Genomic DNA, 276,295 nt, shown 5'->3' on the forward strand with positions numbered 1-276,295 from the left:
TAGCTCTTAACAACAGTTTCAGGTTACCTAATGTAGAACTCCATTCTCTAGAACTATTAAATGAAGACAGCAGTACATAACATCTACAGCCAAAAACAACAATGACAATACATAAAATAGCAATATACCTTGGTTTTTCGCTCCTCCCCTCTAAAAAGTAGCCGTGCAAATGGATTTGTGTGGTGCTTTCCTTCCACATCTGAAGCTTCTTGGACAAGAATTACAAGCAAACCGCCACCAGAAGGCGTTCCTTCGGGAGCCTTTTGTACCTCGTTTGGATCTTCAATATGATGAGGTACTTCGTCATCCTTAAAAGGTTTGTACAGCAATTCCACAACAAGCTGCCCACGTAGCTTTTCATTTTGAACATCATTTGGGTCCATGTTTTTTAGTAGATCAAGAGTCCTCGTATTAGGCTCATCAGGTGTGAGCTCTTTCAATGGAATAACATTCATACCCATCTTGTCGTGCTTGCCAACCTAAGGAAAGGAAACAGCTTAACAAAGAAGTATGGAAAAATGAAAGGAAATACAACTTAAAGTCATGAGTAGGGTAATATGGAGAACTGTAGAGGTCAATCAAGGGCTGGTTTTAAACTAGATAGAGGCTCTGAAATTTCCTCCATATATTCAACTGACGGTGGAAAGTAAAATCCAAAAGGTGTACTAAAACAATGAAGGGGTTAGAGGGTAATGAGTACACAGTTTGTGACATGTCTGAGCAGATAGTTTCAAAATGTAAGGGTGACCTCAAACTCAAGAATTTAACCAAACAAAAACAAACCTTAAGAAACACACCTGTTCCCAATCATAAACAATTAGCTCTAGGGCTTGAGATTCTGGGTCCTTAACAACCATATGAAATTCCTCATTCCATTCAGGGTTCAAGTTACTGTGTCTGACTTTTGTTTTCTTCGAAGGAAGCTTGTCTTCAGTGAGCTTTAGTTTCACATAAGGGTCTGATCCCCCCAGTAGATCTTTCTTTTTAAGCTTCATTGCCTTCAAAACCTTCACAGTGAGAATCCCAACAGGTTTTTTCATGGCTCTGCCAAAAATTAAGTAATGTTAGTACACCTTAACAAAAGGCTTGCCATTATAACTTATAGGTAGAACGACCGACTTACTTTTGTGGATCCATTATTTGTACTTCTAGAGATTTGGGCCATAGATACATATTTGCAACTTGATCTTTAATAAGCTCCTGGGGAAAAGGGAATATTCGGGAACAAAATGGGATTTACCAAATACAACTTAGTGGAGCAAATAAAATGTCCAGGCCAATGAAATCACAACTTAACCCACGAGAAGAGGGGAAGGGAATGAAAACTAGAACTGTTACCTGGACAAACCTATAAAGGCCAGGAATGGACATAGCATCTGCTCCGAGCAGTTTCAGTCCAAAGTCAACATGTGGCTGCAAAAATCAGAATAAAATCACTAAAAGGGGAAAGGGAAAAGGGCCAGCCCTCCGGGATATGGAGCAATGAAAAGATAATTTTCTGCAAAACTATCATTAAGAAATTAATCATTTGAGAATTTAATCATTATCACAAACCTTCTCCATAAGAGACACACATATTTTTGCAAAACAAGGAAAGGTTGGAACCAAAGGCTTTAGGGTGATACGTGGAGAAGCAAACACTTGCAGATCAACAACCTGAAACATTCTCGTGAAATCTCAACTCTTTTAGGAAACTTGAAGCCAGCAATAATTCTATCTTCCTTATTACATGTGTGTGTGTGTGGAGAGAGAGAGAGAGAGAGAGAGAGGAAGTGTCTACACACCACGTGTGACCTTTTAATCAAGAAGCCAACTTTTAAAAATAATAGTTTCTTTCTCTTCACCAACAGTTGTTCAAGAAAATACCTGAACTGTGGCTCTCAACCCAAATGCCTTAACTGCAATAGTGATGTTAGGATTTCCTGCCCACTTCACTGACGGTTCCATTATCAACTCCTTCTCATCAGTGGCATAAACTTTCATTCCTGGCATAGAACAAGACCAAGAATGAGTATTCTAACTGCAAGCACCATAACATGGGAAACAAAGATAAACATGTGCACATAGGGTAGGGCAGACACAAGATGAATGAAATTAGTGTAGTCATTGTTGACACTCCATATATGAATCGAGACAAGTCTTGCAACTCTCCTAAGGACAAGAAGGGCGATAAAAAGCCATATTGTAATAGTACCATATATGGTACAGCCCAAACATATACCACTTTTAAGTATCAGATCTATAGAAACAAAAATGGTGGTAAGGCAAGGAAAAGACGTAGTTCTGATGATTTAGAGTTCTTAGTTCCTTCGACTATATAGATCTTAGCGATAGAATAATTAAGTCATAGTTTCTTGGTTTATCGCATCATTAACTATTTGCTTATTTTGGTGTAAGGAACTTTTCATGAAGCCACTAGTTTATGCCGCTTCCGTTATTGCTATTGAGTTGGCCGTCAGTCTTGCTATTGGACCTGGGGTTGGTCAAGGTAGTGCTGCGGGCCAAGATGTAGAAGGGATTGCAAGACAGCCTGAGGTGGAGGAAAAATACGATGTACTTTATGTTTAGCCTGGCTTTTATGGAAGCTTTAACAATTTATGGACTATTTGTAGCCTTAGCGCTTTTATTTGCGAATCCCTTTGTGTAATCCTATAACAATACATATTTTTTCTTAGTTTATTTCTATAGACTTATTTACAAAATACCGTCTCAATTCATCCTATTTCATCTAATCCGAGATGTGATATGGTTCCGAATGATGAACTAGATATGGATAGTTCCAATAAGATTTCATTCTTGAACAAAAATCCATTTTTTGATTTGTTTCATCTATTTTGTGACCGAAACATGGGGGATACACGTTAAACCACAATTTTGAATTCGAAGAGAGATTTCAAGAAATAATGGATATTCACTCTATTAATAACCAAGCCGGATCTGGCATATCATAAGGGGTTTACCTTTTCTATTGATTCTTGCAAATTGGATCAAAAACATTTCTTGAATGAGGTCCTCCACCTGTGCAAATACATGGAACTGTATAGTTTATAGGAGAACCTATTATACGATAGTCTAATACTTTCAACCTTAATTAACCATACTCTCCATGTAGTGCCTCCATCACTCTCCATAGTGCCTTCCCAACCCTCCTCTAATGAGCCCTCCGGTTCCTTTCCTCCTCCATATTAGCTCTATCCAACACCTTTCCCTTTTTCCCTTTTGCCCCTCTCACACTATCCAATACCTCCATGCCTATTGCACCTGTCCCTCTTTCCCATCCACCGTATCCAGCCCTTGCTCTATCCTCCCCTACTACTTGTATTTTGGGTAGGTATAGTCTTGACTCTCGAAGGCTTGTAAAGTCCTTTTACCTCTATTTTTCTACTGCCTTCCTTTTGTATGTGCCCCCTTTTTGTCTCCAAAGGCTCTCTTTGCCTGTGTCCCCCTCATACTTGTCATCAGGAACCTCTCTTTTGGGGCTTCACTATGGATACCTCCTCACGTGACCTAAGTCCAGCTAGCTTTACAGCGGCTTGCTCCAATGTGGAGCCCAAGTCTACCTTGCTCACTCCTGTATGGGCAGCATTCTAGTCGAGTTTCCCTTCTGAGTGCCCCAACAAGCTACTGCTTTGAACAGTCAGTTTTAGTTGCAACCTTGCTTGATCCCATATGGGACTTTTCTTATTCAAGCATTCTAGCTGAGGTTCCCTTCCGAGCACTCCAACAAGCTACTGCTTTCAACTGTCGGTTTTAGTCACAACCTTATGTCTTCATCTTTGGGTCAAGATTGTCATTGGACCAAGTCTTTGACCTATTTCCAAATGTATTGTTTCAGCTGAGATTTGTGCTATTGTTGGGGTTTTCCTATCTTTTATTTTGTGTTTTTCTCTCGTTTTTCTTGTTCTTCTGTTGTTTTAGGGTGCGTTTGAGATTGCGATTTCGTAAACAATAAGTGCGATTTTAAACCAAATTGCAAAACATGAATCGTTTGGAAACTGCGTTTTTAAAAATTGCGATTTGAAATTGCAGAAAATCTGCTTTTTCAAATCGCAGGTAAGATGATGCTTTTTTGAAAACGCAGATTTTTAAAGGCTAATTTACGATTTTAAAGGCTAAACTGTGATTTTGCCAAATGCTTAACTGTGTTTTTAAAAATCATTTTTTTTCAAATCGTACATTTTAAAATCGTTATTTTAAATTGCACTTTTTAAAATCGCAAAGCTAGACGAGCTCTTAGTTATTGAAATCTTATCTTACGAAAAAAAAAAATGGAAGAAGAAGAAGAAGAAGAAGAAAAAAACAAAGCCTCAGTACAAACTAAAGAACTCCTCAGTACAAATTACATATGCTGTTCTTCATCAGGTGCATCTGTGTATGTGTGTGTGTGTGTGTGAGAGAGAGAGAGAGAGAGAGAGATCAATTCAACCTGGAAAAGTTGGTGGAAGGGAGCCCAAGCTCAGTACTTCAAATTCAACAGAATCAATTTTGTATTTTGGAATTTGCTCAGCAATAATAGGCTTTGCTATAGTTCTTACAGTCTTGCAAATTGCCTAGAAATTTTGAACCACAAATACTCAATACAAAAATCATGCAAAAGAGTATTCTCCACTAGAAAAGAAAAAAACATTATCAGAGGATGCATACCTTGTCCAGATAGGGCCACATATTTTCAATAAATTTGTTAAGCCAGTCAACCTACACACAAACAAAAGTAAAAGAAGCTAGTTATTAAAGCTGCACATTGCACTTTGGCAACCAAAATACACAACTGGATGGAAAAAAGAGTTCTAAAGAATAACATACACGATCATAATCTGGATTTTTAACCCATTGGGGTATCTCCGGAAGCAAACGTTGTAAAGTTTTTGAATCTTGCTCAACCAAAGGACGAATCACAGGATCCTGGACATGTACAGACACATGAAAAATGCAATCTACTTACAAGTAGGTTTTAAATGCTAAAAATATAACATTCCTTTTGCTTTCTTTCTCTCGTGCGCTTAGTGAGAAACATTAACAGTGTATGAATAGGAGAGCATACAATTCTTTTTACTAAGGCAAGGTCCTAACTAAGATCAGCTGAATTTGGTGCATTAGATATTGTGGGAGAATCTAAAGGATCTTTAATTTTAACATATACAATGCACCCCAAACTATAAAAGGATACAACACGTTGAAATATAATATTAATTTGCATACACTGCACATTCTATCCAGCCAAATTAAGATCATAATACAAAGTACTTCAATTCCTGAATAGAGACCATACATGCCAATATGTAATGCAAGCACAGCAGTACCTCAGAAATAGCCACGGCATATTCTTGTTGTTTATGACTTATTTAATCTCATTTCAGATGACACTATCATGAACCAAAAATGTCTAACTTTTCTTTTTCAACAAATTAAGAAAACATTCTTGTAGTACAAGCATGACAATTTATACATAGAAGACAATTTATACCAAACAGAACCAAGAGTAACCTATGAAAAGCCAAAATTGAACTCAAAATCAAATTACAATGTAAAATCAAGAGAAAGAAAGCGAGAGAAACACTGACCTGGACATCAGTTGGCTGGAAGTAGATGAACATGTAGTATCCAATCACTAGCCCAATTGAAATTCCCACTCCAAAACCCCAAAGACCCAGTATAGCACTCACAAACCCCATCTCCAGTCCACTCTCACACCACCCCAAATCACCTCTGTCCCCAAAAACAGAACAACCAACAAGAACGAAGCAAAAGACCCTCCTCTGTTCACTTGCTATGCACTACAAACGAAACCCAGAAGGAAAAGAAATACAGAATAACCAAAAGACCCTCCTCTATCATATACCCTTTATTGAGAATTTGTTAAACCACATTGTGTTGGGGGTGAAAAAAAAAATGGAAAGAAAAGTACCCAGTTTTGGTTGCCAGACAAGATATGTATCTAATTCTTATCAGCAAGTGCAATAAAGGGGCATTTATTCTTGTGGACAATTTTTAACGTTCAACGACCTTTGGATCCACGCAACGGCTTGAAAAGGAAATCTTCGGGAACGTGATAGTTGGCGATGTCGGCAACGTTTCAAGTGGCTGGCCTCTGACTCGTCATCGAAGTGTATGAAATATTCATTTTTTCGTTTTTAACAGTGGGAGAGGGACCGGTTACTGTTGCCACTGCGGCTCGAGCGCTAAATAATTCAAGAAAACGATCATGTAAGAAATACATATTGAGAAAGATAAAGGTGTTGTTTTCTTTTTAATTTCTCAGTCATGATGATATAAGGAAAACGAAAAGAATAATTGTTGATTACAATAATATATTTAAAAGATATTAAAGGATCATATTAGTTTATCAATTGAAAATTAATCAAATATTAAATTATTTAAAAATGAAGGTAAAAATCGCATATTTTAAAATTGGGTAAAGAGCTGTAAAAGGGCATTATAGAGCTCTATGCCCTATAAGAGGCTCTTTATCCCGGTAGAGGGAACAACTTATTCGTCCGAGCAAGTTTGTTTGGACAAGATTTTATTATTTTTCATTTTCAAGATTTAAAGTTGGTAGATTTAACAGTACGTATGAAGTCAATGTCGTAACTTCTTTTTAAAATTTAAATGATGTGATATCATGTATACCGTTAAATGTATCAATTTTAAATTCTGATCATAAAATAAATAATATACATTTTATTTGAAATGAAGAGAATTCTATTGCTTTGTTTTTTAGCAAGCTAAATGCATTTATTGTTTTCTATTTTTTTTTTTTAAAAAAAAAGTTTTCAAATAGTTGCTTGGCTTTATGTGACTTTTGGCTTTACAGCCTTTTGATTAGTTTTTGAAGGTTTTTGCTATGATTGTGCCTTCTAATGGGCTCCTTGCCTCTCTCTCTTGCTGTCCTGCTTTTTGTCTTTTTACTAGCATTCGGATAAGATTACAAGAAGTGCCCCTGCACCGAGTCTACCGACGCATTGATTGCACTGTATAATTTCCCCGCTGGTAGCGTAGACGGATAATTGGATAAAACAAAAAGGTTGTTCATTGTAACGGTTGTATCATCCCTGTTGGATGACACATTGACACCCTGTCCGGGTTTCCTTCCTTTTAATTACACGTGTTAATATCTAACGGATGTTATAAATTTTAATTTTATCGCTTTTATAAGTTAAATTAGTTACATATTTCATGAATGCCGTTAGGGTATTAAATTTTTGTTACAAATTAGGTTGTCACAGTTATCAAACAATTAAATTAGATTTTTTTTTATTAACGTGGCAATATCATATTATCAAGTTAATTTGTAAAAAAAATTAAAAATAAAAATTGTAATATTGTAACCATTTTCCATATTTAATCATTGGGATCACGAAGCTGGGTTGGAGAGGGGAGAGCCAAAATTAGAAATTAATTAATTAATTAATTGTCTCTTTCAAATTTTTTTTTTCCTTAAATTTTGGCTCAACTTGCAAAAGTGTCCAAATGGCAATGAAGATTCATTAATTAGATAGCAACTCAAACGTTACTCGATCTTTTCATCGTGTAATAATTTATTTCCTTTCCGTTTTTGTAGGATCATCCCATCTCTTTGGAGAAACCGTTGCATTGAAAAGAAGACAAGCTTTAGAAGATTGTAGCATCTAAACGAATACGATGATCCCAAGAATTTAAAAGTACGAGAAAAGAAACCTTATTTTACCCTTTTTCATAAAAAAAAAAAACATAAATGGATTATTTTTCCCTTTAGTATGCTTCTAGCCTTGACTAAATATTTGTGTCTTAGTTAAGAGAGGAATTGGGATCTCCTATCGGACGGACAATTGCAAAAAGGCTTTAGCGGGTATCATATTCCTATCAACAATTAGCTGGACAGTGAGTAAAGTTAACTGAAGTGTAAATTTTTGTTCTCATGAGACATTCCCATTCTTCCATGTTCTTTAGCTTTGTTTTTTCCTTCTTTTCTTTTTATTGTACCTTAAAAAAAAAAAAAAAAAAAAAAAATTGGTTGTCTAAATACTTATTTGAGTAAATGAACAGTACCATATGAAGAGTCCCTTCGTGCATAAGTCGGACAAGCTACAATTCAGGCTAACAATTACAATTAATCATTATCGGTTGAGTGAGATCTTAATACTCAAGTTTGTACTTTGTGATTGGATCAAGAAATTTCTTTTAAAGTCTTAGAAACACAGCAGCTTTGATATTTTAGTGATATTTCCTCTCTTTCTCAGAGGTGGAAACATCAAGTCGGCATGAATGGTTAATGATATCATGGGGCCGAAGATTCTGTTGTTATACGGAGAAAAAAAAAAAAAAAAATCATGAGCACATGAATAATGACTCAAGAAAAAAACACTTGAATATGACATATCCTTAACTTTCAATCTACACTACCTTTCTTTTCTTTTCCTTCTTGGATGTTTCTACACAATTCGAACCAGTGGTCACGATTATAGTGCATATCTCTAAGTCTCACTATTCATTTCAAATATCTAGAGATTACTTTCATTTTGTGGTCTCAATTGTTGCAAAAGTGGCCCATCTTCCACCCTAGAGCTACAATTGGGGATTTTCGGACACCCAATTGCGAAAGGTTCTTGATAATTAAGCTTACCCGAATAAAAGGTTCACCTTGATAATTCTGTCACTCCTTGAAGGCAACCCCTTTGCCATGATGCTTAAACAAAGAGATCAGCTACCAATATGGAGACATGGCTGCGGAATAGACGCGGCACTGGGACACGGGAAAAACACCGAAATTATGTGTCTGGGCCCTATCTTGGACCACCCATCAATTTCTATTGAAGCCCACCATGAATGATGAATTGCCCAATTTGCCCTTACCACTTTCCCCAATATATAATTCCTATAGATTTTGGAATCTTGTGTTTATTTGGTTCTCTCACATGAAATAATAATATGGGCTTTCTCTTCCTGGTGGTGATATTAGCACGACTGAAGGGATAGGAATCTTGTGGTGAAGGGTTTTTATTTTTTTAAGTGGAAGTTGGATTACTAGTAGATTTGGGAGCATTTTGATAGACAAAAGGGGTCCCCTCCATTGATGGAAACAAAAGCTAATAAAAAGTTAAGTTTACAATTTAAATACTATCCCCCCTCTAATAATAGAAGGGAGATGACAACAAAATTTGAGACTAGAATATGGTCTACAATTGTGTATCCTTTGAATTGCTGATATGACCAATCATTGTGCGCAATTTCACCATACTCTAAAGCCTCAACTATTAACGGGGGAAATTTATACTTACTCTTTTTAATTTGCTACTCAATTTCCAACGGAATGATTCTATTTATAGATTCATGTTAAACTGTCACATAACTGAATAATAGAAGGGAGATGACAACAAAATTTGAGACTAGAATATTGTCTACAATTGCGTTTCCTTTGAATTGCTGGTATCACCAATCATGTGCGCAATTTCACAATACTCCAAAGCCTCTACTATTAATAAGGAAAATTTATACTTACTCTTTTCCATTTGCTAATCAATTTCCAATGGAATAATTTTATTTATAGATTCATGTTAAACTGCCACACAACTGAATAATGTGGTAATACAAATCAACTTTTGGATCATAATTTTTTTTTTCAAGTCTTGGTCTAAGAGTTATTTTTACTATCACATCATTCAATTATATGGCAATTGTACATAAGCAATGACAGAGAGAGGGGGGGGGGGGGCCCCACCCCCCCCAACTTTTAAGAAAAAAAAAAAATTAAGGTAAAAAAAAAAAAAAAAAAAAAAAAATTAAGGTTTTTTGCTTATTGGCCCTAGCAAAGAGAAATGATACTGGTACACAATGTTTACAACAATGTTACAACAGTCCTACGTGGAAAGTGGGTTTAAACGTTTTTTTTCATTTTTTTCATTTTTTCGTCAAAACCGGTTGGAGGGGAAATGAAATTTCATTTCCCCCCAACGCACCCGCCCTCTCTCTCTCTGAATTCTCTCCGTACAGTCCCCGTCCTAAATCCGGCGTCCGGCGTCCCTCTCCGGTCCTTTACCGGAGTTATCCTCCTCCGTCCGTCGGAGACCGCCGCCCGCAGCCCCTCTCTCTCTCTCTGGCCGGATCTGCCTCCTACGCACCTCTCTCTCTCTCTCTCTCTGGCCGGATCTGCCTGCTCCGTCCGTCGGAAACCGCCGCCCGCAGCCCTCTGTCTCTCCCGCTCGCTCCGGTGCCGGTCGTCCCTGTCCCTCCGGTAACTCTCTTTCTCTCTCTGAAATTATTGTTTGATGTTAGTTTTTGTGTGGTTTGCAATTATGTCTTTCTGATCTTTCAGTATCTAACTTGACCAGAATGGATAGACAGCGCCGTGAAGAAGAGCAAAAGAACAGTTCTTCCAAGAAGGCACCTGAGGCAGAGCAGTCCATTTTGATTAGGGTGTGGACTTATGACTTTCTGTACAATAAATTGAAGGCTCAAAGTTATGATATTTCAGATAAATAAGTGCTTTGATGTCTTCATATCCCTCAAATGCATGATGGAATTTCCTTTTAATTTGGATTTACAGCTGTATTCTTGGTTCCACTTTGTAGGCCACCAGTCCTCAAACAGGTGAACAAGCTCGAGGAAGCTTAAAATTAATGAAAGACAAATCATAGAATTGTACATAGAATCATAGAATTGGAGTTGGCTATTTTTTGTGAAGCATCACCTGAATTTTCTAAAATACTTTCAAGAAGTGGATGGTTTAAATTATTTAAAGTTTCTCTATTTGATTCAAGATTGGTTTGGGCTCCTGATATGGTCATGCATCAGTTTATAAAACTCTAAACTGAAAAAAGTATCTTTGGGATTTAAAAAAAATGATATTTGCATATTTGAGTTTCTTCATGGCTTGTCTCTTTTAGTAACTGAATTGCGCTAGTGAAAAAAAATGGTTTTTGAAGCAGATGTTGGTGAACAGTGATGGTAGAACTATGGAGATGGAATAAATGTTTTACACGATATAGGAGCAACTAGATGATCATTTACTCTTTAGGAGCATTCTTTTCCTCAATTTACTCTTGAAGTTGTTCAATCTATGTTCATTGTGATTGACTTGAATTTGGATTGCAGAAAGTGAGGATGGGAGAGTAGTTAGGGAGTTTGCAGTATTGCTGGATGCTTGTGAAGCTCATCTCGACAAGGTGAGATCCCCATACTTTTAGCATCATATGATGAAGTGTAATAAAAAAAAAATGATGTCTTGGTTTTTCAGAGTGGCAATACAGCTTGGGATGTAGATGAACACCATCAGGATGAAATTGAACTAGACAACTTCATTGAAGATCAAAAGAACATCGACATTTGCTCATGAAGAAGATGAACCAAAGCAAAAATTTAATCGAAGATCAAGGCAACGTTGCAATGTATTTTGTTGTGTTTTGACACTTTTGTGCTGCTTTTTTTTCTTTTTTCTGTTTTGTTCTGTAATGTTTTACCTCCTTGCAAAGGCAACATTGAGCCCAAAATTATCAAAGTCTGGTTTTAGAACCACAAGTAGACATGTGAATATGTTCAAGATGAAATCACGTTCACTTTGTCATTGTTCATTTATTTCTCTTTGTCTTGGATTTTCCTTTGAACCTCAAACTCCATTTTTTGTGGAAGACCATATGGACAACCCCAAGATATACACATGTTTTAGGCTTTATTGACCTGATTACCTGAGATTGGATATGCAAGAATGAGGTGCTTTGTAAATCTTCATTCTTCTTTGCTTAAGGTTTGAGTTTTATACAATTATGCCTTGGGCTATTGCAAAACAAATTTTACAATATGTTTATTTAAATTTCAAGCCTGTTTCTTCTTTTTAGTCTACTATATTATTCTTAATGGAATTGGACTCACTTCATGAGCAAAAATACATGTAAGAGTCTCAATAGAATTAGAGGTCCACCATTATTACATTCCTCAATTTCTTCCTAGCACTGACATTAACATCAGCCTACCAATTTAGCATGACAATGGATGGTTTCGCCACCAGCGCCATGTCATTGGAGGGTACCTAATTAAAAAATTTCAATCCATCAAATTCATAGTTAACATAAAATTGGTAGAATTATGAATTGCTATTTCTCATTAATCCAAGTAGACAATATATGTACACAAATATTTACAGAGCATCGAAACAACGTCGCTGAAGTAAGTCGACATGTCAGAAAGTCTACCAACTACATATTGCTGGACTACATTCACACCAAAATCTTCCTACAGAATCCTTTTTTTCTCCCCCTTTTCTTCAGATACGATTTGAGCTGCGAAAACCAGGGCCTTGTTCGAGTGGGTTGCATCCAAACAAGCCTTGAGTTGTCCCACCATGCTCCATCAATTTTCCTTTGTACAACTCTTGGCTGCTACTTGTTCCAAGATGAGGACTCTCGTCTAAATGCTGCCACATAGTAGTATTCCATGCATCCTGTGGAGAAAATTAACCAGAGGTAAAAAGACAATTAATTACAATTTAAGACGGATTACAATCAAAGCTTGAAGAAATGGACTCCCAATTCAAAGTCTTACCCATTCAATCGAAAGCGACAATATCAAACTCAAGAAAAAGTGCAAAACCCAAACAGCACTACAAAAACTTTAACAAACAACAAATCAAAGTGAATTCAGCTGCAAACCATATACTCCCAAGTCCCAATCAAAGTCTCAGCTCTGCTCTCAATCATCCATAGATTGCAGTGAATAGAGAAATAATGGGGGGGTGAAAAGTCATAGAAATACACACAAACACACAAACAAACCAGCACTAGAATAACCGTAAAATGATAAATGAGACATCACTAAAAGGGTCATTCGTCAAATTTACAAAATAATGCATCATGAAGACCATTATTCTGATTCAATAAATGTTAACTAACACATACTACTAATTACTAAAATGTGACAAAGCTATTGCAACCAATAAAAAAAATAATATATGAGATAACCAAGTATCAACTATGAAAGAGACACAAAAAAACCAGCTCTTTATACAAGATCAAAGGAAAACTTGGACATTAAAAATGAAAAACTGAACACTCTTCAGTAAGGACTAGTTCGAAAAATAGGCTTCAGCTATGTGATAATGAAAAAAACCGAAGACAGATGAGATGGGGCTGATTTCCAGGACACTTACTACTAAGCAATGACAAAGAGAAACAAGGAAATCTTGGTCCAGTGACTCCACTTTAGCACACTCCAATTTCAAATGCAAGGACACTTACTATGGAGGGCCAAGACATACAAATTGAACAAATTCGATTAAATACCAAAGTGGCAACGCCCGTGGTCAACGAAAAAAAATTGTCTTGCTTCCAAACTCGGCCTTGTACATATCTGACCTTTGGCTTGGGTTGTATTTTCTAACTCTACCTTTCATGGCTTGGAAAGTCTCACCCCAAAAAGAATGAAACAAACACAGACGAAAAAAAAAAAAAAAAAAAAACCCCAATCTGCAACACTTATACTTCGTTTTCTTTAACAACAACAAGCATTTCGGAAGCAGAATATGCAACAAATTTCAGATTTGTACAGTGGGAAGAGATGCAGATAGGGATGGATGAAGCAACTCAAAAAAGCCAAAAACAACTCAAAAAACCAAATCTGTATGAAGAAGAGAAAATCCAAAGGAAAATCGAAACAAAACAAAGAAGATCTTACGGTGGATGGGTCGTCGGAGTCGTCTGCGGTGGTGGTGGTGGTGATTCGGCTTGGCTTGTCACCGGCAGTGGTGGCCTGGCTGGGATCGTCGTGGCGGAACGGTCGATGGGTCGTTGGAGTCGTCAGAGTTGAACGGGGGATGGAGGCCGGAGATGGGATAAATAGTGATCCGGCGGGAGAGAGAGCGGGGCTGGGGGCGGCAGATCCGGCGGGAGAGAGAGCGGGGCTGGGGGCGGCAGATCCGGCGGGAGAGAGAGCGGGGCTGGGGGCGGCAGATCCGGCGGGAGAGAGAGCGGGGCTGGGGGCGGCAGATCCGGTGGGAAAGAGAGCGGGGCTGGGGGCGGCAGATCCGGCGGGAGAGGTGCTGGGGGCGGCAGATCCGGCGGGAGAGAGAGCGGGGCTGGGCGCGGCAGATCCGGCGGGAGAGAGAGCGAGCGGCGCTGGGGGCGGCAGATCAGGCGGGAGAGAGAGCGGGGCTGGGGGCGGAACTTCGGTGAAGGACCGGGGACGGACGCCGGAGGCCGATTTGGGGACTGTACGGACAGACTTCAGAGAGAGAGAGAGGGGGTGCGTTCGTTCAGCTTTGGGGGGAAATGGAATTTTTCATTTCCCCCCAACCGGTTTTGACGAAGGCTGTGTGATATTAAAAAAATGAGAAAAAAGGTTTAAACAGTCTTTCCACGTAGGACTGTTGTAACATTGTTGTAAACATTGTGTACCAGTATCATTTCTCCCTAGCAAAAAAAAAAAAAATTGGTCCCTTGATCCCTTCCCTTTTATTATTTCTTCATCTGGTTTTATCTCATTTGGAACGATAGCTTTATTGTCAAAACTTTTTCTTTTAATATTTCACGGGTAGCAACGGACATGTTTGAGAATGTAATAATGGAAGGAATTTTACAAAGTTGTAGATGCTTTGTTTAAAGTAAATGAAAAGGGTTTAGTAAAGTAATGCATTGGAAGAAGACATGTGTGGATTTGAGGAGTCGCACGCCTTACAAAACTCGATTTCCTAAGAATGTGTGACAAATATAACGTAAAATGAGCAAAAATAGCTAGATGGCATTAGAAAAGTAAAAAAGATATACGTTTCATTTGTTTTGTGTTGCGTTTAACAGAATTTGTATTGTGTAGAATATAATGTGTTTTATATAACAGTTAGTGGGCTATTGTGTTAGTCAGAGTGGGTTGTTATAACAAAAGGAGTAAGAGAATGTTTGCTTTAAGAGCCATATTATTCAGGACTTCAGGTAAAGCCTTGCAAGAAGGCCGAGAAGCACACAATTCATCCAATTGAAATTGAGACATTTTTATTTTTATTTTTTATTTTCTGAATATTTGGACAACGGTTTTCTATTACTTTTTTTTTCTTCCAAAAACTCATTTTACTTTTGCTTATTGATTTTTAATTTGAAGGGAATAGTAAAAATATCAAAACTTGGTTATGTTTAATTTATTTAAAATTTGCCTTTATACTTTAACCTCTACTTAAGAAAAAAATTTATTTGGCCCCCTTCCATTAAAATGTCTGGCTCTGTCCCTGTACATAAGTCTATTAAATAGTATTACTATTCACAATGTTCCTCCCAATATTTTAATTTGGTTAATGTATTTTACTGATCTGCCAAAAGAGTTGCAATGTCCTCCTTTTCTCCGCCCAAAAAAAAAAAAAAAAAAAAAATCCCTAACAAATTATTTAAAAGACAAAAATACCCTTGAAAATCCTAAAATAAAGGCAATTTGTATAAAAATAAAATAAAATAAAATAACCCACAGCGTGTACATGGGTCTTGGTTTTTTTTTTTTTTTTTTTAAAAAAAAATAATTAGGGAGATTTTTGTCTTTTTTAAAAGACCAAATGGGGATATCGTAATTCCAATGTAGATCACTAGGGTATATTAAACCATTAATGAAGGTAAAAATTTCCTTAAATGGTAATGAACTATGACAATTTGGACCACAATAGACCTCCCCAGTCTCCACACGTGAACGTATTATCAAAAGCAAGTTACCGGGAGTGGGGGGCATTCACAAGATTTGTCGCCCGCAGATGCACCACAGGCCTAGAAATCAATCTGAACCTTCCAACTGATTCATCAGGCCTGTCAAATCTCGCATGGAGTACACGATTTTGTGCTTCTCAGGAAAAGCTGTAGGCCCAAACAGTCTGGGCCATGTTAAGCCCTAGCTTCTGGTTTCAAACTTTCAAGCGACCAATATGAAACCAAGGATATTTTGTTTGCCTTTTATTCTTTTAACATGACAGACAGCAGTGGCGGAGGCAAGAATTGATCTTTGAAGAGGCTGATTATTAATTAATTATTATTTTTTTTCTCTATATATTATGTTTCCATTATATATAAAAATACGATAAATTGGAAATAGTAAAGAACCATTTTGTAACACAAGATCATGATGTGTGTAAAAAAAAGTACATAAATATATATTAAGATTGATATATTAATAAGATAATATGTAGGTGAATACTAGTACAAAAAGAAACAAGAAAGTAAAAACAAATTTTTAAAATTGGAGCTTACGCTCTTAGAGAACTAAAATCAGCAAGTGTACGTTGAATCCAACTAAAAAGTAAAAAATCGATAAGAGTATGTCTTCTTAAATTATCTTTTACCCTTTCACCATAGTATATTGCTCCATTTCTCACTAGCATTAAAAGTTACCCGATTCTCAACTAAATGCATTACACTGTATCCTATGGCTCGTAATTAGTTCAGAGGCGTCTTGTCTGACTAAAGAGTCCAAAAAGATAAGATTAAAGAGACACATTTCTTTTCATCCAATATAACGAGCCAATTGTCCTCTTAAAACTCCTTCACCTCAACCCTACCATATATATATATATATATATATATATATATCCCCATTCTCATTTGTCTTCCATCGATCCTGAGAAAATTGTGAAGCAAGGTCCCTTTCTTTCTCTCCTTACCCATATCAAAAGGATAAAAAGGAAAAAAATTATGAAACTATAAACTGAAATTGTTAATTGTTTCACTTTCAACATCATATCATTATCAGCGGTTTTCAAATCCACCATACTCTAGGAATTTCCAAAGTTAGATTTTCTTTTGACGGACTAGTCATTCAGCAAGAGAGAGAGAGCAAAGATCACAGTTAAAGAGAAATAACTTGTACACAACCAAAGGCTGAATATTGTTAAGGCTACTAAATATTTTTGGTGTGGCCATTAGCCAAGCACGTCAAAGACATTTTTTTTGACAAGCTTCAGTGGGCCCTACTGATCTTCTTGTGGCTCTGCCATTGCATGATCGTTTACGTTGACATAACGGTCTATATTGTATTTGTCAAGTCAGTCACTATAATAGTCCACATAATACTTACTATGCTTATAAATTTACATTATAATTCATATAACACTTATCATGTTAGTCACTAAAATGTAAACCGTTACTTGATACTCATTTTTATAAAATATGAATTTCCATGTGAATTTGTAAAAAATTGTAATAAAAGTTGTAGTATCTCTAAACATTTTGAAAAAGAAAAGAAGAGAATAATAAAGTGTCAACCCATCATGTTGTTTGTGAATGTGCTTGTGTTCATCTTCCTCTAGACAAGCTCATGCCTCTCTCTTTCTTTTCCTTTTTTTTTTTTTTTTTTTTTTGGATGAATTAAAACTTTCATTAACCAAACTCAACTGTAGCAACTCTCCATTTAAAAATGTAACCCATTTCCTAATTAGGGACAAACCCCCCAAAAAAGCTATATACAAATAGCAAACACAATCAAACAACTAGAAAGCAAATTACAAATTCCACATTTTAGCTGGACTAGTATTAAGAGAGGACTGTTTGAACTTCCCCTTGAACACCATCCGAGTCCTAACTTCCCATTTAATATGAGTAACTATGGCCTCTTCTGTTCTAGAAAGATTCCCATGACACAATGCATTTTGTTGACTCCAGCAGAGATGATAGACAGCAGCAGCAAGCTAGGCATAGCTTACAAAGGATAGACTGCATTCTTGACCCCTCAGCTTACTAATACTCCAATTTGTAACATCATCCCAATCTATACAAGGATCTGGAACCAGACATGAAGACATAAGCTGATACCAAATCCTCCTACTGACGCTGCAGCGAAAGAACAGGTGATCAATACTCTCCTGACATGCATAACAAAAGCTACACAACGAGTTCCCTACATAACCCCACCCACACAATCTTTCCTTAATACTCAGGGCATTTCTGAACATTAACCACAAAACAAACGCATGCTGAGGGATTGCCAAGGAAAACCAGATCACCTTTTGCTCCAAGGAACAACTGGCAATTTAGTTCTAAGACAATCCCAAGTTTCTAAGCATGTATAAACACCACTTATGGATTTCCATATCGGCACATCAGCCCCTCCAAAAGGAATATCTAAAAGTTTGCTCTGTATATCGACCAGATTATCTGATCTAGCTTTAGGCCAAAACCAATCACCATTTCGAATAATAGATGAGATTTTTGCTTCAAGACAACTCCCTGAGTCATAAAGCTCGTGCCTTTGTGCTTCTTTGTCATTCTCCTTTTCTCTTCTTAAACATTCCTGTGTCAAGAGAAAGTTAAATATTCACAATACGTGGTTTATTTTTAATTGAAAATGAATAAATTGTAGAGTACGTTGAGACTTCGACTTTAATCCTATATTAAATTAACAGTTATTTGAAATCATATTATTCTCGGAGGCCGTCGTTAAAGAACGAACGAAAAAATAAAAATAAAAACTAGAAAAATAGCATACATGCACGTAATTCTATATAGCAAATTCGAAGTAATTGCCATTGTTGGATCTGATCTGAAAAGGAGTTGAAAATGCGCACACACCTTTTTCATCATTTGACCACTCTGTCAAGACACCGACCTTTCCTTTCTTTATCAATTAACGACCCTTTATCTCATGCATCAGCAACAAATATTTTACGTTTTTTTTTTTTTTTTTTTTTTTTTTTACTTCAATGATGATATCCAACGAAAATCAAGAAATTAAGACATGTGATGTGACCATGCTGGTAGTAATGTGAGCCGACGACGTGGATACCATAACCTAAAGAGACCCCAATATAAAAGGCCGCCTACACATATAAAAAAAGTAACTACAAAAACATTTTTAGATTATAAAAATACAATACTATTATATATATATATACACACACACCCATTGGTTTCTATTACTTATTTACTTAATGCGTGATCATAACAAGTCGAATTACAATATACTAAGAATGAGAGCTTTTATTAAATGGTCGGTAATTTTTTTTTTATCAATGTAAGATTTTTTTAGATAAATAATAATTTAATATGATATTAAAACATAAATTTTAAATTCAAACTTTAAATTTCACGTTAACAACGTATAACGTGTATCGACATTGCCATTAGGATTGTGATGCTATCTTTCTTTTCCAAAAGCTATCAATGCCTTTTCCCAAAAGCTATCAATGCCTTTGGTTAGGGAAGGTTGCAAAAGATGCTTTATAAAATAAGACTTTGATGCGGGAGATACCTATGTATAACTTTTCTTACTATGTGCGGTATTGTAACAATTCACTTTCAAGGACACAATATTGTCCGTTTTTTACTTTTCCAAGTCATACTTTTCAAGAGGTCACTTATCCCGGTACTATTATCGTAGAAGAACGCTTAACTGCAAAATTTTGATAAATTCATGATCATCACGGCTTTAAAACTCGTTGTGTCAAGAAGTGTGCGAATATATATATCAAGAAGTGTCAAGAAGTGTGCGAATATACATATAAGCACATACATATTTCCATACTCCGGCGATATGGGACGTCATAGGAATAAACTATTTTCTTATCAATTGCTTTCCTCGAAAGTATTTTTGTTCATGTTATGTAATGATATAAGAATTCAATTAGTAACTAAGTAACGTGAGATTTAACATTTTTAATTATCTTTTTATAAATCAACGACTTTATGTGTGCCACTCATTTTTTCAATATGGGACCTGAGTACAATTACATGATAAGTACCGTACGTTAAAACAACTTATTCCAAAGGCTTAAGCTAATAGGAAGAAGTAAATTTAATTATTTAATTAATATTTTAAGACTAAAAGCTTTTCATTACCTTGGCATAGTGCTAATGACCTAACTATTAGTCTAAAGCTTTTATGATTGTTAGATATTGAATTGGTTAAACCTTTAACATTTAAGATTGCAATATTCCATCACGCTTTCGAACTCGACGTTCACGGCAACCAACTCTATCGGCATTAACCTAATAGTAACTATTTTTCTTTTGTCAGCTCTACCTATTTATCAGTATTCAATGACTTAATACTATACCCACATTTTTATCTAACATATATGTTTTCTCTTCGCTTGACGTGGTGCTTGCTCTAATATCAATTATTAAAAGTCTAACCATTGATTAAAAAAAAACCTAAGACTATTGGATACTAATTTAATTAATTAAACCTTTAACACCTGGAATGATGAAGGTAATTATAAGGTCCATGACTTTAAGCACGGCAGTTATGGACTTGAAGTTGAAGCAAACCACAAGCTTTCGGTGGTTAAGACCTCGCTGTCTCCGAGCAAAAATAAGATCCCCCAGTCGTCATCAATTTCTTGCAACAAACCAAACATGGATTAGACTCAACAAACCAACCAAACATGCATTAATTATCCGTCACCTTAGTATTTAAGTGCGAATTAATCAACAGGGGGCCCAAGAAGTGACAATGTCTTCAATTTTGTCATGAATGGTCCGTGTCATGTTCCTTGTGGCCGGAGATCAATACGTTATATTTATACCAAAATATTAGCTTAAAATTCAAATTCCACCACAAATAATGTTGATTTTCTTCCTTCGACCCACCAAAGCCAACGAGCTCCACAAATAAGATTGTCTCAGATTGTCTCAGATTTGACATACTTTCGTGTTGATATTTAAGAGTTAAGATTCGTTGATGAATTTATTAAAAAATTAAAAAAGATTCGTTGGTAGTGTCAAGTTATCAACTATTGAATATAGAATAGTATTATAAATTAATGATATTTATTAAATCATCACTATTTCGAAAATTTAAGCATTTAATAATTTCATCAATATTTTCACAATATTCCTTAATAAGGGAAGTTAATTACCGGACAAGGTTAAAACTTGAAATTTCTACTTTTTTTTTAAATTTTTTTTTTTTTTTATTGGAATTGAGCCCATTTTATAAATAAAACCAATTACGTACAACACTCAACAGAAATAATATCTGAAATATATGTCAGGTTTCCTCAAGAAAACACTGCTCCTCATTTAGGTATAATACTTCCTTAATTAGCCAGCTGGTGAGCCACATCATTTAAATTACGACTAACTGACGTGATTAATTTGCCACATTTGTAGACTATTCAATATCCCTCGAGTGTTCTCAATGAGATGTTCATATGTACTTAAATTTCACTCATTCTTTTAAAGTGTCTAGACTATTTGGAGAGCATCATCTTTTAAAACCACCTTATAGAAACTCAATTCACTGCTTAATTTGGTTGCTCTGGGCCGCCATGACTTCTACAACACCAAGTGCAATTATCTAATCTTTTGGTTATAATAACATAACAATCACCGATTATTTTAAACATGACGAATTTAATAGATTAATATAAGGCCATATGAAAATAAAATACAAGCACAAGTGCGGTGCAGATGTACAGATGCATCCATGCCATGCTAACAAAATCCATAAAATAATTAAATGTATACCACTTGAATCGTGGCACAAGTGGGGCCACCAATGATTCATTATAAAATCTAATCATCCTACGTGGTAAATGGCTAAAACTTCGCCACGTGCACGGACACAATTCGATCTCCCACAAAGATCTTATTTTATTGTGTTGCCCTCCCTCGTTCCTTGCACGTGAGGTCACAGTGGACCAAAAACAAAATGCATGAAAGCGCTGTGGCCCACATGCAGAAAACGTGAATGGCTAGGATTTCTCGCGTGTCTCTATCTGAGTGACCAGACCTACTTTCGAGGAACCCGAGGAGAAGATCGACGGTCACAATACCCTCAACGGCTAATTTCCTAGAACACGATCCGACGGTCGAAATCGCATCGGCGGTTGCCGCCCTACAGTATCCCAGGTCTTGGACTTAAGGGGGTAGCCGACCGCAACGGTTGTCGGTAAACTATGAGGAACAGTGACATTTAAATTATTTAAATCCATAAAAATCTAATACCAAAATGAAATAAAGAAAAAGTCGTAATGATAGTAAATTAAGTAGCCGTTGGAGCATTGTTTCTATAAAAAGGGCGTCTGTGTGACACGAAGATCCATGAAACTAGCGTGTAGAAAGCAAAATCTAAACCCTCTCTCATTTCCATTTCTGGGTTAAATAGTCTAACTTATACCTAACTTTATATTTTAGTTTGATTTTCATTTTGGTTTTTCTTTCTGTTTCTTATATGAAAGATCTGCTTTCTTCAATCAAAGCGATACGGTTTACATCTGTTTAAGTTTCTTGTTTTTTGTCTGTAATTGTATGAGATCTCTCTAACTTCTTAATGGATCTTTGTTTGAACTTTCTCAAGTAAATCTGGTATATACAGCTTTTATTTTATTGTTAATTTGTTCTTACAAGTTTCAGGCTATTGATCGTGTTATTATAAGATCATCGCCGCTGTTTTCTTGTTGAAGATTTGAACTCTGTGATCAATCTGACTATGGAGGCAGTTCTGGTACCATATTCATCAGTAGACCAATCAGTCTCTCCCTACAAGAAAATCAAAAGCCCAAGGAAAGGCGCTCGCGCTTTCATTTCTAAGCCCTCCGAAAATCTCTCCCCCACAAACATCCTCCGTGGCGGTCTCTTGCTACACCGCCACCCACCTCCTCCGCTTTCATCTTCCTATCCCCCCTCAGCCTTCAGCCACCCATTTCAACAACATCAGCAACAACCGCCTCTTCTTCCTCTACCAACCACCATAACCCACCAGTACTCTCTTCCTTCTCGAACCCGAAAGCCGAACAACAAACGCAGAGACCAGTCCCTGACGCCAAAGAAATCAAAGCCCACAAAGAGAGAGGATCCGAATAAGCAAGATTCGGCATCGACAAGGCGAGCAGTTTCCGAGTGTTTGATCGTGGCTTCGACTAAGCCGTTGGGGCCTGACCCGAGTGATCTACCCAAGGATGTTTCTCGGGTATTCTCATCAACGGCGGCGGGGGTTAAGAGTTTTGGAAAGGTCACTATAGAAGAGTTGGAGATGTTTTCGGGTACAGTGTTTAGTCTGGCTCCGCCACCGAGTAGCTTGCCGCTGCCCAAGTTTTCTCTGAGGCCAAAGCTTTGTTGCAACGCTGAGGCTGCCGGAATCGATGCCGGAGCCACTGATAATCTCCGGCGCATGCTACGTCTCCTGTGAAGTTATTGTTGTCATTTTGGTTTGTCGTTTGGTCTTCTGTGTAAATAAAAGCATCAGCCTGGGTAGCTTTTGCTGATTGTGCTGTAATCTTTTTTCTTTTTCTTTTTCTGTTTTTTGATGAATTTGTGATCACCACCTGTGTTTTTGAATTGGGGTGCACAAAGATACGACGAAGATCGGGTCCTTGAAGTTGGGACTAGGAGATTAATCACCTAAGGAATAAGGATGGTCTATTTTGTTTTTTCAGTTGAATGTATTATTATGTATTTTTCCTTTTTGCATGAAATAAAGTAAGTATTTTCTGATCATAGTGGTTTGTTGTAATTCTAGAGTTTTCCGCCGGGCCTAACAGGAAAAACATATACGAAAGAAAGGTTATACCTAGAGATCTGGGGACTGGGATCTCATTCAACGTCAATATGACCTAATATTTTAGCTTTTAATTGAGATCTGGTGGTTCTTTCCTCAATGCCCTTCATCTCCAAAACCATAGCCAAATCCCTCTTGGTACCATCAAATTAATTTTGCTGCTGCCACAAAAGAGATTCCTTCTCTGCAGTGGCTGCTACTGGGCAGGGATGGCTCAATTAAAATGAAGGCCTAATGAAAGAATATGAAGTTAAAATGGGGGGGCAGGCCTAAGGGAAAAAGTTAAAATGGAGCCTCTTTTAATGTAAAATCATTCTTCTAGGTTGTTGAGATGTAAAATTACTAATCAAACTTTTAAGATCAAGTTTTGTTAATATATTATTCTCATGAATACGATTGTAAGTAGGATTTATTTGTTAGTGTAAAAAATCAATGACATGCGATCGAAACTCGTAAGGGATTGGCTAAAATCAATCAGATAGTAAGCATAAAATATAAAATATGAAAGAAATAAAGAATGATAAAACTAAGAAGCAAAATATTAGAAGTAATAATAATAAAAAATTAAATAAAAAAAAAAAAAAAAAAAAAAAAAAAACATCTTTTCTAGACCCTTCTAGCTTTGACAAATGACCTCCCTCATTTTACTTGAGGCATTTTATTTTATTTTGACAAATTTAATATAAAAGGCGTTTTCTGGGCCCTTTTATAAATTAGGTGGTAAGGCTTTTGCAGCCCACCTAACCGTCAAGCTAGCCATGGAACACAACTGCCATAGGCCCATAACAATACATTATTGGCCACTAACACCAAAACTTCTGGACAGCACGTTTTCCCTTCTAGATTGGCAGTGGAAAAGTTGGTGACTACTTGACTTCTATTTTGTTCTGGTCTCTGTTGCATTTTCATTCCCTGTATTGTCTTTTTATGTTGTTTCCCTGTTTTGCAATCGTTTTTCCCTTGTATTGGTTTGCTTCTATTCTCTTGTTGTGCTTGTACTATCTCCGCTGTTTTTAAAAAAGTTTATATCTTGTCCACAATGTACTATTGATCGCTAAAGCCTCACCTCCCCACCTTTTTCCCCTCAGAATATTATCACCTTTTTAATTGTGAAACCCCTCTACACCGAAACTAGTTCAATTCCAGCTAATGAAACAGAATTGAACTTTGTGTGGGCTAGCTCAAGGTACTGTCTGACTATAGGTGAATTAGAATACCTTGATTAAAAAAAATGAAACGGAATTGAAAGAACCATCCACAAACTAATCAAACAGAATAGGAAGAACCATGACCAAATAACATATTTTCATATACAGCAACGTTTAACAGATCATAGAGTAATCAGGGAGAGAAAGGGCAGGCCACAACAGGTGAACTGTGCCACTTCAATGAAGGGCATTTCTCATTGATGCCCGAGGAGAGGTTAACCACATTCATGCATGTCCTGAAATCTCATATTTGGTACAAGCTCAATTCTCTGAATACTTATGGCCGCATTTGGTGCAACGATAAAATGTAGTCTGCCCTTCATCCGCTGATCTCATCTATAGCAACAAAAAAGATAAGAAAAGGTGCAAGTTCTTAAGATCAAGGCGTCTTGCATTGAGTGCTCAGAGAAAGGAAAAAAAAAAAAAAAAGGCATCTAACATTGAATGGTAGAATACCTGCATAGTCCAATACTCAGCCTCATCATTATAGCATTTTTCACATTTCTTTTGCACCTGTCAAGACAAAATTACTATTGGATCAGATTCCTGGGGAAACACCATGGCTTTAAATCAAAACTATAATCCAGTTACCTTTGATAATTGTACTTCCTGGTCACGTATCAGCGAGATACCCAGCTCCATTCTAATATCCTGCAACACAACAAGGATACACAGGTAAATAAACTTGGTGCATGACAGCTTAATTGAACAAAGATAAGATCAAAACTTCGGTGTATCAAGCAACTCATTCCATTGCAGAAGCTGCAACAAGGTCCTGAATTCCAACTCAACATTTTGATATCTACGATATATTATTTATTTTTTGAAATATTGCTTTAATCTAAAAGAAGATAAACTAATATTTCCTACAAGTACATGTAAAGTGTAAACATGAAAAATGTGAATAGCATAGAAACTTAATGTTTCAGAAGCCAACAACAAGGTGACTTGACAGGGACTGAACATCCTCATGCATCATCTATGTAATTCCGCATATAACAATGCTTCATTTTACTCAGTAATACAATTGGCAACAACCATACGCTGACGCTCTCCCCTCCCCCCCCCCCATCTCCCCCTCTCCCTCCCTTTTTCTCCAAACAAATACACATACAAAAGTGCAAAATCCAGTAAAAACCGTATCTTCAACATCAGTAACAAAGGCACAATATTTTTTTTTGATGAATTACAAAGGCAAAATATATGTTGGGTACATGTAGCATTATCAAATAATTACTAGTTCCTAGTTCCTACCACATAATCAGGCTCAGCCATTATGAAAGACATAATAACTTAACAAAACAAATGTAACAGGAGATCAGTTTAAGGCATACCTCAGCTGTGATTACATAAGATATTTCTCTGTCACAAATCTCTGAAGACAATAGAAACTAATCAGGAATGCACATAAATTTAAGAAATAGTTTCTGGGCCTATGGTATTGTAAAAGCCCTTCAAGCAGGAGAGACACTAACATGTGTCTCCTGCTGTGATTGCAAAGCCACTAGATCACATAGAACGACACCAAAATGGGGACATGAATCCCACAATGGAAATACAGAGAGAAGTTCCCATATAATTTTTTAGATATTATGTAGTCTAATATGAAATTTTGAGTAAAACGTGCAACAATCCAAATAAGCACACAAGTTAATGTAACAGTTATACCTTTCATACTACGCTCAAACTTGCACAGAGGACATTTAGCATACTTCGTTGATTTCATAGATAGCATTGTTCCGCAGAGGTCGCAGAACAAGAAATCAGGTTCATGAGAATACGCCATAACTTCAATGAGCTGTGTATTGAGGGAGTTCTATACAGATAATACGAGAAAATGCGATGATTTAATTTGTATTGACAATGAGAGAATTTCAAACACATTTTCAATTAGACATGATGCAACTCCAAAGATGGTCAAACATGAAAAGTTTTTTCTTCCATATATCTGAAACTAAATGACCACAAACAAACATAATTTACTGGCCACCCAGAAAACAGGTAAAATATAGACAACGTTGATTTCCAGTATTAGTTAAGCAAATCATAAGAGATTAACTCAGTTTAAGTGGCTAGATAAACATATCATAACTTGCCTAATTTTCCAGTCGTATCAAGAGAAGATTAATACTCTTGGAGTTCTCTTTTAGTGTGCATTGACGATTAATCCTATTTGGTTAAAGAGAATCTTCCATTTGTTAGCAATCCATCTCACACACAAAGATATATATCATGTCACATTTGTTGGGCAAATAACACTTGGACTATGTAATGTTTCTTAAGAATTGATACGGGCTATGACAATGGCAAAAATACTGCTGTGCAACGAATCAACAGGGGAATTTGGCAGCCCATTTAGGCTTAAAAAAAGGGTTATTGCTGAACTTCTTTTTTAGTTAAATAAAAAGGTGATCCTTCATCATTGTTTTACAAGACCCAAACTTCCATATGATTAGCCCATGTATTCCCTTCTTTTGGGTCCATGTTTCCCATTCATCTCATAATTTGTTATTTACAAGAATATTTTCCTCTATGCAATTTTAAATCTTTGAAGATGTTAACTTACGATCATTATGGAGATATACATCTACTCAAATGAATTTTATTCTGCAGTAAAAACTCTTTCATGCATTTTATCAAAAACTTCATGTGACACTTTACTCCTCGTTTTACTCTTATGAGAATCAAAGTAACTGAACCCCATATACCAAAAATAATATAAAAATATACTTTAAAAAGACCCAAACATGAATACAAAACAGAGGAAAATATCATATCTCCAACTGTGCTAGTCAAACAGGAAGAGAAGAAAATTTCATTTACAGATGATTTTCATTCGGGTCCACCCATTTACAGATCCGAATCAACAACGAAAAATCGAATGAGACTAGGAGAAAAAAAGGAAAAGTTCATGGAAACTTACTGAAAGTAGAAGACGCGGAGGTCCAACCCGACGGAGACAGAGACGAATTCCTGGATCGGGTGAACGGCGATAAGGGCCGGCGCTACCTCGATATCTTTGTTAGTCTCTCCGGAGTGTCCTCCATTCCTGCCAGGGTTTTGTGTTTAGCGCTTCGCCTCTTTTTTTCGAGCTTTCAGGGTTTTATGGTTCGGACTTATTCTTAAAGAAAACAAAACGTAAAACCGGTTTTGGACGTTTGGGCTTTTAGAAGCCCATCTAATTATGATAGTGGGTTGTGGGCTACGATTATTGTTGGATCGGAGCTTTGTCGTGACACTATATATTTCGTTAAATATAATTAAATTATGACTATAAAATGGCTTTTCTTTATTTCACTTCAAATTAAGAGGCACTTTTGTCGCTTAAGCATGAGAGAAAATTTCTTTTGACTTTCTTAATACTCTTAAAAGATTATGTATTTCTTACGCATTAAAAGACAGTAAAATTATTATGGAATTAATTGTAAATTCATAACCCAATTTAAAAAGAAAACTATGTCCTTGTTATTAGTTTTTATTGAAATTTGAGAACTCCATGTTTTGATGGAATCAGAATTCTCTCAAATTCGAATTTTCTCAAATTATTTGTTCGAATTTAAGAGAATTTTGATAAATGATTGTGAAATACCAGTTATAAGATTCACCTGATCGAATAAGTAGATGTGCAACCCGATTTTTATTTGATCAGGTAAATCTCATAAGTAGTTTATCACAATCATATGCTCGAACTCTCTTAAATTTAAAAAAATAATTTGATAAAATATTAGTGCATAAATGTGACCGTCAATTATATATCAAATCAAATAATCACACGGTGTGGCGGTTCTCAAATAGAGAGAATCCTCTTCATTTCAAATGGAGAGAATTCTCTAAAAAATATGAAAAGACAACTACACATTTACTTTTACATTAAATGGAGAGATACAAATTCAAGCGCCACGAGGAAAAAATTGGCCAAGTAATAAATGATTACCAATTATTGAGGTAGTAGTTTTGGAAGGAAGGAAGACCCCGGCGGCTTAACTGGTAACGACTAACGAGGATCCTAGGAATAACAAAGCATAACTACAAATGCGGCATTTAAGGCCTTAATTGCCGTGCTATCATACTGGCGTGTGCAAAGGAGTACTGGTGCTAATCTCGTACCATAATATAACTTTTATTATATGATTTTTATAAATTTATGTAATATTTATTATGCCATTAACTAAAAATGTAGAGAAGAACAAAAAAAATTACTTTTTTGGGGGATAAAAATTTATTTTTTAAGGGTCTATAAAGATAATTTTTGAAAAAAAATGGGAGAAAAACGCTAAAATTTGGGCTATTCTTAAAAGTAGTTTTTGCCCCTAACCATATAACATTTGTCATGTTTATAAATTCATATTGAGACAAGAGTTATAATAACTCAAGAGACAATATCAAAAGAGTTACGAGCACTCAAAAGACAAGAGTTACAAGTTGATAAATTAGATTTATTATTGTTAATATAAAAGTAGAAGATTATTTCTCTATAAATAAAGTCTAATATACAATCAAATTTATATAAAAAAAAAAGATATAGCTAAGAAAAGGCTTTGACGTGTGGACGTAGACCATAGGGCGAACCATCTTAATTCTCTTTGTTTTTCTTTCTTATTTTCAACTATTCCCTAAGTATTAACGGTATTATAACTTTTAGTACAAAATAATTTAGCAGTGAATAATTCTTTTATTTATGAACTGAAGTTATAATAAGCCAAGCATTTTTCCCGCGTTACATTTTTCACGTCGCTAAAATATAAGAATTATAATAAAGGGTCGTTAGCTTATAGGCTTATAGCTAGTATCCAATTAACGATTTTGAGAATGAAAGACAGAGAGTTAAGGAGCCGAGTAGTTTGTTGGTTGGCCAACTAGATTGACCTTCAACATTTATTGGCGCGAATGGACTGCCACGAGCTCTCCATGAAAAAGGAAAGAGTTCTTTCATGCTCTATTTCCACTTTTTTGTCTTCCTCTCTGTCGACCCTGCAACTTTTGGTCTACATTTTGCCATGGAAGAAGTGGAACTTACCGACTCCAATAGGCCTTGGGACCAAAACCCAGCTCCTGAAATGGAAGAGCCATCCAAATCAAACACAAAGAAGAGCGTTTCGTTCCTTGGCCTCTTTGCTGCCGCTGATAGAATTGACTATGTGTTGATGTTTTTTGGAAGTGTTGGGGCGTGCATCCACGGAGCTGCACTTCCTCTCTTCTTTATTTTGTTCGGTCGCATGATTGATTCTTTGGGACATCTATCCAAGGATCCTCACAAATTGTCTTCGCGGGTTTCCGAGGTACAATGCAACTTTGGATCCTCATTTTGAACCTTTTTGGTATTCCTTTCTAATTCTTTTGTGAATTTCCTAGGCTCTAATGGTTAAGTGTATATGTATAATGTTAGAATATCAGTTAAAGCCAAAATACGTGAGTTTGAATCTTGCTTCTATCATTCATTTCTCCTTTAAATTAAATATTCTACGTTTGGGGTCTTATTAATTAAGGAAGAGTTTTAACTTATTAAGAAAGAGTTTTAAGATATTTATTAAATGATTAAATCACTAATTTCTTAAGTTTTTAGGATAAGTGGTTATTTAATGTATAATACTGTTGGCTAGAAGAATTCTCATCTTGCTCTGTTTGGCTATTGACAAGCATTTCTGCTAAGTTGAAAATTGTGTCTTTTTGCAGTATTCTCTGTACTTAATTTATCTTGGGCTCATTGTTTTGGCATCAGCGTGGATAGGTATGTTTGATGATTTTAAGCCTAATCTGGCTGGCATTGTTTTTACTTTCCTGTCAATTGCTTAGGTTTCTTCATCCTTGTTTACATGATGTTTTCAGGAGTGGCACTATGGATGCAAACTGGAGAGAGGCAGACTGCTCGTTTGAGGCTGAAGTATCTTCAGTCAGTTTTAAAGAAGGATATCAATTTTTTTGACATTGAAGCCAGAGATACAAATATTATTTACCACATTTCCAGTGATGCTATACTAGTGCAAGATGCAATAGGTGACAAGGTAGATATATCAGCAAACAAATGGTGCTTGATGTTATATATATATTTTGAAAAGTATTTCACTAGGGGTCCTAAAATGAATACTATTATCTTGTGTCTTCTTGCAGACAGGCCATGTTTTGCGTTACCTTTCTCAGTTCATTGTTGGATTTGCCATTGGATTTACATCGGTATGGCAGCTTTCACTTCTCACCTTGGCTGTTGTTCCATTGATAGCTTTCGCAGGGGGAGCTTATACTACTATCATGTCTACCTTATCAGAAAAAGGTGAGGCTGCTTATGCTAAAGCTGGAAAGGTTGCAGAAGAGGTAAAAACTTGCCTAGAAACATCCGATGCATTTCTTCCCCCGCTACTCTACAAATTTGTTGCAAATACTAATGAGAAACTTGAGAGTTGGTTCTTCTGTGCTGAACTCGGATTTTATGTGACATGCAACATCCCTTGAGTATGGGAATGAGGATGTTCTTATATGTATATTCGCACAATTTTTGACACAACGCATTTTAAAGTCGTGATGGCCATAAACCTATAAGAACTCCGCAATTAAGCATGCTTATGTGAGAGTAGTACCATGATAGATGATTTCTGGAAAGTCTGGTTCGAAAGAGTCAAAAGCAGATAATATTGTATCGTTGGGTGTGGGTCGTTACATTTTAAACATAGTACATACCTATCTTCAAACATCATGCCTGAAGGTATATCCACATAGTCCATAGGCTTGAATGTTTAGCTCCTTACAACTTAAGCTGAGATTATTGTAAACACTTTGAGCTGACTCTCTTGTATTCTGGCTTTAACATACCGCACTCTTTTCCTCTCCCCTTTTGCTTGAATCAGGTTATTTCGCAGGTTCGGACTGTGTACTCGTTTGTAGGAGAGGACAAAGCAGTTGAAGCATACTCTACCTCACTTAATAAAGCCCTTCAACTGGGGAAGAAGAGCGGATTCGCAAAAGGAGTTGGTGTAGGCTTCACATATGGACTTTTATTTTGTGCGTGGGCATTGCTTCTTTGGTATGCCTGCATACTTGTCAGGCATCGGGACACCAATGGAGGGAAGGCTTTCACAACAATTATCAATGTCATCTTCAGTGGATTGTAAGTCCACTTCGAAAAATGTTTGGGGGCCTCATAAATATTTGCCCTGATTAAAAACAGACTTCTTTTCTTTGTAGTGCTCTAGGGCAAGCTGCTCCAAACCTAGCTGCCATTGCCAAAGGCCGCGCTGCTGCTGCCAATATCATAAGCATGATTGAAACAGATTCCAAATCTTCTGAAACATCGGATGCTGGACTAGTGTTGCCAGAAATAGCTGGTCGAATTGACTTTTGTGAGGTCTGTTTCGCTTATCCTTCACGACCCAATTTGGTTTTCAATGAGTTGAGCTTTTCGATTAGCGCCGGGAAGACCTTTGCAGTAGTTGGTCCAAGTGGCTCAGGAAAGAGCACTATAATTTCCATGGTTCAACGTTTCTATGAACCCACTTCAGGTTTGTAATAACACCCTAGCAGAGACTATTTCTTTTTAGTGTCCAAATTATGATTTGAGGCACATCAATTAGCTGAATTTTGAATGAAAATTATTCTACTTTAAAAGCTCATGTGGCTTATGCCTGAAAATTTACTAGGTAAAATACTGTTGGATGGACATGAACTTAAGAGTCTCGAGTTAAAATGGTTGAGGGGACAGATGGGATTGGTTAGCCAAGAACCAGCATTATTCGGCACAACCATAGCTAGCAATATTCTGTTTGGTAAACATCAGGCAGACATGGATCAGGTCATACAAGCTGCCGAAGCTGCAAATGCACATTCTTTCATTCAAGAATTACCCGATGGTTATAATACTCACGTATGTACTATTGACAACCCTTGTTAAGCGAATTGCCTATTGTCCATTGTTCATATATATTGTGGAGCTAAATATGTTAAAACAAATCCTATAGTGCACAAACATGATATGTCAATTTAATTTAGGTTGGAGAGGGTGGAACTCATCTTTCAGGAGGGCAAAAACAGAGAATTGCTATTGCAAGAGCAGTACTGAGAAACCCAAAGATATTACTTCTAGATGAGGCCACCAGTGCTCTTGATGCAAAATCAGAACTCATAGTTCAGCAGGCACTGGATAAAATAAAATCCAATCGGACTACAATCATCGTTGCGCATCGGCTATCCACTATACGAGATGTTGATACGATCGTAATGTTGAAGAATGGTCAGGTTGTTGAAAGTGGGACGCACTTGGAATTGATATCCAAGAATGGTGAGTATGCGAATCTGGTGAGCTTGCAGGTATCAGAACACGTAAAAGATTCTAGCACAATATCTCCCTCTGGAAGTCCAAGGAATTCCAGCCTTCGAGAACTCCTCCATAGTCAGAACAACATGCTTCAGCAGGAATTGCAGCCAAGTCATGATCAAAACTTGTCCCCTACAAAAGTACCCAGCACTCCATCGATTCGGGAACTAATAAAACTGAATGCGCCTGAGTGGCCCTATGCCGTACTTGGCTCAGTGGGTGCCGTTCTGGCTGGCATGGAAGCTCCTCTGTTTGCCTTTGGAATCACTCATATCTTGACTGCATTTTATTCTCCTGATGCTTCTCAAATGGAACATGAAGTTCAACGAGTAGCTCTTTTTTTTGTTGGAGCAGGAGTTGTTACAATTCCTATATATCTGTTGCAACACTACTTCTATACATTGATGGGAGAGCGTCTCACCACTCGTGTTCGCTTATTAATGTTCTCAGGTTTTAGTCTATTCCAGACAACTACAATAATCACTACAAACATGTTAAACACACACACACACACACACACACACACACACACATATATATATATATATATAATCATTCATTCTATGAACTCTACGACTTGCTTTAACTGCAGCTATTCTTTCCAACGAAGTTAGCTGGTTTGATCTGGACGAGAATAATACGGGCAGACTCACGTCAATTTTAGCAGCAGATGCAACTTTGGTAAGAAGTTCGCTTGCTGACCGTCTATCAACAATCGTGCAGAACGTAGCGCTCACTGTGACTGCATTCGTAATTGCCTTCATGTTAAGCTGGCGCATAGCTTCTGTTGTCGTTGCCTCCTTCCCCCTACTTATTGGAGCTTCTATTACTGAGGTAAGTTTTGGAAACCATATGTACTTCTTGTCGTTGCCATATGGTGCTCTAGATAATCTCATGATATCTAGTAGGTAGCATTAGAATACTAATTAAATTATGAGAAAACTTCGCTTATCACCACCGATCTTTCATTACTTTTGCAATCATATCCTTAAACTTTAAAAAGTGTCAATTTAGTTCATCCATCTTTCAATTTCACCACTCTGTTAAGATTTCTGTTAAATCCCTCAAAATTTTCAAAATACCCGTTTTTTTAAAAAAAATATATACATATATATATTTTCAAAGATTCAGGCACGGATATTTTTCAAATTCCGTTAAATTCATATCAATGCCTAAATCCTTGCAATTTTTTCTTTTCTTTTTTTCTGACAATAAAAAATATGGGTATTTTAGAAATTTTGACACCACTCCATTAGGATTTAATAGAAACTTTGAACAGATGTGTGAAATTGAAAAAAATTGAAAGATAGATATTGAAATTGAAAAAAAAAAAATTAAGGGCAGTAGGTGAAGTTTTTCCTCAAATTATTAAATTCAAAATTTCATATCAATTGAAGTTTCTTAGATAAGTAGTGATTAAAGATCTTAAGTTCAAACTTGACTCCAAAATTTACTTCAATTTCTGATAAATAATTAAATTCACAATTTTCTATTTACTTAAGTTTATGATATAAGTGGTTTTATTTTCTTGTCCTTTTCTACTGGTGTGAGCATAATCTCAATAACTCAATTCGTTTATATATGTTATTAAATCCCATGTACATTTGCTTTTCTGTGTCTACAGCAACTATTCCTCAAGGGATTGGGAGGAGACTACAGTCGTGCCTACTCTAGAGCAACTGCCGTGGCCCGGGAAGCGATTGCCAATATACGTACTGTTGCTGCATTTGGTGCTGAAGACAGGATCTCAATGCAGTTTGCTTCTGAACTAAACCAACCAAAGAAGCAAGCATTTGTACGAGGCCATATATCGGGTTTTGGCTATGCTATTTCGCAGTTCTTTGCATACTGTTCTTATGCACTTGGCCTTTGGTATGCATCAATTCTAATAAAGCATAAAGATTCAAATTTCGGAGACATCATGAAGTCTTTCATGGTTCTGATAATCACTGCGTTGGCAATAGCAGAAACACTTGCTCTTGCACCTGACATTGTGAAAGGGTCCCAGGCACTTGGATCGGTTTTCAGTATTCTACAAAGGAAAACAGCTATGGTCCCCGATGATCCCACCTCAAAGACTGTAACTCATGTCAAAGGGAATATAGAATTCAGCAACGTGTGCTTTAAGTACCCAGCAAGGCCTGATATCACCATTTTTGAGGATTTGAACTTGAAAGTCTCGTCAGGAAAGAGTCTTGCTGTAGTTGGCCCAAGTGGGTCAGGGAAGAGTACTGTGATTGCGCTAGTAATGAGATTTTACGACCCCACTTTTGGGGCAGTTTTAATTGATGGGTATGATATCAAACGGTTGAACTTGAGATCATTAAGGCTAAAAATAGGTTTGGTTCAGCAAGAGCCAGCATTGTTTTCTACGACAATCTATGACAACATCAAGTATGGGAGAGAGGAGGCATCAGAAATTGAGGTAATGAAGGCAGCAAAAGCAGCAAGGGCCCATGAATTCATTAGTAGAATGCCCGAAGGTTACAGAACTCAAGTTGGTGAGAAAGGAGTGCAGTTATCAGGTGGCCAAAAACAGAGGGTGGCAATTGCTAGGGCAATGTTGAAAGATCCGTCCATTCTTCTTTTGGATGAAGCAACAAGTGCATTGGACACAATATCTGAGAAGCTGGTTCAAGAGGCTCTTAACAAGCTCATGGAAGGGCGAACAACAATCCTGGTAGCACACAGGTTGTCAACTATCCGTGATGCAGACAGTATTGCTGTGCTGCAAAATGGGAGGGTAATTGAGATCGGCAGCCATGAGCAACTCAGTAGTAAACCAGGTAGTGTCTATAGACAACTAGTCAGCCTACAACAGGAAAACAATGTACAAGTGCTTGATTGATTCATCTCCCAGATCACAAACTTGTGCATAACCTTAAAGCATGAAGCATATAAATGAATATGCTGTTTTTTCAGGGATTTTCTGAGAAACAGTTGATGATGCAATTATGATATGCTTTGGGGAGCTATGGGAATGGGGGATGCTATAGTTTTTGCAGTTCCTTTAGAAGATAAGATGCACAAAACTTTGGACAAATACGTTTGTAAGGTTCTTATATGATTTTGGTTCTCATTAAAGCACCTGGCGCCTGCCAAGCATAAACTATTTTTATACTAGAGATTTACTTCATCAACAATTTTTTAGGTGATTTAACATTATATTAAAGTTTAAAAACATAAGAAAAAGTATGCGCAATCTTAACATGGACAGAGTATGCCCATTCAAACTTAACAGGCTAGGCGAGCCCATGAACGACTATACCGCCTAAAAGTAGATAGAAAAGAACAGTATCCGATCCTCACAACTCCTTAATGAAATATGTATCATGTCTCACCGCTCACATTGGTGGGAACAATGTTGTGCGAAGTTCATTTTTCTATCCTACCATATGTCTAACAAAAACATTTAATTTTACTCATTTTATATAGTTATAAATTATAGATATGTGATGGACTCAATCATTGATCTACCAACCCATTGTGCATGGAGAGGATCGGGATTTACAATGGGGTGGGCAACCCCCTGTCCATGGGCTACACTGCTACAGCCACCCCAATTGTAAGGGAACTTAATTATGTGGAGAACCCCCATTTTTTTTTTCTTTTTTTCTTGTGTTTTTTAAAGGAATATTACTATAATAAATTACCATATAAAACCACCGGTGACAGTAATGGCCAAAATATAAACAAGAAAGAGCAATGTTATATACCACACTTTTATTCTACTTCATTAATATGACAGTTAATTAGCCTTTAATATATTTTTTTTTTTCAACAATGACTGATTCAAATATTTTCACAAATAAACTACCCAAGGCTCATTATTGTAGATGCTTCTTCACAATAATTATGATGGAGAAAAATAAAATGTCAATTCAAATTAAATGGATTCAAAACGGTATTACTGCATGGATCTAGATTATAAATTCTACCATCTTCGTCCATTAAATAATAATTAAGTACTTGAAAAGTCTGTTTTAAATTGTCAAGTCGTATATATTTAGTTACCTAGATTTGATTATAAATTAATACTAATCGACAATATCACACCAATAAAATAAAATAGAAATATAATTTTTAACATTTATCGAACAAGAATGATGTCAATTAAACAATATATCTTTCTTTATCTCTCTTTTTCATCCTCCTTGCAGTTCTCTCCCTCTCTATTTTTGTTTTCATCATTTATTTAGGACTGACCCTCATGAAAAATGAATGCGTAGAAAAAAGAAAAGAAAAAGACGCTCATGAAAGTTTTTGTGAAAGAATAAAAAATAAACAGAGGAACAGATCGAACGCGGTCCCTGACCGGCCTGATTAAAGTTTGATGATGAAATCGGAATAGGAAAGGTCCAGACGTCCAGTGGTGGTCCATTGACTCCCGTTATAGTCCATCCATGCCAGTTGTTTGTAAGAACGTGTTCCGTGCCCCCGCGGAATTCTGGAATCTTCATCAAAAATAGATAAACAATTAAGTTGGAAGAGCGTACTTCTTGCGTTGGAGGTTTGGTGAGGGAGATGACGGGCCAGAGCACGTGGAACTACTAAATTAACCTCTTCCCATGTGCTTCCTCTATTTCTGCCTTTTCTGGGCTGTGCATAATTCCGTAATTCCCGGAATTTAATTACAAAAATAAAAAATCTAGAAATATTTAAACAGATATTAAGTACGTACGGTAGTACAATGAAAGCTAGTTTTTTTTTTTTTTTTTTTAAAAAAAAAAAAAAAAATTATTACATTTTATTTTTGAAAAATGTTTGATTACTTCAACTTTTATTATAACTCATTTACAAATTCTTGTATATTATTCCCGATTATAACTTTTACTTTTGTATATTATTCCCAATTATTGCAGAAAAATGAAAATAATTATGAGGTACAGGTTAAAGGGTCTATTCCGTTTAATTAAATAAGCCAAATTAAAATATTTTTTTATCTCGACACCACTCATAATCAACTAGCGAACACAAATTATACCCTCTGTTCACAAATTAGGTTGCCTGTCTTCTTTCTAAGTTTGTTTGCAGGCGCTATTGTTATTTGCATGGGGAGGGCAAAATGTGTATTAAGGAAACATACAAATTGGCACGTCTATTTTGATTCCATAGATTTAGACAATAGAATAAAGAATAATAAAACAATGATGCTGGCCACGTTGGTCGGAGTCGCAACAAATGTTCCTCTCTCTCCTTCTTTATTCTAAAGTAATATTTCTTAGTATTTTTTTCCCTTATCTTCTTGGGTAAAGAATAAGAACAATTTATTTTAAACCATCGTGAATGTCTTCCCAAAAATCTAAAAACTACGTTTTTATTTTATAATGTCTTACAATGTTAAGGTGTTAATTCCGCCCGACCCTTAAATTAATAATTGTTTAAAAGAAACAATAAGAAATTAGTTAAAACTGACACATGACATTGTGAATGAATTATGAGATTAATATATATATATATATTAGCATTACTCAAATGAAAATGTATACGGGAGCTTAAATGTCCTAGCCCCACATCTTTTAACACATCATAGTAATATTAAAAACTTAATTATATTTTTATCTTACAATTATTTGAATTTTTTTAAAAATAAAAAATAAAAACCGATTCAAAAGTTAATTAAAACAGACAAGTCACATTGTGAAATAATTATGTGATAAAATATAGTTTATAACATTAACCAACACATAAACCTAAACTTAAAAAGATAATTTTATTCATTTTATAACTATCAAACAGTTGAATAGAATGTAACATCGCATGCAGCGCACCTTGCAGGGCAGCGTATTGTTGGAGCCGCGGTTTCGTGTGTGTCAGGGTGTGATTCATAAATTAAAGGATAGATAATCTGACTGTGACGCCTGCAGGCTTTCACTGTTAAATTTAAAAACTAATAACAAACTTTTCATTGCACCCACGTTTGTCGAAAGCAACTGCCTAATGATCCCGTGAAGACTGAAGAGTAGAGTAAAATTAATTAATTATGCCATAAGCCTACAAAGCCTAAGTTAAAGGTCCTAATATTACGATTTAAATTAAGCAGCTGCCTAATTGGATCCCTGCCGCTTGTCGACAGATGGCCTCTTCTCCATGTGATGCACTTATTATGTGAATGGATGAATACAAAATACAGGAATGGATAGATTTACTGTTTCGAGTGAGTCAGAAATTCTAAAAAAACACAGTGAAATTGTATTTTACTTAATAAAATTCAACATAACATATATTTCATAATCTTTCATTTAAATACACAATAAAACTAGCAAATTCCCTATAAGAATGTAACTCTGTTATAGATAGAATTATCCTATACATTCAGCTAAATAATCTATTGCTATTCAAATAGAACTTTAAATGAAAACAACTACTATGACTCTCACTATAAGAGATAAGACTCTTATTCAAACTACTATTTCTATTTAGACTAGACAAGCTATTTAGATAAAGATGTAATTCTTACATATTAGGATTACAACATTCCCTCCCACTAACCTTTCCCTTGTCCTCAAGGGAAAAACAAGGAAATTGTGTCCATATTTTGTTTTTGTTTTTTTTTTTTCCCTTTTTTTCTAAGCCACACAAAAGCTAAACCCAGGGACTGAATAGTGCAAATCTTCATTTGAGGGTGATGTTGGTAGTACGGGCTGAAGAGATGGCGACATGGGCTTATGGCGCTGCTTTCTGATCCGTTGGCTGCATGGCCTAAGGAGATTGTTGCAATGCGGACCCCTACAGTGTTGTTGGCTTTGTTGGCTCCAGTGACATTTGGATCTACAACTAGGGTGGGTGGATTTGCGGTGGGTCGACAATGGTTTGGTTGAACGTCAACTTGGATGGATCTTTGTTGCGTCAACAACTCTTTTCTTCCTCTTTTTTGTAATGGTGGCAGCCAGTGGGGTAGGCGTTATGGGCAATTATTAGCTTGCTGAAGTGAGGCATGGTAGATAAAAACTTTCAATTTTTCTCATATGCTCATTTATCTTTTTGTTGGTTTTTTCATTCCATATTATAAATTCTTATCACATATTTTATATCTTTGCTCGGTCCTCTTCATTCTAGAAAAATTGGGAAAGACATAGTGATGGTGTGGATCAGAGAACTCTTGTTCTTTGATTTTCTTATGTTGTCTAATACTTGGTTTCTTTTGAGGGCAACCGGTCCTTTTGGGTAAACACTTATTGCTATTCAAGAGAAAAAAAACGTGGCTATGATATCAATTGATGTGAACCAATTAATACAAAACACAGGTTAACTGTTTCGAATGAGCCAGAAACTCCAAAAAAACACAGTGAGACTGTATTTTACTTAACAAAATTCAATATATTTTATAATCCTTCATTTAAATACACAATAAAGCTAGCAAACTCCTTATAGGACATTCAACTAGATAACCTATTGTTATTCAAATAGAATTTTAAATAAAAACAACTACTATAACTCGTTTTCTCTCGCTAAAAGAGATAAAACTCTTATTCAAACTACTATTTTTATTTATACTAGATAAGCTATTTAGATAAAAATGTAATCCTTACATATTAGGATTATATCAACCTAGTGTTGTTAGGAGTATAATAGCTTTTGCTTCATTTAATTTATTGACAAATTAACGTGACCGATCGCATAATATTCATTTCAAATCTCACTTCATGTCAATCTTCAGCCCCATCACCTAAAATGAATCATTGAGAAACTCATGACATGGCTATTAGTGTCTGTCCGAGCTATATGCGGGAAAAGGAGAAAGAAATGGGGGGTTGTTAGACTAGTCGTCGGCACGGGTGCGGGGAGGGACGTTGTTGCTGATGATTGAAAAATGTGGGGCAGACATGATAAATTTAAGTTTTTTAGGGGGTAAGGTGTAGTAAAATATGTAATACTCTAAGCATTTTTCCTTATTTAGATAATGGGAGCCGGAGTTTTCTAAAATTTTCTTCAGCTTCATGGCGCGCGCAGTGCAGTGAAACATACCGGTGCACAGGTCCATTGATGGCAGAGCCTGCATAATTTGCTCTAGCAATAGCCAATAGGAATCCTCGTGGGCAGAATGTAATTAAATTGGGTTGACGTTAAATCAACCCATTGGAGGGATCACTCCATTGTAGCCACCCATGATGGTACATTTTCTTTTCCCTTCTTCGTTACGAAAGCTCCAACTTTATAAGGAGAAAAAGCAAAAGACTAGTCTTTTAAGCCCACTTAATTAATAATTATGTTTGTTAATATATTTTTTTTTTCAATATAATGACTTTGGATGCATCTCATACTACTTTTCTTTTTTAGATCATATAATTTCTTCTTGCTGATAAATTTTGCATAAATATATTACCATGTAAAGAAAAGGAAATAATATGCATGAAAGGTTAATATGGTAAGGAGAGTAGAAAATAATTAAGCTTGAAAATGCTCTATTTTTTTTAAAAAGTTCTTTATTAAATATAAATTTTTTATTTTTAACACAATTTCAAACATGTTATAAGTGACCTTTCAAATATATATTAACAAAAATCATCATAAAATTCTTATAATTTAAATAGAATAATGTTATATACCATTCTATTATCCTTTATATCCAAAGATTACGCAGATTAGAAGAAATTTGCCTAATTTAGTATATTAAATTGATATTGTGATGCTCGTGGACATTATATACTCAATTAATCTTATTGAAAAAAAATGGAATTGAAGGAATTTTTTTTTTTTATAATTTAGTTTGGAAGAAAATTTCTTTTATATTATAAAGTTTTTTTAAAATTTTAAATATAAAAGGAGGGAAGGAAAGAAAAAAGTGGTTTTTAATTTGGAATAGGCCGTGATAAGTAAAGAAAGAGATGGATAAGCTGGCAAAAGGTTGGCTAGGTCAGCGAGCGCTTCAAACCGCAATTTGTTTCCCTTCTCCCAAAGGTCAGGTCCCACTCTCGTCCTCTCTCTATCAAATCGTTTTTCCCATTCTCTCTCTCTGTCTCTCGCTCGCTCTGACAGCAATTAGGGTTAAAAATACGAACTGAATTTCAATTCCTAGCGAATCTTCTAGGTTTTGTTTTTGCTTCTCGAGAGATGGAGTTTTCTTGGTGATCTCTCAGACTAAGACTCGAGGAGGGACGGCAAGGCATTGTTAGAAGGTAGGGGTGTGGAGATCCGGTGTTTCGTGGGTGGAAATGAGCGCGTCCAGGTTCATCAAGTGCGTCACCGTCGGTGACGGGGCTGTCGGCAAAACCTGCATGCTGATATCCTACACCAGCAATACCTTCCCTACGGTGAGTCTCCGTTTCGTAATTTACGCTTTCATTTTGGTAATTTTCGTTTCGATTTCAGGGAAATACGGCTTTTCTTTTTGTGTGCTCAAGTTCTGTGGTGGATCTTTCTCGAAGAATTAGCTCCCTTTCGAACGCTTCATTTCGATTTCTTTGGAAAAGGAAAGGAAAAGTGTTTTCTTTGAAATCGAGACATTTTTGTCTCTGTTTTTTTTTTTTTTTTTTTTTAACTCTTTCGGCAAATGTGAAAATGCTTAACAATATTGTGTTCTTGGCTTTGGAATGTTACAAGAATAAGGGGTTTTCAGCTCATCGTGTTTGGATCAGCGCGATCCTTATATATTAATTACGACCTACTAATTTTTCTTACCTAAATCTTGATTTCAGGAATTCATAATTAAATGCGTGGAGGTAACAATAATTAATCAATTTCTAAAACTCATGAGCAACATAGAAACATGTTGATATATCCGTTACGTCTATATGATGATATATCTGTCCTTGATTCTTCAGGACACTCTAGGCTGAGTTGTTGATTAGATTTCTTGGTTTTGTGTGGTAGGGAATATTTGTTACCTAACTCCCTTTTTTTCCTATGAGATTATTTATTTTCAAATTTATTGCTAATTATCTGCTTTCTGTTAATGTACTTCGAATTAGAAGTTATTTATTGTTTGACTATCTTGTTTGTTCATATGTCATCAATTATAGGATTATGTGCCTACGGTTTTCGACAATTTCAGTGCTAACGTGGTTGTGGATGGAAGCACTGTCAACCTAGGGTTATGGGATACTGCTGGTAATTATTATATAACCATGCTTTTCAGATTTCATGGATTTGCTCTTCGGTTTTTTTTTTCCTGCCTCTTTTAGAGGTTTTGATTAGTGATCGCTTGGACAGGTCAGGAGGATTACAATAGATTAAGACCCTTGAGCTATCGAGGTGCAGATGTCTTTATACTCGCTTTCTCTCTCATAAGCAAGGCCAGCTATGAAAATGTTGCAAAAAAGGTTTAAATTCTGGAATAAACTTCTTCCATTTCCCCTCCCCCCTCATTTTCTTTAGGAAATGTGTTCTTGTCTATCTAAGATGTCTGCATTTGTGTGAGCTGATAAATTGTTTGCTGTTTTACTTTCCGTTTCAGTGGATTCCTGAATTGAGGCACTATGCACCTGGTGTTCCAATTATTCTTGTTGGAACAAAGCTCGGTAGGATTTATTCTCTTCCCTTCCCTTCTTGTTACTTGCATTGGTGTGTTCTTCTTGATTTATATATGCTTGTAATCAGCTTTGTGTTTGTGGAATGTGGATGGTAACTTGGTTGGGTAGTCAAGGACCAGTTGCATTTTAAGAGTGGCAATGGGTATTAAACGTCCAGTTTTCAATATTCCAATCCTAGATTTATTGGGTTTTCGCATGAGGTCAAAGCCCTGATCAGATAATAAGGTAGTTTCTTGCCTAGGTGTTAGACTTGGCTAGATTGGAATCTGTGCTGCTTCTTTTTTCTGTTGCTTTCCATAAATAATTGTGGCTTCTTGTATCAAAGCTTTAGTTTAGCTGTCGTCTTTGTTACTGGGGTGCTTTGCTTTTCTTTTAAATTTTCCCCAGCTAGTTCTATTGCATGGTTATTCTCTGCTGCTGGTAATAGAGGTTTTTTTTTCTTAGTGTTTGTTACCCTTAATGTTTTTCTTGTTAACTAGGTTTATCTAGTATGATTCTCTACAGCATGGATTGACTTTTGTGGTCACTGAGTCGTGTCAAGAAATAATTCTTTGCTCAGATGAGTCATCTGTTGAACATCACAAACCTCAATCTGTTATCAAATTGAAGATCCTTTTGACTGTAAGGAACTTTTAGCGGTAGCAAATACCTGGGTCCTCTGGATGAACCAGAAATAAAGGGGAACTACATTCATATGGTTATGGGCCTTCAGTGACAAAGACTGCCCCCATATTAGGGAATAGGTATGGATGCTGGTGGAGGAAAAGGAAAGGGGCCTAGGGATATTAGAGTTGGGGTGCAGGAGGGCTAAAAAAGTGAGGAATTGGGAAAACCATTGACATAGGTGAGAGGTTATTTCTGCTGAGGAGATAAGAGTACAGAAGAAATGGAGCACCAGCTTCCAGCTAATGAGGTTGTGGCACTCAAATGCTACCTTGTTTAATTTTCTTCTGAAATAATTTACTCCTTGATACTTTACGCTGTGTATTCTTGATCCTTGCAAATGACTCCAACTTTTGCACTCGGGAGTTATGTTTAACTAGCCTTGACGGCTGTAATGATGCTAAGTAGCTTGCATGGTTACGCATTTTTGTTTGGATATTTATTTCCTGTTCCATGTTCTTGTTATTTGGTGATGACGTTTCTTCTGGGGAAGACATCTTTTTTGTGTGTATTTACTTGAATTTGAATACTCTGGTTATTGAAATTATGTTCCAGAACTCTCTGATTTAAGCTTCTTTGTCAACTCATAATCTGGAGTTTGTCTTGATGTTGCTATTCAAGTTTTGTTCACGTTATTCATAAAAGATAGACTTGTTTTATAATTAGTTCCATTTATCTGCAGATCTTCGGGATGATAAGCAGTTCTTTATAGACCATCCCGGTGCAGTGCCCATTACTACTGCTCAGGTAAAGTTGATTGCACCCTGTGTATTTCTATTTTGTTACCCTAGGCCTCTGTTTTAGCTCAATGTGTGGTTTGACTTTTGGTTTTCGCTGAAGGGAGAAGAACTTAGGAAACTGATTGGAGCTCCTGCCTATATTGAGTGTAGTTCAAAAACACAGCAGGTATGTATTCTCTGTTCATTTCATGCTTATTTGTGGAATCATATTTATGCCCATCTTATTGATTGGTCTCATGTTATCTTTTAATTGCAGAATGTTAAGGCAGTTTTTGATGCAGCCATTAAGGTGGTGCTCCAGCCACCAAAGCAAAAGAAGAAGAAGAGGAAGGCACAAAAGGGCTGTTCCATATTGTGATCTAGGAGATTCTATTTGACATAGGAGACAATGACCCACCAGCCTCTCTCACTTATTTCTGCCAGTCTGTCTGTCTGTGTCATTTCCTATTCCATGTCCTCTGTAAGGAAGCAGTAAGCTGTGGTGTATAGTCTTGACTGACATGCTAGGGATCTTTTTGAAAAGCATGAGATTATTTATTAGTTTCTGCCGTTACCTGTTTTCATGATCTGTAACTGATTGCTAGGATTCTTGTTGACCCATGTACACGTGTCTGTTTAAAACCTGTCTCCTGCATTAACGCGAGGAAGATCCCTAATATGAAAGAACTGTTTCGTGGATGAACTTTGATATATCATCATCATGTGTTCCTAATCTTTACTGTGTGGTACTGCAAAGTTTGGACGCTTTATACTGTTTTTTTTATTGGTTTTATAAAGTTCAGATAATGAAAATGCGATTTTTTAAAACCCAGCCAAGAATTTGATAAAATTTGTATTTTGAAAAAATTACCTTTAAAATATCATCTTGCAAATTTTTTCATCTCAAACTGCTAGTTTTTATTCAAATATGTTTTCAAATATTTTATCATTTTAATTTAAAATATTAATAAATTTGTAAGGAACTAATTTGATTTCGAGGTTTGTACTTTATATTATCTCATATATTTATTATTCATAATACTTGTAATATTATTCTATGAGATTGATTGTTAGATTGAAGTAAATGTTAATTGGGATAATTGTACCGTTGGTCCCTGTGGTATGCCATAATTATTTTTCACTCCCTATGGTTTAAAAAGTGCATGGGAGGTCCTTGTGGTATACAATAATTACAAATCGATCCCTGACGTCAAATTTTGTTAAAATTTTTAATAGATTCTGTCAAATACCATGTCAGCGCCGGTCATGGAATAATGACGCGACCTCAGCTTGTGACAGTCGGACCGAGGGACGACGGCGAAAGCGGCTACGGAGCACGTGACAGGATATCTCCGGTGAAAACGCATAAATCTGACTCTCAAAATAAGACTATAAACATACTGCCAGAGAGACGAAAACCATCGAGGACTCAAGGAAAACAACTGGATCCAAGCGAACAATACACTGGAAGTTTCCTGTCGGAAAACAAAAAAAAAAAAACCAAAGAAAACACAATAAAACTTCACAACCCCGAAGAGTTGGAAGACCAAAACACCACTGAAAACTGGTTCGGGGGAACTTAACACCCTACCCTAATGGTAGGAAGAAAAACCAACTTCCACTGATAAAGCTAGGGAGGGACAAAAACTCCAAAGCTTGAGAAGCTTGGAGGACAAAAGGCCGGGAGGAGGGAGGCTCCCCCAACAAATAAATCTCTGAAAGCAATCTCTCTCTCTCTCTCTAGAAAGTTGAGAGCTTCTCTCTCTAACTTATACACCACGTACATACGTGTGTGTCTATAATACTGTAGTTAAAAAATGGACCAGAAGCAAAAATAGGAAACAAAGTGCAGGTAGGCCAGGCCCTATTCTGACATGGTCAAATTCTATCATCTCGTTGCCTTTTATTATTATTTTATCCTCATCTTTGGTTTTTGTGGCATCGCCTATTAAATTATCAGTTTGGACAAAAAATTAAGTATTATTAAGTGTATAATATGATTAAGTATGTCACATTAGATTCAAAGGCATTGACGGTAAGATTCTAGTCATATATAAGGCATAAAACTCAAATTTGAATATATATGAGTTTCAAGGGGATGATGATGCATGTTGTTGAGCTGTTTGAATTTTTTGTTGTAGAGTTCATTTGTTCTGGATAGCTTAAAATGACACTTACGTTTCTGAAAATAGATAGACCCCACAAGTTTATATTTAAATTTTTATAAAATTTAGACGGCCTAACTAGAGAAAATTCAATCCGTTTCACAACTATACCTCACCGTCCTCACATTTAGGGTCTCTTTTCAAGGTGCTTTTTTATTTTTTGCTTTTTAACCAAAAACACAATTATTAACAAACTATTTTAAACATAAAATACTGCGCAAAACACTCAAAACTATTTTTATCCTATAACATTTTTTACAAAAAAATAAATAATAAAATACATCCTCTACAAAGTTTTATTGAAAATTATGTTTGCATTAGGAAAAGTTTTATTGAAAATTATGTTTGCAGCTTTCCATATATGCGAGCCAATGAAACAAATTAGCCATAATCCTCCCCCCATCCTTCATTCCCAATTGTTAGCAATCCCCATTGTTAGCGGAAGGATCTTCTCCTTTCTGTTTTAACTAGTATCTACCATCTTGTAATTTTATTTTAATACTTTTAGCTTTAGCTTTGCTTTGGCTTTAGTTTGTTGTTTCTTTTCAAGTATCTTTTAAAAAATAAATAAATAAAAGAAGAAAAAAAAAGCCATAATCGCAGCTATATCACTTTGGCCGGGACACTAAAAAGCTTTATAGTAAAGATATACATACGGATGATGTAGTTATTTACGATATCTATAAGATGTGTATATTTGTTGGTACAGTTTCCGGTACGGTGACGTGTCGCCTTGTGATTTGTTGCCTTCCTCGATGTTCGTTCTCCTCGTAATCTACAAAATAACAAACGGCTCGTCGGGGGTGCCGACCGGACCCCCACTCCGATGCCTAAGTCAGTTCAAACTTATTTTCTGGAAAATATCAGTAATCTCAAGAGTTCAGAGAATCTGCCTTTTAATACCTGGCGTAGTAGTCTTATTTATAGGCTCACAGTTATAAAACTGCTAAAATACTTGGAGCATAATCTGATTAGGAGTATGAGTCCTAGATCACATAGTCTTTAATCCTATCTTCATAGAATTCAAATTGGGTAGTAGAGTCCAAACTGGATATGACACTCTCTTTAGCTAATGTCATTCTATTAGGTACCTTATCCCATATTGGATGGGATAGAAGTCTATCTTGATATACTCGAGATATACGTCTTTTTGGAGATAACGAATGGTCTTCTAAATTGGGTCTAATCTTGCTGGGCCGACCTGATGGGCTCGGCCCCCGATACTACCTTAGGCCCACATGTCTTTGGTGTTAATTTTATCCCCAACAGTTACCCCCCTAATTCTCTTATTTGAATTTAGAATATAAGAGAATTAAATACCTCAATTTCTGAATCTGGATCTTCCATAATCTGTATCTGACAATTGCCGCCTCTTTCAAAGTAATTATGACAAATAATGCGTCGAATCTCTGGAAGGATTAGAATTCCTGCTCCTTGTCGATCTAGAATTGCTGTCAGAGTTCTAATCGAGCTCTAGAATTGATGTCAGAGTTCTAATTGGACTCTGATCCTTTATTAGACTTCTAATCTGATATCTTCTTAGACTTCTGATCTGATCCTTCTTCTTATCTGATTGGACCATAAGTCCTATCCTGATTCTACCAGGAATAACTAATACCTGATTTCCCTAAAGTAGTTGCTAAATGTTTATCTCCTCCTTGGATCGGGTTGAGTGGATCCAACTTGTAATCTGTCATAGTACTAATAGCAACTTCTCATAGATATCTTCTTCATAAATGCCTCCACATAATATTGTCGGTCAGGCCAAAGTTGTGAAGATGATCTTCTACTCTCGGTAGGAGATGGGTCGGACTAATGTAGTTGATTTCACCAAGATTGTGGTGAAATGCCACTCTGAGATAACACTTTGCGTACGACTTTCCTGAGATCAAGGTTCTGTCTGACAAAAATGGTAAACCGTTGAAGAAAAGGCTTAACATACCCGAAGCTTCTTCATTGGTAGCGCTTCGTAGACCGCTTCCACAAAAATCTCTCTTGGGGGCTTCGGAGGCCCAGACTAGCACTGAGGCTTTGGTTGTCCGAGACTTATAACGACTAGGGGCTTCTGGTGGCCCGAGGTTTTGTGCTTGGCGTACTGAATCTTCTAATCTGAATACCATCTAGCTTGGTCTCACCTGTGAATATCTTTATTTTCGAACTTTGTAATGTTTGAATTCTTTGTTATGAAAAAACTTTCCATGACAAATCAATTCTCACTTATCCTCTAATAACTTGAACAAACAATCGGTTTGCGTAAGTTAACTCCGAGGAGGATATGAAAAAATCTTTTAGAAGCGATGAACTTACTTGGTTATTTTTTGTAGAGGTGATATCCCCGTATGGTTTGTTATAGGGGTTGTCTCCCCGTATCTTTGTTCGAGTTGCTCCTGAGAGATCTTAATTTGAGAGTTTGGTGTAGCTTCGGTGATTTTGCCTTTGTAGAAGCTTTAACTTTGTTGAGCTACCCCCCATAACTTTAGTCCGCGACCGCGGGCTAAGTCGTTCGAGGCGGATAGTCAAGTCCTCTTAGTATCCTGGACGATGGTGTAAAAGAGATCTCGGAGTTCGGAGTGAGTCTCAGGGCTTCAACCTGTAAATACTTGAATTGATGATTTTTTAAAGAGGTTTTATCCTCATACCTTCCTGAAGCTTTTCATTCCTGAAACTCTGTCTTTCTAAACCTTTACCTTCATGTTTGTCTTAATGAGCTACCCCCCATAACTTTAGTCTGCGACAGCAGGTTAAGTCGTTCGAGGTGGGTAGTCAGGTCGCTGAACTTTACCTTTCTTTTCGGAAATCTTTGTACCCTTTTAATTTCTTTATCTCCGAACGCTCCAATCTTTTAACGTCTGGAGACCTCCAACCGAGAGGTTTTCTTGTCTTGGTGTCCTTTCCATAACCATTTCGGGTTGTTCGAGGAAAGGACTCGGGCCAATTCTATCTTGGATGTTCTTGTCCTTCCGAAAACCTGCAATCCTGCCGTTGTATCCTTTGTTGGACTAACCGTTAGGTTTTTCTTGCTCTCGGTGTTGGACTAACCGAGAGGCTTTTTCTTTTTCTGCTCTCGGTGTTGACAAACCGAGAGACTTTTCCTGCTCTCGGTGTTGAATGACCGAGAGACTTTTCCTGCTCTCGGTGTTGACAAACCGAGAGACTTTTCCTGCTCTCGGTGTTGAATGACCGAGAGACTTTTCCTGCTCTCGGTGTTGACTGACCGAGAGACTTTTCCTGCTCTCGGTGTTAACAAACCGAGAGACTTTTCCTGCTCTCGGTGTTGAGTGACCGAGAGACTTTTCCTGCTCTCGATGTTGACTGACCGAGAGACTTTTCCTGCTCTCGGTGTTAACAAACCGAGAGACTTTTCCTGCTCTCGGTGTTGAGTGACCGAGAGACTTTTCCTGCTCTCGATGTTGACTGACCGAGAGACTTTTCCTGCTCTCGGTGTTGAATGACCGAGAGACTTTTCCTGCTCTCGGTGTTGACTGACCGAGAGACTTTTCCTGCTCTCGGTGTTGACTGACCGAGAGACTTTTCCTGCTCTCGGTGTTGACAAACCAAGAGACTTTTCCTGCTCTCGGTGTTGACTGACCGAGAGACTTTTCCTGCTCTCGGTGTTGACTGACCGAGAGACTTTCTTTGTTTAATTTGTTGTAGGGGTTGTCTCCCCGTATCTTTTCTGCAAAAAGGGTTAACGAAGCACTGCATATACTAAAACAAAATAGCAGAATGCACAGTAGTACCATATATTCTTTTCATCCGTCGGGATGATTTTGTGATCCTTTCACTCACGACAGGAGTGAAGCCTCAACATATGAGTCTATTTTATCAAAATATATATACATTTCGGCACAGTGTACAAGTGCATGCATATATATATTTTTTCCTGGTTGGTAAAAACCAACATTTATCCATAAATCATAGTTGTAAAAGAAGAGTATGAACTTATCTGGTGAATTCAATGAAGATGAACCGTCTTACTTGGAGTTCCTTATCTTGCACGCCACTCGATATGGGGCTTTTTGGGAGAGTTCCTCAAGCTGGACCTCCGGTTCGGATCGGTCCCTCGGCATGTGACTGTGCACTTCAGAGGATGGCAAATTTGGAGGGGTCCTCAAAGTGTACTATTTGGAACTAGGAGCTCGGGCATAGTCTCCTCGGGATAGTACCCTCGGAATAATACTCTCGGTATGTGTTATCTCGGTACATACTTTTCGCCTCGGTAGAATACCCTCGGATCAAACTTCTCGGATTATACTTTCTTCTCGGTATATAACCTCGGATCTAACTTTTCGCCTCGGTAGAGTACCCTCGGATCAAACTTCTCGGATTATACTTTCTTCTCGGTATATCACCTCGGATCTAACTTTTCGCCTCGGTAAAACGCCTCGAATCTAACTTTCAGCCTCAATAAATCACCTCGGATTTAACTTTCAGCCTCAATAAATCACCTCGGATTTAACTTTCAGCCTCAATAAAACACCTCGGATTTAACTTTCAGCCTCAATAAATCACCTCGGATTTAACTTTCAGCCTCAATAAAACACCTCGGATCTAACTTTCAGCCTCAATAAATCACCTCGGATCTAACTTTCAGCCTCAATAAAACACCTCGGATCTAACTTTCAGCCTCAATAAATCACCTCGGATTTAACTTTCAGCCTCAATAAAAACACCTCGGATTTAACTTTCAGCCTCAATAAATCACCTCGGATTTAACTTTCAGCCTCAATAAAACACCTCGGATCTAACTTTCAGCCTCAATAAATCACCTCGGATTTAACTTTCAGCCTCAATAAAACACCTCGGATCTAACTTTCAGCCTCAATAAATCACCTCGGATTTAACTTTCAGCCTCAATAAAACACCTCGGATCTAACTTTCAGCCTCAATAAATCACCTCGGATTTAACTTTCAGCCTCAATAAAACACCTCGGATCTAACTTTCCTCATATTCCTCTCTTTTTTTCTTTTTTCTTTTTTCTTTTTTGACATTTCTAGAATTCAGATATTGAACACAGAGAACATCATAAATAGGATTGGATTAACCGGCTTTTGAATAAGAGAATGACCGAACTAGCAAATCTCGCCTCAAACAACCAGATCGGTACTAAGAGTCTTGCTTGCAGTCTTAGTAAATCCATATTTGGCATACAGGTTTTCAGGCTCGGTGGTCAAATAGATCATACCCACTGCTGAGGCCGTGCCAACTATATTGTTGACATAGCCTACACCTAAAAAATTGGGCTTCAAACCCATCACGAGAATCTGTCTGGAAATCCCAAGGGCTTCCTTCATTAATTAAGCCCTTTTGAAGAATAATCCGTAAGCAATATATTTCAATAAAACCATGTCTGGTTGGGGAATCTCGTTAAGTAGCTTATGTGAGGTCCACAGACAACTGAACTTCGCTTTGAAATTAGCCAAAATCTCTCTTCTTTCTTCTGACCGAGTCAAGGCCGAACCGCTCGGATCCTTCATCACCAGCAACGTCGTCCTTGACTGAAAATCTCTAGATCGTTTGGGGCTCCAACGTCTCAGTGGGTGAAACCCGAAGTATCGTGGATTTGCACTGAACGGATCCAATGACTGTGGCTACAACAGTGTTTTCAACTTTTCTGGCACCTCTTTCAAAAGCTTGACGTCACCCTAATTCTGTTCCACATCCTTTTCAATTCCCTTTGGTACCGAAGAACCTTTTAAAAACATCTGGAACAACACTAAACAGAGGAACCCAGCCACAGTACCGATCATTGGGCGTGATCCAGTTTTTTGAAAAGCAAAAACTTTAAGAACCTGTAATGGGCCTCGGTGTCCACATCTCCTTCCATTCTTTTCATCCTCGAGATCGAACCTAGGACTTTGGAAAATTTTGGTGATGGGCGACCCAAAGATCATCCGAGGAAGCAAAACACGTACCAGTGTGTCTCGGTGAACCTGCAGGTATTTCTAGCAAAGCAATCCTCAACCCACTTCATGTACTCATCACCTGTTCATGGGCTCTATATGCAATCGGTAGTGGGTCTGCATCTTTTAGTGAGGATCAAACTGCCCAATGCGCACTGTGAAGACCTCTACAAAGCCCTCTTATCTGCAGTGCATCACGTTGAATCCAGATCGGGTAGCACTTCTGGAGCCGACCAGCCGAGGGTTCTTCCATACGTTCTTCGGGGAAGAAATCAGAACCGGAATGGGTTGGACATACCTGTCGATTTGTTTTTCTTGTTTACAGATTCTCGGTAGGTTCTGGGTGGAATGGAGTTTCGGTGGCGCCTCGGTGGTCCAATTCTTGAAATAGACAGCCTCTCCGCTTGGGGCTCCGACGTCTCACTAGGCAAAACCCGAAGCGTCCTCTTCCCTGTGTGCTTGTTCAACAGCCACAGTAGATGATTGTACTGCCGAGCTCCGAAAATCTAATTGAAACTGACAGAGAGGGAACCATATCTAACGATGTCCCTCCATCACAGAGACTCGAATTTCTTCTTCCCCGTCGCCTCGGAACTCTGGGAGCCTCGAAAGTTCACGGTATCTAAGCTACGAAAAACAGAGCCCCGGGATTTCTGTTTTGATGTCCTATGGATCGCATCGTTGCGGCTCTCGATATCACCTGTTCGGGGAGATCCGATGTGCAGTCTACCCGCAACAAATCTGGTGGTCACGGCGCTGGTCGATGGTCTCGAAGTCAGAGGGGAGGATCCCGAGCTGGACCTTCTCGGTTGTGGGTCCTTCGTCACCTGACTCGGCGTCACCTGTGTGGATCTTGTTTGAACCGAGGTGACTCGGTTTGGATCTTCCTGTCGCCGCTGCCTCGGAGGTTCAAAGGTGGAGTCGCTCTTTCACCATTGTCTCGGGTGTCTGGGTCACTGAGGTGGTCTCGGGTTCGGATCAAACTTTGTCTATGGTGCCCGGTTCCAGATCTGGTTCAGGCTTCGGCGGGTCACAGCTAGAGCTTGGTTCCAGATCTGGTTCAGGCTTCGGCGGGTCACAGCTAGAGCTCGGTTCCAAAATGCTGTCAGGTTGCTGGTCCATTTGAGTTGGGTCTGGACTTTACAGTCCAGAAAGAAGGGGCCCGAATATCTTCTTGTTGATGTAGCCACTTTTTCTAACCTTGTTTTTCTGAAACAAATCAAACCCATCATGAAGCAAGTCATACGAATTTACAACTGTACACCTGTGTAATTCGTTATGTCTGTGCGTAGATCTAGTATATTCTCAACACCGATTTGGTGTGATTTAAATTCCGATTTATCATCACAATAATCTTTTTCTTCTTTTATAAACCCAATTATCTGTCTTGTAGTGCCAATAAAAAATATCAAAAATCAACAAGTATTAGAAGAGAAGCACCATTCCAACCAAAACTCATAGTATAGTTGAAAGGCTTCATTTTTTTTTTTTTTACGAAGCGCTTGTAAACGGACAAGAGCACAATAATTATTGATCTTTGCCTCTTGTTGAAGAGAGTTTCAGATCTAACACTCCAAAATTTCTCATCATTGGATTTCATCATAGCACATATAGTTATCCACACAATGAATTTCTTTCCACAATTTAACAAATCATAATGAAAAGAAAGGTATGGACTTATCTTGCGCATCCGCAGTGAAGAGTTTTGATTTTGTGTCGGTGGACGCAGATTGGGGGTCTTCATGAAGGAAACCATTGGCCGGTTTCAGCCATGAATTGTCGTGAAGTCATCATTGTGAATTTTGTACTTTTTTGTTGTTTCAAAAATAAGCTGAATCCATCATCACCGAGCAATTAGGTTCCGATCCGTGATTTCAAACTTGACTTGATCGCGCAGTCACCGTTGCGGATTTATTTTTTCGTAAGAACGATTCATCGTTCCCACAGACGGCGCCAAACTGTTGGTACAGTTTCCGGTACGGTGACGTGTCGCCTTGTGATTTGTTGCCTTCCTCGATGTTCGTTCTCCTCGTAATCTGCAAAATAACAAACGGCTCGTCGGGGGTGCCGACCGGACCCCCACTCCGATGCCTAAGTCAGTTCAAACTTATTTTCTGGAAAATATCAGTAATCTCAAGAGTTCAGAGAATCTGCCTTTTAATACCTGGCGTAGTAGTCTTATTTATAGGCTCACAGTTATAAAACTGCTAAAATACTTGGAGCATAATCTGATTAGGAGTATGAGTCCTAGATCACATAGTCTTTAATCCTATCTTCATAGAATTCAAATTGGGTAGTAGAGTCCAAACTGGATATGACACTCTCTTTAGCTAATGTCATTCTATTAGGTACCTTATCCCATATTGGATGGGATAGAAGTCTATCTTGATATACTCGAGATATACGTCTTTTTGGAGATAACGAATGGTCTTCTAAATTGGGTCTAATCTTGCTGGGCCGACCTGATGGGCTCGGCCCCCGATACTACCTTAGGCCCACATGTCTTTGGTGTTAATTTTATCCCCAACAATATTATTTTTAAATATTTGTATTTGCATTATATTTTTATTATTTGCATCCGTACGGTTAGTACAATTATTATCTGCTATCTGCATATTAGGTAATAGACATATTTTAGTCGTCTTTGTTAGGACTTATTGTAAACGATTTTGAAAATAATTTGAGCCGATTTTTAATGTTTTAGGCTTGTTTAATTTTTTTTAAAACCTTAATATTTTGAAAATATATTAATTTTACAGTATTTTTACCTTTTTGCCTAAGTATTATACCAAAAAACAACACAATCAACTAAATCAATATAAACATAATTTTAAACGACGTCATTTTGGTGAATTTATTAAATATAATATATAAAATACATAACATATGTGAATAATAATTTTTGTTAACTATATCCACATGTACGTATAGTAAATAATTGCGATTAACAAATATATGCGGCTAATATCCGACCTCATGTGATTGCGGAGAACATGTGATCCGTCGGATGTACACCCGTTACTACTTTTCAGAGTACTGACTGCTCTACCTAACGTTCAACTCTCGACGTTCTTCTAGCTTCGTTGGCTTAACTCGATTGTCCAACGCAGTTAGAGAAGATTCAGAAGAACAGAGCGAAGGCGATGATGTCGGACGGCATCGAGGATGAAGAGAAATGGCTCGCCGAAGGGATCGCCGGCATTCAACACAACGCCTTTTACATGCACCGCGCTCTGGTACACCTCAAATTCTCCATTCAAATCCTAATCTTTCCTAGAAATCCCTATCGTATCCTAACCTTCGCAAAATTTCTACCATCTCAGGACGCGAACAATCTCCGAGAAGCCCTCAAGTACTCGGCTCAGATGCTGTCGGAGCTCCGAACCTCGAAGCTTTCGCCTCACAAATACTACGAACTCTGTAATTGCTCTTTTTCGTTTTCTATCGATTCACCAATCAATTTATTTGCGCTGCTCAATTATTCGAAATAATTGCAATTTGGATTTGGTTTTGTGAGATATGCGAGCGTTCGATGAACTGAGGAAGCTGGAGATGTTCTTCAAAGACGAAAGCAGGCACGGGGTTTCGATCGTTGATCTTTATGAACTTGTTCAGCATGCTGGCAACATTCTGCCTAGACTGTAAGATTCTCAGTTGATTAAAGAAAGCAATTTTTTAGTTGTCAAATTTATATATTTTTGCATAGGCTACAAACGATCTCTCTAATATGCAAGTTCTTGATAATCTGACATTCATAAATCTTTTAGTGATAGAGTGTGAAGAATCCCTGAACATATTAGGTGGCAGCGACTTAATAAACTAGAACTAAAGCTTGAATCGGAAATAGTAGTTCTCATTTTTTTTATCAATATCAAATTTCTTTCCCATAACCTTTTGATGATTTAGCTTATGCCTGCCTTAGATAGTTTTTCCCCCCCGTTCCCTTTATCTTTACACACACGCGCGCGCGCGCGCACACACATTTATTTATGCATGATTGTGTAATGACTTAAATTTATAGTGATGGCAACATGGGTAAGCTCTAATGTCAGATAATTTGTGATTATGCGTATATTCTGGAGCTTAAAGTTGATGTTAGTAAAAGGGAGTTGGAGGTGACATTGTTCACTTTAGGTTGAAAGGATCTCTACTTCTTCGTGAGGAGGGAAAAGAACTGGACTAAGGAATTTATTGTTTAGAAAAGATAACTTCAATCTAGGGACAACTTTACCATTGTAAACCTAGGATGAAAGGTTAACAAAAATATTAGAATCAGTATTATAGACTAAAATCAGAAATTATTATGGTTTGTTGGAAGCAGAACGAGGGTTTAACAGTTCCTATAAGACAGTTTTTATCTAATTTTTTAATTACTTTTAGTTCTTTCATTCTTTACACTGTGTATATAGCTAGTTTAAAACACTCTATGTTTCGCTGTAATTGTACAAATGAGTCATGCATGTTAACCTTTTGGCCATGCAATAAAGATCCGTTCTATTTTGTGCAGTTGTCCTCCTTTGCTTGAGCATATAAACTTTGTGTGCCTTTCCGAATATATATATATATATATATATATATATATATATATATATATATATATATATATATATATATAATTCAAGCTCTTTCAGACGAGCTTATCCATATTTGATTATTTTCAGATATCAAATTATTTTATCAGTGCATGTGACGTACCTTTTGTTGATTTACCAGGTATCTCCTATGTACGGTAGGATCTGTGTACATTAAATCTAAGGAGGCTCCTGCTAAGGATGTCCTTAAAGATCTTGTGGAAATGTGTCTTGGTGTTCAACATCCAATACGTGGGCTGTTTTTAAGAAGTTATCTTGCTCAAGTCAGTAGAGATAAGTTACCTGATATTGGTTCAGAATATGAGGGGTAAGTTGGTTGTGTGATTAGGTGTTACTCGTTTCAGGAGTTCATTTCTTAGTTGTATGTTTTTGTTGCTCAGTGTTTTAATATGTTCAGTATTCATGGGATTACACATATGACTCCCCTTCATTATGGCATAAGTTGGTCTCCAATTTTACTATGTCTATATGTTCAATTTTTATAACGCGTATGATGCTTGCAAGCCATATGGGACCACTTTAAATGTGCTAAAGTAATCCAATATTTATGCTGTAATGTCATGCTCTTATGTTATCTTCGGAGATGAGAAGTGTCTTATGAACACCAACTTACTTATACCTTAATTGAAGATTCAACTGTGCCACTATCTTTCTGCAGTGATGCTGACACTGTCATGGATGCTGTAGAATTTGTGCTTCAGAATTTCACTGAGATGAATAAACTTTGGGTACGACTGCAACTTCAGGTTCGTTGGACATCTATGAACTCTTTTCTGCTTCCTGCTTGGGCATGCATGGCACCAAAGTGCTTGCTTGCCATAGAGTTAAAAATGAGTCATGAGTGCATGATTTTTGGCCATGCAGATGTTATGGTGCTTGTGAATCATTCATACTCTTTGGCGATCCTGAGTTGAGGCCTTCAATTGGGCTTTCTCGTCTGCAGGGACCTGGTCGGTTAAGAGAGAAGCTGGAAAAGGAAAGGAGTGAGCTCCGTGATCTGGTAATATAAGAAACTGCCACCAGTAGAAATATTGTGTTACAGATTGTGATAAGAGTAACAGTCCTATGTTTCTCATTTTTCTTGATAGGTGGGGAAAAACCTCCACGTTCTCAGTCAGATAGAGGGTGTGGACCTTGAAATGTACAAAGATACTGTTCTTCCCAGAGTCTTAGAGCAGGTCTATTAGTCTAGTTCTCTTCTCAAGAATTTCTTTTGAAATTTATTATTCTAATTTTCAAATTTCCACCTCAGAATCCCTCTCTGATCAATTTTCGAAATTGCATTGAAATTGACTTGTGCAGATTGTCAACTGCAAAGATGAGCTTGGTCAATATTATCTGATGGATTGCATAATTCAGGTTTTTCCTGATGAGTACCACTTGCAGACCCTTGAGACATTATTGAGTGCATGCCCCCAGCTTCAGGTGGGTGACATGACCTCTTGGATATTATTTTCGGTTTCAGGTTTGCATAGAGAAAACAATTCAATAATTCCAAACAGGACACATCCTACGCCCCATGGGCTGTCTAGTTGCCATGCTGCCCATGTGATAAATGCCCTTGGGACTAGGAGGAGTATTCAGGGCCAGTTAGCCGCCTAAAATGCCCAAGCTGAATCACCCTGGGTTACCAAATATCCTGCAAGTAACTTCAACTTATTAAAAGCTCAAACACCCTTGGAATAGCGCCATCAAACTGGGCCTTAACTGAAAAGTAGTCTATAATTGCATTCTGTCACTATCCAGTGACTTTGGAACATGAAATGTATATAGGAATTAATCATGATCCAAGGTTTTTTTAAAGACCTATGAACTTTTAAGATTTTTCTCCTTATAGGATGGGCATTCATGCTAGATGCAAAAAGCATGTGCATGCCTACATGTTTGCAGAATACATAGGGTGGGATATTTGGATCTTGATTATCGAACTTTTTCGTGTCTTACTTTTCTTTTTGTATCTAATTAAAGCAATAATATCACTTACCAAAATAAAATAAAGGGATAATTGCACTGTTGGTCCCTGTGGTATGCCATAATTATTTTTCATTCCCTATGGTTTAAAAAGTTCATGGGAGGTCCCTGTGCTATGCAATAATTACAAATCGATCCATATTCCATAGCGTCAAATTCTGTTAAATTTTTTAACAGATTCCGTCAAATGCCACGTCAGCGCCACTTATGGCGACACGTGTCCATCTTAGTAAAAAATATAAATTTATTAAAAAATAAATAAATATACTTATTTTTTTAAAAAAAATTAAAATTCAAAAACAAAAAAAAAAAAAAGCAGCAAGGGGTGGCCTAGCCGCCGGAGGTGGCGCACAGCCACCCCCAGTTGCATGGGGGTGGCCCGAACAGCGTGCAGCCACCCCTTGCTGCTTTTTTTTTTTTTTTTTTTTTTTTTTTTTTAATTTTAATTTTTTTTTTTAAAAAAATAAGTTTATTTATTTATTTTTTAATAAATTTATATTTTTTATTAAGATGGACACGTGTCGCCATCTTATTGGCGACACGTGGCGCTGAAGTGGCATTTGACGGAATCTGTTAAAAAATTTAACAGAATTTGACGCTAGGGATCGATTTGTAATTATTGCATAGTATAGGGACCTCCCATGTATTTTTTAAACCATAGGGAATGAAAAATAATTATGGCATATCATAGGGACCAACGGTGCAATTATCCATAAAATAAAATTAAGCAATAATCTCAATAGAGGTAGCTAGCCTACTTCCTTTTTTTTTTTCTTTTTTTCCCCTTAACCACTGTCTTACAATGTTTTTAATTCACAGCCATCAGTTGACATCAAGACAGTGTTATCTCAATTAATGGACAGATTATCAAATTATGCTGCTTCAAGTACAGATGTGAGTCATCTATATGCTGTCTTTGTGATTCATGCTTTTCCATTTTCTTGATCAAGGTTTTCTTCTGTCAGGTATTACCCGAATTTCTCCAAGTGGAAGCTTTTGGAAAATTGAGCAGTGCTATCGGGAGGGTAAGCTGTCTATTGCCCTAAGATTGTAAATTTACTTTGACTGTTATACATAGTTGGAAGATTTCTACAAGCTCAACCATTCTGTTGAAGAAGTTGAGTTCCAAAAGATTAAACAGTAGACCTGTAGGTACTGCTTTCTTAAAGTTTTGATACAAATTTAATAATAGTGTAGCGAGATGGAATCCCATGAAGTGACTATTTCGTGAAAGACTAAAAGAATCTATTTTAAATGATCATACATTATTTATGACCTTCGTTCGGAAGGTCAACTGAAGGGTGCGGGTAACACAGCACAGGGCAAAACTCAATTAGATGTAAGTTGTACTGCCCTCAGATTTCATGTTCAGTGCACTGTTTCTTCAATGTACATGGAAGATGTGATTCATGCAGAGAAAGGTATCATTTTGTTCAAAACCAGAAAGGAATGATCTCAAACAATTTAACAAGGATATCATCTAATCCCAAATTGTCAAGTATATGCCTTAGACTTCCAATTGGAGCATGTGCTCCATTTGATATATTAGCAATGGAGACACAGAAGTCAGCTCTGCAAATGACAAGAAGGAGAACATGGATGATGAAATCTGATAAGAGGCTTTGGCCTTTTTGGTAAAATCCCAGCCGGAGTATTCAAATTTGAAGGGAAAAAGAGAGCCTTATTTTATACTCAACTGATTTCACATGTTAGGCATGCAGATGCATTGATTATACCCTTTTTTAATAGCAGCATTTTCCTTCATTTATTTCCATGCTTTCCATGTTTTTCTCTACTATTAATATGTTTAATTAAATGTGGAATTCCGCTCTATTTATGTTGTTCAACTACAATGCAATGGCAGGTGATAGAAGCACAGGTTGACATGCCTATTGTTGGAGCCATAAGTTTATATGTCTCTCTTCTTACATTTACTCTCCGTGTTCATCCTGATCGGCTTGACTATGTGGATCAAGTACTGGTATGTTTCCTCTCAGAACTCCTTTATAACACTCACTTGACACCTATAAGTTTCACCTAACTATGACATGGGCGGTAAATTCTTTGAGCTTCCATATCAATTGGATTTTTATTTTATTTTATTTTTTTCCCCAGGGAGCATGTGTTAAGAAGCTTTCTGGAAAACCAAAGCTCGAAGACAATAGAGCAAAAAAACAAGTTGTCGCGCTACTGAGCGCTCCATTGGAGAAATACAATGATATTGTCATGGCCCTGATGCTTTCTAACTATCCCCGTGTGATGGAGCACCTTGATAATGAAACAAATAAAGTCATGGCCATTGTTATTATTCAAAGCATCATGAAAAATAACACCTGCATCTCTAATGCTGATCAGGTAGGTGTGTTCTTTGTTTGTGTTACAATCTCGAATTTTCTTTTTGGAGAGTGTGGTTAATATGCTCTTTGTAGGTTGAGGTGTTGTTCGAATTAATTAAAGGGCTCATGAAAGACTTGGATGGAACTGCTGTGGATGAGGTGCATATAACTATTTTTTGGGTCAGCATTTTCATGTAAAAGATAAATATTTGAGTGTTTAGAATTTTCCTTCCTTTTTTTTTCGCCTATTGAATCTTTAACGTTCTAGTTATGAACATGTACGACTTCTCTTGTTGCATGTATCTCTCCTGGTTTATTCCTGGCATATTAACAATAGCTTGATGAGGAGGATTTTAAGGAAGAACAAAACTCGGTTGCTCGTCTCCTTCACATGCTTTATAATGATGACCCAGAGGAAATGTTAAAGGTAAGTCATTGATGTCTTGAAAGTTTTCTGCATCATCACTGTTTCTTTTGATGCTAATGTTACTTGAATCTTCTTAAATCAATAAAATCTTGTAAAATACCTATCCTGCTCATTTCAAGTTATACTCTTCTTGCTCATTGAATTGATACAAAATTGTAGGATTTTGACTGTCAATCAATGTTTACGCAGTCCTTGTAAAATGTAAATAGAAAGATTTCCGCAACAAATTAATATTTTTTAATATATTTTAGAGCCTTAAGAATCAGAACCTTCAAGGCTTCAAGTGATTTTTGGCCCCCCTTTAATGTATAATGCTAATGTGAGCATTTATCTTCTCTTGGAGACTTTGTATTCATCCAGTAATAGTGCCATGGTCCAACTTTTTCTTAGGTTTAGTTGTGGTCTATGATTCAAGGACACTTTTTTAAATTTTGGGGTGTTCAACTCTTTTGATGGTAGGACTATAGTGTAAACCTGTATCAGACATTTCTGTGTTAAAATGCAATGCTTGTCTCCATTTCCACGAGTCTTAGGTTCCGGTTAGTTAATTTTTTTTCTCTCATATTTACGACTTACAGAATCATCTTCTGATATTGTTGGTTACTGACCTTCAGATCATAGGTATCATGAAGAAGAATATAATGGATGGAGGATCAAAACGCCTGCCTTTTACTGTTCCTCCTCTTATAATTTCTGCACTCAGGGTATGCTTCCTACTGATTGTAGCAGACAATTGTTTCACTTTATACGTATGTACAGATTCCTATATGAGATACACATGAGTGAAGAATCACATGTTTGTGGTTTGCAGTTGATTAGGCGATTGCAAGGTCAGGATGGGGATGTAGCTGGAGAAGAAGTGCCTGCAACGCCAAAAAGGATTTTTCAGATCTTAAATCAGGTTACTTTTCTGAGATTTAATAGAACTTCTGTGGAAGACATTGTCAATTATTACATGTTGATTCTTAGATTGGTATAGAGAGATCATAGCAGACAAATTTTCTCTGCTATGTGCTTTCTTGACAGGGTCTCATATGTTGATAGTTCTGTTGGATGGTTCAAATTTATAACCAAAACTTTGTTTAAAACTTCCTTTCCAGTTTCCTATGTGTTCTTTCACTACATTTTACTTAGTGTTGTCTGTTCTCTCTCTCTCTTCCCCCCCCCCCCCACCCCCGGCGCGCTTGTGCCTCTTCCCTTCCTCCTTAAAAAAGAGAAATGCTAGACTTCCAAAAATTTTCCTCTAAAATTTGGTTCCCAAATGATGTGTTACAATCTCATGAGATGGTGACACATTTCCCAAAATAATAGATTACATGGGATTGTGACACATCATTTGAGATGTCTAGCATTTCTCCCTTAAAAATGCTTTTCTATGTTGGATGCTTGTACTCTTACCTGCGATATGACAATAATGATTACTTTGTTTCAGACTATTGAAGCTCTTTCAACTGTTCCAACTCCTGAACTGGCATTAAGGTTATACCTGCAATGTGCTGAGGTATGTAATGACTGTGTGATAGTGCAGATAAAAGGATCAGAAAATGATTTTGGTTTTCTTTCCCTTAATATTTGTAGGAAGACTTATCAAAAAAAAATATATATATTTGTAGGAAAGCATTTTCTGCTTTCAAGCTTTTAGCTGTAAAGGCATATCATGGATCCCATTATTATGCAAGAAATGTTACAATGGCATTCTGCCATTACCATACTAGTTAGTTACACTTCGTTAAACAGAGATACTATGCATTATCTCGTGATCATATTTTCCTTTGATAAAGAAAGACTTACATGTCATGTTGAATAACTGTAGCAGGGGACTAAATGTACGTTTCTGAACTCTTTGTTTTTGTTCCTTGACAATCAGGCTGCTAATGACTGTGATCTTGAGCCTGTTGCTTATGAATTTTTCACTCAGGCATTTGTCTTATATGAAGAAGAAATTACGGTAATTGTCCATGAATTAATTGTTTTTTTTTTTTTTTGATGAATATGAATTAGTTTCTTGTGATTGAGTTTCATTGTAGATTACTGACAAGAAGTGGCCTTTAAGTCTTCAAATGTTGAATGAAGAAACTTCCAGTGTCTCACATTTAGCCTTTCCTTATTTGTTCTATTCACACAAATATGTACCTTGCTTTTAGGACTCCAAGGCTCAGGTGACTGCAATACATCTAATAATTGGGACTCTTCAGAGAATGAATGTATTTGGTGTTGAAAATAGAGATACTTTAACCCACAAGGCCACGGGGGTAATGATTGCGTGCATTTGTATCTGATTATTGTGCTCTTGCAACCCCTTCCTGCCAAAACTCATAATAATGTTTTTCTTTCGTACAGTATTCAGCAAAGCTTCTAAAGAAACCTGATCAGTGCAGAGCAGTTTATGCATGTTCACATCTTTTTTGGGTTGATGATCAGGATGGCATTAAGGACGGAGAAAGGTACACTTCAGTCAATATGTTAAATCAAACTAGTTGCCCGGTTGGCTGGTTTCATTCGTCTTCATGCGTCTATTTGTCTGCAATTTTTTTTTTGTATGAATTTCTCTGCTTGCTAGGTATTCTCTGCTTGGTGTGGTAATCTTGACTTTACCTAAATTACCAGAAATTCTGGAAGGCGGCATAACTACAAGTGCTATTTCTATTAACAGGGTCCTGCTTTGCTTAAAGCGTGCCTTGAGGATTGCAAGTGCTGCCCAACAGATGGCCAATGTTACACGGGGTAGCAGCGGGCCAGTTACACTCTTTGTTGAAATACTGAACAAGTCAGTAGTTTGGAGCTCGTACCAAATTTGAACTTTTTTATACACGCATAGTAAATAGCTTTTTATATGTGTGGTATGATTACTTTTATGGATCATGGGTGAATTTGCATCAGGTACCTCTATTTTTTTGAGAAGGGAAACCCCCAAATCACAAGCGCCGCAATCCAAGGTCTGATAGAATTAATCACAAGCGAGATGCAAAGCGACTCCGGAGCCCCGAATACTGTTCCGGATGCTTTCTTTGCGAGCACACTGCGGTACATTCAGTTCCAGAAACAGAAAGGTGGTATAATGAGTGAAAAATATGATTCTGTCAAGGTTTGAGTTGCTTGTATGTGTTTAAGTTATGCTACTGAAATGTCTGGGCAAGCAGCTAGTTGTGTGAAAAGTGATGGGGTTTAGAGGAAGGAGATGATGGGGAGCGGTGAGCAGTAAAGAACAATTGGGTGAAAAATTCTTCGCACCCTTGACGGGGAACGAACTCATTTATAGGTTTATTTTTATTTTTTTTGACCATTCGCTTGTTATTTTTTTTGTCAAATATTATTATTTTTTTTTTTGTCAAATATTAATTTCAACCCATTGGCTGCTATTGAAATATAAAAATTATCTTAAAGCTTCTTGTGATAAGTATTTTGTATCAAATTGATTATTTCGCCCAATTGTGTCTTTTTATTTGATGGAGCTCTTGTAAAATTATAAATTTACCTTCTAGATTAAAAAAAAAAAATTAAAAAAACGACCGCCCCTCACAGATGGTTCATGGAGGCTGCTTTTTTTTTTTTTTTAATTAAAAAATATTTGACGGTAGAATTATAATTTTACAAAGGCATATAAGCTCATTTCAAAAAAAATAATTTTACAAAGGCTGTGTCAGAATAATGGACAAAATGTGTATGAAATTATATGGAAGATCAATTTGCTACAAAGAGCTTACCACAAGCAGCGATTAAGATAATTTTTATATCCCATGGATCGGTTTGGTACGTGCCCATAGGCCATAGATCAATTATTCGGCATTGGAACGTCAAGGCATCAACTAATCTCTTCATGTTTAGGTCCCTGATGACGACCAAACCCAAATGAATAAACCTGAGTTCATTTATTTGTTTATTTTACGAAAAATGTTAAGACTTCCTACTCTTTTATAACTTATTGACGGAAGGGTGTTAATTGTCTTTTTATAGTGGTTGATGTGTCTCCAATTACATGTTAACACATGTGAATAAATTGTAAAAGAATTTTACTCTTATTTTATTGCGCATGATGAAAAGTTAATCATAACATGACACGTCTTGAGATTCACCTATTAAAATTAAGTTTGAGCCCATATGTGAGGAGAGTATTAAAGTCTTTTTCTTATCAGCTTAAACTTTTAGATTAAGTGGTAATTTAATATGATATCAAAATTAATGTCCTAAATTTAAACTCGGACTCTATCAATTAATTTTCATTTTATTTTAATTAAATAATTTAAGTGTCTACTGAAATAAAGTTTAAGCCCCCGCACACACGCGAGGAGCAGTGATATAATATAAAACTGTAACTTAACGTATTCCCTCGCCCACGTCATATTCTTTCGCGTTTGTTGGCTGCTCCATTCTATAATCTATTGGCCCTGGTCAAAATGGACGAACGTTGAATTCACAAGATTTGTGGGAGCCATTACACGTAATCTAAACGATTGTTTGGTGGGTTAGATAGGATTTCTCGGTCAAAGTTTCAAACTAAGGAATTAACTTTATCAAAGTTGGAAAACACTAATGAAAGGACGTACAGAAAACTTTTACTAATAAATTTCTTGCAAATAGACAGACGTGTAAGGAAATTGTAGTCTAAACAGTTTCCTTATTGGAACTCAGAAAGATCCCTGGCGTCTGTCTTTCTTTCTAACATATGTTTCTCATTGGGCTTGTTTTGCTAGGGAAATTGTAGTCCTAAATTTCCTCTTCTCCTCTTCACTTATCCTAAATTGTAGTCCTAAATTTTCCCTTCTCCTCTTCACTTTTCTATACAAATTCTTTTTATTTTATATCACTTCTAACTTCCACTACCAATTCTTCTTCCCTTACCAAACAAGGCCATTAATTAAACTCAATTGGGCAAACGATTGTCTGCCTCTTACTAATATTTAAATTGCCTGTCGTAGTCTCAGCATGTTTATCTCCACATCAACTTTCTTTGTTTTCTTCTCCTTGTAAATGGATTAATGAAGTGGCCGAGAATCTTCCTGGGATTTGTTTAAACTGAAAATTTTCTGCCGGGTACTTTTTTTTTTCTAAGGGAAGTCAATGAACAGCAATGGCAGGCGCTAAGGGTTGATTCATCCATTAGAAGATTGTTTTGGAAGTCAGCACGTTTTTAGGAGGCGTCAAAGCAAAAATGATGATTAAGAAGGAAAAAAAGGAGCAAAGAAATGGGACTCCAGAAAGAAGCAGAACATCCTCTGCTTTGACTTCATTTATGTGAGAAACTCTCTGAATTACGGCTAACATTCTGCTCGCTAGATCAAAAGTTGAGCTCGAAACTCGCAACCATGGAAGTATATGATCATCAATACCAGGAGGAAGCCCCTTTGCGATCAATTTCTCTCCTCCCAAGAGAGCTACCAGAAATATCAACACTCGGTTGGCCACTTTTAAGGAAAACTTCACCTGCGAGTCAAGAAGCTTTGAGAAGAATATCTGAAGCTAGGAATATGTCTGTGGTTCAATGGGTGATGAGCCTGCCTAGTCGATCCACGGTACAAATTTTGCAGCACCAGAAAACTGACATGTCTTTCAATAGAAAGGCTGTCAACTCCTCCTTTGAAGATGAAACAGTTGGAGGTAGCAGTAAAAAAGCTGAAGATGAGAACTTTGGCCTTGTCTGTCAATACAAAGTGGAAGTTTCCTCGAGTTCAGCTTCTTTCCATATAAAAGAGTCTCCACGATCAAGGCCTGGTTGGCCTCTTCTTCGGGTTGCAGCTTCTGCAAGTGTAGATTCTTCAATATATTCTGAAGCTAAAAATTTGTCTGCTGTTCAATTGGTCATGAGCCTGCCTAATCGATCAGATTCAGTAACTCCACAGACCCAAACTGGTTTAGTTTCGAATAAGATAGAAATTCATATTGAAAGACAGATAAGTTATTCTGGGGTTTTAAAGAATTATCCGAAAGCATCAGGAAGACTACTCAGGGATTTGAAGCGTCTCATTTCTCCTTGTAGGTGGTTCAGCTACAAGGAGCTCAATAGTGCAACTTCCCATTTCTCCTCAGGTTAACTCTTTTTTCCGCTTGAATTCTTGCACCAGCAAAATGATTTTGATCCCTTCGGCATATTAATTTCACTATCTAAATATTTTGTTTCCCGACAGAAAATCTTATTGGAGAGGGAGGCTGTAGCAATGTGTACAAAGGGCGTCTTCCTTGTGGCAGATCAGTGGCAGTAAAAATATTAAAATCGTATAAGGAAGCTTGGATTGACTTCTTCTCAGAAATGAATATCATCTCTACATTGAAGCACAAGCAAATTACACCTCTCATTGGTGTATGTGTGGAAGAGAACTTTCTTATCTCTGTGTATGACTTCTTTCCCAAGGGTAGTTTAGAGGAAAAATTACATGGTAATCTTCAATGACTTGCAAATTAATTAATATTCTTCCCTTCAGAAGTTCCAGTGAAGTCATTTATGTGACTGATTATCTGTAAAGCAGGTCATGATAACAGAGATGCGTTGCCATGGGAAGTGAGGTTTAAAGTGGCTGTTGCAGTTGCTGAGGCTCTAAATTACCTGCACAATGAATGTTCTCCTCCAGTTATTCACAGAGATGTAAAATCTTCAAACATTCTTCTCTCCAATGAGTTTCAGCCACAGGTACTACTTCCACTGCATTGTTCCTTCCTTTTCTTTATGGAAACAGCTTCTGTAAAAATTGTTTTTATAGGCCGCAAGAATGCTATGGATCAACTTGAAACAAAGAGCTATTAGAATTATTTAAGGGATAAGCGGTGATTTAACAATGAATCAAGGCAAAGGTCTTGAATTCGATCGTGACTCTTTAGTTTATCTTCTATTTTAGTTAAATATTTCACGTGGAGAATGTTAGAATATTAATTAGATGATCAAATTTACCATTTTCTATAAACTCAAACTTTTAGAATAAGTAGTGATTTAACATTAAAATACTTAAATCCAACTAAGTTCTAGGACTCATTTCTCTTAGTTGCTTTGAGATGTATCTATAAGTTTGATATTCTTGCTGATGCAGTTTTCTTTCTCAATGGCAGTTATCTGATTTCGGGCTTGCTATATGGGGACCAACAGATTCAACTCATGTGATTCATGGTGATGTGGTAGGGACTTTTGGATACATTGCTCCAGAATATTTCATGCGAGGAAGGGTCAGTGACAAAATTGATGTATACTCCTTCGGTGTGGTTCTTCTCGAGCTGCTATCAGGGAGGAAGCCAATTGGTTCTGAGACCCCCAAAGGACAAAGAAGTCTGGTTAAGTGGGTAAGAACTTATTTTTTTCACGTACTTGCCTATTGCTGGTAGTTCTTCATCTATATATACTTCTTCAGTTTATTTTCATGCTTTTATTTTTCTCTTCCAAAAACTTTACTTTTCAGAAGCTTCTAACCTGCATAATCAAATTGTATCCATCCAGGCGAAACCATTTTTAGAGAGCGGGGATCTTAAAGCATTGTTGGATCCAAAATTAGATGGGAATTTCGATTTTGATCAAACGCATAGAATGCTCTTGGCAGCAAGTCTCTGCATTAGCCAGTCATCTCAACTTCGTCCAAAAGTGAGACAGGTAGACACTGTTAAAATATTTATTAAATGATTAAATCAATCATTTTTTATCGGTTTAAACTTTTGAGATAAGTGAATAGCGGATATAAAAAGTTCTGTGATGGCTGGTCCAGGTACTAAAGATATTAACAGGGGAGAAGGATGTCGGTGAGTGTGTCAATTCCCATGTCATTGATTTGAAAGAGCTGGGAAATCAAGATGATGACGACCTTTTTCTTGAATTTGGTTACAAGCAACCCATGGGCTCTGAATTGCTTCAGACAGAAATTGACACCAGCTCACTAAGTAGTAGTGAGACATCTCTATGTAATGCAGAAAAACCCCGACACTTCATATTGAAGGATTACTTCAAACAACGGCAAGACTGATCATCGTCATCAATGAAGCCAAAGGAACTTGAAGCTCCTACACATTTTTTTTTAGTCCTCTGTGACAAGGGAATCCACCTTGTTTGGAAGCCAATTTGTTTTTGTTTTTGTTTTTATTTTTGTTTTTGTTTTTGTTTTCGGTATATATTCACATGTCAGATTCTGTTATGTAAACAAATTCAAAATTTTACATTATTTTTTCTCATAAAATTCATATTGGGTACAAAATACAAACGCCCAAAACATTTATAACTGCATGGGTTTTTAAAATTTAGGGTTCAGATTTGAGTTGAGTCCGCATCCTGCAATAATTCATGCATATTGTAGTTTATTTGAAAGAGTGAGGTTTGTTTATGATATTATATGTATTTCACCAAATTTTGATTTTGCACAGAAAATTCTATAATCACCTGCTCTCCCTTTCTTTATTGGCAAGCCTCAACTAAGAGCTACCCAAATTTCACCCATGGCACCAGCTTTCGACTGGTTGGTTAAAATATAAAGTCAATGTTCTCTTCTCTCTCTTTTTATAAAAATAAAATAAAGTACATTTACCACCCAGTTTATAATTTTTTCCAATCTTTCAATTTGGTTATTGATTAACATTGTAATGTCCCTTCCCCGATCTAAAATAACAAAAATCTCTACATATTTTTTTAAGAAGAAATCACTTTGGCCTATTTTGAATTTTTTTTGTGCTTTTTTATTATTATTTTTTTCTAAATTGTCTTTTCCTCTTCTTTTTTTTTTTTTTTAACATGGTATTTTTGTCATTTTGGAGGCTAAAGGAAAAGAAAACTTGGCAACCCCAATAATATATTTGTAAGGAAAAGATTTGAGAACATTGCAATAAAAATGGTAGATTGAAGGCATAACTTCAACTTCTCTTTATTTTTTCTATTTTTTATTTTTTTTAAGGTAAGATAATATTACATTAAAACATTGAATCAGTGCTCCCTTAATTATCCATTCTATATGAAGATATAGATGGAGATCAGCAACAGTTTTCGATGCTCTTTGCAAAAAGTCGAGCACCATAGAATATTATCAAAACCTCATCTCAAGTGCTCAATACAACTTTACTGTACATGCCGCTGGAGTGCTGGAAAAAAAAAAAAAAAAAAAAAATCAAAATAGAACCGTATAGGGCAATGCATATATGTCAGCCTCGGGCAAGTAATGGGCATGTGGCCACAACGTGGGACTTTCACCGCAAGAAACATTATTGCCAGCTTTAAATCTTTTAGACCCATGTCTGTCTTCCTGCTTCGGCCTAAAGAGCCATTCTTCATCATCAAAGTCGTTTCCTTCGCACTGAAGTGAAGGTGGAACCCAGTTCTTAATTAAGGCTTCATATGGTGATTCTGTCCTCTGAATCTCATTTTTATATGAGTTCATTTCAATCCTCCCTGGCACTGGACAGGACAACTCCTCAGCAAAGAGATTTTCCTCTGCATTAGTAGAGGCTGTAGACCAGCACTGTTCTTGATTGGGTACTTTGACATTTGCATTCTTCTGTGGAGCAAGAAAATCTTCCCTTCCAGAAGTAGAGCACAACTGTTCAGATACTTTATGCTTTTTCATAGGCAGCCGAATCCTAATAATGGTTCCTGTTTGATGATAAAAGAAATGAAAATTAAACGTCTGCAAAACAATCTTTTAGAAGTTGAAGACAAAACCCAAACTCACCATGAACGCGGATGCTACCAGTGGGGGAGGAATCCCTTTTCCTCTTGTTGCCTGTCCAAGTGCTTTCAGAACTAACATTTGGAGAACGGATCGGCTGCTCATGTTCTTCAGTAAGACCACTGTATTCCAACGGTTCAGCCTCATCTTCAATACTCTTTTGAAAATACCCACCTGCTCTACTTTGCTCTGGTAGGTCATACTTATCATAATTAAGCTTTATTATTTTGCCATCACCAGTATCAGTGGGTTTCTCCTTTCCTTTCTGTGCTCTCCTTTTCTCCTTCTTTTCTCTCTTCTTCTCCTTCTTTTCTCTCTTCTTCTCCTCCTTAATTTCTGTTTTGACATTCTCCCTTTCTCTTTGGAGCTATAAATAGCACCAGAACAACAATTGTAAAACAGTGTGCTAGGAATGCCTACAGAAACAAACACGGCCAGACAAACAAAATACTTGAAAAGCTTTTACTACCCTAGAACCATTCTTCAAAGCCATAAAACATGAGAACACACTAATTTTGTGTTAGTTTGTAATACTTCAAAGCCTTAGAGTTGTCCAAAATATAGAATTTCATATATACACTACAAGATACCTCCAAAACCAACAAGAAAATCCATGTCACTTTAACATTTTTCATTGTGTCGCTTGTCCATTCATAATAAAAGACCAAAATGCAATAAATAATTTTCTTTTTTTACAAGTAAAATTAATTCAAGAAAAAATACAATAAATAATTTGATGTTTTTAGAATGATCATCATAATCATCTGGTAATGAATCATACGTGGATAACTCATCAACCATATGGGATTTGAATTAACTAGCTATTTTAGAGTAAATATTGAACTTCTTCCAACCAAATCTCCAAATACTAAGTTATGAACAACCACTTGGTCCACTTCCACTCAAAGTATCAATCAACCAGCATTCCCGACACAAATCTAGCCTGAGAAGAAGGACAATCTCCAAGCAAACACGATTTCCAATCAGAACATAAAATAATAATTAGCCTGAGAAGAGAAAAGTCCATGCTATCCATTACATAACAGTTTACATCCTACACAAACCCATTTTACAATTAGTCATCTAACTATGGAATTTGAAGGACCACTCAAACCACTTTTCCCTTGTATCCACTTTTTCTTGACCCAATCGCACCAAATTTCATCTAATTCAACATCCAAAATCGATCCAATTTTATCCAATCACCCCCCACCGCACAGATCGAAAAGTTTCAATCCTTTCCCCGAGAAAACATTAGTTTTTTTTCCCTATACTTAAAACCCAGATCAAGATAAGCACATTTACCCCCAAGATTGGTACGATGGGTCGCAAATCACTACCCCTAGGTCCCCAACCAATCATAAATATGTAAGTAACTGTTAGTCTCCAAGAATCTTGATCCAAAAATATCCAATCAATCAAATTTCACAAGAATTCCCAATTCTTGAAGCCCAGTTCTCATCGTTCATTCACATACACAAAATATTTACAAGAAACACCGATTTTTTAATACAAGAACAGGCTTTTGAGGCACAATACAAAACACAGAGGCCGTGCGCAAATCAACTATTTATAGTCTCTGAACTCAAAAACCAGATCGCTCAACAAACCTTAATCGAATCGATCAACAACCCCGTTCTCCTCACAAGCCCTGGAGGCGGGTATGCGTAGCAAGGAGACATCCTCAGTTGCCTAAAAACACCTCGGTTACTCTTCGTAGAAGGCGAAGAGTTGAGGCCAAAATAGTCAACTTTTTACAGAAGAACGTTGATCTGAGAGATCCTAGGGTTAGGCGTTTCTCCTAGGCGGCCGGGTAGAGCTTGTATAATGGCTCATTTAGATGGTGAGGAGGTGTATATATAGGGCTAGGGCAAGAGACGACTTCTAAGTCGGTTCCTTATTCCGATACTGCCCTTGAGGTTAATTTATTTGTTCTTCTGTGCATGCGGCTTTTCCCTAGGTTTTCTTAGTTTGTTCTGACCCTTTTTGGGAACTCTGACTCACTCCTAAACTTTATAGGAATAACGTAACGTAGTAGGAATAGGATAACCGCGTTACGACGTGGACGCGTTTCCTCACCGTCCAATGGGAATAGAGAACTACGCAGCAGTCCAGAACGAGGATTTGGGGAGTATATTGGGGTGGAATAATGCTATAAGCAAAATAGAGTCATCTCATAAATTTTATTTGTTAAAATTATTATTTTTCGGTCTTTTATACTTTTATCTAAAAATATATATATATTAACAAACAACTAAAATACAAAAAACTCATAAAAAATACAATAATAATTTTTACATTTATGTCACATTAAAATATATTTTTAAATTAAAAAAAAAACCTCAAAACACATTAATAAATAAAACCAAAAATATATTTTGTCCATCAATGTTTATCATTTCTGTTAACCAATGATGGAGAGGGGGGGGGGGGGGGGGGGGTGGGGGCCATGGCCCCCCCTCAACTCTTAAGAAAAAAAAATAAAAATTTAAAGATAAACAAAAAAAAATTAAATTAAGGTATTTTATTTTTAGATGAATCAAATTAAGGGTGTTTTTTGCTTATTGCCCCTAGCAAGATTTTTTTTTTTTTTAATTTTTTTTTCCTCCTTTCCTTTTATCATCTTTTCAACTATTGTCAAAACTTTTTCCTTTAATAGTTCACAGGTAGCAATGTACATGCCTGAGAAGGTAATGATGGAATGATCTTTACAAAGTTGTAGAGGCTTTGTTCAAAGTAAACGAAAAGGGTTTAGTAAAGTAGTGCATTGGAAGAAGACATGTGTGGATTTGAGGAGTCACAAGCTTGACCAAGCTCAATTTCTTAAAAATGTGTAGAAAAAAAACTGAGACTTTTTTATTTTTTTTCTAAAAACTCTTTTTACTTTTGCTTATTGTTTTTTAATTTGAATGGAATAATAAAAATATCAAAATTGGGTTATGTTTAATTTACTTAAGAAAAAAAATTATTTGGTCCCCTCCTATTAAAATGTCTGGCTCCGTCCCTGCCGTTAACTATACACTTATCATCTAATGTTTATCATGATTTTTTATATATATTTTAAAATAAATAAATATTAATTATATAAAGTTTTGATTCTTTAATTTAAAAATAAAAATTAAGCTGATATTTAGAGAAATAAAATATAATAGAATATCTTCTATAAATTAATTAATTTTGGAGGACATTGATCCACGAGGGAGTGGGTGCGTCCCATTAATTTTAACACGTGTCTCTCATGCTTCGATTCTACCTGCCCGACCTCCGTGGTCCATTTTCCAAACGGAAATAGCAGAAGAATCGTGTATTGAATTTCAAAAAAATAAAAATAAAAATTTCAGCCAAAACCCTAAACCCTCGTCAAGCGTGACCCCGAACCGTAACCAAACGGAAACAACCCCCTCCCACGATGATAAGAAGGGTTAACGTTAACGGCAACGGAGTTACCGTCCTCAGCCGAGCCATCGGAATAGGCGGCGGCGCCACCTCAGCCACTAACCAGCGGCTCCTTCAAGCGGGGCTCTACGGCACCACGGCGCACTCAAACGCCAAGTCCAACCCACATTGGCTCTCGTCGAGAGTACTCGCCGATCGCTTTGGCCCGTTCGCTCCGTCGTCAGTCCCAAAAGGCGTCGTCGGGACCAGGTTCATCCATTCTCTGGCCGAGGAGCCACCACGTGCGGATAAATTCTCCCCCAAAGACGTGGTTCTTTTCCAGTACGAAGCTTGCCCTTTCTGCAACAAAGTCAAAGGTAGTAGATTAAATTAAATTAAATTACGATAAGTTTTTATTTCACTGGTTTGATTTCACTTCTGTAATTTTGTATCGATTTCCGCGGATGTGTGATTTCTTGATATTTTTCCCCACTTTGTTTTTAATTATTATTTTGTTGTTCTTTCAGCGTTCTTGGATTATTACAAAATTCCGTACGAAGTAGTAGAGGTTAATCCCATCAGCAAAAAGGAGATCAAATGGTCTGATTACAAGAAGGTGCCCATACTGAAGGTTGACGGTGAAGAGATGGTCGATTCTTCAGGTTTTTCTTGTTTGTAACTTGATAGTTTGTTGACTTAAATCAGTTGATTTGTTACATTTTGTGGTCGTTTTTGTTAATTAACTTGTTTTTCTTATGCAGACATAATTGATAAGTTGTTCCAAAGGATTCATCCAGATAACCCTGCCGTGGATGGTGAGGAGGAAAAGGAGTGGCGTGGGTATGGTGGTTCTATAGATTGAAAGACTTGCTCATTGAATTCTTGTATGAATAGCCAACTGCTGTTATTCTAAGTGTTGTTGTTTTGTTAAAGTCGAGTTGCTGGTCCATTTGCATTTCATCCATCATCCCATTAGATTGAGCTTAAATGTTTCTGCTAAAATAGGATGAATTGATGATGCTGTTATTCATAATGTAGGTGGGTGGATAATCACTTGGTGCATGTTTTATCTCCAAACATATATCGAACTGCTTCCGAAGCTCTCGAGTCATTCGACTATATCACTACACATGGTATGATTTCAGATTAATCTCACAAGTTACATTAATTCACTTTATCGGTTTTCTCCTCCTCTTAATATATATATATATATATATATATATATATATATATATATAGTATGAAAACAGAAGACATGGCTGCTTGAAGTCCATCATACATGTTTTTTTTCTAACACTTAAATTACATAGAGCTTTTGTTGAATTTGTTCTAAGAGTTGTTCATTGCTTTTGATACAGAAAGAAAACATCAACTGTGAATTATATGTTTCTTGTCCTTTTTTTTTTTTCATCATGAAAGTTATTATTTTTATATTTCCAGTGCTTAAATAATTTTATGCAATGAAGTAACACGCAACTTCACCAATTACTTGTATGAGCTTTGGCCAACACAATTATGCCAGAGTGAGCCATAGCTTCTACCCAATTCAATATTCAGCGAAGGTTTGTCTACTACTGACCCCGTACACTTAGTTCAGGACTTTATTCACACTATCATACATGATCTTTGGGTGAGGGTCTTAGACAAAACCAATCATGGATTTATCTTGACCTTCGCCTCAAACTTCATTGGAGGTTGGTTTTCCTAATGACCTTGTTTATTTGATTCTGTTTTTTGTCGTCTTCAGTAAAGTGAAGTTACATGGTCTTTGAAGGCTCAAAGACAGGGGAGATCATTTCTCTCCATTAGACTAGAGCATCAACAACTGTGATCCATGAAATTTCTGTAGAGGCTTGAAGTTTAGAAGAGAGACCCTCGTTTTAGTCATCTGACTAGTTGCTGCTTTTTGCATGATATGACTTTCAGTTTGCATTCGTTGATTGTCTCAATACAGTTTCCTTTAGGATGTCTCTAGGGATATTAAAAAAAAAAAAAAAAAGGTCCCTTAGCTGTGTAAACCTAAAACGGATGGTGGGCTTGATTTAAAACTCTATTGGCTTTATATGATTTGTTAATCCTAGAGCATTCACAATTTTGGAGCCTACATCAAGTTGACTGTTGTTGCAGCGTGTTAAATCTTTTCGAGAATTTGTTGTGGTTTAACATATCATCTTGCTTTGAAGTCTTCAATTGATCAAGTTGGTGTTAAACTGAAATTTAGCATAAAAAACTGAAATTCCGGTTTGCTATGTCTTCTTGCTTTAATCCTGTGACTTGTTTAAGTTGATGTGAGACTCAAATTTAGCTAATGACTATTCTTATGATGTTCTCTTATATGCAGGCAATTTCAGTTTCACTGAGAGGATAATAGCTAAGTATACTGGAGCTGCAGCTATGTATTTTGTGTCAAAGAAATTAAAGAAAAGACACAATATCACAGATGAACGTGCAGCCCTGTATGAAGCTGCAAAAACATGGGTGGACGCGCTGAAGGGCCGGCAATTTCTTGGTCTGTTTAACTGATATCATGATGCAGCTAAATTAACTGACTTTGGTAAAGCTATTTCTTAGAAATATTATTAACTTTTTTGAGATTTCTTATCTTAAACAGGTGGGTTGAATCCTAATTTGGCTGATCTTGCTGTCTTTGGCGTCCTGAGGCCCATCCGACACCTCAAGTCTGGCAGAGATATGATAGAGCATACATGCATTGGTGACTGGTATACTCGAATGGAAAGCGCAGTAGGAGAATCTTCTAGAATCAAGGCAGAAAAGTAGAAAAGATTTGTTAGTTGGTTTGGACTTTGCTATGGAATCTTCTAGAAGCAAGGCAATTTCTGCTTCGGCTAATGGGGTCGTTGATTCTTAACTCTCAGCTTGATATGCGAACTAATAAATTAGTATTACAGGAAATACTGAATCAAAATGAAAAAACTCCTCTTTTTTTTTTTTTTTTAAAGACAGGAGAATATCTGGTGGGTGTTGTCTAATAAGTAAATCGCTATGAGGATACTTGTTATTGCTGAACAGTGTCCTGGGAGCTGGGGGTTAATATATCTTGCGTTTACCTAATTAAGAACAAGAGGAATGCTATATACGTACCAAACCAATATCTTGCTACTATCGCATTATGCAGATGTGGGTAGATTAGCATTGTCACATCAGTATAGTGAGATTCTTGTGAGATATTGGTGTGGTATTTAGCATTACTCTAAGAACAATTCTTGTTTTTTTTTAGTTTGTCCACAGTTGGTGTCTCGCAATCATACTATTCGTTCTTTCTTTTTTAATCTATAGTTGGTGTCTCGCAATCATACTATGATATACTATGATAATATGGTTGTTTGAATTTTAGTTAATTTGGGCAACAATGAGAGAAGGCGAGTTCACTTGCTTGAGCAGGTAAGCTTTGCATCTCGAGTTGTTCAGACACTTGTTTGGTGCGCTCTGCACCTCGAGCTGTTCGGACACTTGTTTGGTGCTTGAACAAGTGGTTTTCACCTCTCATTGGGGCCTCCTCTCTTAGTATGGGGCTTGAGCAGGCTGCAATTTGTGTGTTTGAGGTAGTATTATGGAGGTCATAAACATAAAATTAAAATAAATGAAAGTTTTTTGTTTTTATTACTATTTCTTTATTTCTTTTCAAACCGACAGGGTAAATAATTTGGTGAAATAATAAAGAGAAACAAATTAGTTATTAATTAAAAAAAAATTTACAATTTTTTTTTATTTATTCATTTCATCATTTATAGGTGAACACATCAATTCTTAAAATAAACCTGTAGTAGGATCGTAGAAAAAAAAGAGCATGCCAATAATGACCGACCTAGAGGTGGCTCCCTCTAACTCGGCAGCTCCCTTTAAAAAAAAAAAAAAAATGTTAAACAACAAGATTTGAAAGGAGGTCATGTAACTTTCTGAAGCTTTTTGTATGAAAAAATAAAATAAAATTCTCACCGCTCGAACTTTAATTTGAGCTGTTTATTTGAAAGAGCAAAAGGATCAAATCCTTTTTACAGCCTGTTGCTTTTTGAGACAAACTTTGAGATACTCCTACTTTTTTTTACCGCCCCCTTTATCGAAAGTTTCCAGGTGTAATCAACTTTGCATGTAGTCGTTGTGTTGGCAAAGCCATCGCCCCACCTGCCCTGCCCACAACCTCCTTCCGAAGTTCCATTACAAGGTTACGTACTTATCCCCCCGCACTTATGATTAAAGGCCTCATCATTAAAGCCTATGATGATACCATCTAAAACTCTATCGGCCTTTTTCTGTAGAGAAATTCTTTTCATTAAATAGACTCTAAAAACTTGATCAATAAATTACTTGATATCCGGATCATCTAAAGTGCTGAATAAAGCCAGAATCCACGTTTATGGGCTCCCTCCTTTGTCCGGTCCTGGGGCTCTTAATGACATGGAGATTCTGGTTAACTCTGATTTGGTTCAATGTTTGAACAGTTAATGACGGACCTCGGCCAATCCACGTGGCACCAAACAGCAGTTTACGTGGAACTTTTGTCGTTTCCAAACGGACACAACAAATATATATATATATATATATATATATATATATATATGTTATTTATGAGTTACATAGAATTCAAACTTTTCTAAAAAATAGGAAAATCTTCAGCCTTTCCCAATGACTAAACTGACAATTTCTCCAATCTCTGAATCCCTCCATAACGTCTGACCCTTTCACGTCTGAATTGAGTGAATTTCTCTTTCACCAACACATCTCTCGCTCTCTCTCTCTCTCTCTCTTTCTCTGATGAAGATCTCTGACCCGAGAGTTCTGTGACTCCCTGTCACACAATCTGCATGTGTACGTCGTCGTTTGCGCGCCACCCTTCTATCTCTCTCTCATAAATGCAACTTATTGGTTGTGAAGCCTTTTGGGATTTCACAACAGAAGAGTGACTACCTCTCTTTCTCTCTCTCTATTCTAATTTTCTGTTTCCGTTTTTTAGTTCCTTAATTACGTTGATGAAATCAAATTATATCGATAAAAACCTCCACTAATTGATTATAATTACATGTCATTTATATATTTGTCGGTTTTCCCACTATATATATAAACCACCCATGCACGGATTTCTTTCATAATGGTTTCCCTTTCAGTTAAACCAGCAACAAAGATGGCAAAGGTTATGCCAAATAAAGAGAAAGAGTTTAGAGGGAGAGAGAAAAGGTCATGCTTCTTTTCTGATATAACAAGAACATGATTATGAACCCTCTTCCTTTAAACCTACCCCATTTCGTTTCACTTCTCCTCTCTCATTAATGTATTGCCCATGTAATATGTGAAGGGAAAAGCGTACGTTTTAATTTGTTTGTCTATGTTCTTGATTTCTGGCAATGGTTAAGATGGCTGTTCAGGCACAGTTTTACCCAGAAAATATGGATTTTCCCTTGTGTGGCCTACAGGATCCTGCTTTTGGGTTTGTTGATGATCTTCGGTTTAGCCTTCAATATCCCCAACAAACTCACTTTCATCTTCAGCGGAGCGCTCAAAAGTTTGGCGTTGATTGCAACGAAGGGGTTTCATCCTCTTCGAGTTGCAATAGCTTCCCTCCAATGGCCTTTTTTCAATCTTTGGATGCTCAGTTTGAATTGCAGAGCCAGGAGATAGACCGCATTCTTCAAATACAGGTAATAATCTATCATAATCTCATATGGGTTTTATTCAAATCAATGTTATAGAGCTTATGAATCTGTCTTCTGGTTCGAAATGGTTTATTTATTGTTTTTCTTCGTCTATTAAACTTTTTGTTTAGTCTAAACCTATCCAAAAACCCAAGAACTTTGTCGGTGTTAACATATTAATAAAATTCATCCCTTTCTTTTCTTTGTCAACAGAATGAAAGGTTGAGACTAGTTTTGCAAGAGCAGAGGAAGCAAGACCTTGCAGTCCTCTTGAGTAATGTTGAATCGAAAACGACGAGTTTAATTAGGCGAAAAGAAGAAGACCTGGCACAAGCAACAATGAGAACAATGGAGCTCCAAGAATGCTTGAAGAAAGCAGAGATGGAAAGCGAAACATGGCAAAGAATAGCCAGAGCAAATGAAGCGATGGTAACAGATCTAAATAACACGCTTGAACAGGTGAGAGAGAGACTGGTTTTGGTCAGCAATACAGCCGAAGATGCGGCATCGTTTTGTGGCTCATGTGATCAGCAAGAAGCGGTGAAAAGAAGTAGCAGAAAGATTACTTGTAAAAGGTGTTACTCTCGGAGCTCGTGTGTTCTTTTTCTACCCTGTAGACACCTCTGTTCGTGCAAGAATTGTGAAGCTTTTCTCGGTTCTTGTCCTGTATGTAACGCTGTAAAGGAAGGTAGCATAGAGGTTTTCTTGGTCTAACGAGGAAGGAAAAGCAAAGAAGGTGAAGGAAAAGTTTTTGAGAAGTACACACCTGTACTGTCATTATGGTGTGTTTTTTTGTTTTCTTTTGCTTTTTCTGGGGTCGGTGGAATTGGGATTTTTTTTTTTTTTTTTTTTTTTTTTTTCCTTCTTGCAAGTGCAACGGTCGTGAAAATGATGATGATGGTGGTGGTATAGTAAAGAATCTTTTTTATCCTTTTTCCTCTTCTGGGTTTATTTATTTTTTCCTGATTTAGATTAATTTCTCTGAGTCTGAGAGATTGATGGGTTGTTTTTGTTTCGCAATTAGTGTCAGCTCTCTGTTTCTCTCTCTACCTAGAGGGAACAGTATACCATTTTAACTGACAGAAAAAAGATTTGGAGGCAAAGTTTGACATCTTCCAAGACTGCCTGTGTCACCGCCACTTTGGGTCTTAATTACTGCTCCCTACAAGCCATAAAATATGAGCAGACTGTGTGAAAAGAGAGGAGGCAGAAGCAAAAGCTGGCAGTTGGGCTACCCTACAAAATGCTGACACAACCAAGGACATCTCCATACACAAATTACACTAACCTTCTCATGCCTTCAATCTTGATGGGGACTTACAAAAAAAAAAAAAAAAAACTTACAAAAAAATCTTGATGGGAAAAAAAAGAAAAAAAAAAAGTAAAAAATTCAGACCAGCAAAAAGAAAGGCTTTTTTACTCATGTTCCCTAAAATGAAAAAACATGTTTGAGACCCTTTTGCATGCCTGAATTAACTGCATTTTTTTTAAAAAAAAAAAAAGTACAAAACCAAACTACAAAGGAGGGGTGTATCTTCATCACTACATAGGAAGAAAATAGAGAAGGGGAAAAATAAGTGAGAATGCAGCCTAATAAGCCATATGTAGCACTTCTGTAAACTGGAAAGGAAAGCAGAGGCTTTTGAAGCAGATACATGTTCCCAGCGCAATTTTTTATGGAATTGGCCAGTGTTAAAATATTTGGTATGACCCATCATGATCATGAGCTGCTTTGTTCTTGAAAAAACCAAAGAAGATCACAAAAAACGGCTGCAAAAACCTGGAAAAGATGAGAATCGTTACAAGGAGGGATGCCAAAAGAGATGGAAGCATCCATCCCGAGAATAGACCAAGCAATAGAGTCTAAAGGCAGAAGGATTCCTTCTAGGCTATTCTAGCAAAAATACAGTTAAAGAACAAATGAGATGAAAGAGTCGATTTCAGAACTGCAAAGGGGACAAACTAACTCAGCAGAGGGAATATGTTGAATGGAGTTCAATCTAGACTTAGTAGGAATCAAGTCCCAAGCAATTTTCAATAAAAACAATCTCAGCCCATCACAAAGATTTAACTTCCACAAAAGCTTCCAGGAAGCCCCGGAAGGGGAAGAAAAAAAATCAGAATTCTCTGCAATTTTATTAAAATTTTAGATTATCAAATTATTTGGAATTAAAGTCGATCATTTTATGCATCAAACAGCATAAAAAATACAACATATTAAAAATATGACATGTTAACAATAAGAATTAAATATATTTTTATCATATTTTTACATTTTATATCGTATAAAAGAGCGTATTTTCAAAAGTAAAGAAAAGTCTTTTGAAATATATATTTTTTTTTATTACCTTAATAACATGTCATATATTTATTATGTAACATTTTTTACGCCCTTTGATGTAAAAATCCTAAAAATCCCTCATTTCTCTACTCTATTTCTCTATTTCTAACATTTTATTTATATATATACACTAGACATGTTATACATTTTTTTGCTATACATTTTTTTTCAACTTTCTCCTATTATATTCTATTTAGATACACATGGCCCTACAAAATTAGTGAATTTATATATATACACGAGACATGTTATACATTTTTTTTCAACTTTCTCCTATTATATTCTATTTAGATACACATGGCCCTACAAAATTAGTGGTAATTTTTAAAAGTAAAAGGAAGATTGGAAGAGTTTGCTTAGTAAGGAATAGAAAATTCACTTTTTCTTTATTTTTTTTTTAAAAATAATCAATTTTAAAACATTATAACTTTATATCACATCAATAATTTTTTATTATTATTTAAATAAAAAAAATTTATTACAATACGATTTTTATTTTTATTATATAATTTTTTTCCTTTTATATCACATCTATCTATCGCTTCTTATTACTCAAATTATTAATTTCTCTTCTTTTTATACGTATATTCGGTAGTGAACTGTTTTTCTATATTTTGGCCGGTTGGGTCGGTCCTTGCCACGAAACACGTGGGCCCCCTAGGACCCCTACTTAGAGTTTGGTACTTTATAGTATGGATCCAACAAATATTAATGGTTGTTTTGTCGAGATCTGTTGCCCCAAAAAGTGGTGTTTATGGGTTAAAGTTAGGACCCGGTCCAACTAAAGTGGTGTCCCTTCTCTCCCTCCCCGTCCAAGGCCAGTGTTGTAAGCGTGGGCCTTATACGTGGACGGACCAGATGCTGTGCACACGTAGTCCAATGATCTTCTTTCCCTGCGACATGTGGATCCCACTTCACTTTGACGAGATCAGAGCTGTTCCTTGGGAATCAAGCCATCAACAAGTGTGTGAAACCGATCAGAGATTTCTGCATTTTGGCAGTTGGCACCGTCCGGCCAGTTGAAAGAATCGAAAAACTTTCGACTCTTTAAGGTCATTTTCGTCCCGTTCCCACCTTCCAAATGTCAGATTACACAGCAGCGTCGGAGATCTCGTACCTTCGCCTTCGCCTCAGATGAAAATGGGAGAAGGTTTTCAGCGAGCGATTTGAACAGCATCCATGAGAGAATTTACATCGGACCTCTATGCTCAAGTAGTTGGCTGAGCAATCAAAATTTTCTGAGGATGAGCGAGTTTCATATAAATTTTTATTTGCGCAAAATAAAATTTACTTTATTTTAAATATTATTTTGATAACCGAACTTAGAGTTTAGGCAAAATTACTAATTTATTTACCCCTTTTAAGAGTGCAACTAACGTGACCTTTTATTTTGGGAAAAATTATATTTTAACTTTTTAAATTATTATTCGTTTTGTAATTAGCTTCACTAATTGTCAACACTCTGACTCCGGCCTTCCAAACTATCAAAACCTTTAAAAAAAAGTTTCATTTGACGAAATATTTTCATATTACCTTTGTCACGTGTCATTTTTTAATTAAAAAAAATAAAATAATAAAAAAACTAAAAAGGAGACAGGCAACCACATCCTTGGGGACGACAAGAATCCTCTCCAAAATGGAGAGGATCCAAATGCCCTTGGCGAGCCACCCCAGAGGTGGCTTTGGGGTGGCAAGCACGCCACCCCATTTTCCTTAGTTTTTTAAAAATAAATAAATAAATAAAATTTAAGTTTTTTTTAGTTTAAATATTATTTTTTAATTGAAAAATGACACATGGCATGGGTTATATGGGAATATTTCACCAAATGAGACATTTTTCAAAGATTTTGGTAGTTTGGGGGGGCCAAAGTTAAAGTGTTGGTAGTTTGTAGGGCTAATTACAAAACAAGTGGTAATTTAGAAAGCTAAAATATAATTTTTCCTTTCATTTTTTTCTTCTCTTTATAAAGTATCAATATTTTGAGATTCGGTCCTTTTTAATTAATTTTTTTTATCATAATTAAATCGTTAATTAGAGAGCATCGAATATAAAAGCACTCCCAATGGATTATCTATTTGCAACTTTAAGTTAGAATAAATAACAAAAGTGCTAAAAAGAGACTCCATCAGCTTATGTATTCCAACTCGATAATAGATCTTTCTTAATTCAATAAATAGTGTAACTCTCCAAGTAGAGTTATACTATTCAGTTATCTATTTTTTTTTATTGTTTATCTCCACATTTTGAGCTTTGTTTTTTTTTTTTTTCCTTTTTCCCTCCACCACTCCACGTTCTTTCTTTTTTTTTCTTCATTTACGGTGGAGATATAAGGGAAAGTGTGTAAAGTAATGGAGTTATCAAGCGGAACCCACGTGGAAAAAAAAAATACTATAATGAAAAAAATTGATAAAAAAAATAAAATAAAATAATATATAGTTAATAATAAACAATCGGATGTATAGTGCATTTTAAAACTCATTAGCTAAACTAAATAAAATAGATTTTAATTAGCTATTCTAGATTGAAAAATACATAAGTCATTGGGAGTGCTCTAACCTCGTTACCATAATTGAATCCTTAAAAGGTTTATATGTATATGTTCAAGGTGCGAACAGTGAAGAGAGACATTATATAATAGTTTAAAAGGATATTGACACAATTGTAATTTGAAAAAATATTGATAATAGAATGGTAGTTTAAAAAGGATATACGTACTTTTTTATATATAATTTAAAAGAGAAAATATACGCTTACAACTTCTGTACAATTCCAATAACTATTTTTTCAAATTAACTATTTGATCTGTTTTGGTTAAATTTGGATCTACATATCTAATAGTTTGATTTTTTTTAAAAAAAAACCAAACAATGGTGTATAGTGTCAACAGTGAATAGGTGAAGAACATATTTATCATTCTACAATTTAAAATTACAATTTGAATATTCTCTCTCGAAAAAAAAAAAAAAAAAAGAGAAAGAAAGAAAGAAATAAGAGGTTGATAATAGTCAAAGTTGAATGTTACAGAGAATTTGCGTAATCTGTTCGAAATGCTCCCGATTAAAGGAAGTTTTCAAATCTTGACAATTACCGAAAAAATGAACTAAAGTTAAAAATATTTGCTTTTAAAAAATTTAAAATTACTGATTGTAGAGTTGTGGTTGGATTAATTTATAAATCACTTCATGTCGTATTAAAATGAATTCAGAATCTTTGGGATATGCCAAAAAAATAATCTAGTCATTAGAGTCAAATTCCGTTAAAACATTTGACGAATTCTGTTAAGTGTCACGTTAGCGCCAATAATATGACGATATGTGTTATTCATAATTTAAAAAAATATAAATTTATAAAACTAAAACAAACTTTAAAAAATATTTTAAACAAAAAAATGAAAAAGAAAAAAATAATAGGTGGCTGTCGGGGTGTTAGGGGTGATTCAGCCACCATAAAAGGGTTTTTTCTTTTTCTTTTTTGTTTCTATTATTTTTAAATATACAAATATTTAAGTAAATTTAATTTCCAAACTTAGGGTATTTTTGTTATTTTACAATTTTTTTTAACGATTTTGACTAATGGTGAAACTTTTACAAGAAAATGGTAGTTTAAGGACAAAGTAATTTTGATAATAAAGGGAAAGTTAGAAGAAAAATTATTAAAAATAAATAAATTTATGCTTTCACATATTATTTTAAATGCAAGTACATTTAATAAGATGTATATCCTTACGATCAAAAAATTCAAAAAAAAAATAAAATGCAAGTACATTTGAAAGAAGTTTTTTCAAACCAGTCAAAAAAAAAATCACTTGGGATTCATGCATTGATGCATAGGAAAAAGCCATACAAACATACTGCCCTTCTTTTTTGGGAATACAAAAGTTCAACTTACGTTACTTTATGGGAACTTCATTGACATGATTGACAGAAAAAAATTAAAATTATATATATATATAAAGGGAGCATAACAAGTAAGGACGTAAAGGAGCTAAACTATTCGAAATCGACTTGAGTAAACTCGATTCGTGTTCGAATCAATTATTAAATGAGCTATTCGTGAACACGAAATCAAATTCGACTATTAAACAATGCAAACTCGTATAAACTTGACTCAACTCAATTAAAATTTGTAAACTTGCTCGTATAAGGATATACTCGTTTATTAAGACTAAACTCACACACACACACATATATATATTATAAAAATAAGTTATATATTAACAAATTAATATATAACTTATTTTTATAATATAGTATATTAATAAACAATATACTATATGTAAGCAGGAATTAAATCACAAATAAAAATGGTCAATAAATATTAATTAGTTATACTTGTTTGGTTATATAAACATGCATATAAAATAATAAAAGTGAATAATATCAATACTTAATTGTTAATCACTTAATCATATGATATAATGACAATTCAGATACATAATCTCATGATTCATATTATATTATCCATGTAATATAATATGACTATATGATCATATAATAATATAATATTGTGGCATATGACATGTAATCACTGATCCACTATATCTAATGTTATAACTTATAAGTATTATCATTCGATACTTATGAATCATTACATCACCGTCATCACGTGATCTAAGATTTAAAATCATATGAATTGTTAGATTGTATTAATCATATGATCATACATTTATACGATAATACTTATATCATATGATCATAAATGTAATTTAATTAATTTTTATTGCTAAAATAAATAATTTGAATTGTATGATACGGGCCGAGCTCGAGCTCGGGATTGACCAAAATGACCAAGGTCGAGCTTGAACTCGGTTAGTAAATTTTCCTAAACGAGCCGATCTCGCACACAAATTTTAAGCTCGTGTCGAGCTCGAGCTTCACTGTTACATAAATGAGTTGAGCCCGAACAGCCAATACCCGTATAAGATCGGCTCGTTTACACCCCTAATGGCAAGACATTCTGAGGTGTGTCAAGAAAACATGCAGCTAATGGTACACAAATTCCGTTAAGAGTATGTAATCTTGTAATATATAAAATTAGACACTAAATGATGTACCTCTAGTTTGGTTAAGATTGTGAAAAGTGGCATTTTAGGGTGATTGAGATTATACAGAAAGCCCAAATCCAATGCCCCACAAAATTTGAACGCCAAGAAGTGCCGAAGGGCAAGGAGAGTCAAATGTCACCCAATGTCAGTTCTTCCTCGTCATTACTGACATTAAACTCTCCAACTCCTGGACATCCGCAAGTTCGATGAAGCTTAAACACAATGTAAATTCTTCCCTCCCACAACTGTAAGAACATCCATCGACTCCTCCGCATGTTTGATGTAGCTTCAACACAATTTCTTTGGTATCCATGGCGTCTCCTTCCATCGTTAATATTGGCTTTCCGTCCTTCATCTCGATGAAAAAGGTGTCAATTCCTGCGAATAAAATTGGTTTTTTCACTTACTAAAAAAACAAATAAAATTGCAATAATAAAGGTATCATGTTAAAATCCCCCCTCCAAGGCCACAATTCACTAGTTAAATTCCACGCCTCACTTTGGTTCCTCATAATTGGGTTTTTTTTTTTTTTTTTAAAGTAATTATTCTTCATTGGTTAATAGCTGGACACGTACACATACAACACTAACTAACCCTTAATGGAGTTTCTGGTCATTGTTCTTTTTCACGTAAAATAAACGAGTTTATTTTTCGCACATCATCTCACATTAGTATTTAAAAAATGTCAAGTCAATCAATATAAAAATAAAATAAATGTGATAAATGATTGTGAATAGTAATATTACTCTGTTTAAATTATCCTTAAACCCCGAATACCAAAAATGTAATTAATCCTAATGATAATTTAATTAGAATATATTAATTACCTTTTATTAATTATCAGCCCTCCAAGAAAAAAATCCTAACTCTGCCAATGTCAGTAACTCATATGAAATTTCATATACTAGAGGAAAAAAAGGGCTACCTACAATGACTCAAAAGTGGCTATTTATAATATCCTAAGATCCTAGCCCTTCATCTTTCATAGAACAAATAAATCTTAGGAAAAAGGCTCCTACGTGTAACTGTTGTGCAGGAGCCTAAAGACATGGAGTGGATTTCAGGTGGAACTCGTGTGCATGTCTCTAGAAAAGTGCATAGCAGTTGCACCGATCACTCCTCTAAATCTTAATCATCCAACTTCATTAAAAGTCACATGCTAGTCACTTGACTTCTGTGCGTACTAAATACACAAAACTGGTCGTGAGATAGCTACCTAGCACTAATTAAAATAAAACAACAAATAAAAAAAGAAAACTAGTAATAAGTGACAAAATTAATTAAATGAAATAATTATTTGGTACCTCGTCCAAGAGAGCAAACAATACCGGCCAGCCACTTGACTTCGAGACCCTTCTGACGCAACCTCACTACAAGCTTCTGCAAGAATAAATCAATATACACCAAACGATCCAGTTTAGACCCGGCCGAACTTATTACTAAAGAATCAAACATAACTAATATTCATAAACCAATACAAAGTTTTCTAAAAAATTAACTTTAAACCCTAAAGAGAGGAAAGAGGAAAACAGCAAAATCTAACCCTTCCCTGAAAGTAATCGCGACCCATCTCAAAATTTGTATGAAGTGAATTAAAACAAAACTCATCACAAAACACGTTTTTAAAAAACTAACCTAAGCATCAAACAAACCAACACAACGGAGATCTTTTATCATAGCACAAAAACGAAATAACTAAAATAATTACCAAGACTACGGATGCACTAATATAAATTTTCAGGCCACAGACCAGAAGCTTGTGTTCCTTAAAGCATAAGAAAATGAACCCTCTCTTAAACCTCAACCCATTTACAATTCTTACACAAAATGAATGAAATATCAAACATCTGTATGTATTCAAAGGATACCAAACACTCCATTCCCTCCCTTTATTTTCATTTTCCTTAGAAGCAATCAACTTCAAAGCATTTTAATTTTAATTTATTACTTTTTATATCACATCAATAAATTTTAATTACTATTCAAATATAAAAAATCGTTACATTACAATTTACTTTTTTTACTTCTATTCATACAAATTCTTTATACTTTATATCACATCGATCACTTTGTACTACTATTCAAAAACATAATTCAACTCAACATTTTTTACCGAACATCCCAAAGTATTCGTTTTCAGCTCAGTGAATTGATTTTCAAGGTAGGTTACACGTGTGGAAAATGATATTCATCCTCTTTTTTAATTAATGGGGAATTATCCACGGATTTTTCCGCTCCATGATATACTTCTTATGTGCAAAAGTAAGAATAACAATATATTACGAGTTTAGACAGTCTAAATCGAGCTTTCCTCTGAAGTTTAAACAGTGCATTAGGTTCTCATGCCATAACAATCGGCACTAAAATGTCCATATATTCTTTCCCCACGATTTACCATATCAAGATCTTATTAGATCTGACGCATTCATTATTCGGTCTTGCATTGTTTGACAGTAAATCAAAACATTACAACGATACCTAAAACACGCCTGTATCTTTGACACTATGAACTACTCAAATTCCCAACTCCTAACAATAGTTAATTGATAACCTGTCTCGGTTGAACGCCCCGGTTCAAAGTGGCGGAGGCGTTGTCGTTCAACTTTGTGGCGCCGGGTTCGTCTTTGGGATTGAGAATGGTAGAGTTCGAATTTGGCTTCATGTCGATGGGGTTCGGATTCATCGTATACAAGTTGGGGTATGAAGAAGAAAAATCGAGACAAAAAGAAAGCACTGAACGGCGGATTAGGGTTTATTTTTGCTTCTCAGAGCGAAAAAGAGAAGAAAAAAGTCGAGAATGAATGTTTGGACAACATTAAAAAAACAGGTGTTTTAATGTTGTCCAGACATTCATTCTTATAGATAGCAATTAACCATACTATCCTCGAAAGAGGATCGGGGTAATTACAGTTAATGTTCCCCCTAAACTATCAATTGTGTCAATGTTTCTCCATAAACTACAAAAAAATGTCAGTCCCCCTAATGACAAAAATACCCTTCATAAAATTATTAAAATAAAAATTGAAAAAATATAAAATAACAAAAATTTATACAAAAAAATAATAATAATAATAATTAAAAACTGGTTTTTTTTAATTCAGTTATTTTTCGTTTTTTTTTATTTATTAAAATTTATTAAAAAACTGCTTTTTCTTTTTTCTTTTTTTTTTTTAAAAAAAAAAAAAATTGTTTTTATAATTTTCTGTTGTTTTTAATTATTTTTTCCTTTTTTATTTAATTTGTTTTTTAAAAATAATTTTTTTAGTTTTTTTATTTGTTTTTTAGTTTTATTTTTATTTTTTCAAATTTATAAAGACATTTTTGTCTTATTGAAAAAAATTTAGGGTCATTTTTATCTTTTTGTTGGTCTTATGGGGGACATTGATTTTTTTGGTAGTTTGAGGGGAGATATTGACAATTAGTAGTTTGGGGGATACATTGACAATTGAGTAGTAATTTGAGGGGATGTAAGTATTTTTTAAATTGTATTATTTTATCAGCGGTTGACACGTGGCAAACCGTTAATATTTGAACAAAAAATGTAATATAGTTATTAAACGGGTTTTTACCCCTAACTCAGGCATCACCTATGAAACAAATGAAAACTCAGGTACTAATAGGGTATTTAACCCTAAAATTTATTCTAACTTTGTTCTTGTAATTAGAAAAAGTATACGCTTCTCACATAAAAAAATGAAACATCATATTTATATAGATAGGGTTGAACAATGTTCCTCCAGACTAATTTGTAAGAAATTTTTGTCATAAATTGCCTCCTATATTGAATAAAAGAAAAAAGGAAAACTGCAAAATTAATTCATATAGTTGGCCTAATTTACAAATCACTCTCATGTGGTAAGCAAAAATGAAAATTTACTCCATAAAGTAAATTTATGGAGTAAATTTCCGTTTACAACAATAGGGTATTTAACCCTAAAATTTATTATAACTTTGTTCTTGCAATTAGAAAAAGTATATGCTTCTCACATAAAAAATGACACATCATATTTATATAGATAGGGTTGAACAATGTTCCTCCAAACTAATTTGTAATAAATCTTTGTCCTAATTTGCCTCCTAAATTGAATAATAATATAAAAAAGAAAAATTAATTCATGTAGTTGGCATAATTTACAAATCACTTTCATGTGGTAAGCAAAAAAGACAATTTATTCCCTAAAGTAAATTTAGAGAGTAAATTTTTGTTTACAACTTAACAGAATATACATATATATTTTTTTGTTGGGAAGAACATAATCAGTTTGGTTATCACGTTAGAACCAATAAAAGTGCCACACACGTCACCCATTAATAAAATATATATATATTAAAAATATAAATATATAAAACTTAAAATACAATTTAAAAAAGAAAAAAAGACATTCACCCCTCATTGGATGCCCAACCCTAAGATGGCCGGAGGTGGCTTGCGACCATCCGTAAATCAGGCTAGCGCAAGGCACCCTCAGCCCATGGGGTAGCCCCGAGCCTCGACCACCTCTAGGTGGGCCACCCCCACGAGGTGGGGGTGGTTGACCAACTCCTTTCTTCTTCTTTTTTTTTTGTGTTTTTTTTTTTAAAAAAATAATAATTTTGTTAATTTAATATTTATATTATTATTATTATTTAAGAGTGACCCGTGTCATATTTTTACTTAGCTTGATACGACAATCAAACAGATTTTAGTAAATTATCATTTTCACCTGGCATATAAATTTCTGAATTATTTTTTATTTTTTAATATAACATTGAGCTAAATTAGTCAAGCCCGGACTACTTTTACCTAAAAAAAAAAAAAACTGTGGAATCAGCTCGGCAGCGTATCTTTTTGCCACGTGGTCCACTGAAACAATCTTAAGCACCGAAACTTCCGTGCTCGTGTATTGAAATTTACACACAAGACTACCCAGGAAAAAAAAAATTATTCCTCCACAATTAACCGATTCTCGCTGTTCCATCTTTCTGGTCTCTCTGCGTCCCAAAAGAACACGAGCAAACAAGAAAACCTGCCCTGTTCTTCTCTGGATCTAACAGAGAAAACCACACCTCCAATCAGCGATGCAACAAGGAGATTACAGCTCCGCTCCATACTATCAATACCCACACTTCCAAAACCAAAACCCAAACCCTAACCCTAGCCCTAGCCCCTCTGATCCTTTACCGAACCCTTACGCCTCCGCGCCACCCTTCACCTCCGGCTATTCTCCCTCCGATTACTCCGTTTATCCCTCCACGTACCCTCCGTTTTCTCAAAATCCCGATCCTGTTCCTGCCCCTGCTCCTCCCCCTCCCCCTCCAACTGCTCCTTCGTACACCCCAACCACAAACCCCAATCTGCCCTCTTCGTTCCCTCCTTTCGAGTCCCACGTGCCCTACCAACCGCCCAATCAGCAGCAGCCCTATTATCCACCGTACGATCAGCATCAGACTGCTCCGAATTATGCCCCTCCTTCAACCTCGATCCTCCCGAACCCTTCCCCAATTCCGAATCCCTACTCGGCTCCGTACAGCCACGCCAACGCGTCGACCCCTCCAGTATACGATAACCCCTACGAGAGTTCTGTGAAATTCGATTCCACCGGTGCGTATTTCGACGAGTACGGAGGATTCGGTAGGAGCCGGTCCGATTTGGGGCCTGATCCGTACAGGAAGCGATCGGAGAGCGTGTCGCGGTATGACAGCGACGGTGTGTATGCGTACGAGGGGCCGAAGGCGGAGCCGTATGGGGCTCGTGGCACAGCACCGAAGTCGTCGACATGGGCGGCGTTCGATGACTATGGGAGGTCGATCAGCTTTGGTTCTGGGAAGGATTCCCCTGTGAATTCGAGCAAGATCGTGAGGGCGGTGCCTAAAGCTGAGACTCAGCAAGACGTGAAGAGCGGGGTCCAGAAGTTTCGGGTCAAGTTGTTGGCCGAAAGTCTTGGTCAGAGTACCATGGATGTGCTCTGCCAGGTATGAGTTTCAATATGGTTCGGTTTTGTTTAAAGCATCCGTTGTTTTATAAGTCTTCGAAATATAGGTATACAAGACCAAATTGATTTTTTGATTGGTAACTTCTATGTATCATCCCAATATCAATCAGGTCCTAGGATTGAATTGTTTTGAATTTTAGTCTATCAAGTGTTTGAGATATGATAAATTCCTAGCATTTATTTCTGTTCATCGGTCGGTGTCTTCAATTTTGGTGAGATGAAAATTATTATCAAAATGCATAATATTAGCTTTTTTACTTGCAACTTGCAAGTCTTCAACAGATTGTTTGTCCCTGGATCGAAGTTGAACTTCTGGACATTTTAGTTTTTCTGATTCAGTGGTGTCACTGAACCTTTATGGGGGTTTAGACTCATCTTGGATAACTAAGGTTTTTCCAGAGCTACTGAGAATTTATGACCAATCACAATACGTTTCCGTGCTTTTTACATTTTTTGTGTGTTGGATGGCTATGTTGAGCTCATAATTGGATCACACCTTTCTCTTTCAGATTGGTTTGGATGGAATTCGCATGCTTGATCCTGGTACCAGTAGGACATTGAGAATATATCCCCTCGAGACCATTACAAGATGTGAAGTGAGTTGGTTGATTTCAGCTGAATTTCTTTCTATGTCCAATCGTTGGGTTATGATTAAGATATATGTTATTGTTTCATTTAGGTTACCGATTCATCTACGCTTGCATTTTGGTCCAAGAGCTCGGTGGACATTGAGCCCAGACGTATCAGATTGCAATCAAATAGCTACACTACCAATACCCTTCTGGACACGGTGACTGCTGCCACTGTACAGGTAGGGAGTCCTACCAGTAGTATGTCCTGTTTTACAATAATAGTGATATTGGCTTGTCATTTGTGCGGCTCAATATAACAAACAAAAACCAAGGCAACACACATTAATCTCGCTGAGGTTTTAGTTCTTTTGTGTTTGCCTTCTGAAAGTCAGAAAGCATATGAAACACATGATTTCTCTCTCTTTTTAAATCTTAGCTTAGCATTTTTTTATTGATAAATTACACGTGTATTGATGGATCTTGAAGTGATGACCTCGCCATCCAGTCTATCCTTGGTTTTGCGTTTTTCGTCAACCATCAAGTGTACTTGCGTTTTTGTTTTTCTACTCTGTAATGTTGGCTGCGGTTTCCACGTTTTATGACGTGCAAGTGCTTTTTATTATGTGCTTTCTGCTTTTTTTTATGTTCCAGTTTCCCATATCAATGACTGAATAATTGTGGTCCTCTGAGTTTGAGCTGGCTAGTTTATGGAGATTGGGCCATGTGTCTGAGTTTGCAAAGCTGGGCAATGTACTTCTTGAATGAAGATTTGAATTATCATATATCTCTCTATTTGAACAGAAAGAGGTGAAGAAATTACAATTTAGGTACTTAGTAAATACTGTTGGGGAGTGAAAAGGTCAGTTTTAGTAATTGCAATGAATAAGGCTTGTCTTACTTCATTGCACCCCCAGGGGGCTGCGGTGTGTGCTTTTATTACCATGATAATGATCTTGGTATTCATGTACTTCCACATAAACTATGTTTTCATGGTGACTAGTACCAGTTCATTTGCAGTAGTCAGATACGCTCCTTTCCTTCAATTATAACTGCATAGAAGTGGTTAATAACAGTGTTCATTTTTTCTCATGTGCACACTTGCATGTGTAAATATGCATGTTTATGATGTGGTATAATAAAAAAAGCCCTGCATGTGGTCCATGTGGATACCTCTATTTGTTGTTTTTGTTCCCAACTTTCAATTTTCAAGGATAGTTCTTTCAAGACTGGATGTGTGTTGGTGATGCATGATTTCCCTCTTATTCGTTGTTATGCAGATAAAGGAGATGGGTGGAAGTAGCAGGCCTTCTGATTCTTTAAAGACAAATGAACAGCCTGCAGAAAAGAAGAAAGGTCTTGGCGATTGGATGAACTTGATGAAGCCTGTCAATGAGGAGAAAGAGCATTGGGTAAAATTAGTACCTAGAAATATTTTCTGCAGGCTTTGGTAGTTTTTGGAAATGCTTTTGACTATTGCATATGAAAATTTTTTCCATGTAAAGATGTTTTGTTTAAGCCATCAGTTTTGTCGGTTGGCAATTAATCATTGATTTTTGAAAATAATAATGTCCATTCAGTTAGCTCAACTAATAAATATGATTTGCGCCTTCTTGCCTATTATGGTGTCTTTGGAGGGAAATACAGTGATAGAAGTTTCGAGGACTGAGGGAGGATGTTGGCAGAACTGTCTTTATTTTTCAATACTCTATATTTGGACATGCGTTTTTATCTCCTTTGGTGCTTAGCTTTCACAATTTTTTTTTTCTTCTTATTTTAGCTAGGTGTTTCTCTTGTATACTTCTTGTGCACCTGGGTTGCGATTTTTGCTATTAATGATATTTTGATTACTTATGAAAATAAATATGATTTGCAAACCTAACTATATGTATTTCTTTTTTCTAATCTGACAAGTTCTCCCATGGAAATTCTGTCAGAATTTATAGGGCTTAATAGAGTTTCCATAATTGTTTTAATATTTTTTTTTCTTGCGCATACCCATTCACCACTGTATATCTATTTATATTGAAATCAGTTTATATAGTATTATTTACTTTTTGGCTTGTAAATCCATTGAGTTCTTGGTCTTTATTATTTTTTTTATTTTTTCCATTAGGTACCTGATGAAGCAGTTTCAAAGTGTACTGGGTGTGGGACAGATTTTGGAGCTTTTGTGCGTAAGGTAACTTTTCATGTTTTTAAAAATGAATTATCTTGTTGTGCATTCTTGGTGACCTTATGGTTTTCCTCCTTATTTTCAGCATCACTGCAGGAACTGCGGAGATATTTTCTGTGACAAGTGCACCCATGGTAGGATTGCTTTAACTGCTGAGGAGAATGCTCAGCCTGTTAGAGTTTGTGACCGATGCATGGTATGTGCTTTTCACTTGTATGTAGCAAAAGGAAAGTACTTAACTGTTTAGTACTTATTAATTCTTTGTTCATTTTCTTTCATCCACTTTATATCTAACAGAGACTTGTTTGGTGGATTCTCCTGCGTGCCTTGTCAATTTTGTAGTTATAAAGCCTTCCTAGCATAGTAGTATGGCTTACTAATGTATTCAAAGTGAATGTATCTGTCACTTTCATGGACGAAATATTTGTAATAGTACAAAATGATATAGTTATTGTTTGCAAGTCTTCTTTATGTTTTGGGACATAATATTTTGCTAAGCTTCCTATGCAGCTGTTGGAAAAGGATGTTAGAGGATGTACATTTTATTGTTAGGAGAAAAAATAATTTTTTTGGGGTGGTAGTGGGGGACCGGGGGGAGATGATGGGAAAGTTAATGATTGGGTTAATGCAATAGATTCTTATCAGGAAAATGCTTTCTTACACTTAAAAAATAAGATGATGTGGAGGCTTTATTGTCAATAAGAATGTTACAGACAGCCTCATTCTTCCATAGTGAAGGTACTTTTTGTATAAGTTGTTGGTATGTATAGCATTGCTCTATCCATTATATTCTGTTCTGGATTAAGATAAAGGGAGTTTATACTTTTGAGGTACTCTTAGCTGATACAAATCAACCCAAATAAGTTTGCTCGTTGGGAGTACCTTCGTTGACGAACATAGCTTTTGGGATTAAAGCACAATGTTATGAAGATAAATTTTTCATTAAACACCTCGACCAAAAGAGAGAGGGAGGGAGGGAGGGAGGGAATTTTATGTATGGTTTGAGGTTTTTGTGGATATCAATTAAGGACGCTTTCTTGATAATAGTATCTTTAAATTCTTTTTGTCTGGTAAAAGAAATTGCGCATGAAATATCTCTACATTGCAGGATCATGACTTAATTGTTGCTTTAAGGCAATGCTGATTTGATTTAGATGTTTGATTGAATTTGTTATGTTTTGTGTGCAAGGATAGGGGTAGCAATCTCTCTCTCTCTCTCCGCGCTAAATTTTATCAATAGAAAGCCATTTTATTATGCATTTGTGGTGTGCACACGTGTACTAGTTATGCAAATGACAGTGGTTTATTGTACATTAGTAAGATTGGCTGTTAACTTCTTATAGTGTCATTATCCTTTATAGGCTGAAGTGACCCAGAGGCTGAGTAATGCTAAGGAAGTGGCTAGTAAACCTGCAGCACTGCATAGTCACGAGGATCTTGCCAAGAAGCTTCAGGTAAATCATACTTTTGCTATTTTAGCCTTTGGTGTTATGTGCCACACCCCCCCCCCAACCTCCCCCCCCCCAACCTCCCCCACCACCACCACTAGTCTACTAGTCAAGGAGATGCAGCGTTTGGATTTTACTTGTAAGTTATGTGGGTGTGTGCATGCATCTTATTGTGCCCATTTGATGGTAATTGTTTGTAACAGGAGGAGATGGAAAAGAATCGAAGGGCATCATCAGGTAGTCTTCTTTTATGATAAGTTTGTTATTATAATTTATATTGTTAGGTTTATGCTTCCAACTTGATTGATGTTAGCTTGGGCTGGCTGCCCTTGGGAGTAAAGGTTTGGGTTTTTGTCTTGATGTGGACAATCTGGCGTGGGATTTAATTAATGAGTCAAGTGAAACTCTAAAGGAGGAGTGTTTATCAGGTGCTCATTTGAATGGTTTGTTTTCAATAGGCTCCAGGTCCGATGGATCCGGGAGGCGGATGAAGGAAGTTGCCTGTCCTATCTGCACTGTCCATTTGCAGGTCAGAATTCAACTAAATTTCGGGAAACCCCCTCCCCTCTTTTTTTGTCTCTCTTCCATTGTTTATTTATTTGATTCATAATATCATCAAGTCCTATGTGATTGTTACAGGTCCAAGTTCCCAGCTCGGGTTCTGAGACCATTGAGTGCGGGGTTTGCCAGCATCCATTCCTTGTGAGTGCCCATTGATTTTACGTACATTCTATGAGACGAGAGCCTAAATTTCTGGATATATGTGATGTCGAGTTGAGTTTATTTTACTGGTTGGAATATTGTTGATTAGTGATTTGGATTAGCATTTATGTATTGTTTTATCCTTTATTTGGTTTTATACACTTTATTGGTCTGATGTAAGCTGTTTTCACCGCTAATAGTGTATGTGCAGTTCTTTTCTTGTAAGCTACATCAAAGCCGGTCATGATTTTATGTATGAACGCAACAGTTAAATCTTCTTATGAATACATGTATATCATATTACGTGCTCAGTGCTCTATTCACTGGCGATTTCCTTTACATATTCGAGTTGATACTATAGCAGGCATGTGAAAAGTACTAACGGAACCCTTGATAAACCATGCCATTAAATTTTATGGCACCCCAAAAAAAAAATAAGAAACACATCAAGAACTAAATGGGCACGAAAATTACCCTCTTGTTGGATGTTGGGGGCCTAATTTGCTCACAGAAATGGCCAAAACTGGCCTACCTAATGCCAAATAAATGTTATGTGTGTCCATCCCAAGGAGCCAGTCCGTTTAGGCTAGGTGTGGAATGAGAACTTTTACTGGACGTGTTGATTGCCGTTTCATGGAACAAGAGCGTATGGAATTATGGATGCTTCAAAATTCACAATTCACATCTGAGTTTGTCCTCTCTCTATTTTAGTTTCACAAGACAAAAAAAAAAAATCAATTTATTCTGTGTTCCCGGTTTACGGAGACTATTTTCTGAACAGATTTCCTTCAAACCCTGGCTATAAAAATGTCTAAGTGTTCATTTGCATGGGAGCAAAGAAGCATTTGGTTTTTTTTTAATTGCAAGGCAAAGACCACTGCATCACTGGGGGTCGTGTCTTTGTCACTGTAATGTGTCTTTTCACAGCTGTTCGCCGTTCGGCGTCATCCATTTCCCTCTGGTTGTCATAAACGATAGCAACAGTCGGTTGTCAATGGTGTGAAGTGAAAAGCCAATGTTATCTCTTCGGTGACGGTGAACTACCTCCAGGGAGCCTACAATTGAATATATCACGGAAGAGAATGTACCCCTAAAGGTTAGGCGTTTGGTTATAGGGATAACGTCGTTCCCCATCCAGGTTAAACTTATCTGTGAAATAATTTTGTTTATTTAGATGATGTTAACTTGGCAGGAAATAATTTGAACCAAATTCATGAACTCAAGCAAATATTGGGAGATCAATTAAAGTTTAAGAACTTCGAAAATTTAAAATATTTTCTTGGCATAAGGGTTGTGCATAGCTTCACTATTATGCGAGCAGTATGTGTAAAAAATACTATGCAAAACAATTATGCATAGCTTTTCTATCAATGTGTGAAAATCATTTATATGCATAGCTTCACTATTGTGCAAGTTGGATGTGTGAAAAGTACTATGGAGAATTATTATGCATAGCTTCACTATTGTGCCAGCTGGATGTGTGAAATGTACTATGCATAACTATTATTCATAGCTTCACTATTGTGCCAGCTGGATCTGTGAAAAGTACTACGCAGAACTATTATGCATAGTTTTTTTATCATTGTGTGAAAAGCATTTATATGCATAGCTTCAATGTTGTGCCAGCTGGATGTGCGAAAAGCACCGTGCAGAACTATTATGCATAGCTTCTAAGTTAAACTTATTTGTGAAATAATTTTGTTTATTTAGATGATGTTAACTTGGCTGGAAATAATTTGAAACAAATTCATGAACTCAAGCAAATGTTGGGAGATCAATTATAGTTTAAGAATCTCGAAAATTTAAAATATTTTCTTGGCATAAAGGTTGCCCACTCAACCAAGGAAATTTTCCTATCACAAAGGAAACATGCTCTTGAAATTCTTGGTGCAATGCCACCAAAGTGTAACATGGATCAAAATTTGAGACTCAATGCGCAAGATGGAGAGCTTATTGCAGAATCTTCTTCGTTTGGCCGACTAATTGGGAGAATAGTTTACTTAACTATTACTAGAACAGATTTGACATATGCGGTGCATGCCAATTTATGGACAAGCCACAATCATAATACCCCGAGCAAAACATATAGTAATTTATATATAAAAATTAATTTTTTAATTTGTCTAGATGAATTCCATAAGTGATTTTTCACAATCATCTGAATTTGAACAAATAATTAAAGAGAACCTTAATCTCTGTGTATAGACAACCATTGCATTGCTATGGACTACGGTCCTATGCGGTGGGCGGCTAGAGCTCATCTTCCGGTCCAGCAGTAGGAAAATGCTGCGTCGACAGAAACAATTTTTAATCAAATTCCCAGAATTCAAAAATTAAAGAGGTCCACGCTATATAGATATTTCTATAGCGACTTTTTAGATGACGGTGACGCGTGAGCTAACCCCATTTATATTTTCCCATACATGGAAGTGGTCCTCAGCGGCCAAGCCATGTGGAGGAGACACGGGCAAAATGACTCCCAAACTTTTTCCACCACCCCTTCAGTCAAACCGTTAGTAACTTCGTACTTGGCTCATTAAAAATTGGCTCCAAGTCTCTGTCTCTCTCAAACCGTTAGTAACTTCGTACTTGGCTCATTAAAAATTGGCTCCAAGTCTCTGTCCAGCAATTCTCTTGCCATAGAAGAGGGGGTGGATGAATTACAGAAAATGTGAGAGAGAGGCTCCCTGTTCAAGTAGGGTGTCTAGGCAATGAATTCCTTGTCCGGATAGATACTGGCGGGAGCATAGACGGAGCCAGAAGTTCTTATAGGTAGGAGCCAATAGCCAAAGTTTTGGTAGGGGCCAATAAATTAAATTTTTATTATTTACCTTATATTTGTTAATTTTTTAGATTTTTTTTCCCACCTTATAATTTTTTTTAAGGAAATTTTTGCCCCCCCCCCCCCTCCGTCCCTAGGCAGGAGCTTCCCTTAAATTTTTCTTTAATTTAAAAAACTAAATCACTTTTTGCCTCCATACTTAAATCTACTCCATAATACATTCTTTTATCATTTCTCTATACAATTTAAATATCCTTTAAATTAAATGATAAGGAAAAGAGAGAGAAAAGATAAATCATTTAAATATTGTTTCAAATAAATGTTAGAAGAATGATATAAAAAAGATAAAGTTTTTTTATATTAAAATAATGTTAAGGAGACCATTTTACTTTCTTAGATTTATGGTGTAACTTTTGGTTTCCTAATTAGTTTAGGGAACAACAAAAAAATCCGATTCAATAGTTTTTTTAAGAGTTTTTCTAAAATTTAAGAAAGTAAATGAAATTTAAAAAAAGCTACTATTTATGTTTTAATAACGCGAAAAAGAAAAAAATAAGACTAGACTCTCAATTGCAGGAGAATCTAGCCCTACTTAATTTCAGTAAAATCACACGAGCCTTTAGGCATTGAGACTAGACTATGTTTTAGACCCATCATCACATGAAGTCCAACATTTTCATGTGGCAATTGACCTTTTATCTTATGCAATCTCTTTCTCATTTTGTTGACGTGATGAGACACGATTACTGGTCAACAAGAAAGGGATAAGATTATAAGAGGATGATTTCTTACTCTATTTTACTTTATATTTTATTTTTAAGCAAGGGAAGTGACCATTAAGTTGAAGGTTATGGCTCTCGATTTTTGTAGCAGGCTCTATAAATGGGGACACCTAATCCTAAAAATTTAGTTGGGAGTTGGACTCCTAATAAATTGCACCGTACTGTGGAAGGGACAGTCGATTAAAGCATTACTTCCCATTTGTTTCCCCATTTTTCATAGATATGAATTGTTGGGTGAAAGTTTATATGGCATTTATTATGTATATAAATTAATATAATAGTGTCAAATACAAAAAATATACGTTTCAACTTAACAATTCCTATAACATTTATTTTTATAAAACATGAACCGCCATGTAAGCTTATAAAAAAATTATATTACCTCAAATATTTTTCAATTCAAATAATATACAAAATAAAGAAGAAAAAAAATGTCACGTTAGTTGATTGGTAGCACTTAAGACTGTGCATATCATTAATAATGGATTGTTGTAGACGGTTGAGCTACTTTGAAATTTGTAGTAATTAATATTGATGGGCGCTTAGAAATAAAGAATTGACATATAGACGGGCATACAACCCTAAATTAATTAACAAGTTTTGATTGAGTGTGATCTTTTTTAGTATATATGGCTTAAGAAATTATACTCTTCACAATCTAAGTCACATTCTTTAATAATTTTTCGGTTTTAATTATTGAAATTGCATAATAAATCATGTGGGGTCTAGGGGAAAGAATTTTTGTTTTTCTGGTGTTGGTAAAGAAAATCTAAAAGTTATAACGTATCATTGGATCAGAATCTTTGTAATTAGCAATTCACACACCCTAATTTTAGGAAGGGAATACCTTCCATTCGGATGTGGTGCAACATGCAACAACCTTAAGTCGGTTTCCACTTGCATTACCTTGGAGTCCTTTGACATATCTGGCAGCATATTTTCCAGTTAAAATTTGGTCTTCACCAGGAGTCTCTTGCCCCCTTCTCTATCGAGGGTCTCGAAATATGTTTACGTTTGAGCTCCAATATGTCAAACCAGCTATTCTTGCATTGTACATTGCTCTCACTTCATCTAACACCACATGCACACTAACTATTTTGAGTTCGTTTGACAAATCTTTTAGAAGATATTTTCACTTTTTGGTTGTAATATGATATAAATATGAAAATAATTTTGAGTATTTTGTTTGTTAATATATATATATATTTAAAAAAAGGCAAAAAATTACTCTAAAAAAATGTAACCAAATTATTGTGGTGTATAATTGAGCTTTTAGGAGGAGCTCCTAGCATAGTCGAGTCTATAGCTAGCGAGCTAGGATGCCATCACTCTCAATAATTCTTACAACTTCAATTCCGAATATTGACTCGACTATGCTAAAGAAATTTAATAATAATAAATTTTTTAAACAAATAAATAAATAATCGTGTCTGGCGGGTCACCAGCGACACGACCCGCCAAGACAAGATAAACGGGTCAACCCGTTTAAGGTAAACCCAAACCCGCTAATTTCGTATTATATTCGTGTCGGATTATCGGGTCGTGTCAAAATTGCCAGCCCTACCTGCCCGCGCCCCTCCCTCCATCCTTGGGCAGGAGCTTCTCTTAAATTTTTCTTTAATTTAAAGAACAAAATCACTTTTTGCCTCCATACTTAAATCTAGGGGTGGGCGCGGGCCGGATTTGCATGTTTCCCACAACCCGCCCCGCAGTGAACGGGTTGGAAAATCAAGATCCGCAACCCGCATAGTGAATGGTCAACCCGCTGGGCCTTGGGTAGTGCGGATTGGGACGGGTTCATGCGGGTTCGGGTATTTTTTTATTATTTTTTTTATGGGTCCAAAACCAGATAAATAATTCACAATCTTGTTAACTCAATTCAAAATTTGAAAATCTCAATTGAATCAACATCACCAGCAAACAATAACAAGAAGAAAGAACTAGAATTACCAAAAAACCTAACTGTAAATAACTTTTTTATTCTTTTATGTGATTGTAGATTGAATGAGTATGTGTATGTGAGAATGTAGAGATGAAAGTGTGTATAAAAATGGAATAAGAATAGAGATGAAATGGATAGTGCAGAATTGAATGAAATCAAAGGTACACAATATGGGCAATTCGTGAGTCTTATAATTTTTTTGGATAAAATTTGATGAAATCAAAGGCACACCCCTAGTCATGATTCTTATAATTTTTTTGGGGAAATTTGATGGTACGAGTATAAAGAGATTGCGGGGAGGGGTGGGTGTGCGGGTAAGAAAAAATTTAATAACGCAACCCGCCCCATAAATCACTGGTTGGCATATTTAGGATCCGCACTTTTTTAGAAATGTCTTATATCCGTTATTGACGGGACGGGTTGGAGCGGGGCGGGGCAGGTTCACGGGTGCGGGTGGGTTTTACACACCCCTACTTAAATCTACTCCATAATGGATAATGCTACATATCACCCTTATGTCCACCTTTTGTCCCCTCATTATTGATGTGGCTCTTAAAATTATTATTGGATCAAAATTCAATAGTGGTCTATCATAAATTTAGTGGTGATTTTTAGAGCCACATTAATTATGAGGAGACAAAATGGGAATACTCCATAATACCTTCTTTTATCATTTCTCTATATCATTTAATATTCTTTAAATTAAATGATAAGGGAAATAGAAAGAAAAGATAAATCATTTAAATATTGTTTCAAACAAATGATAGAAGAATGATATAAAAAAGATAAAGTTTTTTATATTAAAATAATGTTAAGGGGACCACTTTTACTTTCTTAAATTTATGGTGCAACTTTTGGTTTCCTAATTAGTTTAGGGAGCAACAAGAAAATCCGATTCAATAGTTTTATTAAGAATTTTTCTTGCATTTAAGAAAATGAATGAAATTTAAAAAAAAAAAAGAAGCTACTATTAATGTTTTAATAACGCGAAAAAGAAAAAATAAGACGAGACTCTCAATTGTAGGAGATTCTAGCCCTACTTAATTTCAGTAAAATCACACAAGCCTTTAGGCATCAGGACTAGACTATGTTTTAGACCCATCATCACATGAAGTCCAACATTTTTCATGTGACAATTGACCTTTTATCTTATTGCAATCTCTTTCTCAGTTTGTTGACGTGATAAAACATAAATGCTTCCCTCAAAAAAAAGGAAAAAAAGAAAGAAGATAATTAATACCTGCTGGTCAACAAGGAAGGGTTAAGATTATAAGAGAATGGTTTCTAGCCTTACTCAATTTTACTTTATTTTATTTTTAAGCAAGGGAAGTGACCATTAAGTTGAAGGTTATGGATACCCATTTTTGTAGCAGGCTCTATAAATGGGGACACCTAATCCTACAAATTTAGTTGGGAGTTGGACGCCTAATAAATTGCACCGTACTGTGGAAGGGATAGTCGATTAAAGCATTACTTCCCATTTGTTCCCCCATTTTTCATAAATATGAATTGTTGTGTGAAAGTTTATTTGACATTTATTATGTATATAAATTAATATAATAGTTCATGTGATATTTATCATGTCAATTATAAAAAATACAAATTACAACTTAACAATTTGCATAACATTTATTCTTAAAAAATATGAACTGTCTTGTAAGTTTATAAAAAAATTATATTACTACAAATATTTTTCAATTCAAATAATATACAAAATAAAGAAGAAAAAAATAGGACAAAACAGAAACCGACAGTAATCAATTTATGTCACGTTAGTTGATTAGTAGCACTTAAGACTGTGCATATCATTAATAATGGATTGTTGTTGAGGGTTGAGCTACTTTGAAATTTGTAGTAATTAATATTGATGGGCGCTTAGAAATAAAGAATTGACATATAGACGGGAATACAACCCTAAATTAATTAACAAGTTTTGATTGAGTGTGATCTTTTTTAATATATATGGCTTAAGAAATTATACTCTTCACAATCTAAGTCACATTCTTTAATAATTTTTCGGTTTTAATCATTGAAATTGCATAATAAATCATGTGGGCTCCTGGGGAAAGAATTTTTGTTGTTCTGGTGTTGGGAAAGAAAATCTAAAAGTTATAATATATCATTGGATCAGAATCTTTGTAATTGGCAATTGAAACACCCTAATTACCTTCCATCGGAATGTGGTGCAAAACCCTTTTATTTATAGCCTTCAATAAAACTTTGACACGTCAATTAAAAACACCAAATACACTGATGAAAACACTGAATTTTTAACCCAAAACAAAAATTGACAAGAACCTATTATCTTTCATTCAAACCCCATTGGATCTACTATCCATCTTAGATGTATCGGAGGCTGAACCACCCCCCTACTTCATCGGACAATGCAACCGGAATCCATCGAAGGCCACCACTAGAATTCGCCCAAAGCCACGCCGGAACGTGCCCAAGGTATTCTCAAATTTTTTTGGGCTAGCAAAAACTAGGAAGGTGAAGCAGTTCACTGGTTATTCCTTTCTTTACTTGTCCTTGCAGGAAATTCAATCCCAACAAATAAAAAAAGAAAAAGAAAAATATGACTTATTCAAATAACCCATTTGATCATAAAATTTTGCAGGATTGTCTTATTAGAACAGTAGAACTGACACGAATTGGAAATCGTGCTAAATGGGTATGCAAACAATGACCCAAAAATAAGCATTTTTTTTTTTTTTTTTTTTTAAAGATTATCCTGTTCCTACCTGTTTTGGACAGAAAGGCTTTCTCTTCGTCTTTTCTGGTTCCTTGATGTTCTTTCTTGTCTTCTATTTGTACTTACCAAAAAAAAATTGGATATTTTGGCAGGGGATAGTGATTGCTGCACTCCCGGTGCATAACAAATTGCACTCCCTCAAGACACATTAGGGGAGTACACATGTTGTGCACTGAGAGTTTTTTAACCATTTCCCATTGGCGGGTGTTTTCAGTTAGTGCATATTCGTGCTCCAAGCTGACATGTTGATATACTATTGGGTGCTGCAAAAAACCTGGTTTACATCGGGACATATAGTACGAGCTCTCTTTTAGGAATCTTTTTTTTTTTTTTTTAAGGAAAAATATAATTGTCCATTAAGAAACTTGTTCGGCACATACAACATCCTTAATAACATTAGGACACACACCAACCCAAATATGTTGACTATGATGGGATATAGTAAACTTTGCCAGCAGGTGAGCAGCCATATTACTATGCAGACCTACATGCCCGACCCTCCAACAAGGAAAAGTTGCTAACAATAACTGTGTCTCCCTAATAATATTCTCATAAGCACCACAACACTCCTCTAAGCTCCCTAGTGCCAAAACAACCTCTCGAGCGTCGCCCTCCAACTCAATTAAAAGGAAAACCCTCTCTCGCCCAAATTCTACAGCCCTCTTAGCACCAACGGCTTCAGCCACGATTGGATCTCTAATATAAGGCAAGGTTGAACACATTGCCGCCGCCACCCTTCCCATAGAATCCCTAGCAATAATCCCCATTCCCATAAGCTTATTTCGACTATCCAAATGCCGCGTCCCAATTTATCTTAACATTTCCAACAATTTGTTTTGTCCACTGAGAGGGAGTGATATGGCCACCATCGGAATGGTTGACCGCATCGACAAGAGTTTTTCGAAACTCATTCAACTCCTCTGTTATGCCTTTCAACAAACAGGAAGGGGACTGGATCACACCTCAAAAAACCAGGCTGTTCCAGCGAAGCCAGATCTTATGACCAGTCAAAGCAAACAGTTCCATCTCTCTATCATTCAATCTATCACAGAGGTAACCAAGAATGGTGAGGAAATCCGTTGCCACTATAGAACTCTTCTAAATGGGTCATCTACAAATTCCCCACACTGCACGAGCTGCATCACATGACCACAAAACATGGCCACTAGTCTCAGCTTCGATACCACACATAGGGCACAGCGGGTCAGAAACTATTTTCCTCTTAAATAAATTGCTCTTGGTAAGAAGAATTTCATTACTAGCACGTCATAAAAAGAGAATAATTGAACGTGGGATTTTTAATTTCCAGAGGCGAGATCAAACAGTGCTCGATGACATACAGGCTAAGAAACACCCCAACACTCTAACTCTTCTGTCAACCTCCAAATGGTAAGTACTGCGGACTGAAAAAGACCTTGTTTTTGTCCCTGCCCAGATCAGTTTATCCTCCTGTGTTCGTGGACTAATAGCCAAACTACAGATCTTTTCTACTGTTTCCATCGGAAAAATGTGCTCAATGAGAGGTATATTCCACCAATTTGTGTCCAAGTTAATAATTTCTACAACTTTAGCTTCTCTATTCAAAATCCGAACAGGATCCTGAATTTTATGTGAAAAAGTAGATGGAAGCCATTTATCCTCCCATATCTTTATGTTTAAACCATTACCCACTCTCCATATAATTCCTTCTTCTAAAAGAGGTTTAGCTTGACAAATACTCCTCCAGGAAAAAGAAGGCCTTTTGCCTAGATTAGACTTCAAAAAATTAGAACCTGGATAATACTTCTCCCGTATGACCCGAGCTCCCAGGGATTTAGGAAACTTCAGTAACCTCCAACCCTGTTTAGCCAACATCGCCACATTAAAGCAATCCAGCTCTCTGAAACCCAGCCCCCAACTATCCTTCTTTCTGCCCAATTTTTTCCAAGACATCCAAGCTATTTTATTAAGGTTTTCTGTAAAGCCCCACCAAAACTTACTCATCAATGAATTAGTCACCTTGATCAGGGTCTTGGGGAGTCTAAAAAAGCTCATCGTATGAGTAAGAATTGCTTGGATAACCGTTTTCAGCAGGATTTCCTTCCCTGCATGCGTGAGGAGCTTCTCCTTCCATCCATTGAGTTTTGTCCATATTCTCCATTTAATAGAATTGAAGGAGGAAATTCTAGATCGTCCAATTAGAACTGGGAGCCTTAGATATCTCTTAAATTGCTGAATAGAATTAACAGTCGCCTCTTGAAGAATAGCTTCCTTAACATCTTGAGGAATCTTAATTCTAATATCACTACAATCGTTTTACATTAAATTAATGAATAAAAAGTACATACAATTTAACCTCAATTCTATAGACTGCAATTTCTTAAAGCCACGTTTTGATATATTAAATTCAACTCAAATAACAAGTAAATAAAAGATAACATCTAGTTGATTTGAAGAGATATGTGAACTATTACAAATTTTACAATGCCTACATTCATGTTTTTTTGGATTTTTTTTTTCAAATGTATATATATTTTTTTTTTGGCATTTAGGTATTTTCAATAATTTCCATTAAAGAAGACATAAATAATTAACAGAGTAGTTACATCGAAGATTTCGAAAACTTTGTTGAGATATATTGCCACTTTTTAAACATTAGAAGCAAACGTAAAAAAGTTGTTAAACTTTAAGGGGTAAAATATATTTTTTCCCTTCATTATTTCTTTCCCTTTCGATAATTTTTTATTTCACAGCTTAAAGTATTCCTAGTAGCCTCACCAGGTGAGGCAATTTGATAAAAACACAGAAAAATTACTCCCAGCAACTTCACCAATTTAACAAGAAAATTTTGGTCAGTGAACAGTATTCACCAAATTTTGATAAGTACTATTCACTCACAAAATCATTAAAAAACTATAAAAATTGTCATTTCTCTCTTCTTCTTCTTCTTCTTTTTTTTTTTTTTTTTTTTTTTTTTTTTTTTTTTTCATACTTATCAACACATCACCACTTTTTTCCTTTCTTTCTCCCATTTTCTTCTCCCAATTCTCGCACACCATTTTCTTTCTCCCATTTTTTTCTCTCAACTTCTACTTTTGAAATAGCAGTCCCTCCATCCGAAGTTGTAGAATTTTAACAAATTTTCAAAAATTATGACGGTTAGGATGAGACAAATATTCATAAATATTACTGTTATAAAATATATATATATATATATTCAAAAATATGATTGCTAAGAAAAGACAAACATTTTAAAAAGATTAAATAGAGAAAGAATAAAGAAATTTAAAAGAAAAAAAAAGTATTATTTAAATGGCACAGTGATAGTAAATAGTTAAATAGTGAGGATGTTGGAGGTGCTTTAAAAAATTGACTCATCAGAATAGAGAAAAGTAATTTTTAATTATTTTTATGAGTAAAATTTAGTGAAAGTACTAAAAAAAAAAAAAAAAAAAGCTTTAAAGCTATGACATTTATGACCCCACTAAATCTCTAATGTTCTCCGGACATCATAGATATATTCGAAAAATATTATAATATCTAGTTTTTTTTTTTTTTTTAAAAAAAATATACTTTTTGGTCGGTCGGCAATCATCCAAATAAATACTCTCTCAATTATTTACCGCTATTTGACAATTATGTTGGCGGGACAGCTTTTATTGCTAATTTTTTTAAAAATAATATATATTTTTTAATATTAAAAGACCGACCGGGACCCCTGTTTTGTCATTTCTCATTATGTTAATTGTTGAGATAGGGTGGGAAATTGAAAGGTAAATGATTTGTGGGGGACAAGTACCATGGGGACATCAAATGACATTTTTTTGTATTAAAAGTCACTTGTTTAATAAAAGGAGTGGGCAAGGGGATGGTCTCTATCAGGGCTGGAAACTGAAATCTCCTTTGCTACAATCAAACCGAGATCTTCTTTTAAGCATAGATAAATAAATAAATAAAAAAGTAAGACTATAAATTATATTTTTATCCTACAATTATTTTATAAGAATTTTGATGATATAAAATTAAAAACAGGTCTTTTCTTTAACTTAAAAACACAAAATAGAAGTTGTTAATAAGCAGGGGCGGAGCCACGGCCCCCCCAAGCCTCAAGGTTCTCCCCCAAAAAAAAAAAAAAAATTAAAAAAAATTTTAAAAAAATTAAAATTTTACCCCAAAATTTATTATTTTTTCAAATTTTGGCCCCCCAATTTTTTTTTTTTTCAATTTGGCCCCCCCAACTTGGGGGGGCTGGCTCCGCCCCTGTTAATAAGCATGACCTTATTCCATCGTATTTGATATATTCCTTTCCAGCAGGAAAAAAGAGGAAAGAAAAAAATTTATGTGTATCTGTCTATAATTTTGACTGCATCAACATAAGAATCTAAGAACAAAGAGACATCTTCAAGAGAATTTTTATTTTTATTTTTTTATTCATGAGTTATTCTCTTATTATTCTACTTTTTAAAATTACTATCAGATCTATGAGACTTATATGGACCTCACAGATTTGATGATAATTTTTAAAAAGAAAAAGAATATGATAATGATTAGAAAATGATGTATAACACGTCCCTATTTTTAATAAATGAATGTCTGAAATTTGTTATAAAAAATATCTTTCTATTTATTAAAATTATTATTAGATTTCTGTGGCGTATACAATTTTTTATTATTATTTAAATAAAAAAAAAACTCACTACAATATAAAGTTTTTCACTTTTCTATACAAATTTTTTATATTTTATATCATATCAATCATTTTTTACTATTACTAAAAATAAAAAATTAAAAAAATTCTCCTCAAACGTGACTACGTGAGGATAGGGGATGGCATTAGATTTTGTACATTTTCGTGGTAGAGAAACTTTTTTGTATTGTGTATGAGCAGTTAATTGACTTGAAAGATAGTAGGTATGCATATATAAATAGATGCAGAAGCCCGTGACTAAGCCAGACAAATTGTGACCTTTTTTCCTCCTTTTTGGAAGAAGACAATGCCTCCTTCTCCTTCTTCTTCTTCTTCTTCTTCTTGTTCGACCATATTATTGTTCAATCTCATATTATTTGTTCTTTTCTGCAACACCAAGGCTGTCATAAAGCTACCGCCAAATGAAACCGTCCCAGCAGTTATAGCATTCGGAGATTCAATCGTTGATACGGGAAACAACAACGGTCTACCAACTATTGCCAAGTGCAATTTCCCCCCCTATGGGAAGGATTTTCAAGGTCATATTCCAACAGGCAGATTCGGCAATGGAAAGGTCCCCTCTGACTTGATAGGTATCTCTCTCTCTCTCTCTCTCTCTCTCTCTTCTTTGTCTAGTTAGTTTCTTTGTTTCGAGCTTTCTTGTCGAAAGAAATTCATATTCAAATTAAAAAATAAAGACAATAAAAAGAATAAGAAAAAATAGAGCCAATGATATATTAATTGATTATCCCATAAGTTTAGGGGGCTTTTTTGAAATAATGCTTTCTTGTTCAACATATTATTACATAGACAAAAAAAAAAAAAAGAAAAAAAAAAGTGACATGTGTCATTTAAGCATGTGAAAAATACATATTTTTTTTTATTAATGCTATTAAAAAAACATGTGAAAAATACATGCTATTAAAATAACATATGTTTCTCATATGTCAATGAACACATGTCAATCTTAGATATAGTTTGTATGAGATTTACTATAAATTAGTTTGTACGAAATTTTAATCCTTTACATTTTGTAGTTCAAGAAACTACTTTAAAAACAACGGATAATTTGGGTTTATTATTATTTAATAATTATCTCATAAGTTATTCACGATATGTGAATACAATATAAATAAAATAATCGAATTACGCTGTTTTGGATTTTATTTATTTATTTTTTTGAAAACTATTTTGAATTTTATTAGGGGATTTGATTCCTACACAATACTACACAATACTATCACAACAAGTGCACAACACCCCCTCACATGAGGGTGGACCCCACACACTGGGCTCCACCCTCACGTGAGAGGGTGTTGTACACTTGTTGTGTTAGTGTTGTAAATCTAACATTTTTCTTTTATTAGTTATTACTTTTGTACGTGCGTGCAGGAGTAGTGCTGATAGTTGTCGCTCCCGTACGTGCAGCGCTTTCACAATCTTTCTCATCTTTGGAACTCGCCATTCATGATCTGGCAATCTGCCCATCAGCCCACGCTTCAATTTTTTTTAATTTAGACATACCTTTAATCATATTTGTTCAACAAAATAAGCAAATCAGAAAATCTCGGCAATATAAACTTTAAAATAATTTAGGAGATAGGTAGAAGTATCTTATAACTTATGCCTAAGAGATCTGATATGTTGTCACCCTATGACATAATTATTGATAGAAGTCACACAACTATTGACCATTTTTTTTTTTTTTTTTTTTTATATATATATATTATTATTAAACGAAAAATCACAAAACTATGTAAATGGATTGGGATTTGGTTTTGTGTTTCCTTTTTCTTTTCTTTTTCTTTTTTAAAAAAAAATGAAATTATAAAGAAATTAAAAAAAAATCAATAGTTGCCTCTTTAGGTGGTAAAATATCAATTCTCTATGCATAATTTCCTTTAGGTCCATATTGATGGAAAATACAGGCCCTTTATTTATAGGTTAGGTCAGGGACCGTCAATAAAAAAAAATTCCTTAACTATTCCTCTCATCAAGGAATAAAAACAGCATACAAATTAATTTTGATTTTAATTCCACAAACAATTCCTTATTTGGAATAAATTTCCAAATACCCATAATTGTGTTTAATTTTATAAATCACAATAAATACATATGACATATGGGCCACACTTTAATATAATTAGAAAATTTCTTACATTCTCCCACTTGACTCTTACGACACATGAATTTATTTAGAGAAACGATATAAATATATCTCCTATATATATCATTTTCAAATCCACCATTAGAAGTTGATTTTTTATTATCTACACGTTCAACAAAATCTAAATTGAATCTAAATAACTAATCACCTTCAAATGGTTAGTGTGCCTGTAGTTAAACTATGTTCCTTGATTCCATGAAAATACCACAAGACTTTATGTAACGACTCCGGGAAAAGCGATAGCCACATCTGTGTTATCATCTCAAAATGATTAGTCAGTTTGGAGTTTCCCTATAATTTCTTATAAAGCCCAGTTTGATCACCTAATAATTGGACAATGTAGGACTCAACACTCATGACTATCTTTATAAATCACCCAATCTATGTGAGTTACTCATTTTCCTAATATGAGACTGAGGTGTTACAAACTTCACCTCTTAAACTCTTGACATCCTCGTCAATGCCACTTATATAGAAGATATTTAGTGATAATAGCTACTAGCAAGGCATTTATAAACTCTTGATCATTAGGTGTTCTGTTTAAGCTTGAGATTAGATTTTATATAGAAGATATTTAGTGATTATAGTTACTGGAAAGGCATTAATCGTTAGACCCTCAATGATCGATCTATCGATGAAGGTAGAATATATTAATTAGGTTTCACGTGTAATGTTATGATTTTTAGTATGAAATATGTCTAATATTAGAGTATAACTTGTAAAGACGTGAAGTTAATTTTGAGATGTTCAGAATTGAGGACGAGTGATTGAGGTAAGTAAAAACTTACAGAACGGTTAATTAGTTTTTATCATGCAAATATGTTATTTTTCATTATAAAACTGATTAATCTTTTATGGATGCTTACTACGAACTATTATGTTATGAGTTTAACGATATCAAACAACGTTTATAAATGCATTGATAAAGAAATTTATTTGCTAAATGAACTATGGTAATGGAACATATGTTGTGTAGATCATCATCAATGGATGGCGAGCACATGTGTATACACAATTGACCCTATGATCCATATAATTATGTTGTTTAGCCTTAGATACAATAATTTTATAGGTGATACGCAAAACCATGTATGAGTGGTGGTAACAATAGACGGTACTACTAGTAATATGGGCTATTCAGTGTTGGATTACTAGTTAGTAACGGTATGTGTGCTTCACTGGGGCATCAATGTAGTGCTATAGGTCACACGAGACAGCCTAAACCCTATCGAGAAGGGATTAAGGGCTCGAGCAAGCCATATGGAGTAAAATTATGAACTATAAGTAATTACTTACATTGCATGAAGTACTTTATTTTGCATGTTTTCCTTGTATTAAAATAATACGTGAATTGTCTTTGGAATTTTTCATTATTCTATCAAAACAAAGCAATATTTGATACTAGCATATTAATAGAGGTAATACTTAGCAATTTTGTAAATCTCACGACATTTTCAATTACTAAAGTCACTTGTTATTTTCATGAAATAAGGCTTACTATATAACAAATTCCGTGATAATTTACTTATTAATTCGTGGACTTATGCAGTTCATTTTTAATTTTGCCAAAAACACTGCTTAAGAAAACAAAACGAATAGCGCTTGGGCTTTTAATAGCCGATCAGTTAAAAGTCGAGGACTTATCTCCATGCCGACTTATTCGCACCGTCTGGCAATCGAGAATTCAATGTCCGAATTGAAAGGGCGATGAGATCCACAAAAAAAGGGAAAAGGCTGATTCATTCGTTTCGTTGTCCTTAAGCTTCTTATCCATTCGAGAGTTAAAGAAAGAAAAAGATAATACAGAAAAGTGTACTACCGATTTTATGAAATACAATTAGTCTCCACTTTTTTTTATTTCTTTAATTTTATTTTATTGTTGTCTCTTCCTATTTTTTTTTTTTTTTTTTTTACCATAAATTATAAATATCATATGAGATATGATCTTTTGTTATTCTAAGATACAACTTTTGATTATCTTGTTATGTGGCAGGATGATCACTAACTAGCTTTAGAGATTTTTTTTTTTTAAAAAAATAAAAATAAAATATAAGTAAAAATTGCCACGTGAACAAAGATAATAAAAAATTATATCTTGGAGTGACAATGTATCATGTCTAGTATCACATATGGTGGACTCAACCTCAAATCTCCTTTATATAATTTATGAAAAGAATATCATCACAAATTTCTGATTTGTTTCACCTTTAGCGGAGGATTTGGGAGTCAAAGACCTTTTACCAGCATATTTGGATCCAAATCTGCAACCTCAAGACCTAATCACCGGCGTATGCTTCGCTTCAGGCGGCGCAGGATATGATCCCTTGACATCCAAAAGTGCGGTACGTTCACACATGCATCTCTCTCTTATTTAGTTATTTTACATTAAAATTTCATCTCGTTTTTATTATACTTCATTAGATATGTAGAATCCAGATTTAGGAAAATGAATCCAATGATTAGTTCAAAAAAAATATTGTATAGAAGTTGTAAATGTATCATTCTTTATCTTATAACTATTACACAATGCTTACGTGGTAGTCTTACTAACTCTTTAATCTAATGGTTGGTTTAAATTGACACGTGATCATCATTGTGAAATAGTTACAAGATAGAACTATATATTTATAACAAAATTTCAAAAGCTGATCTTCAATGCCACACAAAAGTGGGACACAAGTGTGATTTCTATCTAGCTAGCATTACTCTTAATTAATTCTTTACTAACTTATTAAGAAATAAAAAAACATGCAGTCTGCCCTATCATTGTCCGATCAAATAGAAATGTTCAAAGAATACATATCAAAGCTCAAAGGAATTGTCGGAGAAGAGAGGGCAAACTTCATCGTGGCCAAAACTCTATATGCCGTGGTGGCTGGCAGCAACGACATTTCCAATACATATTTTGCTGGTGGCGTGCGGCAGTTGCAGTACGATGTCCCTACTTACACCGACCTTATGGCCAACAAAGCTGTCGAATTCTTGAACGTAAGTACTTGTCATATATCTTCCCAATTTAATTATGGTAATTAATGACGTTTTCGCTTGCTTTCTCATGGAAATTATATTTCAGTATTATTTTTTGATATTTTTTAATACATCCCGGCCCTCTCATTAGTCTCATATATATGATCTACATACTGATCAACGACCTTAATCAAACCAAATTAGATTGATTTGGGTCTTGAGTTTTCACTAGTTTGGTGCGGAAATAGGTCCAAAATCCTTGGACCCAAATGATTTGCTTCGATTCTAAGTTAGGGGTTGTATTACTTTATCCAATCCCCTCAAACTTTGTTTTTATTGTTAAAAGATGGTTGTTCATATAGTCTGAACGAGGAAATAACACGTCTCTATAATATAAAGGTCATGTGTCGAAGCGTAAACGAAACGAATTAGCCAAGCCCATGCGGCTTAATTTTAGTTTGCTAAGCCGGGGTTAAAGTTAAAGTTTATTGAGAATTTCAATGTAACAAGTTAAAAGTTTTAATTTAAGACTATACATATACAGCTGAATCATGTAAATTGTGTCTGTTTTGTTTTCTTTCTATTTTTTTATTTACTTTTCATTAAATTACATATATAGTGTGGAGAATATTCCAAATGTAATATAGAAAATAAAATAAATAAATTATTTCATATATGTTTTGTAGGAAATATATGCACTGGGGGCTCGAAGGATTGGGGTGTTGAGTGCACCGCCAATTGGATGTGTGCCATCACAAAGAACTCTGGGCGGAGGAGTGCAAAGAGAGTGCGCAGAAAAATGCAACCAAGCGGCAAAGTTGTTCAACGCTAAACTGTCTTCGAAAGTGGATTCCCTTAACAGGATCCTGCCCGACAGCAAGATTGTCTACCTTGATGTTTACAACCCTTTACTTGATCTCATTCATAACCCTGCAAAATATGGTAAAATATCGTAATTTCTTTTTCTTTATCAATTAATGTACGTTTTAATCCTTTCTTAATTTTTTTTTCTTTTTATTTTATTTTATATATAATACAGGCTTTGAGTTTTCGAATAAAGGGTGCTGTGGTACAGGGAAGATAGAGGTCATTATACTGTGTAACCAATGGTCTGCCACCTGTCCAGATGTGTCTGACTATGTTTTTTGGGATAGTTTTCATCCCACTGAAGCAGCGTACAGAATCCTTATTACTCAAGTCCTCCAAAAGTATATCAATAAATTTTTCTGAGGCAACCGATATGTTTCAATGAATCAGAGAGTTAGATTATTGAGTTATTTAAGAATTCAACAAATGTGGTTCAAATCTCACATATATGTTATTTGCATTCCATTGAAAAGGACATGAAACTAATTACCTAAATATTGTAGAGGTCTACGAGATTTAACCATATATATATTTATTAAATTATTCCCTGTAGTTTAAATTTTATCTAATCACTCTTTAAGATGTGTTCCATTATCAAATCGGTACCTCTAAATGCATGATGTTAAGGTTTTTAACAAAAAAAAAATGTGGCACGTAGGCATAAGATCATGTCAGACCTACTAAAATAGCTTCATGAGTACAAAAGTCTCATCTCAACATGATATATGACAAAAAATAAAAATAAAAATAAAAATAAAAAAATTAACTACAAAAGATGTCATGTAGTTTTTAGCCGTTCATATTTAATTTTATTTATTTATTTATTTTTGTTTTACTCATTAAAAAATTATAAATAAATTTAAACCATTAAAAAAACTACAGAAGCAGAAGTGTTATTGAAACCACTCATGTATCCACAAGTCAATAATGTTTTAATAACGCGAAAAAGAAAAAATAAGACGAGATTCTCAATTGTAGGAGATTCTAGCCCTACTTAATTTCAGTAAAATCACACAAGCCTTTAGGCATCAGGACTAGACTATGTTTTAGACCCATCATCACATGAAGTCCAACATTTTTCATGTGACAATTGACCTTTTATCTTATTGCAATCTCTTTCTCAGTTTGTTGACGTGATAAAATATAAATGCTTCCCTCAAAAAAAAGAAAAAAAAGAAAGAAGATAATTAATACCTGCTGGTCAACAAGGAAGGGTTAAGATTATAAGAGAATGGTTTCTAGCCTTACTCAATTTTACTTTATTTTATTTTTAAGCAAGGGAAGTGACCATTAAGTTGACGGTTATGGATACCGATTTTTGTAGCAGGCTCTATAAATGGGGACACCTAATCCTACAAATTTAGTTGGGAGTTGGACGCCTAATAAATTGAACCGTACTGTGGAAGGGATAGTCGATTAAAGCATTACTTCCCATTTGTTCCCCCATTTTTCATAAATATGAATTGTTGTGTGAAAGTTTATTTGACATTTATTATTTATATAAATTAATATAACAGTTCATGTAATACTTATCATGTCAATTATAAAAAATATAAATTACAACTTAACAATTTGCATAACATTTAAAAAGATCAAATAGAGAAAGAATAAAAAAATTAAAAAGAAAAAAAAGTATTATTTAAATGGCACAGTAATAGTAAATAGTTAAATAGTGAGGATGTTAGAGGTGCTTTAAAAAATTGACTTATCAGAATAGAGAAAAGTAATTTTTAATTATTTTTATGAGTAAAATTTAGTAAAATTACTAAAAAAAAAATGCTTTAAAGCTATGACATTTATGACCCCACTAAATCTCTAATGTTCTCCGGACATCATAGATATATTCGAAAAATATTATAATATCTAGTTTTTTTTTTTTTTTTTTTTTTTTTAAATATACTTTTTGGTCTGTCGGCAATCATCCAAATAAATACTCTCTCAATTATTTACCGCTATTTGACAATTATGTTGGCGGGACAGCTTTTATTGCTAATTTTTTTAAAAATAATATATTTTTTTTAATATTAAAAGACCGACCGGGACCCCTGTTTTGTCCTTTCTCATTATGTTAATTGTTGAGATGGAAATTGAAAGGTAAATGATTTGTGGGGACAAGTAACTTGGGGACATCAAATGACATTTTTTTGCATTAAAAGTCACTTGTTTAATAAAAGGAGTGGGCAAGGGGATGGTCTCTATCAGGGCTGGAAACTGAAATCTCCTTTGCTACAATCAAACCGAGATCTTCTTTTAAGCATAGATAAATAAATAAATAAAAAAGTAAGACTATAAATTATATCTTTATCCTACAATTATTTTATAAGAATTTTGATGATATAAAATTAAAAACAGGTCTTTTCTTTAACTTAAAAACACAAAATAGAAGTTGTTAATAAGCATGACCTTATTCCATCGTATTTGATATATTCCTTTCCAGCAGGAAAAAAGATGAAAGAAAAAAAAATTATGTGTATCTGTCTATAATTTTGACTGCATCAACATAAGAATCTAAGAACAAAGAGATATCTTCAAGAGAATTTTTTTTTTTTTATTCATGAGTTATTTCTCTTTTTATTCTACTTTTTAAAATTACTATTAGATCTATAAGACTTATATGGACCTCACATATTTGATGATTATTTTTAAAAAGGAAAAGAATATAATAATGATTAGAAAATGATGTATAACACGTCCCTATTTTCAATGAATGAATGTCTGAAATTTGTTATAAAAAATATCTTTTTATTTATTAAAATTATTATTAGATTTCTGTGGCCTATATAAATGGAGAAGATCCAAATTCATAGGCATACACATCACACTTCTAACAATAATTTTAAAAAATTGAATAGATGAGACGATGACCATTCGGAAAAATGAATTGAGTTTCCTTCAGCGGCGCTGGTGCACATGGCTTGTGTGAGTTTACTTGATGCATGGGAATTGGATGCCACCTGATCTTCAATAGAATCTGAGCCCCATAATAAATGAAATGAAATGGTGTCCACAAATCTATGGTCTTGAGTCTTGACCAACACTATTGCTGCGTGCGTACGGAATATTTAGTTTTTATTTTTTAATTTTATATTGGTATACGGAATATTTAGTTAGATGCACTTTAAGAGATAATTACCCAAATGAAACATAAAATACTTTTTAAAAAAAAATTCCTTACACCTTTTAAAATTTTTTGAAAACAAATTCTAGCATGGAAGTTCATTTGTTAATTATAAGAAATCAAATATATATATATATATATTAAAATGATCATACCATCACCGCCACCCCCACAAAGTAGAGGGGGCCGTGGGGCCTGTCCTAACATGAGAGAAAGAGTCGTGCCGCCACCCCTAATCTTTGAGAACACTTGCCATTTTCTTTTTTAGAAATAATTTAAGGTTGTCAACTGAATTTCTTTTGCCAACCTTTTATAGACAGGTTGTCAAATGTGACCCTACCAAAATCACTTTTTCCAACAAAATGATCTCTATGACAATTTTCATTCTTCTCTCTTATTTTCACTTTTCTTTTTTTTTAAAAAAAAAAAAAATTTAAAACATTATAATTTTTTTTTATATCACATCAACAATTTTTTATTATTATTTAAATAAATAAAAAAAAAACTCACTACAATATAAATTTTTTCACTTTTCTATACAAATTCTTTATATTTTATATCATATCAATAATTTTTTACTACTACTCAAAAATAAAAAATAAAAAAAATTCTCCTCAAACATGACTACATGAGGATAGGGGATGGCATTAGATTTTGTACATTTTCGTGGTAGAGAAACTTTTTTGTATTGTGTATGAGCAGTTAATTGACTTGAAAGATAGTAGGTATGCATATATAAATAGATGCAGAAGCCCGTGACTAAGCCAGACAAATTGTGACCTTTTTTCCTCCTTTTTGGAAGAAGACAATGCCTCCTTCTCCTTCTTCTTCTTCTTCTTCTTCTTCGACCATATTATTGTTCAATCTCATATTATTTGTTCTTTTCTGCAACACCAAGGCTGTCATAAAGCTACCGCCAAATGAAACCGTCCCAGCAGTTATAGCATTCGGAGATTCAATCGTTGATACGGGAAACAACAACGGTCTACCAACTATTGCCAAGTGCAATTTTCCTCCCTATGGGGAGGATTTTCAAGGTCATATTCCAACAGGCAGATTCGGCAATGGAAAGGTCCCCTCTGACTTGATAGGTATCTCTCTCTTCTTTGTCTAGTTAGTTTCTTTGTTTCGAGCTTTCTTGTCGAAAGAAATTCATATTCAAATTAAAAAAATAAAGACAATAAAAAGAATAAGAAAAAAATAGAGCCAATGATATATTAATTGACTATCCCATAAGTTTAGGGGCTTTTTTGAAATAATACTTTCTTGTTCAACATATTATTACGTAGATAAAAAAAGAGTGACATGTGTCATTTAAGCATGTAAAAAATATATATTTTTTTTATTAATACTATTAAAAAAACATATGTTTTTCACATGTCAATGAACACATGTCAATCTTAGATATGATTTGTATGAGATTTCTTGTAAATCAGTTTATAATAAATTTTTATTCTTTACATTTTGTAGTTTAGAAAGCTACTTTAAAAACAATGGATAATTCAAGTTTATTATTATTATTATTATTATTATTATTAATTATCTCATAAGTTATTCACGATAGGTGAATACAATATAAATAAAATAATCGAATTACGCTGTTTTGGATTTTTTTTTTTTTTTTGAAAACTGTTTTGGATTTTATTAGTCATTACTTCTGCACGTGCATGCAGGAGTAGTGCTGATAGTTGTCGCTCCCGTACGTGCAGCGCTTTCTCTATCTTTCTCATCTTTGGAACTCGCCATTCATGATCTGGCAATCTGCCCATGCTTCAAAATTTATACCTTTAATCATATTTGTTCAACAAAATAAGCAAATCAGAAAATCTCGGCAATACAAACTTTAAAAATAATTTAGGAGATAGGTAGAAGTATCTTATAACTTATACCTAAGAGATGTGATACGTTGTCACCATATGACATAACTATTAACTATTAACTTTTTTTTTTTTTAATTTTATATATATTATTATTAAACGAAAAATCATAAAACTATGTAAATGGATTGGGATTTGGTTTTGTGTTTTCTTTTCTTTCTTTCTTTTTTTTTTTTTAAAAAATGAAATTATAAAGAAATTAAAATAAAATAAAATAAATCAATAGTTGCCTCTTTAGGTCCATATTGATGGAAAATACATGCCATTTATTTATAGGCTAAGTCAGTGACCGTCAATAAAAAAAAATTCCTTAACTATTCCTCTCATCAAGGAATAAAAGTATACAAATTAATATTGATTTTAATTCCACAAATAATTCCTTATTTGGAATAAATTTCCAAATACCCATAATTGTGTTTAATTTTATAAATCACAATAAATACATATGGCATATGGGCTACACTTTAATATAGTTAGGGAATTTCTTACATTCTCTCACTTGACCCTTATGACACATGAATTTATTTAGAGAAACGATATAAATATATCTCTTATACATATCATTTTCAAATCCACCATTAGATTTGGGAGACCCACATTTGGTCCCATAAATTCAATGATGGTTTTAAAACTTTGTTGTATAGAGATATGTAGGAGAAGCATGTGTATCATTTCTCATTTCTTTATGGTGTTAGGTACTTTACTATTGGCCATAACTTTATTTATGGTGTTAGGTACTTTACTATGCAGTAAATTATGCTTCCATTGTCAACATAACAACTATAATCTGCTTACTGCACCTTTAGGATATAGTCCTTCTAGTAACAATAAAAATGCATCATGAAGTTGATTTTTTGTTATCTACACGTTCAACAAAATCTAAATTGAATCTAAATAACTAATCACCTTCAAATGGTTAGTGTGCCTGTAGTTAAACTATGTACCTTGATTCCATGAAAATACCACAAGACTTTATGTAACGACTCAGGGAAAAACGCTAGCCATGCACGTCTGTGTTATCATCTCAAAATGATTAGTCAGTTTGGAGTTTTCCTAGAATTTCTTATAAAGCTCAGTTTCACCTAATAACTGTAAAATGTAAGACTCAACGCTCATGACTATCTTTATAAACCACCCAATCTATGTGAGTTACTCATTTTCTCAATATGAAATTGGGGTGTTATAAACTCCCCCTCTTAAACTCTTGACATCCTCGTCAATGCCACTTATATAGAAGATATTTAGTGATAATAGCTACTAGCAAGGCATTTATAAACTCTTGATCATTAGGTGTTCTGTTGAAGCTTGAGATTAGATTTTATATAGAAGATATTTAGTGATTATAGCTACTGGCAAGGCATTGATCGTTAGACCCTCAACGATCGATCTATCGATGAAGGTAGAATATATTAATTAGGTTTCACATGTAATATTATGATTTTTAGTATTAAATATGTCTAATATTAGAGTATAACTTGTAAAGACGTTAAGTTAATTTTGAGATGTTCGGGATTGCGGACGAGCGATCTAGGTAAGTAAAAACTTACAGAACGGTTAATCAGTTTTTATCATGCAAATATGTTATTTTTCATTATAAAACTGATTAATCTTTTATGCATGCTTACTACGAACTATTATGTTATGAGCTTAACGATTTCAAACAACGTTTATAAATGCATTGATAAAGATATTTATTTGCTAAATGAACTATGGTAATCGAACATATGTTGTGTAGATCATCATCGATGGATGACGAGCAATGTGTATACAAAATTGACCCTATGATCCATATAATTATGTTGTTTGGCCTTAGATACAATAATTTCATAGGTGATCCGCAAAACCATGTATGAGTGGTGGTAACAATAGACGGTACTACTAGTAATATGGGCTATTCGGGGTTGGATCCGGTTGAATTACTAGTTAGTAACGGTATGTGTGTTTTACTGGGGCATCAATGTAGTGCTACAGGTTACACGAGACAGCCTAAACCCTATCGAGAAGGGATTAAGGGCTCGAGCAGGCCATATGGAGTAAAATTATGAACTATAAGTAATTACTTACATTGCATGAAATACTTTATTTTGCATGTTTTCCTTGCATTAAAATAATACGTGAATTGTCCCTGGAATTTTTCATTATTCTATCAAAACAAAGCAATATTTGATACTAGCATATTAATAGAGGTAATACTTAGCAATTTTGTAAATCTCATGACATTTTCAATTACTAAAGTCACTTGTTATTTTCATAAGATAAGGCTTACTACATAACAAATTTCGTGATAATTTACTTGTTAAGTCGTGGATTTATGCCGTTCTTTTTTAATTTTGCCAAAAAACACTGCTTAAGAAAACAAAAAGAATAGCGCTTGGACTTTTAATAGCCGATCAGTTAAAAGTCGAGGACTTATCTCCATGCCGACTTATTCGCGGCGTCTGGCAATCGAGAATTCAATGTCCGAATTGAAGGGCGATGAGATCCACTAAAAAAGGGAAAAGGCTGATTCATTCGTTTCGTTGTCCTTAAGCTGCTTATCCATTCGAGAGTTGAAGAAAGAAAAAGATAATACAGAAAAGTGTACTACCGATTTTATGAAATACAATTAGTCTCCACTTTTTTCTATTTCTTTTATTTTATTTTATTGTTGTCCCTTCCTTTTTCTTTTTCTTTTTTACCATAAATTATAAATATGATATGAGATATGATATTTTGTTATTCTAAGATACAACTTTTGATTATCTTGTTACGTGGCAAGATGATCACTAACTAGCTTTAGAGATTTTTTTTTTTTTTTAAATAAATAAAAGTAAAAATTGCCACGTGAACAAAGATAATAAAAAATTATATCTTGGAGTGACAATGTATCATGTCTAGTATCACATATGGTGGACTCAACCTCAAATCTCCTTTATATAATTTATGAAAAGAATATCATCACAAATTTCTGATTTGTTTCACCTTTAGCGGAGGATTTGGGAGTCAAAGACCTTTTACCAGCATATTTGGATCCAAATCTGCAACCTCAAGACCTAATCACCGGCGTATGCTTCGCTTCAGGCGGCGCAGGATATGATCCCTTGACATCCAAAAGTGCGGTACGTTCACATGCACATGCATCTCTCTCTTATTTAGTTATTTTACATTAAAATTTCATCTCGTTTTTATTAGAATCCAGATTTAGCTAGGAAAAGGAATTCAATAATTAATTTTAAAAAAAAAGTCGTAAACGTATTATTCTTTATCTTATAACTATCACATAATACTTACATGGTAATCTTACTAACTCTTTAATTTAATAGTTGGTTTAGATTGACACGTCATCGATCATTGTAAAATAGTTACAAGATAGAACAACATATTTCTAACAAAATTTTAAAAGCTGATTGACAATGCCACACAAATTAAAGTGGGACACAAGTGTGATTTCTATCTAACATTATTCTTAATTAATTCTTTCCTAACTTATTAAGAAATAAAAAACATGCAGTCAGCCCTATCATTGTCCGATCAAATAGAAATGTTCAAAGAATACGTATCAAAGCTTAAAGGAATTGTCGGAGAAGAGAGGGCAAACTTCATCGTGGCCAAAAGTCTATATGCCGTGGTGGCTGGCAGCAACGACATTTCCAATACATATTTCGCTGGTGGCGTGCGGCAGTTGCAGTACGATGTCCCTACTTACACCGACCTTATGGCCAACAAAGCTGTCGAATTCTTGAACGTAAGTACTTGCCATCTTCCCAATTTAATTATGTTAATTAATGACGTTTTCGCTTGCTTTCTCATGGAAATTATATTTCAGTATTATTTTTTGATATTTTTGAATACATCCCGGCCCTCTCATTAGTCTCATATGATCTACATACTCAACGACCTTAATCAAACCAATTTAGATTGATTTGGGTCTTGAGTTTTCACTAGTTTGGTGCGGAAATAGGTCCGAAATCCTTGGACCCAAATGATTTGCTTCGATTCTAAGTTAGGGGTTGTATTACTTGATCCAATCCCCTCAAACTTTGTTTTTATTGTTAAAATTAAGATGGTTGTTCATATAATCGATCTGAATGAGGAAATAACACGTACGTCTCTATAATATAAAGGTCATATGTCGGAGCGTAAACGAAACGAGCCAAGCCCATGTGGCCCATTGCAGCTTAATTTTAGTTTGCTAAGCCGGGGTTAAAGTTAAAGTTTATTGAAGTTTTAATTTAAGACTATACATATGTAGCTGAATCATGTAAATTGTGTCTGTTTTAATTGTTTTCTTTCTATTTTTTTATTTACTTTTCATTAAATTACATATATAGTGTGGACAATCCAAATGTAATATAGAAAATAAAATAAATAAATTATTTCATATATGTTTTGTAGGAAATATATGCACTAGGGGCTAGAAGGATTGGGGTATTGAGTGCACCGCCAATTGGATGTGTGCCATCACAAAGAACTCTGGGCGGAGGAATGCAAAGAGAGTGCGCAGAAAAATGCAACCAAGCGGCAAAGTTGTTCAACGCTAAACTGTCTTCGAAAGTGGATTCTCTTAACAGGATCCTGCCCGACAGCAAGATTGTCTACCTTGATGTTTACAACCCTCTACTTGATCTCATTCATAACCCTGCAAAATATGGTAAAATATCGTAATTTCTTTTTCTTTATCAATTAATGTACGTTTTAATCCTTTCTTAATTTATTTTATTTTTATTTTATTTTATATATATAATACAGGGTTTGAGTTTTCGAATAAAGGGTGCTGTGGTACAGGGAAGATAGAGGTATCTATACTGTGTAACCAATTGTCTGCCACCTGTCCAGATGTGTCTGACTATGTTTTTTGGGATAGTTTTCATCCCACTGAAGCAGCATACAGAACCCTTATTACTCAACTCCTCCAAAAGTATGTCAATAAATTCTTCTGAGGCAACCGATCGACCATATATATATGCTAAGTTTCTTCACGTCGAATTCAACAGCTGGCTCCAATCCAATTGAAATTATAATTTTAGCTTTTCATTCCTTCACATATTTGTTTAAGATATGATTCATAGAAATAATTAAAGGACCCATCTTATTTGCTCACTCCCATTAAGATCGACAGTGGACATGATTTTCCCACCAAAATATGGTCTGCAGACCGTATTATAGTTCCATATATATATATATATATATATATATATATATATATAATATTATAGGTATGTTTCAATGAATCAGAGAGTTAGATTATTGAGTTATTTAAGAATTCAACAAATGTGGTTCAAATCTCACATATATGTTATTTGCATTCCATTGAAAAGGACATGAAACTAATTACCTAAATATTGTAGAGGTCTACGAGATTTAACCATATATATATTTATTAAATTATTCCCTGTAGTTTAAATTTTATCTAATCACTCTTTAAGATGTGTTCCATTATCAAATCGGTACCTCTAAATGCATGATGTTAAGGTTTTTAACAAAAAAATGTGGCACGTAGGCATAAGATCATGTCAGACCTACTAAAATAGCTTCATGAGTACAAAAGTCTCATATCAACATGATATATGACAAAAAATAAAAATAAAAAATTAACTACATCATATGTCATGTAGTTTTTAACCGTTCATATTTAATTTTAATTTTGTTTTGTTTTGTTTTACTCATTAAAAATTTATAAATAAATTTAAACCATTAAAAAAACTACAGAAGCAGAGGTGTTATTGAGACCGCTCATGTATCCACGAGTCAATAACCCGCGGATCTGTTTACTCGATCCAACTCTATTTCATTATCTACTCATCAAATTTAGGTGTGATGAATATGATCATATGAGTAAGTTTGTTTCGAATATCATTTTGAATAATATTTTATTTATTTTTTTAAAAATAAATTATATTTTATTTAATTTTTTTAAATTTTATCTCACAAAGTTAAACCTCGTAATTTGTACAGTGAATTAAAATAATATTCAATACCAACACACAAAAAGACCATAAATCCCTCTTGAAGACCAGCTGAGGAGTGTTAAGAAAAGTCAACCAGACGTGTAGTCCGATCCTTTAGGCAAGCATTATATTAATAGATGTAATCAGACATCTATTAAGGAAAGATAATCAGACATAATCAAACAAATCAACAAATTAGGCCCCTTTCTCTAACGCTACAATATTATATACTTCAAGACAGATTGACACAATAAAATGAAGCATCAACGTACATAAAACATCTTAAGATTAGATCCCCAGAATTAGAAAAGAAAAGCAAGTTTATCAAGACGTCCACGTCATATTCTATAGTGACTTTTCAGGTGAAGAAATAATAGAGGGAACTTTAACCGGGCCCTGCCCCTATTTTTAATAAAAAATATAATTTTATTTAAAAACGAAAAACAAAATAAAAAATTACACTTTTTTAAATAAAATTGTATTTTTTATGGAGAAAGAAGGGAGGGAGCGGTTAAAGGTCCCCTTCTATTATTTCTTTTTCGGATAACTGTGACGGGTACGCGTGAGCCCCCATTTAGTTTTTCCCATATAAGAGCACTCACATCAGTTTCCCTATCATTTCTCCTATATTTAGGGAACAAAATTATTTTTTACTTCCCTATAAAAAAAACACCCCACAATAGATTCTTTAAATTTTCTCTATATCAATTAAATATTATTTTCTTATCTTATTTTATTATTTTTTCTCTTTCTTATTTTATTTCTTTATCCTCTCTTCCTCCCCAAACTCACATTCTCAAACTCACGAAAACCCCGATTCTGCGGCCAAAATAGTGTCTGGTGCATGGCGGGGCGCAGCGAGAAGAAGAAGAAGGGCGGAGGGGCGTCGCCGGGCCACATCGAGGGCGACGTCGCCGATTTCCGCTGGGTCGTGAAGGATGGGGAGCGCCGCAAGAGCAAGAAGCTCGCCGAGTCCTGCTGCTACCGCCTTCGAAGGAACCCCAAGAGCCATAACCAGGCCAATAACTTCACCGACGACGAGCTCCAGCAGATTGGCCTCAGCCACACCACGCTGGGTCGACGCAGTAGAAGTTGAGGGCGCGCACTACAAAAAAAATTACTTTTCGCCACTTGCAATTCGCCGCGTGTACGGTCGCTGTACACGTGGCGAACTGTTAGCCGCGTGTAAGTAGCCGCGTACATACACGCGGTGGACTTGGTAGCGCTAAATGCACAATTGGCCGCGTGTATTATTGAACACGCGGCCAACTGGCTGCAGTATTAAAATATATATATATATATATATATATATATATATATATATATATATATATTCTTTTTATATATTATTTTTTATATATATTTTTTTTACTAAAATTCTCCAAATTTATTTCATCCAAAAATATCACAAAATCAAATTGCACTAATTAATCAAAACAACAATATTTAAAATTTCGAATACCATGTACTAATAAACATATTCATTACTAACAATAACTACTTACACAACAATATGAACAAATTTTTAAATCTTGTAAAAATAAAGTTATTCGTGACTAACAAAAAAAAAATATATACAAAATATCTACAAATCTGGAGGACGTCGCTGCGGATCACGAGGTGCAGTCCCGGACGTGACCTCGCCAACTGTCGATTGTCCCGCAAGAGATGGTGTAACGGGCGATGGAGTCCCGAGAGGGGATTGTTGGCTCAGCAATTGTCCAGAAGGCGACAACGAACCAACCGTTGTCGCATTACCTGCAAGTAATAAAAAAAATTAACCTACATAATATTATATGCAAATTTAAACAAATAATGAGAGCAAATTAAAAATAAACCTAAATGTATACATAATATGAACCATACCTGCAGGCGCACTACTAGCAGATGACGTACTACCTACGTGTGCGGGTGAAGACTGCTGAGCACCAGGGCATACGAACGATAATCCTGTAGAGGACATGAAGGCCTCAAAATGTCGCATGCGCTGCTCCATAGCATCAAAATGTCGCATGCGCTGCTCCATAGTATCAAACTGTCGTATGCGCTGCTCCATGCTGTCAGCCCGCTCTCTCTCGGCCTGCACTATGCCCTCCAACTCCGCAATTTTATGAGCAGCCCAATCCTGAGACGTGCCCTCGGCCGGTCCCCCCCGTGTGCGGTCCCTATACGAGAAACAAGTCCCGCGAACAGGAGTAACGTTCGGCCCAACCTGCCGAACCCTACCCGCATACTCGGGTCGCCCAACCGCTTGCTCGTACGCGTCGCCAGGTGCCCAACGCACCGTATCTGATGAGACGGGGTCCGAGGCAAATAAAGTGCTTGTTTGTTTAATGTTTGTTTTAAACAGTTAACTCAAAGTATCATTTTTTCATACTTTTTTTAGGGGTTAGGGTTTTTTCATTTTAGGTTTTAAGGTTAGGGTTTAGGTTTTTAAGGGTTTAGTTTTTAGGGTTAGGGTTTAGGGTTTAGGTAAAAATATTTGTAGGGTTTTGAGTTTTTTAGGGTGTAGGGTTTTAGGGTTTAGGGTTTAACTAAAATAAAATAGTAAAAAGAAAAAAAAAATAGAGAGATCTCGAACCTTTTTCTTTTATATTTTTTAATATTCTTCTTTCTTTTTTTAGGGTTTATGGTTTTGTTATTTTTATTTTTAGGGTTTATGGTTTTAGGTTTTTAGGGTTTAGTTTTTAGGGTTTGAGTTTAAAGGTTAGGGCTTAGGTTGTTAGGGTTTAGTTTTTAGGGTTAGGGTTAAAAAGGTTAGAGTTTAGGTTTTAAGGGTTTAGTTTTTAAGGTTAGGGTTTAGGTTTAGGGTTTAGGGTTTGGGGTTTAGGGTTTAGTTTTTAAGGTTAGGGTTTAGGTTTAGGGTTTAGGGTTTATGGTTTAGTTTTTAAGGTTAGGGTTTAGGTTTTAAGGGTTTAGTTTTTAGGGTTAGGGTTTAGGGTTTAGGTAAATATATTTGTAGGGTTTAGGGTTTTTTAGGGTGTAGGGTTTTAGGGTTTAGGGTTTAACTAAAATAAAATAGTAAAAAGAAAAAAAAAAATTAGAGAGCTCTCGAACCTTTTTCTTTTATATTTTTTAATATTCTTCTTTCTTTTTTTAGGGTTTATGGTTTTGTTATTTTTATTTTTAGGGTTTATGGTTTTAGGTTTTTAGGGTTTAGTTTTTAGGGTTTGGGTTTAAAGGTTAGGGCTTAGGTTGTTAGGGTTTAGTTTTTAGGGTTAGGGTTAAAAATGTTAGAGTTTAGGTTTTAAGGGTTTAGTTTTTAAGGTTAGGGTTTAGGTTTAGGGTTTAGGGTTTAGTTTTTAAGGTTAGGGTTTAGGTTTAGGGTTTAGGGTTTATGGTTTAGTTTTTAAGGTTAGGGTTTAGGTTTTAAGGGTTTAGTTTTTAGGGTTAGGGTTTAGGGTTTAGGTAAATATATTTGTAGGGTTTAGGGTTTTTTAGGGTGTAGGGTTTTGTTATTTTTATTTTTAGGGTTTATGGTTTTAGGTTTTTAGGGTTTAGTTTTTAGGGTTTGGGTTTAAAGGTTAGGGCTTAGGTTGTTAGGGTTTAGTTTTTAGGGTTAGGGTTAAAAAGGTTAGAGTTTAGGTTTTAAGGGTTTAGTTTTTAGGGTTAGAGTTTTAAGGGTTTAGTTTTTAAGGTTAGGGTTTAGGTTTTTAGGGTTCTAGTTTTTAGGGTATGGGTTTAAAGGTTAGGGCTTAGGTTGTTAGGGTTTAGTTTTTAGGGTTAGGGTTAAAAAGGTTAGGGTTTAGGTTTTAAGGGTTTAGTTTTTAGGGTTTCGGTTTTAAGGGTTTAGTTTTAAAGGTTAGGGTTTAGGTTTAGGGTTTAGGGTTTAGGGTTTAGGGTTTAGTTTTTAAGGTTAGGGTTTAGGTTTTTAGGGTTTAGTTTTTAGGGTTAGGGTTTAGGGTTTAGGTAAATATATTTGTAGGGTTTAGGATTTTAGGTGTTTAGGGTTTAGTTTGTAGGGTTAGGGTTTGGGTTTACCTCACCATAAAAAGTAATTAAAAAAAAAGAGATCTCTCCCTTTATTAATTTTTTTTTTTTTAATATTCGTCTTTCTTTATTTATGGTTTAGAGTTTTAAGGTTTCTTTTTTTAGGGTTAGGGTTAAAAAGGTTAGGGTTTAGTTTTTAGGGTTAGGGTTTAAAAAGTTAGGGTTTAGGTTTTGAAGGTTTAGTTTGTAGGGTTAGGGTTTTAAGGTTAGGGTTTAGGTTTTAGGGTTTAGGGTTTAGGGTTTAGGTTGTTAGGGTTTAGTTTTTAGGATTAGGGTTTAGGCATCGTGGGTTTAGTTTTTAGGGTTAGGGTTAAAAAGGTTAGGGTTTAGGTTTTTAGGGTTAGGGTTTTAAGGTTAGGGTTTAGGGTTTAGGTTTTAGGGTTTTAAGGTTAGGGTTTAGGTTTTTAGGGTTTACGTTTTTACGGTTTAGTTTTTAGGGTTAGGGTTTTAAGGTTAGAGTTTAGGGTTTAGGGTTTAGGGTTTAGGGTTTAGGGTTTAGGGTTTAGGTTTTAGGGTTTTAAGGTTACGATTTAGGTTTTTAGGGTTTATTTTTAGGGTTAGGGTTTTAAGGTTAGGGTTTAGGGTTTAACTAAAATAAAAAAGTAACAAAAAAATTTCACTCTTTTGTAGGGTTTAGGGTTTTTAGGGTGAACGGTATTTTGGGCTAGGGTTTAGGGTTTATGGTTTTTGCTTGTTTTTTAGAGTATAAAGCTTAGAGGTTTGGTTTTGAGATTTGATCATAGGGATTTTTATATTGGTTTTGATTTAGGGGTTAGGGTTTATTGTTTACACGTTTCTTATAAATTGAATAATAAAAAGAATTATTATAAATGGTAGACGGTGGCCAAATTTAATTTTCTGTATCTATCCAATAATCGTTGGATACGATCATTTTCTTATAAAATGATAGCGAGTTTACTTTGAAAGGTTTTTTTTTTTTTTTTTTGTAAAAAAATTACCTGAGAATGAACTCCGTCCAACTTTTTTTCTTTGTTCTTAAAAAACCCAAAAATTGTTGAAATAGTACCGTATAGTTATTTATATTTTATTGGTTTGGATCATTGATTTTATGATGAAGTTAATAAAATAATTACCACAAATAATAATCCACACACCAATTCGTAGTACAGTAAAACATATTAAAAAAAAAATATATATATACCACAACTGTACGAATATTTTTCATGCATAACGACCAACCATATCAAAATACATAAAATTACACAACAATAGATATTCAAACCCAACAAAATTAACAGCATTGCATAAACCATTATTAATTGCTAAATCCACAATTATTATATGAAACTATTAAAAAAATTAGAAACAGATTTGAAACAAATTAATTTAAATGCACCAAGTTTATTATAGCCAAAATTAAAGAAAAAAAATTAATGGTAAAATTACTCACAAATATTTTTTTTTGAGTGATTTGTATGCTCCTTAGCCAAAATGTACCTGCATTAAAACATATTAGTCCCAAAATAATATTCACGTACAAGGCAGAGAGAGAGAGAGAGAGAGAGAGAGGTTTCAGAGAGAGAGAGAGTCAGTGAGATGGGTGTAGAGAGAGAGAGGTCCGGACCTACTGTGGTTCGGTTAGAGAGAGCAAGAGAGAGAGAGAGCAAGAGAGAGACAGAGAGATAGAGAGAGACAGAGAGAGACAGAGGGAGATGTAGAGAGAGAGAGAGCTAGAGAGAGACACAGAGAGAGAGCTAGAGAGAGAGAGAGCTAGAGAGAGACAGAGAGATAGAGAGAGAGGGAGATGTAGAGAGAGATAGGACCTGGTTCGGTTAGAGAGAGAGAGAGACCTAGAGAGAGAGAGAGCTAGAGAGAGACAGAGAGATAGAGAGAGAGACAGAGAGAAAGAGAGAGAGAGAGCTAGAAAGAGATAGGACCTGGTTCGGTTAGAGAGAGAGAGAGAGAGAGAGAGAGAGAGAGAGGGAGAGAGATAGAGAGAGAGAGAGAGAGAGAGCATGCACCGGAGAGGGAGCTGGTCGGAGAAGACACTGGAGGGCGGTGGTCGGTGGACGGTGGACGGAGAAGGAGAGAGAGAGAGAGAGAGCCGAGTGAGAGAGAGAGAGGTGAGGGAGAGAAACGTGTTTGTGGATCGCATGGGGTAGCTTCCTCTGGAAGCTACCCTGTTTTTATTTTTTTTATTTTTTAATTAATTGAAACCGAGGCCAGGTGGCGCGCGGGAATTGTCCCGCGCAGGTCACCTGGCCAAAAATTGGCCGCGTGGCTTAATGCCACGCGGCCAATTAGAGACGTGTATAATAATACACGTCTTTATAGGTTTTTTAATTTTTTTTTTTTTTTTAAAAAAAAAAGAACGAAAATTTTATATATATATATATATATATATATATATATATATATATATATAATTTTCATAAATATATATATTTGTATATATATATATATATATATAATATATATATATAAATATATATTTGTATTTGTAAACACAAACCCTAATCCGACCCTAAGTGTATGTAATATATATAGTGTTAACGTTTACGTAGACTCTAACCCATAAAACTAAACCCTAAACGATAACCCTAAAACTAATTTTTAAACCCTAAGTCTCTGTTAAGTTTCATATATATATATAGGTCCTATATATATATAGGGTTAGGGTTTTATTAGATTAGTAGTCCATTAACGTAAATCCTAATTAGAGTTAGGGTTTACTTATAAGTATACCATATATATGTAAAGTACTCAACACGTAAAACGTAAATATACTATAAACATATTGCACGTAGCCCATAACCCCTAACCCTATGTTTATATACTATATATAGTCATAAACCCTAACCCTAAGTGTATGTACTTTGTTATGTTGCATATTATTTTTTTGTTCCTCGCCGTATAATTATGCATATATATATAGCACAGATTTGGGTTATTTATGCATTTAGTACTCTATATAAACATAAACCTTAACACTGAGTGTATATACAACGTTATTATATATATCTATAAACCCTAACCCTAAGTGTATATATATACTATATATAGCTATACTGTATATAGCTATATAAGTATACTATATATATATATATATAGCCATAAACACCAATGTTATGGTATATACAAGTAACTATAAAGGTATATAGTTTCGGCACGCCGTTTACATGCATGCATATATTATATATATGTATATACATAATATGACAAGATAGATTTGAAATACAAATACAAATACAAATACAAATACAAATACAAACACAAACACATGCAACCCTAAGTGTATGTACTGTACAAATTGTTAAACCCTAAGTGTATGAACTGTAGAAATTGCTAAACCCTAAGCCATAAAACTAAACCGTAAACTATAAATTAAAACTAAATCCTAACCCTAAGTATATATATATATATACTATACTAAACCCTGACCATAAAATTGAACCCTAAAACCCATAATCTTAACCCTAATCTTAAGTGTATGTACCATATATATGTAAGCCATAAACCCTAACCTTAACCCTAATATTAAGTGTATGTACCATATATATGTAAGCCATAAACCCTAACCTTAACCCTAATATTAAGTGTATGTACTATATGTAAGCCATAAACCCTAATCTTAACCCTAATATTAAGTGTATGTACTATATGTATAAGCCATAAACCCTAACCCTAAATATATATACTATATATATAGTGATAAACCCTAACTCTATGATCAAATGATAGTTCGACCAAGTTTTGAACATTGAACTAGATCAAATGATAGAGGCATGCAATTTTATACTTGTGTAAGGTATGCTATAATGATCGGGACCACAAGGCGAACACATTCAAATGGATGTTCTACGAACCCTAACCCTGAGAGTATGTACTACACATACAATAAATTAAGTCCTAACGCATAAACCATATTCAAGAAACTCAACCTGCATGTAAACCCTAAAACATAACTATAAGTACAATACATACTAAATATAGCACAAATTTATTGTTGGGGTATATAATAAGAATTTTTTATATAAATAAATTCAAAAATATTTAACTACAAGTACTGTACAAAACTAATTAGTTTATAAACTCTAATTTGGTATAGGGTACATAGTAACATACTATTTGATTTTTTTTTTTTTTTTTTTTAAAAAAGGAATTCTAAAAATAATTTTCTGGAATACACCAGTTAGCCACGTGTATTTTTATACACGTGGCATTCTGTTTGACACGTGTAATTTATACACGCGGCCAATTGTTTCTACGCCCCATCTTGCCACGTGGCCTTCCACACACGCTGCCAAATGGCCGCGTGTCTACAGTAACGGTTACTGTAGACACACGGCGAGTTACACTGTTTTTTGTAGTGGCGGTTCTGGTGGCTTGAGGTCTGAAATTCCGGTGAAACAAGAAGAAATTTCCGGCGGAATTCCGGACATTTCAAACTGTAAAATTTCGGTGAAATTCTGAACACTCTGGGTTTTCTTTTTTTGTTTTTTTTTTCTTCTTCTGATTTTTCTGGCAGTTGGATTATGTGGATTTTGTGTGTGATTGTTATTTGTTTGTTTGGTGAGAAAGTGAGGCTGTGGGGTTGGAAAATGGTTTCCAGCAAAACCCATCTCCGGACGCGCGGGAAGGGGGAAGGAGAGAGCATAGAGAGGAGAGAGCCGTTTCTTTTTTTATTTTATTAAAATAATAGGTTGGGAAGCACACCAAAAAACCCAAAATTAGGGTATTTGTTGGAGGTCAACTTTTGGTGTTTTTTAGGATATTTTCCCAAAACATAGGGAATGGAACCACTTTAAGAGGACAGATGTGAGTGCTCTAAGGAAGTGGTCGTCAGCGGCCAAGCCATGTGGGAATTGGGATTGTGGAGGAGATACGGGCAATGTCTCCCGGCAAGTTCCTCTTGGGCTCCAATTCTCTCTTCCTCGATCTTATCCTCTCTCTCGCTAAGTCTCTCTCAAACCGTATATGGTCCAATGGCTAGTCATTATTGGCCCATTGAGCAATCATTGTTCTTAACTCTCCAAAACCTAAAGAAGGCTACAGTTTGATCCGCACTTGGTTTGTTTTGGCTCAGGTCCAGTGAAAAAACAAAAACTACAAAGATCTTGGCAGTTTTTTTTTTAACTGTTCATATTTAATTTTAAATTTTTTTTTATGAGAAATAGAGTAAAATTAAATTTAGATCGATACTACATATTACATTCATATTTTATTGGATTGATGTGGTAGTTCCTGTTGGCCTTGATTTTTTTATTTTTTATTTTTTATTTTATTTTTTTAACAATGGCTAATCGAAAGGTTGACTACACTGTCACATGCATGAGAGTATACTGTTAGGTTTTTAATGTTGACAAATTCAATATCAAAATATATCTTGTTGAAAGTTTCAAGTCTGAGATCAATATGGAGATTCTACTAAAAGAAAACATCAGACAATGATGTCCGAACGCCATGTGAAAATGTCCAAACGGGACTTCCAGATAGCATCAAAGTATTTGCATGTCCAGACGGCCTGTGTTGATGTTCGGACAGGTTTTCTAGAAGAACTCCCAAGACTCGTTGTGTCCGAACATGGTAGTTCGGACGATTAGTGACCATGTCCGAACAAGTTCTCTCAAGAAGCTCCTAAGAAACCTCATGTTTGGACGACTTGTGATGATGTCCGAATAGAAGTTACAGGAAGTTCACAAGTGTTATGTTCAGACAGTGCAACATCATGTTCAGACACTTGGGGCAATTAGAGTCTCGTAACCCTTGTTGCGTCCGAATGCCTTAGTGCCCTGTTCAGACGTTGTCGCATAGTAATCCTATTTGATTAGAATTAAGGGTTTTCTTCATAAGTCTATTTAAATTGATTTTTAAGCATGAATTTATACTTGGAGTGTTAACGTTATGTCTCTTTTAGAGTTATAGTTATTGTTTAACCATCAACTTTGAATAATGTCGAAGCCTTTTGGAGTTATGGTTAAGAAGATCAAGTAGAAGTCAAATGGGTCGCTTGACTGATACAAAAGAGTGTTAACTTCAAAGGTTTTGTAATTGTGAACTTATTGTAACCTTTATTCTTCTTTAGTCGATTGATTTCCGAGTTGGCTACCATGGAGTATTTTTTGCTTGAGTTAAAAGATTTTACACTTCGTCACCAAATATCTGTGTCAATTGATGTATTGCTTTTTATGTTTTGGTAAATGTTTGTTTGTACGTAGTTGATTCAATTTTTAATTCCGCATTATATTAGCATACACATATTCAACCCCATTTCTATATGTTTTGGAGTATAATTTATTTATTTATTTTTTTTTTTGGGATAATTGCACAATTTGTCATTGGAGTTGGTTTAAATTACGAATCACTCCCTATTGCATAAAAATTATTGTAGGATTCTTCTGATAAACTAAAATTATGAATCACTCCCTAAAGTCTTTTTTCGTCCACAGAGCTAATAGACCACGCGGTATAGTTAATACTTTAACACATAGACCACACACTATTTAAAACTCCTGAATAAAGACTTTCCAACAAAGTCTTATATTCATACAACATCTGGCACTCATCTTAAAAGACAAGCCCTACAAATAGCACATAGTTTGCATATCTAAAAAGACGATTTAAAACATCGCGAAGGAAGGAATGTGGCTTACCCCGTGCTGATTCCGGCGGTACTCGAACACAAGTGAAGAGCCTCAAATCTCAGTGGTGCATGGAAAATGACTTCTCTGCCAGCAATTACAACAACGGTCGGTAATGGGTTGAGTTCTCTGATATGGGTGGTGTGTGTGGTGTAAGGAAGAAGATGAGTTTGAGGAAGAGGAGAATGAGTGGATGAGAGACGGCAGTGGTGAATAATCGTGGTAAAAGTTTGGGATACGGTTACCTAGAAAATTACTGTAGACAAATGACGTGGATCACTCAGTGACGTGTGTGTCCTACATGGCTAACTAAAACGACGTGAAAAAAGCCAACTTGTGTCTTCAAATATTTTTTTTAAGAAAATGACATGCGTTTCATTTTTATTGAGTATAATGTGGCAAACTAACGGATTCTGTTAACTTTGTGGACGGAAAACGAATTCAGGGAGTGATTCGCAATTTTTATTTATAAGAATGACCCTACAATAATTTTTTTTGTACCAGAGGAAATTATTTGTAATTTAAGTCAACCCTAAAGACCAATAATGTAATTATCTTTTTTTTTTCATATAATATGTAAAATATTAAGTTGATCTAGACATCAAGCTTTTGTTTTGTTCTTTTATTTTTTGTTGGCAGGATTTTAGATCCATTTGCCCCACCAATCATCACATGAAGTCCATTGAGTTGAAGGTTATGGATCACGATTTTCTCCATTTTTCATCAACAGGCCTTGAGACAACAAACGGAGTTATAATCGGCGTACATTGCTGCAGGCAAAGGACAAGGTTGTATAAATGGGCAAACCAAATGCACAAAAAACTAGTTGGGAGTTGGACACATAATAAATTGGATGGTGATTCGTGAATTGAAATGCTGTCGATTACAGCCGCGTTAGTAGCACTTTTGCAACTTCCAATAATTCAATCGTTACTTGTACTACAGATTTACACCATTACTTCCCCTACTTTTCACAGCTATACTTATATCAACTGGCCCAGACTAATTTACATCAAGAAATTAGCCAAGACTAAATTTGATACCATTTTTGTTTCTTAATTGTTGAACACCCCCAAATGGGAGTAATGCTATATATTTTCATTTCATTTTCTTTCTTAACTAAAATATTAATTTTTATATTAATTTTATTGGAGAATTCAGGAAAAGGATGTACCATTACTCCGCGAAGGTAGTCCTGAGAATCACAAGGAGGGAAGGAACTATATTGGTAAGAGTATTAACAGTAAATTTTTAACCATTTTTTTATATCAATTAAATAACTTAAAACACAAAATATTTTTTAAAACATAAATATTTCCTAACCAGAAACAAATATCTTCAAAACACATTAATAAACTGTACGTCAGTATTTATGTTAGCTCATCGTCTTGTCACATTAGAGGTTGTACATGGCTAGGCTAGACTTTCGATTTTGCATGTGAGAGTGGATTGCGGTAAATGCTCAGATCATTAATGGATGGTTCTAGAGGGTGACCTACTCTCTCCGAATATTGACGGGCGTTTGGAGATAAGGAATTTATGGTGTCGTCAAAGTTTCGGAGCAGATCAGAATAGTGATAGGTTAATATTCATTTTTTTAAAATTTTTATTTTTATTTTTTAATAATAATCGGTATCAAAATATTTTAATTTTTTTTTTATTTTTTATATCACATTAATAATTTTTATTACTATTTAAATAAAAAAAATTCACTACAATATAATTTTTTTTTTTTTTACTTTTTTATAATTTTTTTTTCGTTACTTTATATCACATCATCACTTTTTATTAATTTTAAAATTAACAACTCACTAATTTGTTCTGTATATGCATTTGCCAAACAAGCTCTATATATTGATAAAACATGAGATTAACATCCTAAATTAATTAACAAGCATTACAAAAAATAAGCTCATTATATCGCCGCTAATGAGTACTTTGTCGCCATATTATTGATCAATAGCAGTGACATGTGGCCTCTAATGAGGTGGTTATCTTTTAATATATGGTTTAACAAATTATATTCTACAAACTTGAAGTCATATTCTTTAATGTTTTAATCATTGAAATTGCATAATAAATCATATATCGGGGAAGGTTTTTTTTTTTTTTAAAAAAAAAAAATTATTGTGTTAAAAAAAAAACCTAAAAGTTACAATATCTGAATAAGAATTTCTTATAATTAGCAATTCGGGCACCTCAATTGTAAAGAGTACTTATTCCAATATTTGCTAAAATCGTTTTGCGTTAGATTAATGAATAAAAACAAGTAGATACAGCATTCAACCTCAATTCGATAGACTACGTACAATTTCTTAAACCACATCTTGATAATTTAAATTCAACTCAAATAACAAGTAATCAAAAATAACATCTAGATACGTGAACTATTACAATGCGTACATTCAAGTTTTCTTCAGTTTTATTAAATTATCATTTATTTTAAAATTTTAATTAGTTGTTTAACCCCCGAGTTAACTGTCGAAGTAAAGGACGCCCGAGTTGAAATGACCATGGACTCTGAGAAATCAGACTGTAGATCTACATCAACAACATGCTCCTTTCGTTGTGGGCACTTGGAGCATAATACTTCATGGTTGCTGCACTTCCAAAGAATCCACAGTTGTTGGCACAAAGTTTTGGGGCTGTAGGAGAAGCCTGACAACCCCCCCCCCCCCCCCCGTCTTATTGTGTTCACCACAATTCAAAAGTTTAAGCTTCATTTATTTGATTTTATGTTAAAATTTAAATTATTATTTGTCTAAAAAATTTAAACTTTTTAGAATATTATGTGGTACCCTTATTCATGTTTTTTTTTTTTTTTTTTTCAAATGAAATACTTTTAGTTTTGAGCATTTATAAATTGGTTAATATTTTTACTATTTCTTCCCTTTCGATAATTCTTTATTTTTCGGCATGTAAGGCTATGGCTTTCATGACCCCATTTAAAATCTCTAATGTTCTCGAGACATCTCAGAATCTACCATCATATGCTTGAAAAACATTACTTAATTTCTTTAATATAGTTTTGGATGCTTTTTTTTCTTTTTTCTTTTTTTTCGAAGAATTCAGAATAAATTTATGTTCTATATTGTGGATAAGATCGAGTTATGTCGACATCCTAATTCCCATATATAATAAAATATATGTTTGCACACACAGAGATGGAGGGAAGGGGGGTTGGCAGGGGCATGCATGCCCCCCAATTTTCTTAAAAAAAAAAATTTCTAAGATTAAAAGAAAAAATCTCAAAAAAAAAAAAATTAGATAAGTTAAAAAACTAAAAATTTAGCCTATTAATTCCTATCAATAATTTTTTTTTATCATTGCTCTTGTTCATAAGAATTTTTGACTCCATTCATGTGCGCGCACATATATATATATATATATATATATATATATATATATATAACTTCGTTTTTTTCCAAAGTATACGTACGCTGAAACATAAATAAATAAAATACATCATAAATGCTACGATGAAGCGACATACGTACACAGCTAGCTGGCCAACCCTCAGTGCCTCACCATAATTATTTATTTATTTGTTGGCCTTTAAAGTTTCAACTATAGATTACTCTGGTAGCTAGGGTTTCTTCACCGTCGCTGACCCATTTCTTTTCACGTCAAGAAAAAGTCCAATGCTCGAAGACTTTCTGTCACCTGTTAATACCCTTTGATTGAAGAACAGCTGTCCGCCGGTAGTCCATGAACCAATAAATAATGGCAGATAATTTCCTAGTCTTGTGGACACCGCGTCAGTGCTGTCTGGTTGTTTACTAACCAAGCTTTCAACTTTACAGAGCGACGTAAATACAACTCCACCATATTTTTATAATTATTTCCCAAAAAAATTTTATAATCACTTGTTTATTTGTGTTAATTAATAAAGGCATTTGGCGTAGTAATCAGGAGGTAGCCCACCTAACTTGAATGAACAAAAAGGAATTCTTTTCTATTCCTTGAGGACGAGATCAGCCCTTCTGTACGACTCTCCCAATGTACACGTTGATAACCCTAATTCTCTGATCGAAAAAGTTAAATTTAGTCATTAGGTTTTTAGGCGATTGTACATTAGTTCTTAAATTTTTAAATTTGTTCCCTTACAGAGACGGATGGCTCATGGCTGCGCTAAACTAGATGAAGGGTGTTGACAACTCCATTATGAGGAGTGGCAGCCCCTTACCAGACGATGGGTGGTCAACCCTCTTTTGCGAGGGCTGCCGTCCCTCATTTGGTGGGGGATTGTCAACCTGGATGTGGTGAGGCTTGAGGAGTCACTTTTCTCGTCGGTGAGGGGTGGCACTTTTCTCGTTGATGAGGGGTAGCCACCCCTCACCAATTAAATGAGGATGGAAGAACATTGAGGAGAAATATTGACATTTTTTTTTTTAGTTTGATAGGGAATATTGAAACAGTTGGTAATGTGGAAGGAACATTAATAATTAAATAATAGTTTAAAGGAGACATGCATGTATACTTTAAAAAAAAAATAATATATTTTTAGTTTTTCCCCCTTAAAATTCTAGTTTTGCCTCTTTCGGGACCTTATAGAAATTCAACAAATATAATTTCTTATATATACAGCTTACTTGTTAGCACATTCTCGGTGGCCTTATCATAATTTTGATTTTGCGATCATTCCGGTCACAGTTATCCATGATTATATGCTATCATTGTTTACAAAAATAGAGTTATATATGGCATTAATTAGCCAATTATATTTACAGAAAGAGTAATGATTCACGAGTAATGCTATATGTCATACCCATATTTCTTTTGTGTCCCTCTAAAAATGAGGTGTCTTTTAAAATCACCGTTGAACTTGTGATTAATCAAAATTGAATTTTGATCGTATGATGATTTTAAAAGTCACATCATTTTTAGAGGGATATGGGTATGACATTTAGAATTACTCATGATTCACCACCACCTAAAAATATTATTTTTTATCACATTGTCTATGTGGCAAGGTAGTCATCCACTACCTTTTAAGTTTTTTATTTACTTTTAAGTGGGAAATCACTTTACCACTATCTTTGAGTGGTGGTGAATCATTATTCTTAAAAAAATAATAATAATAATAATAATAATAAAATAAAAAAATAAAATTGCTACGGGGTTTGGCAGAGGATAATTTATTGCAGCGACTCAAATTTCCCGTCTTCGTTGGCAGGACTTTTTGATAAACCAATATTTAAATTGACATGTATTCTTAACATGCAAAATACACATAATTTTCTTTAATAATATTTACTTGTCGCATACTTTTCTTAATTGATTAAAAAACATATGATTTGTAAGAATTTACTCCCGACGATCGAGGAGAAGTAGCTGCGTGGGCTAATGGTTCATGTTTATAAGATATCTAAACGTGACGTATTGACAAGTAATTATTCCACCAAAACTCATCAGTACTTTTTTTTTAAATGTGTTTAGAACAAGGAGCCATCATGAAATTATTGGCACAGTATTAAATTTTGTTAAATTATTTATTAAATAAAAATAAAAATAATTATTATTTGTTAGTTTAAACTTTCGAGATAAATAGTGATTTAATATAGTTTCAGAACAAATGTCATTAATTTGAAACTTGTTTATGTAATTTACTTTTCATTTTAACTAAATATTTCACGTATTCGATGAATCTCACTTATATATTGAGAAGAAATTTGAGCCCTCTTCAATTTAGTCTACACATGAAAAAGAGTACTAAAATATCTAATCTAATAAACTTTGTTTGGCACAACTTTAATTTTAGCTAGAGTGAGCGAGATAAGGGAATCTAAGTGCATTCACATGGTTGATCAAATTTATTCTTCATTTTAACTAGAAAAAAGAAACTTTTTTATTTTTATTTTATTTTTTTATTTTAGCTATCTACTTTTCTAAATCATATACATTTGACTCTCTTTTTTAGATATCTGATTTTTCCTACTTATTTTAAGTATTATTTTTTAGGAAAATATCAGTTTAGCCCCCCAAATTAGCATCCGTTTTGCGTTTAGCCCCACAAACTGCCAATACTCCGACTCCGGCCTACCAAAACTTTTGAAAAAGGCCCCATTTGACGAAATATCTCCATATTACCCCTGCCACGTGTCATGTTTCAATTAAAAAAAATAAAAAAACTACATTTTTATTTTTTTTTTTAAAAAAATGGGGTTTGGGGTGGCTCCTTGGGGACGGGGGTGGCCGAGCGCCACCCCTCGAGCCCTAGAGGTGGTTTTCGGGCCACCCCAAATGGATTTCGGGGTGGCCCGTAAGCCACCCCAAGGGAGTTGGGGGGTGGCACACAGGCCATCCCATGGTCTCTCTATATGTGCGTGTGCGTTTAATATAAAAGCAGACAAGACTTAAACTTAACTTCATATTAAATCATACATGGGCGGAGCTCCTCAAGGTTTTTCCCAAAAAAAAAAATTAAAATTTTATTCCTAAATTTTTTATTTCTTTAGTTTTGTCCCCCCCAATTTTTTTTTCTTCTTTCAATTTTGTTCTCCCAAATTCTCAAATGCTAGCTCTGCCCCTAAAGTCATAAGTCATAACTGTATACAAAAGTGACATGTCTATAAAATCATCTTTAAAAATAATTTCCTTCCAAATACAAAAGTGTTCTACCAAGCTATAGACATGTACAAAAAAAAAAAAAAAAAAAAAAAAAAAAAAAAAAAAAAAAATCTTAAAAAAAACTTAGAATCTCCTTTGAATTGTGCTCGACGACAGTATTTCATAGGATAAAATTCATCCATTATCATTTATGTAGTAAAATTCTTAACAATTTATTTCTCAATATAATCTAGCAAATAATCGATTAGAAACTCATCTTCAATTCTACTACGTAATCTAGTCTTTACTTGTACAGTAAATTTTTTGGAAGGTTGAATTTCATTTTTGCCGAAGCCATCATATATTAACCCTTCAAAAATGATTTTTTTTTTAGGGTTTTGAAATATTTTGGGCTATAAAACCCACCATCTAGGTGCTTCCGCCCCCTGCTTATATTGTAATTTTTTTTTATTTTTTTTTTGTATTAATAGTATTTTTTTTTTCTCTTACAATATGGTTAATCTTTGGGAAACATTTTTTTTTTTTGGCTAATTAATTTTCTACACGTTAAAATAAATCGTATTTTGTATAGAGATGTGCTGTCCAGCGTCCAGGAGGTAAAAGAGGAAAGATTTATGAGAATCTTTCTTACTGACTTCCTGACTGCATCAACATAACCAATAGTAAATGAAATGGTGTCCACATATCTGTCATCATAACCAACAAAACTGCACCGTGTGTACGGAATGCCTTTTTTATTTAGGAGTAAATCTATGGAGTCATTAATACACCTTTTAAAATAAAAAAATATATAGTTTAAATAAAACATAAAATATTTTTTAAAAACCCTCTTACACCTTCCTATAAGAATATTTTGAAAACAAATTATTCGAGTGTGAAAGTTGATTTAATTTGTTGGTTATAAAAAAAGAAAAAAGAAATTAAAAAAATGGTGGTGGTACCGACCTTATAAACAACGCTTTTCAAATATACGTGTCATTCCCAAAACATTTATCAACTTTCACATTTTCAAAAACTATTTAAAATACAAAATTCAAAACAGTTTTTAAAAATTTTGTTAAACATAACCTTGGATTTTGTACATGTTCTTGCTGGATCAACTTTTTTCTTGTCTAGGAGCAGTAAATGACTTAAGAGATGGTAGGTGTATGCATATATAAATAGATGCAGAACTCCGTGACTGAGCCAGACAAATTGTTCTTCCTTCGTTTGCCTTTCCCCTAAACTTGAACGCAAACGAAGAAGACAATGCACTTCTTCCTCTTCGTTAAAATGTTTTCTTCTTCGACCATATTATTGTTCAATCTCGTATTATTTGTTCTTTTCTTGAATACCAAGGCTCTCATAAAGCTACCGCCAAATCAAACCTTCCCAGCAGTCATAGCATTTGGAGATTCAATCGCTGATACCGGAAACAACAACCATCTAAAAACTGTTATTAAGTGCAATTTCCCCCCGTATGGCAAGGATTTTGAAGGTCAAATTCCAACAGGTAGATTCGGCAATGGAAAGGTCTCTTCAGACTTGATAGGTACGTAGCTCTCTCTCTCTCTCTCTCTCTCTCTCTCTCTCTATATATATATATATATATATTTTTTTTTCTTTTGTGCTGATCTTGGTCTACTTTTTCTTTGCTTCGATCTTTATTGTGTTGTTTTACTTTGCGCTAGAAAAGAAATCAACGTATTCTTTGTTTGGATCTTTGTTGTGTTGTTTTACTCTGCGCGAGAAAAAAATGGACGTACGTACGCCAGAGCCATAAGTCGAGACATGGTTCTCTAGGAAAATAACGCTGTTTTGACCAGAGAGAGAGAGTGCAGAACCTTTATTTGCAACGAAACTGTCTAGTTTAATCGAGCTCGTGAGCACTTGAATTGCTTTTCGATTCGATTTTTGTTTTCTTGGTAAGTGGTAAGTTGTGTTTGTGTGTAGAGTTTTGGTTGCATCGATGAATGAGTATAAAATTATATAGATCAATTCTAATTTAACACATTTAATTAAACGGATTAGATCTTTCAATTTTAATTCATTAATTTCGTGTAAAATTTTTGTCGTATTTATAGATTAGTTTTAAATGCATGTCACGTGTTAGAATTTTAGTCATGTGAAGCTATAAATACAAGACTATAAAAATCAATGTTAATACAACTTATTTAATTAATTAAACACGTCAAACATTCCTTTCTCTCTTATTAACTTCATATTTAATTTAGAGATTTGATTCTTGTACTACACCATCACAATAAGTGTACAACAACTTCTCATATGAGGGTGAGCCCTAGTGTGTGAGGCCCACCTTCATGTAAGGAATTGTTATATAATTGTTGTATTAATTTTGTAAATTTAACATTTCCTTTTAATTTATATGAAAGTTACAAATTAGGTCAAAAATTGACAATAACCTTACCCATTAGTACTTAATGGCAAGTCATTAATTACTTCTGCATGCCCGTGCATGAGTAGTACTGAGAGTTCTTGCTCCCGTACGTGCAATGCTTTCTCAATCTTTCTCATCGATCTTTGGAACGCCATTCATGGTGATGATCTGTCTATTATGCCTCCTTTGGGAGGCCACATTACCAAAAAAATAAAAAAAATAAAAAAAATCAATATTTTTTGACGATTTTTTTCTAGACGATTTATTTAAAATCGTTTGTATATTTTAATTTTCAGACAGTTTTATAAAAATATCTAAAAATTAATATTAATAAATTTGAAGACGATTTTTTTTCAAACCGTCTATAAGTTACAGATAGTTTTTTGAAACCGTTTATAATTTTTTTTCTTTTTTCTTTTTTTCTTTTTTTTTTTTGTTTTTCTATTTCTTTTTGTTTAAAAGTCCGTTCAATCTTCTTCCTCTATTCGAAAAAGACCTTCACTCTCTCAGAGGAAAAAAAAACCTTCTTCCTCTATCTTCGTTCTTCTTCCTATATCTCTGGTCGGCTATTGAAGACGGACGTTGATGGGATCTGGACGGTCGACAGGAACGGGACGCGCAACAGGATTTGGACGGTCAGTAGGAACGGGAAGCGCAATGGTTTTCGGCAGGATCCGGCTGAATCTGTTGAAACTAAGCCGGTGTACGTGTGTGGGTTTGACAGATTCGGCCGAAACCCATGCTTGTCCAGATCTGTGGCCGGAATACAGAGAGTTTGTCGGACGAATTTTGTTTGTTTTTTGGGTTTGGATTGTGTTTGTCGGACGGATCTTTGTTTTTTTTTGGGTTTGGATTGTGATTAGGGTCATGGCTGCACTGTGGTTTCCATTCGACGACATCTATTGCCGGTGCCGGTGCTTCTGAGCTTTCCTTATGCGATTGCCTTTCAAGGGTACGTTGGTTTTCGGCAGGATACAGCCGGATCTGTGGCAACTCCGGTAGAACGTTTGGACAAAATAATAATAATTATTATATTAAAAAAATAATAATGATTATAATTATAATTAAAAAAAAAATTCTAGATAAAATAAAAAATAAAAAAATTCTGGACGGTTTTGGGCAAAATCGTCCAGAATTTTCTAGATGGTTTTTCCAAAACCGTATAGAATTGCTTTTGGACAGTTTGGGCAAAACCGTCTGGAATTGCAGAAGGTTTGGCCCAAACCGTCTGCAATTCGGATTAGCGACATATTTTCCTAGACGGTTTGAAATAGTCCAGAAAAAACCATTTGGACCTTTTTCTAGACGGTTTTTTGCAATTTCTGGATGGTTTCAAACCGTTCAGCATTCTTAAAATTTTTGTAGTGTAGCTCGGCAAAAAGGTCCGGCAGCTAAAGGAATTTAGACAAAGTCTTCATTTTTTATTGTAGGATACACGGATTTTTGGATAAAATTTAACAGTGAAAATTTTGAATTCCATGTGATTAAGGTTATGTTTAATTGGTTTCCTTTGTAATAACATGAAAGATGAAAAATATAAAATAAAAATATCTTGCTTAATTTTTACCAAGCTTGCAAAAAGAACAAAAAAAAGAAGAAGAAATAAGGTAATTCATCTATCTCATACTTGGTGGTTTGCACTTATTTATAGATGAAACTTCAACTGTTTACTCTAGATCAAATGAGAACTAATTTTCTGACTCCAAGATTCCTTTCCAACATACTTGGAATTTGTACAACCTTAATATTTCGGAATTTGATGCTTTCGAGATATTTTTGAGCTTCTTCTGAAGTTGTTTCTTGATGGGTCTAGCTTAGCTTTAATTGGTTTTCCAACTTAATATATCTTAATTATGGGCTAACATGAATTAAGTAAGCCCTATTGAGAATATTTCTTAACAATATCAAAACAAACAAAATAAATAAAATCTTCAGTCTAACCAGATCATTCTTATTGGCCAGCAGTGGAATCCTTATTTGAATTAGAGTGTCACTAGCTCACTAATAATGGGTTGCGGTGGAGTCTCAGCACCGAAAATAAGGAGGAGTCTCACCTCAAAACTGTTTGAGCAATATGTATTTATCCATCAAATCTCTCTTTCTCCATTCGAATACAGATCACACTTAATGGCTTGTGATGACTAAACCCTAATCCTAATTTATGGCAATGCCTATTTATTAAAGTACAAACAAAAAATACTCTAAAGAAAATTAACACACGTTTATTGTATTACAAACCCTTTAACTCTTAAAAATTAAATGATACTAGCTATGTGGACCAATATTTCGTACTTCACCTCTTGCGTCACGATAACAGCTGAATTAATTAATTATCTCGCACCATCTGGAAATTGAAAATTCAATGTCCCAAAAAGGAAAAGATTGATTTGTTGTTCTCACCATGCCTAGCCTATCCATTCCGAGTTACAGAAAGAGAAAGATAATACAGGAAAGAATACTATCGTTTTTATGACTCTCCCGGCCACTTTTTATATTTATTTTATTTTATTTTCTTGTTTTCCCTTTTTTTTTTTAACCTTAAATAGTTTAATTTCATTACTTTTTACATCCAGTATATAGAAGAACTTCTAATCATATAAATATCACATATATATATATATATATATATATATATATATATATATATATATATATATATGGTGGACTCAACTTGAGAACTCATTTTCAAATGAAAAGATTATCATAACTAGGTTGTAAATCATTGATTTATAATAAATGGTATCCTTATCCCAAGTTTATTTTTCTAATTTGTTTCACCTTAAATTTTAGCGGAGGAATTGGGAGTGAAAGGCCTTGTGCCAGCATATTTGGATCCAAATCTGCAACCTCAAGACTTAATCACAGGCGTATGCTTCGCTTCAGGTGGCGCAGGATATGATCCCTTGACACCCAAAATAGTGGTACGTACACATGAATGCAGTTCTCTCTCTCTCTCTCTCTCTCTCTCATTTTACGTATACGTTATACTTGAGATTTATCATTATCTCGTAACTTATTGAAACATGGAAACAGTCAGTCCTATCACTGTCGGATCAAATAGAAATGTTCAAAGAATACATATCAAAGCTTAAAGGAATTGTTGGAGAAGAGAGGACAAACTTCATCTTGGCCAATAGTCTATGTCTTGTGGTGGCGGGCAGCGACGACATTGCCAATACATATTTTGTTGAGCATGCGCGGGAGTTGCAGTACGATATCCCTAGTTACACTGACCTTATGGCCAACAACGCTGTCAAATTCTTTAAGGTTACTTCTCATCTTGCCAATTTAATGTTAATGTGTTCTATATATTATTAAAGTGTTCCACATCGCCAAGAGATAGATAACTTCGGTACTTTATAAGATATGATGTCCCCTTCTCTCTTAAGGCGTCTTTTGAGAGTGAGTTAGGCTTACGAACTTTTACATGGTATTAGAACATGTTCCTTAGACAATGATAGATCTTTCTTTCCTGATGTTGAATACGTATTTGACCAAAGTTGTCACAAGTGAGGGGGCGTATTAAAGTGTCTCACATCGCCAAGAGATACATAGCCTCGGTACTTTATATAAGACATGGTGTTCCCTCCTCTCTCAAGGTGTCTTTTGATAGTGAGTTAAGCCCATGAATTTTCACACACACACACACACACACATATATATATATATTCGCTTGCTTTGTCATACTCAGTCACGTAAATGACATATATTTCCGTACTATTTTTTGATATTTTTGAATACATTATTCCTCTCATGTGAATCTAGAGGTGCAACTCATTGTTTTCGATCTAGATTGACTGCAATTTGTTGACTGAATTGCAATATTTTTGTGTCTCTAATGAGAGAAAAACTCGATGGGCCACCTGTCTGATTCCTCTCATGTGAATCTAGAGGTGCAACTCATTGTTTTCGATCTAGATTGACTGCAATTTGTTGACTGAATTGCAATATTTCTGTGTCTCTAATGAGAGAAAAACTCGATGGGCCACCTGTCTGAATTAGTATTCCGGCAGTTCAAGACGTGCTCGGATAGTTAAACCTAGCAAAGTCCTCTCTGAATTGACTGCCTGAATTAGTTGCAGTTCAACCTATTAACGCAACCAATCGCAAGGGATTCCGGTCTCCATGTCTCCATTATCGCGTACTCAATGACCTTAGTCAAACTAATTTGGATTTGGGTATACTGACTAGTTTGGTGCGGCAATGTGTCCAAAGATCTTTGGACCCAAACCGTTTGGTTCGATTCTCAATTTAGGGATTGTATTACTTGATCCAATCCCTAAAACTTTATAGTTATAATATCTTGAGTACGTACGTATGTAAGCCTTAATATTGCATATTATCTAATATTTTTCATATCTATAGCTCTCTCATTTCTCTACATAGTTAAAAATTTGCAAATGATATGTATTAATTTAATGAAACATGCATCTTCTAAAATAATTTCAAATTCGAAATAAAGTGAGCTCAAATTAATTTAAAGGTAATATAGGAAATAAAATAAATAAGTTATTTCATATGTTTTCTAGGAAATATATGGGCTAGGGGCTCGGAGGATTGGAATATTGAGTGCGCCGCCAATTGGATGTGTGCCTTCACAAAGAACTCTAGCCGGAGGAATACTTAGAGAGTGTGCAGATAAATACAACGTAGCAGCAAAGTTGTTCAATTCTAAACTGTCTTCGGCTGTGGATTCTCTTAACCGGAACCTGCCCAACAGCAAGATGGTCTACATTGATGTTTACACTCCTCTACTTGATCTCATTCAGAACCCTACAAAATATGGTAAAACACCCCTCTACTTGATCTCATTCAAAACCCTACAAAATATGGAAAAATATCGCAATTTCTTTTCTTTATCAATCAATGTTTTTATTTTTTCTTAATTATATATATATATATATATATATATATATATATACAATACAGGGTTTGAGTTTGTGGATAAAGGTTGCTGTGGTACGGGAGCTTTAGAGGTAGCTATACTGTGTAACCCAGCTTCTGCCACCTGTCCAGATGTATCTCAGTATGTTTTTTGGGATAGTTATCATCCCACTGAAGGAGCATACAGGACCCTTATTGTTCCAGTCCTCCAAAAGTATGTCCCTCTCTTCTTCTGAGGCAACTGATCGAATTCTACCACCTACACTCCAATCAATCTCCGTCAATTGCTCCTTCCCTCAACTGCAACGGTGATTTTGGCTAGCCTTTCATAATTCGTTTATATATATATATATATATATATATATATATATATATATATATATATATATATATATATATATATATATATATATATATATTTTGTTTAAGTTTTGCTTCATGGAAATAATTAAAGAACCCATCTTATGTGTTCGTTCTCATTAAGATTGACAATTCCGGAAGAAATTTTCTCGTATTGATGATTTTCCCACCAAAATATGGTCTGCAGACGGTGTTATATGTCCATATAGCTAGGTTCGATTCAATTAATGAATCAAAATGTAATATTATTGAGTTCATAATATAATATTATTGAGTTATTTGCGTTCAACATGTGTTGGTGTATATTATAAAGTTCAAAGAAGACAAGCTACAGACGAAAGACAATGATCATCTATCTACAGTTAAAGCTACTGTCAGTACACATGCAGACTCATGATCAACTCTGAAAAGCGAACCAAAAGAACAAGAAAAAATAATCATAAATCAGCAAAATAAAGGATGAGTGTTGGGGTGAAAGGCCGATAACAAAATCACAGCGAAAATTATCAATTTCTCTTTGTGCAAATTAAATAGTTAATCTAGCTAATACTAAAATATCAACTCACCCAAAAAATAATACAGAAAAATAAATCTAGCAACCACCACAAGCAAGACACTAAAATTTGTACGTGAAAAACCCTATGGTGTGAAGGGAAAAATCACGGGATTTAGTCCAGTTAAAACTCCCACTATCAACAATAATGGACTTACAAATGTCTTCTCTAGAATAATATCTAGAGGTTATCACCACATCAAGAATACACACATTCTTGGATTAAAATATAAATTCATCACTTTAAAAGTGGATTCCAACAAAAACAAAGAAATGTCTCACCAAGTGGGGATGAACAACCGAGCAATTGGAGAGGAAGTCCAACGATCAACACCAGTCAATGCGTAGCCCTCGTCGTCAGGAACAATATACTGAAATTTCATCAAGATCAGACCATAGATGACCCTCTAATCTCTGACGAAAATGGCTATGTGAAAAACACTATTTTTATCTCTTCCCTCACTGTTTGCTCAAGCCCTTTTTCAAAACTAACTTCTTCCCGGCCTCCCTGTGTCTCAAGCTGAAAAATCAACTTGCATTTTTTTTTATTTATTTATTTTTCTTTCTTGGACGCAATGCCAACAAAAACAGGGGCGCAGCCTCTGTTTCTTTTGGCTCAAGGGTTGGTTCTCCACGGAGGAGGGACCACCCAACAATGAGTAGTCGCCCCTAAATGAACTACGTACCCACTTCCAAGATCTAGGAGGAGCAGTCGCCCCTAAATCAACAAGGGACGGCTGAGATCTTTTAACAATCTAGGCCGTGAGAGGTACCGAGGTTGAAAATAACATTTTTTCTTTCAAAAGTTGTCTTATTTCCTTCTTCTTTTTCTTAAAAAAAAAAAAAAAAGAAAAAAAAAAAGCCTTGAGAGGCTTTTGCAACTGATTCGCGCGGACTGCAATAATAAAAACTATTTTCCCTCTAAAAGGTTTTCTTTTTTTACTCTCTGGTTTCCTTTCAATCAATCTGAATTTTGGTTTATGGGTTTTTAGCATTGTCTCTGTCATTCTCCGAAATCTACCCACAACTCTGTTTTTTCCCCTCCTAATAGTTTGGTTGAGAAGCTACGTACCAAAATGCAGTTAGGCATTCAGGACGAACATAAATAACAGACTTGACGTGCATGTGATGGAAATAATTTCATGATGAGTTGCCACCACAAAACTCACAATTGGTAGATGAAATGAATTAAATGCTTGCTAACACTAAATTAATATATTGGTTCGTTTCCGGTTGTCTTTCCAACAATTCGTTGAGCATTCCTAGTAGTCTCACCAAAATAGTTTTTTAGCTATTTTGGTGAGTCAATTTGATGAAAATCTTGAAAAACCACTCCTAACAGCCTCACCATTTTAACTAAAAAAATTTAATGACTGAAATTACTAACCAAATTAGATGAGACATTTTCACTCAACAACCCACTCACCAAATTTTGTTTCACCTTTCTCTCTCACATGATTAGCACACTTTTTTCCTTTTTTCTCTCATTTTCTTCTCCCATCTCCCATCTCTTACACGATAATGTCCTTATTTTATGGATATGAATGATTTTTTGTAAAAAGATTATATAAAAAAAAATAAATAAATATGAAAAAATTATTATTTAAATGGAATAGTGAATATTGACTAGTTAAAATGGTGAGGCTGCTGGGGGAATTTTAATAAAGTGGCTCACCAGAATAGAAAAAAGTGATTTTTAGTTATTTTGGTGAGTATTGTGCCTCCAATAGCTTTACGGGTCCTTGATAGAGAGTATAACCATTGTTAAAGTTCCAAGTTCATAATAGAGATCAACAGAAACTTATACGAATAAAAAAAGATAAAGAAAAACATATTAAAGAACACCATCCTTAACAGCAATTCAAGCAGGTCCTTTTCACATTTTGAAAAAATCTTTGAAAGGGAGGAAATAAGTGAGAAAGTTGTCAATAGAGCTAGTTGCAGCGGTCTTAATTAGTAGGGTGTTGTGAGTGCATTCGAAGTCAAAGGCACTCTTATAATTTCTTAGTTTCATATGTCAACTTGGACCAAAAAGAAGAAGACAGAAGCTGTAATAGAGAACCAAATACTCTTCCTTTTTTTTTTTCTTTTTTTTTTTTTTTGAATGGTTCAAAGAGAACACTACTGAAACACTGAACAAACAAAGGTGATTCCACAACCCGGAATCTAGAGATACAAACGATCCCTAAACAACAAATTCACAATACAACTCGGAGGAACATCCAACCAACAACCATTCACAAAATTATCAGCCGCCTTCTTCGCTAGGCAATAAGTGACCATGGTACCTGTCATGCCCCCGTTTTATGATATAAGGGGAAACGTGAATTTGAGTGCTAAAAATATTTAAATGGAAACGTACATTTACAACATATAGATTGAAACTTCATATTTTATTATTCCTGTCTATTAATAGTTCTTTACAAAGCCATGAACTCCAAAAAGGGACATACTATACACTATAAAAGTTGGGCCGGTCCACAGCGAACTATTGCTCTTAGCGAGGTCTACTCCATTACAACGAATTAACTTCGTCTAACTGGGTCATCTGAAAAGATTTGGGGGGAAATGGGTGAGTTCTACAACTCAGTAAGAAAATTACAACACCAAGAAAATAAAATATACTGTAAAATCTTCTTACCATAATATTTAGTCATGCATAATGACAGTTTATGCAAAATAACAAAATGAACAATTAAACATAATTTATGAGTAAGTGAATGAGGAATATGAGTAATGGCATAAGAAATTTATAATGATCCAGTAAATCTTTAAAACTGTAACTATGGTTTATCCCTTTATAGACTCTACACCGCTATTTCCCGTGAGCGGAGCACGTTGGCTTTGTCCAAATGACCTATAGACTCAGCCTGTCGTCACAGAGAAGAGTCGCCGGGTTGAGGATCTTCCCTAGGTGAAGGCTAACCCCGGCCGGTAGCACATACCGTCTTTTGGTATCCTTGCATTGCTACCCTATATGGTACCGATCATAACTGTCGTAGTGCCTCAGGGTTAAACAATTACTGCACATGAACGTTTTCTGTAATTCTATAAGCTCTGTTAGAACTGTACATTTTACTTTAAAACTGTAAGAGCCGCTTTCATAACTATAGTTATGTGCAGAATTTAAATTTTAAATCCTACTTTCATTCAAACTGTATTCATGTAAAAAAATCATAAACTTTGGAATGCTCTATAATCATAACCTTGAAATGCTCTTATTCATAATTTTAAGTATGCATAAACCATAACTTTGCAGTGCTCTTGATCATAACTATAAGTATGCATAAATCATAACTTTAAAATGCTCATAATCATAACTGTAATAACTTTGAAATACTTTTATTCACAACTGTAATTATGCATATACCAATACTTAAAAATGCTCTTATTCATAACTGTAGTTTATGCACATAATTCTTGAATAAAAATATGAGTAATAAAGCTTGGCATTAAAAATCATATAAGTAAATGCTTTGTAAAATTCCCCAACACTTTTCTCAAAAGAATTGTAATAAAATATTGTTGGGGGTTTTTCGATGTTGTATCCCTTTACCTGGATTTGCCATTAACGTCAGGGTCGAGCTTTTACCTAAATAAAACACAAGGATAAATTTAGCGGAGCGTTCTGAAATTTTAGTTCTAAAACTTAAACTAAATTATCCTATATATATATATATATATATTCTATATGCAAAATCTCTATCCAAAAACACACTAAATACTATTCGGTTATTACCTTAAGAACACCCATCATTCACAATTTTCTCTATAAAATCAATCTTACTATAATTCAACAAAATTTAAGAAAAACCATCAAAAAAATTATAATTATCCATCAATGCATCTATTCAGTACTTACTTCTCACAAAATCTACAAAATAACTCCAAACTCAATTACAACATTACAACTCGATTTTTAAGAATAATTCTCCTACCATCAAGAACATTTAGAAAAATCATAACCACAACAAATCTCAATCACCAAATCCATAATTCAAACCCCACGAAGCAATCTCAACATCAAAACAGAAAACATCATGCTATACACAAATCCGGCTAGCACAGTAACACATCTAAAATCCCCATATCACAATTGATCAAAAACAGGGAACAATAACCCTCAGTCAACCGATACACTGCACACATACTCAAACAATCCTCAATACTACACTCTCACAGAGCCCAATCGGTTCCCACAACAAAATTTCAACATAAATTTAAATCAATAACACCCAAGCTGTCAATCCAATTAAATCATCATAGGATAACACTAAATTCACAAAGTTACTCACTTTCAGGATTTTCCCAGAAAATCCACCGGAGAAAACGCCACTAGTTTCGTTGGAAAATCACATGGAGGACCGGGTTTCTGGGTGCTTCGGGTAACGGTTCGGCTAGGTTGCACACACACACACGGGTCATTGGCTCTCGATCACTGGGTCACGACTTTGATGGGTTCGGGGTTACGGGTTCGTCGGAAACCACCACTGGGACTGCCAGATTTCACTCTGGTCGCTAGACATGTAGGATCAGACCTCCTGAGCTACGGGCTGCATCGGGTCTACGGGTCACGGGCTTCACGATCGGAGCTCCTCCCGGGTTACGGCTCAATGGGTCGCAGGTCTTCCTCCGGGTTTCACCAGAAATTGTGTCGCCGGCGTTGACCCAACTCACCCACCGGAAGATCGGGTCCGATCTTCTTCTCCTTCAGCTCCCTCTCTCAAACTCTCTCGATCTCTGACTCTCCCTCTCTCTCTCAGTATCTCATCTCTCACTCTCTCTCGCATCTCTTTGTCTCTCATCTCTCAATCTCATGATCTCTCTCTCCCTGTCTCACTGTGTTCGTGCAAGAAGAGGAAGAAAGAAGAAGAGAGAAAAATAATAAAAGAAGTAGGAGACAACTTGCTGTGCAAGTTGTGAATTTTTTTTTTTTTTTTTTTCAACTTGTTGCTTAAGTTACTTAAGTTACTTAATAAGTTATATATTATTATTATTATTATTATTATTATTATTATTATTATTATTATTATTATTATTATTATATTGTGTCTAATAAAATTTGGGGCATTATAGTACCTTCCCTCTTAACGTGAACAAAGGAGGCTGACCTGAATTTGTGGAGTTCCTGAACAATACTTTCGGTTATATGGCAAAGCTTTGACAGGTGGGGAAGAGGAGCTCTAATATTGGTTATCACCTGAGCTGAATCTCCTTCAAAAATCACCTCATGAAAGCCCATCTCCAAGCAAAATTTCATTGCCCAAGAAGCAACCAGAGCTTCCGCTAGACTAGCTTCAAGATTTTGAGGGTGCATGAAACATTTAGCACCCAGAAAATCCCTTTTATTGTTACGAATAACAATCCCAAACCCAATACAACCCTTACTAAGATTAGTGGCTGCATCCCAATTAACTTTAAGGAAGTTTAAAGGGGGAGTTGACCAAACCTGATGTCTGCGAACACTTGTAGTCGTAGAGCCATGCACTAGTTCAAGATCACGACTTGCACTACGTCTAAAATCACTCAAAAAAGTATCTGCTCTTTTAAGAACCTTAGAAGGATGCATAAAAGAACCTTCAAAGATGAAAGCATTTCTCCGCAACCATATTTTACGAGCAATAACTACAAAACGCTCCATATCCTCATAGAATCGAAGCATGCACTCCTCAAAAAGGGATATGAAGGAATTACAGAGTAAGCTACACTTCTGGAAACAAGAATTGGCATCACCCCAAACATCTTGAGCCCTCGAGCAAGACCAAATAGCATAGAAAGTAGATTCCCTTTCTAGTTCACAATAAGGACAAAGATCATCATCAACCAAATACTCTTCCTAACACACCTATTTGATCCAGACATAGGTACTACAACGTTTCTATTCTTTATCGTGAAATATTGTTGAAACATGGACCACCCTATCAGGGCTGGCTCGATACATTTTAAGGCTTAAGGCAATAAGGTTTAATGGTTTTTCTTTTATATATATATTCTCACGTTTTGGGATGTAAAATTGTTGTCATTTTAAATTTTGATTGAAATTTTGGCTGCTCAATGCTCATCATAAGGCCCGAAAAACCTATACCCATAACATAATTAAATATTATTATTACTTTCATTCTCTAAATTATTTCCAAGAATATAACGTTTAAAGTTAGAAAATAAATTTTATTTAAGAATGTTTTTAATATTATTTGATTATCTTATTTAAAACTATCAATTTTTTAAGATTTATTTCAAGAATAAAATGTTAGAGAATTAAATGATATTAATGTCTTTTTAATTACTTATTATTATAATTAAGCCTTTAATTTTTTTTTATATAAAAAATTATTATTAATATTCGATAATGGAGAGCCTTATTAAATTTGAGACTTTAAGCTATGGATTAATTTTATTTTTTTAAAAAATATAGAATGAGCACACACCTTACGATGGTATTAAATTTCTGAGATTTGATTGGTACACAACAATGCATTATGCGCCTTTATTGAGACATGGAATAGGATCCATACCACATGAATTACATCCCATATCTCTAAAAACATGTTATTATACATGAGTCTATTTTCCAAATCACCCGCGGATCCCGCGGTGGTGATGGGCATCAAGTAAAGCAACTCGTGTTGATTGATGGAGTCGTATAGATGGAGACTGCAAGCCAGAAAATACTATTTGCCCTATAGCTCAACTAGGGGCAAGATGATAAATTCCAGGTCAAGATGATAAACTGTTTAAAAAAAAAAACTTTATTTATTTATTTTATTATTATAAAACAATGAATAATACTGCACTTTACTTTTATTTATTATAAAAATTTATATAAGTTTGCATGGTGTATCATTTAGGTTACAATTATAATTCAAAAAAGTTACCGAGAACAAAAAAATTGATTTAAAAATATCAAAAGAATCAATTTGAAAATTGAAAAATACCCATACAGTTAACTGCAAAAATTTAAAACCTACGCAATGATTTGAAATTGAACGAAAACACAGATATTAATTTTAAGTCTTCCCCAGGGGTCTAAGTTGTTTCTTGAACAGATTCACCATCTAGTAGGGTATGCAGGCGAAGGGAATTCCTACGGTTGACCCACCATTGATCCAGTTATCACTCATGTGGGTTGACTTTCGACGGCAATCGAAGGTGGGGAGGAGGTTACCCCTTGTTTTTTTGGCGGAATTTGAACTCGCCTCCGCCAATGTTCTTAAATGTATTTATTAGAGTATTGATTAAATAATTAAATTTATCTTCTTATATCAAATTAAATTTTTAGGATAAATAGTGATTTAACATTGTGTCAGTGCCAGGTTTTGAGTTTGAACCTGTTTCCGTCAATTCACCCAATTTCAATTAAAATATTTCACGTGATAGATGGGTACGTATGTTCTCACTCGACTCCTTCAACTTCCAATTTCTTTTCCAACATTTCGGAGGCAGAAGACATACCAAAATAACTTTCCAACTTTGGTGGAGGTAGAAAGCGAAAATGTCCATTGCTTTCCTCTAGCTACTGCCTCATATGCTCACCCCATGCCACTATGAGCTTATTGCGTATGCCTTATGAGACAGTTGGTTAAGGAATAGTGCTTACGTGTTTTTCTTAATTAAGTCATTAATCAAGGAAAAGATAACCCCGAACAAAAACATTAATTAACATCATTTAATTATTACCCTTCGATGTTTCTGATACGTACATTAATTCTAGATACTCTGCTAGTATCTAATCTAACTCATAAGGGAATAAAGAAATTTATATATGTTGCATCAAGAGTTATGAGAAGTAGAATTGGACATATATGCATGTGAGTTCATTACACCGCTGTCTTGACGGTATTTAATTCTCCGGAATCAACTAATAATATATTTGTTTGGTAAGGACATAATTTTTTTTTTTTTTTTTTTTTTTTTTTTTTTTTTCGAATTAGGTTTGATTATTTTTTTTTCAACGCACTTTACAAAACTGCTGGGAGAGGGTTATTTGAGCATGCGAGAAGCACATAATTTTTTAATAGAACAAAACCATGTAATTAATTCTCACATATTAAAAGAACACGTAGCAAATTTATAAACCGAATCAAAGGAAATTTGTGTCCGTTTGTTAAAGTTTTTTTTTCTTCTCATTCACTTTTGTTTTTGGTTTTCAAACAAAAACATTAACAAATAACTCAAAATATAGAATAATTAAAATCTTTTATACCTTTATATCAAATGAGAACACCTTTTAAACTAAAAACAAAAAATATCCTTCAAAATATATTAAGAAGGCCATAGAAACTCATCCCCATTCTTCTAACACTGACTACTTTAAGAGCTACCTACTCTTTTCATAGAACAGTTAGATTTATAGATATTTATTTCGTGCAATAAATGATATATATATTAACAGTTGGCTTTATAATCTTGTGTACTATAAAATGGCCATAAGGAAACATTGAAGACCAAGAAGCATCATTTCCTTCGATCCTCTTCTTTTACTTGGATTCAAACCTGGAAGAATCCCAAAAATTAGACATGAAACAAGTATCTTTATCAACCACGTCCTTCTTTCTTTCTTTTGCTTTTGCTGTTTTCTGGACCACAAAAGCTATCGTTAAAATACCAGGCAACGAAACAATTCCGGCGGTCCTTATGTTTGGCGATTCCATTGTTGATACGGGCAACAACAACAATATCAAATCAATAGTAAAGTGCAATTTCCCCCCATATGGGAGGGAGTTTAAGGAAGGAATACCAACAGGAAGATTTTCCAATGGAAAGGTTCCCTCGGACTTCCTAGGTTTGTAACAAAACTCTCTCTCTCTCTCTCTCTCTCTCCTTCTCTCATGGTGTAGGTGATGAAAGCCCAACTAAGAAATTTGACGATTTGTAAGAAATTTCTGTCCCGATAAGAAAAGAATCATTTAATAGAATTCTTTTCATTTTAAGTGAAATGGAGAAGAATACGTTTTTTTATGATCAAAATTTTATTATGTTTCATCTAATGATTTCTATGATATGTCACGTAATAAATATTGTACCACGTAGGGACAAAGCCACAAGTTCTTATGGGCAGGGGCCAGTGGCAAAAAAAATATTATTGGGAGGGGACAATAGGCTAAATTTTTAATTTTTTAGCTTTTATATATATATATATTTATTTATTTTTTATTTATTTTTGAGATTTTTTTTTTAACCTTATAATTTTTTTTTTTAAGGAAATTGGAGGGGGGGGGGGCATGGCCAGCCCCCCCCCCCCCCCCTCTCTCCGTCCCTGGTACCACGTCATTTAAAAATTTTAAATGATATAACATCATATACACCTTTAAATAGAACAAAATAAAATATTAATAATGAAATACCTCATTTCTATTTTACTTGTAATGGGAAGAATGTTTATCACATTATCAAAAAAAATTGTTTAGTGTCGCGTACATGTATACTCGTTTGAAAAGTAAACGAGAATAATATCGTTTTACTGTTCATATGACACTAAACTGTTAGTGTCCTTTGAGTTCAAGCAACGATAATTAGCGTAATTTGAACAATAAACGATGCTATTCTAGATTCTCGACCTTCTTTTTAGTGTCGTTTCTTTTTTTTTAGCTATAAACGACACTTACCCCCCCTCCCCCCACCAAAAAAATTTGTATAATGTCATTTTTTTGGGCTATATATAAACGACACTAAACACCCCCTTTTTGTAGTGTTATCAAATCACAATGAAACCATGGCAACCCATATATACGTTATATGGCAAATTAGTGTAATGTTAATGCATTTTTTTTTTTAATGGATCTCTTATATTCCAATATATAAAGGCCAGGGCCTACATATTAAATATATGACCAAATACATGTAACGTGCATGTCAGGATGTGTAGGCGTTAGTAAGTGAGAGCAATAATCAAGAATTTATAGAGATGTGGACATCACTTGAGTCTAGAACAAATTAGTTTATTGACAAATATATTTTTGTCTTTTTTTCTTGAATGGGATACTTAAATATTTGCATGTTACATATGTTTTCCATGCTACTACATCTATTCTATCTTTCTATTTGAACATAGTTAATTTACAAATTTTTACTATAAATCTCTTATAAATTATTGTATATATATGAGTGCTATGTGATACCTATTTTGTGCCACATAGCACTCATATAGATTATCAAAGCTCTACAATTTTATGCTAAGAGATTCAATAATTGAACCAACTGGCTTTAATTTCTTTACAATCGATTTCCCTAACAAAAATGCCTTGACCAATTACATTAATGTCACGTACGACTAGGTTCATTGATTAATATTGATTTGTGGAGTAATTCTAAAAGTCACTCTTTTGTTCTTCCAAGAATGATGTCGCTTTTAAAATTACCACTTGATTAAAATTTAACAGTGATGAATCACAAAATCAAAAGTAATTTTAAAAGTCACATCATTTTTAGAATAACAAAAGAATCACTTTTAACATTACTCTTGGTTTGCCAGCAATTAAGTCTATTGAGTATTGAATGATTTATAAAAACAAAAAAAAAAAAAAAACAGAAAGAAAGAAAAGAAAAGAAAAAAAACCCTTAGAATGTTTAATGTTGACAGTAGCCCAATGGTTTTACTCTTAAATATTCTGAACAGAAAAATCTTCCTAATATTATAAACTACATTTTTATTTTATAATTATTTTAATCAAGTTTTATTTTTATTTTTTATTTTTTTAATAAAGACTAATTCTAAAGTTAGTTAGAAATCTTGAGAACACCACATCAACGTTATAAAATAATTTCTAGTATTACGCAAATATTTTCCTTTTTGTTTTTCAAAAAAAAAAAAATCCATTCTTATAGTAGGTTCTTTCATTCTTTAGGCCCCTCTGTCGGGCAGGTGTCTTTCCTTTTTGGGTAATTTGCATGTTCCAATAATGATACGTGTCAATCAAGAGGGATTAGTAACGGCCCGGGGTTTCACGGGCCTCTAACCCCATCATTGGTTGGGCAATTACAGACTCTCAAATATAGAAATTCATATTGGGTCCAAAAACAGATAAAGAAAAACAAAAAAGAAAACAATTACAGCAAATTCTATACTTCCATTGCTAATCTGGGTTATTATTCCCAAATTGGCCACTGCGGTCCTTTAGAGCTGTTCTTTGTATTCCATCCAGTTTAAATGACAATGTTTTCCTTTAAATTAAATTGGAATTTTTTTTAATTTAATTTATTAAAATAACATTTGTTATTAAAGCGTGTGAAAAATTAAATAAAATGTATACGAGAATCACTTGCACAATTAACCCTATTAAAAATTCATGCAAAAATTATATACTTTAATGACATATGTCAGTTGAATGAACTGGGTCGAAGTTTTTTGAGGGTATTTATAGTAGCAAGCAAGTCACCATACCACTGCAGCAAGTCATCCCTAAATCTGCACCAATTAGTACTCCTCTATCTCAACCCATACCTATTTGTATTTCTACTTTAGTTTATCATTTTTGTACTCTGGTCTTTAACCTTTGTTAAAGCCTATATATTAAGCTATCTTGTAATCAAGCAATGTAAGTGGAATCAGCAACAATGTAGTCCTTAATTTTCTCCTGCAGTGTTCTTCTTCTTCCCCTTCCTTGCTTCTTTGTATTTTCTGTCTTCTCTTTTTCTAATAGAAGTAATCTCTCCAAACAAACTTAGAGAAAACTTTAATTTGTTCCTGTTAAAATAGTTTGGTCTTTAGTAATCCAATTTTTTTTCTTCTTTATTTCTTTTTTTTTTTTCAGTGGAAGAATTGGGAATTAAGGAGTTCCTACCAGCATCTAGGGATCCAACTTTGCAGCCTAAAGATCTCCTAACGGGTGTAAGCTTTGCTTCAGGTGGCGCAGGATATGATCCTTTGACATCAAAAATAGCGGTATATATATATGTTCGTAATTTATTTCACTGGCCATTTTCGTATGATTCTATTATTATTTTATTATTTTTATTTTTGCAGTCAGTCATATCACTATCGGAGCAGATACAAGACTTCAAGCAATACATAGGGAAGCTAAAAGGAATAGTTGGAGAAGAGAGAACAAACTTCATTTTAGCCAAAAGTGCAACATTTTCGGTAGCGAGCAGCAATGACATTGCCAATACCTACTTCATTACTGGAATTAGGAGATTGCACTATGATGTTCCTTCTTACACTGATCTTTTGGTCAAGTCGGCTTCTAATTTCGTCAAGGTAACTTCATTTGCCTATTCCTATATCGGTGAGTTACTCAAGGACGGTCGGGTGGTCGCAACCACCAAATTTGTTTAGAGGTGGTTGCAACCACTCAATCTTGATAGTCTGGTCTGATAGTCATGTCATCCCTTGTGTGGAGATTGGGAGTGGTGGTGACCACGACATCTGATGAATTTATGAAGATTTTATTATTATTATTATTATTATTATTATTTGGTTAACATGGCAGAACGTGACACTAGCTACCACTTTATTGTGTAAAGCCGGTACCTAAAACGAAAGTACGAATAGCTACATATATATTGGCGGGTATATCTAGCTAGTAACTAATGATTTTGCCCATCAATATATGAAGGAATTATATGGATTGGGAGTACGGAGAATTGGTGTTTTCAGCGCACCACCACTTGGATGTTTGCCATCGCAGAAAACTTTGAATGGGGATTTAGGAAAAGGGTGTGCAAATGACCCGAATGAAGCAGCAAAACTGTTCAACGCAAAACTGTCTGTTGAGCTGGGTAACCTTAACAACAATCTACCTCACGCAAAGGTGGTCTATATCGATATCTACAACCCTTTACTCGATATTATAAAAAATCCCAAGAAATATGGTAATTTATCTCGCTTCTTTTTACAAATTTCTAATTTTTCTATATACTTTTATTTTAGGATTTCTAATAATTTCTATACTGTAATTCAGGCCTTGAGATTGCAAATAAAGGGTGCTGTGGTACAGGGCGTATTGAGGTATCTGTACTATGCAGCCAACTGGAACCGGACACCTGTGCAGATGACTCTAAGTATGTTTTTTTTGACAGTTATCATCCTACAGAAGCAGCATACAAGATAATTGTCAATCAGCTCCTCCAAAAATATATCAACAGCTTCCTTTGATATTGTTGGTTTTCCTCGATCGACTCTATAATTATTATCGATCACGCCTTGCGAATTTGTTGTTTTTTCCTTTTTCTATCACAATATTTATTATTTTTGCTGATTCCATGGAACTTGACCCAAATAAATGGGAGTGTCAATTACTCCAAGGTTTGAAGCAGATTTCACCTGTCTTAATTCTTATCTCTCTCTCTCTCTCTCTCTCTCTCTCTCTCACACACACACACACACACACACACACACACACACACACACACACACACACACACACACACACACACACACACACACACACACACACACACACACACACACACACATATATATATCCAATAACAATTTCGGAAATTGTAAAGGCTTACTACTACAGTTGTATGAGTGGACAATATTGAATAACAACCTCTTCCTTTTATGATCACGTTGAGTGTGGCCATTCATAAGATATCAAGAAATATTAAAAATTATATTTTTATTCAATTTTTATAACATTGGGATATAAAAAACAATTCAAGAGTTGATTTCAGTGTCATATCAACAAAGATGTAATAAAAGTGTAGTATATAGCGTAACTCATATTATCCATATATATATTAATACAATTATGCACGAGTTTAAGGCTCTGATACCATGAAAATAAATATGAAGGAAAGGGTTTGGTCAAGATATCAACCCCATGCATTGTATTGATTTATTTATACATGTACAATTGAAGACTTTTAAATAAGGTACACTTGATAGTTAACATCCATAGTTAAAACAATTAGATTGAGTCTATGCTATCATGTCATCTTTTCCTCTTCGCTATCATGTACATGTATGAGAGTAATGTTACCAAACATTTTGTTTTTTTTGAAAAAAACAGTTTTTTTCCTTACAAAAATGGACGGGAGACCACTTTTTATAAAGGAAAAAATTGTTTTTCCGGATGGATTCCTAAAAAATAAATGTTCCATAACGTTATTTGTGCATTATAATTAAAACGAACAGAGAGTCACATGCTACATCTTGTATATATGTTTAGTATATATTGATATGTATTACAATGAACTCTATTTATAGAAAGATTATGAGTAGTGATTAAGTAAATCAGAAAATAATTAAAGAAGAGCATAAAGCCTTTAAAAAAACTAAAAATAAGGAGAATAATATAAATTATTCTAATAGAAACCATATGACATTTTCATCTTCCTGATTCGTCCATATCCTTTTCCTCGACAAAAAAGGTCTGGAAGGTGAATTTACCCTATTCTTTTCATATAACAGCTAGATAAATATATTTTATTTTATAATTATTATTTCGTGCAATAAATGACATTAACAGTAGTCTTTATAATCTTGTTGACTATAAAACATTGAAGAACAAGAAGTGATCATTTCCTCCTCTTCTTTAACTTGATCCAAACTTGGAAGAATCCCAAGATCGTAGCAGATTCGATCTCCAGTGCAATCTATCGCTTAAACATGAAAGGAGTATCTTTATCAACTACATTCTTATTTCTTTCTTCTGCTTTTGCTGTTTTCCGGACAACAGAAGCTGTACGTCGTTGAGATACCAGGCAACGAAACAGTTCCGGCGGTCCTTATGTTTGGCGATTCCATTGTTGATACGTACGGGCAACAACAACAATATCAAATCAATAATAAAATGCAATTTCACCCCATATATATGGGAGGGAGTTTAAGGGAGGAATACCAACAGGAAGATTTTCCAATGGAAAGGTTCCCTCGGACTTCCTAGGTTTGTAACAAAACTCTCTCTCTCATGGCATTCTTGCCCGGTGGAACTTTAAAAAAGAAAAAAGAAAAATCATTAGCAATTTTCTGATTACGATTTGCAGAATGGGATCCTATTTTGGCACTTCTAAACTGATTCATGTATGTGACAATTACGTGATGAAAGCCCCATTGAGAAATTTGGCCAGAAGAATGAACAAAAATGAGTAATGCAAGAAATTACACTTTTATTTCACCATTAACCCACCTATAATTGATGTACCAATTAACATTTGGATCTGGTTGAAAAAAATAATAATAAATTGAGGCTGATTTTGTCTATGAAGAGTCATTTGATGGCTAACTTTCGCGGAATCACGGGCCTCACAAGGACTTTGTCCTTGAAGATCGAGTTATTTGATGGTCAAAATTTTATTTTGTTGTATATAATTATATACGTGATGCTATATCATTTAAAATTCTTAAATGACATGGCAACATATTTACTTTTAGCATTATATATACATATACCATTAGATCAAATAAAATTCTAACTATAAAATAATTTATTTCCATCACTCGAGAAGATTCTATTAAGGCCACTAAGGGTGCGTTGGGGATTGTGATTTCGTAGATAATAAATGTGATTTCAAACCAAATCACAGAACATAAATCGTTTGATAACTGAATTTTTAAAAATTGCAATTTGAAAACTTAGAAAATTTGATTTTTCAAATCGCAATTAAAAGTGTGCTTTTTTGAAAATATAGAATTTTAAAGGTTCAACTGCGATTTTGTCAAATGCTTAATTGCGTTTTTAAAAGTTATTTTTTTCAAATCGCACATTTTGAAATCGCAAACTCAAATGGACACTAAATCCATCACTGGTTGGGCGATAACAAACATGAACTGTCCAATACAAAAATAGTAATCATATTGTGTCCAAAAACAGGCAAAGAGATTAAAAAAAAAAAAGAAGAAGAAGAAGAAGAAGAAGAAGAAGAAGAAGAAGAAGTTCCATTGCAAATCAACTTTAGAATTCCCAAATTGGTCACATCAGTCCTTGGGAGCTGTTCTTTCTATTCCATCCTTTTAAAATAGTTCAGTCTGTAATCCTTTTTTTCTTTTTTCATTTTTCAGTGGAAGAATTGGGAATTAAGGAGCTCCTACCAGCATATAAGGATCCAAATTTGCAGCCTAAAGATCTGCCAACGGGTGTAAGCTTTGCTTCAGGTGGCTCAGGATATGATCCTTTGACATCAAAAATATTGATATATATGTGCATTTTAGACCTTTTTTTTTTTTTTTTTTTTTTAATTTCCTTTTGTATTGACATTTTCATTTTATTTATTTTTTCAGTCAGCGATCATATCACTATCCGAGCAGATACAAGAGTTGAAGGAATACATATATAGGGAAGCTAAAAGAAATGGTTGGAGAAGAGAGAACAAAGTTGAGTTTAGCGAAAGGTATACCTACCTTTTGTGGTAGAAATCGATCAGCAATGACATTGGCACCAACTATTTCGTTACTGGAGTTCGGAGATCGACGCCACTATGATATTCCTTCTTACACTCATCTTTTTGTCAAGTCGGCTTCTGATTTTGTCAAGGTTAATTACTTCTTTTCTCCTTAATTCTTTTTATTATTATTATTATTAATTCAATAGAGGGAAACGGAAAAAAGGGAAATTACATTGGAGGGTTTTGCCGGCCACGTACTCCTTAAACCAACTTCTTTTCCTTATTCATTGCTTCATACACGCTTCTAAGTGGGACATGGATTCTATGCCTTGGAACATTACCACAAAATCAACAATTTCGGAACATATTTAACCCCTTCTTACTAACATTAAATTTATGTTCCTTCGCTCTACCATTAAATTTATGACCATAAAATCAAAAATATTTTCGGAACACATTTAAACCCTTCTTACTAACATTAAATTTATTCTTTCGGTCTACCATTAAAGTTGTAATGTTCTATTCCACAACCAGAAATAACAAAGATACTATTGATAAAAAAAAAAAAAAAAAAAAATGTGAAAATTTCAGGAAAAGTGGTTTTTTTTTTTCTAAAACAATTTCAGGGCTATTTTTGTCATTGCAACCCAATGGTAAATTAAGTACGACATTTCAAATATTGAAAAATTGGGAAGATCTTAAAAGGGAAAAGTCCACATCCCTCTCAAACTATCACCCAATTGACATTAATATATATCCCTCCAAACTTTCAATTGAAACAATATTCTCACAAACTGGAAAAAAAAAATTATCAATTTTCCTAGGGCCCCAAGGCTATCTAAAAGACAAAATGACCATAATTTTTTTTTCAATAAAACAAAAATGCCCCAATAAATTCGAAAAAAAAAAAAATATATTTTTTTCTTTTAAAAACAACGTTTTTAAAAAAAAAAAAAAAAATTCCACACCCCTTGTTTTTAAATCTTAAATTTTAGTTGTTTTTATAGAATTTCTAGAATTTTTTAAATTTTTATTTTATTAAGAATATTTTCGCCATTGGTTGGGATAATGACAATCTTTTGCAATTTGGGAGAGAATCAATCCAATTTAAAGTTTGGAAAATAAACATTGTCAATCGGATGGTAGTTTGAGGAAATACATAAACTTGCTCCATATTACAAATTTACTGATAATTAGAGGGGGTAATTAGTGGTGGGTATATCTAGTGGCTTATGGTTTTTTGCTCATAAATATTTGAAGGAATTATATGGACCGGGAGTAAGAAGGATTGATGTTTTCAGCTCACCGCCACTTGGGTGTTTGCCAGCAGTGAGGACTTTGATTGGGGGCTTCAAAAAAGGATGTGTAGATGAGTCGAATGAAGCAGCAAAATTGTTCAATTCTAAACTCTCTACAGAACCATGGGTAACCTTAAACACACTCTGCCTCACGCAAAGGTGGTCTATATTGATGTCTATAACCCTTTACATGATATTATAGAGAATCCGAAGAAATATGGTAATATATCTTTCAACTTTTTATTTTCAAAAGGTTTATTACATCCAATTTTAATTTTTCAATAATTCGTATATTGTAATTCAGGCTTGGAGATTGCAGATAAAGGGTGCTCAGTGCTGTGGTACGGGGACTGTGGAGGTAGTTCTGCTATGTAACCAATTGTCCCTAGACACCTGTACAGATGACTCCAAGTATGTTTTTTTTGACAGTTATCATCCTACAGAAGCAGCATACAATTAAGATAATTGTCAATCAGCTCCTCCAAAAATATATCAACAGCTTCCTTTGAGATTGTTGGTTTTCCTCGAATTTGTTACTTTTTCTATATCTAACAGTATTTGTATCAAATAATTACTTATGCTGATTCCATAGAACTTGCACCAAATAAATAGGATAATTATTAATTTCTTATGTCATATCCAATAACAATTTCGAAATTGTGAATGATCTCCAACTCCAAAGTGATTCTTTATAGAGTAGTATAGTACTTTGCTTGTGTATTTAAAGAGGAGATTCAAAGTTTGAATTATCATTGGTGTGGTGGGAGCATGTAGATAAGGGATTCTTCAAATAGTATATGTGGACATTTTATAAAAGCTTGTGATATGATACTTCCATCTAAAAACTTAACTGTTAGCTACATCAAACATATCGGCAACTGTCACATGTCCCATTTGCTATATTAATAGTACTTTTTTTCTTAAAACAAAAAGGGAAAAGGTCGAGCCACTCTTGAAATCTATATTGATTCATGCAATTAGTGGTCATTTTCTTCATTTTATAGTGTTTTTCCTCCTGACCGAAAATTAAAAATTAAAAATTATTTCAATAATTGGTTGTTCGAATTGACTGTACAAGCAGGCTAGCAGCCAAGATTTCGGTCCCATAAACCATGGCCAATAGCTTCTGTCAATATTATTGATCGAGTTTGAGAGCTGTAATCTGCCGTCTTGATATGAATCAGTCACAACATTTTCGTTTGTGGGTCAAAGTCAATCAACATCTTCGACAAAATGGGCTCCAATATATATAATGACCGTTGGATTTTGATGCATGTGATGTGAATTGTCCAAGTGATCAAACAACGTTCACGAGCCTGCAACCCAACAAAATATGCAGAAAACAGCAGAAAATTCTACATCTTTGCTTAAAGAGCAATCTCAATGGCTTAGCCATATTTTTATTTAAAATAACTACTCAAAAGTTACTTTATTTAGTTTAGCTAATGGAGGTTATAAGAAACTATATTATTCAGTCAACCCGTAAACACAGATTATAAGGTCTTTGGATTAATATATGCTCTTTCGATTGTCTGGATTTTAATCTCTATTTGTTGAAGCAGATAAATCATAAGTGTAATTACCACATAATGGTGATTATTTATATATAACTTCATTAATTTTTTATGCGGCTTCAAATGTACTAGATCATAAGTAATCTCAAGGCATACGTTCACTTAATTGGTGGAAGCTTAAGACCCCACATAGAGCTTTACCCACCCCCCCCCCCCCAAGGCCCAAGATTTTCTCAAGAAACAAAAAAAAAATTCTAAATAAAATAAAATAAAATTTTACCAATAAAATTTTTATTTTTTCAAATTTGTCCCCCCATTTTTTTTTTTTTTCAATCCTGCCCCCCAAAAGTTGGAAGGTTGACTCCGCCCTTACTCAAGACTTTAAGTGCTCTTCATGGTTTCAAGCTCTAAACCCATTAAATACAAACTGCCTCTTAGGGCTAGCCTCTTGAGCGGTGAAGTCTGCGATTCAACTAAAATAGATGCGAGACATGGTTTCAGATTTACCTATTAGGGGTGGGTACACGAAATTATCATACCTTAAAGGGGTCTCATAAGTGTATGCAAGTGAAGCTGAACTTGGCATTCCAAATGTACGTAAGTTACAAATGTTTATCCCTTTACTCAAACAAGCATGTACATATACATACAGACAGATACAGTCACTCTCCTAGCTAGCAAAAAGCAAAGCTAAAAAGAACACATCTCCTGCATAGAGGAACATATAACCATGTGCATAATGCTTGAAGGACTAAAAGAATAAAACATAGAAAGAGAAACATCCACCACAATTATAAAAAAAATAGGCCGTGAAGGTTGTTGCCATTGTGGCCCATTATATCAACATGCATCCACGACAATTATAGAAAAATAGGCCGTGAAGGATAAAGCTGTTGATATTATTCTCATTCGAAACCCATGCATGGTCTGAAATACTCGTTGCAATGGGCATATATGTCTAACTGTCAATTAGGTCCCTTTCTTTCCCGGCCACACCCACCCCCACCCCAAAAATAGTACCAACATTCACGACAAACTCCTCGCATGCATGGGCCATGCCCCATGGCCATGCATTGGGTTCCTAGCTCTATAGCCTCTACTACTGCGTCTGTGCATGATCTCCAACTCCAAAGTGATTCTTTATAGAGTAGTATAGTACTTTGCTTGTGTATTTAAAGAGGAGATTCAAAGTTTGAATTATCATTGGTGTGGTGGGAGCATGAAGATAAGGCCAGGGATTCTTCAAATAGTATACGTGGACATCTTATAAAAGCATGTGATACTTCCATCTAAAAACTTAACGGTTAGCTACATCAAACATATCGGCGACTGTTACATGTCCCATTTGCTATATTAATAGTACTTTTTTTCTTAAAAAAAAAAAAAAGAGAAAAGGTCGAGTCACTCTCTAGATCTATATTGATTCATGCAATCAGTTGTCATTTTCTTCATTTTATAGCATTTTTCCTCCTGACCGAAAATTAAAAATTAAAAATTATTTCAATAATTGGTTATTCGAATTGACTGTACAAGCAGGCTAGCAGCCAAGATTTCGGTCCCATAAACCATGGCCAATAGCTTCTGTCAATATTATTGATCGAGTTTGAGAGCTGTAATCTGCCGTCTTGATATAAATCAGTTACAACATTTTCGTTTGTGGGTCAAAGTCAATCAACATCTTCGACGAAATGGGCTCCAATATATATAATGACCGTTGGATTTTGATGCATGTGATGTGAATTGTCCAAGTGATCAAACAACGTTCACAAGCCTGCAACCCAACAAAATATGCAGAAAACAGCAGAAAATTCTACATCTTTGCTTAAAGAGCAATCTCAATGGCTTAGCCATATTTTTATTTAAAATAACTACTCAAAAGTTACTTTATTTAGTTTAGCTAATGGAGGTTATAAGAAACTATATTATTCAGTCAACCCTTAAACACAGATTATAAGGTCTTTGGATTAATATATGATCTTTGGATTGTCTGGATTTTAATCTCTGTTTGTTGAAGCAGATAAATCATAAGTGTAGTTACCACGTAATGGTGATTATTTATATATAACTTCATTAATTTTTTATGCGGCTTCAAATGTACTAGATCATAAGTAATCTCAAGGGGTACGTTCACTTAATTGGTGAAAGCTTGAGACCAGTGGCAAAGCCACATAGAGCTTTAGGGGGGCTTGGTCTGCCCCCACCCAAGGTCCAAAGTTTTCTTAAAAAAAAAAAAAATCTAAATAAAATTTTATCTTTAAAATTTTTATTTTTTCAGATTTGTCCCCCCCTTTTTTTTTTCAATCCTGCCCCCCCAAAGTTGGAAGGCTGGCTCCGCTCCTGCTCGAAACTTTAAGTGCTCTTCATGGTTTCAAGCTCTAAACCCATTAAATACAAACTGCCTCTTAAGGCTAGCCTTTTGGGCGGTAAAGTCTGCGATTTAACTAAAATGGATGCGAGACATAGTTTTAGATTTACCTGTTAGGGGTGGATACATGAAATTATCATACCTTAAAGGGGTCTCATAAGTGTATGCAAGTGAAGCTGAATTTGACATTCCAAATGTAAGTTACAAATGTTTATCCCTCTACTCAAACAAGCATATACGTACGTATACATTCATACAGACAGAGACAGTCACTCTCCTAGCTAGCAAAAAACAAAGCTAAAAAGAACACATATCCTGCATAGAGGGGCATATAACCATGTGCATAATGCTTGAAGGACTAAAAGAACAAAACATAGAAAGAGAAACATCAACGGCAATTGTGGCCCGGCCCATTATATCAACATCCACGACAATTTCAACAGTTGATATTATGCTCATTGGAAACCCATGCATGGTCTGAAATACTCGTTGCAATGGGCATATATATATGCCAACTGTCAATTAGGTCCCTTTCTTTCCCGGCCACACACACCCCCACCCCAAAAATAATACCGACATTCACGACAAACTCCTCGCATGCATGGGCCACGCCCCATGGCCATGGGGCATGGCCATGAATTGGGTTCCTAGCTCTATAGCTTCTACTAGTGCGTCTGTGCATGAGTGGCTAATAGCCTAAAAGAGTAAAAGGTTGATTGACGGCCGGTACAAGTCGTTGTTCATAGGATATATGAATGTGTTGGGGTGAAGCCCAATAACAAAAAGACACAGCGAAAATTTCTATGTTTTTTTTTTTTTTTTTTTTTGTGTAAATTAAATAGTTAATCTAGAACTAAAATATCATCTTAAAAAAAAAACACTTAAATATCATAGAAATAATTCAAATAATCCACAGGCAAGACACTAAAATTTGTACGAAGAAAACCCACCAATATGAAAGGAAAAATTAAAAAATTATTGATGTGATATAAAAAGTAAAAAAAATTAAAATGTTTTGAAGTTGATTTTTTTAGGAGAAATAAAAAAAAAAAAGAAAAAAAAAAAGAGAGAGAGAATGGGAAGGTTTGTCAAACAGAGAGTTTCTTTTTCTAGTCGGTCATAAGTCACACATTTTGTGCATGACCTGCTCTTTGCGAACCGAAACTTTTTGACTCATGTGGATTGGTCCCCCACATAGGAGGGGTCACCCAACAAATCCCCTCCTCCTAACCAGGTGGGATGCTCTGTAGCGCCCTGGCTTTCAAAGCAAGCCGTAAATGTAATTATCTAAAATTACACGTAACATTACTACAAAATAAAAAAATAAAAAATAAAAGGTCCTAGACTATTTTTTTTTTTTTTAAGGATCAAAGTTTTCCTCGAAAGCATAATTGTACTAGAGCATTTAAAAACTTCACATATTATATATATCAACAACTAAGAACTTAGTCTCCAAAATTGCCATAGTCAACCGGCTACATCTTTTACAAGGTTATTAACAACATATTGTAGATCAGAAGTTACTATAAATGACATTCTAAAATACACACCTCTAATACTACACGTATTTTCACTATTGGCTTCAAGTACGTCAGTCCTTCCAAACACCGATGCTCCAAACAGCCTCACTCATCATAAATCGAACACTCAAGCAGGTCCACATCTTCTTCTTCGTCTTCTTCAACTGAATTTATAAAAAATTATAGGTGAAGAGTGAGTCTACGGCTCAGCAAATTCAAGCAAACTGATCATTTATAATTTGAACCCTCAGTTGTTTATAAAATATCTCATCACTAATGTTTAATAGACAGCCACGTATGCAGGGTTTTCACAAAGTTGTTTTCAATTATAAAAGTATGGCTAAATAGTAAACTAGGTGATTGACAATTTAATATATACTAATAAAACATAAATATCTTCATTTGCATTTTTTTACTACATAATTAAGTAATTAACTTCACATTTTATAATATGAAGCAGTAAAACAATTCATAGCATGATAAGTAAAATATCAGTTAAAATTAATATACTTTGGCACATAACCTTTTATAACATAACATTACATCACATCACAATAAGTGAATTTATACTCTCACTTATCCTTAGGAGTTTGCTAAGTGTTACACCACTTAACCGCAAGGTTGCTAATAATTTATCACTCTCATAGCTTCGAGATGTCAAGTGATACCCTACTTAATCGTAAGGTGCTAATAATTTATCCCTCTCATAATTTCGAGGTGTTAGGTGCATAATTCACACCCAATCGCTGGGCTTTGGCATGCATTCATACAAAATTTTCATATAATATTATCATTTTCTAAAATCACATTTTCCTTCCAAAACTCAATCATATCATTTTGAAAACACATTTTCATTTAACATATATGTAAAACATTTCAAAATATATTCATACGTGTAATTAAAATAACAGGGCTCAAGAAAACATACATAACATGTTTTTGTAAAATAATGCATGGTTAATAAGTTTGAACTTACAGTTCAGGCTTATACTCTTAAGATGACTTTTTGCGCCTTCGTATATTTTCTGCATTAATATTGTACCTCCATATTAGCATATATTCTTTATTTCTCATTCTTAAGTCTTGTTTTAAATCCTAAAAATTCGAGCAGCATAACGCCATATTTACAATGTCATAATGCAACTTGGGCATTCTAACGACATATCTAAATATTTTAATATTATTTGGGCATCATAACGATACATCTAAAATATCTTAATATTATTTGGACATCATAACGACATATCTAAAATATCTTAATATTATTTAGGCATCACAACGACATTAGTATAATATTTATTTAAATCTCTAACATTACTTGGGCATTACAACGGCGCTATTGTAAAATACTTAAAAATATTTAGGCAGCACAATAACGCATTTGCAATTTTAAAAAAATAATTTAATATAATATCCTTCCCCTAGATATTCAATCACACTTTCCCCAACAATTTAGACATTATATCAACATAATTTAATTTCTAATAATTAAAAAAATGACATAAACTAGGATAAAAGAATTTATAGCTAGCAATTCCACTTCAAATAGCTTCAAAATTTGTTCACTATTCCAACTATTTCTCTCTTTTTCTTTTTCTGTCTACTCGTGTAAGAAAGTGAGAGAAGTAAATTTTAGTGTAAAAATAATGGGACAGACTCGGTATTTTCTAAAAGTTCTAGTCGGGTAAACATGCAGGCGCCGAATTTTTCATTTGCTTTCGAACTTGATTTAAGCCTCAGGCCCTCATTTTCACGTACGTGTACACTCAAGGTTCTACAGACTTCTCAATTCTACAATATACTGGACTTAAGTTTACATGTGAGGTACTTTGAGAGTAAATTTGGGAGTTGAAAAGTCTTTGAGTCAACATGATAATATTGACTATTCTTTCTTCTTTTTTTATGCGGGAAAAGCCCGCTTTTATTTTGCAAGTTTTAAGTTTTTGCTTAGACAACATTTTTATCATCATCTCTGAATTAAAGTGGTGGGTTAATTTAGCTGCAAAAACCCTTATTTTTTTTATTTATTTAATTATGATTTTTCTTATGCAGCTAAATTCACTTGCATGCATTTTTTCTACGAGTTGACAACGTTGGAGGTACAAATTAATATCCAGGAGATTAAATTACAGAGGCACAATATTGAAAATGAAAAGGTACCAACCGGCAGGACCACTAGGGAATTGAAGAATAACTCTTTAATTATATATACATTATATATATAGGAGTAGTTGTACAGAGATCCAATATAGATTTTATTATCTTCATGCTGAGGCGACAATTCCTCTTGGTGATAATGTGTTCCTCGTATTCTTTGAATATCTTATTCCCTCCTTTTGTTTTTCTATTTTTTTGCACCATAGAAGCTGCCATAAAGCTACCGGAGAATGAGACAATTCCGGCAGTTTTCGCGTTTGGAGATTCAATTCTTGACACCGGGAACAACAACAATCTCGTCTCAGTAACCAAGTTCAATTATCCTCCATATGGAAGGGATTTTGTTGGGGGAAAACCAACAGGAAGAGCTTCCGATGGAAAACTCCCCTCAGACTTGATAGGTACGTTCGTAGTAATTGCAGATCACTTTCTTCCGCTCTCTCATGCATGATGTATGCATGGCGCGCATCTATTTTGTAGTTTTAACATATTAATTTTCAAACAGTCTAATTATGTGGAGATTCAAACGGTCTAAACAGATACTTCATTCGATCATCATAATTTATATATCTTGATTTAAATGGCATATTAATTATTAATAAAAAGTTAAAAATATATTAACATACTTATAATATCCTTTACTTTATATCAGAGCTTGGTATTATGAGTTTTAATAATCGTTCTGTTTGTTTTATTAGACAAGATAAAATAAAAAATAAAAACTTTCACTCTTAAGGAATAAATGGATATTGTGACGTAAGATCAGAAAAGATACTTAAATTAAAACAGACATAATACAATTTGTTTGACAATCATGACTTGAAAAATACAATAAATTTGAAAATTTATTGAATGAATTTCTTCTAGAATTGGATGTTGCATTTATAGGCCCTTTTGGTAAATTTTTGAAAAAGAGTTTTAGGTTTTAGATTTTGAAAAGAGTTCTGAAAAAGAGGTGGAGCCATAATTGAAAAAAAAAGTTAAAACTCATTGGCTAGGTAAAATTTTGGAATAATTTTTGTAAAAATTGAATTGGAAAAGATTTTTATAAAATAAAATAAGAATTAAAAAAAAAATTTAAAACTCATGTTTTGCCGCCATCGTGGTGCAGTGATCTGGCGACCAACGCATGTGGTCGCCTTTTGTCTGGTGACCATTGCAGGGCCGCCAGACAAAGTAGCCACCGCCTTCGAGCGCCATCAAAACCATCACTAATTTTTCTTTTTCTTTTTGCAATATTAAGTTATTTTTTTAAAAAAATATATGTCGTATTTTTTTTTTTTAAGTGTTTTGAGTTTTGAGAAAAGATTTGTATTTTAAAAAAAAAAGAAAAGAAAAAAAGAAGAGTGTTAGTGGTGGGGCCACATATGAAAATTTATTTGGTTAATAATTTTTGGAAGAGTTTTTAGCTTTTGAAAATTAGAAAGAGTTTCAATAAATTTTGCCAAAGTATCCCATCGTTTTTCACTAGAAAGTCCTTTATCTTTCCGCTCAATTTTTAGAACTTATCATCTTCTATTATGCGATGGATTAGAACATCAATTAAATTATTAAATTCAACATTTTTATAAGCTTAAACTTTTAAAATAATTGATGATTTAACATAGTATCTAAAAGTTCTAAGAAGTTTCAACATATTAATTAAAAAATTTACTATTTCAATTTTTTAACAATTTAAACTTTTGGATAATTGATAATTTAATGCCATATGTTCATCTTCAAATTTCAATCGACCAAAAGAAATTAAAAAGGAAAAAGTTCGAAAGGTCTAGATCGATCTAATTAACCTCTTCAAATCTAAAGGTTGATTAATTAGTGGAATAGGAATAGTTGTTTTCATCTTTTCAAATAATATTCTTAATTTTTTCAAGACATGATCGATTTTACGTATGAAATTTTAAAGCAGACCATTCACATTCTAACTTTCTTTCTTTTTTAAGCCGAGGCCTTGGGAATCAAAGAGCTTTTGCCTGCATACCTTGACGAAGATACAAAAGATGAAGATCTCCTTACAGGTGTATGTTTTGCTTCAAGTGGCTCAGGACTTGACCCTCTAACACCAACAATATTGGTATGCAATTTATTAATTTTCCACAATATATTTGTGGGTGTATCAGTCGAGTGAAGACTCGTACAGCCGATCTCGTGGTATCAACCAAACGAGTCGACCAGCAACGTTAGAATTAACTAATTGCTCTTGCATTCTTATTGTTGCTCACTAATTTTCTGTGTTTGTCGTTGGAACGCAGCGAGTTTTGTCGCTCTCAGACCAATTAGAACTGTTTAAAGAGTACATAACAAAGCTGAGAGGGATTGCTGGAGAAGATAGAGCAAATTCCATCATATCCAATAGCCTATTCATTGTGTCAGCGGGCAACAACGACATAGCCCTCACCTATTTTATTACCAACCTCAGAAAATTGCAGTATGATGTTCCTTCATACAATGCTTTTTTGGTTGCCTCCGCTTCTAGCTTTTTCAAGGTATTTCTCTTTCTTTTTTCTTTTTTACTGTCGTTCGTATATATGTAAATGCCAAATGGGGTGAGAGGAGAGAAAATGAAAAGTAAAAGGATGATTTTGAGAGAATCTCTATAATTGGTTGTCTGAATTGTACATAATTCAGCCATGCACTTCCACCTCCTTAGAGCAAGTGGACCTCATCACAACCTGTGTCTTTATGAGAGCTACTCAAATTGCATGCACTTTGAAGAGTTAATTGCAGGGAATCCTTATTCTTGGAGGGGGCTACTTATCATAATTGAATCTTCGTCAATTTGTGGCCTGGATTACTAGTAATTTAAGTAGTATATATATATATATATATATATATATGAGAGAGTCCTTACGGGCCCACCTGTCTAAGTAGCAGGTGGATGGGCTTTCTAAAACTTGCTAGAATAATTGGGCCTTATCAGAACTCTCTCACGTTTACATTCAAAATAACAAAATTACCGAAATCTCTATCCTACATTATCTCTTCAAAAAGTCATTTACTTTCTCTAAAAAAAAAAAAAAAATCAATTTCAAAACATTCAACTTTTATATTGCATCAATTATTTTTTAACATTTTTTTTCAAAAAAACTTTTTATATCACATTAATTATTTTTTAACAATTTTTATTTTTTCTTACAAAAAAATTCAAAAACTTTTTTCTACTTTATATCACATCACCCACTCTAATTACTTTTTTTTTAAAAAAAAAAAAAAAAAAAAAAAACAATCACTTCCAAAAAGTTTACCAAACACATCCAATAATATCTCTTTAGATACCATTTTCTAATATTCTGTTGTATTAAAAAAATAAAAATAAAAATTGAAGGATTTATATGAACTCGGGGCTAGACGGATAGCTGTTTTCAGTCCGATTCCGCTGGGATGTTTACCCCTTCTAAAGACTCTTCAGGGAGGGATTCAAAGACAGTGTGTAGAGAATATCAACGAAGCGGTGGAATTATTCAGTGCCAATCTATCAACTGAGCTACAGTCCCTTAACAGCAACCTTCCGGATGCCAATCTCCTTCTCATTGACGTCTACAACCCTCTACTTGATTTCATTCGAGATCCTGCAAAATTTGGTCAGTCATGGAAAAGTTTTGGTATTTCAACTAGCTAGCTACGATTATAACTTTGTTTGGCTATGAGAAATTACTAGAATTCCAAACTAGGTCAAAAATTAATTGAGCAATACTTGCTTTTAAAATAAATCGTGATTTAACAAAAATTATAGCAGCTAATTGACCCTCCTTTTACTGCATAATGAATGAGATGTAAAATACTAAAAATTTCTACCCTTGATCAGCTAAATCCTTAAGTATGCTCAAATTTTACACCTCAAAGTATTGAGAAACAAATAATAATAATAATAAGATAAAACTTTGCTTATAATCTCTGATATTTCATCATTTTTTAAATAAGATATTCTAACTTTAAAACGTGTTAATTTATGGTATCCATCTTTTAATTTATTTAAATTTCTACCATATGTTGGAAATTTTCGTTAAATCCTATCAAAATTTTCAAATTGTTTTTATATTATGTTTTTTTTTAAAAAAAAAATTTTAAAAAAAAGTTTAAAAATTCAGGCATGAGTATTCTTGCAAGTTCTGTTAAATTCTGACTAACACCTAAATCCTTGCAATTTTTTTAGGGGTATTTTGAGAATTTTGATTGGATTTAACGAAAAATTCTAACGAATGGTTGTAATTGAAAAAAAAATTAAAAGATGGATACTCTAAATTGACACGTATTAAAATTTGGGTGCCTTATTTTAAAAGTAATGAAATATCAGAAGTTATAAGTGAAGTTCTTCCTAATAATAATAATAACAACAAACAATAATGCGAAAGAGTTAACAGCATGAAGCACATTAAAGAATTTTTTTTTTTTTTTTTAATTCTTTTCCCTCACTCTTTTCTCTCTTTCTCACAAAAAAAAAATGAAAAATAATATTTAAAGAGAGTAGAATAAATAGTATGTTGGAATATATATTAAAAAACCTAATAGTTAAAATATAAAAATGTAAATTTTAAGTAGCTAAAATAGTCATGACTGCTGAAAATGCTGTGAGTACGTAATTTCATCAGCACTATTGATATATTATTATATTGCTTCACTATCTGCTGCTGTTTTTTAATTTAATTTTGTAGTCACAACTAGCTGATTTGTTTACCCATGCATATATATATATATATATATATTCAGCTAAATCATCCTAAATTAATGTTTTGTAATTTCAGGTTTTGAAGTTGCCAATCTAGGATGTTGCGGTACGGGGACAGTAGAGTTTATTGAAACATGTAATCAACTACTAGACCTATTGACGTGTTCTGATGCGTCCAAATATGTTTTTTTTGACGCTGTTCATCCCACAGAAATGGCATACAAGATTCTCATCTCACAGATCCTCCAGAAATATATCAACATTCTCTTCTGTGGACGTTCCCCTTGTTGATCATCAAGTTTCAACGACCTCTCTCATAAATACTCAGAATATCTATCATTTGGCTTAATTATGTGAACATCTAAGTTTTATGTAAATAAAGTAACTACTCTTACGATGAGGGTAAGTACGTACGTAGGAGTACTCTAGTAGCGGTCCTTTGCTTATGACAATTATCTATGTCAGTAGGGTCATTTGTATTATTTAAATATAATGATTATTGGTGAAATAAGAGAGGTTGATTATTATTTTTTATAATACAGTTTATTATAGTTTTTGAAGTCACGACTCATTTGAAGTAATCCTATATCTTTTCCTTTGTTTTGTACTATATATTTAGTTCTAATTAATCACGTGGTACATATCAGAGCCACCATGTCTGACAAAATTTCATTGAGTGCAGAGCAATAAGCCAATAAGCGTTATTAAAAGTGATGTAGTCAGAGTTCTTCACGCTAAAAGAGTATTAATTCATCGAGCAGATGAGTGAGTGTTTTGAGGCAAAGTTTCATGAATGCACCATTTGATGGTATTTCAACACAATGCCCTAGCATAAAAGAAACGAAGTTATTTCCATTATAAACCTAAGCCCTACCGAATACCCAATGATTATTCTTATCACGTGAATTAGCATAATAATTCATTTTTGTTTTGAGCCCATAATGGATTGGGCTAATTTTTGGACACGTGAGAAAGCCCATATTCTCACCCTGTATAAATAGAATTAGCCTATTAAATTCTATTATCGTTACATTCGTTCAGTTAGTTATAGCAGATAACGTACCAGATGTTATACACCATATTTTTATTTTACTTTACTTGTTGAGGTGAAACTGTCAATCAATTCTTTATTTTTATTTATTAACAATACTGATTTACAATAATACATTAATAAAATAGAATAAAGATGTGATGTATAACATTTCTTTAATTCTTTTTGTAAATTACTTAAAAGGAAGAGCATTGGCTATTACCAATTGGCGTCAGTTCACAGACAATTCACAAACCGAGTGTTACACGTAATGGGTCTAGGTAATTGGGTCAGTTTAGTAGTTGGGCTCGGAGTATTGGGCTACTAGTCTATTGGTAATAAACTGGGTCAGTTCTCTTCTTTGTATAAAAGGCCCAAAAACAATGTTCGGGAAATTATCCAGAGAAATAATCAGAATTTCTTTTCTAATTCTTCTTTTTGCTCAAAATAGTCAACCCTATTTTCTAATACATTCATTTCATTCTTTCCATTTTCCTTTTAATTCATCTTCCATCCGCCCCCATTACAATTCACATTCCAAATATATCATAAAAATTACAATCAATAAATTAAACAAACAAGGTTAAAGGAATATATTTCTGTCAGCTATTCATTCAATTGAAATTTTATTATAGTTTCGACAAATTTAAGTGTTACGAACATGAACAAAAACCCTCTCAATTTCAAATGAAATTGATAATATCCTTTTATAATTAGAATTTAAACCTAACTTTTATTTGAAATTGATTCCTTAAACTAACTTTACACAATTCTATAGAACAAAATAGACCGAAGTTTCCAAATGGATCAAAGTCTCTAATTACAATTAATCTATTTTTTTTTTTTTAATGTTGAATTCAATTTCTATATTCATACCGAAAAGTTACATAAAATTATTTGAAAAAAATCGTCTCAATAGACATTAAAAGAAATAAAAAATAAAAAGTTGTTCTTCAAAAAATAAACAATTTTAAACTAGAGCTATTTCACCGGAGTACAACTTCTGTCCGGTCATGACAAAAAACATGAGTTTTTTTTTTCCACCAATAATCACTCAACACATCAGCTAAAAATAAAAAAATAAAATGCTGCTGTATGTACCGGATCTCTCTCACAAATAACCATTTTTCCCTTCTTAAAAAAAAAAACAGAAAACCATCCCCATCGCCCAAATCACGATCATCCTAAAGAAAAACTCCTCAAACCGGCGGCAGATCTGCAGCCCCAAATCCTCAGCCCCACCGTGGCACTGCGCAGGCCGGACGCTACCGCCACCGACTGGGTCGGACCACGCAGCGAACGCCCATGCCGAACTCCAAATGGCAGGTATGGCAGCTGCAAGCCATTCTTCATACAAGGATGTGAAGAAGATGAGCTAAGTAGTCCTGGAGAAGATCTTTATACTTTTGAAGAGCTAACAAATACAGATTGGCCGCTCTCTGACTACGTGCTGTTGAAGCCTTACACTGAAGAGCTGTGCAGAAAATCTTGCATGGAAGATTATATGTGTGCTGTTGCCATCTTCAGATACGGCAATAGCTGTTGGAAGAAGGAGCTGCCTCTGTCAAATGGGAGAGTGGACATCGGCCTCAATAACGGGAAGGCTCTTATCAAAATCAGAAAAAATAATAATTTCACATTGCCGGGTCCTCGTTTGCCAATCCCAGAACCAAAGAAGAATGACAAGGACAATTCGATCATCGGGTCGGTGTTTCTTGGTGGCTCTGTTTTTGTTAACGTTATATTAATTGGTGCGATTTGTGTTGGCTTTTTCCTCATTTACCGCAAGAAATTTCAGAAGATTATCACGAAGGGCGGTGATGTGGACATGAATTTGCGTTGTTTTACTTACAAAGAGCTTGTAGAAACTACAGATGGGTTCAAGGAAGAATTGGGAAAGGGTGCTTTTGGTGTTGTTTACAAAGGAGTAATACAAACGGGTTCTACCGTCCTAGCAGTCAACGGGACAGGTGGACAGAGGTTCTTCCAACCGTGTTCATGTGGGCAACCCGTTTTGGTCCTGTTCCCAACCTCCCAGTCCCGCCTTGAACACGTCGATCAGACCTTTGCCCTGCCGGAACAGGTGAACCTCCACTTCCGACACCTTCGTCTTCACAGTCCCTGAGTTCCTTGTCGGATCCGTGCGTGGAGGAGAACCATCCGTGCTTGAGACTGAGAGTTACTGGTGTAGGATTTTCTCAGAAGTTCCGGCGTGGGCGGCGGCGTTCGAGCCTGGGCAGCGGTCGTCTTGGCGGCATATGGGAATAACGTCGTTCGGGCCTTTTTCTGGTATTTTGAGGAAATCAGAGTTGAGTCTCGGGTGTTTTGTAGCAGTGTTGAAGAAATCAGAAATCAGATAGGGTGTTTTGATTTTATTTGATATTTATGTTCGTGGCTGTCCTGACTGACGTGTCAACTACTCATTGGATTGAAGTTATCCCCATTATTTCACCGTGCTATTCCCTAAGTATTGTACGGATCTCATTCACTAATAATACGAGTCTTAGCAGTTTTACTACTACTGGAAAGAACCCATCATTCTTGCCGCTCTCGCTTTTCAAATCCAAGCTTTTGGCTATCTGACTCTAGGGTTTCTCTCTCGTACGGTTCAGAAATGGAGCCTGTAGCTTTGGCAGTGGACAAGCTGAAAGCTTTTGCGAAATCGAGCCAAGACTTCGTCGATGGCCTCATTCACCGCCGTGACGACTCCGCTCGCCGCAATCCGGTACTTTTTTTAAAAAAAAATTAATAGAAATGTTTGTGGAATATGATTGTTCTTCATGTAATTCAAATTATTACACTCCCTAACACGTTTAATTGAACGTCAATTCCATCATCTATAGGTGATTTCAATTTTCACTATTTTTGAATTATTTCTTAAAGAGCGAAGTTGTTGATTCACGCCGTAGGTGTTGTGGTTAGGTTAATATATTCGATTGATGGTATAAGAAACTTTGATTGGATATGGGCTCAAATAGCAAAGTAAAAAGTATTCGTATACACATGCTTTGGACATTCTTTTAGAAAATAAAATTTTAGTCGTTGCAATTTAAGTTTTACAACAAATCATGATTTTGATACTACTATTTTTTTTATTTATTTTTGGATGAATTAAGACCTTTATAGAACAAAACTCATCAAAACAGAAAGTCTCTCCAGCAACCTAGATCCACGTTTCCTAAACCAGGAAACACACTAACTACAAAACACAAAAACTGCTAAACATCAACCATTACAAGGCCATGCGGTAAACACCAGCAGCCAACCACAAACAGAAACAAATTACAAGAGAGGGAAAAGATTCCACTGCTGAGCAAGAGATAAATCTCTGTCCACTGGTTTTACTGAAACTTTTGCCCAGATTCTGGAACGTATTTCCCATCTAATCTGGCCTAAAATGGCTTCTTCAGTTTTGGGAGTAATGCCATGAAGCAGGGCATTTCTTTGTTTCCACAAATGATAGATGCAAGCTCCAAGACAAAGCTTTGCAAGGCAAGATTTTAAATTTTTACCCTTCAGCCTAGCAGCACTCGAAACCACAACTGAATCCCAGTCTGAAGGAGGATCAGAATAGCCGCAAGCCTTCATAAGAGCAAACCAAATTCTTCGACTAAACCCGCAAAGAAAGAAAAGATGGTCTCTACTCTCAATACATCCATGGCAGAAAAGACAATTTGAAGGCCCTGTAAATCCTCAACTACACATCCGTTGTTTAGTTACAAGAGCATTTTGATACTACTATTTGCAACTAGAATGCTAGAATGTTAGATCGTTTTCGTGTGTCAAAGCGTAAACTAGACTTTATGTGGTTTAAAACAGATGTACATGTCATAGCATTAAGAGCAGGGTGGAGACTGTGGGCAAGGGTTCAAGATCCAGTAGATGCATGTGTAACTTACAAATTTAGGTAAAAAAGAAGGAAAAAAAAAAAAAAAAAAAAAGTTACTTGGAAAAGATTAATAAGGTTGAGTTAGTGTAATACATTCTACTTCCCACCTTTTTAAGCTGTTTTGTTCTTCTTTTTTCTTCTGATATATACCCCTTGGTGGATCATCAAATTAGAGTTTCTTGTAGCGCTTAGATATTCCATAGAATTATCAACTACCTTAGGTAATCTTGAGCCTTTTGAGCTCCTTTGAAAGACCTAAAGCACCACCTGCCTTGATCTCCTGGTTCCTATTTTCCTTAAAAATTCACTACAAACTAGTCAAATTCATGAGAATTCTGCATCTTGAAGAATTATTTTTATGTTGATGATGTGTGCCCAAAGTGATTTGTACTTTTTTTCTTGGCTTGGGGAGGGTGGGATTGGGGGTGCTTGAAACATGAATAACATTCAGACTGGGAAATAGTGAAATAGTGAAAGTCTTTCCTGATAAAGCAGTGGCCTATTGACCCAGCTTTTGCTCAGTTAGGTCTATCTTGCTTATTGCAACAAGCTTACTTCCGAAATAGTCCCAATCCTTTAAAGTGCATATATGAATTGCATCAGTTAAGTCACTTGTTTGAATCTCCCCTTGGGGAAAAAAATTACTTTAAAAAAAAATAAAATTGAATTGCATCAGTTAAGTCATTGTAGGAAAATGCTGAGATTCTTCTTTTTCTCTTCCTGGCTGGCTATTCAGAATAATTAAAAGTTGATTAAACTTCACCCCATTTACTTAATGCAGCTGTTGTAAGGACGTAACAGATTTATATCATGCCAGACATATCTTTTAAATACCAAACAGTTTCTGCACTGCATTGCTACCTGTTTTCTTGAAGTGCAAGAAGCAAGGTCTTCCAGTTATATTTTCTGCGTGATTGCTGATATTTTTTTTTAAATGAATGAAAACTTTTATAGAAAAACACAAAAAGTACATCCCTCCAGAAAATCAACAGGAAATCCTACTGTACCTAAACAACAACAAGCTATTTGCTAGCAACGCCATTTACAATCTGCAGCATAGCAGAGCTACTCAGAGCTCACTAACTATTTTCAATTTACATATACACGACTCAACTTACATTCACAAAATCAAAATGTTACACGAACTTATGCTGTACCCAAATGTTTCCTCGGCAGGTTCCATCTACTGCATAACTCGAATTTCTCCATACTCATCTTGAATCACCCTTTAGCAATCATTCTTGCCCTGATTTCCCAAGCGATCCTTTGAACAATCTCCTTTTCAGTTCTGGGTTGATTTCCATGTTTAATATTGTTCCTTTGCTTCCACAAATGGTAGGCTACTGCCCCCAAACTCAACCGGCATAAGCTCACCTTTGTTCCCTTACCTTTGTACAAGGATCCTCGATCATACTTTTACTCAATACCTCTCTCCAAATTCTCCTACTAATGAAAAAACAAGTGCTCTGTACAATGCTGATATGGTTGTAATTAAGCTGAGTATTGAATGTTCAAGCTTGGTTCGTTTAATTTTGTTTTGAACACATGCCGAGCTTGAGCTTATTTCCAAGCTAGATAATATGTTCAAACTCGGTTTATTTATTTTTTGAATAAACTCAATTTGTTCACGAGTTGCTCAATTAACTTTAAGTTAGTTATGTAATTATTGTTAATATTTTATCATCTGAGTTAATTAGATAAATTAATTTTTATTTATATACTTACAAAAATTAACATCACGTAAATTTTTTTATCATGAAATGGACTATTTATATTATATCTTATAATCTTATCTAGAATCTTAAACAATTCATGTCAAGTCTATGTATTCATACACTCACACGCACAAATATATATATAAACACACGCGCGCGCACACACACATTAGGAACTGAATTTCCTTTTATCTTTTCAAATACTCAAGATGTTTTCATTACAAAGTTAAAAAAAAAAAAAATGAAGTTTATATGAGTTAGGCCTTTTCTTTTTAGATTAATACATTTCTTTTAGCAATCTGATGATGTCTCAGGCCCTTGAAAATGGTACCTGTCTTATTAGATGGTTAACTTCTTTATGCTTTGATCTTCTTACTAGGATATGCACTCGTCTTTATCTCTTGTGATTGGAATTTTTCCTTGACAATTTTGGTGGTTCCATAAGTAGCAATTAGCCAGGTGATCAGAATTTACAATTCTTCCTGGGTATTATTTTCAGATTGAAATCCTAAAGCGGTTGCAACGGGAGTCATTTACAGATGTGATGAAACTGAGGGACAGGCAAGACAAGTTTGAGAGAGTACTTTCTTTCTATAAAACAACCAAGGGAAGTCCATTCCAAGAAGCCAGTACCCATGTAAGAGGAGAGGTTGATCTCTTGGGGGCTTTGTTGGTGATGGATGATGTTGATGAGAAGAACTGCGATGCACTTTGTAGAGCTGGAATCAGGACTGGAATTGATTCAAGATTCACTTTTGAAACAACTATTAGTCAGAAAGATACTCTTGCTGCAGAGTTTGTGGCCAGTCAGAAAGGCAAAGGATTTCTTGGTGATGTTTCAGGACATTCACTTTTTCTAGAAAAAGTGTCATATAAGGTAAATGCTAGTGACTGGTTATCTATGGTTGCAATCCCAGTTGGAGCTCAATGCAGGGATGTCGCAATCACTACAATTTCTTCCCATCAGGTACATTCTATGTGCTTTAGTGCTGTTGCTAACCTAGATTGTCCTACACTTAGCATTTCTGTAATGTTATATTAGTATTGGTGTTCCAAATACAATGCGAACAACAACCCATTTTAGCCCATGTGCTTTCTTTGAGTTAAGACTGGCATAATATCGAGCATGTTGCTATTTCTGCTTTGGCAACTATGTCGTAGACAGATATTAGTATAATGCTTACAACAATCCAATTCAGCACTATATGTTTTCTTATTGAATGTACCACTATTGGTATTGAACATGTTGCTCTTTCAGCTTTGGCAACCATGTTGTAGACAGATAAGTATAACGTTGACAACAATTTAGACAGACATTTCTTACAAACTAGGTTGTAGGTGTCAACAATTTAGACGGACATTTCTTACAAACTAGGTTGTAGGAGTTCCTACAACCCAGCCTCTAAAAAAATGACATGTCCTTTAACATGTGAGAAGTACATGTCTTCTCATTCTCACATGCTTAAAGGACACATGTCATTTTTTAGAGGCTGGGTTGTAGGAATTCTTACAGCCCGATTTGTAGAAAATTGAAGTTCAATCCAATTCGGCCTATATGTTTTCTTATTGAATTTACCGCAATTGGTTATCAGGCTCCCAATCTACAGTTATATACTAATTTTATTTTATCTCGCAGGCAAAGGGACTGACCCAATTTTCATCGCATGGACCTCCCCTTCTGAATCAGCATAGTGGTAGTGGCATTGGCTTAACGGTAAGAAAATCAAATGTTGTTGCTTCATTGGCTCAATTCGTTTCTGGATTGGGAATGCAACCAGGTTCTGATAGTACGGGACACTGCTTCAGCACTTTTGGCCAAGTTGTCTGTCAACTTCCCCGAGGAGTAAAACTCTCACTTTTGGGTCTTCATCAAGTGCCCAAATCATTAAGCCGACATGTTAGTCTTGGACCCCTTACCATTCCAGTACGCCGTTTTAAACATCATAGGACTCCTGAGACAGTGGTTGAAGCATCTACTCCATCCATGGGAGCAAGCACTCTGGAAAATGTCTCAGCTGGATCTGTTGCTTTAATGCTGGAATCAGAACTTGATGAGATTACAAGAATTGAAGGTTGGATTGAAATGCATAAATCAAACCCTAAACAATTACAATGGGCTGTTACTGTGTCTGATGATTCTGAAGATTATTTGGGATGGGGACTTAGTTTAAGCGGAATGATTGGAGATCCCACAAACAGGGACCGTTTGCAAGCTGAATCCTATTTAAAACTTAACTTAGGTAAGAAATTCAGCTTGAAGCCAGGTCTGACATATGTAGCAGATGGGAATGCCAGGTTAACTGCCTTTATGCTTCGGTCTAATTGGTCCCTCTGATGACCATCTTCGGCGTATTTATAATTTTCTGAATCTTGTGGAAGCTCCACTCTATATGCAATGTCATCACTTTTCTCACAGGTATCTATTCCGGTGTTGTCTCCATGGAAAATGGTTGACTTTTGTGGGCATCATAACCCAAGTTCCCCTAGGGTCCATCAAGACGATGATAATCTTGGTTTTTCTATCATCATAGACAACTGTGATGGGAAGCCTATTGCATAAATTATAAATACAATCCAACTGGCGCACGTCTAAATATAGTCTTGGTTTTTTATAATATATGGTCACTTCTAAAAAAAAAAAGAAAGGCACAAATTTGAATATCCATGATTTCTCACATAGGATTCTACGATACCATATCATTACTATTACTAATAATACGAATAATTTTTTAAAATAAAGTAAAATTTTGATCCCTAATCATTGGAATTTTTGCTACTCAGAGTTTTACAGAAATGTAGACTCTAAAATGTAAGGGGGCAAGTTGGCCTTGCAATATCCTTGTTTAGACTTACTACATTTTTGAGAGATTCAAATGTCTTAAGATTATTCCTATCTAGCGAAGGCCATGCCACATTAACTTTGAAGTGATACAAGGGTGATGTATAGTATTTAGTGCATAGAAATTAATTTTTGATTGAGGACGTCACATAGGCTTTGGGAAATGGAGATGAATGAAATTACTCTTTATCTTCTCAAAGCCTATGTGGTATTGTTTTTATAATTAAAAAATCAATTTTCATAAACCAAAAATACTAAAAAGGACCATGCCATTGTGTAAACTCTAGAGAATGAGGAAAGGGAATAACTTTAATCGCGTAGTGGCAAAATTTATGAGGTTTTTGCCCTCCAATAAAAGACTGACACCTCAACATTAAACAAGAAAAGTAAATATTAGCAAAACATTGGATCTAAACTCTCTATTTTACTCTTTCAATTTTAAAAAAGAGAACCCATCCTAGTCAGAAGCCGCCGCCGCGACTACCCCACGCCGGAATTGGGGTGGCTGCCACCCTTGGCCACTAGGAGGTGACCGCACAGCTACCCCCAGTCCATGGGATGCGCAATGGTTGGGAGTTTTTTTGTTTTGTTTTTTTATTTTTTTTCAGACTAAAAAAGTATAAAAAAAAAAAGATTAAATTTAGTGTTTTACAAACAATTATTATTATTATTTTTTTGTACATACTACTGATATGTCAATATTTTATTAGTGAGCATAAAACCCCTGTTTTTTTCTGCCCTGACCGGACAGAAAAGGGGGTCTCATGAAGAAAAGATAGGAATGGCGTGTAGCATCACTGAAATTTACTCAAATACGCTTAGAATCCGAATTTATTAGGCGGTGGCCTGATAAAAAAGGCTTTTACGGATCCCAGTCTCCCACGGTAAATTTATTTCCTTATTTCTTCCTTTCATTAAAAGTTCAGGAAAACAAATAAATGTTCCTGACCTAATATAAATCCGAAATTAAATAGCCATCTAATATTTTATTGGATAAAAGTAATATTTCAATAAATTTTGTTTCACTCGCTACCATTTTGTCGTCTCTCGGTCTCTGTATCAGACTCTATCCGATCTCTCTCTCGGCGACTCTCGAAGTCCAATTCTAGGGTTTGTGTTTTGAATACCTCATCAAAACGATGTCGTCAGGGAAGAAGATAACGCTGAAGAGCTCGGACGGAGAGACCTTCGAGGTGGAGGAGGCGGTGGCGCTGGAGTCACAGACGATCAAGCACATGATCGAGGACGATTGCGCCGACAATGGCATCCCGCTCCCGAACGTCACGAGCAAGATCCTCTCCAAGGTAATCGAGTACTGCAAGAAGCACGTCGAGGCCCCCAAGCCCGCCGCTGCGGCCGAAGACCGCTCCGCGTCCCCCGAAGACGACCTCAAGGCCTGGGACGTCGAGTTCGTCAAGGTCGACCAAGCTACACTCTTCGATCTCATCCTGGTCTGTCTTCTTCCTTATAAAACTCAAATCCCCCTGTTAGATCTTTTTGATTTTCGATTTTTTTTGGGATTAGGGTTTTGGTTTCGTTTTCTTGGCTCTGGTGTCCAGGATTTGTTTTGTTTGGTTGTTGAGAAAGATTCAGGAAGAAAGGGGGAAATAGTAATTTTTCTATACTATATTTTTCTTTCTTTCAGTTTTCTCGTTTATTTGTGCTCTAATAAAGCGGGATTTTCCCGAAAATACTTATCTTTGCATGACTATGTAAAGAACTATATCTACCTAAGATCATAACAAACTTGTTTTTTGAATTGGTGAGCGGAGAGATTGATAATAAATAATTCCAGATATTGACTTTTCATATCACAATCTTTTAGCATTGTTTTGTTAAGAGTTATATTAGATGGCTGCCTGATTATGTATAAATGTTTTTTCTATTTAATTTAGTAAGTTCGGTTTGATTGATGGCTGAAGCAAGGTATGAATTGCCGATGGCTTCATAATAGTGTTTGAAGTGCATGGTAAGTGTGCTTGCGAAAGTGAAACATCCAATTTCAAGGAATCCTCTCGGAATAGTTTCTAGTGTGTAAAGTGCGTGGAAATCGTTGCAATGCACTGACAGGTGTTATTCGTAAGTAATGGATCGGAACTTGGACTTATGGGTCTTTCATAGTTTTAGGGTCATGATCTAGGCGAATGTTGCTTTTAACAGTCTTGCTACTTTTTTCCAGTCCTTATATATGGAATATGTTTCTTGTTTTCTGTTGTGAAGTATTGCTTCTGTAAGCGTAGGCTCTCTCTTGTTTTTTCAAACTTGAATGTTCTTTCCTTCTCCCTAAGTGGGTGTTTCTCTCGTATACTCTCTGTCTACCTGGGTTGTACCCCTCTATGCTTTAATAAGATTGAATTGTACTTATCAAAAAACTTGAATGTTAATCCCAAATACAATCTGGTTTATGCTTATGAATCAGCTGATACCGAAATTTATCAGATTATCGATTTTCTTTCCTTGTTGAAGGCCCAGTTAGTAGCATAACTTTGAACGTACAACATACTTGTAGATTATCAAGACTGTGGATTGTGTTTTGTTGTCCAGAGAGAGTGATTTGTAATAACCAGGACCATGGAAGGGACTCTGTTGTTTGTTCTTGTATTAACTTGCACTGAACTGCTATTGCATTATATGAGTTGCTTCAACCATATTCATACACTTTGAATGACAAATCTCACTTTGGAGTATGTCTGATTGGCAGGCTGCAAATTATCTGAATATCAAGAGCTTGCTGGATCTGACTTGCCAGACAGTGGCTGACATGATCAAGGGCAAAACTCCTGAAGAAATTCGCAAGACATTCAACATTAAGAATGACTTCACACCAGAGGAAGAGGAGGAGGTTCGCAGGGAGAATCAATGGGCCTTTGAGTGAAGATCCAAAATAAGCACATCTGTTTTTTTGTGGCTTATGTTTCTCTTTTGTGCGGTAGGAAAGGGGCTGCTGTTTCTACCAATCTAAGACTTCTTTAAGTTGTTGACGTACTATTCTGGTGTCACTGTTGTAACAATGGTTGTTTTGCTTAGCTCCACTTCTTCCCTCTCCATTTATGTTCCGACGTTTGTTGTTCAATGGATCTCTTTTACTATGTTAATATGGTATATGCTGTTTTTCTTCAATGCTTTGTCCTTGTGATGCTTTATCTATAGTTTTTGTTAGATTAAGGTTATTCACCATTGACTTTGCTAGAGGGGATGCAATTGAGCTTGGTTGCAGAGGTCCTGAGACGGGGGTTGTCCCATTATGTTATGAATATAGAGATTTCTTCATTGGGTTGCTTATAATAGCTCTTATATAATCAGCTACATATAGAGAAAGTTTGTAGGTGCTTAACTTATTCTATTGTACTTATTCATCGCTGCCTTTGCTGCTTAATACAAAAGGACTCCGGACCTTATATTTTCCATTAGTCCAAGTGATTGACCCAAATACATCTTCCTTCAATTGGGTTTCGCTGGAAGAAGAAAAGATCACTTGGTAGCTCAGCTTCTCATTGTTCTTCGTAAACTGCAGCTTATCCGGAATCACTTTGACATTTACTGCACTGGGTGCATCCACGCCGACAGTGTAGGCCCCGTCACCATCTCCAGCAACGTTAGTTACTGTTCTGCTTACGTTCTTGCTCTCATTTCCATTGAATTTGGATATTGCAATTGATGGGTAGTTGATATTGGAGATATAATCAGAGTTGGAGTCTTTGGGGCAGGCAAAGCCTTCAGGAACAATTTTAACGATGCCTTTTATTGCAGATATGCTACGCCCAGAGTAGCATAGGTAGTTCAAGTAATCAATGGTGCTGGTTTCGTACACCAGTCCTGGTTGTAATGGCCCAGATGTTGTCACTTCCCCTGCACCGTAATCATAAGGTGTGGCTATCGAACCTGAATCCGTTGTTATCGGAGCTTTCAAATTGTTTGTTTGAGTTGCTGGAAATTGATGGTAGTCGTTGATTAGCAGACATATACATATCACATACCAAGAATTCATATATTATATTGTATTGTGCTGTTGGATTCTGACCTGTCGTCATGATGGCTGATCTTATAGCTGAGGCACTCCATGTGGGGTTCCGAGATTTGACAATGGCGGCAATCCCAGAAACATGTGGGCATGCCATGGAAGTTCCTGAGAGCACGTTGAACAATGGGGGTTCTTTTCCTTGTGGGGCTTCTGATGTGTCATTTGCAATCCATGCTGCAAGTATGTCTACTCCTGGTGCCGAAATATCAGGCTGCAAAACGATAATGTTAGGCGGATTTCAATCTCTAGTAATTTGCTGTCTTGATTCCAATCTCTAGCAAAACAATGATACTAGACAAAATAGTCATCCTAGTAAATATGGGACAGGATCAAATGGAGAGGATTTTTCTCCATTTAGTTATAAAACAGGGGTATAGTTGTCTTTTTACATTTTTATAAAATGTGAAAAGATAACTATACCCCTACTTTATAACTAAATGAATTCCATCTATTTCAAATGAAATGGAGAGGATCCAAATTCAGTAAAATTGTTAGCAATTTGGACAACAAAATTGCTGGAGATCTATATCTCATATTAAGCTTGTATTGGTTGTTGTAAATAGCGTTATAGTGAAGAGTAAAGACCCTTGCCTTGAGAAGGTTCCTTGTGTAATATGAAGGCCCTCTAGACGAGAAATATGCAACAACAGGCGCTGGCGTATATTTTGTCACCGATACCGTCGGTAAAATTGTTGCAACTGGGTTTCTTCATAAATTTCCATACTTATCAGCAACTTTTTTGCTTTAAACAATCACGAAATTAAAAATTGAAAAAAACTAGTTTTGGGGAAATAGTTTTACTATAGCAAAATGGTTTCATTACCCGGTTGAGTTCATATAGGAGAAGATTTCAGCAGCATCCTTTGAACTGATCACAGTTGCTGGAAATGCACCATAAGTAGTTGCTACTGCGTTTAATTTGTCATCAATCACAGCCATACCAACTCCTCCAACAGCCTTTACTACATCTATCTTGTCTTTCACAGAGTATCCAGAATCATCATCATTATTACAGAGTACAATTTTTCCCTTGATCAGGTCCCCATCCATTGAATCTGGGTCGCAATTTCTGAACATGATCTCAAGCGTTTTAAATGTAATGGCAAATTGTATAAGCTAAAAAAAAAAAAAAAAGGAAAAAGAAAGAAAAAAAAAGTGTTTAATTCACATATTTTAATCTGAATATTATTACAAAAAGATATTTAGCTTTGTCCTTATTTGTTGACCCTGGGTTCTTTTTATCTATTTTTCTGTTCCATCTCCTTTTAAAATATTAATTAAATAATTAAATGACATAAATAGTTATTTAACATGATATTAGAAATGAGCTTTAGGTTCTAATCTTAACTCTATAATTTATTTGTTATTTTAATTAATATAGTCCATATATTGTGATGGATATTTGGAAGATTTGCACACACATCATGTTAAATTTCCCTGTACCTTGCTTCAACTTCGTTGGCACCACTTTTCTTGGCATACTTTGCGTATATCAACGGATATACAGGAGACTTTTCGAGTGGGGAGAAATTTATGCCTTCACCCTGCACTCCATGAAAGGAAAAAAAAAGCTTAATTGTTTTCTGATAAAATAATTTCGTCTTATAGTCTTTTTTTTAAACAAAAAAAAAAAATTATAGAATTCTTATCTAAAATATGGAGAAAGTTTATATGTCCTTAAAACATGTAATTTTCACATATTTTTTTATGAATGCATGTGAGAATCACATGTTCTGTTTATTCTATTAAAAATACACGTGAAAATCACGTGCGCTAAAGACATTTATCGATTTAATATATTCTCTTGTAAGAATTTTCTACAACCTCCCCTTTTTTTTTTTTTAAATAAAACTTTATTCCTATAATATTGTCAATCAAAAAATATTAATGCAAAATTATTATTATTAATATTATACCTTAATCACTTTGTTTCCGCCCAATACCACATTAGATTGAAAATCCCTGTCAATGGTTGACGCAGCAACTGTCAAAATCCAAGGTGCAACATTCACAACAGAACTCGAGGATGGGCCATCATTTCCTGCAGAGCAAACCACGACGATCCCATGGTCCACCGCGTGAAACGATCCAATCGCAATCGGATCGCTTTCCAGTCCGATCTCCAGTACTGAAGGTGCACCAAGTGATAACGATAAAACATCGACACCGTCCGCGATCGCATCATCGAACGCTGATAAAATAGAGGACCCACGACAACCGCTCCATGAGCATACCCTGTAGACGGCGATCCGTGAACCTGTGGACCCACCCTTGGCAGTCCCAGCTGCTAGTCCGTAGTAGGATGCACTGGCTACTGTGCCCCCTGCTGCGGTTGATGCCACATGTGTGCCATGGCCAATCGTATCACGGGGAGTATGCAACTTTGAGATGGCAATATCGGATTGATTGTAAAATCTAGCTCCAATCAGCTTCCTACGTAACAAAAATTTGAAATTTTTAAAAACACTGTTAAGCATTTTTTTCATTAGAGATTTTTTTTTTTCCTTCTTTCTTTTTGGGATTGATCATGTGACTTTGTGTAATATATATACCAAGAGTAGATGGACTGCCGGAGCGTTACCTATTACAATTAGAGGAGCTGAAATCATCGGCTTCCATGCAGGTTCCCTTCCACCGTGACGGAATTGGACCCATATCCTTGTCGCTAAAACTCTCTGACTCCGGCCAAATTCCTATATTGCATTCACGTTAAACTACAACTAAATTAGAGTACTATTTGATGGACATGGACAACATAAATAGTAAATGATATACAATTCTGCAATATAGTTGTATTAAAACGATCCGGATCCCCGGCAATATATTTGTTGCATAAATTGTTAGTAATTGTGAAAGAACTCTGTGGGACGCACTCGCTCGAGCAAAGGGGCGGGCTGCTAAGACATGTTCGGACATGTGAGTTCTATAAAGACTCTTTCACATTTAATGTCCAAATTGCTAACATTCATAACAACAAAATTACTGAAAATCTCTGTCCGTATTCCAGTACACAAAGCAAAACTGATTTACGTACCCGTATCCAAGATGCCAATTATTGTGTCTGAATCAAGAGATGAGGACCCGGAGTCAGGATTAGGCTGGGAATCAATCTCTAAAGCAGTTTGATACTTCAAGAAATCCCAAGAACGGGTGGTGTGGAGCTCCAACAGAGGATCTGGAAAAACAGATACAACTCCTGGTTTCTGAGCAATTGAACGGGCATCCTCCTCTGACATCCTTGCTGCAAACCCTGAGAAACCATGCCTGTAGGTGTGTACCAATGCATTTTCTTTCCTGGCAATTATCATAACAACTAACAACATGTTAATACAGAAAATTCACGATCGAGCTAAGCAATGAAGCAATAATGACAGCTTCAGAATTTGTATAGATTTTACCGTTTTTTTAGCACAGAGTTCATGAGCTGAACATGGTCATCCCTCAAGGAACCATTTCTTGAAGCCGCTGCTCCCATGTAAACAATATAAACACCATAGTCATTCCCCGCTTGAGCTGCCCTGCTTTCTTCCAGTAACCAGACAAGGAAGACAGCGCAGAAAAAGAGGAAAACTGTATTGCCTTTCATGTCGCATGTGGCTTTCCGTGTACTCTAGTGTTGTTGAATGTGGGAGCTCATTTCCAGAAACCTGGAGCTTTATATTTATATATATATAGCATAGTAGCAAGAAGAAGAAGGTGAGATGTGTGGTTCTGATGGTGGGTTTGTGAATATGCGCATGCACTGCAAACATGTCAGGATCTTATTGCGTCCATTCAAAGTGCGCCATTTCAGAAATGTGAATGCCGGTGGTGGTGAGGATGATGAAATTGGCGCAGATGGATGAAGATATTTCATCTGGGTAACAAATTTGTAACTTAATCTAATCTCTTATGCCATTCAAATGTGAACAGTACTTTCCCAACCTAGGAGGAATATTTCAGTGCGCTTTTCCCATTTATATCTATTAGTGAAGTAACGTTCTGATAAACACTTTACAGTTTACAATGATTTGTGGAGGTGTAATTTGGGGGGTCCATTTTAGAAGCTTAGAGTTTCTGCTGGTGGAATTTGGAACTGAAATGAGTGTTGTCATGTGGTGAATTGGATCAATCATCAATATTGGGACCCCCACCCCCCCCCCCTTCCGAACAAGAAAGACGGATCGGAATCCTCTACAATTGGAGATCTCGGGAAATTCTTCTGCTGTAATTGGGCAAAAAAAGATGTGAGAGGGCAAGGTAGGTAGGGCTGAAGCCCTCCATCTAGGTAAGGAATTGCAGTGAATTCCAATGAGAAAGAGATAGGATAGTGGGTTATGAGTCTTATGACACCAGTTGCATTGCAAAACATATCCTGGAAGGCACGCCGATCAACTTTCATTATTGGTGATTTGATGATAAGGGGGATCAAATAAGGCAAGAACGTTAGTACATTTTAGAAGTGGTAGTGGAAGCTAGACTTGTTGAAGGAATCCCACGTGACAGGCAAATTCTCCAAATCATGGATTTTTATTTCTTCTTTTAAATAAAAAAAAAAATATTCAAAGTGGGAGAGGGGAAAAGGGGACTCCAAATAATGACTTATCAAAACTATCATAGTGCGCCACTAGATCGATCCGTAGACACCCTTTTGTTTTGTGTTTTGTGTTTTGTGTTTTTTTTTTTTTTTTTTTTATCATTTTTTGCATGATACCAATTAACCATGAAAAACAAAAGGGGTAATTACTTTTTTTTTCCATCAACTACCAAAAAAATATGCGATATTCTTATAAACTACTAACTCGACCAAAAAAAAGCATTCAACTATCACAGTTACATGTTTTGCCCATTTCTATCAGCCTAACTCGTGAAAAGACTTAAATACCCTAACTCAATTTAAAAAATGACATAGATGCCTTCAACTTAAAAAAAAAAAAAAAAAGGGGGGGGGGGGGGGGTGGATGCCGACTGCCACCCCCTTAGGTGGAGGGGGTGGCCTGGGAGCCACCACCAGAGGGGGTTCCAGCCACCTCTGGAGTGGCTCACGGCCACCCCGCAACTTGGGGGGTAACGCAACCACCCTAGGTTTTTTTGGGATGGTCGTACAGCCACCTTTGGAGTGGCTCGTGGACACCCGAAAGTGTTGGTAAGGGGCAGCCTCCCCTCACCACACGAGGAGTGGTTGAACGCCCCTCATTGGTTGCCCCCCCTAAGAGGCTGACCACTCCCATCTGGTGAGAGTTGTCCCTCTTTTTTAAAATTTTGTTTTAATTTGAGGGTAAAATTATGACTTTACAATACAATAAGTAATCCGCTATGTCGTGTGTCAAATCAATGATTGGTTGTTATGTAGATCCATATGAATATTTAATATTTTTTATCAAATGGTTGACAGTAAAAATTATTTTGGACAGATAGTTTAATCCAAGAATCTTTAAAATATTTAAAATACTTTTGATACTCCAAGGACTGGTTTGGTATAACAGTAAACCCTAGATACCAAAAAAAATATATATATTTTCCCCATGACCTTAAATTATAATTAGAGCAAAATCATCACATTTTATTAAACGATCTTCAAACTTAAATTTAAAAAATTTATCCATTCCCATAATTTTGAAATCATCAAATTTTGATTCTTGTAATTATTTTGAGAGAAAAAAAAAATGTGCTTTAATAAATTTCTCTGAACTTAATAACCCATTAAGCCTTGTGCCAAAAAATAAAATTGAGATTTCATAACAAAAAAAAAAAAAAAAAAATGATAAAAATGCACAAATCCTGATATTATGGGTAGGCCCATCTGTAAACTAGGTCCAACCTACCACCAGCGCACAACCCTAGCTTCAGTTCACGAGAACAGGCACAAAATAGGCCCAGTCTGAAACCAAAGTTAGATTTTTTTACAAGGCCTGAACCCAATGGATAGGTTCGGGACCAGCTAGGCTTGATCGAGAATCCTTCACCAAATCACGTGAAGTCATTGTTTCATCCGTGAAAGATTTTTTTTTTTTTTTTTTTTAAAAAAAAAAAAGAAAGAAAAAAAGAAAAGGGAGAAACATAATTTCTTTTAGTAGAACTATAAAAAGAAGTATGTGTTTTTCACATATATATAAGAGACACATGACAATTTTATAAATAGAGTTGATAGAAATCTCAAGCAATTTTGTGAGTTTTTATGAGACTCACCTGTCCGAGTGGTCAATCCACTTGTTGAAGTAGGTGGGTTCCATAAAGGCTCTCTCATATTTACTGTCTGAATTATTGTTTAAAAAGAAAATCAATGAACCAAAGAAATGAGAATTCCCTTCAATTGGAGTGCCCGAATTTCATTGAAATTCTAATACCCAACATAGGGGAAATTGGGGGCTCCATCTATATCATTCACGTGTAGTACAGGTTTGGCTTTACAAATTCTCTTCTCTATGAGCTACTCAAATTTAGTAAAATTCAAACACCCAATTATAAAAGATCTTGCCACACCTAAGTCTGGACGTAAAAATACTTTCAAACACAATATGAAAAGCGGCCGACAGGCTACAAGGTGTGTATCAATATTAGTCAAATCTAACTTTTATCTATCAAACTACAAATCGAAAGACAGTGATATGTGTGCCATATTATGTGGCCATTCAATTAGATATCCGAATCCGAGGAAGCAAGAGTCCATTAACTAAATAACAAACAGATGATGGTATTGATTTTTAAGACCTTGATAGTGATTTAACAATGTATTATTATAAAGAACTAGTTTCACTAAGCACAGTTAGCATATGCTCCTAACCAAAAGCTCTTGGAGATGCTCCAAAGAATTGTTGTTTGGACTTACATGGAAACTGAGTCAAATATGATATCCCCTCCTATTCAATTTTGCTACTGTTAAGTACAGTGAGCATATATGCCACAGTGACTGGAAAAAAGTTTTTCTAATGTTCAATCAGATCTGCTTTTATTGCATTGTATTGGTTGTATAGCAGTTTTTGTTGGGTACCTCCGCTCCCTTTTTTATTTTTTATTTTACTTTATTGTACTCTTCTTCTTCTTTATTTTATTTTTTTTAATGGGAGTACTTGTTATGTTTCACCTTTCTTTTGTATTTGCTTTAAGATAAAAAAAAAAAAAATTACAGGTGGGAGTTGCAATTTATGTTCGCACGTAGAGGTATGAGTATAATTTTTTTTTTTTAAAAAAAAAATGCTACATATACTCATTAATGTACATTTTAATGTGACAGTAAAAATTAATATTAAATCTAAAATTTAATGGTAATTTATCTAAAATGCAAAAATGCTTTAAAAAATTGGTAACGATAAAGTATAAAAATGTATTTTTTTAAGCTAAAAGAGTAAATTTATTGTGCAAATGTGAAGGCTTTAATGCGTGTGCAGTGTGCTAGAGTACTGGGCGAAACAAACGTCATTCACACGACAGCAACTTTCAAAATTTGCATATTTTATTCTTAAAACGCCATTCGTTTCCGTTGCCGGGAATCGAACCCGGGTCTCCTGGGTGAAAGCCAGATATCCTAACCGCTGGACGACAACGGATTGTTGGAGTTGGGAAAAATACAAATAACATGATCATAGCAGCTTCAAATCCTTTTGACATGCTGATGCTGGCATTGCAACTCTTCTGTGAGATTCCTAAAGTTACTGTAAAAGTAATTTAGGTAAATACTGATAAATTAATGAATTTACATGCTGGTTTTGAATGTCCTACGTTTCGTAGCTAGCTTAACATTGAACTCGTGTGATTTTTTTTTATTTTTTTTTTCTCTATATCACTTTATTTCACAAGGCACGTCAATTTGTTGACCCGCAGTATCCCTTACCAATTACTATAGCGTTGTAAATTTTACGCATACATTTAACTACATTAGGGTTTGGGAGAGCCAACGTTTTCCCTAAAAATAAATAAAATTTTATTCTTAAATTTTTTATTTTTTGTCTCCCAAATCTCAAATACGGACTATACCCCTGCTTAGGACGATTTTAGGGCGGCTATTTGCTTAGTATTCATTCGGTTTAACGTTTTTAAAATGTGCAGTTGAAAAAATAGTAATTAACAATTTCAAAATTCAATTAATAAAAAAATGATTTTTAATTATGCATTCGGTAAAATCTAAAAATCGTTGTTATTTTGTGAATTGTGCATTTTTTTAAATAAAAATCCCCTCTGCCTGGTGCGCAAAGACATGGATTTTTTTTTTTTTTTCAAATTTTAAAACAGAACAATCTCCTCGTAATTTTGTTTAAGCTAGAACACATAATTCAACCTACAAAATGGGTAGACCAAACACATAGGTGGTTTGTGGAACACTCGAGAACATACCATGTCCTTCTCTTCCACAGACAGAATGTTTAGATAAGGCAAAACAAAAGGGGGCAGAGAGGAAGAGTTGGGTTTCGCGTTGAGAGCCACTAACAGAGATATTTAAAAATATTAGTAATGAGCGACAAAGAAATGTCAAGTCGCATTATTATTATTTTAACGTTCCCCCACAATTGTTAAGAATATCTATGACTAATGATAATCTTTTGTTTCTTGTAGCAGCGCGCAGCCACGAAACGACGGAGTTCTCGCGTAACCACCAAAGTTAATCAATTCATGTCTTCTTCTTTTTTAGATGAAATATTACGATCGATTACACTGCCACTATTTTTAATCAAAGATTACCAGCTTAATGCTGTATCTTTTAATCAAAGGATTTGATGTTATCTATCGGCGCACTTTATGTGACGTGAGCATCCCACATCGCTTAAAAATGAGGACGTATTTATATATATAAACACGCATTTCTTAACACAACACGTTTTAAAGTCGTGATGACCATAAATTTATCAGAGCTCCACAGTTAAGCGTGCTTCTGCGAGAGTAATACCAGAATAGGTGACTTCCTGAAAAGTCTGGTTCGAAAGAGTTAAAAGTAAACACTATTGTGTCATTAGAAGTGAGTCGTTACACTTTATCTTCAGGTCAACCATATATTAGACCTAAAACAAATAAATATTTTATTGCGCATGAATTCTTACAACAATGTTTGAAGGACAACATCATAATTTTTCATCTGAGGTCAAAATATAAATGAAAGTCAAAGCCTAATTTTGGTAGGAATCAATTTTGGCTTGGTCTCTCATGATAGTCTTTTAACGGATAATATTTGTTATCAGATCATTACTTTTCAGCCTTTCTCGTTGTTCATTAGTGTGAGTGAATCTTGGCACAATGTGGCTTGGCCCTTCACTAGATTTTTAACGGCTAGTTTCCGTTTTTCAATCTCATTGTCAATTGCATCTTGGTCCCTCACTGGATTCTTTTAACGGATAGTTTCCATTCTTCAGCCTTCACTTTCAGCCTTTCTCATAAGTACCGCCTTGGTCCAATCATCGATTTTCGATTGCTTTTAATTTATTATGATCTTCTCTTTTTCAAACTCAAGCTGAGGGGATGTTAGAATATATATTTCATATTACGTTGGTATATTTTCTTATAATAATATTTCTCATTTAGGTTTAATTTCTTTGTAGGCTTTATTCCCGTTATATTATAATATTTATATTCTCTAAATTAGGTTTATTAATATTTATCTTATTTAAGTCTAGGGTTTATTAGTCATCACTACTCATTATCTCTCTAGCTAATAAATAGAGAATTGTCTAATAATGTTTAATATAGTGAATAGATAAGATGTAACTCATGCATATCACTCCGTTTCCGCTCTCTTTTTCTTTATCTCTCATATAATATTATTTTCTATTTTATATTTATTTCCATGTGGAAATTTTTTCGTGAAAAAGTGTATATCATCTTGAAAATGATATAAATAGGCAAGAAAGACGAGACTTTTTAAAAATTTCAATTTATAGCGAAGTGTGAAAGAGAATTTGAAATATACAAGATGTAAATGTTTTTACAGAGAAGTCAGTAATAACTTATTACCTACTAAGAAAATTCTTCTTAAAATAATGATAGTGCATGATCCTTTTGTCCCATTTGTGGGTCGGCTGTAAAGATCATTAGCCACATTTTTTGGATTTATTCTACGTCAACCTTTGTATGGACAAAATGCAATAGAAATATCCAAAAATGTTATATTAAGGAAGAAGATTTGCTTTGCCTAATAGAGATTATGTATATAATGATGACACATCATTTAAATAATAGAGAGGAATTCTATTCAAGTTAGGTCCTGATAAGCTCACGACAAGCGATTGCCTTCTATTTACTTTTTTCCACTTTGACTTTTCCGATAAATGGAATTGCCTTTTTTTGAGCGAAAAAAGATAAACAACACCCAAGGTTGGAACATCGGAAATTGGAGATCCCCTGGGATTGGTTTGCGCTTTGAATGGGGCTGCCGCTTCACGTGCGTGGACCCCAGCCCAAAAACTACTCGAACATTCTGGGGCCCATTCTTCCATTCAATGTCGAGGGCCCACGTAGTCGAATCGAATAACCCGAACCCGAATATGAAAGCGGGTCCGTATTTTGTATATTGGATAGAAAAACTCTTTTTTCACTTGACAGTTTCGATTGACAAAAAAAAAAAAAAAAAAAAAACCTACGAATTGCTACAAAAGACAATAGAACATGTTCAAATGTCTCGTACTCTGTTGTTTGGAATTATTAGCGATCTGAATAATAAATATGAAAAAATCTAAATTTTAGAAGACAAGAAAATTATTGAAAATATAAGAATAATGATGCCCTGCAAATTCACTCCACAAAGAAGAGACTGTGTGGAGTCCACTTGCCCTAACCAGATGAATCTGACGTCCTACATTGTCCGGAACAACTAGGATTCACTTCCCAAATTGTCCGGAGGAACTAGGCCCCGCAGGCCCTCCCGCTTTGTAGAGCGTTCGGATACGACAATTGCAGGGTGACAAAGAACTATGAGGGATAAGGTCGAAAAAAGGATTGTCTATATTTTTTTAGCCAAACATGTCCCATCGTAATACTGCACGACTTTTTATAGGCAAGCAAAATTAGTAATCATCTTCCCCCGGAACCCCACCTTATTCTCATTGGGCAAGAAAAAGATACATATGGACAAAAGACAAGGATTTTATTCATTAAAAAAAAAAAAAAAACATGGATTCAAGGAACGGGATATTAAAAGTAACGAAATGCCACCACCGGTCGGTCCTGTAGCTTGGGAATCCGAATGCATTTTCCTTCGATCTCTTCCCTCTACTTTTTCCACCCACTTGATGGAAAGGTTCTCAGAACATTAAAACCAAACCCAGTTGACGCCTATTCCAACAACAATATATTCTCTCTCCTCCTTTTCAAGAGAAATTTGGCAAGCTTTTTGGTTATGGAAGAAAGAAGGCATAAAATATAGGGAGTTTGCCACTGTATTACTTCTCAAAAGGGGAATGATTCATCTAATACTAGTGCACACAAGTATTTTTAGCATTTCTCTTCTCAAAATGGAGCAGTCAAGGTTCTATGGATACGACGTTTTCTTGGGAGATGAGCAGCGGCCACCAGGCAGAACTGCAAGCACAAATACACCAAAGACATCTTAACCAAGAGTGTTGTAATTAAAAAGAAAAATTAATATTTGATTTTTATTGTTACATTATTTCATTGTATATCAGTATTTCTCTTATAAGAAACACGCAATCACAAATAAGTAAAGGGACTAATTCAAGGCTTTATTTGACCTCCTCTTGCTGCCTTCTGAGCCTAGCATTCTCTTCCTGTAAATGAGCAAGTTCAAGTTCCAAATCATCCCTGTAAGCCTGCAAAAGATTCAAAACGGCATGAAACAACATCCTAGGCTCCTAGCAACACATCACAGCAACTAAAGTCAACATATTGATAAGAAATAAAATAGTAAAGTGAATAACACCATTTCATTATATATATATATATATATATAGGACGAGGGAAAAAAAAAAAAAAAAAAAAAGAGAGAAAGATTCCTGTTTCTTTGCTCTAGAACGAGCGGCTGACTCTCTGTTCTTGATCATCCGCTTATATCTCTGATCACTGGGTTCATCACCATATTCTTGAACCCTTTTCTTGCAATAAGAAGGGAATAGTACTGAAGAAGAACCCAAAACACCAACGGGAGAGTAGTTCAAGGAAGAAACAAAAGAATTAGGAGGTGCAGTGACACTGGCATGACATGGCAGTTGTAGGTTTGGCCTAATGGGAGAACGGCTTTCAAGGTATGCAAAATCAAACCCAGAAATAGAATTCATGCTCAGCTTAGTGGCAGGAGGCGGCGCCAGAGAAGCCAAGAAAGTGGCCGTCTCAACGGTTGGTAAGACTTTGTTGGAGGATCGAGGCAAGAAGTCTTGGAGGATCGTACCACAAAAATCAGCAGGGTGGTAGTTGGTGGTGGCGGAGGAGAGGGTGTTGTTGGAGTGGTCACGAAGAGAGGCTAGGCTGATGTCTTTCCACACTTCTTCCATGAATTTTCTGGCCGACGGGGTTGGGATGACCGGTGAAGAAGGGGAAAAAGAAGAAAGAGACGAGCTTCTGGAGGAGGATTTGGAAGGTGAGCAGGAGTTTCCGCTGCCGCCATTATTGTTGATTGCCTCGGGCGGTGTCCGCATGGTTGGTTGAGAGAGAGAGACAGATTGAGTGAGAGAGATGGGAACCTTGGATGATAAAGAAACGTACGTGTGTTTGAGTCCTGGCTGGTCTCTCTGCAGTCTGCATAAATGCTTTTTTTAAAAAAAGTGGTCTATTATGTGCATAAATGTTCTGATGCGTAATTATGTTCCCTACCTAAAACTTTTTTTTTTTTTTGTAGGTAATCCCAAAACATTTATTGGTTCTAGATAATACGAATATATATATATATATAATTTTTTTTTTTATATTACAGATGGTAAATTTTTTATAAAAATATTAGTTAAATTTTTAATATGATGAGAATATTTAATTTAAAAAAATAACGAATTTTTTTTTTTTTTTTTAGTTTTCGAAGTAAACATTTTATTTTAATACATATTCTAAGAAGTAGTAGAATATTTAAATTTAACGAAGAGAATATGTGAATATATCTTAATGAAATAAGATTAAGTATATATTATGTTTAATTTAAATAGAACATATTATTAACGAATGTCCTAATAACATTAATAAAAGATTGTCTATTAAAGCTTTTTTTCTTTGGACTTTTTATTTTTTTTACCAAAATAAAAATATTAACAAACAACACAAAACACTTAAAGCTATTTTTATTTTTACATGACATTATAATACCTTTTCAAATTAAAAATAAAAAACGTATTTTTATTAAAAAAAAAATCAAAAGATTTACTCAAATATATTAAAAAAATCCTCAAATCTATTGTCAACACTCTCACTTCCTGACTTTGCACTAAAAATTACCATTCTTCTAGCCTATGCTAAATTATTTTTAACTACATTGGTGAAATATAGATGCTTTCTATTTATAAGTTAGGTCGGAGACTTTCAACTGATGTTTCACTTTAATTATTCGTTCCATCAAATAATAAAATTTTATGATAAAAATAAATAACTAAATACCTTTAATTTGTGTTTAATTAAAACAAAGTAAATCAGACGTGGCATACTTTAATTTATGAAAGAATATCTTACACATTCTCCAGCCAATTTTAGCATGCAAACCAAAATCTATGAAATTGTGTATTATCTGTTTTGGGTACGTAGAACAAGACTGAAAGCTATTGTTTGATTCTCTTACCTAACATGCACAGAGATGGAGTGAAGAATAAAAGACCGGGAAATATGAAAGAGACTGATGAAGCTAAAATCATTAGGTAGTAGATTGAGGCAAGAAACAAAGGGAAAGAGGCTTTCGGCATCGGTCCCAATCCTCGATCTACTTCCATCCGCCTCAACCAAAGCCTTTTGATTTTTGAATTTGAATCCTTTCCATTTGAAATTGAACTAATTCTCTTTATTTAATGTAAAAATGAGAGTATAGTTGTCTTTTCACCTTCTTTAAAAATGTGAAAAGACAACTATTACCCTTCCTATTTAACTAAATGGAAAGAATCCTCTCCATTTCATCCTTGTTTTCTGAGTTTTAGCAGCAATTAATGACTCTTTTTTTTTTTTCCTTTTTTTCTTTTTGTAAATATTATTTTGTTGTTTGAATGGCTAATAATTATGCTAACGTCATAGAATTTAGTAGTCTTTAGATCAATTATTGTTACGTTAGCATAATAAGATAAAAGTGAGATAAATGTATAGTGTATAACATTACTTTTTTTATTATGGTGTTAGAATATATAAAGGGGAACATGATCCTTTCAATTTTATGGTTCAGATTAAATTTTACAGTAACTAATAATGTATATGAAAAAACCTTTTTTTTTAGCGGCTTCAATCTCTTCTTTCTAGAGAGAGAAGGTCTGAAATTTCTAGAGAGAGAGAGAACTGTGAGCTCCGTTCGCCGGGGGGGGGGGGGAGGCTCCACGTCTCCCCCTCCTAGTACTGGTGTTTCCCTCTGGCCGTTAGGGCAAGGGTGTTTTTGTCTCCAAGCCTTTTGGCTGTTGGAGTTTTGTTCCTCCCGGTGCTTGAACCGGTGGAGGTTGTTGGGTTTTTTCTTTTTTTTTTTTTTTCTGTAGTTTTCTTGTTGCAAGCAGTGATTTTCAGGTACTGGCCCGTGAAGAACGGTAGGTGTTGGAGGATTTCCGGTGGAGTTATGTTCAATGTCAGATCTGTTAGCCTCGACTGGTTTTTCTCCAACAAGAACTTTCCAAGTGCGGTGGCCGGCCTTTTTTGGTCAGGATGGTTATTTTTTGAGGCCGTGCAGTTCGTCTTTGGTCGGTGTGTGACCCGCACACGCCGGCGTTTCAATTCTTCTGCTTTATGCGTGTGTGGGTTACAACTGTTTTCTTCGGTCTCGGAAGGTGCCGATCTCAGCTTGTGAAGGTCGTCTGTCGTTAGGGAGGTTCCCGAGGAAGGTGCGTGTTTTACACGCACCGTCTCTGGTAGTCGTTTCTTGCCGGTGTCTGTATTCTGGGTTTTTGTTTGTGTTTGTGTTTTTTGTTGTATATTCCTACTTGTATTCACAGTCTACCGTTTGGTAGCTGCTTCAAATTAGGTTTTCCTGGTTTTGTGAGTAGAGATTATTTATCTCTGTTCACTTTGATGGCCTTTGGGCTCTGTTTTCTCGCATTTGGGCGATGTGATTGTATCTCGTGCTCATGTGCTTGTATCGTTTGTTTTATTCTCTGGTTATGTACCCCTTTGGGGAGCATTTCTCAAGAATGAAATAGAAGAAGAAGGCACTGTGTTCAAAACAAAAAAACTAATAATGTATATGTTGCCTACATTGCCACATCAATTAAAATCTTTAAATGATATGACACTATGTATACCATTAAATGTAAAATCTAAACTTACCACAAATAGTTCATTTATATTTCAATGGAAATTGAATCGATTCTTTTCATGGGATCTCCTACAATCGTCCTATTCAGATTGCAAGAATTTCTACAATTGTGAGAGATGGAACTCACTTGGCAAATAAGCCCAAAATGACAAAAATAGTGTTAGCTGAAGACGGTACAAATGAAAAGGACTTTTTGTTTTGTTTCTTTCTTTTTTTTTTCTTTTTTCTTTTTTCTTTCTCGTTTTCTTTAGATTGAAGAAAACTCAATCTATTAAATATAAATGTAATTATGATGCAAGTAAATCTCAAATGCATTTTGGAAATAGAGAAATGATAGATAAATGACGTTTCATCGTCTCCGCCCGTCATTTTATAACAAAAAATGTATCCTTTATGCATAAAGTCTTATTCTTTATACATTTTTTCTTTTCTTTTTTTTAACAAAATGATTTTTTTTTATTATAAAATGACGGACAGGGGATAGACAAACGTCTCCTGTCTATCATTTCTCTTGGAAATATATGTAACAATCACATACTTTATTAAAAACGTATGTAATTTTTAATCACATAAGTGTTGAACACATGCTAATTTAATAAATTGAGTTGAAAAAAATTCCTCCAATTTAGGTTGGATGGAAATTTTATCCGATCTCTATTTTCCTATTTTGAAAATCAACCATTAGATTTGCAATATCCACACGTGAGTCCTAAAGATTCAATGGTTAATTTTATAAATAAATAAAAAAAAAAAAAAAAAGAATGACTCGAATATATTAAATAACATGAAAAAAAAAAAGGAAAAAAAGAAAAAAGAAAAAAGAAAAGAAAGGGTATCTTAGTGGAAAAATGGTTGCAATATAACACTAATGAGTTTGGCGGAAGAAGGGTATACAAAAACAAAAAGCCCAAACACACCATGGATTAGACCAATCGTGATGAAAAGGCCCTTGTTTCCATAAAGCGAGTAACGCTTGGAAATTGGAATATATATATATATATATATATAGATAGCTACGTTACCTCTACTCCCTTGTGTCCCAATCTTCCTACTTTTCAGTAGTTTCAACTCTTTCATACCACCCATCTGACATGATAAATCTCACCATCAATCCCACGGTGAGAATATATGGTGACGGTGTTGGGGGATAGAGGAGGAAAAGAGGAATGTCAATAATGAGGAGGCCGGTCTTTAAACTCTTTTAGATTTCATTCAGATGAGGTTATAAAATTTAAGCCACAAATAAGAGGTAATAAAAGCTAACTCAATTTGGAGGTGAGCCACTCTCATTTATGATATTAAAAAGAGTAATGCTAAAAATTAGATTTTTATTCTATAATTATTTCATAATGTAGAAATTTGATGAGTTTTTTTTTTAAAAAAATAAAAAATAAAAATCAAAGGCTCATTAGAACTGTCACTTTGTGGATTAAAAATATAATTTTTAACATTTCTCTATGAAAAATATCATATTTTTTTTTTCTCTTTTCAAGAGTGTTAATTGAGTAGGGTTAGGAAGTCTTATCAGATTGCTATTATACAATGACCTATAACTCTTTCACAACTTGTTGATACGTGTCAGTATATGATTGCAAGATGTTAATTTTTTTTTAGTGGATAGCATGGCTCAAATAGTATGCTGAACATGTGACAAGCTGTAAAAAAGTTATAAGTGAAACATTACTCCACATTATTTTAGTACTAATGTTATTTTCGGTACGTTAAATGACTATTAATAGAAGAGTCTTGGTTTTAAAGTATATAATAAGCATCTAACACTTGAAATATTCATTCCCTCATGTACAATAACAATAGCTATTTCAATTTTTCTATTAGAATAACCATTCAACGTATCAAAAGTAACCTAAGTCTATACTAAAGATCGTGCCCATTCGTAGCTCATGTTTGCTTCGTCCCTATACAAATAGTAATTGAAGAGTCGAAGACCCAAGAGTCCGAACAAACATCTACTTGAGTTCGAGGCCTGCCTACATCTATTCATTATCCTATCTTTACTTCACCCTCTATTCTTAAAAATTAACGGCCTTTTATATAGAAAATTTCTTCATGAATAACACTTCGTCTTCCCACATAACAATGGATCTATTATTTCAAAAAAAGAAAAAAGAAAAAAAGAAAAGAACAAAGGATCTATTATGATGAAACATATTATTCATGTGAAAAGGAAATGTTGTCATCAGAGTAGCAAGTAATTACTCATTTTATAATGCATAACATTATTTTGCTCACTTCCCCTCTTGTTTTTGTTCAAGAAAGGCTTCAAATGTTATTTTGTTTAGCTGTAATGTTAAAATGGGAGTAAAAAAGAGTTGCATCGGGTTCAACAATTTGAAAAACTGTTACCGTACTCACCAAATTTGACAAGCACCATTCACTCACCAGATGTTAGAACAAAGCATTTTTAATCTCTAACATTCTCTATCCTCTTAATAAAAAGCAAAGGGAGAATATTTAAATAAAATAATTAAAGTAAATAGCTAAAATAATGAGCAAAATGTAGGCACTTTGAAAAAGTAGGTACCTAACATAGAAAAAAATGTGATTTTAACACATTTTAGCTAAAATTGAGAGCAAATTTGCTCAACCCCATGTTAATGCTCTAAGGGAGTGAAAAACTAGGCGAGCTCATTGTTAAGTGGGAAATATGGAAAAAGAAGTAAACTTCATTACCACCTGCAAAGTATTACTAAGCTTTGACAAATGAAGCAGCCATAGAAATTATGCCTCCACACAAGTAAGGAAACCACTAAATATACTAAACAAACACAAATATTGCAGCATGAAACAAAGAATGCAAGACCAATGTCAATCACAACTTAAACAAAAAGTAAATCCAACCTTCCATGACATATTTTAGCCTAAATATTATCATCCAACAAAACCTTTGCAAAATTCCTAAAAGAAAAAGAAAAGGTACATAAAAAATGTAGCCAAATGTAATTATGTATTTGCTAATAAATAATAAATTTTAAAAAAATATATGAAAAAAAAAAAGAGTTAAAAGTCTGGGGAAGTACAAATAGGAGAAATTCAAGCAAAGTCTGACTACACTTCCTCTGGCAACCAAGCACTGATTTTCTGCAATTCAAATTCCCCCTCCTCTGTTCCCCCTAGACAGGAATTTGAACACGCTTATGGGGAAACATCCCAAGTTTTGCTCTCCTAAATGTTTTACCCACCCATGCCACCAGAAATCACCAGAAACCCAAAAGACAAACATCACACCGAAACAAAGCTATACAACCCAATAACCTCTGCCTGAACCAATCATCTAAGTACTCTCTGTCTCACTTTCTTTTCATTCTTTATCTTTAGCCAATAATTTATAGATAATTCTTATTCTGTATTCCTCTACTAGCCTCATCAAAGAACTGCCAAAACCAGTCTATGTGACTGAGTAAACAAAAGAAAAGATCCCACACCTTCAACATAAGCCTCACTTCCCACTTCCCTCCAGAAACTCTCCAAAAATAGAAGTGCACTATCCTGATGGGATTGTGCTTGATTTTTTTTTTTTTTTTTTTGGGGGGGGGGCACATATTGATCAATTCTGGCTTGAGCAGGTGTTTTCAGTAGCCTCGCCATTCGGGAGTTGTGACTGGCCAACAGACTCAGCCAGATATCTTCCTTGAACAGCCTCAGAGTTAGGGTCAGCCTTCCCTGTCACACCACTTTGATTTGTATCCACTTCCTCTATTGTCAACTTCTGAAAAGAAGAAGACATGTTGTCGCCTGATTTATTAGGAGAAACTGAGCCTGAATCAGTGGGATGCAGAGCAGACACTGGTATCCATTTCTTCCACTCATTACGCCTCCTCACCTTGTCATCCTGCAGCAATTTCAAAAGAGATTCAGAGTAGCCATACAAAATGATTGTTGTTCGGCAGCTTGTAGCTTGCTTTTCCACGATGGTACAGTACTGTAGTCCATTGATACATAATCCACTACACATATGTTAGTGTTTAACTGAATGCAAAAACATAATTCCAACACTATGTTGCAGGACATATAATAAATCCAATATAAGAGGTGGCAAAAGATTCCTAGGAAGACAGTTTAAAATGAATAAAGGAATTTACCAGTACTTCCACAATAGTCGATGTTCTCAAGGAATCCAATATCAACTGGATGTTGGTTGTCAAATGCTTCACCTGCAAAGAGCCATAAAGCAAAATTGATAGATCCAAGGACAATTGGTACCGGGGAAAGAAATGGAAAGCCAAAGATGGGAATAAAGTTGGATTCAAATGTGAAATGGGAAGCATATTCTTTCTAATAAATCAAGAGAAAATTTCAGACGTTTTGCCTCTTCTGAGTAACCACCAAATCACTGTGAAGGCTGCCAGGGAGGGAGAGGTAGGGGAGTGGGGATTTAATTATTTTCAATCCTGTGTTCAATTCACACAATTTAGAAGGAGAGGCCAGAATGAATGTCAAAGTAGAGGTGAAAAAATAAAAAGGAGTAATGTTACACTCTTGGGTCCCATATGGCAGGGATCTTGGAAGGGATTTTAAAATGGCCCCCGACTCCTTACTCATCATTTAGTTTTAAAATTTAAAAAGTATCTGCAGTCGGACATAGTTTCAAATCTCAATCCACAAGTAGAGGATTTGTTAGGCCACATGAAAACATTGTCAAATAGTGCAGAAGCCACCATTAAATAACCTCCCCAACAAGTTTGCACACTGCAGTTTCAAAAAGATGCAGGTGCAAAGCTTCAGCTTAAATCGATAACACCATTACTAACGGCTCATAGAAGCTGATAGAACTTAGAAACCACTATAAAAGGATTCAACTAGAGAGTTTGTCCAAAATCATCACAAAGAAGTTATCCTTGACAACCTGACAAATTATGATGTCTGTGCCTACGAAGCACAGATATCATAATTTGGATCGAGACAAACTACAAGAAAAATACGGATATGACACAGGATTACAGGATTAAAAAAAAAAAAAATACTAAGTTTTACACGCTTTCATCATAATGGGTATAGCAAAAATATGCAGTACATAAAACAGTAACCCCCGAAAAAAAAATTGTCATTTATGTTAAAGACAAGCAGTTATATGCAAAATTGAAAATTCATATAATTTCAACATAACCAACCATAAAGTAGATTTCACAAATTTTCTTAAGATTGTGCCTCAAAAAATAATGCATCTGAAGTGAAAACACAAGCTGCTCCGGACAGACAAGGAAAAACAGTTTGTAAAGCACAAAGGTTCTACCTTGTATTTACAGACATGCAAATTATCAGGCAAAACCCAACTTCTCAAATAGTAATTCACTTTCTACTGTTAGCCCACTGCATTAACAACCTATGCCTAAATACTCACAATCATCCAAGCACATGAGCGCCTGAAGAAAAGAGTGAGGCACTAGTTGGCTCATTGGCAAGAGAAAGTTTCTAACATTCAAACACAGTTTCACAAACCCAGACACACTCACACCTCTCTGTCACCATGTGCCACAAGATATGACTTGAAAAAAGCACGTAGACAATATGACTTGAACATCTGAATCTAAAGCCAACTCTTAACAATTAAGCACATAACCTTTCACCACCAACTTAATAATAATCAGAAGATATAATGTACCTCCGAAACATATAAAAGTAGGTCTATAATGTATTTAGATTTTGTTAAAACAAATCTTCACCTACATCTTCAACACCAATGCCAAATTCTTTCCTTCCCTCTTATGCAAAGATCCCAACAGCAAAGGAGATAGGTACTAGTGGCATTGCCAGAGTAAGGGCAGCTGGTGGTTTCATCATTAGTTTTGGATGTGGAGGAGGAGAATTCTCATACCAGAAATCACAAAATAGAAAAATATTGGCAGGGCATTGGAGATCGAGAAGGAAAGTAATTACTAACCATTATAATAAAAAAAATGCATAGTATTCATATTAGGAGAATGGTTTAAAGGAAGAGAGAGGCTTACACCTGATGAATGCCCAGTGGTACATAACAAAATCAAACTTTATGCGTGGACATCAATAATTTAATGCCAAAGAATAACTAAATCCAAAAACTTTAAATCCAATGATCGTATCTACTCATCTCACTCTCTATCTTGCAGATCAAAAGCAGCATTTTACATGAGGTTATAACCAGATTTGAAAGCATCTTTAATTAATCTCATTAAGGGTGAATTGGTGAGCCAAGAAAAGTATTTGGATATCTAATAACAACAAAACCATTTCTAAATATTTAACTTGTGAACTCTTATATATCATAATCACTTAGCTAAACTGCAACCAAATTGCTCAAAAATACCTGAGAAAAAGATTGGTTTCCAACATTAAGCATAATAATTGTTGCTACAAGCGGGTTTCAGAAAACAAAAAGCAGACCAAGTCTCCATCACATAGGATAGGTTTAGACAAATCTGTTTACGTGTGTTTGTGGTGAGCCTTAGGGCTGGAACGTTAGGATTTTAGAGCTAGGGATTATAGAACAATATCTTTAGTGTTTGTATAAAGAATACGATATCTTTAGTGTTTGTATAAAGAATTATGTTAGGAAAAGATAGGGCTAAAAGGTGAAGAGGACTGTCCCTTGAAGCAAACAGATAGCAGGAATTTTTGTGGCAGCAACAAGATTTGATATTTTTGAAGTTGTTTCCCGGTTTATTTGGCGGTTACAATATGGAAAATTGTAGGGTTTATGGGTTCAAATATCTTCCAAAAGGGTTAAGGATTTAAGATCAAAGGATTTCCAGAAAGTAGAATCTTCAAAACGATGACCGGTATTTTGAATAGTATCGTGAACAGTGCCTGAGAGAATGAGAAGTAAACAAGAAAGCACTCTAGGTACCTAAGCCTTCCATATTCCAAAGCTAACCAGAAGAGAGCCTAATTTTTAGGGTTCCTAACATTTTACTAAATATATCAAGTATAGGTGCTAACTTTGTTCTACAGAAATAACTACTCTATGCAACCAATAACTAGAGTCAGACTAGATCTCCTAGACTAGCATAGTTTAGTTCCAATGTTTTGTGTTACTAAAACCATAAGCCATTACAATATACTTGACCAAACCTCCTCACACCAGTTCAAATAAGGCAACAAGTGACAACTAATGCATTAGTTTCAAGGGCGCCTTCTAAGTTCCAAGACGATCATCTAGAAACAGTTGCCTAACACAGTTCAAGGATAAGGTAACATTAAAACTTACCTTGATTATAGTGCTATTTGATAGCTGACATGGTCAACTACCACCAAATTTTACACTTAACCAGAAAAGGTCAATATCCTTGAGAGATGGGCAAATATTAGGTGTCCCAAAAATAAGCAATTCATATTAACAGAAACGTTAATTGCTTAACCATAAGAAAACTTACACGAGGAAAGCTTGCTATTAAATCAATTGGAACCCAGCCCTGATCATCCATGTTTGACCTCAAAAAATTGTCTTTTACCAAATTAGCATCGCTGTAATGAATAAATCAAGGGTAATAGTAGTTAATTTAGAATATACTATAGATCAGATGTTAAACTGTATTCGTATAGTAAAATCATCCAGGAAGAAAGGCTGATAATGTCAAAGTACCTGAAATAGTAATCTATCTGGTTGACTAACAAAGTAGGCAGAGGAGGTTCTGCAACAGGGATAAACAATGCAGGAGGTGGTGCATGAGGAGCAATGAATGGCCTAAAGTGCTCCATCGTCAATGGAGGTATATAGTAAAACTCTGTAAAATAATAGAGACATCAGTTCCACATTTGCATAATAAAAACATATATTATCAAAAGAAAAAAAATCTCATAACAACAACACATTCCAAGCAAAAGAAAAAACAAACTCACCGGGAAAACCACCCATGGGGTTCACGTTCACGTAGGGTCTCACAGGCGGGGGGGTAACAAAGCCTCCTGTGTTAGGTGGTGGAGGCCTCACGAAGCCCCTCATAGGACCTCTCTGTGGCTGCAAGTGAACATCTCTGGCATTCCCATAATTTCCACGATCCTGATCACGCCTGCCCCCATGATTGTTATGGTAGGCACCATCTCCACGCTGGTGGGGCCCAAAGTTTCCCCTACGGGAGGAATTCCGATGATCATTCACAGAATGTGATTGAGACACAAATCCTCCAGCTGGTCTGGTTTCCCAATTATTGCCTCTATAAGGAAACTCTCTATGAGAAGGATCAGGCACTCCCGGTACCAGATTAGGATAGCCAGTGGGAGGTAGCTGAAATACAGGAAACGGCGGTGGTGGTGGCGGTGGCGCTGGTGGAGGATGAGTGAAGCCACTTTGTGCAGGCCCACCCCTGGTGTTGCCACCACCGCCACGCTTCATAGGTCTCTGTCGAACCGGCATTGTATGGTTTGTGGTAGAATTAGGGTTTGCATTTGTAGTAGCTTGTTTCTGGGGTGAATGTGGGGTAACAGGTCCCTATTAGATAACACGAGGTAAATCACTGAGAGTATTAGTAATCACTATATAATATCTACCTTCAAATAAGAATAACAAGTTTCAAAGAATATGTAGAAGAAAAAAAAATGGAAATTCTAATTCTGAATCTGATGTATTTTCCATTGCTTGATTCCTGACAAAACCTAAAACGCCCCCAACAGCTATTTGGCTCAATAAGGTAAGTTTTTCATTATAGGAAACCCTTCAACAGAAAAGGAAAAGAAAAGAAAAAAAAACACATGAAACATAATATTCAGGATTCAGTTGTCTTTCCTTTTGCTTAGGTTTCGCGGGAAACAAACACCTGACTAAATTCAAGATTCCTTTTTTATCCACTCTCTGCCTCTCTTTTCTTAGAAACCAAACATGGAATTAGAGAGAAAACTATTGAAATCAAACCTGAGAACTGGGGACTAATGCATCGTTGACAGTTTTCGAAGCCGAATCAGCTGACGATTTAGGCGAAGCCTTAGTGGACTCCGATAATGCGGGCCAAGAGACCGCACCCATCACGGGTCCGACCTCGACGACGCCGTTCGAGGGTTTGTTCCAAGCCAGCTTCTTCGGCCGAGCCGCATTGCCGCTGTTGGCATCAGAACCCTCAACGGACAAGGCGTTATCCGGCGGTGGCGACGGCGAAGCCGTCTTCGGAGGAGGGGAATCGGCAAACGGTGTTGGTTCCACCTGAGAAGTCGGGGACGATGACGAAGACGAATACTGATGAACGGCAGAGATTGATTCGGATTCACCTCGAACAACCCGGGCCCGCGGAGACGGTAGATTCTTTCGCCGGAACTGGGGACTGTTACTCTCTCCGCTACCGCCGCCGGGAACCGCAGGACTAGACGGAGAATCGGCAGTGGTAGCCATTCCAAAATTCGGACTTTTGGAGTTCAGAAAACAAAATTGCAGAGAGAGATTGATTCAGTATTATATATAAAACAAAAATCGTTAACAAAAGTAATTAACGGATTAATTAATCAAATTAGAATCGAGAGAGAGCGAGGGGATTAGGGCTTCTCCTAACTAAGAATGCAAACGACAATAATCAAACTAGAGACGGATCTTGCACGTGGAACGCACGAGCAACCGCCTAAATAAAAACCAAACAACGATGATCTTATTCTCCTCTCTCTCTCTCTCTCTCCCTCTCTCTCGCCGTCTCTCTTCTCTAACCTCTAAAACAATGAATGGCTTGTTTGTAAAAGAGGTTTTTGTTACGAATCCTAATTTACAAAAAACCCCAACTTCTATTTATTTTTTGACCACGCCCTTTGTACTTTCATTTCAAGCCCATCTGTTACTTTTTAAAATTACAAAACTATCCTCGCCTAACCTGTTTAGAAGTAGAACTTCTTTTGCGGCTCTTTTTTCTTTTTTCTTTTTTCTTTTTTCCCTTAATGTTTATCTTACTTGTCATGTATTAAATAAAGAGTTGGAATTGAGGTATATTATAAGACATAGTTGACTTAGGGTTTATAGAAAGAAACTTCATCACAATAAATGTACGTACGAACTATGTTTCTTAAAATTTTTGTTTTGTGATTTTTAAACAAAACATTAAAAAAAAAAACCACTCAAAATACAAAAATATTCATGAAAATACAAAAGAAAATTTTAAATTATCGTTGCATCAAAACACTTTCAAACTAAAAACTCAAAAAGCTCTCTAAAATAAGTTTTTGTCACCACACCTTAGTTCATTTTTTTTTTTTTCCTAATTTAAAGGGCACGAGGGACGACCAACTGTAACTACTCTATCTGGGCGTTATCATGGTAGCACATACCCACTGAAAATTGCTCAGGATGGACCTATACAACAAAGAACTTCATGCGCTTCTTCAAAACTAATTTAGTCATAGTCTAACACAGTCCCACCAAGACATCATTGAGACCCAATGTGGCTAACACTAATCAGAAATTAGTGATTCACATTGTGGTATTTGAACACATTCCCTAGTGCTTTACAACTGAGATGATTTTCACTATTACACAAAACACTCCTAAAGACATAAAAACACTTTTCGGATTTATATCATACCAAAACACTTTTTCAAACTAAAGCACCTCCTAAAAAATGTTCTTGTCACCGCACTTAGTTACTTGATTTTTGCTAAAATATTTATTTTCACGATTCCCTTGTTAGCTAATATTAGTCCAAACTTTTTTGATGTAGACTTGTAATCTTACTCAACAATTAAAATACAAGCTTGGTTGAAGTAAAGTTCTTATATAAATAGCCAATATGCATATATGAGTGGTTGGTAACTAGGTAAGATATCCTTAGTTTTTTTCTTGCACATATTTTTTAATGCGATTGGTAATATAATTATTCTTTCTGTCTTTGATATCTCCTATTCTTATTCTTATATACGTTTAAGAATTACATGGTTGACTAGTATTTTTTATTTCACCACCAACATATTCAATTTTTAATATATTATTAAATTGATATCATTTCAAATTTCATAAGATTGAAAGGGTATATTAAGTAATACAACAATTTTATGCGGTTGAATGCAAACAATAAAGTAATTGGCAGGCGAGTCATTATCAAGCGAAAATAGTGGAAGGGAATCCCAACGCCCATTGAATTGGTGTTAATTTTCTTCTTGGAAATTTGTACATTTAGGTTATTGAGAATCACAATTCTCACGTAAACTATTTATGGTGAATTTTGAAGCTTATATTTCCACAAAAGATATTCATACTAATAAAAATTAAAAAAATGCAAAAGGACTATAATTTTTTATTATTATTATTATTATAATTTCTTATAAACTCACGTAAAAATTCACATTTTATTAAAATAATTGTCACGTGATAATTTATATCTTAGTGGCTGACATAGCAAGTGTCACATAAACTATCATGTTAATTTATAAATATGGTAAATGTTTTGTAAATTCTCACATGACAGTCCACATTTTAGTAGTTATATATTAAATGTCACATTAATTATCATGTCAATTTATAAAAAATTTAAAAATAGAAATTATAATATCTAAACCGCGCGATAAAAATTAGTAATGAAATAAATGCAAATCATGATTGTTGTCACTATCACATTCAAGTTCATCATAGCCAGTAGCCCATTAGCGAATAAATATAGGAGAATGGGCTCAACAAGAGCCCGAAGCCCAGGCAGTAACTCCAATGAATCCATATAGGTCCATAGAGGCCTGGCCTAAAACAATCACACAGTGCAATCAAAAAAATGCTTGACAAAAAGGGTGAGGGGCTTGTAATAGAATTTTGTTCAAGTTTCAAATAAATCCCTATTGCAACAAAATTATCTAAGCAGAAGTCATCATGCGTTGAACCACCAAAGGAGATCCACTAGACAAAGGAGACTGCAATCAAGTTGGCTAGGAGAAGTAGAACTTTGTGTCCTAGAATCCTAGTTATAGTCTTTTACGTTATTTTTATTTATTTATTTTTAGATAAAGTATAATACAACTTATAAAAAATTTCAATATATAAAAAAGATATGTACAAAAGGCACGGGAGTCGATCAATACAAATCTTATGTTTTAGGTTATATTAATCCCTTTATTATTTTACAATCAAAATTAATAGTTATTCGTCTGCCACATGCGCCACATTTAACATGTCATAGACATAATATCAGCTCTGTATCGACAAGCTTGCCACATCGGTCGCCATGAGATCTCAGATGGTGACACGTCATGAAATCAATTTTTGAAAAAAAAAATTGAGAAATATATCATTTCTCAAATAAAATCCAAAACCAAACTTGTACATAATTTAAATAATAATAAAAAAATAAAACATTTCCACAAGATCTTAGATCTCCCGTGAGATCTTAGATTTCATGGGATGGTGACACGTCATTTGGAAATCAATTTTTGATTTTTTTTTTTTTTGAAAAATATATCATTTCTCAAATAAAATCCAAAACCAAACTTGTATATAATTTAAATAATAATAAAAAATAAACATTTCCACATGGTATAATCAATAGAAGCATATCGGTGTTTTAGAGTAGTTGGGTCACATGTAAAAGTGTTTTTTATTTGCAATACCAAACATATTTAAAGAAATAAAGTTATAAATTATATTTTTATCTCACCACTATCTCATTTTGCTAAAGCGGCAATGTCATAAATTTTGTCCTAATTAGCACTGTCAAGTCTTTGGAGTCAAATAATTGTGACATAAAGGTATAATTTCCAGCATTACTAGATTTCACACATTTTTTAAAGTTAATGAATATTTTTTTTAGAACTCTCGAAACAAATCAAATACTTCTCGTAATGATCGATATATTATGTGTTACAAGACATTAAATGGGTAGTAGTTGAGACCAAGCTAGAATTCGCCAACGAGAAACTGACCAACATTACTATTTGGTACAATCAGTAGGCTTGAAAGAGATTGTCATTTTTTCCATATCATACCCGATCAAGAAATTTGATTGCGCATAGTTTCCATATATTATAGATCCATCAACACTACTATCACGAGGATACACTTCAAAGCAAGAAATCCCATTTTTAGCTGGAAAGGTGTGTATGGGCATTAACAACACGTCAGCGCCCTCAAAATGGACAGTCAAAATTGGTCCGTCGAGATTATTTTCACTTATATAGCAAAGCCTCGGAAGATATTCCGAAATGGGTTCCAATGGAATCTGCTGCTTCACTTCTGCCACCAAGCGGTCGTGAAAGTCTTGTGGCAGATACATTGGCGGAGTTCCTGAATCAAGAAGCACGTTTCCAACGGAAACCGTACCTGAAAGGTTATAGTGCAAATATTTATCCCCGACACTAATTCCTCTTAGTGTGACAAAATACCAAGGGACGTTATTTTTAGATATTAAAGGTGTTGAAACCACACCATCACCAAAAACTTCACTTCCATTGCCAAAACTCATCTTGCTTGTAATGTTAGGATCAGTACCAAATGGCGAAAAGCAATGGGAGAACTTCTTGCCGCCAAAGGTGGAAGCCATTTGAGAAATAAAGGACAGTGTCCATCCTCCTAACCCAATGATTCCCATCTCATGGTCATTGAAAGTTCCCGTATCGTTGTGACCGCACCCAAAAACAATGTCTAAGGAAACCTTTTCCCCCGAGGTGGAAGTCATGGCAATAGTTTCTTTGGCCAAAACACCTTGGGTTAAGGAACCGTCTACATACCCGTAAGCATACTTGCAAATATTTTCAGAAGAACATGTGACACGCTTTAGTAGATGACATTGCTTGGATTCACAAGAAATGCCAGAATATGTTGAGGACTTTGAAGGATCGAAGAGTGGATAAATCTGCTCGTAGCAGCCAACACAAGGTACACATTGTGTCCAAATAAGGTCACTCCCTGTATCGACAATGCCATAGATGTCTATCGATGGTGATCCCATAGAGAGCTTCAGGAGATGTTGATATTCGTATCTTCTTACTTCTGATTGGGCGGTACTTGGATGGACTTTCGGGGATAATGCATTCAACTGCTCTTTAGGAGTCTGATTAGCATTGTAGAATGGATATTTGGGAGAGTCTCGTCGAATTAACTCAACAGTAAACCCGCTAGCTGTAGCCAAAAACCATATTAGATAATTGGAAAGAATAGACACAATGACCAATTGTGAAGGAAATGTGACATGATTGCCTCCCATATATAATTTAGAGAATAAAAGCTTTCTAAATGGTATATTTTGATGTAAACACAAAGACAACCAAGCCTATTTATAATTGAATAAGACACTTAGAATAGAAAATACAATTAAAGAAAATAGATCATTATATGATTTGTTCTTTGAATGACAAATAATCACAATAGAATCGGATTGTGAAATCGGGCAAACAAGAAAATAAATCTGAATATTTCTAACACCATGATTGCGTAGGCACTAATTTTGTAAAATTATGAATAATTTGGTTGATGAATTGATTACCCTAGTCGATTAATTTTTGTGACTTCTTAATCTAACCAAAATTTTAGCATGGATTGATAAAGGCTTTTGTTTCCTTTTACACCCAATAGTGAAGAGGACAAACCTTCAAATTCTTACTTGTTAGTGTATATTTATGCAGTTTCTATCTTTAGAGCACGTGAGACATTATTAATAGGATTAATAGAACATGTAATTTTTAGTAATTAACCTTTATTACATCGTGGTTATGGTTATGTTCATATATATTTGTATATTTAATTCAATGTAAAAACTTCCTATATATTTGTATATTCAAAATTAGGCACACCACGCAAGACTGTCACTTGGAAAATCTGTTGAACCATAAAATAACAATATGCTAGAATTACTCTATATTAATTCAATGCTTACCCTTATATATCTTTAATGCTTAATGGTATCGGGTCACAATAAATGAATTGAATATACAAATATATAGTTTCTCTTTAAATACAACACAAAGTAATTAAAACAATCATATTCAAGTTAATATAATAAGGTTGTAGCAGTTATATATAGCACTTATTAGTGATGGATATACGCTTTTAAGGCTGAATTACCTCAAATTTTTAATGTTTTCCTTCTCTCTTGCTTTCATTATTTTTTTCATTTCATTTTATAGTTTATTACAAATTTTTACAGTAATTAGTAATTACTATATTTTATTGTGTTCTAAAAGTGATAGATGCGGATATCACAAAATTTTAATCATTTAATTTGAAAAAAACTGTTGGGACTTAAGATATCTTTCTCTGTGACTATTTGAGTCTATTCAAATTGGTTTATATATATATATATATATATATATATATATAAAATAAAAAATCTTTATGAGTGAATTTGCAACCAAATTTTTTTTTTTTTTTTTTTTTAGATGCAACCAAGAAATTTAAATGGGGAAGAAGCAATAAGATTAACATGTAATCTTTGACGATGGTGATATGCCTTAATTAAGATTAAAAGTTTCATTATCAATTTGGATTAGAATGACTTTGATAACAAATTAAATTGTAACTATATCACCATATTCCCTCTCTAAAACGCCACAGTTTCATTATCAACAAATAATGTTACAAAATCCACTTCTTTCCCTTTTTTTTTTTTTCTTTTCTAAATCTAAAACAACTCCTGAATAAAGTTTAGCGACAAAACAGAGTAAAAGACAACTCCTAAAACAAGTAGGCCCGTAGAACAGGCCCATTGACACTGCTAAAATGAAAACAATGAAAAAATTAAAAGCTACAAATCATATTTTATTTTATAATTATTTTATAAAGGTGATGTTGCGGTCTTAACTAATTTTTAGATTTTTTTTAATAATGACTAATACAAATATTAATTGAGACTGTCACATCAATATTATAAAATAAAAATACACATAAGCTATCAATACGCCTAACAATAAAGACTGCAATCAATTTTTCAAATACAACATTGAAAATAACGCTTAATTAAGGCAAAAAAGGAGAGAACCAAAAAACAAACACTGAACACATGCAATTCAGCATAAGCATATAGCTTAGCATGGAGGAGTCAAAACCAATTGTCACCTAATTAGCACAAACAAATTAAAGATTCCATAACTACAGGTTACCTAGAAAGAGAACAAGCCATACTTTTACATCTTAAAAAAAAAAAAGAAAAAAAGAAGAAGAAGGAATTAGAGTAAGAGGCACTAAGAGCACAAGAAAATGCTCATTCCAAAACAAATTATACGATTCTGTGACTTTTTAGTGAGCTCCATCAATTATCAGTGACACAACTCGCACAAACAGTTCCTGATCCAAAAACCAGTAATCTTTCTTCCAACCTAGTAATTAATTAATTAATTAATGTTTATTATTTGTGGGCTTCTATTTTTTTTTTTTTTATTTCAAAAAATAAATAATTTTTTTATCCCAATGATCAATTATCAACAATGATCTGTTTATGTTGTGTTTGATGGACGGTTTTCACACCTCTTTATTGCGGGCTTTTAGGTCTATTTGATGTGAAATAAGTATGGGAAAAAAGAGCCCTTCTACACATCCTCCCCTCATTCCTCCCTTATCACCATTTTATAATAAAAATTAATTTTTTTAAGGAAAAGAGGGTGATGAGGGGGGGATGAGTGGAAGATCTTTAAGCATTTCTAACATATTTATTTTAATAGCATTAATAAAAAAATATGTATTTCTCGCATACTCAAGGGACACATGACACTTTTTAAATATGGGTCGGAGGAATTCATACAACTTATTCATTTCATGGTCATGATTTAAAGTTGGTGTATCTAGCGGTGTACATGATTTCATATTATTTAAAATTTTAAAAAAGATGTGTTAACATTGACTTTATATACACTGTACTATTAGATGAATCAACTTTAAATTCTGACCATAAAATGATTGAAATTGAGAGAATTTTATTCCATCTTAAGTTTGCTTGCTTTAATATAGCAATCACTAAGCATAGATTCTATACCTAAAAATAGCTTAGCAATTTGGATAATTAATTACTGTCAATCCAAAAAATATATTGTGGCGTGATATTGCCACATCAGCCAACTTCCCTAAAAAGAAATTGTCCAGCCTCTCATGATATGGGTGGTCAACTACCACTTGAAGGTGGTCGATCACCCAATCCAAACTTTTGGGAGTGATTGTACCACCCTTAATGTCAGATCTAGTAGTCGTAACTACCTCACATGCATGGTGGTTGGGGTGATTGTACATCAGTACTCTTCTATACCCGGAGCACTTTTAGAAGAAAAAATGGCGTTTTAAACATCTTAATTGATATTCTATTTGATATTTTTATGTTAGCAATAAATTAATTGGTTTATTTAATGGACTTTAGTACCTTGAGCTTGAAGGAATTCTATATGTAATATTTTTTTTCAATTTAATGGAGATTAGTGTGTAATATATATATATAAAAAAAAGAAAAAAAAAGAAGAGAGAATATGGTGTAATTTCATAAAACCTCTAGGCAGGTATAATTTTCCCTTTTAGTATTAGTATACTTTGAAAGTGGCCGCACTGCCGACCACCATATTCTACATCTCTATCATCTGGCTATATATCAAATCAAATTATCAATGATTAAAGTTAGCATACCCAATGTTGGGAATTGAATTAATATTAATGAAGAGATAATTGTGGAGAAGAGAATATGCCAATTACAAGTAGGAATATCTTTTGCTTAATTCTTTCATTTAGAAATCTTTGCTTGCCACATCTGTGCTTTGTACACGTACAAAAAGTAAATATGATCATGCAAGTGTGAGATTAGGTTAGGTAATCTAGGCTATTTAATTAATGGATACTTCATATTAGTTTGTTCCGATCCAGTCACAATCATTTTCTTATTAGTAATATCGTTTCTTAAGTAAGAGGAAATTTGGAAGATTCTATAGATAGATGTTGATGGATGATCAAAATCGTTCTTCGATCAGTTACTGAATTATGCCCACAGCATTTAGTTTCTTCAGAAAATCTTGTGGGCACAGGACAACTACAGCAAAATTGAATCTACTACCTAGAGCTATTAGACACAACCCCTACAATTTGATTCGAGTCATGTCGGTCATTAAATTAACATCCTCCCATCATATGCTAATACATGTCAATAAGTTGTTGATTAGTTGTAGGTCATGATCACTAGAGTAATGCTATTTAGTTGTATTTATAGTTGTACAAATTAAAATCTTCTAAATAAAATTACTCTTAACATTATTGTACGAATTGTAAAATTGCACAAAGTTCTTAATTCTGTTCCAGCACTAAACAAAAAAAATTGTGAAAATTATATTTGGAGAATAACACTCGATCAACGAAGAAAGTGGCTGTTCCATCGATCAGCAAAATCCCATTCAGTAGTGTAGTGCCTGAATAAGGAAAGAGTTTGAACCACTAAAATTGAACATTATTTCCCTGAGACTGATGAAGATTTTTAATTTACCTGCTTTCACGATTAAATGTACAGATGAATTAACAAAATGGTGGGTTAACCATCACTGTCTTTTGATTTTACGAGCAAATTCTTGTCAAATAAAAGTAACAAAGATGCTTTCGTCTTCATTTGAAAATTGAAACTGAGGTTATATGAGAGTGACACTTCAGCTAGGTTGCCAATAATCTAGCAGAACCGGGACCTGAAAAGATTCCCTGCCAGCATCAAATTTAATTAATTTGTTCCATTATTCTATAGCATATGCTCTCTCTATTACGATTTACGCACACATAAATTCCAATCTTCCACTAACTCTCTCATCAAGTTCTCAGTGTCTTCAGCAGCGAAGAACAAAGAAGAGATCGAACAACATTAAGAGCTGCTAATCTACTGCATGCTCTAAACTTAAGCCCTTAAAAAATTTATAAAGATGTCGAAGGAAGTGACTGAAGAAGGAGAAGCATCTCAGCCTGGGAGAGACTACGTTGACCCACCACCAGCACCTTTTTTTGACGCAGAAGAGCTTACTGTCTGGTCCTTTTACAGAGCAGTTATCGCCGAGTTCATTGCCACCCTTCTCTTTCTCTACATAACTGTTGCCACCGTTATCGGCTACAAGAAGCAAACTGATCCCTGCGAGACAGTTGGCCTTCTGGGCGTCGCTTGGGCCTTTGGGGGCATGATTTTCATCCTTGTTTATAGCACTGCAGGAATATCAGGTTCCCGATCTTTCATATTCTTCTCTATTTATTTTCTTTTATAGATTTTTATAGTCATATTAATTCTTCTGGATATAAGTACAGGTGGTCATATTAATCCAGCCGTGACGTTCGGTTTATTCCTGGCACGAAAGGTTTCGTTAATAAGAGCGATTTCTTACATGGTGGCTCAGTGCTTGGGAGCAATATGTGGAGTAGCGTTGGTGAAGGGCATAATGAAGGACTACTACGATATCGATGCTCTTGGAGGTGGCACTAACGCCGTGTCTCCGGGCTACTCCAAGGGAACCGCTTTAGGAGCTGAGATTATTGGGACTTTCGTGCTTGTCTACACAGTCTTCTCCGCCACAGATCCAAAGCGAAACGCTCGCGATTCCCACGTCCCAGTAAGTAGCTCTAAGTACCTTGAATTTTACAACGCCAACCTGGCACGTCCTACCGAAAAAATTGGTATAAGATTATTTAAGTCAATCTTAATCCGACTTATTGAACTAAACGTCTCAAATCCTCTACTTTAATCGGTTAATTTCGTGTCGGATTCTACCAGTTAAAAAAATTGCCTACAACTAACATATTTGTGCGTTAAAATGATAGGTTTTGGCTCCCTTGCCAATTGGGTTTGCAGTATTTTTGGTGCACTTGGCGACCATCCCCATCACAGGCACAGGAATAAACCCAGCTCGGAGTTTTGGGGCTGCTGTAATCTACAACAAGGACAAAGTTTGGGATGATCAGGTCAGTTTTTAGCTCCATCAATTAATTGAGACTTTTGATTTGCTGTTGACTGATCAGGTGGTGATAAACAGTGGATATTCTGGGTTGGACCTTTTGCGGGAGCGCTCGCTGCAGCACTATATCATCAGCATATTCTGAGAGCCAACGCCATCAAAGCTTTGGGATCGTTCACCACCAACCCCACCAACTAGGCCAATATTTGTTCCTCTCGTACTTATCTGTGTGTACAGGTGTATGTGATTTTTGTTCTTTCTCGTGTGTATAGTCAATAGTCATCCTCGTACATAGGTATTGATGATTGGTGGTTGCGATGTTGGTTGTGGGGCCTACTATCACTCGTGCTGTGTCCTGTTCTCAGATATTGGATTTGTGCGTCTAATTTGTATATATATATATCCACATAACTCTCTATTGTGTCACATTGGACCGATGAATCTGTTTTCTTTGTCAAACTCTGGCTTAATTTTTTTTTAAAAAAATCCTCAAAAAAAAAAAAAACTCTTTGACTTATGTTGCCGTCACAATTTATGCCCACCATACGATGTGTCGTATCAATTGGCAAATTCTGCTTTTCATTATGTATAGCAATAGTGTGACTCCGAGGGTTTGCAGGTTTTTTTTTCTTCTACAAATTAGGACCCTCCCTTCACCATATATCCTCATGGGATGGCCTACGTACAGGGTTAGAAGTAGCCAACACTTAGATTCGGTTCTACTCAAAACTTTTTTGGTTCACCCCAACGCACATTCTCTACTTGTTTGATTATTGCTGAGCAGTTTTTGAACATCAAAAAGACCTCCCCGCAAGTTCTTTCCCTATAAATAAGATGGATTTACATGAGTTCTTTCAAAATTTATTATTTGTCCCTTTGGTAGAGATGTTCCAAAAAAGTCTACAATCGAGTAAATAGCTCAGTTATGGTAAAGAAAGAAAAAATTGCCATGAAATAATGGAATAATATGGTCGATGCCCTTTTTCTCCGTAAGCAAATACAAAGGATTCGGGCGGAAGGAGGGGGGTCAAATGCCCCCACCCCCCTCCCCCTCAACCCCCAAAAATTTTCCTCATCCCCTGTAAAAAATTCCTCAAAACTATAGATGCTCACCCTCGGCTATTCATAAGGAGCAATAGACATTACCTTTGAAAGAAATCTGAAACTTAAAAGAAATAAAATGCGGATTTTCCTGGGGTTTGAAGGCTTGTTGACAGTTGAACCGATTGGAAAGAGCGGAGGGTTAGCACTGCTTTGGAAAGATGCCAAGGAAGTCTCTATACAGAATTTCTCCCTCCGTCATATTTTGGCGAAGGTTTGTTTTCGGGGGTCAGATTCTACTTGGCAATTAACTGGTTTTTACGGAAATCCCGATGTGGCTCTTCGGGGGGAGTTGTGGAAATTGCTCACATACCTCAGTAGGGCCACACCCTTAAGTTGGCTCTGTTTGGGAGATTTCAATGAGATTTTGAATAATTCGGAGAAAGTAGGCGGGATCCCAAAGAGTGCATCTCAATTAGAACCTTTTAGAACAGCTGTTGATGAATGCTCGTTGGGAGACCTTGGGTTCAAAGGATCAAAATTCACCTGGTGCAATCACCGTGAAGGGCAAGAATTTATAAAGGAGCGGCTTGATCGTGCCCTGGCCAATGCAGGTTGGTGCACCCAATTTCTGGATGCAGAAGTGATAGTTATGGCAGCAAGGAGTTCCGATCACAAGCCCTTATGGATTCGGCTTTCTCAATGTCATAGTCGACCTCCTAGAACCTTTAAGTTCGAAGCAAGTTGGAATGTTGATGAAGAGAGTGCAGGGGTGATCAAGGCCGAATGGGATAAAGCTCAGACAGGTGATAATCTTTTGACCATGACCAAACAGAAGCTGGAGCAATGTGCCACGGCTCTTTCCAATTGGAATCAGGAAAAATTTGGAGATAACCTTAAACGTCTCACAGTCCTTACTAAAAAGTTGGAAGCTCTGCAGGCAGATGAAGGGGCTGGAGACACAGAACAAATTCGGACATTACAAGGAGAAATCAACCTTTTGTTGCAAATGGAGGATCTAAAATGGAAACAAAGGGCCAAGCGTAATTGGTTTAAGGGGGGTGATCGAAATAAGAAGTTTTTCCATGCATGGGCGACACAACGAAGAAGAACCAACAAAATCTTCAAGGTTTTGGATGAGGCGGGCTTACCAAGGACGACCAATGAAGATATATATGAGGCTTTTACCTCATATTTCCAAAACCTGTTCTCCTCGGAGGGGCCAAAGGAGGTGGGATCGTGTCTGGATTCAGTTCCTCAACAGGTAACACCGGCCATGAACTCATTCCTACTTAGAGCCTTCACTGGGGAAGAGATTGAAAGTGCCCTTGGACAAATGCAGCCCCTAAAAGCACCAGGACCGGATGGCTATGGAGCATGTTTCTATCAGAAACACTGGAATATTGTTGGCGTTCAGGTTCAGCAAGCTATTCTAAATTTTTTAAACAATGGTATTTTTGATCCTTCGATTAACTATACCTATCTTGCTTTGATCCCTAAAAATTCTAGTGCTGTTTCTGTGTGTGATTACCGGCCTATAAGCCTGTGTAATGTTCTTTATAAGCTTATTTCGAAGGTACTAGCTAACAGGCTAAAAAAGGTTCTTTCTGGGGTTTGAATCAGTGGGTCAGTGGGCAATTAATTAAAAACAAAACAACTGCTTTGGACACGGTTGATTCCCCTATTGACTGGCCAGTGATTTAGTGGGCCGGGCAATTAAATCAGTGGCCAGTGATTTTAATTCAAAGCACTGCCTAATCGAGATGCCTTATCTTTTGATTGAATCCCAATATATGGGCTATGAAAGTGCAGGGTCTGCGAGAGATTTCCGCAATTCTTATGATATTTTGATTTTACGGGTCATTTTTTATCAAATAAAAATAAAAAAGATATCTGATATAAAAATGTTCTGACAGGTATTTGTGATATACAAAAATAACAACAAATAAGTTTCTGCACTCAATTTTTGTCTTTTGTCTTCTTTTTTTTTTTTTTTTCTTTTTTTTAGTATGTAATGAAGCAACCGGCGGCTTAGCTAGGTAGCGATGAATGAGTAATACTAGTTTTCCTACGTACCTTGGACATACGTCTTTTGTTTCTCTGGTTGAAGGTGGTGTACGGTACATCTGTCCTCGAAAACAAGACTCTTATGAGGCTATGAAGGTCATGACATCCTGAACGCGGCGGATATATATATATATATGCTCTTCGGAGATTACTGCTGAATGCATGGAGGGTGTCCCAATTAAGTGTATTAATTGTCCTCAATTTCATGTTAAGAAAGCAAAACTTTTAGCAAGTATGCAAACCTAAGAACTTCAGAAATTCCAGACGAATCAAAGCGGTTTCAGGCCATGGCTTTGACCTTAAGGGGGTTCCAGTTTAGTTTTTTTAATTTTTAATTTTTAATTTTTTTAATTTAATACAAATTATATATTTTTTAATTATAAATAACACGTATCACAATTTAATTGATACTTATATGTCATTTGACTGTTTCCATTTAAAAATTAGACAGAACTTAGATGCAGGTACCTATTTGTTTTTTTCATACTACAAGAAGCTCGATTTCAAAACATTTTTTACTACATGAAGCTTATTGCAAAGATGCCCTGGCAGTATCACATTTGTTTGTTTGGTTCTTTTTTTTATTCTCCTTCTTCTTCTTCTTCTTCTCTTTGGGGTGGTTGTTTTTTTTTTTTTTTTTTCAAAGATACTTTGAAACAAAATAATAAGGAAATAAGCTCGGTGAGAGGAACTTCTTCTTGAAATAGGGGAGGAAGATCCTTACCATTTACAATGGAAATTGAAGGTAACGCTACAAAAAAAAACAAGAATTCTTGACAGTTTGAAACCGTCTAGAAATTGAAAAAAATCATTTGAAAAACTGTTCAGACGATTTTGTTTGGACGGTTTAAAACCGTCCAGTACAATGGGTCGCTAATCCGGGTTATAGACTGTTTGGGCCAAGGCGTCCACAATTCCAGACAGTTTGGCCCAAACTGTCCATAACCAATTCTGGACTGTTTTCCCAAACTGTCTGGAATTAATTCTGGACGGTTTGGGCAAAACTGTCTAGAATTATTTCTGAACAGATTGGGAAAACCGTCCAGAATTAATAATTTTTTTTATACTAATATCATTAATATCAATATAATTATTTTTTTATATTAATTAGCTTTTTGATATTATAACTAATTAATATGGTCTGATACCTTTCGTAAAAAAAAAAAAAATGGTTTGAACGTTTCATACGCCGGCCGGCGAGAGAGAAGGAGAGAGGAAGAGAAATCCGAACGGCGACGGAGAAAGAGAGAGGAAGAGAGAACCGGCCGGAATAAGTGGTATTCCGGCCAGATCTCTCTCTGTATCCTGCCAGAGAAAGAGGCTGAGCATGGGTTTCTGCCGTATTCGGCTGGAAACCCAGAAGACCTCGCCAGATTCGGCCGAAAACCCACGCACACCAGCGTGGGTTTGACAGATCCGGCACTCCATCTCCAGCACTCTCTCTTGTCGTCCCGATCCCACCGTTCCATCCAATCCAGTCGCCCGTGTGAAAATAAAAAAGTCACTGAATAGCAAAGCCTCAAGGTTGTTGTTCGGTTGGCCGGGGTTTAGAGGGCTAGGGTTCACATTTGCGATGTGGGGTTTAGAGGGGCTGTACGCCTTCTTTGCTTAGTGAATATGCGATGTGGGGTTTAGAGGGGTTGGGTTCACATTTTGCTCTTCTTCTTCCCAATCCGCGTCATTTTCTTTAGACGCATTTAAGCCGTCGAAAGTGTTTCAATCTATGGCTGAGGGTGTCGATTCGCGTCATTTGACTACCCTATAAGTTTCCAGACGGTTTGTTCCAAACCGTTTGAAAATTTACATTTCCAAACGATTTTTTTCAAACCGTCCATAATTAATAATTTCTTTTTTAATCCATGAGATTTTTGTCACCATTTTTTTTTTTAATATCAATAATTCCAGACGATTTGAAACAAACCGTCCGGAAATGTAAATTTCCAGACGATTTACTCAAACCGTCCATATTTATTTATTTACAGACGGTTGTTTTAAAACTGTCTGTAACAGTTTAATTCTAGACGGTTTTAGAAACCACCTAGAAAAAAACCGTCCTTAATTGTCCTTTTTTTTTGTAGTGTAATGGTGGGGGATAGATGTGAATGCTACCAGAAAAGGATCTGGTTGCTACCCAATGTGTCACATGATGAGTACAAAAGTTTGTACTTTTTATTAATTTTGTGAGATTTCTAATAGGAAGAGGCTGTGATGGATCCAATTGTGTTCAAGATCAAGGAGGAGATCCTCCAATCTTGAGCAACATATTGATTTTGGAGAGCAGAAATTGGAATCACCTTCTAGTATGAAATGGTCAAGTTGAAGTGATGGTGCCAACGAGACAGCTAAATTGACATGTAATGACACTGATCATCTTTTAAAGAGAAAATAATAATTTATTGATAGTTGAAACATTAGGAAAGGATATGTTCAATCTAATAATGAGAATAGATAATTTCATGCATAATATAGTTATATGGATATAAATAAAATAAGAAATGCTGTAAAAAAAATTATATAAATTTATAATAAGAATAATAATAATAATGAATTTTATAACATTTTACTTATATACGATTTCTTTTGGTGTGTCTTAAACAAATTAAAAACTGATATTTTACTTCACTAAACCCCAACCCTAGCCGCCAGGTCCGAATCCAGAAGAAAAAAAAAACCTAAGCTCGTTGCTGCCCTATATATTCCTCTCATTGTCTTTAATTTATCTCCTACCCTAATTATTAGATGTTAGAAGAAACTAAAGCCGTCAATCAACTATTTTTTTTTCTCTGCCTTCGTCTTTCTCTGTTGCAATTTCTAAGTGCTTCCTCTTTTTCACTGTGCGTGCAAAGGTAAAACATCACTATTGACTATTGTATTAAACTACTCGGCTCCACTGTATAGTGTATACCACCTTCTTATGATTTCCATAGCAATTGCTGTTCATGTTTAATTTGGTGGTGTGCATGGAGTTGCCTTTTCGTCTTTGGTGATGATTGCATTGAATGTTGTCTCTTTTGTACTATATATATCTGTTTCGTCTTGTCTGAATGACTGAATATGTCTCCCTTGGTTCATAGACGTGTGAGTAGAGATGTTTTAAAGAAATAAGGTTTTATTTAATTTTGGCCTAAATATTAGAGTTTGGTGATAAATATGCTTTGAAGTGTTATACGAAATAAAACCTTTTAAATGAAAGGTTTTAAAGAAAATAAATTTATCACAACTATTTTATGGTTGAGAATTTACTTATTAAGCGCTTTCGGCTCATTCAGTTTATTTTTTGTTTTCAAGTGACTAGTAATTTGAGTTAGGAGGCCGGAATGGGGTGGGGTTAATTATTAAATCCATCTGAGTTGCATATTATTTTGTTTTAAATAAATGCATTAGCACAATGTCAAGGTTATGACTTATTTAATAAAAAGAAAATTATTTATATGTCTTTGAACAAACGTTTCTGCGTTTTATAAAGTTTCAAATTTGATGTTTTTATTCTGTCATGCATTTAATATCACATGTAGTAATTGCTCTAGTAAACCTTAGAAATCTTTACGCTTCTGAGAGAGTTAATTGACGATCCTATTCCTAGTAAACTAGGGGTGTTACAATTATGGTATCAAAGCAAAATTTATAAGGTCTTGTAGACTCTTAGGAGCCATAGCAGTATATTAGGCTTAGTGGGGGCAATGGAAAGCCATATTCCGGCCAAATAGAGTGTGCCTTAGGAGTTACTCCTAGATGATAGGGGAGTATTTTCTAACTGTTTATATTTTATAACATGGATCGTAGAAATGGCTCCCCAAACACGCACCCAAGCTAACAACCACGAGAACGAGAATGGTGGGAACAACAATGGTAGCACTGTGTGGAACCAAGCACCGAACGACGAAGTAGAACAATGGTAGAACAATGCTGTGTCGTACATGGTGACGCAGTGCTTGGGAGCAATATGTGGAGTAGCGTTGGTGAGGGGCATCATGAAGGACTACTACGATGCTCGATCTTGGAGGTGGCACTAACGCCGGGTCTCCTGCCTACTTCAAGAGAACCGCTTTAGGAGCTGAGATTATTGGGACTTTCGTGCTTGTCTATACAGTCTTCTATGCCACAGATCCTGAGTGAAACGCACGCGATTCCCACGTCCCAGTAAGTAGCTCAAGTCCCTTGAATTTTACAACGCCAGTCTCTTAATCCAATTTATTGAACTAAACGACTCAAATCCTCTACTTTAATCAGTTAATTTCGTGTCGGTTTATACCCGTAAAAAATTGCCTAGCTAACATATTTGTGCGTTAAAATTATAGGTTTTGGCTCTCTTGCCAATTGGGTTTGCAGTATTTTTGGTGCACTTGGCGACCATCCCCATCACAGGCACAGGAATAAACCCAGCTCGGAGTTTTGGGGCTGCTGTAATCTACAACAAGGACCGAGTTTGGGATGATCAGGTCAGTTATTAGCTCCATCAATTAATTGAGACTTTTGATTTGTTGTTGACTGATCAGGTGGTGATAAACAGTAGATTTTCTGGGTTGGACCTTTTGTGGGAGCGCTCGCTGCAGCTCTATATCACGAGAGCCAGCGCCAACTAGGCCAATATTCGTTCCTCTCGTACTTATCTGTGTGTACAGGTGTATGTGATATGACTACGGGTTAATAATGGTAGACGCTTGAGACCAAGTTATTGTTATTATTTTTCTCAACTTTTGTGTTAAGTTTATTATTATTCTTCATAAATTGCTTGCTACAAAATGGTTTTTTAGTTAGTGTGTCACCATGAATTACTCATATTTCTATTTTCTCGATCTCCTATCTTATTTACCATGAAAAATCAAATTATCACTATATTTATTCATTTTTCTACTTTTCCTTTCAAGTTCTGGTAGTCTCGTAGGTTTGCAAGTTGTTTTTTCTTACCAATTAGGACACTCCCTTCACCATCGTCATGGGATGGCCTACAGGGCTCTACTCAATTTTTTTGGTTTACCCCAACATACATTTTTCACTGGTTTGACTATTTGCTGAGCAGTTTTTGGATATCAAACGGACCTCCTGCAAGTTCTATCTTCCCCTATAAATCAGATAGATTTACATGAGGTTTACAATAAGTTCTTTCAAAATTTACTATTTGTCTCTCTATTAGAAGTGTTTCAAAAATGTATGCAATCGAGTAAATAGCTCCATCTGTTATGGTAAAGAAAGAAAAAATTGCTATGAAATAATGGAATAATATGGTCCAAGCCCTTTTTTCAAAGGAAAATTGTTTGCCTCTGTATGCTATATATGCTGTGTCCATCCTTATCCAGTTCCTGTGTATAAACACCCAACATTAATTAAAGCTTGAACAGAGAGATTAATTGTGTGGTCCATTTCTCTTAAAACTTGTATTAAAAGCACAAACATTTGCATACGAAAAGCACAAAAACATTTCCACAAAGGACAAACGATAATATATATATATATATATATATATATATATATGTGTGTGTGTGTGTGTGTGTATCTGCACGCATGGGACGAAAGCATGAGATATTCAGAGAATAGTACAATTATAAGAAGCAGAAGTTTGAGAAGCGTCGGCAGCATGCAGGATGATCGGTGTTTGGTTTTGACACCAGGCCATTCTCGGCAAAAGGCTAGGCAGTGCTAGCTGCCCTTCCGGGACACGCTTATAAACAGAAAGCACGTGCCTTCCACAAAACCGCCCCATGTGGTCTTGCAAATTAATATCACAATAAAATCAATACAAAACTCAATAAAAACATAAAAAAAGAAAAAAGAAGTTGAAAATCCAATGTCTTACTGACTTGAAAGTTAAGAACGGAGCCATCAAATTGGCGGTTTTGAAAACAACCCAAGAGATCGATGAGCTGCTTGGAGAGTCATGACCTGGCCTGTTGCGGCAACAAATTATGGAACTTTTGGATGCCACAACGGGATAGATTGCTATGATATTGACTAGATTAGAGGTGCTGGAAAGATTAATCTCTACTTTAATATTTGGTGAGAGAAGTGCCTTTGCTTCAAGGGGTCATTACAAAAAATATTGCTATTCACCGCGTGGCTACAGTAGTGATTATTGTAGCCACGTGGCCAGATAGCCACTTGCCAAAGCCCAAAAGGGGTTCCGGTTAGGTTTTTTTATTTATTTTTTTAATACAAGTTATATATTTTTTAATTATAAGTGACACATGTCACAATTTAATTAATACTTAATATATCATTTGACTGTTTTTATTTAAAAGGTAGACAAAACTAAGATGCATGCAGGTATTTATTTATTTATTTTTGCATACTATAAAAAGCTCGATTTCAAAACATTTTTTGCTACACGAAGCTTATTGTAAATTGACAGAATCAGGTGGACTAATTGTATATATATATTTTTTTTCGTTTGAAAATTGAGACAGAGGGTGCGAGTAACACTTCAGCTAGCCAATAAATTAAACTCTCGCCAGTTCCGGTACTAGCTAGAAAAGATGCCCTGGCAGTACGTATCACATTTGTTTCATCATTCTATAGCATATCTACATATGCATGGTCTCTCTCTCTCTCTCTCTCTCTCTCTCAGGGCCGGCTCTCCATGACTATTGACTAGGCCAATTATTCCACGTCCTTAATTTATAGACGGCCGTTAAAAAGGCATTTTATATTGAATTTGTTAAAAAAGTGAAAAAGATAAAAGGACTTGAAAAAAAGTAAATGAAAAAAATATGTAGCATGTTTAAAATCTTTACAAATTTCAAGCTAAAGTACGACCCACTTTATTTTTATATTTATTTTCTTTCACTTCTAATAATTTGTTTTTTTGGTTCTATCATTTTTTTTTTTTGATATTTTATATTTTATATCTACTATCACATGTCGTTCATTTTAGGTTGTCGTTGTTACTAGTTCTGTTCGCATGTCATTGATTTTAGTACAAACTAATTAAATCTTACTTGCAATTGTTTATATATCTTACAACAAATATAAAATAGATTAGTCATATTATCTATTGAGAACAACATATTTACGAAAATTAAACATAAAAATTTGATTAGTAAGTTTTAAGTTAAAAGAATGACTTTTTAAATTAATTTTCAAATATTTAATATAAAAATTAATTATATTAATATTTTAAAATTTAAAATGTCCAATATTTTTTACTTTTTGCCTTAGGTTACAAAAAGTAAAGTTAAACCTACAACAGGTTTACAACTTGTTGGCACGTGTACGTTAGCAAGTGATTAGAATTGTGCCAGTCACCAATTATATGATAATGTTATTGACACGTGTCAACAAATTCTAAAAGAGTTTTTGAAGAACTGGTCTAACATTATTGTTAGGAACAATACAAGACCATTAATATTTTGTGTAAATCACAAAGTTGTTCATGTTTCAACAGAGAATGTGGTTGTTCCATCAGAATAATCTCAATCACTCTAGTGCGTAAGGACACAGTTTTAAGCACTAAAGTTGAACATTATTTCCTTTGACATTCCTGAAGATTTTTGTACCTGCTTTCACGATTAAACAGACGAATTAATTAACAAAATGGTGGGTTGAGCATTAATTCATACCGGGCTTGTCAAAATCGACAAAAGGTTATTTTGATTAGTTCTATTATAAAAAATAGCAATTTTTTTTTTTTAATTTTTTATTTGGCTAAGAAATTGGTTCGATGCTATAGTAGTATTCATTAAATTTATAAGTACTATAGCTCAACAATGCATACAAAAAATTAATAAAAAAAAAATCAATATGATGTTTTTATTATTATTTTAGGAATAGTTAAAATAGATATAAAAAAAAATTAAATGAATTCGTAAAAGTCGATTGTTAAAATATGCAGATAGTTTAAAATATTGAATAGTTTAAAATAAAAAAATAAAAAGAAAAGAAAGCGTGTTTCAACTAAATATTAGCTAAACATTTACTCAGCCAACCGCCTACCATCATTATCTTTTGATTTTACGAGAACATTCTTATCAAATAAAAATACAAAAATTCTTTTGTCCCGTTTGAAAATGAGACGCAGGGTACGTGTTACACTTCAGCTTGCAATAATCTCGAACTGGGACTAGAAAAGATTCCCTGCCAGCATCACATTTTGTTCCATTATCACGCACACATAAATTCAATCTTGCACTCACACTCCCTGGCCTCATCAAGTTCTCGTTGTCTTCAGCAGCGTAGAACATGCAAAGAGAAGATAATAACATCAAGAGCTGCTAATCAACTACATGCTCTAAACTTTTGCCTTTAAAAAATTTATAAAGATGTCCAAGGAAGTGAGTACTGAAGAAGGAGAAGCTTCTCAGCCTGTGATCAGAGACTACGTTGACCCACCACCAGCTCCACTTTTTGACGCAAAAGAGCTTGCTGTCTGGTCCCTTTACAGAGCAGTTATCGCAGAGTTCATTGCGACCCTTCTCTTTCTCTACATAACTGTTGCCACCGTTATCGGTTACAAGAAGCAAACCGATCCATGCGAGACAGTTGGCCTTCTGGGCGTCGCTTGGGCCTTTGGGGGCATGATTTTCATCCTTGTTTATAGCACTGCAGGAATATCAGGTTCCGAAGTACCGGCCCCTCATGCATATTCTTCTCTATTAAATTTATTTTATAGATTTTTTACGACATATATGCTTAGCCATATATATTCTTCTGGATATGAGTACAGGTGGTCATATTAATCCAGCCGTGACGTTCGGTTTATTCCTGGCACGAAAGATTTCGTTAATAAGAGCGATTTATTACATAGTGGCTCAGTGCTTGGGAGCAATATGTGGAGTAGCGTTGGTGAAGGGCATCATGAAGGACTACTACGACGCTCTTGGAGGTGGCACTAACGCCGTGTCTCCGGGCTACTCCAAGGGAACCGCTTTAGGAGCTGAGATTATTGGGACTTTCGTACTTGTCTATACAGTCTTCACTGCCACGGATCCTAAGCGAAACGCCCGCGATTCCCACGTCCCAGTACGTAATTAAGTAGATTAGTTGGAATTTTTTAACGCCAACCTGGGCGGTACTTATAATAACTAAAATATTTGTGTGTTAAAATTGTAGGTTTTGGCTCCCTTGGCAATTGGGTTTGCCGTATTTTTGGTGCACTTGGCGACCATCCCCATCACAGGCACAGGAATAAACCCAGCTCGGAGTTTTGGGACTGCTTTAATCTACAACAGCGACAAAGTTTGGGAGGATCAGGTCAGTTTTTTAGCTCCATCAATTAATTGAGACTTTTGATTTGATTTGTTGTTGACTGAGGTGGTGATGGTGATAAACAGTGGATTTTCTGGGTGGGACCTTTTGTGGGAGCGCTTGCTGCAGCGCTATATCATCAGTTTATTCTGAGAGCCACGGCTGCCATCAAAGCTTTGGGATCGTTCACCACCAACCCCACCAAATAGGCCAATATTTCTCCTCACTTCTTAGTTTGTTCCTCTAGCTCGTAGATGTCTGCGTCCAGGTGTATGTGATATATTTTGTTTTGTTTTTGTTTGTTCTTTCTCGTGTGTACGTATAGTCATCCTCGTACTAATCTTACAAAATAAAATAAAATAAGATAGTCATGATCATCCTCGTACGACATGATTGATGGTTACGATCTTTGTTGTGGGGCTACACTATCTCTCGTTCTGTGTCCTGTTCTCACATATTGGATTTGTGCGTCTAATATATATATATATAATATAATATACACCGACGTGAAATGAAAGAGCAACATCCCCCTCCCCTTTTTCCCTTATTTTAATAGAAAAAAAGATCGAAAGAAAGAAATGAGCAACATAAGTTAAAGTTTGAAAAAGAATATCGGCTGTTTGACAAAGAATACATATTTAATCGGATGCCTCCCATATGTCACAACAAAGAATTGTATATACATAAAATGCCAAATTTTGGACGTCTGATTGGATTGCGGTAACCTTCGAAACAAAAAGAAAGGGTATGTTTGGTAAATATATATATTTGTTTGAATAGCGATTAAAAATGATTGTTGTGATTTTTATTTATTCTTTTATGCGTACGAGTGTATGTGATTTGTTTATTTTATTTTATTTTTTTTGTCCTTTCTCGACTGTATTGTGATCATCCTCGTACCAGTCTATAAATAAAATAAAATAGTGATCGTCCTCGTACGACTTGATTGATCACCGACCCTGTTCTCGGATTTCTGCATATATATATATATATATATATATGCTACAGGAAAAGGAAAATAATTAATCTTACACTAAGACATATAAGGGGTGAAATTCATGCATGCGAGTCTCATATATGTAGGTATACATGAGTCTCACACCTAATGTGTCTTGGTGTAAGATTGATGTAAGGTAATGTGATGTAGGAATAACACATCTCATAGAGAAAAGATTCATGCACATGTGTAGGTTTGTCAACACATGGGGTGGTCATGTGTGTACAAAAGTGCACAATAGTTGCACAACTTTTGTGCACCAATCAGCTCTCTATGAGAAATAATTTTTCTACATCATATTATCTTACATCAATCCTACACCAAGATACATAAGGTGTGTGACCCATACATGTAGGTCTCATATATGTGAATCTCATATACATGGGTTCCACACTCAATTTGTCTTGGTGTAAGATTGATGTAGAGTGATGTGATGTTGGAATAACACATCCTGCTCTCTATAGGCTATGTTTGGGAACGACATGTCCTGGTCAAAGTATTGCTTTGCTACTATTCATGCCTTTTTTTTTTTTTTTTTCTTTTTTTTCCACTTTTTAACATTTTTCAATAACAATTAATATCAAAACATTCTAATTTTTTTTTACTGTTTATATCACATCAATAATTTTTTTTATTACTATTCAAATAAAAAAAATTACTATAATACAAAACTTTTTCACTTTTCTATACAATTTTTTTTTTCTTTACTTTATATCACTTCATCATTTTTTACTAATTCCAAAATTAACAACCCACTACTCTATTCTGTACAAACATTTGCCAAACACGTGAACAAATAACTGATACAAGTGAAAATGAAAGTGCGACATAAGTAAGAAAAACCTCTGTTCTCTGCCCAAAACCTTTGATAAACTCTCTAAGCCCCTTCTTTCTCTTATTTTCCTCAATTTCCCCTCGGTTAATGCCTCCTATGAGACCCCTATCTAGTTAGAGTTCTCTTTATCCCTATACGCCACTTCAGAGGCAATTGATTTGTTTTTCATGCTTTTCGTCATGATCTCCATAATGTACCTCCCATGGGTCTTCCGCCGGCTTTGGTTTGGATTTTGGGTCAAAGTTTTCGATCCTAAATCTACACTCCAGCTCTAGATTCAGAACGATACGTGCCTCTCCACCATACTCCCCGTCATCTTCCGCCTCCGTCGACACCAGCCACATTCCTTCCAGACCACCCTACCACAAATCATGATTTGCACGTGCCAACAAGTGCTTCTCACTCACCGATGCGTGACGGCCACGTCCCTCCCCCTAGTTGTCACCCGCCTCTGCTATTGGCGGATAGTGGTTGTTCGCGTTGTCCTCAACTGGAGAGAGGTCATCCAGTGCTGGTACATGGTCTACTCCCAATCGATCGGTGCTGTGTTGTGTTTGTTTTTTCGCTTTTGTATTTTTGGGCTTTGTGTTTTTCATTTCTTCTTTGTGCACCTTGTAATTGTTACTCAAGTGTTTTGGTCTTCTAGACTTTTTACACACTTTTAACCACATTTATTGATGGCCCAGGTTTTTGGCATCCATATCAATAATCAATAGGCCCGTGTTATCACGTATTGCCTCCGCGTACTTGCTTTCTTAGGTATTTATTGTTGGGTTGCCCAACCTTTAATTCGTTTGTTGTAATTTTCTTTTCTATTGTCTGTAGTTCTTTTTCATGTATCTTTAAAAAAACAAAAATGAAGAAGAAGAAGTGAATGAGATAGTATTTTTCATGTATCTTTTCTGTTGTCTGTAGTTCTTTTTCACCCGACTCATGACGGGTGAGAAAGCCTTCAATAGTAAAGTTAGTATTTTTGTTTAAAATTCTCGTGAGAAGAAGTGAATGAGTTATGGGGAGAAGGGGTCTTTGATTTGAGGCTTCCTAAATGCTCTTTTGAGCTTTTGTGAGAGTGAACCTTTATTTTGATTAGTTATTGAGCCTTAGGCCATAGATTTATTTTCTATCCACATTAGTAGCCCCCGACTCATTCCCACGGCCGACTTGTTCATTTAATTTGGTCGAATGTTGGGAATGTTGTCTTTCTTCGTAACTGAGGTTGTGTCTGACCTTGAACACTAAGGGTGAATGGCTTTCTCAAAAGTTTTAAGAAGAGTAAATTTTTGTGCGCACCATCTCACCAAATGGGCCGCTACTTATATTATGTTTGAAAGCATTTTTAATACATCCCATTTTATCTTCTATTAGGATCAATAGTGAAAAGGACCCGTATGGCCCTATAACCCTTCGATCACTTTCTATTTGCTCATGAAAAAAGAAAAGGTGTCGTAACAGAACTCATAAAAATTAGTATAGAAATGGATGCAATTCATAACTTTTGTCACTATCAAAGGGATAGAATACACAATCTCTCCCTCAGCACGAGCCCGCGGAAGCCCATGGCAGTAGTTTCAATAAAATAAATCCATATTGATATAGGTCCATAGAAGCTTGGGTTAAAAAGGTCATTAAATTGCCCATTGTTCAAAGAGATTTATCGAGTTATTGTTTATTGGCTGGTAGAAAAATGAAATGTATATTATAATATTATACTATACCTGGTGCGCAAGCAACGACGTCTCAAAAGGGGGAAAAAATTATATTTACTCGGTAAATTTCTGTCTGATTTCAATTTGGTCTCTAATTTTTCAATTTCGAAAATCATACGCTCTTAAGATACGTTCAATTATAATTAAACAGAAATGGAGATCGAGGAGAAACACAAGTTTAATTTCTCTCTTTCTAGAGAAAGAAGCTCTTCCTTTTCTCTAGTAGACAAAACTTTTACCCCTTCTTGCGGGTTTTTTGGGAGAGATCGCTCCTCCCTTCATGACGCCGGACAGAATAGCGATTATTCTGCAGGCTATTTAACAGGTAGTTTGCAAGGAAGAAGACAGATAAATTATCCCAAAATACAGAAAGAACTCTGAGAAAATAACAATATTCAATTCATTGATTGTTATTCCATTACAAATGTCTCCTATTTATAATAAAGCCCAAATGATTACTAAAGGAAATAAAATCTCCTAAGACTTGAAGTAAATACAAATAAGCATATTATGAAAATACTTTGTGCCAAATAATATCTCCAAATTCATGGGAAATATTTGGTGCCAAAGAATTACCATATTAGGGAAAATATAATAACTATAATATTACTTGACGACAAAGTAAATAATTCTTTAAAAGATGAATCAAGATATTTGTCAATAGTCTCTTCTTTCCTTCTTGGTCTTTCCCTTTATGGATGTTGACAACTCAGTAGAGAATATCTTCTAAATCACAATTGTCAAAGGTCTCTTATTTCCTTCTTAAGTAGTTAACCCTTTCCTTTATTGCTTAAGCCAAATAAATCTCATCGTCACATCATAGACCAATTATTTATATATTTGTGTATGATTTTCTCTTGCATTAATAGACCAATTAATTCTATAGTTGTGTCTGATTTCCTCCTGCATCAGTCTCACCGGGTTGGAAAGAATTTGTCCTCGAATTCGAATCTTCTTTACCTCGATCTTTTGGATGGCCGATCAATTCATTCCATCCCATATTTTTCAATACCAAAGTAACTTGAAACATAAGATAAATAAGTTACAACCCATCACAACGACTAGCTTCACACTAAATTGAAATAAACCAATCTTCTCACATCTTTCATTTATTTTCTCCAATTCACACTCCATAAAAGTCTTCAAAGAATTATCAATTCTTTCTTGACCATAAAAATTAAAATTGTCAACTAACACGCCAAAACCAACATCCAACTTATTACTAGGTGAATTTGATAGAAATCTTTCAATTCCAATGAGATCAACATAGCTAATTTCCTCATTACTCAACTGAAATTCCTCGTTATGTGGACTTTTATCCAGCACATAGTAATCATTATTTTCTTCAATAAATTTTATTGCATCAACCAGAAAACTTACCTCATTCAATAAATCCTCTTCGTCGGGATAGATGTCGTCACAAATTGTTGAAGAGACCCAATCTAAATCTACTACAGATTTTTTCTCTTGATCAAACAACAAAGAATCTCCCACAAGATCTTTATCCTTGATATCAATATCATAAATTGGTGGAGAATCCCAATCCACGAATCCTTGTGAAGGATCTTCAACATCTTCATGTTCAACATCATCATGAACATCTCCATGTATGAACTCCTCATCAACGAACTCGTCTTCTTAGAACTCTTCATCAACAAATTCTTCATCTCGACCACGCTGTTCCCGGAATGGAGCAGGATTGTGATACGGGTTGTCAAAGGTGAAGTCGGAATCGGAGTTCTCCATCTCACGATTGCTGACTTCCAGTGCCGCTAGACACTGGGTTAACTCTGCAACTTGCCTCTACAAATCCTCAATCATCACATCCTGAACGTTACGATCACGGTGCGGAGCTTCCTCATTCGGAACCTGCCCACGACGACCACCACGACCATTAGCCATCGAAACTGATGAAGAACTCGTCTCAGGAAAGTGCTGAAGCTCTAATACCAATTGACGCCGGACAGAATAGCGATTATTTTGCAGGCTATTCAACAGGTAGTTTGCAAGGAAGAAAACAGATAAATTATCCCAAAACACAGAGAGAACTCTGAGAAAATAACAATATTCAATTCATTGATTGTTCTTCCATTACAAATGTCTCCTATTTATAATAAAGCTCAAATGACTACTAAAGGAAATAAAATCTCATAAGACTTGAAATAAATACAAATAAGCATATTATGGAAATACTTTGTGCCAAAGAATATCTTCAATTCATGGGAAATACTTGGTGCCAAAGAATTATCATATTAGGGAAAATATAATAACTATAATATTACTTGACGACAAAGTAAATATAAATATGAAAATTCTTTAAAAGATGAATCAAGAGATTTGTCGATAGTCTCTTCTTTCCTTCTTGGTCTTTCCCTTGATGGATGTTGACAACTCGGTAGAGAATATCTTCTAAATCACAATTGCCAAAGGTCTCTTCTTTTCTTCTTGAGTAGTTGACCCTTTCCTTTCTTGCTTAAGTCAAATAAATCTCATTGCCACATCATAGACCAATTAATTCTATATTTGTGTATGATTTTCTCTTGCATTAATAGACCAATTAATTCTATAGTTGTGTCTGATTTCCTCCTGCATCACTTCCCCCTTTAGATCTACCATGTTTTTTTAATGGGTTTTCTCATTTTTTCCATCAACTGTTTTTGTGTTTTCCCTCCATCTCTAGCAGTACTGTCGCGCGCATCCGGCCATGCTCCTCCGCTTCTCCACCACTGTCGAACTGCATCTTCATCCCGGTCCTCCGCCCATCATCGTCTCTTCCATATATAGCGTAGCCTGACCTAGCCCATCGTCTATCACCTCCTTCTTCCAAGCCAGATGTGTTCGTTTTCGCCACCCCCATCCATCAACGCGTCACCCCACCACCTTTCCCAGCCTCTCAGCTCTCCACTGGTGGTCTCTGTTCATCCACCCGCTGCCTACATGCCACCTCTTGGGAACATGTTTGCAAAAACAAGATTTGCACAGTGGAATAACAAAGATTTAAAATATTCTCAAGCCAATACCAACTTTAAAAAGAACATGTAAAAAACTATATTATTAAAATTAAACTGCAGAAAAAAAAAATTATTTACTTGAAGAACAATGCTAGTAATTATATTTTTATCTCATAATTATCACATTGACATGATAATTTCAGCCAATATCAACTTTAAAATGAACATGTGAAAAACTATATTATTAAAATTAAACTGCAGAAAAAAAAATATATATTTACTTGAAGAACAATGCTAGTAATTATATTTTTATCTCATAATTATCACATAATGTTGACATGAAAATTTCAATCAATTATTGCTTAAAATATATATATATATATATATTAATTGAAATTGTCATGCTAGCATATATAATGAGATAATTGTAAGATAAAAATGTAATATATAATTTTATTTTATTTTTTTTTGGGAGTGAGAGTGGTTTCTACCGTTACTCTATTTCATGCATTTTCTGAAGTTATAAATAATAATATTTGGAAGAAATCAAATACTTTTTAATTTTCATAGGATTTGATATTTTCTGTCGTTACAGGGCATTATATAGCCACTAATGACTTGATAAACGTAAACAAGAGAAGGAAGGTAAGTAGTAGTCGATTACATCTCAAAAACAAAAGCCTAGAGAATTATTCAATGGGCAGGTCCATGCAACGAAAGTATTAGAATTTGCACGAAAAGTTGATCCCCATGCAAACTTATCTCCATGGCCATGGGTGTGAGTTGAGACGAAACTTGAAATTGACAAACAGTATAGTACTATTTGGTGCAGTCAGTCGGCTTGAAAGAGACGGTCATTTTTTCCATATCAATCCCGATCAAGAAATTTGATTGGGCAAAGTTTCCATATATTCCAAATCCATCATTATCATTCTTGTCAGAAGGATACACCGCAAAGTAGAGAATACCATCTCTGCTTATAAAGGTCTGTGTGGGCATTAGCAGCACGTCAGCACCCTCAAAACAGGCGGTTAATATTGGTGCGTCGAATTTCTGATTAGCAGTGTCATAGCAAAGACGTGGAAGATATAGCACCATTGGATCCAACGGAATCTGCTTCCTCACTTCTGCCACCAAGCGGTCGTGAAATTCTTGCGGCAGATACATTGACGGAGTTCCTGAATCGAGAATCACATTCCCAATGGAAACCCAACCTGAAAGGTCATAGGGCAAATATTTGGGAAATGCTGGATGGGGGACACTCATCCGTCCCCCATCCCCCATATATAATAAAAAAATAAATTTTTATTAAAAAAGTTGGCTTTGATGGGACATCAAAGCCAATTTTTTAATAAAAAATTATTTTTTTATAATAAAATGCTCACAGGGGACGGATGAACGTCCCCTGTGTAGCAAGTCTCCAAATATTTATCCCCAACACTAATTCTGCTTAGCGTGACATAATAGAAATGATCGCCGTCTTTGGATATTAAAGCCGTTGAAACCACACCATCACCCAAAACTTCACTGCCATTGCCAAAACTCATCTTGCTTGGGATGCTCGGATCAACATCTGTTAAATATAAAATTAAATTATTAAATTCATATATTTCTATAAGCTTAAGCTTTTTGGATCGATAAATAATGATTTAACATGATATCGAAACAGTCATCCTAAGTTTGAACATTCTCTCATATCAATTAAATTTTCATGAATTGGGCCTCAGCTATTAAGAGAGAGTTTAAGCTAACACGTGAATGAGTTATTATAATATAAATTAAAAATTACATTCATCTATTTTTATCAATTTAACAGTACCAAATGGCACGAAGCAATGGGAGAACCTCTTGCTGCCAATGGTGGAAGCTATTTGAGAAACAAAGGATATAATCCCTCCTCCTAAACCAACGATTCCCATCTCATGGTCATTCAAAGTCCCTGTATCGTTGTGACCACACCCAAAAACAATGTCTACGGACACTTTTCCACCTGAGGTGGAAGTCAAGGCAACGGTTTCTTTGGCCAAAATACCTTGGGCTAAGGTACCATCTCCATACTTGTAAGCATAGTTGCAAAGTTTTTTAGCATCACATGTGCCACTTAGTATATTACATTGTTTGGATTGACAAGAAAAGTCATTATATGTTGATGACTTTAAAGGATCGAACAAGGGATAAATCTGGTTGTAGCAGCCAGGACAAGGTACACATTGTGTCCAAATAAGGTCACTCCCTGTATCGGCAATGGCATAGATGTCTACTTGTGGTGTTCCCATGGAGAGCTTCAAGATATGCTGACTTTAGTATCTTCTTACTTCTGATTGGCCGGCATTTGGATGGATTTTCCTCATTCCACGCTGAAAAAATGGAGATGTTGGAGAGTCTCGTCGGATTAACTCAATGGTAAACCCACCATTGGTAGCAGCTGTAGCCAAAAGACTTATAAAATAATTGGAGAGAATAGATGCAACGAGGAAGCGTGAAGTAAACATGACATGATTTCCTCCCATGGTTTAGAGAATAGAAGATCTAGTTTTTCTATCATGCATGCTTCTATATCTAAAGCACGTGAGACATTTTTAATGTATAGTATATATTAACAGAATATGTAATTTTTAGTAATTAACTTTTGTTAGAGCCTGCTTCAGTTATGTTCCTACATATTTGTATATTCAATTCAGTGTCAAAACTTGCTATATATTTGTATTTGATGAGGATTGAATTACCATATTAGGGTAACCCAAATATAATCTAACAACTAGACTGTCACCTAAAAAATCTGTTGAACCATAAAATAACAATATACTAGAAGAGACCTGCTACATGTACATTTGATGTCAATCTCTTTTGCAAATCAATTATGGATTTGTGGAACCCATCGCATGATTTGCAAGAAAGTTGTATCGAGATGGACAGCAGATACACAATTAAAAGATATATAAAAAAAAAGAAAAAGAAAAATGCATTTCTCGTACTATAATTAATCTATACTCGATGCTTATATATTTAGGAAAATGATACAAAACATTTTGTATGTTGTCCATATGCATACCAGATTTACAAATCAACCATTGAATTGTGAGATCTAAATGGTTGATTTGCAAAAGGATCGGAATGATAACATATCTCATATCTTTAATTGAATATACAAATATATATAGAAACATAATCGGAAAAACATGCTCTAAAGATAGAAACTGCAATTAAATGTTTTTTTGGACATAAATTTCTTACAAACCGGTTTGCAGGAAATTTTATACAACCCACATATAAGATTAACATGTGTCCATTGATATGTGAGAAGCACATGTTATTTTAATAGCATGTGCTTCTCAAATGCTTTTTTAATAGTATTAATAAAAAAAACATGTGTTTCTCATATATTTAAATGACACATGTCACTTTTATATGTGAGTTGTATAAATTAAATTTTCTACGAACTAGTTTGTAGGAAATTTGTCCATTTTTTATATAAGGTTTTAAATCTATGTCGGCCTAAAAATTAGGTTTGACCCTTATAATTAACATTAGATTTATCCCCTCTCATATATTCACGTTTGTTTGTTAAAGTTTTTTTCCCCATTTTTCCTTCATTCTTTTAAAATAAAAACATTAACAAACAACATAAAATACAAAACACTCAAAACTGTTTTCACTTTATGTTACGTCATAAAACTTTTTTTCAAACTAAAAACAAAAAACCACCTTCCAAAATACATCAATAATATTAACAACCATTGTTTTGAGATTGAAACTGTGGTTAATTGGCCTCAATTATTGCTGTATTTTTCGTCTGGTTGGTGCAAACTTGCAAGCATCACTAGCTAGCTAGGTTAATTTTCTAACGCATGCAATAAGGTATCAAGTAACCAATTGGCCGGGCATGGTTTCCATGCATGATTGAAGGAACCTTGAGGCCCTTCAAATTTCACTCCAAAAACGTGTTTCTATCTTTTCCTTTTCTATACTCTCTATCAAAGGTAAGAATTCTAAATTAATTATCAGAATGATATTAGAATGCTAACCTTTCTTTTGACTTAACGTGTGACAAGGAAATAATTTTTTTTATAATGATTTTAATGGTGATTTGTTTACCCTAAATTAAGGGATTTATTTAGTCTAATTTAAGACATTTATTTATATTTAAAATTATTCAAATAACTTGTAAAGCTCTATAAATAGAGTTTTATACATAATCAATTTAATCAAGAAAATATGTAATCTCTAAGACTTTAACCGGTAGATATAGGCCTATGTCCTAACCACGTAATTTATGTGTCTCTCTTTCTCTACTTCCAACTCTTTACTTTATTATCAACTTCTACAAAGAGCTTGTTTGAAATATTCATACTTTTTTCAATTAGGTTTTCAGAAAATCTGCAAAATATCAATAAATCCAAGGTTCTTGTATTTGATTCTTGTTTAATTTGTCCACACAAAAAAAAAAAAAAAAAAAAAAAAAAATTCCATTATTAATCACTTTCATTTGATGATATGCAAATGTCTGTCTAGTTACGCTGCACCCACTGCCACCGAGACTATTAAATCTTAAAAATTAACTAAAAATGATAAAATCAAACTAAACAAAAGAATAAAATTTTCTTTTTTAGTTTAGTAAAATTGTAAAACTAATCCTAGCTAGCTCAGATTTGAAAACCATCGATCAGTAAAAAGGATTTCATGTATCATCTTTGCGGAAAACAAGTTGACTGGATCAATCATTAATATGGTGCTCAACTTAATCGTTAATATTTTAAGTTAACAAGCCATAAAATATATCTTTTAAGACTCAGTTATATTGTGCACCCACTTTCACTGCTCCCAACGTGCCACCACCCCACCTTCACGGCCCCGGATCCACCAGCTAGCCAATTCCACCCCTTACAGTACTGTGCGTGCAGTTTACGCACCGTCACGATGCGCTTGGCCTGCACACGCCACCCCTCTGTTTTGGCTTCAACAACTGATATATCTGTCTCCCATACTCCCTCTCGCTTGGATCTCCATAGTTGGTGCTTTCTTTTTTCTATATATATGGACCTCTAGATCCAATTATAGATCCGGATGTGGTATCCCCTATGCCTTCAACGCTAAGTATTTCGTTCGCCGGACATTGCGTTGGTGTTCCACTTCAATAGCTCCAAAATCTAGCCACTTTCGGTGCTCTCTCTCCTACTATGGTTCTTAAGTTTACAAGTTGCTACGTATAGTAAGTGTTGCTATAGGTAGATCCGCCTCTAGAATGCCTCTACAAACCGTCGCTTATGGGGGCCCTTTTGATCACTAGTGCACTACTCCTAGAACCACGCCAATCATAGAAAAAAAAAAATTAATAATAATAATTATCAGCCACGAATGGTATATCCTCCCACAACGTGGCAAAACCCTAGTCTCAGGCTAAATTGTGTCGGCCTTGAAGAGATGAAGGAGTGAAAGCAAGGATATGACTTATAGATTTCAATCATGTTATATATATGCCAAACAAAGAAAGCCAGCCAAATTTTAGGATATTTTTGGAATTGGCTTGCAATCCACTGCATGAACCAGCTGACAATCCAATAATAAATATCGCTTGGATTTAAAAATCTTGCTGAGGTGGCCGAAACTGATCCTTATCTATTTTCTGTTGTTTTTGATAGATTTTTTTTTTTTTTTGAAAAAAGTGTTTGATGTGTGACATAAAATTAAAAATAATTGAGAATATTTTATGTTTCAAATTGTTTGTTAATATCATTATTTTAAAAAATAAAAATAAAAAATAAAACAGAATAATTTTTTTTAACAAACATAGCCTTATAATCTCCAAAAAGATAAATTGGGACGGTCAAAAATAATCTGAGAAAAAAAAAAGAAGAAGGCTACAATCTCATATGGGTCAGTGAGAACAAATCATAATGTAGCCTATGGAACAAATTAATAATTTTTCATGTAACTTGACAGAAACAAGTAGATAGATCCAACTAATGATTTTTTTAAACCGTTATTTTTTAAAAACTAACTCCCAAATAAAATTACTCTCTACAATTTATTTAAAAATGCACTCCTAATATGCGAAAATACGTACATAGCCAAAGAGACACATCTAACTAGTATTATATTATGAGACATGTATGTAACTAGTTTTGGGACATGAGTCAATGATCGAGAATGATCAAATTCTTTGATGAGTGACAGCTATTGCCTGTTATGTTAATGAATGATATATGTGCACGTAAGCATTTCTCGATCGGTCTGATTTGGTGAATGCTTACTGGTTTAGTCAGCAAAGTAGACCCACATCAATGACCACCTCATCGATCCCTTTGGAGCATGTGATACAGGTGCTTCACGCAAAACGCGTACACTTATCAATCATTAATTATATATATCCAACAATCACTTCCTCTTATTCTTAATTTAAAGATAAATCTTATATCTTCATTTTGCTGGTGTCACAATGTTTAATAGCACTCATTAATTAGATTAGCATTTGTTAAAAATATAATTTAATTTTAACAATATATATATATATATATATATATAACATTTTTATCCTACATTAATACTGACGTAACAATTCTAATCAATCGTTGAATCAGGTCATGTTAATTTGAAAATTGCTATATATCACATTTTTATCTTACAATTATTTAATAATATTAACATAATAGCTAGAACTAATCAACCTTTGATTTTTTTTTTTTTTTAATAAGAACTAATTCAAAATTTGATTGTATTTATCATATCAGCATTGTAAAATAAAATGTAATATTAGCATAAGGGGAGAATATATTATATTATATATTAAGCGTAGATAGAATCAAATATGATCAGGCCGGTTTCGAAGCATTTTACACGCAGAGAACTCACCGTGTGATCGACGGAGACTAACGTGTAACAAAAGCCATTACGAATTAAGGCGGTGCTGTGACTGCCAACTTATTTTCTTCTTAGCTTCTCCCCACGCCATAAACTCTCTCTCTCTCTCTCTCTATATATATATAGACCCAAAGATACGAAACCTGCATCTTTCAATCCATATTCGAAGATAGGATCCAACTCGGAGTTTTTGATCGTCAAGTTTCTGGTTAATATTTTCTTTCGACATGTCCCTGATGAGAAAGATTAGTTGGCACAAGTTGAAATCTCCCTTCACAAGTTGTGGTTTGTTCTCTTCTCCTTTTTACCTTTTCAAAAGGATATTTCAAATCTTTCTGTCAAATTCCTCCATGGATTTCTATGTTTTGAAGATATGTATATTGGGTTATTTTTTTCATGCGTGATTGTTTTGAATCACACAGAGAAAAATGTTATATATATATAGTTGACATATAAATATGTGATAATAAATGGAGAAGTGATTGCAGGGTAATTAATTTTGTTTCTCTGTTCACTGTTGTTTGTTTTGTGGTCTCAGGCAGATCACGGAAGGAAAGTGCCAATAACTTGTCGTCGAGCAAGTCAAGCGTGAATGAAGAATACGTGGAAGCTTTCAGAACAAAGTCTTACATGGAAATATGGGACAAAGTCCATGGCCAGGTGGGAAGAACAAGCATTGGTAGACGCTCTTCGTCATCTGTTCTTCCTGATATCTATGAGCATCTCTCCGAGAATTTACTTGAACCACGGCAAGAAACCCTAGCGGACGTGATACAAGGCATGAATCTTCATTCCCTTCTAATTGACTTTTTCGGAGCTAGCTTAGAAGCGTGTAAAATTTGTGAATTACTCCTTCAAGCCATCCACCAAACGCGCGCTAATTATCAGAAAATCAAAAGGGTTATCAAGCTAAGCAGAAGCGTGAAGGATTCTGTAGATTACACTGGTGACCAATGCAAGGCTATTTTTGGAGAGCTTGCTGCGTATGCACAGTTGAAAAACCCATTATCAAATATCAGCCCTGTAACCTTTCGTGATCTTCGTGATGGCCACGTAGGGTTGTTCCGTAGGCTAACAACAAAACATAGAAAGATAAAAAGGAGGGCAAGATCTCGTAGAATTTGGAACAGGGTTGGGGGGATTAGTCTTGTTGTTTCACATAGTGTTGTTCTGATTATGCTGCTAATCTTTGCAATCCATAGCACGGTGGGGGTTCTGGCGGCACCAGCCCTGCTTGCTTGTTCCGTAGGCGTATCTGCGAAGAAGATGAAGGTGGGCTGTGGAGGGCTTAAGACAAGATTGCTTGAAAAACATGGCGAGCAGCTTGATGTCGCCGCCAGAGGGGTTTATATACTGATCAATGATTTCGATACGATGAGCCGGCTGGTTTGGAGGCTTCATGACGAGGTAGAGCACTGCCAAGCTGCCGCTGGTATATGTGTTAAGAATGGAAGATGTGAAATATTGAAGGAGGTTGTGGGGGAGTTTCTTGTCAATGAATCAAGGTTTATGGAACAATTAGAAGAGCTTGAAGAACACATCTACTTGTGCTTTCTCACAATAAACAGATCCAGGAGGCTTGTATTTCAAGAGATAATTGGCAGCCCACCATGACAGATCTTCAGTTAATTTTGTGATGATGATTGATACTACTTCGATCATGTTGATCCATAAGAGCAAAATTTGAGACGAAATTCCTCACAATCTCGTGGAATAGATTTCGTCAATCAACAACGAAGATTATTCAGACTGACTAGCTTGCAGATGATCCACTCCACTCTACGCCTCCCGAAGCTGTTGCCGTTTTGCAAGGAAAACTTGTACAGACGTATAATTTATTCAAGTTATTTTGAAGCATCGTTCATTCTTTTGTAATTTTTTTTTTTTCTAAGCCATTCTTTTGTAATTGTAATTTATTGATGCCAAAAGAAATGTAATTTATTGATGCCGAAAGATGGCTTTACACAACATTTAAATATATAAAATTCAATTAATATTTTTCAGTTTTTGGGCACTATGAGCACGCAATTTCATAATCCAATCATCTTGTTCAATTCGCACTTAAATTTACTATGGTGATGAAGAACAATTCTACTACTCGGACAAAGCAAGTTTTGGATAGTCCGCCCACGGTCTTGGGTCTGGATCCAATGAAAAGGTATTCTTTAATCTGTAAGCCCTCAGAAATCAGAAAATTATTGCTAACTAATACAAATATTTTTTTCCCAGACTATAGAAGAATTCCTAACCTCATAAATTCACATAAATTTTTAATGGTATCACGTTAGAACTAACAAAACAAAATATTGACCTTAAAAATCAGCAAGGACAATAGGACAAATAATATATTCCTGATCCTCGGCTAGACTCATGACCTCGGCAAAAGAGGTTCAGAGTAGAATTAAATGGGAAAGAGAAACACAATACTAACATAAGAGACTTCTATTTTTATTTTTGAAAACATGTGAAAATTATTTCGTGACAAAATAATTAAAAATTATACAGAGGAATTAAAGCTTCCCGATTATGACTTAAATGTCAGCAGCATTAATTAACATCATCAGGCTCGTCACCAGGGGCCATCAAATGAAATGATGGGGGGGGGGGGGGGGGGGGGGGGGGAACGCGAAATCAAGCACTTCCATGGAGAGCAACACTTCTCTCTTGACTCCTTTTATCCCTCAAGGCTCATTATTAATTGTAACATCACATTCCAATGATCTAACATTCTCTCAGTTTCCTGTACTCTTCAAGGCCCAGAAAAGATCCTTTGATTTTGAGCCAATCTGCTGGTCTTGGCATGATAATGGCTATGTATCCTTCTCGATCAGCCTGAGGGAAAGAAAAAAGAAAAAGAAAAAGAAAAGGTAAATGCACTTGAATTATCAACTAGCAATATATGCTTCTGTACAGTGACACGAACTAAAAATAAAGGCAATTGATGCCCATGTTGACTGAGGATGTCCTCAGTTGAGTGAACTCAGAGTGGAAAGAGAGATGAAGTTCCGAAAACATGAGGCTCTCCTTCATAGTATTTATTGCTCATAATAAAACAAAAAATATCATCACCACTGCCTGTCATTGAACAGTGCAACAATCACCAATCCTACATGACCACCACCTCCACTCCAACAATTCTCATCCAACTGGTAAACTTTTTATTTCTTACATCTCAAAATCAACTGATTTCCAATACACTAAGACACTTTGAATCCTTTGTCTTGTAGTCTCCTAGATAATCTTATACACAGCTGAACCTAACAGTACATTCGACTTTGTTGGACTAGCATATGGTTAGATTAGCTTCATAGAATACCAACCTCATGTTTGTTGAAGCATCAATGACAAAGTTCATGAAGAGTAGGATTGGTACAAACTAGCAAGCAATTTGATAGTAAATCGGGAATTCAAACTACCAGGCAATAGCATAATGCTCCAATTTTTTAAAAATTTGTAAATCATCCTATGAGAAAGCCAATGTAATATGAAAAATGATTACAAACTAGAGGAGGACTTGGAGTACCCCAACAAGTAAAGACAGAGAGATATTATACTAATTACACTATATGAACAATTGAGTTAGAGTGATCTTTGCATAGTATAATAAGATAACTCGAATTAAAGGGTATTAACTATTCTCACCGATGAATTAAGCAATCCTGGCTGCTCGATTAACTTGTCATTGACTTCCAATAAAGAACCTTTCACACAACATCTGTCAAGCCACTACACCTTTTAATTTCACATCCAAAGAACTAAGAAGCAAATACAAATGAAATTAACATCAAAGAGGAAAATGGAGTTAAAGAAGAAGAGTTCAACCTCACAATGTAAGAAGCATCATTGGTGCAAACTTTACACAAAGCTGTGTTGGACTCGAAGTGTTGCGCATTCTGCATGAAAACATCTCCAACTTTAATCATAAGCTTTGAGGTGGACATGAATTAATATATCTTGCAAAGAAGAAAAAGAAAGAGTGCACCTGAAAAAAGTATTTCATACATATTTGAAGTCACACATCAAAGAGCACAACAGTTTCAGCCTCTAAAAGTACAATCGATGAAGTCTATCACAAATGACTTAATCGGATGCATTTGATGGTGGTAATTAAAAGCGATACACAAAAGGGGTTACCATACCAGACTCACCAATCCACCAGATATCGACAATATCAGCTTGACCCATTTAGTAACTAAGGAAGTGCCAAGTAAATTGAGTAATCTCAGCAGAATTGCAGATTGCTACTAAGCAGCTATGCTTCCTAATTTCTACCCACTTAATATTTACACAGAAGCAGGATGGCAGATTGGTCTCAAATTGCTTATAAAAATGGGTTGGATATGGTCAGAACTCACAACTAACAAGATGCCAGCTCAAGTTATGGTGTAGTAGAACTAGATTCTACAAGCTATCTTATAGCCTCTTCTTGAACAGCTAGACAATGAAAGCACATTTGGATTTCAAGAATTATGGGCTTGTTTGTTTAGGGACGGAACAGAACAGCATAGTGCTGTTACTGTTCATGTAATTTTTTCATCACTTTTTTATATTTTCAACCACCAATCAACATCAAAACATTCCTACTTTTTTCACTTTTTATATCAAATCAATAATTTTTTATTACTATTCAAATAAAAAAATTCACTACAATACAAAACTTTTTCACTTTTTTATACAAATTATTTTTATTTTATATCACATCATCACTTTTTACTAATTTCAAAACTAACAACCAACTACTCTGTTATGTTCTGTACATGTCTTTGCCATAACATAAAACAGCAGAACTCTCAAACTTCAATACTTCATGAAATCTTTAAGTCAAACTATACCCATTAGTGCGCTGCATAAAAAACAATACAGAATGTCGTGGTACATCAAAAGGTGCCCTAATTTAATTTGTAACTTTTTTTGACTTCTGCACAAACATGGGAAACTCAAATTTACTTTGTCATCTTGAGATTGATATTTTGCACAGCAGAACTTTTCTAGTATCCGCCACACACAGTATTCTGAAGTTTCAATAATATTTTGAAAATAACTACTAATCATTGGAAAACACAGAATTAATTAGTTTATGAATTTGATGCTTAGAAAGAGGGGAAAAAAAATTGAAACTTCCCTTTCTTATCGTTAAAACCTTCAAAACCCAAAGCAGAATTCAAATGATGATCACAACTACAACAGTAAAGTAATTTTTTCAAATACATACGTCTACACACACAGTCACACACACACATCAATACCTTCTTGCGCTTCCCGGTGACCTTAATGACACTGCGATCAGACTTCCCAACGTTGAAATCGACGGCCGTGATGCCACCTTTATCCTTAAATGCTACGTGAGCCGGAGCCAAGCCAATCACACAGAGTCTGTTTTTTTTTTTTTTTCAATAAAAAAAAAAACAACCATCAACACAATGAAATTTCTCTAATTTAACAACTAAACACATAAAAGAAAATCTGGGAAGTCCAGAATGTACCCATTCGCGTGTCGGTAAACGTACTGATCGTGTCCTGGTTTCGTTAAATCTGTAAACTTCAACAACAATAACTTCATATGGTTGGATTTTTACATGAATATTATTCAATGCCTTATTTTTGTGAGAAGAGAGAACCTGGGGCGAAATAGGAGACAAAGTTGGATTCAACGGCCGAGGAAGGAGTGAGAGGAAGATCGCGTACATCAGGCACCAGAAGCCGATGTAACTTCTCGTCTTCTTTTTGTTGTTCTTGATGATGTTCGGTTGGAGTGTTCTGCAACGAGGTGTCTGGGTTTTCTGTTTGGTCGATGCTATGGTCCGTCATCGAAATCTAACTGGGATTATTAGAACTTGGAACAGAATCGAGTAGACAGTGCTTCTGACTCTGTAACGCCCCTAGTACCCATAGAAAAGGAAAGGGGGAGAGGGGGCGTTTTTTAACAAAAACCTATTTATTTATTTAACCCCTAACTATAATATATACGAATTTGCCCCAATTCTTTTATCCATTTTTTTCTTAAATCCTTTTCTTGGTTATATCACTTACCCATGACTTTGCTTAATCTTATAATAAGCCATAGTTATAAAACTAAGCTTGATCTTATTTCTATCCCTACTATAATCACACTAATACTATTATTCTTAATTTACTATTTAAATCATTCTATTTATTAACATAGCCATTATTAATTTTATTCCCTTAGAAGACAATTTTTCAGTTCTTAAATCATATTATCACTAGCATTTTAGTTTGGAATATTTTAATAGGAACTAATTTTCTAAACCCGTTAGTCAAAGTAAAATCTTCTATTACTTAATTATTCCAGGAATAATATCATAACCTAATATAAATTTCTCGTTAATAAGATCTGGGGCAATGAATTAAGTTCCATAAACCTATATTCATTTTCATAAATATCCACACTTTTCCCAAAATACTCCCAAATTATTATTTTATCTTTAAAATATTAGAATCTAATTTTAATCTCACAAAAATCAAACCCCAGTATCCGAAGATTAAAATTTGAGTCGCTACAGCCTACAGACTTTGAGTCGATGATTAATTGGATATGGGTTTGGTTAGGGTAAGCTGGTTTTTGGGCTTCTGCTATGTAAAGCTACTCCTTAGTTGGGCTTGAATTTAGCAACCTCTTTCTGCCTTTTAAATGGCATTGCAGGCCCATCTTAGTTGACTAGGAATTACTAATTAGTGAGGCAGTATTATTAATTATATTGTGACGTGTGTCATATACAAAGAAAAAAATAATAAAATAAATAATAATAATAATAAATTAAAATGGTCGTTCGGCCACCTTCAAACTGGTTGAATGGGGTGGCCAAAGTTCTAGAGGTAGCAAAACGGATTGGCGTGTTAGGTTTAGATTAACCTACCAACACGTTAAGACCAATCATAACCCAACACGATTAGTTAAACAGGTTGACACCCGAAACTTGAACACGATATATTTATAAGCCGGGTAACTCGACACGACCCGAATGATCAAATTTTATTTTTAGGAAATTTTCTTTTTTAGGATTAGGATAACGAAAAAATTAAAAATTATCCGAATTTTTAATGGAGAGCATTCTCTTCTTTTCTTTTCTTTTTTATGGAGAGCATTCTCTTCTTCATTTAACACTTTCTCACGCAGAAATATCCGGATGCAATAGCCTAACTTGCAAGAGCAAAATTCTGAACTTTTCTTCTAATCAATTAATATTGCACCCAATTTAATTAAGTAGGTCTGTTTCTCGATCAGGAAAGCTCATGGGCCTAACGGTCTCAACAAGTTATATCAAGGTCTTTCGCTTAGAGCTAGACTTCTTAATATTTAATAAAAAGAAATGAATAATAAAAAAAATAAATTTCATAACAGGAATTATAATTCTTTTTTGGGGTCTTAACAGAAATTATTATCTGAAGTTAAAAACTCAAGAAAATCGTCGCTTCAATTTAGGCTCATATATCACACTCTGACTTCTAAACATTCGCTTCTTACACCAAGAATATTGTAAAAAAATGTGGGGAAAAGAAAAAGAGTTGAAGAACAATATATCAATTTGAATGTATGTCTCTACTGAACTTTTTCTACTCTTTTCTCATAGGACAAAAAGTAGGCTACAAAGTACAAACCGGCCTGGAGCTTGGAGAGAGAGGGAGAGCCGGACAGTTCAGACGACTTTGAGCCTTGAGACTTGGGAGTTGGGGGGGAGACAGAGGGTGGCGCCGTTGGAGCTTGGAGAGGGGTTAGGAAATTGACGAAATGTGATATTGTGAATCTAGGGTAACAGCCAACAGGTTTAGCCTAGTTTTTTTTTTTTTTTTTTTTTCTCAAATTTTATAATTTCATATTGTGTTCGTATTGGGTTTGTAAGTCGTATAAAAAATTGATAGCCATCGCCAAACCCCATGACTATCAAGGTTGTTCAGCTACCTCCATTTAGCTAAATAGGGGTGGCCGAACCACCAGTGGCCATTTGAAGATGATTCGGCCACCCTAATTAATTTGGCCAAAGGAGGTACAATTATTTCTCAAAATTATTTTCTTTTCGTTTTTTTTTATTATTTTATTTCTTTATTCTTTTATCATTTTATTTTTTTTTTATTTAAAATGACATCTGTCACAATATGATTGGGTATAATGATTTTTTTTTTCTTTTTCTTTTTTATGACGGTAAACCCCTCCAAGGCATGGCCACTTCATGTATCCACTCCCTATCGGGCAAACTTTGAACCTATGCAAAGCATCCCTCCACACAGATCGGATAAGACTCCGGCTTAGTCAGCGGGTATGACCCTATTTGTATTTTTTGCTTATTCCAAGAAGTATTTAGTTACCTTTTACAGCTCAAGAGTTACCTTGTATAATTTTTTTCTTCTTCTTTTTTAACCTTCGATGCATCTAATGTAAAATTGGGAATAGTTTTCTATTCTTTAATTTGATTTAAATACAATCCCATGAAAATTTTCTATTCAATTATGAGAATTGAGAAACCATATATAGAAATCATTCTCTATCTCTTCTTTTACCCATATCCATATAATGGATGAGCAAATCCAATGATAATTTTTTTTTTTTTTAAAAAAAAAAAAAAAGAGAGAGAGAGGAAGAAGAAGAAGAAGAAGAATAGAATATGGATATCATTCCATTCAATTATATGGTGCTATGGTGTAAAGTGATACCAGTTGGGTTGATATTGATTGAAGTGATCGACACAAACACAATAATATATATAGGACTTTTTTGTTTGGATAACACTAGATCGAGTCCAAGACCTACGTCATATGTTTAAAAACTTCTCCTGCCTCTTAGGAAGGGAGACATACATGCTTGGTCAAAATCGACTACAAAACATGGCGCTAGCTTGATCAAACAAATTATAACATGATGAAAAACAAATAAATACATGTTCATTAATACGCATGCTTATACATTGATAACTTTTAAGTCTTAGCACCGTTCACTTCAACGGTCTCAAAAACAACACAACCTTGCTTACAACTATGCACATACACATTACACATTAGACACGCCGTACATTTATTCCATCTCATTACTGATCCATGTTCTGTGGAATTTAATCTGAAACATGAAATGAAAGGGATCGTGAGATTCGTGATCATCCATCATCTAACTACTTTGCAGTCGAGCCTAATCTCTTGCCCACCAGTGATGCTACTCATCTTGATGATGGACTCCACAAAAGCGTTTTCAAACTCTTGCTGGGAGCTGGCAAACTTAGAAACCAATGCTTTAGTTGTTGGGTTAGTGAGCAGGGCCTGATCCGAAGAAAATATGCTCTTCCCTTGCAGAAGCAGCTTGTAGTATGCATTGTCAAATGCTGTCGAGGTAGAGTCCAGAGTGGCGCCCGCATTTCTCACCTTGTTGTGCGCGGGACATACGCTTCGTAGACTGCTTGCAAAGGATGGCTGCAGTGACGGGTCGACGTCGAGTGTGGCGCTGAAGCTGTGGATTCTGTTCTGAAAAGATGAGCAATGAGCGAATCCAAGAGTGTGCCCCCCTGTAAATACATGCAACGATAATTAAGATGGTCATCTGTAAAAAAATAATGCTATGATTCAGAATGATTTATACCAGAGAGAGCAACAAGATCTTCCAAGGAAAGGCCTCTCTGGGAGAAGCTTTGCTGTAGTTGAGAGATGTTGAAGGTGGGAGCTGGCAATTGTCTGGTCTCACTTGCCTTTGAGATTCTTCCATCTTTTCTCCCTTTTGGCACTTCCCAAGTGGGACCTCCAGACTAAAACGAAAAGACCAGAGCAAAAAAAAATTCTACTTTTGTTAGCTTAATAATCCCAATTATAAGTGGATCAGATACAACTACCTGATGATGATCACCAAATTAAATATAATACATATATATCCTCGAAAGTTGACAATTATTGTTGTTAAGATAATTGTTTAGTGTTTGTCAATGGGACTAACCAGAGCAACGGCATCACGAGCAGCTAAAGCCAAGATATCAGCACAAGAGACCACCCCCGGGCACAAAGCCTCCACTGCTTTCTTTGCGTTGTCAATCACATAAAATGCATGCAATGAAATATTAGGAGGGCCGTCTTTTTCCGCTTGGTTATTTCCCTTTGATTCCAGGAGCACAGAAGCATCACAACCCTTAAAACACAAAACACAAGTGCCAAGTAATTAGTTACAGATCATGAACAGTGATATTACTTTCATAATTCAAAACTTTTATGAAATAGTACTATAAGATGATGATTACTCTTATGAAGCAATCGTGAAAGTGCATCCGAAGCAGGGCGGCTGGAACTGTCTTGTCATTTGTCATGGCTATCTTGACAGCACTGGTGACGGTGGACTCAAGATGTGGGCATGTTTTGTCATAGTAGTTTGAGCTCAGCGCATTCACGAGAGCCCCTTCTATCAGGTTATGGCAAAAACCAAGGGTTTTTTGCCCACCAATAATATATTGACACATCATCTCAAAACAAAAAAACTCAAAAAACTAAAGTGTTGTTGAAACACCAAATCTGGACCACGCTGAGAACGCCCCTGCCCAAACCCGCACCACCACAGCCAGGCCGGACACCGCCGGCACCGCCTAGGCCGAACGCTGCCGGCACCGCCCAGGCCAGACCACGCCGCCAACGCCCGTACTGGACCACGCTGCCACCGCCCGGGTCGGAACACGCCGCCACAGCCAGGCCAACCCCAACTCCTCCGACGTGGGTCTGGACGCTTTCGGCAACGCCCAAGTCGGAAAACGCCACCAACGCCCGTGCCGGACCACACCGTCCAGGTCGGAAACCGCCACTGTCCGGGTCGGAAGATGCCGTCACAGCCAGGCCAAACCCGACGGTGAGTGACGCCCGACAGAAGGGGTGGCCCGAAGGCCACCCCCAGGTTCGGGCCAACCCCAGACCTCGGGGGTGGCCGCGCGGCCGCCCCATGGACCGTGGGGAGCCGCGCGGCCACCCCCCAGTGGCCAGGGGTGGCAGCGCAGAGCCTGGGGTGGCCATCGGGCCAGCCCTAGATGGATCTAGGGTTGGCCCGAAGGCCACCCCCAGACCCCGGGGATGGCCGCGCGACCGTCCCATGGACCAGGGGTAGCCGCGCGGCCACCCCCCAGTGGCCGGGGGTGGCCGCGCGGCCACCCCCAGGGCCTGGGGTGGCCTTCGGGCATACCCTAGATCCATCTAGGGGTGGCCCGAAAGCCACCCCCAGACCCCGTGGGAGGCCGCGCGGCCACTCCCGGCCTCTGTGGAGTGGCCGCGCGGCCCGCTGGCGGCGGCTTTCCGGCCTGGGGCTGCGGATTTGGGGCGGTGATGGTGCTCTTCCGGTTGGGCAGCGGCATTTCTTCCGGTTGGGCAGCAGCATTTCATTTTCTTGGGCAGCAGCATTTCATTTTTTGAGTTTTAGCTGACTTGTCGATTTCTTATTGGTTGGCAAAATACCCTTCCTTTCTGCCACGACCTAACAGAAGTTATTCCCCGCATTCACATAAGAAGAAACGAAGAGGATGAAAAGGGCTTGCGAAACTATGGCTGCCATTATTGAAACTAGTCAATAGATTGAGCGATTTTTGTTGTTCAAGTTAATTGCCTGTGAAAACTCAGGGATGGGGGCATGCGATTTATAGCAGAGGCACGAGCAAATGGGGACACTTGGAGTAGTGGTTATGGAGAATATGGTTGTTAGCAAATTTGGTGATCAAAAACATTATATTGGTGGAGTAGTGCAGTTGAAGCAAGCTCGAAAGAGGACAAGCCATGTCACATCGATACTGTTATACTGTTATCTGAAAAGTGAAGTTCATGCTGCTGATCAGTGTTTTGACCCTCAAAAGGACATGCAATTATCCAAAGAAAAAGCGAAGTAATGAAACAATAATGATACAAAAAAATCAGCCACGTCATTGTTTGATTAACAGGGCCAAAATTTGAGATCATTTAATCCCGATAAATAAAGTGTTCTACACTCCACAGTTCACACCACTTGAAGTTGTGATCATTTAAATTATTTAATACATGATAAGGGACGAATTGGTCGAAGTTGGAATATAATTAACCAAGTTGTATACTATTCACAACTGTTAGCTTCGATCTTGATGCAGGAGAATCCGTAGATGCTAAGGTATCGTATACTTAATTAATGGTACTGAAATATTTTGATAGAGAAAATAAGCATAAAAATAACAAGAATCGGAATCAAGTGTAATTTGGACAATGTCTTGTAATATTGTGAGGGTAAATTGAGCACAACTTTGGCTACAAGTATTGGAATTGTGTATAAGACCATCATCCAAAAAGCTTTTTTTAGTGTGAACATTGTGCCACTGGACTAGAGCGTCATTTTTTTGGCTCAAAATCAATTGTTTTTTTTTTTTATCCAAATCACTATTTTTAGTTTTTTTTTTTGTCATTTTATTAAATATTTGTTCTCTCATTTTAGTATGGATTTATTTTATTAATGGATTTCGCCCGAATCCTTATTTTGATTCGCAATTTGATTTTATATAATAGTTAGAGCATTACCGTTTTTGGCAAAATTCGGGTTTTCTAAGCTATTTAAACCCGACTTGTGGGCTGATTAGTTCAACACCCTTGATTTGAAAATAAGATTTCGTATTTCAGAAAAATCCTATGTTTTTTTCCCTTGGGCGGCAAGGATTTTTTCTACCCTATTCGTTATTGTCTCTCTTCGGTCTCTTAATTACTTTAAAACTTCAATCCTCCGTTTCAAATTATTAGCATATGCTATCAAAACAAACTTAATTATATTTGTCGTCACCTCTCAAAGGAATAAATTATAGTGAAAATCATAAGAAATGGGCCGCGGAACCTTGAATAAGGATCTTGCAATTGGTTGTCAGAATTACACAGATTATTATAGGACATCCCGGTCCATTAACCTTGGGGAATATATAGGACGCAAATTGATACCACTGTAGGTATACAAAACAAATAATAATGGAGGTGAGACCCGGTTGTGGAGTTGCCCGATCAACTTTTTCTTGCTTTAGGCCTGTAGATTGGAAATCAAGCAAAGGATCGAAAGTGGCCTTTCTTTAGAATATAGACCCTACAGACCTTAATTAAAGGCCATGTTTGGTGGGTAGGGTTGAACGAATAAAGGCATCTTTTTGCGTACGTAATCTAATTAAGTTCATATGGTCAAGAGTTCCACCGCTTGAACCGCTCTCCGACTGTCCCTGTCGATATATAGCTAATTAATAAACCATGGGATAATCCAGATTACAGCATGCTCTAATTAGTATTAATTAGCTTTATTGAGGGCATATATTAATAATTCAATTAATATTCTAACACCCTCATGAGCTCAATTAGTGAGGTCCAACACAAATATTCAGTTAAAATCATCATTTATTCTAAAAGTTTAAGTTAATAAAAATTAAAATTTTAATCATTTAATTAATATTATAAAAATAATCGAGAGAGTCGTACGTCTTTAATTTGTCTATATTTTTCATAAAACAAAGACAACTCAGTTTTTATATCGCTTTCATTGCGACAAAAATCGCAATGTACAATTGCAAGATTCCTCTAAATGGGGAATGGCATGCATGTGCATGATAATTGATAATTTGATATGCATTATATGAGACATGATTTGGGAGTCTGGCCAACTAACCTGTCGTGACTCCTGCTGTGGCCAATTTTTTTGTGCATATTTAATAAAAACGCTTCACATACTTGCAAATAGAAAACAAAGATAACCGCCGGGTCCAGCGGAAGGCAGGTCACCGAAGGTGGGGTGGTGTTGGGGGTATTTTGGGTTCGAATGATTGGTTTTCATGGATTAACGTTGGCAGGTCAGAATGCAAGCTGATAAGAAATTATCAATACAGTTTTTTATTTTATTTTTATTTTTATTTTTATATTTTTTTTTTAAAAAGTCAAGTAAGAGGCCGCCTAAAACAGCGTTTTGTAAAGATAATTTAAAGGTGGATCTGTCTGAAATAACATGCTACTAAAGCAACAAGCAAACTTGATAACAACACTATAACAAAGAGGGGAGCATTGGTACTGGCTGGACAGATCGAGCTGTCGAAGAGAAGAACCACCGCGATGTCTGGCAAGAGAGGCTATCCAGCAAAGTAGGCTTTGTAGATACCGCATCTGGATTTGGGGTCTCCATAAGCACAAGGAGGGCACCATGCATCATTATATGGAGATCCAGTAGAAAAGAAAGGGAAAGTGCGATATGTCACGTGATCCAAAAAGTGGTGGCGGCATGTGCAATACACGTGCGTTGGTGCGACACGTGGTGTGCACGTGCGGGGGCATATGGCCAGGACGGGTGTAGCGGAGGCCTCTAAAGGTGAATAGGTGACGTATAGGCTGAAGGAAGAATAAAGAAAAAGAGAGAGGATTGAGGCTGAAAAAGCCTCCTGTAACACCTCGCCTTAATACTTTAAAATTATTAATTTGTATGGACCCAATCAAAACACTTTCAACTACAATTCTAGAATGGAATATGAGTCATATGATCGACCATGTTGAATTAAGCAAAAAGGTACGTAGGAAATTAACTTCAATTCCGAATGTATAACTATTACAATAGGATTCATATTACAAGAATATAAATTGTAAATTTAAATATTTCTACATACTGAAGCTCCATTTTCACTGCGCTTCTTATTGGTGTACAACAAAATGAACAAATAAATGCAACATCCACACATATATAGGGGCAAGCCTAATGCCTTCTTGGTTCAAAAATGCACAAAGCTAACAGCTAGACTTGGGTTCATGGGTTTGCCTATCATCTCAACCGCCAGCCAGAACTGTACGCCGGTAACCACCTCATTAGACGATCCGAAAAAGAGTGGCGGGCTGCTTCAGGAAAATAGTAAGCACGCCTCTGCCCTAAACCTTGAACCCTGAACTGCATGTTTTCAGCTGAATTGTACAGCGCTGGAGAAGGTTTGGCCAAAAGCCCAATTTGATGGCACGATGTTTTGGAACAATTTGGTTTCTCCATCAGTAGTGGTGACCCTGAAGGACAGAGATTGGGCATTGAGATAGGTATTGGATTGCCAATTAGCACCCCAGTTTCTTGACATTGCCATCCAACCAGTTCCTGAGCCTTTGATGTATGCAGATTGAATAGATCCAGCCCCTCCCACATTGCTAATCAAAACAAGCTCAAAGTAATCTCTTCCATTTATGGTGAATCTAACCCCACCATGCTTCTTGCATGGAACCCTGCACCCATCAGAATCAATTTAAGATCATATATAAGATAATTAGCTGGCTTTCTCCATCAAGTGTATGATAGAAGAAAGAAAATGACAGACGAAAAACAATAAAACAAAGTCAAAAACCTTTGGAATAACACGGGCACGATCCCTCCACGGTAAATGCCAATCTTTTCCCAGGCAGGCTGAGCCATATCGAAATGCTGGAGAGGTGGATTGCACCACCCGCCATTGTTGCTTGGAAGATCATAGTTCGGAGGGCAGTAGTTTGTTGCAGTGACTGTCACGGATACTCCCTTCTTACACCATCGAGGGTCAGTTTGATAATCACATATGATCTTGTAGCACTGTCCACATGAAGCTCCATCGTTGAACAATGCAGTGCTTAAAGCTGTAGTCCTAGTCCCATACCCTGTGGAATTCAAGTTCCCGTACCCACAAGCTCCTCCTGCAGCCAGACAATCGTTCATTCAGACTCAGCCTTAAAAAATTATGACTCGAGTGGTAAGTCACTCTGCCTGATGCCTCATAAAACATCAAGTCTAAGACTCGACCTAGCTCCCATTGAGTGCAAATTATTTCTTAGGGCCACCCAGCACACAAAAGCCTAAGCTTTACCGGACCCGTGTAGATGGGGCGCTTTGCATGGGGCAAAGCCTGGATACCCGTTTATTAAAAATAAATAAAAATTGAAAAGTACTTAGATTTGGAATTTTGGAGTTTCATACCCATAGTTCCTGAGGCATCGCTACCGCCATAGAAGGTAGCATGTCCTTTAGCCCACCCAGAAGGTGAAAATGCATTGGCATGGATAGAAAAATAGCACAATCCAAGCAAGATTGCTGACACACAAGCGATTTTCGCCATTTCTTGGTAGCCCAATGGAGAGGGTGGGGAATGTACCTATATATTTTTTTTTTGTACTTTCCAAGCACAAGCACTGCCTCTATAAATAAGGGACCAGATTCACAGAAGCAACAAGTTGACATGTGATCTCTGAAAGTATAGAGAACTTGGGTGTTTTATTTAATTAAATTCTCTGTGGGAGCCTCAAGATTTCTGGGTACTCATTCAATTATTCCCACGTTCTCTTAACTCCCTTCTCTTCCACACCCACATGCTTTCCCCCCAACAGAAGGGCCGTGAATAAATCAAAATACACACTCCCTGTGATTTTATTTTATTTTTTTGATGTATTAATTGGTTAGTTTCTACTTGAAGGTAAGACGACAAATTCAATGATTTTGTGTGATGGTGTATTTTGCGTACATCATGTCATACAACTTCACATGGTACTTCCTTGACCCATTTGATACATAGCATTATTCTTCATGTTCCAATCACATGACCCATTTTCACATTAGACTAGATAAGTTATGAGAAACTACTTAAGAGTATTATAGCTTTTATTACAATTTTCTTTCGATACGATGGAATAGAATCAAATGAAGATGAACCATTTTATGGTTAAAGTTTTATTTTATAGATCTAATAATGTACATGATATCATGTGTTGAATATATATATTTTGTTAAGTTTAAATGGCGTTGAATCATGTACACTATTAGAGGTAAGAAAATAATATTTGATAATGATCTCACCATTGAAAATTAATTCAGCCATTAGCTAATTAAATGAACAAGTTAAATTTTTTCTGTAATCATTTTATCAATTATGTCAATTTGTAAGGAACGGTAGTGCTCCTAACAACACTCTAAGTTATGATATATTAATATATTTATTTCTTTACAAAACATTTTGAGATAACAACGGAAAACCTACCATGCATCTTCAAGTGGATTTAGAATATATAAGAATTAATCACAGAATGTCAAATGTTCATGGTTGTAATGAAGCAATTTTCTTAGTAAAAGATATATACACGTGGCGTAATTTTAGGAACACCTTTTCTTGATCGAATTTATTTATTTTCAAAGTTCAACAAGATGGAATAACTACAAAAGTGGTAGAATGTTAAATAATTACCAAATCAAATAGATATAAAATTAATAAGGAATATTCGATTTCAAAAGGAATAAAGAAAAAAAAAACATTAATTTTTGGGGTAATTACCTTTTCCCCCCATGAACTACCAAAAAATGCGCGATGCCCCCATGAACTACCAAGCCAACCAAAATAGAGCATTCAACTACCAAAGATAACCATTTTCCCCCCTTCCGTCAGTCACACGCCGTTTTACCCTCATTTTCTTCCTCTTTTCCCCCTATGAACTACCGCCATCTTCCTCTTTTCCCCCCATGAACTACCATCATCTTCCAACATGCCCCCATATAAAACGGCACATGACCCGTTGACCATTTGTTTTAACCCCTTTGACTGACGGAAGGGGGAAAAATGGTTATCTTTGGTAGTTGAATGCTCTATTTTGGTCGAATTGGTAGTTCATGGGAGCATTGCGCATTTTTTGGTAGTTCATGGGGGAAAAAGGTAATTACCCCTTAATTTTTTAAAGCAAGAAATTCATTCTAAAAAGGGCAAAATTAAGTTTACTTAATTACTATATCATCTACTAAATAATTAAATTTGATTATGACTAATATATATAATAAGTGTCACGTACTACTACATCAGTTTGTAATGAGTTGTAATAAAAACTGTAGTACTCCAAATATTTTTCTTTGAAATCTCTTTTTCAAAGGAATTCCAAATTAAAGTTGGTTCTATACTTGTATCATTTGGATCTACCATTGAATCAAACTGGCCATGTGATATATAGCGTCACCGTCAACCAAAACCATGATCGAAAATATTCAATGGCAAGAGTTCATAGTTTCAAATAATTCAAAAGGGCAAACACAACTGGCCATGATTAGCCCGTCGTCACAATCT

The 276,295-nt window shown here is 35.2% G+C and overlaps 31 protein-coding genes, 2 long non-coding RNA genes, 1 other non-coding gene and 2 pseudogenes across 38 annotated transcripts in view; 20 read left to right on the forward strand and 16 right to left on the reverse strand.

Annotated features, from left to right (window-relative positions):
• The window catches only part of LOC133870514 (synaptotagmin-2), a 7,054-nt gene extending 988 nt beyond the window's left edge, over window positions 1-6,066 (reverse strand). The window contains exons 1-10 of the mRNA XM_062307675.1: window positions 5,562-6,066; window positions 4,804-4,902; window positions 4,645-4,695; window positions 4,427-4,550; window positions 1,867-1,985; window positions 1,555-1,656; window positions 1,339-1,413; window positions 1,124-1,200; window positions 798-1,044; window positions 129-479 (exon numbers count right to left, since the gene is read on the reverse strand). Coding sequence (XP_062163659.1) covers window positions 129-479; window positions 798-1,044; window positions 1,124-1,200; window positions 1,339-1,413; window positions 1,555-1,656; window positions 1,867-1,985; window positions 4,427-4,550; window positions 4,645-4,695; window positions 4,804-4,902; window positions 5,562-5,672 — 1,356 coding nt within the window. The 5' untranslated portion in view covers window positions 5,673-6,066. The remainder of the gene's footprint in view (window positions 1-128; window positions 480-797; window positions 1,045-1,123; window positions 1,201-1,338; window positions 1,414-1,554; window positions 1,657-1,866; window positions 1,986-4,426; window positions 4,551-4,644; window positions 4,696-4,803; window positions 4,903-5,561) is intronic.
• A 4,736-nt stretch (window positions 6,067-10,802) lies between these two features.
• LOC133870381 (uncharacterized) lies at window positions 10,803-11,519 on the forward strand. Its single transcript, XR_009900717.1, has 2 exons — window positions 10,803-11,138; window positions 11,210-11,519. It is a non-coding gene; the product is annotated as an uncharacterized LOC133870381 (long non-coding RNA).
• Window positions 11,520-21,917: 10,398 nt separating this feature from the next.
• LOC133871122 (uncharacterized) lies at window positions 21,918-23,360 on the forward strand. The gene has a single exon (XM_062308498.1). It carries the CDS (start codon window positions 22,354-22,356, stop codon window positions 23,050-23,052), a length of 699 nt encoding a protein of 232 aa, XP_062164482.1. The 5' UTR covers window positions 21,918-22,353; the 3' UTR covers window positions 23,053-23,360.
• A 1,349-nt stretch (window positions 23,361-24,709) lies between these two features.
• On the reverse strand, window positions 24,710-27,735 carry LOC133871039 (DNA-directed RNA polymerase I subunit RPA12). The gene is made up of 6 exons (XM_062308380.1): window positions 27,553-27,735; window positions 26,298-26,445; window positions 25,964-26,004; window positions 25,221-25,280; window positions 25,086-25,142; window positions 24,710-24,965 (listed from the first exon to the last, which is right to left on the reverse strand). Exons 2-6 carry the CDS (start codon window positions 26,413-26,415, stop codon window positions 24,891-24,893), a joined length of 351 nt encoding a protein of 116 aa, XP_062164364.1. The 5' UTR covers window positions 26,416-26,445; window positions 27,553-27,735; the 3' UTR covers window positions 24,710-24,890.
• Window positions 27,736-29,580: 1,845 nt separating this feature from the next.
• On the forward strand, window positions 29,581-35,883 carry LOC133871133 (ABC transporter B family member 13-like). Its single transcript, XM_062308510.1, has 10 exons — window positions 29,581-29,908; window positions 30,303-30,357; window positions 30,456-30,631; window positions 30,738-30,938; window positions 31,469-31,728; window positions 31,806-32,119; window positions 32,258-32,481; window positions 32,607-33,381; window positions 33,524-33,765; window positions 34,556-35,883. Exons 1-10 carry the CDS (start codon window positions 29,627-29,629, stop codon window positions 35,777-35,779), a joined length of 3,753 nt encoding a protein of 1,250 aa, XP_062164494.1. The 5' UTR covers window positions 29,581-29,626; the 3' UTR covers window positions 35,780-35,883.
• Window positions 35,884-41,806: 5,923 nt separating this feature from the next.
• Window positions 41,807-45,501, forward strand: LOC133870760 (rac-like GTP-binding protein 5). The gene is made up of 7 exons (XM_062307965.1): window positions 41,807-42,185; window positions 42,894-42,981; window positions 43,084-43,193; window positions 43,328-43,391; window positions 44,749-44,813; window positions 44,907-44,972; window positions 45,063-45,501. The coding sequence occupies exons 1-7, from the start codon at window positions 42,087-42,089 to the stop codon at window positions 45,162-45,164; spliced, it is 594 nt and encodes a 197-aa protein (XP_062163949.1). The 5' UTR covers window positions 41,807-42,086; the 3' UTR covers window positions 45,165-45,501.
• Window positions 45,502-55,848: 10,347 nt separating this feature from the next.
• Window positions 55,849-65,609, forward strand: LOC133870837 (vacuolar protein sorting-associated protein 35B-like). Of its 2 annotated transcripts, none has more exons than XM_062308075.1 (22): window positions 55,849-56,090; window positions 56,178-56,274; window positions 56,372-56,495; window positions 57,568-57,753; window positions 58,105-58,192; window positions 58,390-58,446; window positions 58,535-58,624; window positions 58,749-58,871; window positions 60,237-60,311; window positions 60,383-60,442; window positions 61,282-61,398; window positions 61,533-61,772; window positions 61,847-61,933; window positions 62,091-62,180; window positions 62,795-62,884; window positions 62,992-63,081; window positions 63,613-63,681; window positions 64,048-64,128; window positions 64,325-64,432; window positions 64,521-64,624; window positions 64,834-64,947; window positions 65,061-65,609. In XM_062308075.1, exons 1-22 carry the CDS (start codon window positions 55,998-56,000, stop codon window positions 65,269-65,271), a joined length of 2,394 nt encoding a protein of 797 aa, XP_062164059.1. In that variant the 5' UTR covers window positions 55,849-55,997; the 3' UTR covers window positions 65,272-65,609. The 2 variants fall into 2 exon arrangements, with proteins under 2 accessions (XP_062164059.1, XP_062164060.1); XM_062308076.1 differs by having other exon boundaries at window positions 55,850-56,090; window positions 61,847-61,912.
• Window positions 65,610-67,184: 1,575 nt separating this feature from the next.
• Window positions 67,185-70,324, forward strand: LOC133870041 (protein kinase STUNTED-like). The gene is made up of 6 exons (XM_062307075.1): window positions 67,185-68,204; window positions 68,303-68,551; window positions 68,642-68,802; window positions 69,216-69,443; window positions 69,598-69,747; window positions 69,860-70,324. Exons 1-6 carry the CDS (start codon window positions 67,484-67,486, stop codon window positions 70,112-70,114), a joined length of 1,764 nt encoding a protein of 587 aa, XP_062163059.1. The 5' UTR covers window positions 67,185-67,483; the 3' UTR covers window positions 70,115-70,324.
• Window positions 70,325-70,986: 662 nt separating this feature from the next.
• LOC133870468 (uncharacterized) lies at window positions 70,987-73,646 on the reverse strand. The gene is made up of 3 exons (XM_062307599.1): window positions 73,411-73,646; window positions 71,804-72,167; window positions 70,987-71,724 (listed from the first exon to the last, which is right to left on the reverse strand). Exons 1-3 carry the CDS (start codon window positions 73,480-73,482, stop codon window positions 71,243-71,245), a joined length of 918 nt encoding a protein of 305 aa, XP_062163583.1. The 5' UTR covers window positions 73,483-73,646; the 3' UTR covers window positions 70,987-71,242.
• Window positions 73,647-75,034: 1,388 nt separating this feature from the next.
• LOC133870467 (uncharacterized) lies at window positions 75,035-78,204 on the forward strand. Its single transcript, XM_062307598.1, has 6 exons — window positions 75,035-75,552; window positions 75,703-75,837; window positions 75,937-76,015; window positions 76,214-76,308; window positions 77,517-77,684; window positions 77,787-78,204. Exons 1-6 carry the CDS (start codon window positions 75,210-75,212, stop codon window positions 77,951-77,953), a joined length of 987 nt encoding a protein of 328 aa, XP_062163582.1. The 5' UTR covers window positions 75,035-75,209; the 3' UTR covers window positions 77,954-78,204.
• A 1,606-nt stretch (window positions 78,205-79,810) lies between these two features.
• On the forward strand, window positions 79,811-81,753 carry LOC133871958 (BOI-related E3 ubiquitin-protein ligase 1-like). Its single transcript, XM_062309437.1, has 2 exons — window positions 79,811-80,829; window positions 81,037-81,753. Exons 1-2 carry the CDS (start codon window positions 80,536-80,538, stop codon window positions 81,535-81,537), a joined length of 795 nt encoding a protein of 264 aa, XP_062165421.1. The 5' UTR covers window positions 79,811-80,535; the 3' UTR covers window positions 81,538-81,753.
• A 6,414-nt stretch (window positions 81,754-88,167) lies between these two features.
• On the reverse strand, window positions 88,168-90,991 carry LOC133871869 (uncharacterized). Its single transcript, XM_062309314.1, has 3 exons — window positions 90,761-90,991; window positions 89,514-89,589; window positions 88,168-88,587 (listed from the first exon to the last, which is right to left on the reverse strand). Exons 1-3 carry the CDS (start codon window positions 90,890-90,892, stop codon window positions 88,355-88,357), a joined length of 441 nt encoding a protein of 146 aa, XP_062165298.1. The 5' UTR covers window positions 90,893-90,991; the 3' UTR covers window positions 88,168-88,354.
• A 2,141-nt stretch (window positions 90,992-93,132) lies between these two features.
• LOC133870575 (protein FREE1) lies at window positions 93,133-99,387 on the forward strand. Its single transcript, XM_062307735.1, has 10 exons — window positions 93,133-94,161; window positions 94,691-94,777; window positions 94,861-94,992; window positions 96,031-96,162; window positions 96,867-96,932; window positions 97,012-97,122; window positions 98,288-98,380; window positions 98,578-98,611; window positions 98,833-98,903; window positions 99,014-99,387. The coding sequence occupies exons 1-10, from the start codon at window positions 93,268-93,270 to the stop codon at window positions 99,089-99,091; spliced, it is 1,698 nt and encodes a 565-aa protein (XP_062163719.1). The 5' UTR covers window positions 93,133-93,267; the 3' UTR covers window positions 99,092-99,387.
• Window positions 99,388-108,651: 9,264 nt separating this feature from the next.
• On the reverse strand, window positions 108,652-109,368 carry LOC133871681 (uncharacterized mitochondrial protein AtMg00310-like). Its single transcript, XM_062309104.1, has one exon. It carries the CDS (start codon window positions 109,366-109,368, stop codon window positions 108,652-108,654), a length of 717 nt encoding a protein of 238 aa, XP_062165088.1.
• Window positions 109,369-112,272: 2,904 nt separating this feature from the next.
• Window positions 112,273-128,075, forward strand: LOC133871978 (uncharacterized). Its single transcript, XM_062309472.1, has 10 exons — window positions 112,273-112,593; window positions 116,379-116,509; window positions 116,922-117,155; window positions 117,821-118,076; window positions 118,174-118,347; window positions 121,941-122,210; window positions 125,964-126,094; window positions 126,487-126,720; window positions 127,371-127,626; window positions 127,725-128,075. The coding sequence occupies exons 1-10, from the start codon at window positions 112,308-112,310 to the stop codon at window positions 127,913-127,915; spliced, it is 2,163 nt and encodes a 720-aa protein (XP_062165456.1). The 5' UTR covers window positions 112,273-112,307; the 3' UTR covers window positions 127,916-128,075.
• A 19,214-nt stretch (window positions 128,076-147,289) lies between these two features.
• Window positions 147,290-153,711, forward strand: LOC133871988 (GDSL esterase/lipase EXL3-like). Its single transcript, XM_062309482.1, has 5 exons — window positions 147,290-147,616; window positions 151,253-151,383; window positions 151,496-151,729; window positions 152,992-153,247; window positions 153,392-153,711. The coding sequence occupies exons 1-5, from the start codon at window positions 147,334-147,336 to the stop codon at window positions 153,580-153,582; spliced, it is 1,095 nt and encodes a 364-aa protein (XP_062165466.1). The 5' UTR covers window positions 147,290-147,333; the 3' UTR covers window positions 153,583-153,711.
• Window positions 153,712-156,439: 2,728 nt separating this feature from the next.
• LOC133871990 (uncharacterized) lies at window positions 156,440-159,168 on the reverse strand. 2 transcript variants are annotated; one of them, XR_009900910.1, is made up of 3 exons: window positions 158,555-159,168; window positions 157,816-157,851; window positions 156,440-156,807 (listed from the first exon to the last, which is right to left on the reverse strand). It is a non-coding gene; the product is annotated as an uncharacterized LOC133871990 (long non-coding RNA). The 2 variants fall into 2 exon arrangements; XR_009900909.1 differs by lacking the exon at window positions 157,816-157,851.
• A 132-nt stretch (window positions 159,169-159,300) lies between these two features.
• Window positions 159,301-160,793, reverse strand: LOC133871682 (uncharacterized). The gene is made up of 2 exons (XM_062309105.1): window positions 160,775-160,793; window positions 159,301-160,049 (listed from the first exon to the last, which is right to left on the reverse strand). The coding sequence occupies exons 1-2, from the start codon at window positions 160,791-160,793 to the stop codon at window positions 159,301-159,303; spliced, it is 768 nt and encodes a 255-aa protein (XP_062165089.1).
• A 1,903-nt stretch (window positions 160,794-162,696) lies between these two features.
• Window positions 162,697-167,527, forward strand: LOC133871989 (GDSL esterase/lipase EXL3-like). Its single transcript, XM_062309483.1, has 5 exons — window positions 162,697-163,041; window positions 166,010-166,140; window positions 166,222-166,455; window positions 166,814-167,069; window positions 167,159-167,527. Exons 1-5 carry the CDS (start codon window positions 162,777-162,779, stop codon window positions 167,350-167,352), a joined length of 1,080 nt encoding a protein of 359 aa, XP_062165467.1. The 5' UTR covers window positions 162,697-162,776; the 3' UTR covers window positions 167,353-167,527.
• Window positions 167,528-168,813: 1,286 nt separating this feature from the next.
• Window positions 168,814-172,335, forward strand: LOC133871683 (GDSL esterase/lipase EXL3-like; annotated as a pseudogene).
• Window positions 172,336-179,478: 7,143 nt separating this feature from the next.
• On the forward strand, window positions 179,479-184,605 carry LOC133872032 (GDSL esterase/lipase EXL3-like). 2 transcript variants are annotated; one of them, XM_062309539.1, is made up of 6 exons: window positions 179,479-179,783; window positions 181,323-181,453; window positions 181,632-181,865; window positions 182,705-182,960; window positions 184,122-184,181; window positions 184,257-184,298. In XM_062309539.1, coding segments are annotated over exons 1-6 (975 nt in total). In that variant the 5' UTR covers window positions 179,479-179,491; the 3' UTR covers window positions 184,259-184,298. The 2 variants fall into 2 exon arrangements, with proteins under 2 accessions (XP_062165523.1, XP_062165522.1); XM_062309538.1 differs by having other exon boundaries at window positions 184,122-184,605.
• Window positions 184,606-187,532: 2,927 nt separating this feature from the next.
• On the forward strand, window positions 187,533-193,100 carry LOC133870113 (uncharacterized). The gene is made up of 3 exons (XM_062307165.1): window positions 187,533-187,800; window positions 191,179-191,646; window positions 192,316-193,100. Exons 1-3 carry the CDS (start codon window positions 187,690-187,692, stop codon window positions 193,012-193,014), a joined length of 1,278 nt encoding a protein of 425 aa, XP_062163149.1. The 5' UTR covers window positions 187,533-187,689; the 3' UTR covers window positions 193,015-193,100.
• Window positions 193,101-194,540: 1,440 nt separating this feature from the next.
• Window positions 194,541-196,638, forward strand: LOC133870351 (SKP1-like protein 1A). Its single transcript, XM_062307448.1, has 2 exons — window positions 194,541-194,969; window positions 196,220-196,638. The coding sequence occupies exons 1-2, from the start codon at window positions 194,658-194,660 to the stop codon at window positions 196,391-196,393; spliced, it is 486 nt and encodes a 161-aa protein (XP_062163432.1). The 5' UTR covers window positions 194,541-194,657; the 3' UTR covers window positions 196,394-196,638.
• A 142-nt stretch (window positions 196,639-196,780) lies between these two features.
• LOC133870350 (CO(2)-response secreted protease-like) lies at window positions 196,781-201,658 on the reverse strand. The gene is made up of 9 exons (XM_062307447.1): window positions 200,938-201,658; window positions 200,574-200,833; window positions 200,121-200,232; window positions 199,456-199,972; window positions 198,983-199,083; window positions 198,363-198,608; window positions 198,131-198,245; window positions 197,540-197,750; window positions 196,781-197,445 (listed from the first exon to the last, which is right to left on the reverse strand). The coding sequence occupies exons 1-9, from the start codon at window positions 201,123-201,125 to the stop codon at window positions 196,868-196,870; spliced, it is 2,328 nt and encodes a 775-aa protein (XP_062163431.1). The 5' UTR covers window positions 201,126-201,658; the 3' UTR covers window positions 196,781-196,867.
• Window positions 201,659-204,993: 3,335 nt separating this feature from the next.
• TRNAE-UUC (transfer RNA glutamic acid (anticodon UUC)) lies at window positions 204,994-205,065 on the reverse strand. Its single transcript has one exon. It is a non-coding gene; the product is annotated as a tRNA-Glu (tRNA).
• A 3,356-nt stretch (window positions 205,066-208,421) lies between these two features.
• LOC133871116 (bZIP transcription factor 27-like) lies at window positions 208,422-210,194 on the reverse strand. The gene is made up of 3 exons (XM_062308483.1): window positions 209,451-210,194; window positions 209,191-209,267; window positions 208,422-209,020 (listed from the first exon to the last, which is right to left on the reverse strand). The coding sequence occupies exons 1-3, from the start codon at window positions 210,088-210,090 to the stop codon at window positions 208,949-208,951; spliced, it is 789 nt and encodes a 262-aa protein (XP_062164467.1). The 5' UTR covers window positions 210,091-210,194; the 3' UTR covers window positions 208,422-208,948.
• A 5,513-nt stretch (window positions 210,195-215,707) lies between these two features.
• Window positions 215,708-222,515, reverse strand: LOC133870696 (la-related protein 1C-like). The gene is made up of 6 exons (XM_062307881.1): window positions 221,713-222,515; window positions 220,704-221,292; window positions 220,447-220,588; window positions 220,238-220,328; window positions 216,971-217,042; window positions 215,708-216,720 (listed from the first exon to the last, which is right to left on the reverse strand). Exons 1-6 carry the CDS (start codon window positions 222,181-222,183, stop codon window positions 216,436-216,438), a joined length of 1,650 nt encoding a protein of 549 aa, XP_062163865.1. The 5' UTR covers window positions 222,184-222,515; the 3' UTR covers window positions 215,708-216,435.
• Window positions 222,516-225,679: 3,164 nt separating this feature from the next.
• LOC133871684 (aspartic proteinase CDR1-like) lies at window positions 225,680-226,951 on the reverse strand. The gene has a single exon (XM_062309107.1). It carries the CDS (start codon window positions 226,949-226,951, stop codon window positions 225,680-225,682), a length of 1,272 nt encoding a protein of 423 aa, XP_062165091.1.
• Window positions 226,952-231,505: 4,554 nt separating this feature from the next.
• Window positions 231,506-233,054, forward strand: LOC133870695 (aquaporin PIP2-7-like). Its single transcript, XM_062307880.1, has 4 exons — window positions 231,506-231,900; window positions 231,985-232,286; window positions 232,495-232,635; window positions 232,707-233,054. Exons 1-4 carry the CDS (start codon window positions 231,612-231,614, stop codon window positions 232,824-232,826), a joined length of 852 nt encoding a protein of 283 aa, XP_062163864.1. The 5' UTR covers window positions 231,506-231,611; the 3' UTR covers window positions 232,827-233,054.
• A 6,467-nt stretch (window positions 233,055-239,521) lies between these two features.
• LOC133871685 (probable aquaporin PIP2-2) lies at window positions 239,522-240,384 on the forward strand (annotated as a pseudogene).
• A 3,589-nt stretch (window positions 240,385-243,973) lies between these two features.
• Window positions 243,974-245,122, forward strand: LOC133870969 (aquaporin PIP-type-like). The gene is made up of 4 exons (XM_062308284.1): window positions 243,974-244,283; window positions 244,393-244,688; window positions 244,779-244,919; window positions 245,000-245,122. Exons 1-4 carry the CDS (start codon window positions 243,989-243,991, stop codon window positions 245,120-245,122), a joined length of 855 nt encoding a protein of 284 aa, XP_062164268.1. The 5' UTR covers window positions 243,974-243,988.
• A 7,099-nt stretch (window positions 245,123-252,221) lies between these two features.
• On the reverse strand, window positions 252,222-254,281 carry LOC133871686 (aspartic proteinase CDR1-like). The gene is made up of 5 exons (XM_062309108.1): window positions 254,278-254,281; window positions 254,129-254,181; window positions 253,222-253,696; window positions 252,913-252,975; window positions 252,222-252,616 (listed from the first exon to the last, which is right to left on the reverse strand). Exons 1-5 carry the CDS (start codon window positions 254,279-254,281, stop codon window positions 252,222-252,224), a joined length of 990 nt encoding a protein of 329 aa, XP_062165092.1.
• A 4,132-nt stretch (window positions 254,282-258,413) lies between these two features.
• Window positions 258,414-260,230, forward strand: LOC133871798 (UPF0496 protein At1g20180-like). 2 transcript variants are annotated; one of them, XM_062309217.1, is made up of 2 exons: window positions 258,414-258,545; window positions 258,799-260,230. In XM_062309217.1, the coding sequence occupies exons 1-2, from the start codon at window positions 258,488-258,490 to the stop codon at window positions 259,872-259,874; spliced, it is 1,134 nt and encodes a 377-aa protein (XP_062165201.1). In that variant the 5' UTR covers window positions 258,414-258,487; the 3' UTR covers window positions 259,875-260,230. The 2 variants fall into 2 exon arrangements, with proteins under 2 accessions (XP_062165201.1, XP_062165202.1); XM_062309218.1 differs by having other exon boundaries at window positions 258,424-258,539.
• Window positions 260,231-260,859: 629 nt separating this feature from the next.
• Window positions 260,860-264,176, reverse strand: LOC133871067 (uncharacterized). The gene is made up of 6 exons (XM_062308420.1): window positions 263,879-264,176; window positions 263,744-263,792; window positions 263,507-263,633; window positions 262,083-262,153; window positions 261,903-261,975; window positions 260,860-261,092 (listed from the first exon to the last, which is right to left on the reverse strand). The coding sequence occupies exons 1-6, from the start codon at window positions 264,066-264,068 to the stop codon at window positions 260,982-260,984; spliced, it is 621 nt and encodes a 206-aa protein (XP_062164404.1). The 5' UTR covers window positions 264,069-264,176; the 3' UTR covers window positions 260,860-260,981.
• Window positions 264,177-267,130: 2,954 nt separating this feature from the next.
• LOC133871163 (peroxidase 64-like) lies at window positions 267,131-269,845 on the reverse strand. The gene is made up of 5 exons (XM_062308548.1): window positions 269,716-269,845; window positions 268,487-268,624; window positions 268,189-268,377; window positions 267,841-268,003; window positions 267,131-267,766 (listed from the first exon to the last, which is right to left on the reverse strand). The coding sequence occupies exons 1-5, from the start codon at window positions 269,773-269,775 to the stop codon at window positions 267,372-267,374; spliced, it is 945 nt and encodes a 314-aa protein (XP_062164532.1). The 5' UTR covers window positions 269,776-269,845; the 3' UTR covers window positions 267,131-267,371.
• A 2,903-nt stretch (window positions 269,846-272,748) lies between these two features.
• On the reverse strand, window positions 272,749-274,376 carry LOC133870118 (expansin-A11). Its single transcript, XM_062307170.1, has 3 exons — window positions 274,174-274,376; window positions 273,572-273,893; window positions 272,749-273,452 (listed from the first exon to the last, which is right to left on the reverse strand). The coding sequence occupies exons 1-3, from the start codon at window positions 274,310-274,312 to the stop codon at window positions 273,143-273,145; spliced, it is 771 nt and encodes a 256-aa protein (XP_062163154.1). The 5' UTR covers window positions 274,313-274,376; the 3' UTR covers window positions 272,749-273,142.
• Between the last annotated feature and the right edge of the window lie 1,919 nt (window positions 274,377-276,295).

The sequence above is a fragment of the Alnus glutinosa genome, chromosome 6 (genome assembly GCF_958979055.1).
Source record: "Alnus glutinosa chromosome 6, dhAlnGlut1.1, whole genome shotgun sequence".
NCBI classification, from domain to species: domain Eukaryota; kingdom Viridiplantae; phylum Streptophyta; class Magnoliopsida; order Fagales; family Betulaceae; genus Alnus; species Alnus glutinosa.

What these genes read in the sequence shown, in the direction of transcription:
- LOC133870041 (XM_062307075.1), top strand. Translation starts at nt 67,484, where the DNA reads ATGGAAGTATATGATCATCAATACCAGGAGGAAGCCCCTTTGCGATCA. An exon ending in TTTAGAGGAAAAATTACATG is followed by an intron (nt 68,552 to 68,641) that starts GTAATCTTCAAT and finishes TCTGTAAAGCAG; the next exon opens with GTCATGATAACAGAGATGCG. An exon ending in AAAGAAGTCTGGTTAAGTGG is followed by an intron (nt 69,444 to 69,597) that starts GTAAGAACTTAT and finishes GTATCCATCCAG; the next exon opens with GCGAAACCATTTTTAGAGAG.
- LOC133871122 (XM_062308498.1), top strand. Translation starts at nt 22,354, where the DNA reads ATGGAGGCAGTTCTGGTACCATATTCATCAGTAGACCAATCAGTCTCT.
- LOC133871989 (XM_062309483.1), top strand. Translation starts at nt 162,777, where the DNA reads ATGAAACAAGTATCTTTATCAACCACGTCCTTCTTTCTTTCTTTTGCT. An exon ending in CTTTGACATCAAAAATAGCG is followed by an intron (nt 166,141 to 166,221) that starts GTATATATATAT and finishes TTATTTTTGCAG; the next exon opens with TCAGTCATATCACTATCGGA. An exon ending in AAAAAATCCCAAGAAATATG is followed by an intron (nt 167,070 to 167,158) that starts GTAATTTATCTC and finishes ACTGTAATTCAG; the next exon opens with GCCTTGAGATTGCAAATAAA.
- LOC133870837 (XM_062308075.1), top strand. Translation starts at nt 55,998, where the DNA reads ATGATGTCGGACGGCATCGAGGATGAAGAGAAATGGCTCGCCGAAGGG. An exon ending in GGCAACATTCTGCCTAGACT is followed by an intron (nt 56,496 to 57,567) that starts GTAAGATTCTCA and finishes TTGATTTACCAG; the next exon opens with GTATCTCCTATGTACGGTAG. An exon ending in TTTTTCAGATCTTAAATCAG is followed by an intron (nt 63,082 to 63,612) that starts GTTACTTTTCTG and finishes ACTTTGTTTCAG; the next exon opens with ACTATTGAAGCTCTTTCAAC.
- LOC133871798 (XM_062309217.1), top strand. Translation starts at nt 258,488, where the DNA reads ATGTCCCTGATGAGAAAGATTAGTTGGCACAAGTTGAAATCTCCCTTC. An exon ending in ATCTCCCTTCACAAGTTGTG is followed by an intron (nt 258,546 to 258,798) that starts GTTTGTTCTCTT and finishes TTGTGGTCTCAG; the next exon opens with GCAGATCACGGAAGGAAAGT.
- LOC133870350 (XM_062307447.1), bottom strand. Translation starts at nt 201,125, where the DNA reads ATGAAAGGCAATACAGTTTTCCTCTTTTTCTGCGCTGTCTTCCTTGTC. An exon ending in AATTGGCATCTTGGATACGG is followed by an intron (nt 200,233 to 200,573) that starts GTACGTAAATCA and finishes AATGCAATATAG; the next exon opens with GAATTTGGCCGGAGTCAGAG. An exon ending in ATCAGCCATCATGACGACAG is followed by an intron (nt 197,446 to 197,539) that starts GTCAGAATCCAA and finishes ATCAATTTCCAG; the next exon opens with CAACTCAAACAAACAATTTG.
- LOC133871039 (XM_062308380.1), bottom strand. Translation starts at nt 26,415, where the DNA reads ATGGCGTATTCTCATGAACCTGATTTCTTGTTCTGCGACCTCTGCGGA. An exon ending in AGGAAGTACAATTATCAAAG is followed by an intron (nt 25,143 to 25,220) that starts GTAACTGGATTA and finishes TTGTCTTGACAG; the next exon opens with GTGCAAAAGAAATGTGAAAA. An exon ending in CTGAGTATTGGACTATGCAG is followed by an intron (nt 24,966 to 25,085) that starts GTATTCTACCAT and finishes TTGTTGCTATAG; the next exon opens with ATGAGATCAGCGGATGAAGG.
- LOC133871988 (XM_062309482.1), top strand. Translation starts at nt 147,334, where the DNA reads ATGCACTTCTTCCTCTTCGTTAAAATGTTTTCTTCTTCGACCATATTA. An exon ending in GGTCTCTTCAGACTTGATAG is followed by an intron (nt 147,617 to 151,252) that starts GTACGTAGCTCT and finishes CTTAAATTTTAG; the next exon opens with CGGAGGAATTGGGAGTGAAA. An exon ending in ACGCTGTCAAATTCTTTAAG is followed by an intron (nt 151,730 to 152,991) that starts GTTACTTCTCAT and finishes TATGTTTTCTAG; the next exon opens with GAAATATATGGGCTAGGGGC.
- LOC133870113 (XM_062307165.1), top strand. Translation starts at nt 187,690, where the DNA reads ATGGAGCCTGTAGCTTTGGCAGTGGACAAGCTGAAAGCTTTTGCGAAA. An exon ending in ACTCCGCTCGCCGCAATCCG is followed by an intron (nt 187,801 to 191,178) that starts GTACTTTTTTTA and finishes TATTATTTTCAG; the next exon opens with ATTGAAATCCTAAAGCGGTT. An exon ending in CTACAATTTCTTCCCATCAG is followed by an intron (nt 191,647 to 192,315) that starts GTACATTCTATG and finishes TTTATCTCGCAG; the next exon opens with GCAAAGGGACTGACCCAATT.
- LOC133870468 (XM_062307599.1), bottom strand. Translation starts at nt 73,482, where the DNA reads ATGTCTCCTTGCTACGCATACCCGCCTCCAGGGCTTGTGAGGAGAACG. An exon ending in TGTTGATCGATTCGATTAAG is followed by an intron (nt 72,168 to 73,410) that starts GTTTGTTGAGCG and finishes TGCTATTTATAG; the next exon opens with CTCCAAAGAGAAAGGGAGAA. An exon ending in TGGTAGCATCCGCGTTCATG is followed by an intron (nt 71,725 to 71,803) that starts GTGAGTTTGGGT and finishes ATCATCAAACAG; the next exon opens with GAACCATTATTAGGATTCGG.
- LOC133870760 (XM_062307965.1), top strand. Translation starts at nt 42,087, where the DNA reads ATGAGCGCGTCCAGGTTCATCAAGTGCGTCACCGTCGGTGACGGGGCT. An exon ending in AGGGTTATGGGATACTGCTG is followed by an intron (nt 42,982 to 43,083) that starts GTAATTATTATA and finishes TCGCTTGGACAG; the next exon opens with GTCAGGAGGATTACAATAGA. An exon ending in GTAGTTCAAAAACACAGCAG is followed by an intron (nt 44,973 to 45,062) that starts GTATGTATTCTC and finishes TTTTAATTGCAG; the next exon opens with AATGTTAAGGCAGTTTTTGA.
- LOC133870969 (XM_062308284.1), top strand. Translation starts at nt 243,989, where the DNA reads ATGTCCAAGGAAGTGAGTACTGAAGAAGGAGAAGCTTCTCAGCCTGTG. An exon ending in TAGCACTGCAGGAATATCAG is followed by an intron (nt 244,284 to 244,392) that starts GTTCCGAAGTAC and finishes ATATGAGTACAG; the next exon opens with GTGGTCATATTAATCCAGCC. An exon ending in CCCGCGATTCCCACGTCCCA is followed by an intron (nt 244,689 to 244,778) that starts GTACGTAATTAA and finishes TTAAAATTGTAG; the next exon opens with GTTTTGGCTCCCTTGGCAAT.
- LOC133870696 (XM_062307881.1), bottom strand. Translation starts at nt 222,183, where the DNA reads ATGGCTACCACTGCCGATTCTCCGTCTAGTCCTGCGGTTCCCGGCGGC. An exon ending in CATTAGTCCCCAGTTCTCAG is followed by an intron (nt 221,293 to 221,712) that starts GTTTGATTTCAA and finishes GTTATCTAATAG; the next exon opens with GGACCTGTTACCCCACATTC. An exon ending in CAGATAGATTACTATTTCAG is followed by an intron (nt 220,329 to 220,446) that starts GTACTTTGACAT and finishes TATTCATTACAG; the next exon opens with CGATGCTAATTTGGTAAAAG.
- LOC133870118 (XM_062307170.1), bottom strand. Translation starts at nt 274,312, where the DNA reads ATGGCGAAAATCGCTTGTGTGTCAGCAATCTTGCTTGGATTGTGCTAT. An exon ending in CGATGCCTCAGGAACTATGG is followed by an intron (nt 273,894 to 274,173) that starts GTATGAAACTCC and finishes GTCTGGCTGCAG; the next exon opens with GAGGAGCTTGTGGGTACGGG. An exon ending in GTGCCCGTGTTATTCCAAAG is followed by an intron (nt 273,453 to 273,571) that starts GTTTTTGACTTT and finishes TGATGGGTGCAG; the next exon opens with GGTTCCATGCAAGAAGCATG.
- LOC133871681 (XM_062309104.1), bottom strand. Translation starts at nt 109,368, where the DNA reads ATGAGCTTTTTTAGACTCCCCAAGACCCTGATCAAGGTGACTAATTCA.
- LOC133871869 (XM_062309314.1), bottom strand. Translation starts at nt 90,892, where the DNA reads ATGAATCCGAACCCCATCGACATGAAGCCAAATTCGAACTCTACCATT. An exon ending in GGGGCGTTCAACCGAGACAG is followed by an intron (nt 89,590 to 90,760) that starts GTTATCAATTAA and finishes TTATTCTTGCAG; the next exon opens with AAGCTTGTAGTGAGGTTGCG. An exon ending in TGTTTGCTCTCTTGGACGAG is followed by an intron (nt 88,588 to 89,513) that starts GTACCAAATAAT and finishes TTTTATTCGCAG; the next exon opens with GAATTGACACCTTTTTCATC.
- LOC133872032 (XM_062309538.1), top strand. Translation starts at nt 179,492, where the DNA reads ATGCTGAGGCGACAATTCCTCTTGGTGATAATGTGTTCCTCGTATTCT. An exon ending in CTCTAACACCAACAATATTG is followed by an intron (nt 181,454 to 181,631) that starts GTATGCAATTTA and finishes GTTGGAACGCAG; the next exon opens with CGAGTTTTGTCGCTCTCAGA. An exon ending in TCGAGATCCTGCAAAATTTG is followed by an intron (nt 182,961 to 184,121) that starts GTCAGTCATGGA and finishes TTGTAATTTCAG; the next exon opens with GTTTTGAAGTTGCCAATCTA.
- LOC133871686 (XM_062309108.1), bottom strand. An exon ending in ATTTGGGTTACCCTAATATG is followed by an intron (nt 253,697 to 254,128) that starts GTAATTCAATCC and finishes TACTAAAGTCAG; the next exon opens with CATATCTTGAAGCTCTCCAT. An exon ending in CCATTGCTTCGTGCCATTTG is followed by an intron (nt 252,976 to 253,221) that starts GTACTGTTAAAT and finishes TATATTTAACAG; the next exon opens with ATGTTGATCCGAGCATCCCA.
- LOC133870467 (XM_062307598.1), top strand. Translation starts at nt 75,210, where the DNA reads ATGATAAGAAGGGTTAACGTTAACGGCAACGGAGTTACCGTCCTCAGC. An exon ending in AGAGATGGTCGATTCTTCAG is followed by an intron (nt 75,838 to 75,936) that starts GTTTTTCTTGTT and finishes TTTCTTATGCAG; the next exon opens with ACATAATTGATAAGTTGTTC. An exon ending in GAAGGGCCGGCAATTTCTTG is followed by an intron (nt 77,685 to 77,786) that starts GTCTGTTTAACT and finishes TATCTTAAACAG; the next exon opens with GTGGGTTGAATCCTAATTTG.
- LOC133870695 (XM_062307880.1), top strand. Translation starts at nt 231,612, where the DNA reads ATGTCGAAGGAAGTGACTGAAGAAGGAGAAGCATCTCAGCCTGGGAGA. An exon ending in CTCGCGATTCCCACGTCCCA is followed by an intron (nt 232,287 to 232,494) that starts GTAAGTAGCTCT and finishes TTAAAATGATAG; the next exon opens with GTTTTGGCTCCCTTGCCAAT. An exon ending in ACAAAGTTTGGGATGATCAG is followed by an intron (nt 232,636 to 232,706) that starts GTCAGTTTTTAG and finishes GGTGATAAACAG; the next exon opens with TGGATATTCTGGGTTGGACC.
- LOC133871163 (XM_062308548.1), bottom strand. Translation starts at nt 269,775, where the DNA reads ATGGCAGCCATAGTTTCGCAAGCCCTTTTCATCCTCTTCGTTTCTTCT. An exon ending in TTTCTTCTTATGTGAATGCG is followed by an intron (nt 268,625 to 269,715) that starts GGGAATAACTTC and finishes CTCGTGAATGCG; the next exon opens with CTGAGCTCAAACTACTATGA. An exon ending in CTCGTGATGCCGTTGCTCTG is followed by an intron (nt 268,004 to 268,188) that starts GTTAGTCCCATT and finishes TTTTCGTTTTAG; the next exon opens with TCTGGAGGTCCCACTTGGGA.
- LOC133871133 (XM_062308510.1), top strand. Translation starts at nt 29,627, where the DNA reads ATGGAAGAAGTGGAACTTACCGACTCCAATAGGCCTTGGGACCAAAAC. An exon ending in TTTGGCATCAGCGTGGATAG is followed by an intron (nt 30,358 to 30,455) that starts GTATGTTTGATG and finishes TGATGTTTTCAG; the next exon opens with GAGTGGCACTATGGATGCAA. An exon ending in CCGATGGTTATAATACTCAC is followed by an intron (nt 32,482 to 32,606) that starts GTATGTACTATT and finishes AATTTAATTTAG; the next exon opens with GTTGGAGAGGGTGGAACTCA.
- LOC133871684 (XM_062309107.1), bottom strand. Translation starts at nt 226,951, where the DNA reads ATGGGAGGCAATCATGTCACATTTCCTTCACAATTGGTCATTGTGTCT.
- LOC133870351 (XM_062307448.1), top strand. Translation starts at nt 194,658, where the DNA reads ATGTCGTCAGGGAAGAAGATAACGCTGAAGAGCTCGGACGGAGAGACC. An exon ending in CACTCTTCGATCTCATCCTG is followed by an intron (nt 194,970 to 196,219) that starts GTCTGTCTTCTT and finishes TCTGATTGGCAG; the next exon opens with GCTGCAAATTATCTGAATAT.
- LOC133871116 (XM_062308483.1), bottom strand. Translation starts at nt 210,090, where the DNA reads ATGCGGACACCGCCCGAGGCAATCAACAATAATGGCGGCAGCGGAAAC. An exon ending in TTCTAGAGCAAAGAAACAGG is followed by an intron (nt 209,268 to 209,450) that starts AATCTTTCTCTC and finishes ATCTTTTGCAGG; the next exon opens with CTTACAGGGATGATTTGGAA. An exon ending in TCAGAAGGCAGCAAGAGGAG is followed by an intron (nt 209,021 to 209,190) that starts GTCAAATAAAGC and finishes TTGTGCTTGCAG; the next exon opens with TTCTGCCTGGTGGCCGCTGC.
- LOC133871978 (XM_062309472.1), top strand. Translation starts at nt 112,308, where the DNA reads ATGCCTCCTTCTCCTTCTTCTTCTTCTTCTTCTTCTTGTTCGACCATA. An exon ending in CCTTGACATCCAAAAGTGCG is followed by an intron (nt 126,095 to 126,486) that starts GTACGTTCACAT and finishes AAAAACATGCAG; the next exon opens with TCAGCCCTATCATTGTCCGA. An exon ending in TCATAACCCTGCAAAATATG is followed by an intron (nt 127,627 to 127,724) that starts GTAAAATATCGT and finishes TATATAATACAG; the next exon opens with GGTTTGAGTTTTCGAATAAA.
- LOC133871067 (XM_062308420.1), bottom strand. Translation starts at nt 264,068, where the DNA reads ATGACGGACCATAGCATCGACCAAACAGAAAACCCAGACACCTCGTTG. An exon ending in GTTTACCGACACGCGAATGG is followed by an intron (nt 263,634 to 263,743) that starts GTACATTCTGGA and finishes AAAAAAAAACAG; the next exon opens with ACTCTGTGTGATTGGCTTGG. An exon ending in CAGGATTGCTTAATTCATCG is followed by an intron (nt 261,093 to 261,902) that starts GTGAGAATAGTT and finishes TCTTTCCCTCAG; the next exon opens with GCTGATCGAGAAGGATACAT.
- LOC133871958 (XM_062309437.1), top strand. Translation starts at nt 80,536, where the DNA reads ATGGTTAAGATGGCTGTTCAGGCACAGTTTTACCCAGAAAATATGGAT. An exon ending in ACCGCATTCTTCAAATACAG is followed by an intron (nt 80,830 to 81,036) that starts GTAATAATCTAT and finishes CTTTGTCAACAG; the next exon opens with AATGAAAGGTTGAGACTAGT.
- LOC133870575 (XM_062307735.1), top strand. Translation starts at nt 93,268, where the DNA reads ATGCAACAAGGAGATTACAGCTCCGCTCCATACTATCAATACCCACAC. An exon ending in CCATGGATGTGCTCTGCCAG is followed by an intron (nt 94,162 to 94,690) that starts GTATGAGTTTCA and finishes TTTCTCTTTCAG; the next exon opens with ATTGGTTTGGATGGAATTCG. An exon ending in GAATCGAAGGGCATCATCAG is followed by an intron (nt 98,612 to 98,832) that starts GTAGTCTTCTTT and finishes TGTTTTCAATAG; the next exon opens with GCTCCAGGTCCGATGGATCC.